Raw genomic sequence first — 288358 nt, forward strand, 5'->3', positions numbered from 1 at the left:
CTAGCCAGTCCTAGTCTCCTCTTTTCAGGCTTCTCAACCCAGTTGTTGTCTCCTTGCCTGGCCAGGCCTAGTCTCACCTCTCCGGATACCCCATCCCAGTCTCCTTGTCCAGTCAGTCCCTGTTCTCCCCCTACCTGCTTCTTGTCTCATCTGTCTCTCTTCCCCAGTCATGTTTCCCATGCTCTACTGGCTCCGAGTCCCAGTCTTCCTCCCCAGGCTCCTCATCTGAACAGTGTCCTCGCTTAGCTACTTATCCCAATCTCTTTGCCCAGCTGGTCCCAGTTCTCCCTCTGCACCTCAACTTCTCATCAGATCTATCTTTCCTCTCTTACCTTCTCCTTGCCCCCATTGCATTGGTTGCCAGTCCCAGCCTCCTTGACCAGACAAGTTCCACTTTCTACTTTCCGCTTCTCATGTGATCTCAGCCCAAGCCCCAGAAAGCTTATCAGCCCTCTTGCTGTTTCCCTCACCAATTCCCAGACCAGTCCTAGTCTCCTTGCCCACCCAATTGCCAGTCCTAGTTTCCCTCCCCCACAGCCTTCAGTTCCAGTCTCCCCTCCCCGCTCAGCTTCTTATGTCAATCTACTCCCCTCTCACCCCCCAGGTTTGGCTCTTGTCCCATCTGCTTTCAAATCAGACAGTTCCCTCCTTTGTGGGCTCAGTGGTGTTGCTGGCACAGAGTGCCTGAGGCAAGCAACAGCTGGGTTCGTTGCCTGGTGTGCGTCACGCCAATGACCACAACGAGGTGGAGAAGCAGAGAGATTTATTTGGAGCTCCAAATAGGGTGCAGGGAGACTGAGCTGTCTCAAATCCTGCAGCCATGCAGCAGATTCCAGTATACATTTTATACCTTTTCCTACTTCACTACACAAGCTTATGCAACCAATTACCTGTTGCCCCGTACAATACCGTAGCCAATCAGTTAAAGCAGCCAATTGTGTTTTTCCTCAGTAGCATTGCCCGAGCCTTGCCTTATTTGGTCCTATTTGTTACCGGTTTTTGCGAAACATTTCTGCCTTATCTATCTGTTTCCCAGGCCAAAGCTGGCCTTGGCTGGCAAGCCGTGTGCAAACCTGTCTGTTTGAGTGCTAGCTTCCTCAGAGTTATGCAGGATCACAGAGGGTTCAAGGATCAAAGGGGCCTTGGTTTATCCGGGCTTAGAGCAGGAGGGCTTCCTCGACATTCGTGGTCTTCCACCCTCCCGAGTTACCTAGTGTAGTGCCCAGTGTCCCCAACAGTGGGGTCGGGATTGAAAGCACATGAGGGACATGTTCCCTGATTTTTTTGTTCCCAGACCTGACCTGCAGCAGCCCAGAATTACAGTTGCAGGGAAAGTCCTGATCAGCCCTGACCTGGATCATGCCCAGTGCAGATGGATTGGGGGATTTAGCTCCAAAGATCTAGCAAGTCTGTACTAACCATGTGCAAACTGATATTTTTAAGTGTGAAACTTAGCCAAATTTGGGCACAAGGCACATCCCTGACACAAAGGCCAATCCGCTGCCAAATTTCAAGTCTTTGGTCCAAAGCATGGGGGTGCTAGAGATTCTCAATGAAAATGTCATCAGAATTATTTAACATGGACAAAACAATGTATTTTTCCCTAGCTTCATTCTCTAACACAGCTTGACTGTGTTGGCTGAAAATTTCAAAGTAAATTCAGCCTGAAACAAACAAACTGACATGAAGAATGTCTGGCCAAATAGTTGACATTTGACAAAGGTATACATAAAGGAAAACAGTCTTATTATGGGAAATGTTCAGGCAACTTTAATTACAGGCGGTCCTACCAGTTCCACATACAGTATAAATGGCACTGATATCTTACTGATATGGACCCTGATCTTCTGTATACTACATAGCAGGATACTTACACTTAAATTCTGGTGCACACAGAGGCTAGCCGATGGCGCAGTGGCTACTCCACATACTGCATTGAGCATGGGCAATGGGTATAAGAGGCCAGAGGATGCTAAGCCTCAAGAACAGTGGGCCCACCACCTTTGGAGCGCGCCACCGCCACTGAAAGGGCGCCAGGCTGTGACCCCACTTGCACTTTGCCCTGGGGCCCCGCTCCTGCTCATCTTCTTCCCTCCAAGGCCCTGCCCTTGCTCTGCCTCTTCCCACATGGGGGCATCGGGGGAGGGGGTGAAGAGGCAAACACGAGTGGCCAGTCGACGGGCTGGGGGTGGGTGGCACTGGGGAGGGGGTGAAGACGCATGCACAGCAGGTAAGTGTGGAGGGTGCGAGAGGGGGGCGAAGAGCCACAAGTGGCGGGTGGGGGGGCCTCAGGGGAAGAGGCACGAGAGACGGGAAGGGTGGCTTTGGGGTAAGGGGCTGAGTGGGAGTGGGCCTTGGGGCAGGGTCATGGTCCAGGCACGCCCAGCTTCCCCAAATGGAGGAGTCATGCGCCACCCATGGCATTGAGTTACCCATGCTATCTGCAGTGACATTGATTACAATATTCTACAGCAAAATCACCCTGTGAAAAGTAACATACTGTACAGATTATGGTACATTATGTACTAAGTTTATTTTAAATCTTCTACATTTTCATAAGACAAAAAATATGATCAATATAATCTTACAACATTGGCAATATGAAATATACACACAGTATGCATTTTGAATTGAAGCATATGTACAGAATAGTCACAGTTTAAACAGGAGAAATTTAACTGAACATCTATTTAGCTATCTATCTTACAATGTTCACCAGCATGGTATATGAACACCTATATATAATATTACGTTTATATAAGTAACTAAAATATTTTGAGATCCTTCAGGTTGAAAAAGCACATATACATAGATATCTCTTCATCCATCATTGTATTGCAGCCACCTCTACCGGCTTTCGAGGGATCTGTTTTGAATTCAGTGGAGTACTTAAAACCCAATCCAACTGGAATTGTATTGTTAATCTTTAATAAATACTATAGTATGCACACTTGTCTCCTATTCATGATCATGATTGATTAGGAGCTCTATAATAGCCTCATGAAACCCTGCACCAAAAAAAAAGAGCTTGCAAGTCTTGAAAGAATTTGTTTTTAGAGTAAGGTCAACTCCTGCTGACCAAATCTGACAATGAAAGAAACAGGGTAATCTAAAATTATACTTACTGATGGGGAAAGCCATTTCTTCTGAAAAAGCGTCAAGTAATCAGACTTTACGAAGGAGAAGGGGGGAGGGGAAAGCTGGGGAGGTGAAAACCATCTTAAAACCCAGGACCAGAGCACAGGGTTTCATTTCAGCCTCCCCACTGCAGCTGCTTCAGTGTTATCGGACAACTCTGACCTGGAGGGCCCCACTTTAGGTGTCAGAGGATTATTAAGTCTTCCTGTCAATTCAGTTCTTGACCTCTCTGCCTACCCAGCTAGAATGCCAATGTGTACATTTGTGATGCTACGTGAGTAATTGTAATGGTGTGTTTTATGTGAAACTTCCGTCCAATGGGAATTGGACTAAGATGGCTCATTTTGACCACCAAACAGCAATTAGATAGTAATCATATAACCAGTGCCTTAGAGTTGAAAGAATCTGTGCTGTTAGGCATTTTGTAAAGTCTGATCCTGCAAAGTTCTGAGCACTCTTATCCAACGAGATTTGATGGTGCTTAGCACTGAGCAGGATCAGGCCCTTAGTATTGCAAAAATGTGACCTCACCCGTGTTTTATTCTGGCCAGTAGATATGCACAATGTTAATAGTGTTAATAATTACAAAACACTGTTGTATCACTCTTTATTCCCTCTCCCGTATCCAGTAATCTGTTCCATGTTTAGTATTTCAAATCGCTTATTATTTTAGCTTTTATAGACTATTAAAAATTGTATGCAGATTATGAATTTTCCCAGTAAGGAAGTTGTAAAATACTGGATTTTCGCAACAGAGGTCATTTGTGGAATGGAAAGTATTTAACAGTCTGTAATAATGTCTTGCAATGCAGTGCTTTTCAGTTTTAATTTGCTGCATTCACAATGGATTAGCTCAAAGACACAATGAGCTAATGATTCTTGGAAATCCCTTGGGATTTCCAAAATGGTGGGTGGTTTTTTTTTTTTTTTTTTAAAAAAAGTCCCTAGACAGGAAGTTTAAATTCTGATTCTCAAGATGCCAGGAAAATGTCAGTTTCTTTTTCAGTAAGAAAGGCCTGATCCTTGCACTAGAGTAATGCTATCTGTCCCTTGACTTCAGTGGGGCTACTCACCGTTATAGGCATTATGGGCCAGATTCTGAGCCCCTTATTTGCATTACCTTAGTACCTTAGTACCTTAGTACTTCCTTGAACAAATCCATGGAACTGAAGAGCAAGATACACAGTATTGCCAAGCCTCAACATTCTAAAATCATGAGTCAGGTCTCCAAGTAGCAGGAGACTGGCTTAAAAATCAAGAGTTAAAAAAAGAAATAAATACATTTTAGGTTCTTTCTATTTGCCTTCTGGACTTTAGTTATTTATGGTGCATTTGGGTCACATCTGCAAGCCTTTTCCTATAACCAGGAGGGCTAGAATCTTACTTTTTTTTTAAAAAAAATGAAAGCTGAGGTTCTCATATAATCCCTTGTTTCCATGAACTTGGGTATAAATAAGACATCAAATACTAAGAAACTCATGATAAAATCACAAGAGATGGCAACACTGAAAAAGACCTGAGTTTTTTACCTGAGGGTAACTAATGCAGGTGAGCTATCCTCAGGTAAAAAAACACAGTGAAGACCAGCCCCAAGTTGTGTATCCACTGTTTTACCATGAGGTAAACTCATTGAGGTCAGCCTTGTACCTCTGTATGGGACCTCAGTGAGTTTACCTCATGGTAAAATTAAAGTGCCTTATCTTCACTGTGTTTTTATTTGGGGATAGCTCACATATGTTCGTTACCCTGAGGTAATAAACGCAGGGAAGAAAAGCCCTTAGGGTGAGTAAGGGTATCTGGCTTTTGTTTGATAGCCTTTGCCCCATGAGGCCTTTAGACAGTCGAATGATCCTACTTTTTGTTTTACTTCCCACCACCTCCACGAGGGGATTAGCTTAGAGCGCTGGGGGCACTGTTTACACTGGCGCTTTACAGCACTGTAACTTGCTGTGCTCAGGGTTTTTTTTTTTCACACCCCTGAGCAAGAAAGTTGCAGTGCGGTAAAGTGCCAGTGTAGCCATAGCTTTAGTTTGGACCCGTCCGCATGACAGTGTGGTGAGATCAGGCACTCCCCAATAGTAGCACAAGGAAATATGACTGATTTTCAGAATAGGAACAGGTTTCAGAGTAACAGCCGTGTTAGTCTGTATTCGCAAAAAGAAAAGGAGGACTTGTGGCACCTTAGAGACTAACCAATTTATTTGAGCATGAGCTTTCAAAACTTCTGCAGTTTCCACAGTATGCACCCGATGAAGTGAGCTGTAGCTCACGAAAGCTCATGCTCAAATAAATTGGTTAGTCTCTAAGGTGCCACAAGTACTCCTTTTCTTTTTTCAGAATAGGAAGTAGACCTCCCAAAATTTTCCACTTCCTGAATTGGTCTCCTAAAACAGCCTTAAGATTGGCTCCCCTTCGAGAGGTTTCATGAAGAGAGCACTGTTTATCGCCCTGGTTCTGTCTGGTCAGTCTGGGAGCAGCACCTGTTAGACCTCTGGACCTTTCATCTCACCCCACCAAAAGGAGATGCAGCTTCTGATTACATTGTTACCAGAAACCCTGAAGCTCTGTAAATTCACACACCACTTGAGCTACACAGAATAAAGCACCTGGAGAAAGTGCCAAGATACTGTGATTCCTGGCAGCTCAGGCTTGGTCTAAACACAGTTTTTGTATCCAGTATTTCCATGAATGGTGTGGGGTTTACTTTTTGCCAGCATTACAATCCCCTACAGTCCCCTAGTGTGGAGGCAGTTCTGGTGGTATAAAGAATTGCTGTGAGGATAGCTACGTTAAAGATCGGGAGGTGCTCAGATACTATGACAGATATCTTCGTATCATAGATGCTGGAACTAAGGGTGCAGGGGGTGCTGCCGCACTCAGTGGCTTGAAGTAGTTTCCATTATATAGGGAGGTTTACAGTTTAGTTCACTGGCTCTCAGCACCTCCACCGTACACATTTTTCCTGCACTCCTGCCTGGTACAGCCTATTTTATGGGAATGAACTATAAACTTATGCTCTAATAAATTTGTTCATCTCTAAGGTTTCAGAGTAACAGCCGTGTTAGTCTGTATCCGCAAAAAGAAAAGGAGGACTTGTGGCACCTTAGAGACTAACACATTTATTTGAGCATAAGCTTTGGTGAGCTACAAAGTGAGCTGTAGCTCAGGAAAGCTTATCCTCAAATAAATTGGTTAGTCTCTAAGGTGCCACAAGTCCTCCTTTTCTTTTTAGTTTCTAAGGTGTCACAAGTATTCCTGCTCTTTATGCCACTTTAAGGACCTTTAAACCCATGTAAACTGGCCGGGATGATTTAGTTGGGGATTGGTCCTGCTTTGAGCAGGGGGTTGGACTAGATGACCTCCTGCGGTCCCTTCCAACCCTGATATTCTGTATGTTCACACTGGGGCAGGGGTTACACTACTTTCACTATACAGTGTAGTTAAAGGGGCACTACTTTTGTGGGTCATTCTTGGATAGGTGGATCGTTACTAGAAGGTACATTCCCTGCCTCATTGACTCATTCCCTGGGACTTTTTAGGGCAGCAACGTATTTTTCATCTATTTCCCCTTCCCCGATGAGAGGGGCCACTTCCCCCACCCCCGGGCCTGAGGAAAGCAAAGACCCTGCGCCAGGGGGCGGGCGCATGCCCTCCTACAGGCCTGGCTGGCTGCCCGCCCGCCTCTCCTCGGGGCGGCAGCTGGGACAATCTTGGAGGGAGCGGCTCGCACAGTGGGTAGCCAAAGTTCGGCGGCGAGACGCCGATGCCAAACCCAGCCCCTGGCCGGGGGAGGATCGGAACGGGAGCTGCGGGCAAGGCAGGGATTTGCAGCAACAGACACAAACTTTCCCCTCCGAGGCGAGGCAGCCTTGGCGGCGGCGGCGGCGGGAAACGCGCCCGCTCCCTTAGCATGGCCCCCTGGGAGCTGCTGCCGCTCTACACCTACGGCCTTGCCATCGCCACGGCTCTGCTCCTCTGGGCGGCGTGCGCCTGCAGCAGGAGGAGGAGGTAAGGGGCGGGGGAGGAGGAGGCAGGCGCTGTACAGTGTTCGGAAGAGCCCGGGCGGGTTGTTTTTCCTGGAGGCTTTGTGCGAACGGGGGAGAGGGGTAAATACCCACATTTGTCCCCTTCCCCCCGGGTCCTTCGGGTAAGTGCCGCTCCGAGAGGGGAGACGGAGTCGAAAGGCGACAGCTCTGGCGCCGCCTGAGGCTGCGTTCCTGAGACCAGGTTTATCCTCCGACCTCCGCCCGGCCCCGGCCAGGGGAGGCGCTAAAAGTGATACAGCGGCACTGAGCTCCAGCGCCCGAGATCCCACTTGCAGGTCCCGAGTTGTTGCTTTTGGAGCAGCCTTTGGAGAGCCCAGTGTTACAGCCCTGGGTCTAGCACGCAGTAGTTTTAGAGCCAGAGGTTTTCTGTGGGTCTTCAAAGTTATATGTGAAATCCAGTGTAAGTAACAAACACCAAACTCCAAATGAGTGACATGAACATATGTCCCCTATTACAGTTGCAGTGCTAAAACCAGGTACTATTGTATTAGCTGAGTACTGTTGTCTAAAGGTTCCATGTACTGGTGTGAGGCAGGATCCGAATCCAAGTTTGAAACTTGGCACAGTTTTGAGAATTGAATGTACCCAGTGATCTGTGCAGGGCTGGGAGAAGTCTTAGAGCTGTAATTTTTAAGTGAAGTATTTGTGCAACATGCAGACACATGCATTATATTCAGGAATGTGCTGGACTGAAAATAAATCAAGAGGGCTGATTTCTTGTGCACCCACATCAAAATCAGTGGGAATTTAAGGTGTAAAAGCCATGTAGGGTCAGGCCTGTGGCATGTTTGCATGTAAAGTTCAATTACTAGGGGTATCACTTAGGCTTCATCCATACCCTAGCAAGAAAAACTGTGTGTAATATACCACACATAGACCAAATAGGCAATCCAGACTTTAGCGACCTGTCACATTCAGCCTCAGGTGAAGTTGTATGTCATGTTGGAGTCAGATATACGCCTATGTTGCTTGGTTATACTGCTGGCCTTCACTGCTTCTTTGCCCTCTTTTATTTACAGAGAGTGCTGATATAATAAAAAGAAAAGGAGTACTTGTGGCACCTTAGAGACTAACACATTTTTTTGAGCATAAGCTTTCGTGAGCTACAGCTCACTTCATCGGATGCATTTAGTGGAAAATACAGTGGGGAGATTTATATACCTAGAGAACATGAAACAATGGGTGTTACCATACACACTGTAAGGAGAAAGAAAAGGAGTACTAGTGGCACCTTAGAGACTAACCAATTTATTTGAGCATGAGCTTTCGTGAGCTACAGCTCACTTCACCGATGAAGTGAGCTGTAGCTCACGAAAGCTCATGCTCAAATAAATTGGTTAGTCTCTAAGGTGCCACAAGTACTCCTTTTCTTTTTGTGAATACAGACTAACACGGCTGTTACTCTGAAAACTGTAAGGAGAGTGATCACTTAAGGGGAGCTATTACCAGCAGGAGAGCAGGGTGCGGTGGGGGGAGAGGAGAAACCTTTTTGAAGTGATAATCAAGGTGGGCCATTTCCAGCAGTTGACAAGAATGTCTCAGGAATGGTGGGGGGGAATAAACATGGGGAAATAGTTTTACTTTGTGTAATGACCCATCCACTCCCAGTCTCTATTCAAGCCTAAGTTAATTGTATCCAGTTTGCAAATTAATTCCAATTCAGCAGTCTCTCGTTGGAGTCTGTTTTTTGAAGTTTTTTTGTTGAAGAATTGCAACTTTTAGGTCTGTAATCGAGTGACCAAAGAGATTGAAGTGTTCTCCAACTGGTTTTTGAATGTTATAATTCTTGAAGTCTGTTTTGTATCCATTGATTCTTTTACGTAGAGACTGTCAAGTTTGACCAATGTACGTGGGAGAGGGGCATTGCTGGCACATGATGGCATATAGCACATTGGTAGATGTGCAGGTGAACGAGCCTTTGATAGTGTGGCTGATGTGATTAGGCTCTATGATGGTGTCCCCTGAATAGATATGTGGACACAGCTGGCAACAGGCTTTGTTGCAAGGATAGGTTCATTACACAAAGTAAAACTATTTCCCCATGTTTATTTATGATGTTGAAACAGAGAAGATAAGTTGTGTTTCTTTTAGTTTCTCCAATTATGTTAGTTTTTGTTTCTTCCAACTAGAGAACTGGTGATTTCAAAGAAGGTACGTGGTCATATTTCTTCAATTCACCCCTTCTTGTCAACTGTTGAGAATAGGTGACTTCCATCTTGATTGAATTGGCACTGACCCCCCACTTGGTAAGGCAACTCCCATCTTTTCATGTGCTGTAATATATATATATGGCTTACTGTATTTTTCACTCCATGCATATGATGAAGTGGGTTTTAGCCCACGAAAGCTTGTGCCCAAATAAATTTGTTAGTCTCTCTAAGGTGCCACAAGGACTCCTCATTGTTGTTTCTCTGTGAACTGAATTCTTCAGTATTTGGATCAGTGCCTAAAACACCAATATACCTGACATTGGAAAGAACAAATCAAAACATCATCCACCTAGAATACTACAGATCCCTACACAGACCTTTCATACTAGCAGACTGCCTTGCTCCAATAAAATATGCAAAACTAAGGCAAATGTAAAGATTTTTTTTTAATCAAAAAGTGATGAGAAACTGCCACACTGAGAGAGGAAGGAGAAACATGGCAGAGATGGCATCACACTATACAGCAACTTGCCACTGCATCAGGAATGGATGCTGGTGACAAATGGACACAGGATCAAACCTCAGACCCAGTGTGTAGCCCCAGCCCTTGGCAACTTTAGTAACTGGTGTATAGCTTGTCATGCCAGTGAAGCCTTATTGAATTGAATGACTGAAAAATGATTCATATTTTATGAAGTCTCTTAGTTGACCATTACTATTGCATTTCAGACCGCATAGGAGTTTAAATGTCCTAATGATTGAGATAATTTTCTTTAATTCCTGTAACTCTCATGACCTGTTGCAGGGGTCACTGTCTTTTGAAGCTGCAGTTTTGCTCAAAGGTAAGGGGAGCACTGGCCCTAGTTCAGTTTAAGCACATGTTTAATTAAAGTACTATAAAAGTCAATGGGACTTAAGTGCTTTGCTGGTTAGGCATGGTTTGCTGAATTGGGGTCCTTTATTTGGAGTGGCTTATTAAAAAACTACAGTGTGCAAGATTTTGGTCTTAAATGTTTCTGAATTTAGTAGTTTTAATAGTTTGCTGTTACTTGCATAGTGCTATAGGTGTGCATTAGCTGTAATCAGATTTCAGGATAAGGTAAGTGCAGTTTCTTTGTTAAATTACTTAAATACTTTATTTGGGGATTGCAAAGGAAGGAAGAGGAGTTTCCCTTTTAATAAATGTTTATTTTGTGAATGCTGGCAATAATAGTAATAATAAATAATACAAAGGAAAAGCTGACTTCTAGCAGTCTTTGCCAAGGCTTAACATCAGAGATAGTGAAGAAACAGAACCAAGAACAAAGGTTGATTCAGTCACAGCAAATATTATTTTGGGTTAAACTTCAGTATCCGATGATGCTCCCTGCCTCCTGCATGCAACAAAGAGATATATCTCTTGTTGTGGAAGGAAGAAAGGCTGCTCTGGAGGAACTGGGCAGTTTGCTGGGGAAGTAATGTTTTTGTCTCCAGGGAGTTTCGTTTCTTTCCCCATTTCTCCCCCTTCAGAAACATTTCTAATGTGGAAAAAGCCGGTAGCACTTGCCATTTTATTGTGAAGATTATTCCCATTTATCTTCATAAAATTATTGAATCAGTATTGGCTTTCTAATTCTTTCTCCTCAAGCTGTTCTTCTCTGTGTGCAGATAATCTATCCAAGTAAGAGGTTAAACAGCAGATATCTTGCTTGCCTGACTCATGGCATAGTGCCACTGAAGTCATTGGGATTACTGTCCAAAGTAAGGTAAACAGAATCTGGCCCTTAATGATGTAAATTTAAAATCCTTGAGACAAACATTTCTTACCTATGGGTCTGATGCTGCAAATATGACAAGACCATGCTTACTACTATGATATCTGGAAATGTTATGATGGCTAAAAATATTAGATGTATGTGTCTGCTAAAATGATCGGCTGTGAAGTAGTTAACAAGGCTGACATTTTAATAGACAACAGTAGACTTCAGAGTAGCAGCCGTGTTAGTCTGTATTCGCAAAAAGAAAAGGAGTACTTGTGGCACCTTAGAGAGTTAACTCTTTGAGATGAATGAAAAAATATACAGCACATGTAACTCACGTGAACATAACCATGTAGCAATTTAAAAATTGCAATACTGGAGTAGACCAATGGTCCTTCCAATTCAATATACTGTCTCTGGTGATGGTCAGAACCTGTGCTTCAAAGAACCCTATAGTGGGTAATTATGGAATATATTTACCCCCAGGGACATTTCTTACTAACCCCCTCAGTTACAGCTTGACTGTGCCCTGAATCACATTTGTGTTCAACTTTAATCTCTTCATTAGTTCAGACTCCCTCCCAAAAAACAGACTGAAATGTAATCTTTCTCGAAGAGATCACCTTCCTGAGCCCAGACAGATATTTCTGAAAAGAAGTTATTTCATCTTTGTCTCCAGAACATCCTGTCCTTCTTTGTGACAAGTTGTGAGCCTGTTAACAGCTTTCTTACCAAGTGAATTGTAGTTCACGAGATGTCATCAGCCTGTCTTTTTTACCACTCTGCTAATTTAGGCAATATGTTAAGGTAGTTTTCTGTTTGAGGAAACATCAGGAATGACAGATTTTCTGGTATCCTAACCTCTGCTCTCGGGATCTCTTTCTCCTAACAACTTGCTTTTTATTGTATTTATTGCAAGGGCATTGAATGCATAGACATTTTCATGACCTGTGTGTTAGTTTCATCCTCCACACTTCTTATTGTCTTAGCCATCTCCACCCTAAAATTAATAGAACTAATGACTAATTAACTCTGTTTTAAGCAGGGAAGAGAAACATTTAAATTACTTAAATAACTATGAAATAATTTAGTTTTAAACAGTGTATTTATTATGTTTTTCAACATCTTGAATTCATTATTATGTTGAAAAGATGTAAGTTGTGGTTAAAATTTATTTCTTTGCATTCTTTTTCTGTTAGAGCTCAACAATGGTTGAGCAAATCTCTGCTCTTTTCAAGCTGTACAGTCTCAGTTCACTGGGCTTTCAGTTCTCAAGCAACTAGAAAAGGACTGTGGAGCTATTCTCTTGAGGATATTGCATAATGGTCTGTCTCATAAACAGTTTTTCAGTGCTTCTTCTCAGTCTGCTCAAAAAAGATCTGCGCCTAATGTATATCTAGGTTTATGTTTTTCATCTAGGTGTGGAGGATGGTATTATGGGAACAAGTAACATGCATCTTAGTAAGTGATGAATTTCACAAGAATCTATGATTTACAATATTCTTTGCTTAAGGTACACTGCCACCTAGCAACAGTTACTTTTTTCCCTCCCACTTTGTTTGACCTACTTCGTTCTGCTTTAATCTGTACTTTGTCTTGTCTTTGTTAATCTCTAGAAGTCATCCATATGTGCTTTACCGATTTTTGTACAGGAAATGCCATGGAAATAAAAAAAAAAAAGTGGTCATTTTTAGTTGCAAATAAGACCCAAAAATTATTAGCTTCTCATTGTAAACATTTTTTTTCACTTAAAAATCAATTCTGGTTTTGTCTTTCCAAAATTTGGATAGGAATCTCTGGCCATCTTTCTCCTTTAGGAAATGCTAACGGAACTTTGTTTTGCTTTATTCTTTTATCAGTTACTTATTGGAGAAAATTAATAAAATAAAGGGATAATTATTTTAATTTGTTATTTCGGTGCAAAATCAGTTCAGCCTTAACTATGGCATTGTGACTGGTGCCTCCATCCTATATATAGCACACCGTATTATACAGTGCACAGAATGTGTGGAGCAAACAAATGTTCCTGCCCCAAAAGATTGGCATTCTTAAAGCATGAGCCAGAACAAACAAACAGGGTAAAAAAGGGTAGAATGCCTCATAGAATAGATTGGTCTTTATTAAGCAATCTATAAAGGTACTTGACAAACTGTAATTGGGTGGTTATTTGAAGTGTAAGGGATGGTATGAAAGAAGGCACAGGGGGCAAATCTTAAGCCTGGTGGGCCTGGGCAGATACAAGGGGACAAATCTGTTTGCCCTGCTGGAGGCATAATAGTGGAAATGGCCACTTCAGCTGCTTAAGCACTGGTAATGTGATTTGGCTGTTCCTTGTCTGAGGCCCCAGGAAATGACATCTCCTGTTGTACTCCTCCCTGGGATGGTCTAGGAAGGATGGTTTTGCAGTTGGTAAAGGCATTGGACTGGGGCTCAGAAGATCTGGGCTGGCTGCTGGTTCTGTCACAAATATAATGTATCATCTTGGGAAAGTCATTTAGTCTCTCTCTGCCTCAGTTTCCCATCTGTAACATGGGGATAATAATGCTTTCCTACCTAATGATGTATTGGTTCTTGTGTCTGAATGACTCACAAAATACTCTAGAATACTCAAAATTGCTGGAATAACCACTTATGTCCCACCGCTCATGGGAATGGGAGGACAAGATATGCATAGCAGCAGATCCCTGACCAGTTAGTGACCTGTGTACTGTATTGCAGGGAATTCATAATAATTTATTTCTGGGGGAAAACCCCCACATCGTACCAATTCTACGAACAAACAGAATCAAGCTGTATGATGTTAAGGGTAAATACTTTGGCTTATGATGTTGCTCAATTCCTTTTGCCCCCATAGGTTTCTGTTGTTATGGGAAGTACTATCTGCAGGGCCGGTGCAAGGATATTTTGCACCCTAGGCGAAACTTCTACCTTGCGCCCCCCCCATCACCGCGCCCCCCGGAGCATCGCTTATTATAAACTTTCAAAAATGAATACTGCATAACGTGGCATTGTTCATTAATAAATTTTCAAGCCAAAGGTGTATTAATTCTAATTTCATTATTTAGTCTACATATTTAATGAAAATAAATGAATAACCTGACAATTGTTATTGTTTTCACTTTGCACAACATAGCATGGATCTTAAAATAAATCATTATACATCATACATTATACACAATACAGTGTCACAGAGTAACACGTTATAATTTAGAATTTATTTTTCCACGCTTTCAGTTTAGCAAATTTAGAAACAAGTTCTTCCAAGTCAATGCTGCGAGCAGTGTCATGTTCTATTGACAAGGTAGGTAGCCCAACAAGTCTTTGTTGAAACATTGATGAAATTTTATTCCTATCAGTTTTTTTCTTGTTCACAATTAAAAGTAAAGGATAGAGAATGCATGTCACTTACTAACTATGAGTCGCTATTGAATTTCATCAACTGTTTGATGTAAACATTGATTAAGAGATCATGATGACTTTTCCTTAAAATTAAGCAATGTTGATTGTAATTGGAAATACATCCTTTTTAGTCACATATACTTCCTTCTTTCATTCTTTCATATCAAAATCTACTACATTTTATTCTACCTTTAGAATATCCAGTTATTGTTGTTAATAACATTTATAAAATTAGAATGGCGGATACTCTGATATTGTCAGTTGTTGTATGACAAATTTGAACAACCTACAAACGCATATTCGTATATGATAAACATATACACTCAAATACTTAACGTACACACACAATTGACGCAAAGTATTAGCAAAATGAAGCAGCAGCAATTGTGAGAGTCTTAGATCTGAAACAACTCAACAAAAATAGTTAGCCTCGGTCAACAACCTCCGAAAACTAGTAAACTTAGCATGGTAAACAGCTGTCAGAATGGGTAATGGCTGCGTGCGACGAGAAAAATGACGTCATTGCCACTTTGTACTGTAGTGAAGCAGTACGCTTGTGCCCGCAATGCAGAACTGGCGTAGGCTATAGCTGTAATGTACGAGAGAATGACAAGTTAAAATGCAAGTTCAAGGACGCTTCTCTTTTTGTTATTCATTCGTTTTCCAGCAATAGTGTAAAAAAAAAAAAAAAATTTGGGCACTGCTTTTTGGTGTCCCCAAATCTTGGCGCCCTAGGTGGCTGCCTAGTTCGCCTAATGGTTACACCGGCCTTGACTGTCTGACGTAATTGCTTTATTAGTTAAAGCTGTTTGCCTTAATCATACAAATATTTGCTTATATATCATCACCAGCACCCTGGGTAAGTCATCAACAGCAGAGACTGAACCTTGGATCTCTGGATCTCAGTGCATGAGCGACTAGTGCCTGAGTGAAAAGACCCATCTCTCTTAGCCCAGGCTGTAGCTCATTGATTTCTAGGTGACCCTGCCACCACCAGAGAGGGACAGAGCACCACACCAAGTGGGGATGTCTTGAACCCTGTTCATCTTATTTATATGTTTCTATAAAATAAAACGGAAGACTTTTCCCAGTTCTGTATGTTGTCACTGGTTTAGCCTAGTGCATAGTAATGTGGGAAATGTAGAAGCTACAAGTGGTGACTACCATAAATGCAGTAGCTCTGTAACTCAAAGGATAAAATCTCATTGTATGAATTTAAGCAGTATCCCAAATGTGAATTGCCAGTTTTCTTTTAGAAGTGTCACACAGCAAGTGTATGGCAGAGCCAGGAATGGAACTCAGTTCTTGTGACTTCTAATCCCATGCTTTAACACTTGTCCATGTTTCCTGTCTAACACACTTAACATATGTGACATTACACTCTAATAGAGCAGTACATTTTTCAAATATTAAACACATTTTGAGTTCTGATTTAAAGTTGTGGTGTTCAGAGATTCCAAGGAACCACTGTGATCATCTAGTGACCTGATCTCCTGTATAACACAGGTTATAGGACTTCCCCAAAATAATTCCTGAAGTATATCTTTTTTAGAAAAAACATCCACAGTGGTGGAGAATTCACCATGACCCTTGGTAAACTGTTCCACTGGTGTTGTTTTATTTATCATCTTCTGATGTTTCTTGATAAATATACTTTTTCGACTAATATCCTTGTGCACTTCTGGGAAAATTTTAGCTGACCAGGAGTCCTGCAGTACAAGAGTTTTCTGTTTTCTGAACCACATGGAGCTTGGCTTTATTCCTTTCTCCACAAACTGGCTTTTTGAATGTTGCCAAGTTCTTCTGTTTCTTCGGCTTTGTTTGGCACATGTCGGGGAAAAAAAATATCTTGGCTTCCTTATAGAACATATCTTGTTCCTTCTTAACGGCTTGTACTTTCTCTCTTTTTGTAATTCAAATCAGAAAAAAATTGCTATGGTTGTGCTTCCATGATTTCAATTTTGTTGCAGTTTTCTGAGCAATATTCTGATGTTCTGAAACACTCTCTCTTTGTGGGCCTGATCGAGTGCCCACTGAATTTAATGGGAATATCTTCATTGACTTCAGTGAATATTAGATCAGGCTCTGATCAAAGGGTCAGTTCCACCACTCTGCTTGCAGATGTGAAGGGAACAAAGAAGAGCAAAATGGGGCTAAAAAGGGAGAATTGAGAGTGGCCCCCTTTGTAATATGCTCCTCCCTCCTTGGGAACATACTGCAACTTTGCAGGATCAGGTCTCTTGGGAGAAATTGGATCAGGGAGCAGATGTTCTACATATGCTATTCTGGGGACCTGTCAGACATTCAAGTGAATATTTGTCAGAAGCTGAGGGTACTCCCTGAGGTACTACCTTGTACTCCATGCCTACAGTCTCGCTCAAAGACATATGTCTATACTGAGGCTAGGAGTGTGCTTCCCAGTATGGATGGACAAACGTGCTAGCTCCACTCAACCTGGCACGCAAAAAATAGCAGTTTATCTGGGGATAGCATAGGCAACAGCTTAGGCTAGCTGTCTGAGTACAAACTTGCCCAGACCTCCTTGGTACATACTTGGGTGGCTAGCCTGAGCTGCCGCTCTGCTACACTGCTATTTTTAGTATACTAACTTGAGCAGAGCTAGTGTGTGTCTTTCTGCATGAGCTGGTAACCGTGCTCTCAGCTGTAGTGTAGACATACCCATAGATAATCAGTGGCATCATGGCTTCTGAGAATGGGCCAGGCAGCACCACGGAGGGTCAGCCCTTCTTTGTGCAGCTGGAACTCTCATTCCCTGAGGATCCCCAGGATACAGAGAATTTGAAGTCCACATCTCCTCCTCCTACTGCAGCTCACCAAATCCTGCCTCCCTTACAGGAGCTGTCATCAAACCTTTGCTAAGTGACTGTTGCAGAATTTTCTCGGGTCTCCTGTCCTCACTTTTAAGCTTTTAGTACAGGAGGATGCAATGCAGCAAAAGTCTTATTAAAAAAACTTTGGACCAAGCTTTACAACTTTGACTGGTATTAAAAATACAGTAAACGGGGAGTGGAGCCCTTTAAAATACCATGGACAAAAAAAATTATGAAACTGAGTTCAGCTTGATAGTGAGCTTTATCATTAATTTAAGAGCCAAAACCTTACAACAGCTTTGTAGTTAAAGCTGATTGAAACTTTGGGCACTAAATTGTTTTAATTGAAAACAAAATTCTCACCGTCATTTGTTAACATTGTTCAATTTTTTTATTATTTGCAAAAACTGTGTTGCCTTTTTAAATCTTCATTTAAAAATATCAAAAACATTATCAAAATGATTATTGACAATTTTTCATTTACCAAAAACTCCAGGTTTGAGTAAATGAATATTGTCAGTGTTTCTGATGATTATTTGTAAATAGTGGAAAAATTTAGAAAATATGATAAACGACTTCTTTTCAACACTTTGAATGAGATCATGTTCAAAATTTTGAATTTTGTTATACGCCTTTTGGATTATTAATAATAATTTATTATTGTTTTATATTATATTTTTTACCAACTCTAATTGTAGTTTTTAAAAAAAAATTAGAAACTCCTGAAGTTCAATTAAACCCAAACATAGATCGTATGGAAAATTCTTAGTTACAATGGCCAAACTCCCCTACTTCTGCCTCTCAAGCAATGCTCTGAGGAAAAGCACAATCTCTGAGGCAGCCTTATCTATCTGGCCTCGCCTACAGAGCTGCTAGGGAGAGCAGTTGTATTTTCCACTAGGGGTCTCACCAGTAGATGCTGCAGTAGGAATGCACTGAACCAGTACCTCCCCAGCTGTGCAGCTCTCTGCCCTTCCTGGTCAGTGCTGCCTATTTTCTGGGTTTCATTAACTCTCTGAAGACCCCCTCTGGTGGAGGGGTAGATTGTAGCCATGATGAATCGCTGTTCCTTCTCTCACTTGCTATAGTGTAACCCTAGATTGAAGCTAACTCTGTAACTTCCCCAAGTAGTTATGTAGTTTGAATGCAAAAGTACAACACTTACATGGATTTTGAAGTCATGGGGTGAAATCCTGACCCCACTGAAGTCAATGACAAAAATCCTATTGACTTCATTGGGGTCAGGATTTCACCCCTGATTTTCAGTCAGGTCCCAACCCCATGTTCTTTTTTGATGACACAATTTTGCCTTCACAAATGGTTGTACTTGTTTTTTTATGGTGAAAATATTACTAGATAGACATCTAATTCATTCCAGATGCAAAAATACACTCAGTTATTTGTGAATGCAGTTACACTAACAAAAATGAAGTCCATGAATTAAGTTGGCCTCTAAAATAGAAATGTATTGGTTCAGTTTGTAAGACAGATATAGAACATCATCACAAGCAGGTTTGATCTGGTTTCTGTGAGCTGGAATATCTATGCTGAATTTTCAGTGGACTTTGTACTGCTTCCGTGTTCCTTGGGATAGTTCTGTTTGTATTCGATATGATGGGAGTTTTTTATTGTTCCACTTGGTTGGATTGTTTTTTCCTTTTTTAAAAATTTTCAGATTTCAGAGTTAGTTTTTAGTGGTGATATGTGAAAGCTGCTTTCCCAATAAGCAGGTTTAATAGCCTTTCCTGTCTGCGTTTAATGGCCTGTTACCACATACTGAATGCCTATTCTTGCACATAAACTTCCTTTTAGAGGAGTGGATATAACGATGTGGGAGAAATTGAAGGGTATTTTTTGTAATTCAGGCATCATAGATGAGTCACGAATGGGGTTTTGGTAACCTAAGATATTTTAATTATCATGAACAAGATAATCTGCACCATAGTAAAATGGAGCATAGGAATGAAATTGCTGGGATGAGAGACTTATATTTGGGGTCAGTATTAGTTTCCACATACAAGTTTGAAACATGTACTGCTAATCTGATTGCATTGGGAATTACATGTCCATATCTGAGAGAGGAGCTTAGCCTACAGTACATGACAGTACAAAAAAGATATATGTACTTCTAAACAGCTAATGTCTTCAGAGTATGTGTGAATTGCACAAATTAATCCCTGGGCACTGAAGTGCAACAAACTGAGTTCAGAATTAGAACTCATTTGAAGGTCCAAGTGAAGATAATTAAGTTCATGTCATAGTTGGTTGCATATAATATTCTTGAAGGTTGGGTTAAGGTAGCTGTCAATGCTCAGGAGTGTCAGAATTGTTAACAGTTGTGTTGGATAATCTCCTCACATCAATAGTTGCTTGCACAATACCTGGCTTATGGTGAGTAGAGAACTGCACTTTTGATATCGCCACTTTATTGTAAAAAATATGATTCACTTCCAAGGGAAGAGAATGAGTAAATGAGTCAGCATTTTTGATTTCTACAATCTGTAAAGATATAGTTTGTCATACTATGTGTAGTGGAAACTGTATTGATGTGCAGTAAATACTATGATATTAGGCCAAACTTGTACACTATATATAGTATAATATGAAAAAAAAAGTGTTATTCTTTTGAACTTCCTTTGATATTGTACAGAATCACATCAGATACAATATATTCTAGGCCTTAACACTGAGTTTGGTACTATCAAAATCCTAAACCAAAGAGGTGCATCCCTCCTGTTTGGGCTGAGAGGATAATAGCTCAAAAGAGAGCACTGAGAATCCACTGAACCTTCCCCCGCTGCCCTCCTGTCTGGCTTCTTGGTACAGTTTAAATAAACAGGACATAGCTTCCCAGTTTCCTCCAGAAATAGACTCAGATTTTAAGGCAAAAAAGAGACCATTGTGACTATCTAGTCTTACTTTGTGCATAGCAAAGGTCATTGCTGGTAGTTCCTTCATCAAGCTCAGTAATTTGTGGTAGAGTGTTAGCATATTTTTAGAAAGATAGTCAATCTTGTTTTCAAGATTTCAAGTAATGAAGAATGTAGCTCCATGCCTCCGTAATGTTCCAATGGTTAATTACCCTTATTGAGTGGGAGGTAAAGTCCTCCCCAAGGAGTGAATGTCTTTTAATTGCTAAAGGGACTTAATTTAAAAAAAAAAAGATGAAGAAAGATACTTTTGGATGCCACTGTATGCTAACAGGGCCATATTCTGTGTAACATTTTGCATGTTGATGTTGTAAATAAATATTTTTCATTTTACACTGACTCCTGCTGGATGTAGGCTGGATAATTCAGACATTTAACAGCGCTTGCCAAGTCAAATCACCAAGAGTTGACACCATTTGCTCTTTGTTCCCTTTTCCTCACCAAGAACATAAGCTTGGATCAATGTTTGTGTTTATTGCCTTATTCATTGTGTAAAGCAGAGCTCTTTGTTGTTGTTTTTTTGGGATTTGCCAGTTTTTTAACTGAGGCCATGCAGACAGAGATACTTAAGGTTGTGTGAATATGAACCAGATGAACCACGGCTTCATTTTCATTTAGTGAAAACATTTAGAAATACTGTTCAGTTTATTTTGTACAGTGTCTGGGTTATTGTAAATACTACTGAGACTCCTGTTTAGGAGCCAGGAACACTTGTGCTATCTTGCCTTTGAGTTGTGCCTTAACAGTTACAGAGACTCAAATGGACAATTTACAGTTGGAATATGACTTGCAAAATGACTAATATTACAGTTAAAAGATGTCAGATGTTTTTAATCAAAATGAAAACAGGAAGATTTTTTTTTTTTTGCAATTGCAAATGTTAACAGATAAAAGATAATGAGTTGATTTGATGTGTCAGTTTGTTTCTATCACCACACCGTGTAAAATGAATCTGATATAACTCTTTTAGTGCTAGATTATTAGTGATAGTAGTGCTCTCCAAGAATAAGATCTTGGTCATTGGCACTAAGAGGTTGGTGAATAAAAATTCCACACATGGCTGTGGTTTAAGTGAATAGCTGCAGCATTGTATATTGTGTGAAACTGGAAATCCCAATACTTGTTACTTGGTAATAACATTACTCTAGAGTGGTTACCCCTGTCAAACAGTAACTATAGTAGGACCCAAACCAGACTAGTACCCCAATGTTTCCTGCCCAATGAGATATACGTCTCAGCTGAAATCCTTCAACCAGCCCCTTCCTCATGGGAAGGATTGGCCAGGGACAAAGGGTCTTTAATGTGTGTTTGATGGCAAAATACCTCCTTCACCTGTGGCCCCCTATTCCAGCCCCGTATTCAGGTATAGGATGAGCTTCAGCCTCAATAAGCACTAATACAACAGAGGGCTTCTTTTTCCATAAACTTGTGACAAATACCAAATTAATGCTAAGAAAACACCAACGTACTGAAATTCCTTCCCCACTCCTGTTGGTGGCCAGTGTTTCCTCCAAGGAGAAGGACTGAAGCATTTATATCCCACTAGAGGATTAAATTTCCTTGCTCATGGCAAAGTCAGTGCAGAGTATGGTAGTTAGAATTTTCCCTTCTCGGGCCTGCTGCCCTGCTTACTCCCACCCCGCCCAGTAAACACTATTTAGCATTCTGAATTTCTCTAATTTCTCCGAGTCTGTGTTTGTACAGCACTTAGCATAATAGGGCTCCCTATACTTACTTAGGCCTTTGAGTGCTACTGTAATTCAAATGATAATTATATTATCATGTGACTACAGAGTTCATATGTCATGTACTGTTAACTTTTTTCAATAAAAGTTAAAAATCTGTGTTTATCAGTGATTGGTTTTCAGCAGGCTCCATACATCAACTTGTTTGCCAGTAGATATTGAGAAATGCTTTCTTTCTGTTCTCTGAATAGTGACTCATTCCTTTTTGGGATATTTACTGTTCACCAAATTCACTATAATATATAATACCTGTCCTTATCATTTCCCATTGTTCTGCTTAGCAGAGAGGCTAAACTAATGAGACCCCGCCCCCTGTGCTCCATTTGAGTGGGTTCTGATGATTGCTTCTATCACTGTAACCTGTAAGGGGACTTTCTAAAGACACAATGACAATAAAAAATTAAGTTCCTTTGTTGGTGAGCCACCTGGTAATTCCACCTGGATCTTAACATAGCTGTCAAAAGGCATGAGTGACTCATTGATGGCCATCTCCTCTAATCTTCCTCTATTCCCATTTATTTTCTACTACAGCACTTTCAGTTGCACCCCATCAACTGAGAAAACAAAACAAAAAATTAGCAAATGTCTAGATCCAGGAGGAGCCACTGCAGGAGAAGAGTGAGTGGATGGGTTCAGTTTGCATCCTGCTCCTCCCTTCCGCTGCAGCCTCTGGCTGTTCTCCATTCCCTTCCATATGCTCATGTCTTCACTTTTGTTGTTCCCTCTGTGCCTGATCAGCAGGTGGTTTAGAGGAGGGGAAGAGATGCTCCAAGAAGTCAAACTACAACTTTTTCTTAAAACAATGCTACCCCAAATCAGAGTGCAGGGTTGGGGGAAGGAGAGGAGTGAGGAGAAACCCATAACAACATTCTGTCAGCCCTCACTCTGGTGAAGCCTCCCACAACCCAACCTGATGTACAACTCTAATCTGTACAACCTCTACCAATTAGCCTGCTCACCCAGCACATCAGTTATCCACCCAGGGGTTCTTGTTTGACCCTGACCTCACAAATTTTGTCATCTGCAAGGGATTATGGGGTTTGAGTAGTGTTAGCAAGAAACCACAGGCGAATGTTAAGCCACAAGAGAGGGATGTTGGGAACCACCAGTGTATCTAGCAATGTACATACGGGAAAGTGCACCCACCACCACTCTCAAACAAACTGAGCTCTGTGTTTAGCTGCACATGCTCTTTTTGGGCCTGACTATAATGGATCTTCTTTCAACACATTTTTTTAATATCTGCAAATATTTATGTAACCCCCCTTTCCTCCCTGGGTTACTCGGGAGCAGGCAACACTCACCTGTGTGCCTATTGTTGTTCACATTAAAGAAGATCCTGAGTATTCCCATGGTGTTGTTGGAGAGGTAGAAATCCTCTATTCGCCCCTCTGCTGCAGTTCCTTTATTCCTAAAGGAATTTAAAATTGGCGGTGCCGCCACCGGGCTGGCCCCCATACGCACTCAACGGTGTGCCTTGGGAACCTCCAGGAATAAAGTTATTCTAATAAATAATAATAATAATATAATCTGTGACAAGGGTGTAACTCAAAAATACCAATTATAAATAATATACATCCAATATACTTAAATTAGAGTTAGCACACCTTTATTTAACAATTTAACAAATCAGGGTATAAAAGTCTAAGATTATATGTCACTACTAATTTAAATCCACAAGAGGCAGTTGAGTAAAATCAATTAACAAATATAGTATACAATAATAAATGAAACTTATGTATCTGGCATTTACACTGTCACCATTTACCCCACCCCAGAGTGTACACGCCTCTGGATTTCAGAGTTCTAGATGCTTGCTTGCATGGGTGCGCTTGAAGATCTGCAGCTGGAAACAGTGCTCTGTTGGGTCTGTGTATCAGTCCAGCCAAGGCAGCAAGCTGCATAACCCCTCTGATGACTGGAGCTGGCCCCACCAAATGTCAGCAGCTCTGGGTCCTGGTTCGGTGGGAAGATCACTCTGCTTCTCCTCAGACTCAGTCTCTCTGCTGTGTCCCTTCCCTTGCAAGTACTTTGCCAAACCAGAGTGGGGATTACTCACAGTTCCTTCACTGCAGGCCCACCTTAGTCAGCTCTAGGCACAGCAACAGTCTCTGCTCTGACTGCAGTGAAGCCACTAACAGCCTCTGAGGCTTCCTGCTCGATCAGAGCCCCTGCAGGCTCTCAGTAGCAGCTTCTGGCTTCCTAGCAGCAGCTCCTGGTACAGGCAGAGCTCCACAGCAGCAATCTCCCTCCTTTTCCAAAAATGGAGTCCACCGCCTGTTCTCCCTGCACAAGGAAATCTCTACCTCTTTCTCCAAGGCATCATGGGAGTTGTAGTCTAAGGCTAGATTTCAGCATACCGGCTTTTCTCCTGGAACACTCCCTATAAAGTTCAGAGGCCCCTCTAGCAAAGGGTGCCTACATTTATAAATTGCTGTATACTGGTACTCAAAAATAATTATGTAATTTTGCATTAATGTAATCATTTTTTGTGGGGTTTGTTTATTTTTGTGTGTGGCAAGAAATTGTGACTTGAGCTACTCCATGATGATTTTTTATTTTTCTGAGTTTATTAAGACTAGCTTCAAGATCCCCCACTTTTTTTCTAGAACACCAAACTACTATATGGCTTCCACTCTTCCATCCATGGTACCATTGATTTCTACGTTTCTGATAATTTTTATGGCAGGCCCTTCTTGACATCAGCTAAATCTTATTGACTGGTTGATCATACAGGTGTTCAACAGTTTTAGACAGAGACAAAGATCAGTACATTTAAGATTTCCTTGATCTTTTTTGGAGCTTCCTGTCATTCACTCTTGTAATTTATGTGTTTATCACCAGTTTATATGGGAGCATGCTTCTCTTGATTGCTACAAACTTTGTGGTTCTGGTACAAATGACATTTCCTTCAATTACAAACTTCAGGTCAGAATAAACACAGTCTTATGAGGCCTCAGTAGACCAAATCCTTCCAAACCACTCTAAGGATTGGGGCCTTCTATGGACCAGGGGATCAGTCCATTTTCTGGATCAGGAAGAAAGCTCTGAATCAGCTTAAAACGCAGGCTTTTATTCAAAAGGCTTTTCTTTGTTTGTTGGTCTCTGGAGAATCCAGATTGAACTACATCCTACAATAGTTTAGGAACTAGCTGAAGCAATCTTGGAAGCATTAGTGATCATCTTCAGTAACTCATGATGGATGGGTGAGGGCCCTGAGGACTGGAGAAGAGCAAAATAGTACCTATCTTTAAAAGTGGGAACAAAGAGGACCTGGGGAATTATAAACCAGTCAGTCTAACTTCAATACCTAGAAAAGTACTGGAACAAATTATTAAACAATTTGTAAGCAGCTGTAAACAATTTGTAATCGTAATTAATTTCATTAATGATTACGAAAATGGAGTGAAGAGTATGCTTATAAAATTTGCAGATGACACAAAGTTGGGAAGGATGGGTTGCAAGCATTTTAGAGGACACTATTAGAAATTAAAATGATCTTGACAAATTGGAGAATTAGTCTGAATTCAACAGGATGAAATTCAATAAAGACAAGTGCAAAGTACTTCATTTAGGAAGGAAAAATCAAATGCACAAATACAAAATGGGGAATAACTGGCTAAAAACTAGTATTGTAGAAAAGGATCTGGAGGTGATAGCAGATCACAAATGAAATATGAGCCAACCAGGTGATACAGTTGCAAAAAAGGCTAAAGGAGTATTGTGTGTAAGACATGGGAGGTAACTGTCCAGCTCTGCTTGGCACTGGGGAATCCATAGCTGGAGAATTGTGTCCAGTTCTGGGTGAAACACTTTAGGAAAGATGAAGACGATTTGTAGAGAGTCCAGAAGAGAGCAACAAAAACAATTAAGAAGTTTAGAAACCTGACATGAAGAAAAGTTAAAAAAACTGGGCATGTTTAGTCTTGAGAAAAGAAGACTGGTGGTGGAGCTGCTAGCAGTTTTCAAATATGCTAAGGACTCTTTATAAAGAGCACTGTGATCAATTGTTTTCCATGTCCACTGAAGGTAGGACAAGATGTAATGGGCTTAATCTGCAGCAAGGGAGATGTAGATTAGGTATTAGGAAAATCTTTCCAACTATAAGGATAATTAAGTACTGAAATAGGCTTCCAAGGGAGGTTGTAGAATCCCCATCATTGAAGGTTTTTAGAACAGGTTAGACAAACGTTTTTCAGCGATGGTCTAGATATACCTGGTCCTGCCTCAGTGCAGTGGGCTGGACTGGATAACCTCTTGGGGTCCCTTCCACTGCTACATTTCTATGATTCTGTGATCGTTGTTGGAAAATAGCTCAATTTTAAATTGAATTTTCAAAAGCAACTTACTTTTTTTGTTATTTTGTACAAAATATCCTTCTTTTGGGAACTATGTTTTCATACTGGAAGGATAAGATAAAATTGTAGCAAAGAAACTGGCAGAACCATTACTCTTTTACTTGGAATGTACATATTGTTAAATAATGTATTTAAACTCCTTTTGTAAGGCTCTGTGGATTTATCAGGCCCCTTTTCCTTCCTCCCAAGGGAGACAGTTTTTTTTTTTTCTTGTCAAAAGAAAAGGCTACCAACTACAACTGATAGGTAGTCAGGGTGATGGAGAAATCCTCTTCCTCTACTTTTTTTCTATACTTCTGTCTTTCACCTGTCCTAATTTTGTAATGTGAGAAACTGAAATATAAGCGTTAAATCAGCTTCTAGTTTTACTTTCTAATCTAAACTTTACTTCAGAAAAACTGCCCAGCTAAAACATGAGAGCTGCAGCCAAGCTAGAAGATGATGGCTGTACAGTTCTAGAAGATTAAGTTTAGACTAGAAAGTTAAACTAGGATTTAGTTTAAGGATCAAAATTTAGTTTCTTATACTGCAAAATTGAAGATCTGGAGACAGAAGAGAGGCTAGCTGGGGAGACGAGATGAGATTAAAATGACTTGGGTTACTCCCAGAGATGATTTATGTGTGATGGGAGCATATTGAGCCATAAAGGATCCATCAGGGAACCTCATAAACCGGGTCCTACCAATTTCACGGCCATGAAAAACGTGTCACAGACCATGAAATTAAAATAAGCCCTTCCCCATGAAATCTCCCCCTTGCTTCTGGGACCGCCTCAGCCAGGGTGCTCCTAGTTGCAAGTCCTGGCTGGGCTGGGGAGGGACAGGACTTGTCCTTCCCTTGCATGCTCCTCCTCGGGGGAGGAGAGGAGATCAGATTCACCTCTGATTTCCTCCCCCTGCTGCAGGAAGCTCCGGTGCAGCACCCAGAGGTTCCTGCAGCTGGAGGAGGCTTGGGGTGCTTGTAGGTTGGTGGCTAAAATTCCTAATGTGTAGACCAGTGGTTCCCAAACTTGTTCCGCTGCTCCCATTGGCCTGGAGCAGCAAACTGCAGCCACTGGGAGTCGTGATTGGCCGAACCTGCGGACGTGGCAGGTAAACAAACCGGCCTGGCCCGCCAGGGGCTTTCCCTGCACGAGCGGTGGAACAAGTTTGGGAACCACTGGTGTAGACAAAGCCTCAATGAAAACTTTAGTTTTTAGTTGTGAACATTTAAAGTGCTTGGAAAGTTCAGGAGTGATGTATACTATATACACTGTATATGTCCCTTTGAAGTTATTAAACTCTGTTTAAAGTGTAGGATGATTCATAAGGACTTGAGAGATGTCTGTTATTTTCTGATACCTAACAACCCATGTAAATTGCTGTTATTCAGATGGAGGTACCTGGCACATAGCTCTCTCTAAAAAGCTTATCTAAATCATTCTAACTCTCTGCCTCTTTGTCACTGTTAGGAGTGCTGTAGAGACAAAAAGCCTGGTTCTGATTTCACTTACAACAGTTTTAACATTGCTGTACCCCCATTGACCTCAACTGCTCCATTGACTTCAGCAGAGTTATACCTGATTTACATCAGTAATTAGAATCAAGCCCAGCATGTACATCTCCTGTGGTATAGTGAACAGCTCACTTTGCTTAACAGTGATTCCTCCTCTGGCTGGTTAAGAAAGCTCTTCCTTGGTGAGGAGGATGTTACTAGTGATGCTTACCTCAAAGTTGAGCAGAGCGTTGGTTTCTGAAGTGTGATGGAATCTTTAGGTCTTTGTCAGGAGTGAAAAATAAAGAACTTCCAAGGAGCAGGGGGAATAGAAGATTATTGACATAGTTAGTCTTCTAGTGGTTCAAAATAAAAGGTTATAGTACATAAATATTAGAGTAATTTCATTTCCAAGGTATTTAAAATGATTTGCAATAATTACTGCCAAAATTATTTGAAATTAGTAGAAATTTGAAACAAAGAAGTTCAATAGAGCTTGGTTTGTCATACCTTCTTTTTCTCATAATTCTTTTTGCTGGACAAAATTACTACAAGATTTAGATAAAGCTAGTGTGAGTGCCCCATAACATCAAAATAAGTTAGATTCATTTTTTGGAAGCTAACCCTTATTCCTTAGCTTACCAGTTTCTCTGTGCCCATTCATGGCTATCATGATCCACCAATAAATACAGACGATACATGATGTTGGGAACATATGATGCAAAAGGTGTCTGTAACCTCAAGCTTTCATGAAAAGACATCAGTTATAAACTATTTTTTTCCTTCTCTACCAACACCCTCAAGGGAGTGGCATCGTTTGATGGGGTGGCTGGTCGTTTTATGTTTTTTGTTTTTTTTTTTCCCTGGGACAGGAACACTTCTCCCTCTGTTCATCGTTAAAGTGTCAGCATTGTTGTGTAAGTATTATTATGTATCCTACACAAATTTTCAAACCTGTATAATCTGTGATTTATGTGACTTTATGGCAGGGAAAACAAATGGCTTTGTCAGTTTGATTTTAGTACCTCAAGAAACTGTAACTATAAAAATTAGTTAGCATTCAAATCAACTACTAGAGTGGGTTTGTTGAGCTAACGTTCTTTATTGCTGTGTTTTTAACTTTGTTAGAAATCAGAGGGGTATGTTTTTGTGGCACTAATATATAACTCTAAATTTTCAAAGCATTGCATGGTGTTTTAACCACATATCCCTCATTGACTTTTATGCATGGCTAGAATCCCACAATACTGAATGAAGTCAATGGAAGTTTTAACAGTTGCAAGATCAAGGAAAGAGGAGATGAAGGTCTGAATGAGGATTTGAGTAGTGGAGGAGTCGACATATTGACATACATGCACAAGAGTGTTGTGGAGATAGTGGTACATTTTCAGACGTGGAATATGTGGAAGAAGAAGAGTTTGTTCAGAGTTGGCGAGAATACAAACATTAGACATTTTTTGAGGGAAATAAGAGGTCTGAGGCTAGAGAGAGGTGATAGATGTGAACGTGTTGAAAAATACTCTTTTTAGTGGAGGAATTGTGTTTACTTGATCAAGTTGGAGGGGATGGATAGGAAGGAATCATTAAAGCTTTCAAAAGATATGTACAGCATAATATTATCTGTCTAAAATGGGTAGTTATTAAGAGTAAAGGAGCAATTGCAGTAGTAGCTGACCAATGAAGAGAAGGACCTAATGGTGGTGGTGATATAATTATTAATTTTATTATACCTTATACTTGCTGGCTCTCTAAATATATTTCTGGAATGCCTCACTCTTGCACATCACAGATAATGCAACTCGGGCACTCTGTGTACAGTGAGACTTCCTGGCATTTATGATGTCACATACTAGGAAGTGCCAAGAAGATTTCCCAACAAGAAAAGAAAATTCTGAAAATATTAATTAAGTCAACTACTTGTGCTGAATGTCCCCTATAGCCTTGTGAGTAGGGGCATTCTGAAGAAAAATCTGTGCTTAACTCGGTTTTCAGTTTTGCTTTGTAGTTCACCTTAAAATGTTCGCTTGTCAAAAGAGAACAGCCCTCCTCTCTACCTTGAGAGTGAACATGTCCTATCTCTTTAATTAAATATCCAGTACACTGCTTCACTCTGTTGATAATGTCATTTAATCCAAAATAATGAAAAATAGAAGAGAAAAATGTTTTGCATGTGCATTAAGGCCAAATGTCTACATGGTTCTGGCACATTTTCTTAAAGAAAGGAACAGGTTGCATCTCCTCTAATGCTGAAAGAACTAGAGATATTGATTGAGCTGCCATTTACAAAGAACAATTAAATGTGACTATGTGAATTAATTCCAGACATTTTGGTACATCTGCAATTTTAACAACCCTCTCTAAGAATGTCAGAGGGTCAGCCGTGTTAGTCTGTATCCACAAAAACAACAAGGAGTCTGGTGGCACCTTAAAGACTAACAGATTTATTTGGGCATAAGCTTTCGTGGGTAAAACACCCACTTCTTCAGATGCATGGAGTGAAAATTACAGATGCAGGCATTATATACTGACACATGAAGGGAAGGGAGTTGCCTCACAGACAGGGCCAATTCGATCAGAGTGGATGTAGTCCACTCCCAATAATAGATGAGGAGGTGTCAATTCCAGGAGAGGCAAAGCTGGTTTTGTAATGAGCCAGCCACTCCCAGTCCCCATTCAAGCCCAAATTAATGGTGAATTTGCAAATGAATTTTAGTTCTGCTGTTTCTCTTTGAAGTCTGTTTCTGAAGTATTTTTGTTCAAGTATAGCTACTTTCAAATCTGTTATAGACTGTCCAGGAAGATTGAAGTGTTCTCCTACTGGCTTTTGTATGGTTACCATTCCTGATGTCCAATTTGTGTCCATTTATTCTTTTACATTGGGACTATCCGGTTTGGCCAATGTACATGGCAGAGGGGCTTTGCTGGCATATATAACATTAGTAGATGTGCAGGTGAATGAGCCTCTGATGGTGTGGCTGATGTGGTTGGGTCCTCTGATGCTGTTGCTAGAGTAGATATGGGGACAGAGTAGGTAATGAGGTTTTCTACAGGGATTGGCGGTGTGGTGTGTAGTTGCTGGTGGGTATTTGCTTCAGGTTAGGGGGCTGTCTGTAAGCGAGGACTGGCCTGCCTCCCAAGGTCCGTGAGATTGAGGGATTGTTTTCCAGGATAGGTTGTAAGAATCTCTCTAAGAATGAGATTCACCCAGGGCTGAGGGCCAGCACAAGAGTTCTGTGGTGCTTATCCACAGGGGTGGCACAGGCAGAATTGCTGCTTAAGGGAACTTCTGCGTCTCTGTGCACTGGGAGGGGACATGAGGGACTTTGTGCTCATCCTGTTTAGGCTGCCATGGAGAAATAGGGCTAGATTAATGCAATCCAGGCACCTTGTCTCACCACTCTAAGGACCTCTTGTGGTCCTGTTCCCATGCCATAGCCCCAACCTTGCCTGAAGTGACAGTGGCAGGGGTCACCCACAAAATAACCATCTGATGGGGGCCCACCATCACTCCATTCTGGGCATGATGGAGTCCTCCGGCTCCCCCAGCGACAGCTCTCTGATGTTAAGTGGGCTTGGTTGTGTTCCAGAAGAGTGAAGACTCAGCCCCCACCTATTCTCAGTGTTCTAGAAGTACCACAGTGGGGTGGTGGCAGATAAGGTCACACGCAATTCTTTGCTGCAATGGTATTTGTGGAGACTGCCAGAGTGATAGGTTTCGGAGTTGATGTGAAGGGGGTGATCCGCACCTCTCAGAGCTATTATTTTGGGCATTCTGCAAACACCCCTGTGATGGTTATGCATAGTCATGGTTTTGAACATTTCTTCACCAACATGAGTGCTAGAAACTCAATTTTTTAAAAATTTAAAGTTGAGATTCTGATGTTATCACCAGACTCCAGGAGCCAAAGCCCTGAACACAGGCCTGTAGTGCCTATGTCTTAATCTGGGTCCTTGAAGAAGGGGCTTTTTGATTTGTGCTTATGTGGCTGCATTGGGAATGGGCGACTGTGACGGCTGGGTCACGGAAACCCCCTTGGGAACTGCTACCTGATGTGCTGAGACTACCTCTAAGCCCATTTTCCCTGGCAGCTTGGGACTTCAGTGCCCTGCCTGGTTGTGCCAGACACACTAGCCTGCTACAAACACAGACCCAGCTCTGAGCCACGTCCCCCAAAAGCTGCAGGCTTAACTGAAAGCAGCTTAAGAAGTGCTCCTGTCTCCCAACATCGAGATACCCAGCTCCCAATGGGATCCAAACCCCAAATAAATCCATTGTACTCTGTATAAAGCTTATACAGGGTAAACTCATAAATGGTTCGCTCTCTATAACACTGATAGAGAGATATGTACAGCTGTTTGCTCCCCCAGGTATTAATACTTGCTCTGGATTAATTAATAAGTAAAAAGTGATTTTATTAAATATAAAAAGTAGGATTTAAGTGGTTCCAAGTAATAACAGACAGAACAGAGTAAATTACCAAGCAAAATAAAACAAAACATGCATGTCTAAGCCTAATACAGTAGGAAACTAAATGCAGGTAATTCTCACCCTCAGAGATGTTCCAATAAGCTTCTTTGACAAAGTAGACTCCTTCCTAATCCGGGTCCAGCAATCACTCACAATCCTGTAGTTACTGTCCTTTGTTCCAGTTTCTTACAGATATCTCTTTGGGGTGGAGAGGCTATCTTCTGAGCCAGTTGAAGACAAAATCAAGGGGTTTCCCAGGGTCTTATATAGTCTTTCTTTTGTGGGTGGAAACCTCTTCCGTTTTCCTGTGCAGAATCACAGCTACAAGATGGAGTTTTGGAGTCACATGGGCAAATCACATGTCCATGCATGACTCAGTTCTTTACAGGCCGATGCTCTTGTTTACAAGTTAGTTCCCAGGAAAGCTCAGATGTGGATTGGCGTCTCTCAAGGTCCGTGGGTAGCTAAGTACTCCCAATTACTTGAATAACCCCTTCACATTATGTTGACCAAATCTGCCTTATGTGCTTCCTACAGCAAATGCTTTAGATACAAGTTTAGAGCCAACGTTCATAACTTTAGATATAAAAATGATACATGCATATGAATAGGATGAATACATTTAGTAGAACATAACCTTTGCAAAGATATGTTACATGGCATATCTAGCATAAAACATATTCCAGTTAAATCATATTTACACTCATAAGCATATTTCTATAAGCCATTATGGGGTGCAATGTCACAGCGACAAGGCATGGATCATTTGATGATTACCTGTTCTGTTAATTCTCTGTGAAGCACCTGGCATTGGCCACTGTCGGTAGACAGGATACTGGGCTAAATGGACCTTTGTTCTGACCCAGTATGGCCGTTCTTATGTTCACTGAAATTTCCTAAATAGGGGCAGCAGCAGTGACTACTGTTCCAACCCAAAAGCAGGAATAGTAAATTCAAATAGCTGTTTCCAAACTGGGGGTGGATTTCATCATTGTCCGTTCCCTATGGAGTTTCCTACACAAAGCCCAATTACTCTTCTTTTGTCCAGGGAAGGGTTAATATGTCAGTACTACAGTAACTGCAGGGCTTAGTAAAAGGAGTGTTAAATAGTGAGTGAGAAGGTAATTGTTACGTTCAGTTCAGATTCCTCCTAAAATGTTATATCCCTTGTTTAAGCTACCTTTATGGTTTAATTTTGTAATTTAATTTTTGATTTTGAATGGGCTCAAAATTCTTACCTTTCCTAATGGTCTCCTTGTACTGTAATAGAGTTACAGAATTTGTGCCTATATCTTCATACTTCTATAGAAGCATAACTTTTTAAAAAATATATATATTTAAAACTAGTCCTTTTTCACTTGTCAGTGTGCTGTGCCATATGGTGCTTAGCAGCATGCCAAATGATAAAAATATTTCTAGAACATATGATATCATCAGTCAATTCAAGAAGGGTGAAACTTCTTGACCAAAGCATTTGTGGCTTTGATACATTTTCACATGTATAAAGTGTATATTTTGAAATGATGAAATATGTCCAAGAGGTCCCTCGTCTGCTATTATTTCTAAAATATTTATTCTGAGCATTTGTTTTTCAAAAATGTAAAAATTTGAAATATGCTAAAGGAATTCATAATAAATGAGCAATTCTTTTCATTACAAAAATGATCAATTTTCCCCTCTGATATATGTAACTAGTAGAGTTTTTGAAATAGGGGTTGTGCCATGGAAGTGGCATTCTTCCATCTCTCTTCTGGAGTGGACAGGTCTGTCTGATCAGGACATGCTCTGGCTCACTGTGATTAGTAATCTACACAGATTTTGTCGGCATTTCTTTCCTCGTGGCATTAGTAGAACAAGTATCCCATGATCCTCGTTATACTTTATTTTAAAAATATCTTGGTCAGTGGTCCCATGATGTATTGATAGGACTCAAGGTATATATATTTTTAGGACAAGTTATAGTGAAAACAAATGGAAGTATAAGAGACAGTGAACCCTACATGTGTGATCATTTACCAAGAATGGCCTTCATTTTTCCATTATTATAGCAGGAATGATGCATTTGCTGTGCTATTACAGTTCTGAATGTTAGAGATGTCTGAATAGCCAGTCTCTCCGTACACATCTTAGCTCTCCAGTTATTTGTATTGTCATTTGTCTTGTGGGGAAGGGCAGGATAGAAACTTCAACCTTCTATTAGGAGTTGTTTGCACGGCTCTGTTTACTGGTATCATAGAATATCAGGATTGGAAGAGACCTTAGGAGGCCATCTTGTCCAACCCCCTGCTCAAAGCAGGACCAACCCCAACTAAAGCATCCGAGCCAGGACTTTGTCAAGCCGGGCCTTAACAACCTCTGTCAAAGTCAGATTCAGGACTCACATAATTTGTCAGACCACTCTGTTTATTAGCAAAGCGCTTTGCTAATGCACCCAGATGTGAGCCCCTCTCTGAGGCTCAAGATAACTTATTTATACAGCTAAGCCAAAGCCAATTTAACATAAGAGACAAAAGAAAGCAGAAACTGACAAATATACATACATATCTTACTTGCACACTAACATTTACCAATCTCCTAGCTCAGTAGGAGCTCTAAGTTAATTAGTTTGAGGACCCATTGTCTCACACTTCTTAATGTTTCTCTTCCTGACAACTATATTTCAACAAACCCTTCAAGTAGCATTTCTTTAATGAATTATAATTTCAATATAATTCATTCTCCTTTCACAATCCCCCCTTTTGGTCAAGCTACGCAGTGACCAACAATGACTGGGTTCCACATATCAATTGTTCTTTATCTCTTTGTTCATCAGTGATATTTAAAATCATCAAATTAGCACTCTGGTTTGGGGCAGCTATCTGTGTAGCATGCCTGACACAATTTTGCATACAACAGGAAAGTAACTGAAAACATACCAAAATTATTAGGATTCCAAACAGGAGAGTTAGGGCTCCCTGAAACAACCAGTTTCCTATGCCAGAGAAATTGAAAAGGTTACTTAGCCACTTCCATAAAGAACTTGGCTCTCCGTGGGGAAGATATGCGATTTGTTCTAAGTGGCTAGCACGATCTATTACCTCATTGGTGTTGTCTGGTATATACACACAGCAGTCTTTTCCAATGAGAGCACAAGTCCCTCCTTTTGCCGCCAGCACTATGTCCAATGCCTGACGGTTTTGGAGGGCCATCTGTCGGATTGCCCCTGTTTCTTTGGCCAGGGCTCTTAAACTTTCTCCGGTTTCATTTGCCATTATTTCAACTACTGCTTGTAACCTTAGGAGCCTTTTTGCATGATGTATTACTCCCCCTAATGGTATTAAGGAACCGCCAATGGCCTCTTCCCAGGTTAAGGGGCTTATGTTATTTACATATCATTGGGCATCTGTTAAGTCCTTTCTTTTTTGCCTGAAATTGCGGAGGCATTCTCGAGGGAAGGTTCCTAGCACTCGGAATTGTGGGAAGAGTCGGGCGGGATAACAGATTCCTGACCAATTAGCTGGTAGTGCGGTATAAGCTCTGGTCCCACACACCGAGTGATGGCCTATTAAGGCCGGGAAGGGTCGGTTGCACCCATTTGTCATATAGGTGTTTGCAAAGGAGGAGTAGCATCCCTCAAAGGGTACAGGGTAATTCTCCTTACGAGGAGTGGTGTTATTTGCATGACATTGAAAGATTGTATTGTTTTCACTAAGGTTACTGTTAGGGGAACATGAGTGATTTCTCTGTTTGATCCCAGGTTGAGAAAAAAATTCATATCTCCATACCCGGCCCGCCACTTTAGTGTTGTTTGAATAATCCCATACACCATTGGCCACAATATGCTGAAGGCAACGGCTTTTCCCCAGATCCAGCCCTCTCCCATTATACACCCAACACCAATGACCCTTTCCCTCCACCACACTTATCCATTGAGATGCATTTATTCCCACCGCTTCCCAAGTGTCATTGCTGTTCCATATTTTGTTAAACAGATGAGGCCCTCCAGTGAGGTCTGGGGACATGAGTGGGATAGCCAGGACAGGAACACCAGTTTGAGAGTGGGCTGGGATGTGGCTGCAGACCCAGCAATTAGAAATATTAAGGGTCTGAGCTATCCACACCTGCTGCTGGATAAAAGAATTGTCATCGTGGTCTCCCCAGACCGTAAGATATCAGCAGCCAAGAAACAGGCAGAGGCGCATGTTGGAGGCAAGGCTCTTCTGGTTCTGACAACCTCAACTGAGGGAACTGCAGTCACGGTTTTACGCCCACCAGGCAGTAGGCGCTAGGCTCGCTACTGCTTTTTTTTCGTTTTTGTTCGTCGTCTGCTTCTGGCAACCCTTACGAGAGTGTAGATTGTAAGGCATTGCAGACTGTTCCTCTACGTCTTCTTCTGGAATCAAAATTGACTCTGCGTTGTCCTGAGGTGATGATTGGTTCTCTGGGGATGGTGTCTTCTTACACTGTGAAGCACGTATCCACGCTGCGATGCCAGATCGTTTAACAGCCCTCTGTGTAGTAAGCAGTACCTGATGAGGACCCTTCCACCAGGGCTCCAAGGCGTGCTTTCGATGATGGCGCCATACGTAGACCCAATCGCCTGGCTCCAGGTTGTGGCAAGCATCGGAGGTGGGTTCCGTGGGCCAGGCGGCTCGAACCTGTGAATGGAAGTGACTTACAGCTTGCATTAGTCCCTTGCAATACTGAAGGAGTGCACTGTGAGTCAAGTTCAAATCTGGAACGGGAGTAATAGTAGTCATAGCTCACATAGGGCGTCCCATAACAATTTCAAAGGGACTTAATTTATGCCTTTGGGATGGAGTGGATCTCATGTCCATAAGGGCTACTGGCCAGCTTAATCCTGTAGAGTCAAAATTTTAGCAAGCTTATTCTTAAGTACACCATTTTGTTTTTCAACTGCACCTGCACTCTGGGTGGTAGGGACAGTGCAACAGATGTTTGATATGCAATATACCGTCCAGGTGTTGAACAAGTTGTCCAGTAAAATGTGTACCCCGATCACTGGACAGAGTAGCAGGAATTCCCTTGGCAGGCATAATATGATTTAACAAACATTTGGCAACAGACAGTGAGTCAACCTTGTGACAAGGAAAGGCTTCAATCCAACCGGAGAATAAACATCCCATAACCAATATAAATTCATATAGGTGACAGGCATTTGTGCAAGAACGGTGCTTAAGGCAGGCCCCGGAACCCCTGGGCCACTTTTACAGGTTTACCTGTAAATATTATGGCTTTGACAAATGGTACAGGCTGCACAGTGGCGGGCTGCAAAAGAGCTAAAATAGGGGGGCCCACCATCCTGTCTTTGTTACAGCAGAGACCATTCCCTCCTTTCCGACATGCGAAACACCGTGTAGCAGGGCGGCCGGAGATGGGTAGAGTGAAAAGGGGGCTACAAAGGTGCCAGTAGGCGAGCGCCAAAAGGAATCGGGATGTAGAGAGCAACCCTGAGCATCCCAGGATTCTCTCTTGGTTTCTGGGGCAGAGTCTTGGAGCAGGGTGAGGTCAGTGAGGGACCAGCAGGGTAAGAGGAGAACAGAGAACAAGGGAATCGGACGTTTCGACTAGGCGCGCTGCAGCAGCCACAGCACGCAGGCAGGGGGGTAAGCCTTGGGCAACAGGGTCTAAAGTGGCAGAGAAATAAGCCACTGGGTGGTTCTTTTCTCTGTGCATCTGAGTGAGAACTCCAAGTGCACACCCAGACTGTTCGTGGCAGAAAAGGGTAAAAGGCTTAGAATAGTCAGGCAGCCCTAAGGCAGGGGCAGAAGCCAAACCCTGTTTGAGGGAAACAAAGGCAGAATTGGCCTCAGGGGGCCACGGCATGGGGTCAGGCACAGAGAATCGTGTGAGTTCCTGGAGAGGTTTTGCAAGGGAGGCATATTGGGGAATCCATTGACTGCAAAATCCCGCCATGCCTAAAAACTTCCGGACCTGGCGTGGGGAGTGGGGTCGGGGAAAGTTAAGGATAGCTTGGACGCGGGTGGGAGAAAGTGCACGGGAACCCTGGGAGAGGAGAAAGCCAAGGTATGTGACAGAAGCTTGACAGAGTTGTAGTTTAGAGCGAGAAGCTTTGTGACCCTTATTTGCTAGGGCAGTAAGGAGCACTAAAGAGTCAGTTTCAGAGGGAGACAATGAAGGGGAACAGAGGAGTAGATCATCTACATATTGGACTAGTGTGGACCTGGACGGGAAAACAAGGTTAGCAAGGTCTCGGGCTAATGCTTGGGAAAAATATGACGGGCTTTCAGTATACCCCTGGGGCAGTGTGGTCCGTGGGTACTGTTGCTCCTTGTAAGAAAAGGCAAACAGGAACTGGGAGTCAGGGTGAACCGGGACAGAAAAGAAAGCAGAGCACGAATCAACAACAGTAAAATGAGTTGCATCTGGTGGGATAGAAGCCAGAATCTTTGAGAGAGGCAAGTTTTGATTCTGTCCACCTATGAGTTGCCTCTTCCCACCACTGCATGAAACAATCAACCTCTCCTTTTGCCAATTTAGTTTTAGGTTGGCCGAGTTTGTCTTTTAAGACGTCTACTCGGTCTTTGTCCCAAGATCCTAACAGTGGCCACTGAATTTTGGGATTTTCCTGAGTTAGCCTTTTGCATTCCTATACACATAATCTCCCCCCCCACTCCCCCGGTCAGCCTTTTGAAGCCATCCCCCACCCATGTCATAAGGTTTTCTGTTCATTAAAACAAAACAATGCTAGCAACAAGACAAACACCACAGACAAACAACGCAAAACATAGATCCATGGTATTCTGAGTTATTCTTCCGCTGGCGCCAGCTTGCTTGTAGAGTCTAAAAACAAAAGAAACAATTTCCACCCCCCTGGTGGGGACAGATTATTGCTTCATAATAATACCACTTTCTTTTACAAATTTCCTTGCTAATTGCGGGAAAAACAGAAGAATTGCTTCCAGGCTGTCCTTATTTTGTTCTATAGTCAGGCTAGTGAATTACCCCACTCACTGGTCATTTATGAAATTCATGAGGTATCATGAATACATTCATGGTGTATCTCAGTTTCCCCTCTTGTGCAACAGACCATGTTTGCAATAGTTTCTCTGCTGTACCAAGCTATAAGTTTATTCTCAGGTAATAGCTGAGACACAGCTTCAGATTTTAGCACTATACACACACACACACACACAATTCTCTTTTGCCTAACATCCCTTGCGCTGTGATTACTCTTTTACACAACTGTACCCCGATTACACTTCCATCTTGTACAACTAGACACAACCAGGAGCAGCCAAGTTAAGTTCCAATAGAAACCTCTTACATCCTTTAGTGATTTTGATTACATTACCCAGTAGTCAAACAATTTTGATCAGATTCTCTCTCTGCCTGCAGCAGTCCCTTATAGACCATTTCTGTGGGAAAAGGGCCCATTTTCCTTCAGAATAGCTGTAAAGGCTTCTGGGGACAGAAGCGTAGTGGTGGTAGTAGCCACTCTACCTGACCCCCTTAGTCTAGACCATTTTTCCAGAAATTCACAGGAGTCTGGACTCTTCCTAAAATACATAAACCGAGCCGGCGTTCCTTTAGGGAACTGTCCCAACTTAGACGTCTGGTTACCCATACAGGAGGACTTTACACACCAATCACACAAGAAGGAAAGTCAGGTTCGTCAGAGCGATGCCCGGTGCAACACACAAAAGCAGCCCACAGGCTACTGCCTCAGTCGCCCTTGCTTTCACACCAAAGGTTTTACCCAAGGCTGCGATTGTGCAGATTTCACTCACTCAGACCGTGGGGACAGGAACCCTTTGGTCAGCCGATCCCCGGATGGAGACGGTGCCCAGACTCAAACACACCACAGGGAGGACGGATAGACACAGAGACAAGACAGTCCTCAGTCCAGACAAAACACAGAAATAATTACCTGACCAGATTCCTGATGTCAGATCCCGGGATCCCTACCAGAACAGAGTGGGAACCAACAGGTTCGATGGCGTAGACTTCACTGTGGTCATGCACCCTTCCGTTCTGGCGGAGGACCGCTCGGGCCAAATGCCCAGGTGCCGGCTTGCCACAGCCGTCCTAAGAACAGTCAGGAGTCACACAGTCCCAGAGAAGATGGTTGCCATCTCGGTGGAACCTCCAAATTGCCAAAGTCAGATTCAGGACTCACATAATTTGTCAGACCACTCTGTTTATTAGCAAAGTGCTTTGCTAATGCACCCAGATGTGAGCCCCTCTCTGAGGCTCAAGATAACTTATATATACAGCTAAGCCAAAGCCAATTTAACATAAGAGACAAAAGAAAGCAGAAATTGACAAATATACATACATATCTTACTTGCATACTAACGTCTACCAATCTCCTAGCTCAGTAGGAGCTGTAAGTTAATTAGTTTGAGGACCCATTGTCTCACACTCCTTAATGTTTCTCTTCCTGACAACTATATTTCAACAAACCCTTCAAGTAACATTTCTTTAATGAATTATAATTTCAATATAATTCATTCTCCTTTCACACCTCTAAGGATGGAGATTCCACCACCTCCCTAGGTAACGCATTCCAGGGCTTCACCACGCTCCTAATGAAATAGTTTTTCCTAATATCCAACCTAGACCTCCCCCACTGCAACTTGAGACCATTGCTCCTTGTTCTGTCATCTGCCACCACTGAGAACAGCTGAGCTCCATCCTCTTTGGAACCCCCCTTCAGGTAGTTGAAGACTATCAAATCCCCCCTCACTCTTCTCTTCTGCAGACTAAATAAGCCCAGTTCCCTCAGCCTCTCCTTATAAGTGTTGTACCAATAAAATAAAAACCAGCAGGATCTTATTAAAGGGAAAAAGGCAAAATACCACATTTACTGTGAATACAGAAAGAATCATAGTAAGCAGTTTGAATCGAATGTTATAACTATAACTATCTCAAATTTATTCTCACATTCATTCATACAAACATATACACACACACACACACACAGGTTCTGCAAGGTTGTTATCATAGTTACCAGCCTTAGAGTTGCTCATGCCAAGCCACTGGCCAGGACATGAGGAGGGAGCAGGGCCTTGTCAGATGCTCATCTGATGCTCCTGGAAGTTGGTTTGCAGAATCAGACCCCAAAGTTCTCACTTTTTAGAGTCTATTTTTATAGGAATTTCTTCCTATGCCAGTCTATGGGAATTGCTTCATCATGCTGTTGCTGAATCGATCAGCAGATAGCACATTCCTGACGGCTCCAAGATGTTATCTTGTTCTTTGGTTCTCCCATTCTTGAGGCTGTTGGGTGGATTCCAGTCTGCCCTCCGGGGGATCCTCTGGTTATTTCCACTTGATGCCTTCTTCAGCCAATGGACACTGGATTCTTAGGCTGGCACCTCCCTGATCATTCAGTTATTATCCACACCAAGCATCCATCCACATACATCCTCTATCTCTATTTTAATCACAATTGTTAATACAACAAAAGGGCGGGGAGTCTCTGGGTGCTGTTTCTGTTGTTAGAGTATTGCTTTGAGTCTCTCTCTCTCTGTGAATTGCTTTGAGAACAGACTCTGTCTTAGAATGTACTAACACAATTAGCAGCTTGCAAGTTTCACACATAGAGGGAGAGAAACAGTACCAAAAACCAAGAGACCTCTTAATTAGTAATACCCTGGAATTTAAACTCTGGGGAATCAAACTCATTTGTGATTTTAATACAGAACTTCTTTAATATGATCCAACATAAGTCATATGCCCCAGTCTCCTGATCATTTTCGTTGCCCTCCGCTGGACTCTCTCCAATTTGTCCACATCCTTTCTGTAGTGGGGGGCCCAAAACTGGACGCAGTACTCCTGACGTGGCCTCACCAGTGCTGAATAGAGGGCAATAATCATTTCCCTCAATCTGCTGGCAATGCTCCTACTAATGCAGCCCAAAATGCTGTTAGCTTTCTTGGCAACAAGGGAACACTGCTGCCTCATATCCAGCTTCTCATCCACTGTAATCCCCAGGTCCTTTTCTGCAGAACTGCTGCTTAGCCAGTTGGTATCATGGTAGTCTTATCGCTGATCTGCTCCTCTTTGCTAGCCTCCCTGTTTACATTTCCCTGTGATATTTAAAAAGTTCTGAAACTTTAAAAAAAAGTTTTTATTGCCTGATGTATCTTAAAAGTATGAGGAAGGTCCAGAGGTTAGGGATGCTGAGTCTCTCTGTTAAAAACAAAACTCTTTTGTCCCAAGTGTGTCTCAGGGTTTTGATTTATTATATATTTTTAATATTTACCTTACAGTGGCAGATATCCCCATCAGGATTAGGCGCTCAGTTTATGGCAGGTGCTGTATAAATTTACAGTCAGAGAGAGTCTCTGGACTGAAACTTATTGCTTGAATTTACAGAGTTAATGAGTTAAATGGATGTTAACAAAAATGAACAAAAACCTTGTTCAGAAGAGCCTGACTAAAAATCTCTCTCTCCCTACCCTCCCTTAACTGCTTATGTTTCAATTTCTTGTGGTACTATAATCTCACTAGTTTTCCAGTCATTCATAATCATGCTATTTCTCCCATTCCCAGCTTCTGGCAAACAGAGGCTAGGGACACTTCAGAGCATGGTTTTGCATCCCTGCCCATCCTGGCTAATAGCCATTCATGGACCTATCCTCCATGAACTTCTCTAGTTCTTTTTTGACCCCTCTTATAGTTTTGGCTTTCAACATCATCTGGCAACGAGTTCCACAGGTTGACTACATTGTGTGAACAAATACTTCCTTTTGTTTGTTTTAAACCTGCTGTCTATTAATTTCATTTGGTGATCCCTGCTTCTTGTGTTATGAGAAGGAGTAAATAACACTTCCTTATTTATTTTCTCCACACCAGTCATGATTTTTATAGACCTCTGTCATATCCCCCCCTTAGTTGTCTCTTTTCCAAGCTGAAAAGTCTCAGTCTTATTAGTCTTTCCTCATACAGCAGCTGTTCCATACCTCTAATAATTTTTGTTGCCATTTTCTGAACCTTTTCCAATTCCAATATATCTTTTTTGAGATGGGGCGACCACATCTGCATGCAGTATTCAAGATGTGGGCGTACTGTGGATTTACATAGAGGAAATATGATATTTTCTATCGTATTAGTTATCTATCTCTTTCTTAATTATTCCCAAATTCTGTTAGCTACAGACAATCATCTGTAGAGTTCCAGGGTGGATAAGACATGAATTTGTAATTTGAAAATTGGTGGATGGGAATTAAACACACACACCCAAAGGAAAAAAGTTTAAGTTTCTTTTTGTACAGCATAAAGAGAAGAAAAAAGTGGCACTGGGTGATAAACCTTTATAAAACAGTGAACATGATGAAAATGCTCTCATAACTGAACATCTATGTTGCAGTGTGAATGGTGCAAGTATAATGAAAAAGATCTACTTCTAGTTTACGCTTTCAGCCTTTAACTGGTTATAGCTATTCTCTTTTGCATTTAATGGCCCTTTATAACAGTCTCATTCAACCCATGAACCCATCAGCAATTTGTTTTTACAGGTTAATATTCTTACAAATGATTTTATAATAGAATATCCTCATCAGAGGACAGATTTATTAACCCTCCTCCTCCTCCTTTGATTTGTCTTTTTGAATCCTAACTACATATATAATTTACTTCCTCTATAGTGAACTCTTAGTATGAAGAAGGCTGCTTTGCCTTGTGATTAAATTCTTTAACCATTTGAGGGTTGACCCCATGTATATTTTAAGAACTAAGTATTATTTATTTGTTCTGATGGGTTTAATGCAGAACTGAAGGGGTTAAAACAAAGATTTCATTGGATTAAGTAGCCTTCAGGGAACTTTTTCGTCCGGTATGAATACATTTATTAATGAGGAATTTTTGGCTGATAATATTTACCCTGGCATTTAACGATCCATAGATGACTGAAATGGGATATTTAAAGTCCTCAGCAATCACTTCTGATCTGTTCTGGAAATTGGAAGATGGTCTTCAGATCACGTTCATCATTTCCAAAATGGAACACAGTTTTTATGTTTAGAGATTTGATAATATGGAAGGGGTATGTAATTAATGCAGATTTTTCAAATGCAAATACAGACGTCCATCCAGTGCTCTGGGCACCTGTCCCATAAATTAAAAATCATAACATGAATATAACTAAAGGATGGACTATCAGTAAGGAATATAATCTCTGTTCCCTTGTTGTCTGTGTGTGTTTTAGATTCAATGGATGGTGTCCAGTGATGGATTAAGACTAAATGGAGTGCAGATCCGACCTGACCAGAACCTTAACACATGAAAATCCAACCCTTCTCCTTGCTAAACTGCATGAAGCCCTCTGACTCCATGCTCTGCCAATATTGCTTCCTCCTTTCCTCATGAGTTTGGGGGCAGGCCTCCTATGTTGATCCTGAGATTCAAACTTTGAGGGTCCATGGGCCTCCTTTAGGCCCAGGGCTCAAGACCATGAATCCTGCCATAGAACACAATTCAGCAAGGTACATCCCTCCCTTTAAACTTGTGAGTAGTCCCTCTGAAGTCTTTACTGCAACCAGACCATTCACGTTCTTAAAGTTAGGCATGTGTTTAAGTACATGGGTGAATCAGGGCTATAATCCAGTCCTGGGTGCATCTCCCAGAAGACAGCAATAAGATACTTATGCTCCTTTTATTGACTGATAATTTACTTAAACGAGGGGTGCATTCTAGTAGTCTTACACAATGTTAACTTTAGAATTGAATCATAGCCATGGTTATATGAGAAAGTGAAGGAAACAAATGGTTATGGACTGGGATCACTGTAGCATTTAAAGTAAAAACATCTGCATACAAGGGAAGAGTGTAGAAGGGGGGTTATAAAACAAATACTTAATAATACTTTGAATTTATATTGCACCTTCTCTGAGGACTGCATCACTCTTTTCAAATATTAATTTGGGACCAGTGAGTATTATTGTCCCTAGCTTACAGATAAGGAAACTGAGGCACAGATATATACATATATATTTTAATACTACATACAATAGGGAGAGCCCTATTGTAACCAGGTCCCCTGACATTTGTATTGATTGTGTATATGGAGGCCTCAGTTTCCTGTCCAAAGTTAGACTAAAGGCTGTGGCAGAGTCAGGACTTTAGAATCCAAGTCTCCTGACTGAGTCTTGTGTTTTTAACCACACGGCTATCCTAAATATGTACAATAATATGACAGGTTGAACATAGATTCATTGCTGAGTTAATTACATTGCAGAGCATCCTGACCCATTTGTAATCAAACAAAAACAATATGAGTAGAAACACTTTACATTTTATAAAATATAAAGTAAATGGGGGGGATTTTGACCCATTTGCACAAATATATGTGCAAGCCTGTTTGTATGTATAGCACAAGAAATCAGAACACAAACAAAGTAAAAAGCAAATCATATGTAATTTGCTAGATCATTATTAAATAACTATAGTTACAATGCCTCATAAGTATTTTATGTAACCCCTATATCAGCCTCCTTACCACACTAGAAATATTTTCACAGGTGTTCTGTGTTTTCATTTTAACTGAGGAATGGTAAGGACAAGGCATAGAACTTCCAGGAAACAGCTGAAGAGAATGTATGTGTTATAATAACCCTCAACATATAATATCCATCAAGCACGAGAGACCACCTTTCCAAAAGGTAGAGAGACTTGTGCGCACAAAAAATGTGCATGCACATGTGTTACTACATTTACCACAAGTGTTAGTGCAGTTTGAGTAATTGTGCAAACAGATGAGTAATTAGACACCTAATTACCCATTCTGAAGTGTAATTACCCTGATTGCATACATAGTTACTGTAAACCTGCATGAAGGTATCATTGCAGGTGAGCATTCATGATCGTACACAGCTCTCTGCCTCTCTTTAGAAAATTAATCTCATAATGTCATCATATGAGGGTCTTCCTTATAAGTTTTTAAGAAGTTAGTCTTAACAGAAACCAGATGGTTTCAGAAAGCTGAAGGAAAACAAAAGAGATTTTAACACGAAAATACAATGTAATAATGTTAAATTAAAACCAGAGTGATAGATTAAATTTTGATGAGAGATTACAGCAGGTAGCCTTTCTGTGTATGGGAATCTGCTCAAAAAGAGGGGTAAGAGATTAATTTTGCTTTAAAAGTTCCAGATTAAGACTTCTAATACACTGTAATGTTTTTAGGAGACTACATCTCCTTTATAGATTGTACCAGGACAACACTTTTTACGTATTGTTGTAGATCCCAAAAGTCTAGAAATGGCAAGCCACATAACTCGTTTTCTGGGTGCCATGCGTCTCCACTGTAGCGTTATCAGCAAGCAAGTTTGGGCAAAAATGGAAAGTGAAGATTCATTTTGACCCTGGATTTTATTCTCCCGCATTGCTGAATTCAAGATTCCCAAAAGAGCTTCCTTCAGTGTGAGCTGCAGTGTTAAGTTTCTTACATTTTCTTCACTGATACTTTTAAGAAAGGTCCAGGGAAAGAAAAGATATCTGATTTTCCCATATTCTGGGGGACCTTTGCCTTTATTACTGTGAGAATTAATTACTTGTCTGCTGTGGAGTACCTTAAAATACATGGATAAATTTGTCCTTTCTTAGGGTGCATGTGAGAAGAGGTCACATGGACTCCATCTACTGCCAGTAGACTGGCCAGAATACATTTATTTCCAGCCATTTGTGAATGAGTGGACTCAACCTTGGGAATTAGAAACTGAATCCAAATGTTCCTCATTGAGTCCTATTTTATAAATCAACTAGGTCAGTTTAAAGACATTTTCATGATAGTCTGATATATGCGGTGGACCCAACCACTGATACAACGTTCACCCTTAAATACACACACCTTATAGCACTCAGTAACTTCTGTCATCTTAGTTGTTTCTTCTTCCATGTCTGAGGTTTCACTGCTGGAGACCTGAATGACCTGGATAGTCTGAACCTCCTGCATCTTGGAGTGTTGTGGTGGTATGCGAGTCTCCCAATCGTGGTATTTTCCAGGAGGGATCCTAGATACTACAGTGATGGGTGCATTTAAAATGCCTGGAGGTTTGCTGTCCTCCCTCCCCTCACCCCCTTTTATTAAGCTATAATAAGATGCTTTAATTTGGTAGCCATCATTGGGTCTCAGTAGAGTGTAGACATTGGGCACTCATCTAGCATCAGCAATGCATGCCTCCATAATTGTTGCTATTTAAAATTATTATCAGAAAAAATATCAATATCCCAGCAGGAAGGAAAGGACAATCTATTCCACATGGCTTATTAAAATGTTGTTGTTTTTCTACCAAATTATTTACAGCACTGTAGCATCACACAGTTTATCAAAATTTCAGATATACTGCACTGTAATAATTTAGCAAACCAAGCTATTTCATTATCGTTATACCCATCTTCCCTTCAGAACTAAATCTGTCTTAATAGTGTTAATTGCTATTTTAGTACCCCATATTTAAATTCACTCCACCGTTTTGGAAGGCTCTAATCTTTGTCTATATTTCAATGTCAAATCCCGATGAAACCGAGAGGTATCACAAAACAAGTTACAAAAGGAGCCCATACCATGACTGTCTATTCAGGACCTGACTTGATTGAAAATTTGCAATGTTTGATGATAATAGCAAGGGCTAGATTGTGTGTTTAGAGTGGGATTTTCAAAAAGCATTCAGAGTTGGTCTAGTTCATTAAAGTCAGTTGTAAAAATAGCCTTAAGAGGAACAGAGTTAGGCCAACATTGAATGCTTTTGAAAATCCCACCTTTGGGCTCTGCCTAGTACTGGAGGCTGTACAGAGTTTCTTTTGGCACAGAAGAAACAATGGGAAGGATTGTGACTGGAAAGCCCATCCTCTCCTAAATTTGTAGGTGAAATCTTGGCTCCTTTGAAGTCAATGGTAACACTCCTGTTGACTTTAATAGGGCTGGAATTTCACCCCTAATGTGCATGTTTTACTATCCTGTTGGGTAATCCAGCCAGCTCACTGTAGTGTGCCTGGTCATCACTGCAGGCTGCTAAGTGGGTAGCAGGGCCATGGCTGCATCTCCTGCCCACTCCTCCTCCTCCTTGCATTTGGGACATTTTGGTGTTGCTAGGAAGGAACAGTCCCCAGGCCCTCCCGCTCCACCATAAAGTGCATGAACTACTTTTTGTACATATCCTTTGCGTGTGGTGGGTCAGGGGAAAGGCTACTTGTGTCTTTCCCCCAGAACTACCCGCATATACTTAAGACAAACACAATTTCATTATAAACACTGGAATGTCATTCATTTTGTGGTTTTCCTCAGAACTAATCACGCTAACATCACATGTATATTTTGAATTGGATGAAAAAATATTCTAGGAATCTTGGTTTCCAGTACATTTTGGAACAACATAGTTCTATTTTTGTAAACTCTTGTTAGGATAAAAATCACACTGTGTGACTCTCTGAAATATAATTACTTTTTGATTTGTAACAGCTGCTACAAACAAAAGAATTTTTCACATTAACAATCCTGGGCCAACAGTCAGCTTTTGAACTCTGGAACACTTCAGTCTCTTTCCCAATGGACCAGCATAGCAAGGAATGATTTGGAAACATACAAGAAATACAAAAATGGTCCTGTGCAATTTTTTTGGGGTTCCAACAAGTAAATGGTGACTAGAAATCTCATTTGAAGAAATGAATTCATGTGACAGAAGAAAGAGGAAAACACGTGAAATCTGCAATCTGATACACTTTTTTTTTTTTTTAATATTCGTACAGAACAATTATCATGAAGATAGTTTCTTAATTGGTCAGCAGAGAGCAGACCTATTTTATTCGTAAAGAACTCTGTCCACTAGTGTGTGCTAGGGATACTTGTTATAGATCCAGACTTGAAAACTTTGTCTATTTTGTCATACGACAGTGATATAAATCAGCAGTTATAATTTAAAAAGACATTGTCAACCCCTTTGAGGAGCTAAATGTCCATTTTAAAGCAATTGGAGGATGAGTTATGATTGCAGGGATTTAATTTCTGTTTAGACTGTCAAAGCCACAGCATAAAAGCCCTGAAATACTGCTGCTACTGAGTACTAGAGAAGAATCATCTCTCTGCTGAATTCTGTAAAGTGCAATAGTTCTTCCTGATGTGAACTCTTATATCACTAACAGGGTACGATTACATTCTTAAAAGTCATGATTGTTTTTGAAGATTTGGGTCTCCAGACGATATACAGTATATAGTAATTATTAAAAAGTCCACTGTAAATGTAAAGGAGATTCAGCAATGCTTCTTTTAATCTCTACCTGCTTGTCTCAGTAACTGAAACAAGTGTTTGTATTTCAGTTGGATAGAATACCTAACAGGTCCTGAATACAGAATAAAATCAACGTCATGTCTGATTAACTCAGTAGGAGAAATTGAAGTGGATCTAAAGGAGCATTATTCTGAACTTCCTCGTTTCCTCTCTTCCCCAGCTGTATTTTAGCATTGAAACAAAATGCCGACATAACCCCTTCAGGAAACTCATACTTACACTTCATGTAAACACATCACCAACAGTTCTTGGGCTAAAGTAAATGATTTGTAAGGGGCTTGAAGTGAGATTTGTTCTTTTTTTGCCACTTGAAGAATAATAACAGTAGAAATGGAAGTCTACTTTATGTAACTCTTACTCATGTTTAGCACCCTACCAAATTCACAGTCCATTTTGATCAATTTCACGGTCATAGGACTTTAAAAATCGTAAATGTCATGATTTCAGCTATTTCAATCTGAAATTTCACAGTGTTGTAATTTTAGGGGTTCTGACCCAAAAAAGAGTTGGTCACAAGGTTATTGTAAGGGGGTTGTGGAACGTCTACCCTTACTTCTGTGCTGCTGCTGGCAGAGGCGCTGCCTTCTTAGCTGGGCGGCTGGAGAGCAGCGGCTGCAGGCTGGGAGTGCAAAAGAAAGGATGGCATGATATGGTATTGCCACCCTTATTTCTGCACTGCTTTTGGTGGGTGCCACCCCTTCAGAGCTGGGTGCCCTGCCAACAGCCATCATCCTCTGGCCACCCAGCTCTGAAGTCAGCACAGAAGTAAGGGTGGCAATACCAGGACCCCACTAAAATAACCTTGTGACCCCCTGCAACTCCCTTTTGGGTCAGGACTCCTAATTTGAGAAACGCTGCTTTTCCATGTGACATCTGTATAGTATAAGGTAAAAGCACAGAAAAGACCAGGTTTCATGGGGGAGACCAGATTTCACAGTTCGTGATGCATTTTTCATGGCCGTGAATTTGGTAGGACCCTACTCCTGTTGGTAAGCCCTTACTCCTATGATTAGCTTTCATGAGTTTGACTTCAGTGAGATTGCTCATGTGAGTAAGTGCTCACAACTATGGGTAGGAGGTACATACTATAATCCTTGTAGTTCACAGCTTGATAGGTTTATATACATGATTTTTTTTTTTACTGTGTTTGATTTACCTGCATGTCTCGAGGTTTATGTCCAAAATTTAATAAAAAACCCACTGTATTTTGCATCTCTGGAAGAAGCCAATAGAAAAAAGTCATTTTCCAACATACAATTTTCCCGCATCCCATCCCATCTTTTGAAGCAAGCTCTTGAGAAAAGAGATAAGCTTTTTACTGTAAAATTCAACAAACTCTAGCAGTGTTGGACTATTAGAGGAAGCAAATTCCTAAGACGAGGCCCTGGAGAATGCTTGGCCACCCATTTCAGACTTTTAGATCTAGGGATTCTTAGTCAAAGTGCCCAGCTGTCCTCACTTGTAACCATGGCTGTTTGTGAGACAGACTGTGGCTCTGATAACTAGGACTAAGTTATATAGGTCTTTATAGATTGAAATAAACTCGTTAAATTGCATTTGGAAGTTAATATGGTGACCATTGCAGTTCCTTGAGATCTGCAATATTATGTTCCCTGTAATGATATGGCTTAACTTGCCAGTAGCCGAATTCTACACCACCTGTACCTTCTTAGGGGTTTTCAAGTGTAGTTACACGTTACATTGCAGTAATCCACTCTAGAAATCACCAAGCCATGAATTGCTGTGGTGAGGTCCCTATTTTAATTATACATAGGCACTTTTATAAGAATTTAAAGTTCAGTGAAGAGATGCAAATGGTAACAATTATAAACATTTTCAGTCAAATCTGGACTTGAAGTTACTGGTATCATGTGGGTGCGTGTTACTAAATTAGCTGTAATTTTATCTGCTTATATCTTTCTGCTAGTTACTCTAGCCAGATGGAACTGCTATCCATATGCAGTGTATATTATGTACAAAATCCACAGGCTATATACTTCAATCTAATCCTACACTTAACCCCTGAATAGCTTAGTTCTAAACTTCCTATGATGTTGATTTTGCTAAACAGAACTCTGTGCTGAATTTAGATGCTGTTGGGTTGCTGAACTTCATAGCACTTCACTGGAGATGAATAAAACCTAGAGCTATACAATATACAGTTCTCTGTTAAACTAATAATTTATGGCACCTACAGAAAATGTTTGTAACCATATTGGTTCTCAGGAAAAAATTGATGTTTTTGTAGAAAATGTGATACTTTTCATGTGGCCAGCAAATAACTTACAAGTATTAATGCGTGAACTTCCAGAAATGGACTTTTTGATCCCAAATCTCTGCCTTACTAACTTAGGGTATGTCTACACTACGGAATAAGGTTGAATTAATAGAAGTCGTTTTTTTAGAAATCGGTTTTATATATTCGAGTGTGTGTGTCCCCACAGAAAATGCTCTAAGTGCATTAAGTGCATTAACTCGGCGGAGCGCTTCCACAGTACCGAGGCTAGAGTCGACTTCCGGAGCGTTGCACTTTGGGTAGCTATCCCACAGTTCCCGCAGTCTCCACTGCCCATTGGAATTCTGGGTTGAGATCCCAATGCCTGATGGGGCTAAAACATTGTCGCGGGTGGTTCTGGGTACATATTGTCAGGCCCCCGTTCCCTCCCTCCCTCCATGAAAGCAAGGGCAGACAATCGTTTCGCGCCTTTTTTCCTGAGTTACCTGTGCAGACGCCATACCACGGCAAGCATGGAGCCCGCTCAGGTAACCGTCACCCTATGTCTCCTGGGTGCTGGCAGACACGGTACGGCATTGCCTTGTGGCAGCAGACGGTACAGTACGACTGGTAGCCGTCATCGTCATGTCCGAGGTGCTCCTGGCCACGTCGACTGGGAGCGCCTGGGCAGACATGGGCGCAGGGACTAAATTTGGAGTGACTTGACCAGGTCATTCTCTTTAGTCCTGCAGTCAGTCCTATTGAACCGTCTTATGGTGAGCGGGCAGGCGATACGGACTGCTAGCAGTCGTACTGTACCATCTTCTGCCAGGCAGGCAATAGATGAGGATTGCTAGTAGTCGTATTGTACCATCTTCTGCCAGGCAGGCAAGAGATGAGGATGGCTAGCAGTCGTACTGTACCATCTTCTGCCGAGCAGCCATGAGATGTGGATGGCATGCAGTCCTTCTGCACCGTCTGCTGCCAGCCAAAGATGTAAAAGATAGATGGAGTGGGTCAAAACAAGAAATAGACCAGATTTGTTTTGTACTCATTTGCCTCCTCCCCTGTCTAGGGGACTCATTCCTCTAGGTCACACTGCAGTCACTCACAGAGAAGGTGCAGCGAGGTAAATCTAGCCATGTATCAATCAGAGGCCAGGCTAACCTCCTTGTTCCAATAAGAACGATAACTTAGGTGCACCATTTCTTATTGGAACCCTCCGTGAAGTCCTGCCTGAAATACTCCTTGATGTAAAGACACCCCTTTTGTTGATTTTAGCTCCCTGAAGCCAACCCTGTAAGCCGTGTCGTCAGTCGCCCCTCCCTCCGTCAGAGCAACGGCAGACAATCGTTCCGCGCCTTTTTTCTGTGCGGACGCCATACCAAGGCAAGCATGGAGGCCGCTCAGCTCACTTTGGCAATTAGGAGCACATTAAACACCACACGCATTATCCAGCAGTATATGCAGCACCAGAACCTGGCAAAGCGATACCGGGCGAGGAGGCGACGTCAGCGCGGTCACGTGAGTGATCAGGACATGGACACAGATTTCTCTGAAAGCATGGGCCCTGCCAATGCATGCATCATGGTGCTAATGGGGCAGGTTCATGCTGTGGAATGCCGATTCTGGACTTGGGAAACAAGCACAGACTGGTGGGACCGCATAGTGTTGCAGGTCTGGGACGATTCCCAGTGGCTGCGAAACTTTCGCATGCGTAAGGGCACTTTCATGGAACTTTGTGACTTGCTTTCCGTTGCCCTGAGGCGCATGAATACCAAGATGAGAGCTGCCATCACAGTTGAGAAGCGAGTGGCGATAGCCCTGTGGAAGCTTGCAACACCAGACAGCTACCGGTCAGTTGGGAATCAATTTGGAGTGGGCAAATCTACTGTGGGGGCTGCTGTGATGCAAGTAGCCCACGCAATCAAAGGTCTGCTGATATCAAGGGTAGTGACCCTGGGAAATGTGCAGGTCATAGTGGATGGCTTTGCTGCAATGGGATTCCCTAACTGTGGTGGGGCTATAGACGGAACCCATATCCCTATCTTGGCACCGGAGCACCAAGCCGCCGAGTACATAAACCGCAAGGGGTACTTTTCGATAGTGCTGCAAGCTCTGGTGGATCACAAGGGACGTTTCACCAACATCAACGTGGTGATGTTGATGGCTGGGAAAGGTGCATGATGCTCGCATCTTCAGGAACTCTGGTCTGTTTCAAAAGCTGCAGGAAGGGACTTTATTCCCAGACCAGAAAATAACTGTTGGGGATGTTGAAATGCCTATATGTATCCTTGGGGACCCAGCCTACCCCTTAATGCCATGGCTCATTAAGCCGTACACAGGCAGCCTGGACAGTAGTCAGGAGCTGTTCAGCTACAGGCTGAGCAAGTGCAGAATGGTGGTAGAATGTGCATTTGGACGTTTAAAGGCGCGCTGGCGCAGTTTACTGACTCGCTTAGACCTCAGCGAAACCAATATTCCCACTGTTATTACTGCTTGCTGTGTGCTCCACAATATCTGTGAGAGTAAGGGGGAGACGTTTATGGCGGGGTGGGAGGTTGAGGCAAATCGCCTGGCTGCTGGTTACGTGCAGCCAGACACCAGGGCGGTTAGAAGAGCACAGGAGGGCGCGGTACGCATCAGAGAAGCTTTGAAAACCAGTTTCATGACTGGCCAGGCTACGGTGTGAAAGTTCTGTTTGTTTCTCCTTGATGAAACCCCCCGCCCCTTGGTTCACTCTACTTCCCTGTAAGCTAACCACCCGCCCCTCCTCCCTTCAATCACCGCTTGCAGAGGCAATATAGTCATTGTTGCTTCACATTCATGCATTCTTTATTCATTCATCACACAAATAGGGGGATGACTACCAAGGTAGCCCAGGAGGGGTGGTGGAGGAGGGAAGGAAAATGCCACACAGCACTTTAAGCACAGCACTTTAAAAGTTTACAACTTTAAAATTTATTGAATGACAGCCTTCTTTTTTTGGGGCAATCCTCTGTGGTGGAGTGGCTGGTTGGCCGGAGGCCCCCCCACCGCGTTCTTGGGCATCTGGGTGTGGAGGCTATGGAACTTGGGGAGGAGGGCGGTTGGTTACAGAGGGGCTGCAGTGGCAGTCTGTGCTCCAGCTGCCTTTGCTGCAGCTCAACCATACACTGGAGCATACTGGTTTGGTCCTGCAGCAGCCTCAGCATTGAATCCTGCCTCCTCTCATCACGCTGCCGCCACATTTGAGCTTCAGCCCTGTCTTCAGCCCGCCACTTACTCTCTTCAGCCCGCCACCTCTCCTCCCGGTCATTTTGTGCTTTCCTGCACTCTGACATTATTTGCCTCCACGCATTCGTCTGTGCTCTGTCAGTGTGGGAGGACAGCATGAGCTCGGAGAACATTTCATCGCGAGTGCGTTTTTTTTTCTTTCTAAGCTTCACTAGCCTTTGGGAAGGAGAAGATCCTGTGATCATTGAAACACATGCAGCTGGTGGAGAAAAAAAAAGGGACAGCGGTATTTAAAAAGACACATTTTATAAAACAGTGGCTACACTCTTTCAGGGTAAACCTTGCTGTTAACATTACATACATAGCACATGTGCTTTCGTTACAAGGTCGCATTTTGCCTCCTCCCACCGCGTGACTACCCCCTCAACCTTCCCCCCTCCCTGTGGCTAACAGCGGGGAACATTTCTGTTTAGCCACAGGCAAACAGCCCAGCAGGAATGGGCTCCTCTGAGTGTCCCCTGAAGAAAAGCACTCTATTTCAACCAGGTGACCATGAATTATATCTCACTCTCCTGAGGATAACACAGAGAGATAAAGAACGGATGTTGTTTGAATGCCAGCAAACATACACTGCAATGCTTTGTTCTACCATGATTCCCGAGTACGTGTTACTGGCCTGGAGTGGTAAAGTGTCCTACCATGAAGGATGCAATAAGGCTGCCCTCCCCAGAAACCTTTTGCAAAGGCTTTAGGACTACTCCGCTTGCTTGCTGTGAGCTATCTACAACCTCCTCCTCCTCATCATCATCTTCGTCCCCCAAACCTGCTTCCGTATTGCCTCCATCTCCATTGAAGGAGTCAAACAACACGGCTGGGGTAGTGGTGGCTGAACCCCCTAAAATGGCATGCAGCTCATCATAGAAGCGGCATGTTTGCGTCTCTGACCCAGAGCAGCTGTTCGCCTCTCTGGTTTTCTGGTAGGCTTGCCTCAGCTCCTTCATTTTCACGCGGCACTGCTTCGGGTCCCTGTTATGGCCTCTGTCCTTCATGCCCAGGGAGATTTTGACAAAGGTTTTGGCATTTCGAAAACTGGAACGGAGTTCTGATAGCACGGATTCCTCTCCCCAAACAGCGATCAGATCCCGTACCTCCCGTTCAGTCCATGCTGGAGCTCTTTTGCGATTCTGGGACTCCATCATGGTCACCTGTGCTGATGAGCTCTGCATGGTCACCTGCAGCTTGCCACGGTGGCCAAACAGGAAATGAGATTCAAAAGTTCGCGGTTCTTTTCCTGTCTACCTGGCCAGTGCATCTGAGTTGAGAGTGCTGTCCAGAGCGGTCATAATGGAGCACTCTGGGGTAGCTCCCGGAGGCCAATACCATCGAATTGTGTCCACAGTACCCCAAATTCGAGCCGGCAACGTTGATTTAAACGCTAATCCACTTGTCAGGGGTGGAGTGAGGAAATCGATTTTAAGAGCCCTTTAAGTCGAAATAAAGGGCTTCATTGTGTGGACAGGTGCAGGTTTACATCGATTTAACGCTGCTAAATTCGACCTAAAGTCCTAGTGTAGACCAGGGCTTACTGTAGTTATAACTTGTGTAGTGTAAACTTAGGGTAACTTATATGGACACCATCAGTTTGAAATCTAGTGACTTTTAAAAAAAAATGAATTGGAAGTGGTTTAGAAACTATCCCTGCCTCTGTGCCCCCCTGCCAATTTTTGTAATTTTACAATTATTTTCCCCTTTTTTTTAAAAGTGTTTTTCTCTTCCCTCTTGTGTTGCAAGAGCTCTACAAAGAACAGGAGAAAATCTGCTTACCAGACAGAACAGTGAAACTGAGTTTATGCTTGTGCTGGCAAATGCACTCAAGAAACAAAATGAAAAATGAGACACATTTATAATTCTTTAAACTTTTTTCAAACACAGAATGATAGAACTGGATGGGACCTCGATCGATCATGTAGTCCAGTCCCCTGCACTCAAGACAGCACAAAGTATCATCTGTACCATCTCTGACAGGTGTTTGTCCAACCTGCTCTTAAAAATCCCCAATGATGCCTAAATCCCTAGGCAATTTATTCCACTGCTTAACCACCCTGACAGTTAGGAAGTTTTTCCTAATGTCCAACCTAAACTGCCCTTGCTGCAATTTAAGCCCATTGCTTTTTGTCCTATCGTGAGAGGTTAAGAACAACAATTTTTCTCCCTCCTCCTTGTAACAACGTTTTGTGTACTTGAAAACTGTTATGTCTCTTCTCAGTCTTCTCTTTTCCAGACTAAACAAACCCAATTTTTTCAATCTTCCCTCATAGGCCATGTTTTCTAGACCTTTAATCATGTTCGTTGCTCTTCTCTGGACTTTCTCCAATTTGTCCACATCTTTCCTGAAATGTGGCACCCAGAACCGGACACAATACTTCAGTTGAGGCCAGGGCCAGCTCTAGGACTTTTGCCGCCCCAAGCAAAAAAAATTTTGGCCTCCCCTGCTTTTTTTCATGCCTCCCCGCCCCCAGCTCCACCCCAACTCTACCCCTTCCCCAAATCCCCTGCCCTGCCTCCTCCCCCGGACGTGCCGCATTTCCCCCCCCACATTGCTTCCTGCGGCTCCCTCCCTCAACCCACTGCCCTAGCTCACCTCCACTCCGCCTGCTCCCCTGAACATGCTGCCACTCGGCTTCTCCCCACTCCCTCTCAGGCAAGGGAGAGGCAGCGTGTTCAGGGGAGCAGGCGGAGCAGAGGTGAGCGCTGGGGGGGAGCGCAGGAAGTAACGGGGGGTAGAGGAACCGCTCCCCATCCCAGCGCACCTCTGCTCCACCACCGCCGTCTCCCCCAGGCACTCTGCCCCTTGGCTTCTCCTCCCTCTCTGCCAGGCTTGCTGTGCCAAACAGCTGTTTCGCGTGTGGCAAGCCTGGGAGGGAGGGGGAGAAACGGAGCAGCGGTGACACGCTAAGGGGAGCAGGCGGAGCAGAGGCGAGCTGGGGCGGCGGGGGCACATTTCTAGGGGCGGCATGGCTGACGCTGGAATACCGCCCCCTAGAAATGTGCCACCTCAAGAACCTGGATATTTTGCTGGTGCCTAGAGCCAGCCCTGGTTGAGGCCTGAGTAGAGTGGACGAATTACTTCTTTGTGTCTTGCTTATAATACTCCTGCTAATACATCCCAGAATGATGTTTGCTTTTTTTGCAACAGTGTTACACTGTGGATTCTCATTTAGCTTGTGATCCTCTATGACCCTCCAGATCCCTTTCCGCAGTATTCCTTCCTAGGCAGTCATTTCCCATTTTGTATGTGTGCAATTGATTGTTCCTTCCTAAGTGGCATACTTTGCATTTGTCCTTATTGAATTTCATCATATTTACTTCAGACCATTTCTCCAGTTTGTCCAGATGATTTTGAATTTTAATCCTATCCTCCAAAGCACTTGCAACCCCTCCCAGCGTGGTATTGTCCACAAACTTTATAAATGTACTGTGTATGCCATTATCTAAATTATTGATGAAGATATTGAACAGAATTCGACCCAGAACCTATCCCTAAGGAACCCCACTCATTATGCCCTTCCAGCATGACACTGAACCACTGATGACTACTCCCTGGGAAGGATTTTCCAACCAGTTATCACCCACCTTATAGTAGCTCCATCTAGGTTATATTCCCTAGTTTGTTTATGAGAAAGTCATGCGAGAAAGTATCAAAAGCCTTACTAAAGTCAAGATATACCACATCTACGGCTTCCCCCGCCATCCACAAGGCTTGTTACCCTGTCAAAGAAAGCTATCAGGTTGGCTTGACATGATTTGCTCTTGACAAATCCATGCTGACTGTTACTTATCACCTCATTATCTTCTAGGTGTTTGCAAATTGATTTCTTAATTATTTCCTTCATTATCTTTCTGGGTACAGAAGTTAAGCAGACTGGTCTGCAATTCCCTGGGTTGTCCTTATTTCTCTTTTTATAGATGGGCACTATATTTGACCTTTTCCAGTCTTCTGGAATCTCTCCCCTCTTCCATGACTTTTCAAAGATAATTGCTAATGGCTCAGATATCTCCTCAATCAGCTCCTTGAGTATTCTAGGATGCATTTAATCAGGCCCTCGTGATTTGAAGACATCTAACTTGTCCAAGTAATTTTTAACGTTCTTTCCCTATTTTAGCCTCTTCTGATCCTACCTCATTTTCACTGGCATTCATTATGTTAAATATCCAATCGCCACCAACCTTCTTGGTGAAAACTGAAACAAAGAAGTCATTAAGCACCTCTGCCATTTCCACATTTTCTGTTATTCTCTTTCCCCCCTCACTGAGTAACGGGTCTATTCTGTCCTTGTTCTTCCTCTTGCTTCTAATTTATTTGTAGAATGTTTTCTTGTTACCCTTTATGTCCCTAGCTAGTTTGATCTCGTTTTCATAGAATCATAGAATATCAGGGTTGAAAGGGACCTCAGGAGGTCATCTAGTCCAACCCCCTGCTCAAAGCAGGACCAATCCCCAATTAAATCATCCCAGCCAGGGCTTTGTCAAGCCTGACCTTAAAAACTTCTAAGGAAGGAGATTCTACCACCTCCCTAGGTAACGCATTCCAGTGTTTCACCACCCTCCTAGTGAAAAAGTTTTTTTCCTAATATCCAACCTAAACCTCCCCCACTGCAACTTGAGACCATTACTCCTTGTCCTGTCCTCTTCTACCACTGAGAATAGTCTAGAACCATCCTCTCTGGAACCACCTCTCAGGTAGTTGAAAGCAGCTATCAAATCCCCCCTCGTTCTTCTCTTCTGCAGACTAAACAATCCCAGTTCCCTCAGCCTCTCCTCATAAGTCATGTGTTCCAGACCCCTAATCATTTTTGTTGCCCTTCGCTGGACTCTCTCCAATTTATCCACATCCTTCTTGTAGTGTTGGGCCCAAAACTGGACACAGTACTCCATATGAAGCCTCACCAATGTCGAATAGAGGGAGACTATCACGTCCCTCGATCTGCTGGCTATGCCCCTACTTATACATCCCAAAATGCCATTGGCCTTCTTGGCAACAGGGGCACACTGCTGACTCATATCCATCTTCTCGTCCACTGTTACCCCTAGGTCCTTTTCTGCAGAACTGCTGCCTAGCCATTCGGTCCCTAGTCTGTAGCTGTGCATTGGGTTCTTCCGTCCTAAGTGCAGGACCCTGCACTTATCCTTATTGAACCTCATCAGATTTCTTTTGGCCCAATCCTCCAATTTTTCTAGGTCCCTCTGTATCCTATCCCTGCCCTCCTGTTTTGTGCCTTGGCCTTTCTAATTTTGTCCCTACATACTTGTGTTATTTATTTATATTCATCTTTTGTAATTTGACCGAGTTTCCACTTTTTGGAGGACTCTTTTCTGAGTTTTAGATCATTGAAGATCTCCCGGTTAAGCCAGGGTGGTCTCTTGACACACTTCCTATCTTTCCTATGCAGTGGGATAGTTTGCTCTTGTGTCCTTAATAATGTCTCTTTGAAAAACTGCCAACTGTCTTCAATTGTTTTTCCCCTTAGGCTTGCTTCCCATGGGATTTTACCTACCAACTCCCTGAGTTTGCTAAAGTCTCCCTTCTTGAAATCCATTGTCTTCGTTGTGCTGTTCTCTCTCCGACCATTCCTTAGAATCATGAACTCTACCATTTCATGATCACTTTCACCCAAGTTGCCTTCTACTTTCAAATTCTCAACTAGTTCCTCCCTATTTGTCCAAATCAAATCTAGAACAGCCTTCCCCCTGGTAGTTTTCTCCACCTTCTGAAATTAAAAATTCCAATACATTCCAAGAACTTGTTGGATAATCTGTGTCCTGCTGTGTTATTTTCCCAACAGATGTATGGGTAGTTGAAGTCCTCCATCACCACCAAGTCCTGTGCTTTGGATGATTTTGTTAGTTTTTAAAAAAAAAAAGCCTCTTTCACCTCTTCTTTCTGGTTTGGCGGTCTGTAGTAGACCCCTACCATGACATCACCCTTGTTTTTTACGCCTTTTACCCTTACCCAGAGACTTTCTACAAATCTGTCTCCTATTTCTATCTCAACCTCAGTCCAAGTGTATACGTTTTTAATATATAAGGCAACACCTCCTCCTTTTTTTCCCTGCCAGTCCTTCCTGAGCAAGCTGTACCTTTCTATACCAATATTCTAGTCATGTGTATTATCCCACCAAGTCCCCGTGATGCCAACTATGTCATAGTTGTGTTTATTTACTAGCATTTTGAGTTCTTCCTGCTTATCCTCCATACTTCTCGCATTAGTATACAGACATCTAAGATACTGATTTGATTCTTCCCCCCCCCCCCCGTTTTGTCTTCTCTCCCTTATTTCTGCTATAACAGCCCATGCTCCCCACAGATTCTGAGCCTTCTCCCAGGTCTCCATGTTTTTGACTTACCTGTGGGTTTTGGTCACCTGCCCCCTTAACCTAGTTTAAACCCCTCCTCACTAGGTTAGCCAGTCTGTAGCCAAATATGCTCTTCCCCTTCCTTAATAGGTGGACCCCATCTCTGTTTAGCAGTCCTTCTTCCTGGAACAGCATCCCATAGTCAAGTAACCCGAAGCCCTTGTCATCTTAACTGTTGTTTGTAAGTTCTTAAATTTATATATTAGCATTATGGTCATGCCTAGAGGCTTCAGTGAAGATCAGGGCCTCATTATGCTATGCATATTACAAACACATAGTAAGAAACAGTTCCATCCCCAAACAACTTACTGTTTAAATAGACCTGACAGGTAAATGGTTGGAGGAGAAACAGAGGCAGGGAGAACTTACTTGAGTAGCCCAATAGTAGGTAAAATATTTTCAAACAAAAATGTAATTTTTACATACAGTGTCCCTGTATATTACTGTACTTTTGCATTCCACTTCTTAATTCAAGAATTGATATCCTACAACAAACCATGACCACAGAAGTTCAGTAGTGGTATTTAAGAACTTTTCTCTTGCATAAAGCAGTGCTCTGTGCTCTGGCTTCCTGCTCTTGATCTGACCCATTTACCCTCTTGTGACATTAGCGCATTGAAGTGGCCATTTCTATGCCATCAGAGCCTCTCTGGCAGCACTTCTAATTGGTGTTCTGCAACCTCTCTGATACGTGGGGTGGTCGAATGGTGGTGAGATGTGTGGAGGGAGAGGGTAATGGAAGGAACAGTGAAAGGGAGTGTGAATGGAGGTGGCCTGAACCCCGGTTTAGGACAGCATTTAAACACATTCGTAAAGTTAAGCACATGCATAAGTGCTATCCTAAATAAGAATGTTTTCCTGAACTGGGGCCCTAGGGAAGAGGAGAGAACAGAGAAGAGGAACTAGGAGGTACAGTGAACAGAGAGAGAAGGAAGTGAATAAGAATGAGAGAATAATCATCTAGGGAGAGAGGAAAAAAAGTAAGAGGTTTAAAGGAGAGAGAATTTGAGAGAGAGAGATGAAAAGGGATAAAGGATAACAGGAAAATCTGAGAAGAGGGGATATAAAATAGGAAGAAAACAGACTCTCTTGTCAATCACATGCAAGAACTTCTGCCCTGAGAAGGGCTAATCCAGGCACTGGGAAATATAGAAACAATAGAGGAGGGTGAATATCCTTATATAACATAGGGAAAATTAAAACTGAAAATAAAAGACCAAGGGCAAACACATCTTTTGGCAACAAAATGCCTCCAGATTGCACTTACTTTTCACTATTCTCCTGGACGAGACCCTCTGATTTCCCAACACATCCCACACATCCCTTCATCATCCTGTTCATTTGTTTTGCAGTAGTACCCCAAACCTCCATCAGGATTGGGGCCTTGTGGGGTTTGGGCACTATACAAACAATAGAAAGATATAGTCCCTGTCTCAGGGCCTGATTCAAAGCATGTTGAAGTCAATGAAAAGGCTTACATTGACTTCAGTGAACTTTGATTCAGACCTTCAAAGAGCTGACTAATTAAAAAAAGGCACAAATTGATACAACAAATTACTGGAGGGAAGGAAGATGGAGGATGAGTGCACTACATTCGTAAAATTACACAGTTATATAGGTTATGTAGGTGCATGGTTTAATAGTTCCAAATCATTTGAAAGATTTTTGGTTTTTATTTATTTAATCAGTATCCATGCCTTCCCTCAATTAAGCCATGATTAGTTGGTTGACTTCTTGTAGGTGTCACAGCAGAGATAGGCATTGATGAGGGAGGGATTTGAGGAAAGAGACGGTAGTGACCTTCAGGATGACTTAAAGGTGATCTTTTCATTCAAGAAGGGCAGTATGAAAAAAAAAAAAAGATGCAAAATCCTGGACAAGTGAGCATTCAAGGCTGGCACCATTGGCAGCGTGGAGAAACACTGATTGCATATGTAGTGAATATTGTATTGCGTGTCAGTATGGATTTAAAATTCTATGTTTTTTGTGGTACTATTATTCAGGGTTGTATGAAAGTTTCCATTGTAAATCCCTTTTTATCATGGGTTCCTGATCTGACTTTAAACATTTTTTTTCCAGATTGAAATTTAGCAGAGCGCCTGGGATTGAAACATATTCAGTTTTTTAAGTCACTGTTTAAATTTAGAGTTTATGGTTTTGAGTTAGGTTTTTTTGTTTCTTTGTCCGTCTTGAAATATTTGTCATATTTTCTCGAAAATGCTTGCAAATTAGGCTTTTTGGGTTTAGAACAAAAAACTTTTAAACAGCCTAATTCTTAACGTTTGTGATCCAGTTAATGTAAATATTACATACATTATTTTTTCATTATATTTTCAGTGGGCTAAATCCTGAAGCCCTTACACACTTGAATAGATTTTTGGGAGTTTTGCATCAGATACCTCACTATTTTGCATAGTATAGGGCTTGATCCTGCACAATGCTGAGCACTCTTGCCTCAATCCAGTAGAGTACTTAATCAGGTGCTAATGTTTAAGCATGTGAGTTTTCCCAAAGAAATAAAGGTTGAGTGCGTGCTTAAGTATTCTGTTGGTCTGAGCCATTGTGCTCAATACCTTGCAGAATCGAATCCTAAATATCTACCTAGATAGCTAGGACTGCAAAATTTGGCCCAATAAGCATATTCAGCCTAACTATGTAATAGCCTTGTGATTGGAGCAGTAGTAGTTCAGGTCTTTGGGGTGGAAAGCTCTCGCTCTCTCTGACACACACACACACACACACACACACACACACACACACACACACACACACACACACACACACACACACACACACACACACACACACACACACACACACACACACACACACACACACACACTTTGAACCTTTACAACCCACCAAGTAGAAAAGGAGTACTTGTGGCACCTTATAGACTAACCAATTTATTTGAGCATGAGCTTTCGTGAGCTACAGCTCACTTCATCGGATGCATACCGTGGAAACTGCAGCAGACTTTATATACACCCAGAGAATATGAAACACTACCTCCTCCCACCCCATTGTCCTGCTGGTAATAGCTTATCTAAAGTGATCATCAAGTTGGGCCATTTCCAGCACAAATCCAGGTTTTCTCGCCCTCCACCCCCCCACACAAATTCACTCAAGTGAAGAATATGAATTTTAAATATTTTCTAATAGCAAAATCCTCCCATCCTTGTCCCAAGCCAGAGTATACTGACTTTTCATAGATGAATTCCATTTTGGATCGCAGTGATGGGATCCTCCCCAAAGTCATAGAGCATATGCATAGCAACTATGCAATTACTGATATAGCCCATTGATTAAATCACACCTGCTGTGCCTCAAGCCTCTTATTTCCACATTGAGGTTTGTGGCCAGTGGCTCTTCATAGTCACACCTCTAGCCCACACTTATCCCTACTTTCCTTCATGGTGATGCAGACTAAGAGCATGTCCACACTACAGGTTATGTTGGTATAACTCGGGGTGTGAATAAGCCACCCCTTTGAGCAATATAAGTTACACCGACATAAGTGCTGGTATGGACAGTGCTGTGTCGGCAGGAGTGCTTCTTCCACCGACATAGCTACCGCCTCTCGTGGAGGTGGTTTTATTATGCCAACAGGAGAGTTCTCTCCCATTGGCATAGAGTGTCTTCACCAGTCACATTACAGCGGCTCAGCAGCATCGGTATATCTTTCACCCCCACTCCACTTGCACAGCAGAACCACAGTAGTTCTTATGCTTTCAGGCCCTTAGGCACTTGGGTGTGGGTGGGAGCAGGATTTCATTGCAAATAGGTATTCACAGATTCTCTACCACCACAGCTTTTATGCCTGTTCTAATATGCTTTCCTGAAAACATTTTATCTGTAGCATTAAAAAACAAAACAAAAAAAACCCAAATACACATACAAGTGCGTGCATGATAATAGTATATAGGAAGAGGCTTAATCCATAGCAAAAGCCAGGAAATTCAAAGTTCAGGCTAGCTCTCAGTTATTAACTTTCCCCTTTTGTGTCTAGGTATTCCAGTACATGTGGTATGTGAGAACACCCATTGCTTGGCATTTCCCACAATACCATGGATATTCCAGAGTGTGAGTTAAGGATGAATTTTCATCCTTACTTCTGAATTTCCAATCTGTAGTTTGTTTAAACCAGGTCCCTAATGTTATGAAAAGTAAGAAAGTTGGTTTGTGTGTGTGTGTTCGAATTAATAGGATTTTTAAGTGTATTTTTAATTTTTATCATCACAGAATGCTCCATTATCTAATAGATGATAAAATGTCCTGAATAGTTGACTCTGGGGCTTTCACTAAACTACCCATGAATGCTGAAACCATCTGTTTTTCTGGACGTTTGTCAGGGTGAGTGTGGCAGAGGCAGCTGTTTGAAAAGGGACGCTTTGGATGATGAACCAGCCCATTGTTTCTAAGCAATTCAGTTGCATTCAGAGGCTCTACCCAAGCGTACTATAGAGCAATCAAAATCAAACTATTGTTTGTACCAATCATATTGATCTGAAAAGAAGGTGGTGGGATGACCCCATTGTAGATGCAAATAGTTGTTTAGAGCAGCTGTATGCTGGCCAATATGTACCACAGTAGGAAACGCACTTGGAAGCTAGAGGGCTCTCTGCATCCTACTGGGGAAATAGAAAAGATTATGTCCGATTTAACTTCAGTTTAGAGCAAAAATGAAGATGCAGGTCTGTTGATATTGCTAGTAATTTGCTTTTACATAAATTGTTGACATTAACACGATGATGCCAAAGTTATTAATCAGTTACAGCTGATTGGTTTTGCTATGCCCAAACTGTAAACTAAGAGAGTTCGTAAACAAGATAAATACTAAAACTACTGCAGTTAAAAAAAATTGCTTGGGCTTCTAATGTCAATTTTCTATTCTACAAAAGTTAACCAATCTCTGATTTCTTTGGTTTATTCAGAATAATTCATGTGCAATTTAAAATTTTCATAATTTATGATGCAAATATAGCAACTGAATCAAAACATATTGTGGTGCTCATTTCTGTGTTAAAAATAAATGTATTATCAATGCAGAAAGTAGAGAAAAAGATAATCTTTAGTGCATGTAATGAAGATTATAGCTTTTAGTTTAGAGTAACCGAGAAAACTACACTTCATCCATTAACATTTTAAGCTTTTTAGTTGTCCTTGTCACTTCATTGCATGCATGCTAATATCTCCTTGTATAAAATTTAATCTGTTGAACTAAATGAAGGAATTAGTATCTGAAAGACATCTTTCATTAAGCAATTAACGAATCTTTCTAACAAATCTACAAAAGCATATGTGTTTATATTTAATAAGTGTTTGTATGATCAGCCAATTACTGCACATAGCTACATCTTCTTTTATTTATTTTAATAGAACAAAGTATAAACTTAAGCATTATTGTGGCTTGAATTTTAGTGAATATACTATAATTAGTGGGTTTATGTTTCCAGGCTTATTGTCTTTCATAATCCTTGTACAGTCTTAAAGAACAATAATAGTAATTCCTTGTAACAGGATTCCTTGTATCTCCATAAGATTCACAGACCAAGATTAGGTGCTGAAGAATCTGAGCAAGAAATAAATGCAGAAAATGTTAAAAAATATATTAACAAGCCTGTGCATGAGCACGAATGAGAGGAAGGGTGAGGAGTACTGAAAGGTGACCATCTGAAGCAACCAGCAACACGTTACACAACACAGCATTAAAATACCTTTTCAAATGTATTCTCCTCTTTCTATAGGTAAACAATCATGCGTTGTAGCTCTATTTTTGTTTGGGTTTCTCTTTCTTTTCTTACACATCAGCTTTAAATAATTTTCTACCAATTTGCAATTCTATTTCTAGCTTTCGGTATAAGTGGATAAATTTGATGTAAAAATTAGTAACTTCTGTCGCTATCAAAGCCTGTGCCACTACAGACTGGTATGCTCCCAGTTTTGCAGGAGTTAGTTTTCAGAATTGTTCTATTAACAGCTGATAGGAATACTTTTTTATTTTGCCTCACTCCCACCTGTCATGGTTCAGTCTACATCAGACTGTTTCATCTGAAGTGTAGATGCTAGCTAGTTGGATGATGATAAACTCATGGATTTGCTTTAATAATTCTGAGGTAGTTCAATTATATGAAGAAAATGAAGCCTATAGGACTCTGTCAGATAATTTTCCTCTTTTAAGTATTAAAGAATATGATTCTTTAGAAACTTTTTTATAAGCTTACAAGTACACATCCACAGAGAAAAGTCTATAGCAAAAGAAATAAAAGAATGAAAAGTCTGAAAAGAAATGGACAGAGAAAAGTCAGAGAGGAAAAAATGAAAAACAAAATCCTCCCAAAACAGAATATTACGCTGCACACGCAGTTCTCTCCCTGGGGATGAGAACTGAACGAACCACAGATGACAGATGTTAGTCATATCATTTAATAGACTCTAGGAAGGTGTTCGGATACTGCAGTGATGAGGTAGTATAAAACCTAAATAGAGAAGACTGGCCAGTAGGAGAACTCAGCCTTCTTTCCACTCACAAGCAGCAACATTAAGATAGGCAATAACACACAAGATTTGACTTTTTTTTTTTTTTTACCATTTTTTCATGACTAAAAGTCTAGTTGTTGACTGTTTTTTATAGCACAGCCCTTTTAATATTAAAAGTGCTTAACAGTTTGACAGCTAAGATGTACGTCTAGCAGTGTTAACACATCATGACCCAAGTAATGAAGGCTTGAAAGATTTATCGATCACCTACTAGCAGGAGGGCTAACCCCATTAGCAAGAGGTAGATACACAAGTCAAGGGCAGATGCTCCCACCAGCACTGCCACCAATCTCAGCAGGTGGGAAGAGGGAGGATACTGGGATTTCTACCAGCTTGCTGTCCCTGAATCCTGCTTAGGGCTCCTTCATTTGTACCAGCCTCTGTCTAGCACTTGCCTTAGTATTGTCTACAGGCATTGGTCAGGATCAGGTTCCCATTGTGTTGTGAGCTGTACAAACATGGAGTAAGTCTCAGTTCCTTCCCAAAAGAACACCACCTCACCTCCATATACTAGAAGTTTTACTTTGTTTACCCCTGTATAGCTTCCTGGTTAGAAATCTTTGTTGTTATGCTCCTCCTTCAGCCTCCTTTTTGTTTTTTAAGTTGACTTACCCATGATTAATTCCAGTGCCTTGCTCTGCTGCTATTCAGTTTTGCCAAATATCAGCTGCATGTCATCACTGTGATTCTTGACAGTTTCACTTCTGTCCATAGCGTTCTGAATAGCAGTAATGAAAAACAATGCAAAGACACTGGAGCTGTCTGCAGAGTCAGACGCAAAATGAGAGTACATCACTTAACTTTTCAAATATGAAGTAAATGTAATCTTCACATCCATAAAGGCTAGACACTTTTTTCCTCTAAATTTGCTATGAAAGCTTAAATTCTGCATAAATTAGCTTAAGGGTCCCTACAATTGCCACGGAAAGTTCAGTAGTTCCACTGGTAAATGTCTGAATGGACTTTTCAAGCCCTTAACTTAAGATTGTTGTAAGTAATACATTTCATTCAGGATCGTGAGCTATTCAGTAATTTTATGCTTGCTTGCTTGCTACTCTATGTAAAACAACCTCTGACATATAAGCAAGTAAACTCTCTGTGGGGCATGGTTGTCTCTTTGTTGAGTATTTGTGCAGCCATAATACAAAAAATAAAATAATACGTGCTGCTTTTTGCCTAGACTCTGTTCATATTTAGCTAAAATTTGAAAACTTGGGCCTCTAACATTAAACACCTAAATCCATATGTGGGCACCAAAATAAATTGCATGATTTTTCAGAGGTGCTGAGCACCTGCAACTATCATTGACTTTATTGGGATCAGTTGGAGCAGAGTGGCTCTGAAAAGCCGGCCGTTATGGTATTTGAATGCTTTCATATGGCTTTAGATGCCAATATATAGGCACCCAGGTTTGAAAAATTTGGCCAGGATTAATATATCAACAAGTAACTTTAAGAATATACTTAAGGCTAAGCTAACACCATTATTTACCTAGTGCATTTCATGGATCCACTTTTTCCTATATGCCATTTTAATTTAAATTACTTCAGCAGAAATCACATAAAGGCATTTCAACACCACAGAGAGCGGCAGTATAAACTCCTAAATTAGTGGTTTTCAAACTCTTTTTCTGTAGACCCAGTTGAAGAAAATTGTTGATGCCTGTGACCCAACGGAGCTGGGGATGAGGGGTTTAGAGTTTGGGAGGGGCTCAGGGCTGAGGCAGAGGGTTGGGGTGAGGGCTGTGGGCTGGGGCCGGGAATGAGGGGTTCAGCATGTGAGAGGGGGCTCTGGGTAGGGGGTTGGGGTGTAGGAGGGGGCTCTGGGCTGGGGGTGCAGGCTCTGGGGATGAGGAGTTTGGGGTGCAGGAAGGGGCTCCGGGTTTGGGGGGGCTCAGGGCTAGGGCAGGTGATTGGGGTATGGGGTTGGGGCTTACCTGAGGTGGCTCCCGGGGTATAGTGCAGTGGGGGTTCAGAGGCAGGCTTCCTGCCTGTCCCGGCACCGCGGACTGCACTGCGCCCTGGAAGGCGCCAGAAGCAGGTCTGGCTCCTAGGCAAAGGCACGCAAGTGGCTCCATGCAGTTCTCGCCCGTAGGCACTGCCCGCGGCCAGTTCCCCTTGGCCGTTTCCCGGCGAATGGGAGTATGGAGCTGGTGCTCGGGGTGGGGGCCACACGCGGAGCCCTGTGGCCTCCCCGCCTAGGAGCTGGACCTGTTGCTGGCTGCTTCTGGGGCGCAGCATGGTATCGGAACAGTAGGGACTAGCCTGCCTTAGCTGTGTAGCACTGCCGATGGGACTTTTAATGGCCATGTCGGTAGTGCTGACCAGAGACGCCTCAACCCAGTGCCTGACGTGCCAGGACCCAATTCTGGGTTGCGACCCCTGGTTTGAAAACCATTGGCCTAAATAGACAAAATACTTCCATGGCTCATTAGTTTCTCTCCTTTCTTACATGATCACCTTTCTTTAAAGGATTCCCTGAAAATTAGGTTATCTTAACGGTGTGGAACACTTCTTATCAGGCAAGTCTTGCTGCTTAGATGCAGGTTGAAAGTTGAGTTGCAACTAATTAACATCTCTGTCCGCTATAACTTTATTCTGTAAAATTTTGTCCTGTAGTACCATACAGAGGAACATTGGTGTATGGATTCAGAGCTGGCTAAGTGTTGTGGATCCCTTTTAATTCAGCTCTGCATTGTGCTCCAGTTCATCTATATGCTACTATATTTGAACTGGTAACTTGATCTCTCCAAATCCAGCACTCAGTTCATAATCTATGCAGGAGGCTGTATGAAAGGCAGTTGCCAGCCAGAATACGGGACATACTTTAATAGTGTATTTGTATACTAGTTTGTGTGTGTCTTCACCAGGAAATAATCATAATAACTCTTATATAGCACTTCACCAGTAGATATCAGAATGTTTCACTGTCTTTAATGTATTTATCCTGGTAACACCTCTGAGAGATATTTTCATTCCCATTTTACAGATGAGGAACTGAGCCACAGAGAGGCAAAGTGACTTACACACAGTCACAAACAGGAAGTCTGTAGTGGAGCAGAGTATTAAACCTAGGTCTCTAAAATCCTAGGCTGGTGCCTTAACCATAGACCATTCTTCCTCTCGAGCTATCTTGAGATAGCTATTTCATTGTAAAATCCTAGTCAAGACAAGAGACCAGGATAATTTTAGCTCAGTATAGCTAGTGTTTACCTTGGACAACTATACTGAGGTAAAATTACCCATTGCTTTATCTCTATTAGGGTTTTGCAACAAGATAGCTATCTCAAGTTAGCTATCTTATTGTAAAAAGCAAACAAATAAACAAAAAAACGCTCTCTTTCGTTCTCCTAATGAACACAAGCCCTTTAAAGGGTTTGAGCCATTTCCCCCTTTCTAGCTGGAATTTGGCCCCCCTCCTGCCAAAAAAGGTAACATTTTGAAAATGGGGCCGAACCGTGCCCTTTAACAGGATAGACAATATGCTAGGCATATTATAGAAAATGTAAACAAAACAGTACCAAGGGCAAAATTGTCAAACTTGGGTCCCTAAAGTTGCATACTTAAACCTGTAGGTAGGCCCTTTTAAAAAAAAACAAACAAAAAACAAAATACTGCCTGGATTTCAGAGTTTGTGAATTCTCAGACCTCCCATTGACTTCAGTGAGAGTCACAGGTATTCAGCACCTCTGCAGTGAGGCCTCTCATTACTTCAACTTTAGTACCTAAGGGCTTGTCTAGAAGAATGCTTAGTTTGCAGCAAGCTGAGGTAAATCTAGCCTGCCACACACTATGGCTCCTGTGTGGATCCTGCTGCCATGCACTAAAAGTTCCATAGTGCACTTTATCTACTCCAATTTTTGAAACAGGAGTAGATTAATTTAATAATATTGAGATGGATCAAGTGTATCCGAACAAGGGATAGGAATAGGTTAAAGCACACTAGGGAACTTTTAGTGAGCGGCAGGAGGGTCCACACAGACTTTTAGTGTTTGGCCGGCTAGTGCAGGGTAGATTTATACCCCAGCTTGCAGTGAACCAAGTGTTTGTATAGACCGGGGTGGCCAACCTGCTCACTGCTCAACCCCAGGCTCTGCCAAAGGCCCTGCCCCCTTCCACCACTTCCCGCCTCCACCCTGAGCCTGCAGTGCTCTTGCTGCTCCTCCTCCTTCCCCCGCCACCCCAGCCTTCGGCACGCCACGAAACAGGTGACCGGGCGGTGCGGGGAGGGAGGGGGACGTGCTGATTGGCGGGGCTGCCGGTGGGTGGGAGGTGCTGGAAGCGGGAGTGGGGGAGCTGATGGAGGACTGCTGACATATTACTGTGGCTCTTTGGCAATGTACATTGGTAAATTCTGGCTCCTTCTCAGGCTCAGGTTGGCCACCCCTGGTTAGACCATCCCTTAGTTTTAAAACTTTATGTAGGCACCCAACTTCTAGGCACAAAAATTTGGCTTAACAATTTGCTTTGGTGCTGGGAAGGCCTTTTTCTCAGGAGATCATTTTTTTAAAATAATTGATTGCATATATTTGTATTTTCAGTGTTGCCAACTCTCGTCATTGCATTGTGGGTATCATGATATTGGGTGTTGGGGAAAGCCCTAAGTTCCAAAGTCAAGGGATTGCATAGGAATAACATCTTTCATTTAAAATACCCCAAAATGATTCTGTCACTTATGGTTGCAGAGAAAAACGAGTGACATCACCCCTCCCAAAAAAGGGTGAGAAACTAGAAGGTAATAAAAATAACTCAGTTTTTGATTATTTTAAAAATTTTAAAAATTTAAGGATTTTAAAAATTTAATTTAAAAATCTCATGATATTTAAGCCAATATGATGATTTGCAGGGGATGGGGGGATGGGAGTTGCTGATTCATTATTTTTGAACACTTGGGATTGGCAATCACGGGTGTAGTTTAGGGTGCAGGGGGACATTGTCCCCTCAAATTGCAAGCCTAGGGGAGGCGCAGAATTCCCCGCCACCCTCAATGGAGCTAGAGCTGCCACCAGATATAGAAGTCAAACTACACTTATGTTGGCAATGCTGTATTTTAAATGTTTGTAAAGCATTTAGAGCACAGGATGGCCACAGTGGAAGAGACTTTAAATAACTGAACATAAATAGACTAGCACAGCAATAGACCGATAATAGATGTTATTTCATTATAGAAATGGCCATTCTTACAGTGTGTTAAGCTCTGTTCACTGAGAGAATGGTGTTTTGGTTACCACTAGTATTTTGTTGACCCTCTAGTGGGTGATATGTGAATCTTTGTAAGAAGACAATCATGTGAATGACTCTGAAATGCTGGAATAAATAGGTTGTTCAGAATTTCTGAAAAAATAAATGTGATCATAGAAGTTAGAGATGGATCAAGTGCATCTGTGACAGTGGTAGGATGTAGTTCCCTAACTCAGTTCATCTACAATATTAATTTCATACTATACCTACTTTACTAGTACTTACAAGAAATTAAAATTATATTTACGTTAGTGTTTTCGATATATTTAGGCTTTTAATGGAAGTTGACATCTATGTGAAGTAGCTGATTGGAGCCAAAAACACAAAAGAAATTTAAAAGTATATAGTAATGTTCAAGGCTGTGTTGTTTACGATAGCGTGACATATGGCCTTGCTGCATTGTTTACTGGAGCAGAGGTTGGGAGAATTAAAGCCAGAAATACAGTACACAGGGAATTTTTGCTCCAAGTCTTGTGCAGATATGTTGAAATTTCTGTGGAGATTTCTTTTGTTTCCTTGTCATTTGTTTTTATTAATGTCAGATTCAAGGAGAATCAAGTGTTCATTAGCTTATTACACTGAAACTCTTTGCTGCTGCTGCTGCTTGAAAGTAAATTTTCTGTCTGCCATTTCCCATGAACAATGGGATATTTTGAAGCGGGGGGTGGGGGGGAAGAGAATTTATCCCTGTGCATCAGGCTTGTAACAAGGCCTATATGCTACTTAAGTCCTCTTTCATTTTTTCTGTGTTAATGACTTCCTAAGTTTGGGGTTTTTTTACTGTTTCCCTTCACCACAGTATCTTAGCAGTGTAGTATCTTTCTCTGGCTTGACTATATACAATCATTTATTAAATTTATTAAAGAAAATTATGTTCACAGTTTCTAATTAGATAATAATTTTAAAAATCCAATATTGTTGCCTCAAGAAAATAAAATTGAAAAATTGATGTTTTCAAAACTATCTCCTCCACCTCTTTGAAATTTATCTTAATCTTGGTGGTGTTATTTTAAATCTAAGAAGCAGAGCTTTCAGTTTGGTCTAGGCTTCAACTAAAATGCCATGTCAGTTTGGTAATAACAGCAGTTAATCCTCTTTTATTTAAAAATATATATTCTGATTGCTTAAACTTCAGATTTTGCGAGTTGGAAAGATAAGTGATTGTACTTCCATAAAACTCAGTATAGGTGGCAGGAGTGAGATATCTTCAGAAAATATTGAAACATAGTCAGGTTAAAAATCATGCTTTTTTTCAACAAAATAGTGCTTGTTTTAGTTCAGACATTCCTCCTTGAGTTGTGATCTTATCCATTGGTGGAAGCTAAGCCAAGTCAGACCTTGTGCTTGTGGATGTTATAACAGGAGACCTTTAAGGGAAGCTATGTTTCAGGAAGTGGCTTTGTGAAGTAGTTTAGTGTGTAACACTCTTATTCTGAGACCGTTCTGATTCTGAACCAATTTATGAGCATTGCAGTAGGTGGCATTGTGCTGCATTTTGCACAATTAGCATTGTGCTACTAAATTCTCCACGGTTGTAAGCCAGTGGAGCTGGCCCCATTTATGTTACTATGGAATTTGTCCCACTTGCTTTTGGGTGAAGATTTAAAACGAAGATTGCTTATGACCATTAAAGATCCCACATAGGTTTCTGCAAGAGGCAGGCTGTTCACCCCAGTGTACTCATCAAATGCCAGTTTGGCTGTTTATGTACATGGATCACGAGTTTCAGAAAATACCCTCCCACCACTGTTTAAGGTTCCCCCATGTGGATTTAATTTGATGTACTATTTTTCATTTTCTGTCCTAAACTGTTGTGTGGTATAAATGTTAGGGGTGGAAACAGCTTCTGCTTTTCTCATAGCTGTTGGTTCCTGTGCTCTGTTGAAACAACTCTAAGGTGACCGAGGTGATCAGTCGCTGGCCAGTACTTTAAACAAAACTGGACAGTTGCAGAAATGAAAATGATTCTGTTTGCCCAAAATATGGAAGGTTTTCCAATACTCTTTCCATGTTTTATGTGAGGGAGTCAGCACTAGGATAGAAAATTTCTACTTTCACTTGGAGACTCTGTGAGTTTTTTGGCATACAGTACAATTCTGATCATAGCCCTTTTCTTTTTAAAAATAATTTCTTTTAGCTATCCATATTATTATGACTAATCAGTATAGCTTTCCTTTAATTTTTGAAGTTCTGAAGTATACCATTGGATTATAATACTGTTATTACCTACAGATAAATTCAGATAATTAAAATGTCTCTGATAAACTTTTGGTTTCTGTCTGAATTTTGGTATGAGGACAGAAATTTAAGTTTTCAAAATGTGGATAATTTGTGTTCAGATTATCTAACAGATTTGCTAATTGCCCTGCATACATTTTATATATACAGTACTATGTTGGTTGGAAAATTTTTCTTTTATCCACGAGATACATCTTGATTTTCCAAGAAATGTGATAATACACCTGAATCCACATACACCCTTACAGTGATTTATACCTCTTTTCATAAGCAGTCCCATGGATTTCAGTGGGTTTGCATGTGGAGTAAGATATTGCTCAATAGAAGTAGAGATTGCACAGTTTGGCCCAGGAGAAGCTGCGTCCGTATGTGCTTCATAGAAGCATCATCTCTTCTTGATATGGATGCATCAGTGGCCATCAGTATTAGGTGAAGATTTTATACTGCACCCCCAACGTAAGGCTAAAGGCTGCCTCGTTTGATTTGACATGTGTAAACGCCCCAATTCTAGCAATGAATGAGGGAATCAAAGTTTAATGACAGCAATAAGAGAAGACTAAATTAACTGAGTTTATGCATGAAATAAATATGAAATGTTATAAATTACAAGTCAGTGTCCAGAATCTTAAAATCTTAGAGGTCAAATGACATTCCATTATCATTCTCTTGTTTTTGAGAGGTGATTTTTCCCCACTTCTTCCTGCTGTCTCAAGCCAATTTCTTTCCAATGATGAACTAGCGGGAATTTTCTCACTTATACATATATTCAGTTGCTTGTGCCTCTCATTTGAAGGTGTTCGCAGGTTGTTTTTATTTGCCCTCTTGGGTTGGCTCTTCAGTCTTCTGAAAGCAGCTACAGCTATTGTAGCACAATACTTCTCAGTGGGTACTGCAGATCACTAGACTCTCTTGTGCTGATCAGCAAACAGGATCTATGACAACAGAAGGGTGTTCTAAGCATCATCACTGTGAAATCTTTATTATGGTGAATCTGCTTCTAAACTTAGATAATACAGATAATTTATTCCCATAAATGTGAATGTAATTTCATGTATTTGAATGAGCATCTGTGGTATGTGGGGAAAACGGTGTCTCAAATTAAAACAAGTCAGTGTAAGTTCACTGGGGTTGGAGGGAGAACAAAATTTCTCCCCCAGGCTCTGTGTTCAGAAGGCCACTTCAAGTTGAGATTTCCTTCTTCTGGTACATTAACATGCACCTTTCCGCATTGTAGAAACTTCTCTTAAGGTTCATAGGCTCAATAGAGGACCAGTTTTGGGGCACAGTGCCTTCATGCAGATGGCTCGGAGCTGCTAGCAGAGTCCCCAGTCTATCCAGGTTGTTATACTGTGCTTACTACAAAGGTATTGGAGTACCCAAAGATCCATGGGGAACCCATTCTGTGAGGTGACCATACCCCTCCTCCCACAATTGAAATGATTTAGGAAAAATTGCCTAGTGAGTGAATGCTGCAGAGATTTTCTCCCCTCAGGGCTCTACCTGAGCAATTTGCCTTCTCCTTTCCTTCTCGCAACTGCCCCTCCAGCCCCCACACACAATGAGCTAGACTTCAAAGGAAAATTACTTAAAAACAGATAGTTAATTCAGTTTAGCCTAACAACTTTTCTATACTTTACAATCTGAGCCAAGAATAATGACAAGCGAAACACTGTGATAGGTGAAATAGCATATTAATTATTCAGATACAAATATAACTGAAAGACAGTGTTTGAAAAGAATAATTAAGAAATAAAGTAAGATTTCTTTCAAGAGTCCTAGTTTTGCTCAGCCTTGCTTAGTGTCACCTCTTTGTGAATCGTATGAGAAAATTAAATGAGGGTTAATCCAGTGGATTTATTTCAAAGCTTCTTATTGGCCCCAGTAGGAAAATTCTAAAGCTAATAGTTATATGTCAAACTCACTTCAAAGCTGAATAGGTCCATATTCTTCTAGATGAGAGTATATTATTTAGCTGTGAAGAAATCACAAGTGTATCTCTTGGCTGAACAAAAAAAATTGACAAATCGCTCTTGAGATATTGTAGAATTTTATCTAAATATTTTCAGATAAGCATCCAAAGTTGATACTTCTTTTAGGTAGTAAATGCATCCCTATTACATGGGGGCGGGTGTTCCCACCCTGCTCCAAACAGCCTGCATGTGCTTTCTGCATTTTGGCTTTATTGGAAACTTAATAATAGCTGAACCATAAGCCTCAACCTAAACTTTCTCCCGAAGTCTTGCTGTGGCTAGAGTCTCCTGCACTACTTCCTTGTCTCTTCTATAGTTTCCTCTCTCATATCCTTGTGTAGTTAACAAGCGGGATCTGCGGCAGTGAGTCAGTAGAACTTACTTAGGGCTTGTATTTACTGCAGAGTTAACTTGAATTATAACTTGAGTGCTGCCCCAACCCTAAATGCAAAGTAATCATAGAATCATAATACTGGAAGGGTCCTTGAGAGGTCTTCTGGTCTCCTGCACTCCAGGCAGGACTAAATATTATCTGGACCATCCCTGAGAGGTGTTAGTCTAACATGCTCTGAAAAATATCTAGTGATGGAGATTCCTTAACCTCCCTATTTCCACAACCTCCCTAGACAATTTATTCCAGTGTTTAACTACCATGACAGTTAGAAAGTTTTTCCTAATGTCCAACCTAAACAGTCCTTGCTGCAATTTAGCCCATTGCTTCTTGTTCTATCCTCAAAGGTTAAAGAGAACAATTTACCTCCCTCTTTGTAACAATCTTTTATGTACTTGAAAACTGATATCATGTCCCCCCTCAGTCTTCTCTTCTCCAGACTAAACAAGCCCAATTTTTTCAATCTTCTCTCATAGGTCATGTTTTCTAGACCTTTAATAATTTTTGTTGCTCTTCTCTGGACTTTCTCTAATTTGTCCACATCTTTCCTGACATGTGGTGCCCAGAACTGGACACAATAGTCCAGTTGATGCCTAATCGGAGCGCAATTGAGCAGAAGAGTTACTTCTCATGTCTTGCTTACAACACTCCTGCTAATACATCCCAGAATGATGTATACTGGAAAACATGATCCCAACTATACATACAAAATGACAGTATCTAAATTAGCTGTTATCGCTCAAGAAAGCAATATTAGAGTCATTGTGGATAGTTCTCTGAAAACATCCACTCAATGTGCAGAAACAGTTTAAAAAACTAACAAAATGTGAGGAAACATTAGGACAGGGATAGATAATAAGACAGTAAATATCATAATGCCACTATATAAATCCATGGAATGCCCACATCTTGAATACTGTGTGCAGTTCTGGTCGCATCATCTCAAAATAATATATATATTAGAAATGGAAAAGATACAGAGAAGGGCAACAAAAACGATTAAGGGTATGGAACAGCTTCTCTGTGAGGAGAGATTAAAAAGACTGGGATTGTTCATCTTGGAAAAGAGAGAACCAAGGATAATAGAGGTCTATAAAATCATGAATGGTGTGGAGAAAATGAATAAGGTGGTGGTATTTACCCCCTCACATAACTTAAGAACCAGGGCTACCCAATGAAAATATTAGGTAGCAGGTTTAAAACAAACAAAAGAAAGTACTTCCTCACACAGTGCACATTCAACCCTTGGAACTCGTTGCCAGGGTATGTTGTGAAGGCCAAAACTATAATTGGATTAAAAGAAGAATGAGATAAATTCATGGAGAATAGGTTCAACAATGGCTATTAGCCAAGATGTTTAACAAGGGGATGCAACCCCCTGTTCTAGGTGTCCCTATGCCTCTGACTGCTAGATGCTGAGAGTGAACAACACAGGATGGATCACCTGATGATTGCCCTGTTCTGTTCATTCCCTTTGAAGCATCTGGCTTTGGCCATTGTCGGGAGACAGGATACTGGGCTTGATGGACCATTGGTCTGACCCTCTATGGCCATTCTTATGTTCTATGTCCTATCCACACACAAACCCCCTAAACTTGAGTGTAATGATGCTTTTAACTCCAGTTGGGTGGCCCATCAGGGGAATAGGCTACAGTCTGAGTTAACATAGCTTTCCAGATGCTAACACGATCACTCTGTGCTGCTAATGGAACTCCTTGGTGTAGCTCAAATGTTATTTCACAGTGTGGCTGCTCTCACTTGAGCTAGGCTAACTCAAGAGGAGTTAACACAAGTGTAGCTAACTCGAGTTAACTCTGCAGGTAAGATGTACCCTCAGAAGCTTTATGTAGCTATTACCTCCTGCTAATAGGAAAAGCCCTCCATCACTGTGTGGGACAGGGCTTGGCAATAGTTTGTAGAAGTCCATGCCTCATACTGGAAACTTTTACAAGCTAACATCTTGTTCTCCAGAATCTCAGCTTGTAAAACAGTAAGTTTGTAGCTGTTACAGTTTGAAACTCAACTTTAGTAATATGAAGTGAGTGTAACTGATGCAGTGATAGCTATGTGAGTCTGCATCTCGTCTGGAACAATATCTCTGAAGGGTGTGAACTGTCCCATTTATCTCCGTGTGGTATGAACTCCATGCCCAGTGCTGATCATCTAAATGTCAGCATAAACTGTTTCCGTCCTCATTTAAAAAAGGATATGGAAGGATCACAGAGCTTCACAATTTACTGTGGGTGACTCTCCTCTTGGTGACTCTCATACATGTGTGAATGGCATTTGGGTGAACTCAGCCACATTTTTCCCCCAGTCAAGAAAGAGCCCAAGGATCCTAGCAGAGCCCATGTGTGACCATCTGTATCCCTATGTTCACCCTTTTTACAAAACTATAATGGATTCTGTACAAAGTGTGCCTTATGAGATGATATTTGAAAATCCATAATGTGCTGATCATTATTATCTTGGTAAAATATGTGTGCCAACATTGTATGTAAAATTGTAAGATTCTACTGTATAGTATTACTGAGACATATTCCGAGTTTAGAAAAGCAGGCACAACCTAGTTTCTCAAAGACAAAAGGCAAACTGATCCCTCAGTCAGATATCAACAAAATCAAATGGACTATCACCTGGTTAAGTGGACATTCATTGGCAGGAAAAAGGGTGTGAGCAAGAAATTTACATCTTGGCAAAGAAGCAGCTGGAAGTTCCTGTCTCCCGAGAATTTCTGTCTTCTGAACCCCTTCTGGAGATGATCCTCAAAGAAGAGGAAAAGGATAAAAATGGGGAACAGAGGCCGCAGATCACCTCTCCCTTCATCTCTATTCACGGCAGCCACAACACCTGAAGAACAAAGGAAACAGCTCGGGACTGGGGAAGATACCATTTCTAAAAGAGTTCAGCCAGTAAGACTCTTAGAAGAAGTGATGAGAGAGAGTTTCACTTTGAATTCATTTAGCTTGTGAAGTTAGGTATTGGTTTGCATTTTACCTTTTGTTTCTTTGTAACCAATTCTGATTTTTATGCCTCATTACTTAAAATCACTTAAAATCTGTCTTTCTGGGGAGTTCCCTGTAATGTAATTCAATAATGGCAGGCTATAGCATGATATAGTATAGGTGGGAGTGCTATTGGCTGTGTGTGCTCGAGGTTGTGTGGGAGCAGGCTGGGGGTAGTTGCTTTCACAGTGAAGCAGTGTAAGAGGCACCCCAGACTGGAGAATTGAAGGGATACAGTTGTTCAACAGTCCAGATTGTACCCTGGGGAAAGTCACACTATGGGCATAACTGAAGTCCCACTGAGATGAAGCCAAGCCCAGGGAGTGAACTGAGAGCCCTGAGAATACATGGTCATATTTTGAAAATCTGCACAAGCCACTGTGAGTACCATCTCAATTTGGTAAGTCACGTGAGGCAGAGCTTATTTTGTTGATGGAACTTGGAAGAGTGTCACATCTTTTTTCCCCAGTCTAACTCCTGCTGGAGAGAGGAAGGTTCTGGATCCTGGTACCCTGTTAAGTAAGACCCCATCAGCAAGAGCAATAGTGTGCTCCCTTTCTTCTCCTTTTCTTTACAATGCATTTCAAATTCAAGGTCCAGTGATCATTAATGATCTGGAGGATGGTGTGGACTGCACCTCAGCAAGTTTACAGATGACACTAAACTGGGAGGAGTGGTAGATACACTGGAGAGTAGGGATAGAATACAGAAGGACCTAGAAAAAAGAACAGGAGTATTTGTGGCACCTTAGAGACTAACAAATTTATTAGAGCATAAGCTTTATAAATAAAGGATAAAGCTTATGCTCTAATAAATTTGTTAGTCTCTAAGGTGCCACAAGTAGTCCTGTTCTTTTTGCGGATACAGACTAACATGGCTGCTACTCTGAAACCTGTCACTATGAGAGGGACCTAGACAAATTGGAGGATTGGGCCAAAAGAAATCTGATGAGGTTCAACAAGGACAAGTGCAGAGTCCTGCACTTAGGACAGAAGAATCCCATGCACTGCTACAGACTAGGAACTGAATGCCTAGGCAGCAGTTCTGCAGAAAAGGACCTAGGGGTGACAGTGGATGAGAAGCTAGTTATGAGTCAGCAGTGTGCCCTTGTTGCCAAAGAGGCTCATGGCATTTTGGGCTGTATAAGTAGGGCCATTGCCAGCAGATCAAGAGATATGATCATTCCCCTCTATTTGACATTGGTGAGGCCTCATCTGGAGTACTGTGTCCAGTTTTGGACCCCACACTACAAGAAGGATGTGGAAAAATTGGAAAGAGTCCAGCAGAAGGCAACAAAAATGATTAGGGGTCTGGAGCACATGACTTATGAGGAGAGGCTGAGGGAACTGGGATTGTTTATTCTGCAAAAGAGACGAATGAGGGGGGATTTGATAGCTGCTTTTGACTACCTGAAAGGGGGTTCCAAAGAGGATGGATCTAGACTGTTCTCCGTGGTACCAGATGACAGAACCAAGAGTAACGGTCTCAAGTTGCAGTGCGGGAGGTTGGATGTTAGGAAAAACTTTTTCACTAGGAGGGTGGTGAAGCCCTGGAATGGATTACCTAGGGAGGTGGCGGAATCTCCTTCCTTAGAGGCTTTCAAGGTCAGGCTTGACAAAGCCCTGGCTGGGATGGTTTATTTGGGGATTGGTCCTGCTTTGAGCAGGGGGTTGGACTAAATGACCTCCTTAGGTCCTTCCAACCCTGATATTCCATGATTCTATGATCCCTGTTGTTGTCATAATATCTGGTTTCCTGCCTGCCTTTTCCATGATGACAAGGTGGTCTCATTGCTCCTAGATCACGAGAGTGTTTCTTGGAGCCCAGGGTGGGATCAAAAGTGTTCCCAGTTTCTCCTTTTGACTACTAGCCAGTTTCGAGCTCTTTACTTGCTTTTTTACATGTATAATGATAAAAGCAGAGAGCGATGTCGAGGAGTTTCCATGTGCATAGGTGGTCCAAATAGATTCTGCCATCCATAGTAGTTCATGTGGGACTAGGTAGTGGATCATTTAGGGCAAAAGCTTGATCCCTTGCTCCTGAGCTGGCAGTTGGCTGCGTTTTCTCTTGAGGCAACAGAACTAGCTCTTGGCGGAAGGCAGAACTTTGTATCTCTGTGGAGCAGCATTTGTGGCTGAGGCTTTTGGGTCATTGATAGGCTGGATATGACCCCCTTCAGAGACCATCTCAAAGGAAGATGGGAATAAAGAAGGAAAAGGTATACGTGTGGCAGGAGTGGAGGGGTGCTCTCATCTGATCTGGGAGTGGGGCTCAGAGAACGCTGGGGACAGTTTTCAGTTTAAAAATAGCAAGTCAACATTACCTTAATTGACTGCCAATGTACCTGTTTACAATTATTTCTTTAATGTGTACTTGGAAATATTTTAAAGCAAATTAACAATACACTTTGCTATAAAAACTTTTAAATAGGTTTCTCACAAACATGTGGTTTGCTAAGTTTCTGTATCAGAATATTGAATTGATCATGGGTTTTCACAGATCGTGTCCCACAAGCTGCATAGCCTGTAGGAAAGAGCCCCTCTTCTTTCTTTCTTTCTTTTTTTTTTTTTTAAGCTCTGCTTTATAAATGTTTTTCAAAACAGTTTCAAGACTAAAGAAGCTGGGACGCTGAAATTTACTTTAAAGACCACTGGTTCAGGGCTAATGCATGTATGGTTTATTAATCAAATGTATGTAGCTGAAAGAAGCCAACTACAATTCACTTACAATTGAGATTTTACCCTATTTTAACGTTATTTTAATGAGCTACAGATTTGAATGTGGGCTTTGTTCATCTGTTGCTTCCACTCAATTGCAGTTTCACCCTAAGAAGACACAAGACAGATTGATCAGGCTTCCAGTCATTGTGAGACTTAAATGAAGTGAACGGGGCCTTATGTTTCAAAACCAAATGAGAGGATTAAAGGGGGAAAAAAAGGCAGCTCCTAAGTTATATGTCTGTTTTTCTTAAATTTGATTAAGCTACTTGCCACTAACATGTTTGGTTTTACTGTAAATACAGCCTCGAAATAAATTTTTATGACTACAGGCATCAATCAGCAAGTGACACTGTGAATAATTAGCCCTTAGAAACACTTGTTTGCATTGGAAAAATTATTTGATTGCCATTTCTAAAAACACATTCAGATAATAAAACTGTACAAATTTTCTTCAAGGTCTAATTGGGATGTATCTCCATGCCAGTGACTACAGTCATAGTGTGAGCAAACTTTGCAAATTCACTGATTATTTTTAAGCGCCGATTTGTGTTTTATATTTTTTGTGAAAGTAGGAAAATATTCGGAATGAGATTTGTTTAGTAAACTGTATTCATTTTGATTTGTGTGTATGTGTTTATTTTAAACCATGGAGCCCAACTTTATGGAAACTTGCTAAAAGCACTATAACCACACCTGACTTGGCCCAAAATGGAGAAGATTGCAACCACCCTCATCCTTAATGTAGCGGTGAGGCCTGTGAAGACTTTATAACCAAGTATTTGGTACTCCACCTTAATCGGAACAGCCTCCATTTGGATTAAGATTGTATGATGTGGAGTGCTAATCTCAGTGGGTGATAATTCAAATAAAACTGAGGGAAGTCCTTAGCTGCATTGCTGAACTCTCTAGGCCAATGTTTCTCAACAGCCGGTCCGTGGACAGGAACCGGTCCCTGAGGTCTCCATGATGCAGTTTAGGCAGGCAGTCCCTGATATCACAAAGGTTGAGAAACACTGCTCTGGGCCATACTTCTCTTTGTGGACTTTACTTTAGCCATAAATAGCCATAGAATGGCTCGGGCCTTACATAACATATGTAGATAGAGAAATGTTGTGAGGTTGCAAAGCAAAATGATGTCTTTTCTTTGATATTTTGACTTTCTGTTTTTCAACTTAATTTTTAAGGCCTATTAAACCTTAATATTCCGTAATATAATTGTTCTTTTTAAACCTGGAAGGTAGAATTTGATACAAGAACTGTGAAATAGCAAAATGATCTGACATGTCTTAGCTTGAGCCCCCATTCCTTGCACACTCAGAACTCCCCTTCATTTCAGTGGTGACTTTATGTAGGAAGGTAGTGTATGACACTACATTTATAGATTTTATTGGACTGAGTAGTTCATAGTCTGTCATCTCACATGGCTTCTTAAACTGAGAGTTTAAATAATTAATAAAAATAAGCAGCAGAGATCTATAATATTGATCCTTGTAGCAGAAAACATACGTTTTAGAATGGAAGTCAAAATGTTAAATGAATAATAATGGTCTTTGAATACAGAACATTTATACATTTAAAACACTATGCACACATTAATTCTCACTACATCCCTATGAAGTAGATAAGTTTTATTATAAAGATTTGACAAATGGGGAAACGGAGGCAGATATGTTAAGGGGATTTTCAGACATGCTGAGCTCCCATGGCTTCCATTATCTTCACTTGGAGTTGTATGTATTTGACACCTCTGAAAAATCAAGTCCTAAATCACTTGCCTAAATCCATATGGTCAGTAAGCAGTAGAGCCATGTCAGATGCCTAACACTTTACGTATTCCTTTAGAGCACACTCTATCTCATTGTCTTATTTAAGTACTAGATTAATGCATAATAATGTCAGGAAGCAGATTTATAAATGTGCCCATTCTTATTGAAGTTGGATAAGAAAAACTGAGGTGCAACCAAATAATGAGTTGTCACACAAAAATTTAGAGTAATCCAGTTATAAAGTGTGTCCTATTATTTCATAGTGTTTGTTTTAAACAATAATGTGACACACACAAGGAAACGTTGCTTGTTGGTTTGGGTGGTGGGCACTGGAAGACCTGACTCATTCTCATCCTTTTTTGTGGTTTTATGTAAACTTTAAAAGCCAGATTCTACTTTTTTGCATGTGTGCGCACGTGCATACGCTCCCATGTCTCCCACTGAAGTCAATGGCAGTAATATGATTTTATCCAAAGACAGAATTTGGCCCTAAAAATTCATTGGGACACTTCTATATAATGTTACACAGATTTCAACGTATGATATATATTTTCCTCAGGTACATACAAATATATGTGTGCCAATATAATTTAGAAAGAAGGCTTTAATAACAAATGTCTAAATTGATTTTTAGCAACATAAGCAGTGTTTCATTTGCTGTGTGATATATGGAAGGATGTGTGAAGACAAAAGCATATGGTATAATGAAATTTTGTAAAGCATTTGTGGGGTGTTTTTGTTTTTACCGTGGCAGGGTATTCAGCAGCAAAGGCTGTGGATATTTCTGTATAGCATTACAGTGTTAAACAAATTTCTCTTGACATTCAGTATATGTAAATAAGTGAGAATATAGTTCATTTCATTTAGTGTTCAGTCATCTAAAATCAAAGCATTTGGAATATTATTACTTAGCTTTGATAATATATGGTAGATTACTCATTTATAGGCATGCTCTGTTTAAACTGAAGTTTCCATATAGCACAGGTTACCAACTGTGTTTGTTATATTATTATTGCCCTCATAATAAGTTCAAGGTGAGGTTTTCAGGCAGTAAGCTGCAAGTCAGTTTTCATATAAACACTTTAGAAAAGCACTCCTGACATCAGCAGCTCATGCAGTCTTCCATCTATAATGTAAATGACTACACCTGCTTTATGTTATCTCTATTCATTATTTAATGGATGTTAAATTAACTTCTCTGCAAATACATGTGAAAAGAGGACAATTGTTCGTACAATAAAGCCCCAAAAATAATCCAAAAAACAAACAAAATGTATAACAACAAAAATACAAAAGAGACCACATTAAAATGATAAACATAAAGGTCTAAAAAGTATCATTATGAGGTTCACAGATACTGTGTTCCAATCAAACTCAATAAGGGCTGAATTCCTATTATGTTTCTCAAGCCTCCAAAAAGACATGGGAAGGAACCAAAAGTTTAAGTCAAATAAAAAGCACTGAAGCCAAGAGCGCATGAATGTATAGCTGGGTAATGGACCTTTCATCTCCTAAATAAAAACAGTTCAATTCAATTGGAACCGAAGTTTCCCCCTTTGAAAAAGTTTAATTTAATGAGTTTCCATTTTATGCGTGGGCTGCTCTTTAATCGATGCTGCTCCATTGAAGTTTTACCCAGTGAAGACACAAGACAGATTGTCCAAGCTTGCGGCTATTGTTAGGAGTTGATGAAGTGTATGGGCCCTTATGGTTGATAACAGAAGTAGATGGTCAAAGCCAATAAATAAAACTTTAACTCTGATTGTTGGGTGCTTTATGCTGAAAAGCATTCTATTAGCATGAATCTTTGGTTTTGAAGGACTTGTGAACCCAAAGGCAGCTCATAGCTCTGTCACACAAACTAAGTCAGTCAGACAAGCAGCAATCTGTCCTATCTGATAAACCCAGTTTTGTCTTTAAAATTCTAGACTTCTCTTCAGGAATCAGCATTGTTAATATCTTGACAGACCATTAACTTCATAATACATGTATCTGCTGCACTGTTGATTTATCATAAAAATGTGATATTTGAAGAATTGTACTGTCCTTGATAGTATCTTAATGATGTAACTACTAGAATGTACAATTTAGTAATTGTAATCCTGTTAGTACTTGGAGAAAATTAGTAAAATATTTTTAGTGACAGCACATACATGAGTCACAAGTGCGAAAGACCCATTAAAAAACTGGATGCATTCTCATTATAGCAAGAAATCATAATATTAACCTAATTTTTCAATGACCGATGAGGTTTAATCTGTGGATACAGCAATGCTAGAGTTAGTCTGACTCACTTGTCACTTAAATTGAATAGATTACTAAGAAGAGCCGAGCAAGTATAAATGCAGTTAAGGTATTCTGTATGTTTAATGAAGTACTGTTACCTCATTGATTTTCATTATGTAGTAAATCAATTCCTTAAATATCTGCTTTATTCCCAATTCTTTTGTGCAACAATAGTTACAGCTTGATTGCAGCAGTTAGTTGCTGCCCTGCATTGGGGGGTGGCATGTTGCTGTGCTGGAAGACATTCAGCCTCAGGGAGGCATTATGCATTCTGGAGTTCCCTGGCCCATGTGGGACAGGGGTGTATGTCTGTAGCAGAGCTGTCCCTAAGGATTGTGCAATATGTGGTGTTTTCAGTTTCTGCCTCCTCAGGAGAGTGCAGAGGATGCAAATATGTCTGGATAAAAAAGGAGAATGACGGGGAAACTTCTTTGTGCACCTCTCAGCTGTGTATCCTCACAAGGGCCAAGCAAACTCTGGCCCTTCTGTTCTTTTTATGTTCTTCTACTACCCTCATCTCTGTAGTATCTGAGCACCTTCCAGAAATGAATTAAGTGAAGTGACTAACATCTGTCACTTGTGGTTCATTCTCTTCCATCCTCTCCCCAGGAGAAGAATTGAGCGTGTAGTGTGATATTTTCTTTTGTTAGGTGTTTTGTTGTTTGTTTTTTAAATGCACACACTGCTCTATGTTGGTTAGAGAAAACAGGTGGGAGAAGTGCACCTTGCACTTGAAGTGTAAAGTGGTGAGGTTTATGATGGTCCATAGATCCTGGGGGTGGGAGTTCATTCCAAGGTCTCAGACCAGCCCCAGAGAAAGCTCTGTCTCCTGCATAAATGAGATTTATCCTTACATTGCAGTGATAATTTAAGTAAAGTAAGACTCTAAAAACAAATGTGGTGGTGGTGGGTGAAATGTGTACCTCATTCATTATATGGGGGAAAAAATCACTGTATAGTGGCAATGTTTGAGATAATTACTCCAAGGTCAGAACAGTGCCGTAGGTTGTTAACCAGAGTTTCACTGGACAACATGCTGATGTTGGTGAAAACAAATATTGTTTTCAGTTAAAAAGGGTTAAACTATGTCTGCTTTCAGCCTGGGTGGGCTAGTGAGGAGACGGAAGATGAGGATCAGGGCTCTACTGATCGATCTAGCAATTTCTATGTTCCTAACATCCCTCTCCCCCAATCCCAACCCTCCCACAGGAGGTAGCTGTAATGTGGAGAAGTACAGACTCATCTCATCTCTCTCCCTCCTCCCTACACGTATGCACAAAAGCTAGAAAGCATTTGGAGAGGAATTTTTTGATAGACACAAATCCCACATTTAGTATGAATGGGAATCATTGATTGATTATTTCACTCCTTGTTTGTTGAACATTAACATTGTGCGTGGCCCTGTGCAGATCAGAGCACATTACTTCCCCTGAGGAATTTAGTGTTTGAGCTTATGGACCTGATTCACTACATGACTGCCACTGATGCAGACCCTAGCGTAGAATGCCCAGCATTTAAGAGTCCCCAAAGAGAGGTTTCAGGGGCACAAAATAACTGCAACCTTCGCTCTGCTAGGTAGGCTGCTGCAGACCAGTGCACCCCCAAAATGGATGATACTAGCAAGTGAGAGGAATGTGGCCAGGACAACCAGGGAATGCACTAACTCAGAGCGTCCCTCCTGCACTCTCCGTTAGTGGGGCCCCAGTGGAGATCTCAAAGATTAAAGAAGCCTTCCCCAAGTGGAAGCTTCAAAGGAGAGTGCTGGAAACTACCTAGCCTCCCTCAGGGATGAATTTACTCCTGAGTATGGTGGCACTCGCTGGCACAGGGAGGTGCAATTTGCACCTTCCTAGGAGATTAATCTGTTCGTAAATTGAAAGAATAGGCTCTTCCCACCCATCTCTTCTCAGCCTCCTCCATATGTGAGGATTTTTTCGTTCTTATGGATGCTGCTCCATCCTGTGTGACCTCTTCCTGTAGTTGGTACTCATTTCCAGGCTGTATGGCCCCTGTGACTCTAAGAACCACCCAATGCCAGCTGGTAAAGGTTTCACTGCTCTTTAGAAGGCAATCGTGACAGGCCTGACCAAGGGAGGTTCCATATTCTGCCTCAATGTCATTTTAGGGTCTTTAGCCTCTTTAGGCAGCTCTGCATAGTGGCATGCCATGGAGACTGGATTTGGCCTTAAAATCAGACACAGCCCTAACTTGCTATAATCTGTTTTTTCAGTAATTTTCTTTTAAATTGAGTAGGAATCATAGAGTTTAGGTGCTGTTCTAAGAGATGGAGTACAGTGACTGTACTATGCAGTTGTTTATCAATCCTTTTAATGAGCTGGTTTAGTCAAATACAGTAAGTTATTAGAATAGATTTAGATAATGAGAAAAATATGCAGTAAGTGAAGGGAAACTCTTTTATTGGCTGCATTTAAACAAGTCTATAGCTGTAGGTCCTATTCCATGAATCATTCACCTATCTCTAGCAGACACTTGAGGACCCTGGGGAAGACATCGTCTGTGACTGCAAAGCTTGGTGGCTACAGGCATTCTTCTTTTAGCAAACAATCTGACTTCAACCCACTGTAGCTTTTAAAAATGCAATTTAATTTTGAGCTACACTGTTACCCAAACAATCAAAAAACAAATACCAGTTCAAGAATCCCAGGTTTGCATATTTTCTTTTCTAGACATTTTACCACCTACATTTTCATTACTACTTGTGATCTATATATCTTTGATATTTGTAGAGCACTCAGTTACCTCAATATTTAGATTTTCAACCCTGCAAAATGCCGCTTGTATTTAGAAGTGCAATTATTATAGGTTCAATCCTGCAGACACTATTCAGTCATAACCTCACTTTCTTCAAGATTGGGCTCTATGTGCTTGCAAAACTATCCTTTTTTTTCACAGTTCTTGTTTTGGATTATATCCAAAACAATACTTCTAGTTTTAATAGGGTGTAAGTATTTATATTGTGATGAACTGGCTGGTGGGTGTACATACCATTGCCATCTATTGGAGAGAGTCAGAAAGTTTCAGTTATGTCCTAGGCATTATATTGCAAACATAAAATGTAGGCTCAATGTTAGCTCATGTGTTAGGACGCTGTGGTTTTGGACTAGGTAGATCTGTTTTGCTTCTCGGTTGTTGACTAACTAGAAGTTCTGATGTGGTGTGCAGCATAGTGACAACACTGAAGTTCCAGGTGCCCGCAAGCTTGTTACAATATCTAAAAGATTTTTAGTTTGAAAGCAACAGTTACAATGCTGGGAGGGGGAAGTTAACCCCTCCTTGTGCCTGGGGAATTGGGCTTTGTGTATGGAGCTGTCTGAGAATGAAATCTGACTCCCCAGGCTCTGTATGGCCACTCTTCCGGACAGGAAGATGCTGCTACCTTTCACATCCAGGTGTGCTGGAACTAGGAGCCCTGGGGGTGTGACAGCATCCCCAGTCTTGAAGTGGTTTCTATCATGTACATGGTTTACAGTTTTGTTCAATGCTCCTCAGCACCCCTACTATAAAAATTGTTCCAGCACCTCTATTCATATCCTTTTTGGAGGGGCACTGGTGTGTGTGGTCACTGATTCTGTGATCCTTTTCCTAGCTTAATCCTCCTTCCACAGTAGCCTTTTTGGAGCTGTTGTGGGGCACACCTCTGCAGTATGCAGGAACATTGGCAATTTCCACTTACAGAGCCTTACTGCGCCTTGTGTGGGCCCCCCTTACCAGTGTAAATTTCACTTATAATTATCATTCCTGGATCAGAACTTTAAAATTTGTGTCTGAAACAATTGATTTTGTTAAATCATCAGAATATAAAGGCAGCCTGCTAGGAAAACTGTATATGACAAGGAAATCTGGTGTTATGTTGCCCCTTTGCTAGAAGGTGAGTAACATTCCAATTTTATTTGCATGATTAACTGACTTGTTTGAAAATATATTGTTTACTTTCCTTTATTACAATCACACTATTCCCAGATATGGGTCAGAAAGGTAAGATGTACTCTTTTGTACCAAAGCAGTAGAGTAATGAGGACATCTGTTTTCATATGGTACTTGACACACACTACCAGAAATTTGATGTCATGCTGTCCAAACTTGTACATCATTGCAGAATAGCATTAGATTTTCTGATTGATTCTGACAAGTCACTGACAGTTTTTGAGGTGAAGCACATACATGACAAAGGGCAAGCAGAGGCTGCATATGTCAGCTGGAACACTCCCTTGTTGACTTGAAGGGGTGAAATTACTGTCAGTCTGTCTTCATATGCCCTGATCGCTGTTTAGCCCCTCACGTCTACCGAAAGGGTACACCTTTTCATCATGTTTAGTTACTTCGGTAGGGGCCTTTGATTATTATCTGGAAAGAAGTTTAGTGCTATAGAACTAATTCTTTTGGTGGATTAATTATTGTGCCCACGAGGTAAAAGATATATTTGAGTCATGTATTATCATGATTCATTCAACTCTTATTTCATTTATAATATTATGTTTATGGTATGAAAATAGTTTTTCTTTTGCCTCCACCTCATTTATCCTCAGAGAATCAGCAAGTTCCTAATTTCATACCAGAAAGTGTCTACACATTTATATTAACACTTAAATCTCTATTCTTGGTGGTAAAAGTTTAAATGGATTTTATTATTATTTTGTTTTAGTAAAACAAGGACAAATTGCACTTCTGTGATGATTTAAACAGGTTTACCATTCCTGATACAGCAAAAGATTCCCTCAGGTGTTCCTGTCAGTAAGGTCAAATACGTCATCTGCTCTAATTTTTTTTCCATGAGTGCTAGCAGAAGATCAAGTGCTGTGCTATAACACAATAACTTGTCGTTGCAATTTGTTTTGGCACCATACATCAAAACGGAGGTCTGCTAGTTATGCTTTCTAATCCATTCCATTCATTAAAACAACTTGTATTTTGCTATTTATGAACTTTTCTGTTCTTTCTTTCTTTTCTTTTTGTTTCTCCATGTTCATATTCCACAATGATGAGCATGATATAAGAATCTACAGTAAATAGAACCGATCTTGTGTGTGTGTAATGCACACATACATAGAGTAAATTAAATTTATGTAGCAAGAGTGCAAAAGAAAAGATATAGGGCCAGATTTTCCCAGGAGTTTATAGCTTCCATTTAGGCACCTAAATACCTAGTTAGACTTTCACAAGAGCTCTTCACACTGAGTACTGATCTCTTTAGAAAATCTGACCATAAGTGTCTCTGTGGGAGCTACTGGCTGCTGAGTACTTACAAAAATCTGGCCTTTATGTAGTTGCCTTAATGGGAGCTGAGATCTTCGTAAAATCTGGCCCAGTTGTGGGTTCTGGGCACTTAAAAATGTGTCCTGTGGTGACATGATGCTTCTCTTAATTTTATTTGATTTTCTGCTAGAGCGTTAGAGTAAATGGCCAAGTTAGATGAGGACCGGGACTATAAAATTTAAGTCCATCCCTTTTGAAAGGGCTACAACAGTGGTTTTCACACCGTGGGTCACAACCCAGGACTGGGTCACAGAATGGAAGGCACTGGGTCGCAGTGGCTCTGGTCAGCACTGCCTACCAGACCATTAAAAGTCTCATTGGTGGTGCTACCTGGCTTAGACAAGCTAATCCCTACTGGTTCCAACACTGTGCTGTGCCCCAGAAGTGCCCAGCAACAGATCCGGCTCCTAGGCAGGGGGGCCATGGGGCTCTGTGCACCAGCTCTGCACTCCCAGCCAATGAGAGCTTGTGGCGGGGGGTGCGGTGCTTGTGGGCGAGAGCCGCATGGAGCCACTTGCGCGCCTCCTACTAGGAGTGGAACCTGCTGCTGGCTGCTTCTGGGGTGCAGCACGGTCCAAGGTGCCAGGACAGGCAGGAAGCCTGCTTTAGCACCCCCGCTGTGCCGCTGACCATGAGCCGCCTGAGGCAAGCCTGTGCCCCAAGCCCACACCCCATTCCCTTGCCCCACTCCTGAGACCTGCCCCCCAATCCCAGAGCCCCTTCCTGCACCCAAAATACCTCATGCGTGGCCCCACCCCAGAGCCTGCACCTCCAGCCCAGAGCCCTGGCCCCCTTCCGCACCCCAACCCCCTGCCCCAGCCCAGACCCGGAACCCCTCATTCCGGCCCCCCCTGCAGCCCTCACCCCTGCACCCCAAACCTCTGCCCCAGCCCTGAGCCCCTCCCACATCCCAAACCACTTATCCCCAGCTCCGTTGGGTCGCAGGCATCAACAATTTTTTTCAACTGGATTGCCAGAAAAAAAGTTTGAAAACCACTGGGCTAAAACGTTAAACAAGTTCTGCCACTCCTCCCCTTTGCACTCCAATGAGTGACGTCATATCAGGAGATCTAGTTTTGGCAGTTTCTGGACAAGAATATTTATTATTGCAAGCATATCGGCAGATGTAAGAGAAGAATAGCAGTCTTGTAAGTGTAGTTCTACTGAATATTGTGTAATGCATCGACACTATGAAGTGATGCAAGGATTCAAGTGGGATAGAAAAATACAGTTCAGGTACAATTTATGCAGCCAGCCTTGCACAGGAATCAGTGTAACATAAAGGGCCAAATCCTGCCTGCTGTATTCAAACTATGCAGTGGACTCTAAGCTGAGCTCTATTTTTTAAATTAAAAAGGCAGGAATAAAGGGATGCATTTTCAGCTGTTTTTTTTTTTTTTTTTTTTTTGTGAATTATCTAAAATGGTATTTACAGTTTTAACGGGCGAGAGAGCCCAAAACCATGGACCATTGTTCGCTTAATTCTCTAGTGCTGAAAGATTTCTGAAAAAGAGAACCAGACAACAGCTTCTGATTACAAAATTGTAACACCTTTGAGGATGTATATGGAAAAAGGAAATTGGAATATATAGACCATGATGATTAATTTTAAAGTCCTGAAGTAAATTTTAAAATCAATATGATGAACAGCTGATAGTCACTGCAAAGACTCTAAGATAAGAATAATATGTTGTTCAAACGTGCCTTGTACATGAGCCTAGAAATTTCACTTTGAATAGGTTGTGATCTTTGAATGAATTTAGTTGGGAGGCCTAGGGAAAGGGATGAGTCCAAGACAGCATTATCAAACCAGCCTTCCTGGAAAGAAATCATGTGAGGTAGAAAGAGACAGGCAAATTTCCCCAGCTTTCACTAGATAGAATAAGTTTAAAGAAATTAATACAGTTTATCATCTCCACCCCAACAGAAAATGTGAAATGTAGAAGGCATTTGGAGGCCAAAGGCATCTTATTTAACTGACAATCTGAGCTACCAAAAATTGTGCACAGATAATGGTGGTTAATGTAGTAGTCTTGTTGCTGTTTTAATGGCAATAATTAGGAGCGTCATACACATACATATGTTGCTTTTTGCTGTTTGCTCTTCAGGGTTTTACTGGCTGACTTCAGATTTGCAATGTGGGCAGCCTGAGTGAGTTTGTAGACGCACCCTTTTCTCCATTTGTTGACTTGAAGTAGAAACACACTTGTATTTTGAACATTCTCATCATTAACTTTTCTCACTGTCCAGGCTATTTTGGATTCTGGGTACCTTTGGGCACAATTTGCTTTTACCAGCTGTATTTGTTTGTTTTGTTCTTGTGATGTTCAGGCATTACAGAGAAATGTGCAAGAATCTGGTTTCCATTTCAGAGAACATAACTCTCATAAATTTCATATAGATAACTGCAGACAAGACCAGAACAAACAGGCACAACAAAGGAATATTTGCATACATACCATTTGTTGTGGAATTATACATATTTAGCAGGTTCTTAGAATAATTCTATCACGTTTAAATTTTATAGCACATATTATATATATGATCACCTACTGTTATGAAACTTCTGCAATAGCTATGATTAATATGAGTTAAAGATGATATTTCAGCTTTATTTCTACATTATCCATACTTTTGCTTTGAAAGTTTTCAGTTAAAACTTAATGGACTTTAATTTCCCATTATGTTTTTTGTGGCTGTATTAAAGCAATCATTCTACAAAAACATATTCACTTAGAGTCTGTCTGGGTTTGCAGTGTGAAGTCCGAATTACCATGGATTTCAATCAGAATTGCAGTTGCATGTATGTAGATGAGGGCAGAATTTGACTCTTGATTGTTCAAATAATCTGTGGTGCTCTTTATGTCAACCTGTGTTCAGTGCTTCCAGTTTGAGTTGCATCAAAATATTGTCTTGGCAGTAGTCATGGAAAAACATGGGATAATTCTAAGCCCATTCCTGTAAGTGTGTAACTTTCCCGCAAAGAGGGCTGGGTAACCTAGAATTAGGGTGAACTTTATTAAAGGAGAAGTTGAACATTAAAGAATGAATTTTGCTAATGTTATTCTGATTGGTTCACGATATAGTCTAATTGGCTAAAATCTTTATGCATGTAAAACAAGCATCTGGTAGCAATAAACATTTATATTTTATTTAAATCTATACAACATAGAGTTGGCCTTTTTTTCAACATAATAATATTTATTTTATCTCTGGGGTATGTACTTATCATTAAAGACAATGCAAATACTGAAAATGCACTGCCAGCAGCCTCAAAATCCGGGGGTTATTAATACAAAAGCATCATTTGAGCTGAGCTGTCACAATAGTAGATGTGGAGAGTGTCGGTTTCTTAGGTAGCTAGGACTCAAACCATGTGATAATACTTTAAAGCTCACTCTGTGGTTCAGACTTTATATGAATGCACCCAGGAAACATGTTGTAGCCATGGTATGTTCCCCTGAAAGTAGCTACTATAATGGAAATGCTGGCAGACTTTCAGTTATATCATCATTAGTAGGCATCAGTATAATTATTTACAATGACAGGTTGTAATACCTACAGCAGTCTTTCCCATGGCAGCATACTTCTGCAGTCTTTGTCTTAATCTGTAATATAAACATTCTTGACGGACCTTGTTTATTTCCCACCAAATTGTATTGGTATCATTCCTGTCTCTCAACTTAAAATTCATGAGGTAAATTTAGGCCACTTCTTCTGCATATGCATACAAGGGGAAATGGAGAGCCAAGTGGGGTACTGCTGTTGGAGCTGTTCCAGGCTTCCCCAGAGCCCACTGAATGCACATCCCATAGGTCATCCAGAACTGCAGAGGGGCATTGCAGGGTATATTTAGAAGGTGTGCTTCATGCATATGTAACTCAGACCTGCTTGGTGTGGTACTCTGTCCCCCTCTAGTGGCACCTAACCCAGCTAGAGATTTATGAGTCTACTACAGCCTTGGATAAGAGCCAAGAGCGGCAGAAGCACCCGAAAGGTGGGGGGGCCACAGGTGCCTGAAGTGTGCCCCCGAGTCCCCACCGTTGCGCTGACCCTTCCCCTCAAGCCCCCACCCACCTGCCACCCCTTCATCGCCACCTCCTCCCCCATTTCTCGCCCTTTACAGCTGGTAAAAGTGGGGGGGGCCATGCCCCCCCCACCATTCCAACACCCCTGGTAAGAGCCGTGTGGCTGTTAGTTCAGGCAATAGAGGTTCATATGCTATGCTTCAGAGATGCCAGGTTTGATCCCGCCTACCGATGACCGGGGTCTGTCGGTATTACACAGAGAGTCCCTAACTAGACTCACACCCACACATCTTTCAGAGATTACTGCAGATCTTGGCAGGAATTATTTTCATGGCTGTTCTGCAGGTGAGGATCTGGACACATTTGCAACACCAAATGTATGCCAATCTGTGTCAATGAAATCAAATAGTCTGAATTTGGTCCAGTATCTTGGATCATCTTATCTTTTAATCCATATTAATTGACTTTGTACCCATGTTATGTATCTGTATTATGTAACTGAAGTCTATGGTTTCTGTTACATTGCATTTTATAATATCCATTACTAATTCAGATTATGCTAAAATTTGTACAGTGCCTGCTTACGACACCAACAATTGTGTGCTGAACTTCACAGGTATATGTCCTGTTCAGACTATTGATGTTGTCTTGACTGATAGCCTGTTAAGGTATATCTTAATTACAGTGCCTGGATGTTACTGGGCTTAATATATTGGTAACAAGAAAGTAGCACATTTTCCTCACTACTGTAATGTGCAAAAAAGAAATCTTTTTCTATCAGGGTCTGGATAGTATTACAAGCTATTGCAGAAACAAATCCTAACACATTGTAACATTATAAAACGATTATACCATATTCATCTTACTGTTTTTAGTATGGCAGGGCCGTTACAATTAAGTTAATTGTAAGAAAACTGTTCCCGGGCTTGCCAGCTTGTTTTCTGTACTGAGATCCAGATTGCAAAAACTTGCTGATTTATACCCTGTTGGAGCCAAATGTTTTTACAGTAATAGAAGATTTGTAGGTTCACCTCTTATTTTGAATGTTTTATTTTAAGATGTTCTCATTTACAAAGTCAGTTTCATTAGTGTGCCAGGGAAAATATAACAATATTTCCCTTGAAATAATATCCCAATTACTTTTTTGCTTCTCAGAGCAATTTTTGGGCTGCCTGACAGGTTTACGGGTGGAGAAGATAGACTATGATGTGCTATAAGGAGACTCAAGACAGGAAAAGGTATGAGATTATGATGGACAGAAGTACTCAGGGATATAAAATGGAGTTATTCCTGAAAGTTCAGAATGTACGTCATCTTTCTAGAGTTCTCTCTTCAGAAGGAATCCATCACTCAGGGTATGTCTACACTGGCAGAGTTGCAGCGTCGTTGAGAGAGTGCTGAAAGGAAATCGCTGTTGTGTGTTCACACTTGCAGCAGTATTTGGAGCAGTGCACTGTGGGCAGCCTCCCACAGAGCATCTCTTCCTCTTCTGTTGCTAAGAGTTGTGGGAAGGCGGAGGGGGTCGCGAGGCATCCTGGGTCCTGTCCCAGTACCCCACGATGCATTGCTTCACATCTCAGCAATCCCTGCACTTGGCGCCATCTTTCAACAGTTCGTGTACTGCAGGCTCTGCCTCTTCGGTCTGCAGGAATGGATCCAGAACTGTTGCCCGGTATGCTGCTCGCTCTGACTAACGTGTCCCAAGTGGCAGTGGAGTTATTCCTTAAACTACAAAAGCAAGAGGAGTGCAACATTGATCTTGCCATGCGTAGTAGCTACGACACGAGATTGCTTGTGGCATTCACGGAGGTGGTGACTACAGTGGAACACTGCTTCTGGGCTCGGGAAACAAGCACTGAGTGGTGGGATCACATTGTGATGCATGTCTAGGATGACGAGCAGTAGCTGCAGAACTTTTGGTTTAGGAAAGCCACATTTATGGGCCTGTGTGATGAGCTCGCCCCAGCCCTGCAGTGTAAGGACACAAGAATGAGAGCTGCCCTGCCATTGGAGAAGCATGTGGCAATTGTACTGTGGTAGCTGGCTACTCCAGACTGCTACCGATTGGTCACTAACCAGTTCGGAGTGGGAAAGTCGACCGTTGGAGTCATGTTGACGGAAATGTGCAGGGCCATTAATCACATCTGCTCTGAAAGACTGTGACTCTGGGCAACGTGCTTGACTCTGTGGATGGCTTTGCACAAAAGCTTCCCTAACTGCGGAGGGGCGATAGATGACATGCATATTCCAATTCTGCCACCAGACCACCTAGCCACCGAGTACGTTAATTGGAAGGGGTATTCCTCTATGGCTCTCCAGGCGCTTGTGGGTCACCGTGGGCGTTTCACGGACATTAACGCAGGCTGGTCCGGAAAGGTGCATGACGCACGGATCTTTCGGATCACTGGCCTGTTCAGGAAGCTGCAAGCAGAGAATTTGTTCCCAGACCAGAAGATCACTGTAGAGGAAATCAGAATGCCCACTGTGATCCTGGGAGACCCCGCCTACCCCTTAAGGCTCTGGCTTATGAAGCCATACACGAGGAACCTTGACAGCAGCAAGGAGCGGTTCAACAACAGGCCAAGCAAGTGCTGAATGACTGTTGAGTGTGCTTTTGGCCATTTAAACACCCGCTGGTGCTCCTATATGGGAAGCTGGACCTGGCCGATGACCATATTCCTGTGCTTATAGCCGTGTGCTGTAAACTCCATAGTATTTGTGAAGGGAAGTGGCTGGGCCACTGCGGCTCAGCATCTGGAGGCTGAATTTGAACAGCCAGAGACCAAGGCTATTAAAGGGTTGCAGTACGGGGCCACAAGGATTAGGGATGCCTTGAGGCAGCAATTTGAAGCTGATATTTGTTGTTATGCACAGGAGTGCAGTGCTTGTAATGCTAGGAGGTGACTGATTGATGCAGATGATGCAATATGAAGATTTAAGAGAATTGTCTGTTGCTTTGCAGGGCTCTGTTTGCTTTCAATTAATAGAATAAAGATTGCTTTCAAACCAACACAATGTTTTTATTAAAAAACAACAACTGGAGGAGAAAGACAAACAAAAAAACATATCAGCACTGAGGGGGATGTGGAAAGGGAAGTTCCCAGGAGGAGGTGAGGTCCCAGGACCATTAAAGATGTGTGTATATCCAGGGATCATATCCAACCTTCTCCTTTGGAGTACAGTGCAGCGGGTACAGTACTTCAGCAGGGCTAAACTGCAGAGGGACGGGTGTTGATGCAGTGGTGTCACGGTTCCTCCCCCACTCTGAACTCTAGGGTACAGATGTGGGGACCTGCATGAAAAACCTCCTAAGCTTATCTTTACCAGCTTAGGTCAAAACTTCCCCAAGGTACAAAATATTACACCTTGGACTGGCCGCTACCACCACCAAACTAATACTGGTTACTGGGGAAGAGCTGTTTGGACGCGTCCTTCCCCCCAAAATACTTCCCAAAACCTTGCACCCCACTTCCTGGACAAGGTTTGGTAAAAAGCCTCACCAATTTGCCTAGGTGACTACAGACCCAGACCCTTGGATCTTAAGAATAATGAACAATCCTCCCAACACTTGCACCCCCCCTTTCCTGGGAAATGTTGGATAAAAAGCCTCACCAATTTGCATAGGTGACCACAGACCCAGACCCTTGGATCTTAAGAACAATGAAAAAGCATTCAGTGTTTTACAAGAAGACTTTTAATAAAAAATAAAAGTAAATAGAAATAAAGAAATCCCCCCTGTAAAATCAGGATGGTAGATATCTTACAGGGTAATTAGATTCAAAAACATAGAGAACCCCTCTAGGCAAAACCTTAAGTTACAAAAAAGATACACAGACAGAAATAGTTATTCTATTCAGCACAATTCTTTTCTCAGCCATTTAAAGAAATCATAATCTAACACATACCTAGCTAGATTACTTACTACAAGTTCTAAGACTCCATTCCTGTTCTGTCCCCGGCCAAGACGACTACAGACAGACCCAGACCCTTTGTTTCTCTCCCTCCTCCCAGCTTTTGAAAGTATCTTGTCTCCTCATTGGTCATTTTGGTCAGGTGCCAGCGAGGTTACCTTTAGCTTCTTAACCCTTTACAGGTGAGAGGAGCTTTCCCCTGGCCAGGAGGGATTTCAAAGGGGTTTACCCTTCCCTTTATATTTATGACAAGTGGGTACTGGGAGTCCGCAGTGTTGGACTGTGATGGGGGAGAGTGGAATGCCGCGGGTACAGGCTGGAGCCAGGAGGTTGATAAGAGTGTGTTGGCGGTGTGTGGGGGGCGCATGGGAAAGAGTTTTGTGACAGTGGCTGCAGGGGAGGGAGGGTGTGGAGCTGCTCGGTTTGCAGTGCTAGTAGCTCCTGGAGCGTGTCCGCTTGGCGCTCCATAACATTTAAGAGCCGCTCCGTGGCTTCGTTCTGGCGCCCCGCATTCTCCTTTCTCGGTCCCTCTTCTCGCTGTCCCGCCACTCCTTCAATTCCCGTATTTTGGCTGCAGAGTGCATCATAACCTCACACAGAAAGTCCTCTTTAGTTCTTCGTGGCCGCTTTCTAATTCTGTGTAGCCGTTCAACTGGTGATAACAAAGAGGGAGGCTGGGCTCCCAAGGTCCTCTCTGTGAAGCCAAAATGCAACATTTTACAGAAGCAGTATTGTTTGCAACACACAGAACACTGATTCAGTGATTTAAAACACAGCCACTATTCACATACCGGTCACTAACTGGCTGACCCCAGGCAAGCACACATGAGCCACATGACCCCGAAAATGGTGAGTAGCCACAGGACAGGGTAAATCAGTGTTCCCAGACCCTACTGTAAACTGGGCACGTGGCTCCAAGGGGGATCCAGCACTGTAAAGGGGGTCTGATCATCATTCCTGTCCCCACATTTTCCACAGGCTGTGTTTGTTATGGAAGATATCTCGCTGCTGAAGGTGAGCAGGGAATCAAGGGAGGGTCTTCTTCAAGACTGCGGATTGCCCAGTATCTCTACGAGAGTTTCCTGGAGATCTCTGAGGCAGATTCCCATGAAGTGAGGGAGTCAATCAACAGCCTGTTCCGCCGCTCAGACTCGGCATGTGGTGGTACACGCATCATACAGACACAAGCCTGTTTTCTGCAACCCTCCTGCCCGCAACAGCTCGCTTCAGCGATTCCCAAAATCAAATCCACTTACCAGGGGCCTCCTCTCCTGTTTGTGCTTCACCAAGATCCAATAGCTGTGACTGGCTCCCCTCCTCTGGGGTAGAAAACAGCTCCTGGCTGCATGCATCTCTGACCTCCAAGTCGTCCTCTGCTTTTGGGTCCCCTTCCCCCTCCACATACTTGTCCAAGATTTCCTCCCCCTGGCTTGGTCCACTCTCGACTTGCACGTGAGCCACCGAAGTATCCACAGTGGCCTTCACAGTGGGGGTGGAGTTACCACCGAATACCACATCCAGATCTTTGTAGAACCGGCAGCTCATGGGCACAGCACTGGAGCAGCTGTTTGCCTCCCGTGCCTTGTGGTAGGCGTTCCACAGCACCTTCACTTTGACCCTGCACTGCAATGTGTCCCGGTCATGGCCCCTTTCTGTCATGCATCGTGAAATCTGTCCGTAGGTATCATAATTCCTATGGCTGGAACACAGCTGGGACTGGACAGCCTCCTCTCCCCAAATGCTGATGAGGTCCAGCAGTTCGGCATTGCTCCAAGCAGGGGATCACCTGGTGCATGGAGCAGGAGTGGTCACCTGGAAAGATGCACTGAGGCCACTGCACGTGTCACCGAACAAACAGGAAGGGGACTTTAAAAATTCCCAAGGATTTAAGGGGTGGGACTCACGGTTGGTCACCTGAGGACCGGGCAGTAGAGTTCAAACCGATGACCAGAGAGGCAAGAACAGGCATTGTGGGACACCTCCTGGAGGCCAGTTGTAGTGCTGTAATTGACCAGGGTGTTTATACTGGCACCGTGGCATTGTAACCCCGGCTCAGAAAGCTGGACGCCTCTTGTCAGGTGGCTTTTTCTACAGCGCTGCAACTGTGCAGTTTGTGCACTATGTGGCTTGGCAGTGTGTACGCCTCGGGAGTTACAGAGCAGAAAGGTGCTTCACTGCACCGAAACTTGCCAGTGTAGACAAGGCCTTAAGGAGAAGTTTAGTTGTTGGCTTGGATATCATGAGTGATGAGCATCATATCCTATGATAAACTTATTCGTCTGGTTATAAAGAGAAATAGAGTAGCACCAAAAGGAGTTATGCTATATTTGTCTTCCAGAAAACAAGCAAGAGCATTAACATGTAAACCTTAATTTCCTCTAAGCAGTAGTTCGTTTCAGAGAGTGACAGGTAAAGTGATTGGCATCAAGCAGGAAGCTTTTTCTTGGCACCTGACACAGTTCTCAGTTCCACGATTCATCCCTTAACACAGGGCATTGCACTTAGTTGGTCTACAAATGATTTATTACAGCAGTACTGCGGGCATGTACTGTACAGGCATCTGGACAGTGGATTTAGAGTGTAGAGTAAAACCATTTCTAATGAGTGATCAAGTGAGGCAGAATGGTCACACAGTTGATATGCAGTGATTTCCAAAAATGCTAAGAAGTTTATAGCATAGCAATTCCTCTAAGCAGTGGTGATGTTAAGTGTTTAAAATATTATAGTGTCCCTATATTTGATGTTTGTAAGCAGTGCTGTTGGAACTTCTACATTCAGCGGATTATAACTTTGGAAACTAAACCCCTTCGAATTAAAATATACTGTATCCCTCTTGGCTGAAATCATTAAGGTGTCTTGCTTTTTAAAGGCAGCAAAGAAAGACTGAAAAAAAATACGTAGTCAGTATTTATTCTGTGCTGGGCAGCTGCTTGATGAGATTTTAAAATAAATCTATTTTAATATAGGTGAGAATACTTAAAATGTAGCTCCGTGTATAGATTGAACTCTTGTGGAGCCCTTGCGCCTTTGCATCTCACAAGGTGGCAGGTATTCTCCCTCAACCTCTTACAAAGATCCCTGGGGGACCTCTTTCCCCAGGCTTTGGTATCCCTGCCATTTCACAGCAATAAACTTCATGATGTTTATCAGTATGCAGCTGATTTAGCCACATATGCATGTGCAGCAAATTTCTTTTTAACTACTCATTTTGGGCCTGATCCAAAGCCCAGTGAAGTCAATGGAAAGACTCCCTTTGACTCCAGCAGACTTTGAATTGTGCCTTTTAAGAATGTAGTGAAAAGAATGTACTGTGCATGTTCAATATTCAGTATATTATTTCCCAAGGCTCATCATTCTGTCAAATCAAAGCCAGTTTTCTCTGGAACAAGCAAAGGCGTTTCTTCTCAGTATGAGGTATTTTCTTGCCAAATACAAGCTCTGAAACCCAATCCGTTTTGGCTGTAGAGCTGTCCAGAAAAAGGATGCATAATTGTTTTCATTATATCATCTTTTTCAGGTCACTTTCCTCCTACTCAACTATGGCTGATATTTGATTTTCAAACTTTCTTTACAAGTTCATATTCAGACACAAACCAAACATGGGAGATTTCAGCAGGAAGGTGAAATTTGTGAGCAATTGAAAGCAGGGTTAGAGTGAAAAGACTGACGACAGCTTAACAATAGAGGTTGATGCTGCTATAAGAATAATTATTAATAATAAATTTCTGGCATATTCTATTCAGAGCCTAACTCAAAACATAGCCCTAATAGCCTATCTGTGCATCCAGTTTAGTTTAAATTGATTAATTATACCTTGCCTGACTTAATTTGTAATCTTTAAAGTTTTACTTTCAACAAAGGGAAAGAGGAGTCATGTTTAGACAACTTTTATTGCCTTAGTTGGGAAAGTATCTCTTTTTGATCCCTTGGTCAGAAAAAATTATGTTGTTTCATGTAAAGCATATGAGGTGTGTTGCAAAAATTTGAGAGCAGTCATTATTATATTTTATCTGACCAAACCTCTTTGTTTGACTAATAGAGTTAAAAAACAGTTTAAAGTCAATAAGCAAGGATCTAAGAGAGAAGGAATGTAGGCAGCTATTTTAGCTTGTGAGTTCCAAACCAGTGCAAGTTTTTACTTCATCAAATTGGTAGACAGGGGAATAGCCAGCAATATAATGGCCTATAAAGCATTTAGGATGAGTCTAGGGGCTAAATTCTAATCTTGGACATACACACATGTCTCTTGTTGTTGGTAATGAAGCCAACTGCCACAGAAGTCAACATATGCATGTATTGTATCTAGTGATAGATTTTTGGCCCAATGTTAGAGATGTCCCCTCTGTTGCACCTTTCGCATCCCACCCCCCCCCCCTTACAAGTTGGAGACCTCCTTTGGAGCGACAATTGATCAAATAATTGTAGAATCTACCTATGATCAATCATGACTTGTCCCATTCAAAGAAGAAAGGTAGAAATTTTATATTAACTGTTTTGTATCCTGCCTCAAAAATGTTTCACTAGCAAAATTTGAGCAAACCACTGCTGATTTGTGAATGCGAGTCAAAATCAAATGCCAGTTGATCCTGGGTGTTTTCAGGATGAATATTTCACATAGGTCTGTTGGTGAGTTTAAGAAGCACCTTTATTATTTCTGGGATAAAACTAACTGCTACAGACCATTGTGCAGTCCCTGCATAATTATTAATTTTGATTAAAGAATTTCCAGTGTTTGATTATCTGTGTTTACAACAAATTTGAAGATTTCTAAACTTTGACATAGAATACACACTTATACATCAACTTTTATTATAGATCTCAAGACTGATATCCAGTGTATTTTAGTAATATAGAGATCATTCTTCCAAAAACTTGAAGGTATTAATTATCTCAAAAGACTAAGACTTTGCTATTGAATTTTAAATGTATCAGCTGCTCGGAGACATTAGAACACTTGTAACTGTTTAAATCTTTTTTTCCTTGTTTGGAAGGAGTAACTTTTAAATCCTTCACACATTCCAGTCCAAAACAATTTCTCTTAAAACTTTAAAGTAAGATCAGTACTAGCTAACAAGTGCCTTCTGTCTTCTGGACAACAAACAAAATGCATAAATGATACCAACTTAAGTCACACTTCTGTCTGAATATATTATCTCTACTGTTTTTCCATGTTAGTTTACTATAAAAAAGAGAAAAGAAAATCCTATATTTTTTCAGTTTGTTTATTGTGTGCACCTTTTACAGTAGTTAGCTTCTAGTCCATTGCACGGTTTCCCTGATATAAACCATAAACCTGGTCTGAAGCCTATTGAAGTCAGTATGGGTCTTAGTAAGTTTCCCCTTTTGTTTGGGTATTTGGCACAGCAACAGGAAAGAAAAAATAGTTTTTAATAAAAATGGGAAAATATTTTTGTAAAATCACAAAAATTGGCAGATTGGCTCAAAGATACTTGAAAGTGCTTTGAAATCATTTTTTCTTAAATTGATTGGATTTAAAGTTGGTAGCTTCCCTTTAACAAGCCCCATAGAAATACCAAAGTCAAAATCTGTACTTCACTAATTGTCAGTGCATTTTTTATTTTACTTCCTGGTGCTACTTTGGAATTTATTTGAGAAGATAGACATCAGTGAGCAAGACTTCTCCAAAAACAATTGTTAGTGTGTGAAACACAGTATAGTTCTGACCATTTTTGGTTTTTATGCACGGAATAGTGGCCTCCTAGCCACAGGAAAATTGTAATCTGGCATATACACAAGGCCCTAAAGATTTCGGAGTAGCTGAACAGAAAGGGCCATATATCTAATTTTAAAGCTTTATGCAGTAGTTTCAAATCCTTGCTCCTCTGAGGATTTGTATGTTGAAAAGATCTACCTCTTGACACAGCAACAGAGAGAGAAGGATTAGGTGGACACTTTATCCCTTATGCTAGATATCTCATTTCTTTCATTAGTGTTTCAAAGTTCTCGCTAAAAGTGATTGCTTCATACAGTTTTTCACCTGTCTCACATGTTGAAACTGAGCTTAATGGATGCATTCAGACTTCCAGCTTACTGCAGAAGAAGCAGTGTTCTTCTCAAAACCCATGCTGTTGGACCTAGTATAAGCCGAGTCTTGTCCACACCCTGCACTTTTCCTGGCATCTTCACCTTTTTCCTGATGCTCAGTGTACTTCCTCTCCAACCTTGCCAAATTCAGTTTATAGGTGCACTTATTATAGCATGTAAGGCCACCGAGCATGGTGTTTCACCAGCCCCTTTGCAATGGTATTCTCCAAAAGATTCAACTACTGGTTGGTTCTCTCTGTCTCCCCGTTGATGCTTGGGGCCACTCCTGAATAGGAAAGAGACCCCCCCCCCCCACTTGATCGCAAAGTTTGTTTCCAGGGCCAATGCTATGTGTGGAGGTGAGGCTGACTATATATAGTCAGTATCTTTCCACCTCTTCCATCAATTCTGGCTCCTTCCTCGCCAGTGAAGTGATGTTCCACGTCTCTAGAGCCAGTTTCCATTGTGGAGGGCCAGTCTGTTGTGGTCCATCCCTCCTGCTGCCATTCTGGCATCACACTCAATCCTCACCCCTTGCCTCACAGGGGGTGAGACCACAAGACGGGTCCACATCATCTTTTCAGGCTGGGCCTGGCTGGGTTACGTGGGTGGCCCGACCATCAGACACTCGCCTGACACCACCCCTAGGCCTAGCTCCAAGGGTAGGTCCTGGTATCCCTAGTCCAGGCGAGGGTCACATAGGCATGGGATTTGTTGGAACACACAAACTCCTCCACCACAACAAGGTAACGATCCTTGGAGGAGTAGTGATGCCATTTATTGTCTATCCTTATGTAAATGCCAACAGACTAAGCGTTGTTTTTCTGAGAAAGCAAGCTACCACGAAAACCCTGTGTCTGAGCACACAAGCCTCATCCTTGAGCGTTCATTGTTCCTGATGAGCATTGCTGTCACGAGTGGTTGACATCTAAGGGAAGGAATGCAGCTTGTTATATATTTTGGATAAGCTCACTGCGGATTTTGAAAATAAGGAATAAGGCTAAGGCCCAGACCCTCCAAGGTATTTAGGCACCCAACTCATTTAAATTCATGGGAGTTAGGCACCTAAATATGTTTGAGGATCTGGGCCCAAGATCTCAGACTGGGCTGTGTGTTCAATAGGGAGCCAGAAGAGTGAGCAGTATTCAGGGGTGATGTGCTCTGTGTAACCTGAGTTGCTGAGGAGGTGAACTGCTACTTTCTGCATCAGGTACAGATATAGAGAATTAAATAAACTTGTTGTTATCCAAGGGACAGTGTTAATGCTGTTATTCATAGGAAACAAGTTTATTTTGTTTTCAGAGAGGAGAACTAGGAACAGAAGTCTTAACAATTTATAAAATTTGTTGGACGCTACATCAGGCATTAGAAAGGCAGATTTAAACTAATTTGGAGTAAAATAGGGGATAAGTGGTTCAGTGAGTAAGTGCATCACCTCTAGCCACTAGGTTCAATCAAACCCACCTTTAGGTTACACATTAATATGAGCTAGGTGGTCTAATCCTGGTCCACTGTTGTACACAGATGAAACCACTGCACAGTTTTCATTACTTTAACTTTGAGTTTTTGTTGTTTGGAAGTGAGACGAATCTGCACACAAAGTCTTTCAAATGGAAATTACCTCATTCCAGAATGTGAGAGATTTCTGAGGTTGGCTATGAAGCTAATTAATTGTCACCATTAATTAGGGCTTTTTCTACTACATTCAGTTTTTGTACCAATTCAACTATATTGGTTTAGTAGGATATGGTGAAATGGGTGCAGTTTCTAGTGTGAATGAAGTTATACCACTATAAAAGCTCGTATCTTGGGATAGCTTATTTCAGTTTGTTACTAGTGGCTGGATACTTCTCACAAATAGCAAAGATGGTTGCATTTACAAATCTAGCTTTAGAATGTCATTTTCTTAGTACTTGCTGAATGTGCTGATTTTAGACTAATTTAAAACTATCATTATGTAAATGATTAATGTAAACAGACATTTACATTAGTCATGGTAAGAAGGCACAAATAAGTGAAGACTTAAGCATGTGCTTAACTTTAAGCATGCAAATAATCCTATTCCTTTTTGAGCAAAGCATTTAAACACATGCTTAAAGGTGAGCACACATTTCAGTGGGACTACTCCACTGCTTAAAGTTAAGCATATGCTTAAGTGATTTGCTGAGTCAGGGCCTGTTTGGTGTGATTTTTTGTTTTTGTTTTTATGAAACCAAGTTAAATGTTAAAGTATTATTTCAATAATAAATAATTATTAAAGGTCATGTTTTCATAAGTTATTTTGAAATTCAGAACTCGGGTTACATTTTTACATGTCAATGAGGACATCAGGTACTCCTTTGAACTGGCAACTCAAGATCACTCAAAATGACTAGACTTATGACCCCAACTCACATTTAGAATATACAAGTGAGGTGTTTTTTGTTTTGTTTTTCTTTAAAGCTGTAACACAATTAAGCTGTAAAGCTAACTCTCAAATGTGCTGATCAGATCAAATAGAAAGAAAGATGGGACCTTAACAGCCTCTTAATACTTACTGCACAGGTATGTCTGTCCCACACCTGGTCGCTGAGGAACATGCCTCTGGAGGTGACATCATCTACCTGAATGAATAGAGTCAGTTTAGTGGCTGAGTAAAAGGATCAGGTAAACTTAGGGAACCACTAATACAAAATGACAATGATCTCCACATAGGTTGAACTAAATTTTAATTTTTTAAAACCTTCAGTGGGCTTGTCCAGAGTTCATAAAAGATCGTATGAGATACCAGGTAAGATATACAGTGTATGATATACAAATTGTATATAATTATGTTTAGTGTTTATTATATAGCAATTCACATTAGCATCATTTACAGGGTAGAGTCATTGTAGTGAGCTGTGGCTCACGAAGGCTTATGCTCAAATAAATTGGTTAGTCTCTAAGGTGCCACAAGTACTCCTTTTCTTTTTGTTTGAATTTAAAACACTGATTTTTTTAGATGTTGGCCCAGACAAAATTCCTTAAGCAATATGTGTTCTAAAATGGAAGAAACATTATTTGAACCATATTTATAAGATTTTTAGTAAGATAGAAATTAATTTACTTACAAGTATTTCCGGTTAGTGTAGTTATTTTATCATGTAGACCAGTGGTGTCCAAACTTTTTTACGCCCAAGATCACTTTTTGAATCTAAGGGCAACCCAGAATCTTCCCTATCCCTTCCCTGAGGCCCACCCCTTCCCGAAAGCACCGCCCCGCTCACCCCATTCCCCCCCACCTCTTGCTCGCTCACCCCCACCCTCACTCACTTTCAACAGACTGGGGTAGGGCATCGGGGTTCGGGAGGGGGTGCAGGCTCTGGGCTGGGGCTAAGGAGTTTGCAGTGTGGGAGGGGGTTCTAGGTTGAGCCTGGGGCAGGGGTTGGGGTTTGGGGGGGGTGTGGGGTGCAACCTCTAGGAGGGAGTTTGGGTGCAGGAGGGGGGTCCGGGCTGGGGCACAGTGTTGGGGTGCAGGAGCGAGTACAGGGTGCTGGGTCTGGGAGGGAGCTCAGACAGAGCTGGGGGTTGGAGTGCAGGAGGGGATTTGTGGTGTAGGAGGGGGTTTGAGGTGCTGGCTCCAGGAGGGGGCTCAGGGATGAGGTGTGGCCTCCCGCCGGGCAGCACTTGCCTCTGGCGGCTCCTGGACAGCGGAGTCCTCCCTGCCTACCCCAACCCCACACTGCTCCTGGAAGGGGCCAATGCACCCCTGCGGCCCCAGGGTGGAGGTGGGGGGCACATGGCTCCACACACGCAAATCTCTTGGCCAATGGGAGCTGCAGGGGCGGAGCTTACAGGCAGGAGCAGTGCACAGAGGGAGACCTCTGCCCCCGGGGCCATTCTGGACACTTCTGGGAGCAGCATGGGGCCAGGGTAGGCAGGAAGTCTGCCTTAGCGGCAGCCACACTGCACCACCGGAGATCGCGATAGACTGGGAGATCCTCTAGGATTGACCAGACGATTGCGATTGACCGGTTAGTGACCCCGATGTAGACTTTTTTGTATTTTGAGATGGTTGTGATAATTTTGTGTGAAAAATACAGTATCACTTTCTTCTAAGCATGTGGAATTATTTTTCAGAAGGTTATTTTAAATAATGCTAACCATCAATTTATTTAAATGAGAACTACCAATTTGTACTTATATTAATGGCTTGTATTGGTTCTCAGCATTTCCCAGGGTTGGGCCCAAAGTAACTTTTGTTCAAGGATATTAGAATTTTACAAACATAAATTAACTTTGACAAAGCTCTCACAGTAGTTTTAGTTCAAAGACCTGGGAAATACTCTGTGTGGGTTTGTTCCATGAAAGTCCACATGCTTCCATGAAATCTTATCGGGTTCCAAGTGTGTAAAGGTCCAGTTGCAAAAGTAAAACAAAATGTTTTCAATGCAAACTGTGTTTACAGTTATTTAAGAAAAACTTATTTAAAAATAGAGAGAGAGCATGTGGTTTTTAAAACTTGACCTCCCTTTTCTGAATCAAAAAAGTATGTGTGGGCATAACTGATGTGATTTGGATATTTGATGTATTCTGTGAAGTTGGTATTTTGCAATGTTGCAACTATGATCTTTTGCATGGTACAAGTGACAACATCTATATCCTAGACCAGATGAGATGCAATTTCAATAGGTATCTTTAACAGTAAGAAATGTATTATATGTTATGTATTTATTTTATTTTAGAAAATGTATAATTAGCACTCATTGCTGAGCCAGTATTTTATTAGTCATTCTCCACTTAAAGAAAAACAACCTCTTCACCAGTCAGTCAGGAACTTCTGCTTCTTCTGGGAGCTGTATCAGACACCATTCTAGGTAAATAAAAGGGGCTTTTAGATCCTTGAGGAACCCTGGGTGTCAGTTGGTTGGGGCCCAACCCTTACTCATATAGGTAATCCCATTTGCTTCAATAGTAACGAATACTCAGCTCTAAAGAAGGGCTGAGGGAGAGGGTAGTTGGTGAAGAGATGCCGATTTGTAATTTCTCAAATGATTGGTCTGTGAGGATGGATAATACACATTTTGAACGTAGCAGCATTGTAATCTATTTTAAAGAATCACCCAGGGTATGTAACACCGCTTAAGGATATTGTGTGAAGACTTATGTCTCAGATTTAAGATTATTTACATGTTTGGTTTTTTGTGTTTACTTCATATACATATTTTACAAAATATCATAGCCTGGCATCCCTACATTAGCTTAGAGCTGCTCTTTAAAACGTCCTTGACTTTGAATAAGTATATAGCCAGAACAGGCATATTCTTGGCTTCAGTTTAATGTGCCTTAGTCCATTCTCAGACAAGGATGTTAGAAAGGAGGATTCCAGTGATTTCCAGTGGGTAGATTTGTACAACAGGAAATTTCTTTGTGTACAGGGTCTCAGAAAGCAAGCAATGTGTTGCCATTACTTTAACAAGAGGCTCCCACAACACATTTTCCACTTAGGCTCTGATAAACTCTGTGAACCAGGGTAGCATATGCTCATAAAGTGGAGCAACAAGGGATTGTGGAATCTGCTCTTCTAATTTCCCATTTAAACTGAACATTTTTTTCATAACCAGAGACAGATATGATTCTGAATATTGGATCTGAGCTATGAAGAACAGAAATAGCCTCAAGCCTGTCCCCTGTTTTGCTCATGAACTTTACAGAATATGTGTTTTTTGAGCTTGAGGAGAATGGCTGGAACTGTGCCACTTTTTTTATCTTATGGAAGAAGAAGAGCAGGGCTGGGAACATCTAATAGATTGGCTCCACCAGTAGGTCCATTCCCTTTCTTTTCTAAAGTCTTAGATCCAAAGCCTAGGTCTGAGGACTTTTTAGAACACTTTGTCACAATCTAGGGCAACTGCACTTGTATTCCCTCTCTTTGCTACCTCTAGGGCACCCACTCCTGGCTCCTCAGCCGTCACCTTTCTTGGATAGAGACCTGCATCTCTCTCCCAGCTGGCCTGGGTTTTTCTAGGTGGCACAGTTTCCTACCTATGCTGTGATATCCTCAGCAAACCAGACTGCCTAAACAGGCTGGCATCTGCACGTTGCTTTCTCTCCACAGGCCATAAACAATGTAATTGCCTGCAGTTACTAGTTACCATGCAACTCTTTATAAGCGATCACATTTATTCTATGGTGAAAGCATTACAGAGAAAACATTAAAAATAGTAAAATAATCTACACACGCATGCTAAAGAGCTTACCAAAGGTCACCTCAACTCCAGCCTCAGGCTCTGATAGGTGTCAGTCCTTCAAAACCCACAGTTGGGTTTTCCCTATGGTTACAACTTCATAACTGTCTCAGATTCAGAACCAGAACCACAATGAACAGTTCAGTCTTTCCTTCATATAGCTTGGGCCTTTGATCTTTGCCTTATGTAACAGGTGATCAGCAGACAATGGCTCACGCCTCAGAGTGTAGCTTCAAAAAGCTAGGTTTTTGCATAATTGCTGGTGGGAAATTTGCGTTTACCTCCCCTTAGGTATTCCCCAGAAAAAATACTGAACACTTTTTGTTCCAGTAGTCTGTTCTTGTTTAGCACGTTGTTCAGTACAGTCTTTTTTGAACCCCCAAATCTCACATCTATCACATCTTCCTCTTGAGAGGTTACATACAGACCCAGCCCACAATAATACATAAACCATTCATTTAATACAATGGATCCCAAGTATACTTAAACTTAATTTGGTAAGGTTTCCCAAGGATATTGCAGAAAATTGCCATATCTGTCACACAATTTGGTTCAAAAAAGAATCAGAGTTATTTCCTTTGCTGCACTGGCACAGGAACTGAGAGCAGGAAGAGGGTCTCTCTGTATATTACCTACAAAAAAGCTATATGAGGGAAAGTTATTTAGCTTACAAAGTCAAGTACATGAAAGTTAGGAAATGCCTGAATGTGTTTTGTTCATTCAGCCTTAATAGTGCTCCCTGGTACATACGGATTATGACACAATTTTTAATTATATGATCACCTTACTATTTTTTTGCACCAGGATCCCTCCTTCACGGGCAGGATGGCTAGTGTTCAGGGAATGAGGCCGCGGTTCAGTATTCCGTTTTATCTTCTTCGTTCAGTATGTGCCCTGTGCCTTATTTACCGCACCATTTCCAAACCCGTGCTGAATACAGAGTTATTCATTTCCTCATGGTCGTGGTTTTGGTGCTCCTCAGTATAATATCTGAGAGTCTAGACAACATTAATTAATTAATTTTCAGAATTCCCCTGCGAAATAAGAGCATCATTATCCCCATTTTAAAAGTGAGGAAACTGAGATAAAAACAGTGACATGCCTGAAGCTACACAGTAAACCAGTGGCAGAGCCAAGATTAGAAAATAGGACCTCCTGAGTCCCAATCCTGTGCTCTTTCTTCCAGACTAAACTGCTTTACTACCAGAGTTGCCAGATATCCAAGTATCCCTTGCTTCAGTGGCAATTGAGTGCTCAGCTTTTTCCTAAAGAGTTGTGCCCCAGCTGTCTCAAACTGGGCATCCGGAAAATGAGGAACACACAATTAGAGGCTACCTGTCAACATTTTAGTTTAAGTGACTTGCCCAGCATCACATAGGAAATCTGTGGTAAAGGCAAGGATAGACCAGTTTTTCTGTTTGACATTCACCTTAACTAGCCTTTCTCTTGTGGTTTCATGGCTCATTCTCTACAAACTTTCCAACTTCTAGAGCAATTTAGGCTGGAGTCCTACAGACTACAGCCCATGCACTACACAATCTTGCTTAATGCCCTGAGAACTGACCCTCCTAACCACTGAATGAGGCAGGTGCCCTGTGGAAAAAAATAGTATGTAATCATGAAACTAATGGCTGTATCAGAATATGTACATGAGGGAGGTGAATTAAGGTTACATGGACCATCTTAATTTTGGCCTTTCCTAACTTTTGAGTGCTTAATAAACATAAATAACTTCCTTTTAACTTGGATTTTTATTTAGGTAATTTCCCAGTTAAAACAAACAAAAAACACAAATCCTATTATGTACAATTGCAACTGTCTCCCCCACAGACATCATCATCATCAGTATTTGAACCCTGGACCTTCATCATGACAGTACAGACATCTGTTATCTGAGTTACGGGACTAACAACATAGTTGGCAGCAGAAGGAGGCTTTTGTCCTCTATATAGCAGCTACTAGAGGCATATGCATAACATGTAGAACAGTGCTTTACCTATTATAAAAAAAATATTGATGATGGCTGTGGCCACAATCCTTTATATAACCTCAGACTGAGGTTTGCATTTAGCTTCAGAGGTCCCAGGTTCAATCCCGCCTGCAGACGACCAGGGTCTGTCAGTGTAACAAGTGGCACTTGTAACACCGATAGACCCCGATTGCTGGCAGGCGCGATTGAACCTGGGGGCTTCTGGAGCATAGCTCATGCAGTAGAGGCTCATGCACTAAAAGCCACATAGCTCTTAGCTAAGGCTGTAGAGCAGACTCATTAATCTCTCTCTAAGTGGTCTTGGTGTCACTAGATGGGTCAGAACACCACACCCAGGAGGTGTGTGGGTTACAGTAACACGTAATTTAGACCCCAGCATTTTATATATATATAGTTGGGATTATATTTTCCAATGTGCATTACTTTGCATTTATCAACATTGAATTTCATCTGCCATTAGTTGCCCAGTCACCCAGTTTTGTGAGATTCCTTTGTAACTCCTTGCAGTCTGTTTTGGATTAACTATCTTAAGTAGTTTTGTATCATCTGCAAATTTTGCCACCTCACTGTTTACCCCTTTTTCCAGATCATTTACGAATATGTTGAACAGTACTGGTCCCAGTATAGATACCACTATTGACCTCTCTCCATTCTGAAAAATGACCATTTATTCCTACCCTTTGTTTCCCATCTTTTAACCAGTTAATGATCCATATTGCACCTACATATGTTACTCTTGAGTTAGACGCTAAATTCTGTATACCATCTGGATGTCAGGAAGCACTCAAGGAAGTTTTTTATGTTCTATTTAAAATTTCAGTGTGGATTGGCAACTTGATGCAAGTCCCAAGATATTGCTTCAGGTTTGCTGCATGGTTGAGCTTACCTCACGTGCTCAGGATAGACTGAGGCCTTGTCTACACTGCCACTTTACAGTGCTACAACTTTCTCACTCGGATGTGAAAGAACACCCCCCTGAGCACTGCAAGTTTCAACACTCTAAAGTGGCAGAGTAGATAGCGCTGGTAGCTACTACCCTCATGGAAGTGGGTTTTTTTATAGCACTGGGAGAGCTCTCTCCCAGCACTGGTGCTGGGACTACATAGACACGTTTACATTGCTAGTGAAGACATGCCCTAAGAAACCATTTTCAGTGTTTCTCAACTAGTAATCTCTTTCTCAGCTCTCTTTTAAAAAAAAAAAAAAAAAAAACCTCATCCATTCCAATTCTTTGTGGTTGTAAATCAGGTAGGCTTAATTCATTTGGGCCAGACTTTTAAACCAGCAGGCATTTAAAGAACATAATCATAGTCATACTGCATCAGACCAGTGGTCCATCTAGCCCAGTTTCCATTTTCTGATAGTGGCCAGTGCCAGATGTTTCAGAAGGAATTAACAGAACAGGGCAGTTATCAAATGATCCATGTGGTTGTGTCCCTAACCATCTTGGCTAATAGCCATTGATGGACCTATCCTCCAAGAACTTATCTAATTCTTTTTTGAATCCAGTTATATTTTTGGCCTTTTCAACATCCCCTGGTCATGAGTTCCTGGCATTGTGTGAAGTATTTCCTTATGTTTGTTTTTTAAACCTGCTACCTATTAATTTCATTGGGTGACCACTGGGTTTTGTGAAGGAGTAAATAACGCTTCCTTATTTACTTTCTCCACATCAGTCATGACTTTATAGACCTCTCTGATATCTCTCCCCCTCTTATTTGTCTCTTTTCTAAAATGAACAGTCCCAGTAGTCTTAATCTCACCTCATATGGAAGTTGTTCCATACACCTAATCATTTTTGTTGCCCTGCTCTGTACTTTTTCCAATTTTAATACATCTTTTTGAGATGTGGCAGTATTGAAGGTGTGGGCATATCATAGACTGATATAATGGAATTATGATATTTACTCTCTTATTATCTATCCCTTTCCTAATGGTTCCTCACATTGTTACCTTTTTTTGACTGCTTCTGCATATTCATCAGATGTTCTCTGAAAACATCTGAACTATCAACCATGACTCCAAGGTCTCTTTCCTGAGTAGTAACAGCTAATTTAGACCCCATCATTTTTATGTATAGTTGGGATTATGTTTTCCAAGGTACATTACTTTGCACTTATGAACCTTGAATTTCATCTGCCATTTTGTTGCCCAATCACCCAGTTTAGTGAGATCCCTTTGTAACTCTTCGCAGTCAGCTTTGGACTTAACTATTTTGAGTCTGTGTATTGGCTGCAAACTTTGCCACCTCACTGTTTACCTCTTTTTCCAGATCATTTATGAATATGTTGGACAGAACAGGTCCCAGTACAGATCCTTGTACCTATTCTTTGATTCCTATCTTTTAACCTGTTGCTGATCCATGAGAGCTTAGTTACCTTAAGAGCCTGTGGTGAGGGCCCTTGTCAAAGGCTTTGTGAAAGTCCAAGTACACTATATTGGCTGGATCACCCTTGTCCGTATGTTTGTTTCCCCCGGTAGTGAGGCGACCACTCACTGGTGTGGTGCCTCCTGCTGGTTGTCCTGCGAATTAGTTCTTCCAGCCCGGAGCACCCTCTGCAGGCTGGTGTCTTGCTTGCCGCTGGACCCCGGTGTCCCTCTACCTCAGCGTTCTGCCCCTGGCATTAACCCACAATCTGGGTCTCCCCACCCAGGGGAACCCCCAACCCTATAACCCCACCTTGCCTCAGTGACTACTGCCAGTCACCATCTAGCCCCCCGCTCACTGGGGCAGACTGCAGTCGCTAAACCACTCATCATCAGCAAGTGGGGTTGGACCAGCTGCCTCTGCCTATTCCGAGGCTACCCCTCTGTAGCCCCAGTACCGTTCCTGGCCTTTAGCAAGGGCTGCAGCCTGGGGTTTTACCAGCCTGGAGCTCCCCAGCTCCCTTTTTTCTTCCCCAGCACTGCTCCACTTAAGGTATCTTGCTCTCAGGCAGCTAGCCCTTCCTACTCCAGCGCTAGAGTGGGACTCCTTTCCTTCTGGCCCACAGCCCTCTTATAAGGGCCATCTGGGCCTTGATTGAGCTGGCCACACAATCAGCTTCCCCCAGCTTTTCTTAATCCCTTTCCCTGCTGCAGCCCTCTTGAGGGCTGCTTTTAACCCTTCAGAGCTGGAGCGGGTTAACCACCCCGCTACACCCCTCCACCCCCCCCTCCAAAGAATTCCAGTACATTGGTGAGGCATGATTTCCTTTTACAAAAGCCCTGTTGACTCTTCTCTCAACATATTGTGTTCATCTACATGTCTGATCATTCTGTTCTGTACTATAGTTTCAACCAGTTTGCCTAGTACTGAAGTTAGGCTTATCAACCTGTAATTGCCAGGATCGCTTCCAGAGCCGCCTTTAAAAATTGGTGTTACATTAACTATTCTCCAGTCGTCTGGTACAGAGCCTGATTTAAGTGATAGGTTACATAGCTCAGTTAATAGTTCTGCAGTTTCATATTTGAGTTCCTTCAGAACTCTTGGGTGAACAATATCTGGTCCTGGTGACTTATTACTGTTTAATTTATGCATTTGTTCCAACATCTTCTCTATTGACACCTCAATCTGGGACAGTTCCTCAGATTTGTCAACTAAAAACAATGTCTGTGGTGTGGGAATTTCTCTCACATCTTCTTCAGTGAAGGCCAGTACAAAGAATTAATTTAGCTTCTCCACAATGGCCACGTCTTGCTGCAGTGCTTCTTTAGCACCTTGATGGTCCAGTGGGCTCACTGATTGTTTGGCAGGCTGATGTTCTTGAACATTTTTAATGTTAGTTTTTGTGTCTGTTGCTTGTTGCTCTGCAATTTCTTTTTTGGCCTTCCTAATTATACATTTTACATTTGACTTGTCAGAATTTATGCTCTTTTCAGTTTTCCTCAGTAGAATTTGACTTCCAATTTTTAAAGGATGTCTTTTTGTCTCTTAACCAGCTCTCTTACTCTATTGTTTAGCCATGGTTTTGGTCCTCTTACTGTTTTTTTTTTATTTGAAGTATACATTTAGCTTGCACCTCTATTATGGTGTTTTTTAAACATTTCCATACAGCTTGAAGGCATTTCACTCTTGTGACTGTTTCTTTTAATTTCCATTTAACTAGCTCCTAATTTTTTGGTTAGCTCCTCTTTTTGAAGTTAAATGCTACTGTGGTGGGTTTCTTTGGTATTTTCCCCACAAGGATGTTACATTTAATTACATTATGGTTGCTATTACTGGGGGGTTCAACTATATTTACCTCTTGGATCAAATCCTGTGTGCCACTTAGTACTAAATCAAGAGTTGCCTCTCCCCTTGTGGATTTCAGAACTAACTGCTCCAAGAAGCACTCATTAATGGTGTCTAGAACTTTTACCCAGTCAATATGGGGATAATTGAAATCCTCCCTTATTATTGAGTTTTCTGTTTTTGTAGCCTCTCTATTCTCCCTGAGCATTTCGCAGTCAGCATCACCATTCTGCTTAGGTGGTCGATAATATATTCCTACCGCTATACTCTTATTATTCAGGCATGGAATTTCTATCCATAGAGATTCCATGGTACAGTTCGATTCATTTATGATTTTTATTATATTTGACTCTGTGCTTTCTTTGACATATCATGAAAGGCCTACTCTGTCATTCCTATATATTTTGTACCCTGGTATTACCGTGTCCCATTGATTATCATCACCAAGCTTCTGTGATGCCTATTATATCAATATCCTCATTTAATACCAGGTACTTAAGTTTACCCATCTTAGTATTTAGACTTCTAGCATTTGTATACAAGCACTTCTAAAATTTGTCAATATTTAGTTGTCTGCCTTCATGTGATGCAATTGAATGGGACTCTTTTTCATTTGACTGTTTCTCTTCAGTTCCTACTGTACTTTATTGACTTCTATCCTCTCCTCTAGAATAGAGAATCCCCTTTAATAAATCCTCCCCTAAAGGATGTCTCTGTCCAAACCCTGTGCTCCTCCTTACCTATTGGCTTTCCCCCAGCCCTTAGTTTAAAAATTGAACTTTTTAATTTTATACGCCAGCAATCTGGTTCCATTTTGGTTTAGATGGAGCCCATCCTTTTTGTATAGGCTCTTCCCAGTTCTTAATAAACCTAAATCCTGTCTCCAAACACCATCATTTGATCCACACATTGAGACCCTGCAGTTCTGGCTGTCTAACTGGTTATGTTTCCCCATCACCGGCACCGAGGAGTTGGAGGTATCCCCATCTCCAAGTGCTGGGAATAGGACTGCATCCACATCCCTCTGTCACTGCATCCCTCCACGTCCCGTCCCGTCCCACGCCCCCCGTCCCCCTCACTGCATCCCAACAAAAGTTTCCTATCCCATCCTGCCCCACGCACATTACCCATCCCAGCCCTGTACCCCTTACAGCACTATCCCACCCATCCTCTCCACCTCCCAGAGTTGCCACCCCCATGTCCCTCATCCCCCACACTCCTGCACCCCATTCACCTCCATACACTGCTGCACTCCCATTATGTCCTTGTACACCCTGGTGCCTCCCACATCCTCATGCGTCTGTATTATTTCTTAAAAAGTGAATGTTGTTGACTAGTAATTGCAGAAGAGTCCATGTGTCCTACATTTCTCCCCACCTTTGTCTAGATACATTATAAACTCTTTGTTGCAGAGTCTCTCTGTTTATGTGTATGTCCAGCACCTACCACCCTGGAACCCTGATCTTAGTTGGGGTCTCCAGGCACTAAACAACAATTGTAATAATAAATAATGTTGAAGTATATGTGTTTTTGCATGCTAGATGTTTACACATGAGTACACGTGTGTATGAATACAGGTGTGGGAGTCAGTTTCTACAGATTTATTTATATAGGTATCTGGACAGATGTGCATTTCTGTGATTGTGCTCTATGGATTTCTATTTGGGCTTCGGGAGTGGGCCTTTAATGGACCCATTGTAGCTGTGATAATGTGTGGTCCAAACAGAGGGAGGGGAGATTGAGTGAGCGGGGGGTCGGAGCCTCGAGAAGGGGCGGGGGTGTTTGGTTTTCTGGAATTAGAAAGTTGACAACCCTATTCTGAAGGCATGCCAGGATCACAATAGAGAATATGAAATAATATTATCTGAGGAATTATGTTAGAAAACAAATAGCAAAACTGTCACATACTGCAATAAGGCCACCTAGCAGTTGAGTTCCAAAAAGAAAGCAGTGAGGGATATACAGTACTTTGTGGCGTGATGTGAATGTTAGTGAAATGAAAAGGAAAGCCACATGCCAGGAAATACTGCAACCCCTATTGCATTTTGTATAAGCAATTTTCCAGTCTGTTGTCTTCTGTCAAATGCGATGTTCTGAAACATTTAAATATAATAAATATTACTGTTGAGTTATATTTGGAGTTGTGTGAAATTTCCATAATGAAACTCCCAGTCAGACAAAACTTGCTTGTTTTCAGGTTTGTATACAATCTCATACTTAGTCCTGGTTTGCCAAACAGGTCATTTTGGTTCATGAACTTGTCAGTGAAACTGAGCTGAGTTCCAAACAAAGCTGATGATGACTTCAGGTGGAAAAAACACCCAACTCCTATGATTTTGCAGGTATGCCATCCAAAATCAGGCAAAATTGAGTGGTTTGGGTGAGTTTCAATTTGAATTTGTGGATTTCTTGGAACCTGAAAATTAAACTGAAAATTATGTGAATATATGCAGGTGGAAACAGGAATAAAGGTCCCACAAACTCCCGTGCATGGAAGTCACTAAGTTTTGCACAGATCTGCCTATACAGTATATTATAGGTGGATTACTTATTAAATGAGGAATGTTATCAATAAAATGAATCATAACAGCCAGTGCAGACTGGTGACACTGAGAGTAAGCAGGTGAAATAAATGTGTAAATGTGCATCAGAGTCAACTTATAGCAGCAGGTAGAGAATGCACTGTAGCATTCACACAGAATAATCAGTGCCAACCCTGACTACCGCGAGGAGCCTCCAGTGAAACAGCTACATTCAGTCTTCATCCATCCAATGACCTCTGAAGTCAGCGAACAGACTCCCAGTGGATTGGGTCCTATATGAGTACAGTGAATAAACCATTTAGTGGATTTATGCATCCCCCAGTTTCCCTCAGGGTGTATCAGTGGTATCCTGAGTGCTAGATTTTTGCATCTGGATCTCCTAGTTAGTTGATAGGTATGTAACATCTCATAGAACCAGGCAGCTGTCTATTGGCTACACATCCTGAGAAGGGTCATGAGTGGAATAACTTACACTCAAATATTGTGTTTCTGATACTTCCAGTTGACTTTGTGGGATATGAATAACTGGTGCATAGGAACCTCTGACGTGTGGTCAAACTAGGCCCCATTTTGAGGATCCTTGGGCACAGATGAGTTACACATGCACATCTATCCCCACCGTTTGTAGGCTGGCTGGGTGCCAGCAGGGAAACTGTTTACCATGTAGGTTGCAGGGATTCCCACCAGTGCACATTATTCTACTTTTCCATGATATTATAGTACAGGTGTAGGGTGGGATCAAACCATAAGTAAATTGCAGATGTGTTGGTAACAGTGATTACTGCTTTATGACTTTATTTCCATGTTTTATTTTTAGAATGCTTTTAAAATACTGTCATTTCTTGTAAAGATATATTAAGTTTTGGATTTTAAAAAAAGGAAACCAAAAAAGAAAATATATTAGTGAAAAAATGCACAGATTTGGTAATAACAGTAGTTGTCTAGTTGTGAAGGTTATGTTATAAAAATAAGAGCATACACAGTTTATAAGCCATTGTATTATTTTTCCCAGTAGGAACCTTCTTTTGTTCTGGTAAAAGTTAACCTTGTTTGATAATATATTGGGAAGGGGAGCAGAAACCTCTGTTCTCCAGAGGGTTGAATTCTGTTGTGAGAGATGATAGACAAAGCTGGCATCCTCTTTTACAAGATATGTAAAGCCTGTCTCCAGACATTGTGACATTGCTACAGACAGAGTTTGTCATCCATAAATTTACAGCTTATTCCCGTCTATTCATAAATTGACTAAAATTTTTTTGAAAGAAAAAAATATATATAGGTGTATAAAATACCCACTTACAGGTTGTGTTCTATTTAGCCCTTGATTGAAACGTATTGCTCCTCGGTATCTTTTAGTAATGAAAATTATAATATGGAACAGAGAGTAGAATGAAATTATCATGGCTAGAAGGCATTTACTCAGTGGTGGCAGCCACATAAACCTGGGCCCCGAGAATGATGATGATACATTAGGTTCTGCATGCCCGATATTATTGCTGTACATTATGTATGTTTCATTTATACTATTTCGCACACACCAGCAACGCTGACAGATAGGGAATTACTCTCTGCGCCAATGAACACTTATCAGCACTGCCGCTGTTTATTGCTGGAATGAAGTGCGCTCGTCAGTCAAGGTCACTTGTTTGTGTGTCCTTTTTAATAGTTCTTTCACAGTTGTTGAACTTTGCCTCCAGTTCTTATGGCAGGGTTTCTGGAGGTTATTTTACTACATAATGTGTTGCTTGTGTTATCAAAGTCACTTGTATTTATCACTTTAATTGATAAACAATCACGTTGCAGGAAGCAGAACTGAAGATGTGAAAAAGCATATTTTGCTAGTCAGCTGATCCCAGCAGGTATTCAGTAATGAATGACCTCAAGAAGAAGCATTCAATGGTAACCTTTTTAGATTGTGATATGCCGCAGTATAACCTAGTGAAATTTCTCGTTATAAAGATAAACCTTAATTTAATGGTGGTGGATACCAACACAATTTTCAAACTGTCATAGGGTTAACATTTGTGCTCTAGAGCAGAGTATTTGCCATTTCTGAATGGGGCTTTTTTTGGTTTCCATCCTTAATATGTTTATATGATAGACAAACCCACTTTATTTGACTTCAAATCAATAATGTTTGCTTTCTGGCTGCTAACTGTAAGAAACCCTCACAAAAACCTCATTATTCTGGGAAAGGGTATCATTTTTGTGCTACTTCAGCGATCCTTTTCTAAAATGAACATTTTGTTCTTTTGAATAAAAGTAGTATCAAAGCCGTTGTGGCAAACCTCTAATTTAATCAGTTACAAAGGAAAAGAAAATTCTCAAGCTTTTTTTTTCCAATGGAGCTTTACTAGAAAAAACAGAATAACCTTTAGGATATAATAATTTATCCAGTCAAGATAACTGCAGCTATTTCCTTAAGCCTGTAATCAGCCTGAGTTTGTGTGTTGTGAGATTTATACTGCAGTTGCTTATTACCAAAGAAACAGTTAAAAAGGATTTATGTAGTGCATGTTATGTGTGTGTCTAGAATTTTTGTATATTTGTTTAACTTCTCTGCTCTGGTATCTCTTTAGTCCTTTTTAGCAGAGGGCATTATTTTGAAGTGGAGACCGAACATGCACCTACAATTAAATGCAAATTTTATTCAGGCATTAAAGCAGAATCACATTCATTCATTAAACCAAACAATGCTTTTATTTAGAAAAATATATCAGCACATGGTAGCACCACATGCTGCTTATAAATAACTATGGTGATCTGGTTGTGCAAAAGTATATAATTTCATTATTAAAGGATTTAAACTACTGACAAGGTGCATGGTGTCCATGAATGTTTCAGCTAATTTGATTACATCCATAGAAAAAGAATTTCACTTACATTGGAGGCAGTGGGTCTCATATCTTATGGTGCAGTTCTAATGCATTGTGATCCTGAACTCACTCTTGAAGGTGCTGACTTTGCTGGATGGGTTTAATATTTCTGATGAATGGATGCAGATTTGAGCAAATCGGTTAATTTCTGAATCTAGCTTACTGAGCTTCCCCATTTTCAAACCACTTCCTTTTCTTAGTTCTTAGTTACCAGTGTTACAAAGAAAGGGTTTTGATCTCATGTAGACAGCATAGCATTAATTACCCTGACACTAATTAAACTGCATCAAACAAATACCACCGTGTTCCTCAGGGGGACAACAGAAGGCAGTTTAAAATAATTACTGGAGCTTCATGCATGTGTGAAGTTTTCATTACTCTTAGGACCAAGCAAAAGAGATTTGATATCATTAAAATACCCCCCTCCCCCCGTTAGTGTTTGCAAAAAATTACTAAAATTTCCTTAGAGCGTATTGATGTCTGAATAGTAGTGATTTCAATTCTTGCAAATAGTAACTTTTCTTTAAAAATTGTAAGTCTGTGAAACAGGAACAGGTGTTCCAGTCCACATTCTGGTATGATTATGTATTAGCTTATGTTTGTCAGACCATTTCATTAACCACCCACTGCTATCACATATACATATACTTTGTTCTTTCTGAACCATGAAATGAAATGCATATATCTTCACTAATGCTTGCTATCAATGTAAATGAGAAAAGGAGGCTTATTACCAATCACTGCTGCTGTGAAGCACACACCTCTGTACAGTTACAGGTAATAAACATATTTTTGTAAGTAGGAAGCAAGATATATTGAGTTCTGCCTACAATAAGAAACAAAGATCCTTTCTACCATACTTCAGTGTTAATGGATTGTAATTCCCATGCATATTTACACATTCAACAGGACATCCTAAAGCATGTTTCTAATCTCTGAACCAGAAGGTGTTTAGTCCTTTTCATGCTCATTTATATCTTGCAAATGTTTTGACACTAACGCAACTTTTCTGGCCAACAGTTAATGGACCAGTTTCTCAGATGAAAATTAGAGCATATTTGCGCCATTGAGCAAGTGCTGATTTCTGGACCAGTGGCCACTATTGCCAGGGTCTACAGCCTGCAGCATCAGCTTTATGGTCTCTTTTAAGTAGTGGGTGTCAGAGTGGACTAGTGCAAAGAAGCCAAACATTGGCAAAAAAAAAGATGGCTTCAGGGAAAATAAACAGGAAAACCTGGATCTACCAGAATTTATAAAATATATCAATACCATGTTTTGTTATTGTATATTTTGTTATGAGTGAAACATTGTTTTTACACCCCAAGATATTTTAAGTTTCCTAAAACTGTGTAAGCTACATAATTTATTTTACGAGGTTACTTATCATGTTTATTTCTGTGATATCTTCATAGTCTCAACAAACTGGCTTAGAGTTTAGCACCAATTTCAATCACCTACAATGAAAGGTATTCACGATAGAAAGCAGGGGGGTCATTTCTAGATGTATACAGGTCATATTTTTCTATGTAGGTGAATTTTAGTAAATAATACGTAACATGTATGCAAAGCCATATATCATAAGCCATTTATTTTACATCTTATTTGGAGTAACAATTTCGAAGAATTGTCCATACTGTTTCCAGTGTTGTCGTTGTTTGTTTTATTTTGTTTTTCAGTTACAATAATGCCTGATATTACTAAACTAGTCCAGAAATATAGCTTTGAATTAGTATTGTGCAATTGACACACTAAGCAGAGATGGATCAAAACTGATTGTAAAGGAAATACAAAATTAATCCAGTTGTAGGGATTCTGCAAGTTCAACTAATATGCAGAGAAGAGTACTTTTATTCCTTTTGGAGCCAGATGGTTGGTCCTATTTTAAGCTGATAGAAACTTCATACATTTATTTTGGATGTCATTGGTTTTAACTGCCAGACAGTATCTACTGATAGAACTTTCCTTATTCCTAGATTATTTAAAGTGTATTTTTGGCACATTTGGAAGATCATACTGTACACCAACTTAATTTTTCCTTACACTTAGCTCATACTTGAAAAAATGTTTATATAATAATAAAAAATTCCAAACTCTCTAAAATGAACAGTTCTTTTTTTCCTTCTTGTGACATGATGTTGACAGAAGTCGCTTTGATGTAGTTTAGAGTCATGAATTTTCTATCTGTTCTGTTTTTCCTGGGGCTCCATCTATTCAGACATCCTGAACTGTCATTTTGCAACACTTTGTGAAGTGCTTGACAGATAGTGGTTTTGACAAGTGTTGGACATCAGCAGCAATTCAGAATAAGCAGTGTATATTTCTCCAGGTAAAGTGACAAAACGTCTAAAAGCGTAAGAAGAACTGTACAGTCTTCAATCACATTTAATGTTACAAAACAAGACTTTTTCTGCTTTCTGTATTTGTTCTAGCGTTATGTAGTAGTTCATACTTGAATATCCATCAGAATTTTAGTTTCTGAATGCTTTTCCGTCTATATATCTTAATAAAGGATTTTTTTTACTGCAGCAAAAACTGAAAAGACTTGATGACACAGAGCTATCATCCAGAAATGTACAGTACAACTATTTTCATGTAATCATAATTTCTAGTGCCTTTCAGGAAAAGTGTTTGTTTGATTTAAGCAATGTGTATGTGATCAATTATCCTTGATTTTTAAAACGATATTTAATGTCACCAACTGATCATGCTAAAAGTATAATTTAGGGAAACCTCCATTGCTGGTAGATACCTACTGACTCGTCATTCTGTTTGCTACTGCATTTATCAATTTCTTTTCTAATCATAATCTGTTATGTCACATATATGCGCTATTAGAATCTATATTTACATTGTGTAGTATATTGAAAATGTAAAATATTTTGTATAATTATTTTGCATCTGTATTCACTCAAGAAACAGCTGTTGAAAGTTGAGGGGGATGCAAAATGGCACAGCCTGAAGATGTTCTTGTTCATTCAGCTAACTCCCTTTTGATGTGATACCTACTGGCAGGGTTGTGTGGTGAATTCAACTTCTTTGACAGCCATCAGCCCCACTGACCAGTAGTTTCAGGTTTTGTAGTTAGGGGAGAGATGAGAAAAAATATTTCCATAATTTAGATTTTTTTCAGCTGCTGGATCGAAAGCTCCTGCCAACAACTATCTAAATCAACACCATACCAACATGTTCTGTAGTCCGAAGGTCACTCAAACATCTGGCCCCACAGTCTTGTTCTTTAAGGTTTGTCACTGGGCAGCATCTGTTTATAGATTCTTTCTCAACCTCCCTTTGATCACTTTGACAGCAAAAAGAAGTTTCTATCACCCTTGATGTGTTAAGATAAAAATATCAGAAACATGGACCATTGTAAAACTGGTGTGATTTCATAGAATGTTATATCTGAACTTTTAGTTTCCCAACTTGTACATTTTTCTTGTCTGAGTAAGATAGTACTCTCTGCTGGTGAGATTAAAAAATATATATATATATATTGTCAAAGCTGATAAGTGCAGTGGGGATGTGAAAATGACTAAGCTAAGCAGGTCTTGCCCAGTTGAGCTTTATCAGCATTTAAAAAAGAAGTTTGGAAAGTGAGCAGATCATGCATGTTCAGCCTTTGTTTATTTTCAGTACCATGTTATCTAACTCTCTCTGTGTCTCTCTCATAACTGCATAAAGAGATACCAGGACTTCCTGATGGTTTGTTTCTGCTGTGACATATTTAGCCATTTCTCTTATTATGTATAAAGTGGAAATTGCACCACTGAAAGTTTATATATATCCTTTAGTAACTTCTGTAGACTTACCATGGGATCTACTGCCTGAAATGAATAAGGAATATTACCACTCCTTGTTTTAAAGCTCTTTTTAGTGTGAATAGGCCAGAATCAAAACCCTGCATGTGTACATCCCTGACCAGTGCCTTAATGGTACAATGTGTCACTGAATCTCACAATTTATCAGATTTCTCAAAGTTCTTGTGGGCTAGACTACCATGAAAGCACACAACCAAAGTGGAGTGGTGAGAAGCTGCACTATCCCAGGTGAATTTCAGAGGCACAGTTGTATGGTCTTAGATCTCAGTGAGGACCACTGCCTTTTACTTGTTGAAAAAATGTGGTTTAGAACTAATCAAGTTACAGTATCAATGTGAAAAATCGCATAATGAATTTAGCACTACTTTTTTGTTATGCGTGTTTGGGGTTTATGAAAGGAGCTGAATTAACAGCTCCAGAGAAACCTTTTACTTATCCACAATGTAGGTACTGCATGGGCATCAGCCACTCACATTTCTTCATCTGCAAGCTAAGACTTGATTCCTTAGCCCCTCTTCTGGGACTGTTCACAAGGTTGCCAATTCTGGTGGTGGTTTTATGATATGAACACTCCTGTCCAGTAGGAGCTGGACTGATACCACCAACTCACTGCACATAGGCAGTTGAACAGCCAGTTGATGGCAAACACCTTTGACCATTATTATTGTCCTTAACTGGGTTTGACCCACTGAATAGATATTGAAGAGTATATTCAGCCACTGAGCTATCCAATTCCATCCATTAATGCTTTAACAATGTACTGTGATGGGTAGCTCCAATATACCCAGAGGTGGTAGGTGTATTCTACACATGGAATCAGAATGCAAACAGGTTAAGATAGACCAGTCAGGTTTGGCTTAATTAGTTCCTCTTGAGCTGCTTGCACTACACTTTGCATGTCAAAAGCATTTTGACTGTGTTTATTTTTCGTTAATATCGGTGTTATAGTACAGGGCTTTTAATTTTAATAGTTAAGTCTTAGACTGGGAATTATTGTTGTTATAGCAGCACCTACTGACCTCAACCAGGGATTGAGGCCGTATAGCAAGGATCGGCAACCTTCGGCACGCGGCCCATCAGGGTAATCCACTGGAGGGTCACGAGACATTTTGTTTATGTGGACCGTCCACAAGCATGGCCCCCTGCAGCTCCCAGTGGCTGAGAACGGAGAACCGTGGCTACCGAGAGCTGTGGGGGGCCATGCCTGCAGACAGTCCACATGAACAAAATGTCTCACGGCTCGCCAGTGGATTACCCTGATGGGCCGCGTGCCAAAGGTTGCTGACCCCCGCCCTATTGTGTTACGTATTTTACACACACATAACAAAAAAAAGTTTCCTGCCCCAGAGACATCACATTTTAAGTATACAATGACAGAACAGGTGAATACTAAAAACAAATAGGCAGAGCACAAATTAACAATCAGATTATTGTGACTAGCATAATTAGCAGTTGTCACAGTGCACCAGCAGTGTAGACTTCACCTAGTGTGGAGGTGAGTTTTTAAGCAGGGATTTAAAAGAAGATAATGTAGTGGCTTTGCAGAGCTCCTCCCCTACAAAAGGTAGGGTGACATGGAAGAGAGTACAAATGGACTAAAAGGGTAATAAAGGTTGGTACTGTTGGCAGCATGGTGTCAGGAGTTGAAAGCTCAGTAGTCTGTAAGGGACGAAAGGGGCAGCGGGGCTAAGCCATAAAGAACGTTAGAAGTGAAAACAAGTAGGTTGTGCTTGATGCAGTGGAAAAGGGGAAGCCAGTGGAGGGATACAGAAAAGGGCTGAAGGGTCAGAGTGAAGAACCCAGAAGATGATCTTTGCTGTAGCATTTTCAGTGGACTTAAGGGGGCCAAGATGACATTTGCCAGTGCCATACAGGAGAAGGATTCAGTAGTCAAGAAGTGAGGTACTGAGGTGAGTTTTGGCTGTGTGGACAGAGAGGAAAGGCCAGATTTCAGAGACATTGTGCAGGAAGATGTGGTAACATTTAGACACCACCTAGATGTATGGGTCTACAAAGAAGGCCATGTCCAAAGTGACACCTAAATTACAAGCCATATAGAGCAGCATTTCTCAAACTGTGGGTCAGGACCCCAAAATGGGTCGCGACTCCATTTTAATGGGGTCGCCAGGGCTGCCATTAGACTTGCTAGGGCCGAAGCTGAAGCTCAAGCCCCCACCATCCAAGGCCAAATCCCAAGCCCCATCGCCTGTAGCCGAAGCCCAAGGGCTTTATCCCTGGGTGGTGAGGTTCAAGTTACAGCCCCCTCCCCACACACCTGGGGCTGAAGCCTTTGGACTTTGATTTCCCCCACCCTACCCCCCAAGCCTGGGGTGGCGGGGCTCGAGTGGGCTCAGGCTTCGGTCCACCCTCCTCGGGTCGTATAGTAATTTTTGTTGCCAGAAGGGGGTCACGGTGCAATAAAGCTTGAGAACCCCTGATATAGACGATGGTGGTGGTGGTGTCCTCCAGTGACTCAGAAAGAAAAAAGGGACTGAGGGGAATTAATCTGCACTTGTTCTAGATGTCCAGTGTGTCCATTAAATGTATTTTAAAATATTCTAATTAGAATTTATGCCCAATATTTTAATAAAAATATATTTTTATTCTTATAAAATTGAATGGTTTATGATATGCATGATCACTGTTGCACTGCACCTCCACTCCTCTATCCCATCTTGTTTTCTTTCTTCTATTCTTCCTCCATAATTTCTCACCTGCTATTTAAATTGCATTTGACACTATCTGTACTCATTGTGCTGCTGCTCTAACCCTCCCTGTTCACTCCTCTTTCTTTTTTCCTCTCTCATTCAGTGCTGGTTTTCGGGCGTCTCTCTTTTCCCCTCTTGTACCATCTCATTGCTGAATAGTGGCATAGAGACAGCCAATCGTGTTTCCCCTCAGTTAATTTGTATGTTGCAGAGCTATTGGTTGAATCAGCAAATGAATCAGTATGGGGAGTAGGCAACATAGAAAGGCAAAGAAGCAGCTAGATAAGACATTTTAAAGACACTATTTTTAAAAAACTTATTTTTTGAAAATAGATCTTGTAGCACATCTATTATTGAAACACAGGATGGAAACTTTAGGCAGAAAACCTTTTACTGCTGTAAGCCGGAATTTCAGTTCTTCTTTGAGTGCTTGTTCATGTCCATTCCAATCAGGTGTGTGAGCGTGCATGTGCACAGTAGCCAGAAGATATTTCCCCTGGCAGCATCTGTGGGGTCAGCCTGGGTGCCCCTTGGAGTCAAGCCTTCATGGCGGCCAATAAAGGTCCCTGCCAACCCGCAACTCCCTCAGTTCCTTCTTACCGGCAGTGACGGTAGCTAGAACTTCCCCTTGCTCTTGCTTCAGCAAGCAGCTTAGCAGTACTTTCAGTTTTCGCTGTAGTTAGTTAGTTATAGTTGGTTAGTATAGCATAGTTAGCTCACTTATGAGTTTCAGTTACGGGAGGTTCCCCTCTTATTTGTCACCGGGGCATACCGCGATATCCAGGCTTCAAGACCTGCCAGGACTGCACAAAGCACATGCCTAAAAGTCCCCACACCTCCTGTTTATGGTGTTTGGGCGAGGGTCACCAAAAGGACTGCTGCAAGATCTGTCAGGAATTCCAACTGAGAACTCTTTAAGAGAGGGGGCAGTGGGTTAAAATCCTCCTCATGAGACTCTGAGGCTCAGGGCGGGGCTACGTCGAGTCCTGCCCAAGTGAGGCAGTCGAGTCCGGGCCCGTTGCGCTCTCTGAACCCCTTGGAGCACCTCCTGCTCCCATCCACCCAGGCGGCACAAGAACTGCCGAGACTCACGGTGCCATTCTTGCCCCCCAGGTAGGAGGATATGCCAGCACCGCAGGCTCCATCCCAGCACCCTGTTCAATCAAAGGGAAAGCTGGCGATGAGGTCAGGCCAATCCCCGTCACCTCAGCACCCGCTGATGCCAGTTCCTCCATCCAGGGAGCACAGTCAGTCCCCAGGCTCCCAACACTCTATGTTATGAGATGCACCACCGGCCTGGTCCCACTATTCTGAAACATCAGAGTCAGAGTCTGACTCATACCACTCTGACTATAGCAGGAGCAGAAGGTCCAAGGCACCATAGGAGGTCCTGCCTGCTGCAGTGGCCCTCACAATGGCAGAACTCGGCCCAGTGGCCCTTTTGGACTCTGTGGGCTGTCCATTAAGGCCAGGGTTGGAGCCAAGGATCCTACTCTGGGAGCTGCATCAGTGGCGTCTGCAATGTTTGTTCTGCCATGACCAGTGACTGAGCCATTACCTTCGGGATCAACAGCACAGCCGGCAGCCACAGCACTGACATCAGCACTGACCGTGGCACCACCCTTAACAACGCCTTTGGCACCGGAGGTGTCAGGGGCTCAGACTGCTGCTACAGTGCCGGCTGCGTCCAGGCACTGCTCCAGACTAGGGACCGAGCGGCTAGGCAGCAGTTCTGCAGAAAAGGACCTGGGGGTTACAGTGGACGAGAAGGTGGATGAGAGTCAGCAGTGTGCCCTTGTTGCCAAGAAGGCCAATGGCATTTTGGGCTGTATAAGTAGGAGCATCACCAGCAGATCGAGGGATGTGATCATTCCCCTCTATTCAACATTAGTGAGGCCTCATCTGGAATACTGGGTCAAGTTTTGGGCCCCACTCTACAAGAAGGATGTGGAAAAATTGGAAAGAGTCCAGCGAAGGGCAACACAAATAATTAGGGAGCTGGAGCACATGATTTATGAGGAGAGGCTGAGGGAACTGGGATTATTTAGTCTGCAGAAGAGACGAATGAGAGGGGATTTGATAGCTGCTTTCGACTACCTGAAAGGGGGTTCCAAAGAGGATGGATCTAGACTGTTCTCAGTGGTAGAAGAGGACAGGACAAGGAGTAATGGTCTCAAGTTGCAGTGGGGGAGGTTTAGGTTGGATATTAGGAAAAACTTTTTCACTAGGAGGGTGGTGAAGCACTGGAATGTGTTACCGAGGGAGGTGGTGGAATCTCCTTCCTTAGAGATTTTCAAGGTCAGGTTTGACAAAGCCCTGGTGGGATGTTTTAGTTGGGGTTTAGGTCCTGCTGTGAGCAGGGGGCGGGACTAGATGACCTCCTGAGGCCCCTTCCCACCCTGATATTCTGTGATTCTGTGACGGCATCGGCACCAGCACTGGCACCGACTTTGTCATCGACACTGGCTGCGACGGTGTCGATAAAGACCCCGGCGCAGATGCTACACTAGGTGTCTACGGCGGCACCGGCAAGGGACCTGACGTTGGCATCAATACCCACGCCCTTCGTGGCACCAGGACCAGGCCCACGACCACAGTTCCCCCAGGGTTATGAGATCCCTCAGGTGGGGATGGTAGAGAGCAACCACCTCCTATGGTGGCCGCCTCCTCCTCCTCCTTTTCACCAGATGAGGTGCTGGCAGGCACTTTCGTAGCCCCAGCTCTGGCAGAATCTAGGGTGTTGCAGGAGTTGCTGCGCCGGGTCACCCAGGATCTGGGCATTAAGGCGGAGGAAGTGGTACATGATGCACCTATGGTCGACATTCTGGCCCCCTCAGGCCCTTCCTGTATTGCCTTACCATTTATAAAGACAATTACGGATATGACTAAGACCCTGTGGCAGACCCTGACCTCGCTGCCACCCACCGCCAAGTGAAATGAGCGCCAGTACTTTGTGCCCTCCAGAGGTTATTCTCATCCCCACCCTGACTCTCTGGACACTGCTAACCAGTGGGAGAGGCAAGGCTTTCAGGGCCCTTCCCCGAAGAATAGGGACACTAAAAAACTAGAGTTATTCGGGCAAAACGTGTACTCAACAGGGGGACTACAACTCCGAATATCTAACAAGCAGGCCATCATCAACAGGTACTCTTACAATACCTACTTGGCGATGGCTAAATTCACGGAGTTGCTCTCCTCAGACTCCTGTTCTGAATTTTCGGCTTTGGTTGAGGAGGGGAGACTGATCTCCTGGGTGTCCCTGCAGGCGGCACTTGACGGGGCAGATGCTGCCACCACGGTTATGGTTACAGGAGTAGCCATGAGAAGAGGCTCATGGGTCCAGGTTTCTGGTCTCCCCTATGAGGTCCAGCAGACCATACAAGACCTGCCTTTTGAGGGTCTCTGGTCTCGGGTAGATCTGGCTCTCCACATCAACATCAGAGAGCTGAGAGCAGTGCGCCTTGCGTGTCAGATCTTCCGAGCATACTTAAAGGAACAATGTGCATCAGTTTTGATGAACAACACCACGGCAATGTTCTATATCAACAAACAGGGAGTGCAAGCTTCCCAGTGCCAGGAAGCCCCCAGGCTGTGGAACATTCAATACACCTACAAGCGTCGTACTTCTCCGGGGTACAGAACGAGCTGGTGGATGACCTCAGATGTCTGCATGTCCACTTACCAGTTTTTAACTGCACATTTTTTCCTCTGCTGTCTCACGTAATTCAGCAAGCTTTTAAGCTCTATGTGGTATATTAAACAACTCAGTTCCAGACAACTTCCTTCATTGTGTCCTGCTGCAGTCAGGCTTTTTGGGCCACCTTGGCACTCTTCTCTTAATTTCTGCCTAGCTTACTGCTTCTTTAATGTCTCTTTTCAAGACTCCATCTGCTGATATCTTCTATGGTTTTGTTCTCAATCTCTTCCCTTTTCTTGCTCTTTTTTTCTTTCAGTGAACATTTCTTATAGCTTCAGCTGCCACAACTATGCCAATGATTGCCAGATTTACTTCTTTATTTCCGTTTAGTCTTGCCTTTTTAGCTGCCTCTCTGGTACCTTTTCTTGGGTGTCTTTGTACTATCTCAATCTTAATCCCTTCAAAATTGAATTTCTCACCTTTTCTCCTAATCCCTCCTCCCTTTTCCTTTCTCTTTCTTTATTAATAGCTCTATCCTTCTTGCCTCCTTGGTCCATAATCTTAGAGATCAATGTGTGGGAGGAAGGATCAAAGATTACACTAAATCCTGTTCTATAGTCTGCCCTCATCAAACTCTGTCACCAGTTCTTCTTTGATATCTCCAAAATTTGCCTTTTTCCTCATTGTCTCCTGTGCTGAAATTCTTGCCTGCACTTCGGTCATCTCTTTTGGGTATGGTAACCTTCACCTATCTGGTTTCATCTCCTCTCAACTCTCTCTCAGAGCCCCACCAGGCCTCTCCAAAATGCCACTGATAAATTTGTCTCCCTCCACTTCAGAGAGAGAGAGAAGCACACACACAGGCACGTCCCATCTCCCTCCACATAAAATTAAAGCTTCTTGTCCTCTCATCTATAAGACTAAATAATTGTCTCTTCACGTAAATCTCTTCTGTAATTTCTCCCTACAAATCCTTCTCATCCCTATGTTCTTCCCAAACCTCATTGCTTCCTTCCTTTTCCTTCTTCCATTCTCCGTTTCATGCCATCTGCTCCCCTCTACATATGTAATGGTCTCCGTCTCCTCACTTATATTGCGTGGTGATTGGCTAGGCATCACTGCAGAGGGAACTCCTACAGAAATTGTAGTTGAATCAAAATCTTAGCTACAATTAGATTCAGCCAGAAATGCTGCTGGGGCTTTGGTGAAGTGCATGCTTGATAAGCACCCCCCACAACTCTTTAAAAGAATAGAGCCAAGTATTGCTAGCTCTGAGGAGGAATTGGTGGGATTATGGCTACCCACTTTGTGAGGGCTAGTGGCAATGGTAATGCTCACCAACTATATCGAGATGGCCTCTCTGAATGGGAACAAGAAGGTTGGAGGCCTGCATCCTCTTCATGTCCACTTGGCTACCTCTGCAGGACTAACCATAAACTGGCAGTTTTTTATATATAAAATCAGGAGTGGTAAATAAGAAAGTGTTATTTACCCTTTCTCATAATACAAGAACAAGGGGCCACCACATGAAATTAATAGGTAGCAGGTTTAAAACAAACACAAGAAAGTATTTTTTCATGCAACGCACTGTCAACCTCTGGAACTCCTTGTCAGAGGGTGTTGTGAAGGCCAATACTATAACGGGGTTCAAAAGGGAGCTAGATAGATTCATGGAAGATAGGTCCATCAATGGCTATTAGCCAGGATGGGCAGGAATGGTGTCCCTAGCCTCTGTTTGCCAGAAGCTGGAATTGGATGACAGGGCATGGATCACTTGATGATAACGGTCTGTTCATTCCCTTTGGGGCATTTGCCACTGGCCACTGTCAGAGGACAGGATACTGGGCTTTTTGGACCTTTAGTCTGACCCCAGTATGGCCGTTCTTATGTACATTCACAATATTAACTGTTCACATTTGTGGTCTTTGAGGTAAAGCAATAACATCTGGCCTACTAGAACATCAGCTGGCTCTTTATAACAAGGTACTGCTATTGCTGGGACTCTGAGTTGAGAAACCCCTTACAACAAATCTTTGACAGACTGTAGGACAGAGTTGAATTGACGATCATTGCTCTTTTTCAATGATGAAACATCTCACAGATGATCTTTTAGGATGAAGAGCCTGTTCAGAAGCAGGTTGGGATATTTTATACGAATAAAATGACTGGACTGAATGTTGTATAAAATGGCATGTCTCTGGTTATTGAGGCTGCAAGTATTCTGTCACGTTCCTCATATAAAAAACCAACCCTGTAAACATTTGTGCCACATGTAGTTAAAAATGAGGTAATCTCAGCAATTTCTATTTGCTTTCTTAATTGTATTGCCAAATTTCTTAGTTTTTAAACATTTGCTTTTGATTCACAGAAGAGTGTTGTATTGTTTCTGAAAGCATCTTTTAAACTAATTATGTGAATATTACAACCAGTTAAACTAATTGGCGGAAAGTTGGTACCTTCAGACATTATTTCCCACACGTTAGACTGAAATTAATGAAAGTATTCTTTTCATCATTACAATCAAGGAAGTGACACGTCTTACAAAGTTTCTGAGGTTGAGATTTCCAAAGCAGTCTTGGAGATAATGAACACAAATTCTTCCATAGAAATTAATGGAAAATATATGTTTAAAATCTCCTAGACTGCATTTAAAGTTTCAGCTTTAGATTTTAGGTTTTCATTTTAAATTTTATTTTATATAGATTTTGTGACATGAATGATCCCAAATGAATTTTTAGCTAAAATAAATACATGTGCCTGTTGGTGAGTCCTTGCTGAAGATGTTCTTAAATAAGCCTACAGAAATTGGAATGAGAGATTAACATCACTCTGCTCATGTCTTTCATACTCACTCCTATAGATTTAGTACAGTACCAATATGTTGTGCAACTTCAAATTGAACAATGTATCGAATAGGATTTTTATTAGTAGTAGACATATTTTTTGGATTTAGAATTATTTCAAAAAACAATTTTAACTGAGGAAATAATTAACATAATACACAAATAATTAATGTTAAAATGCAGCTTTACAAGCAAATAAATACAGAATATTGTTGCTAGTAATTGTAGAAATTGTACTCTGAATTACCTTAAGATGTAATCCTGTATATTCATGTGAAGAACTGTAAATTCTAACCAATTAAATATATGGCTATAATTTAGCTAAGGCATGTTACTAATGTTACAGATGGCAGTAGAAACTCAGAATTAAATTACTCATTTACTGTTCAGTTAGACTTCTCTGTGTTTATAATACAAAGAGAAAATAAACGTTTAAAATTGCATCATTTTAATGTAAAAATGATAATATGCAAGGAGAAAGTTCATTGTACACATGATGTAGAGAGAGGGGTTCACTCTAGAGAAAATTGTGGGAGCTGAATTAACTCTGTGTGTGATAATGTGTATGCATCTCTGTCTAGTGTGCATATGCACATGATAGTATGCACATTCAAAAATAAAAGCTTATAAAATAATCAGAAGCAAATTGAAGTATAATTAGAAGAGGAAAAGAAAAATGAGCTACATTTCACGTAAAAATGAAGATATTTTCAAAAATATTTGTGATAGACGTTAAAGGGGAAAAAGCTCTGCCTAAAATATAGATGTGGAAAGGTACTAATCTAGCCCATATGGGTTTAAGTTTTGTTCATCAACGTAGTATCTGAGCACCGTCTAGTAGTGCATTAAGGGTCCTTGGGCTGGCCCCATTGTAATAAGATGGCCTTGGTTCCCGTACCAGTCACCAGCAAAGTGGCATGAGCCTGGAGTTGGGGCCAAAGATTCTTGTGAGTATATTGGACTGTTTTATGTTGGACTTTTTGTTAACCCAGTGTCCTCCCAATCGAGCCCTGGCTGAGGGGCCAAGTTACGGGAAGAGCAACCACCACAGTGACAGAGTGACCACCAGCAAGGGTCACCAGACTGAAAGATAGCTGTTATGCCATGCCTGGCCCCGAGAAGGTACTCCTGCAGTGAGTGAACCCACGCCCACACAGATTAGCTTCACTTTATTATAGAATTCCAGTGTGCCAGAGGAATCATAGAATCATAGAACCATAGAATATCAAGGTTGGAAGGGACCTCAGGAGGTCATCTAGTCCAACCCCCTGCTCAAAAGCAGGGCCCATCCCCAATTAAATCATCCCAGCCAGGGCTTTGTCAAGCCTGACCTTAAAAACTTCTAAGGAAGGAGATTCCACCACCTCCCTAGGCAACGCATTCCAGTGTTTCACCACCCTCCTAGTGAAAAAGTTTTTCCTAATATCCAACCTAAACCTCCCCCACTGCAACTTGAGACCATTACTCCTTGTCCTGTCCTCTTCCACCACTGAGAATAGTCTAGAACAATCCTCTCTGGAACCACCTCTCAGGTAGTTGAAAGCAGCTATCAAATCCCCCCTCATTCTTCTCTTCCGCAGACTAAACAATCCCAGTTCCCTCAGCCTCTCCTCATAAGTCATGTGTTCCAGACCCCTAATCATTTTTGTTGCCCTTCGCTGGACTCTTTCCAATTTATCCACATCCTTCTTGCAGTGTGGGGCCCAAAACTGGACACAGTACTCCAGATGAGGCCTCACCAATGTCGAATAGAGGGGGATGATCACGTCCCTCGATCTGCTCACTATGCCCCTACTTATACATCCCAAAATGCCATTGGCCTTCTTGGCAACAGGGGCACACTGCTGACTCATATCCAGCTTCTCGTCCACTGTCACCCCTAGGTTCTTTTCCGCAGAACTGCTGCCTAGCCATTCAGTCCCTAGTCTGTAGCTGTGCATTGGGTTCTTCCGTCCTAAGTGCAGGACCCTGCACTTACCCTTATTGAACCTCATCAGATTTCTTTTGGCCCAATCCTCCAATTTGTCTAGGTCCCTCTGTATCCTATCCCTCCCCTCCAGCGTATCTACCACTCTTCCCAGTTTAGTATCATCCGCAAATTTGCTGAGAGTGCAAACCACACCATCCTCCAGATCATTTATGAAGATATTGAACAAAACCGGCCCCAGGACCGACCCCTGGGGCACTCCACTTGACACCAGCTGCCAACTAGGAGTGGAGTTGTTGACCATAGTCTTCATCTCAGAGCGTTAGGCCATCTTTTAGATATCTCAGGTCCAGGCCATTGAGTGTCTTGAAGATAATGACTTGATATTTCATGGGAAGCCAGTGAAGGGAGCATAGGACAGGTTTCATTTGTTAGCAGTATCCCATATTTGCGAGATGTGCTGCTGTTGCAGCAGCATGGTACATAAGTACAAGGCAGTATAAAGAAATGGCAGATTTATTACTCAGCTGCTTTTCTATTTGAGGCTTGAATTTCATTTTTAATAGGCTTTTCTGTGATGCTCATCACCATGGTATTGGAGCATCTTGCCTACATTAATTAATTTGCTGTCACCACAGCTCTGTGAGGTAGGAAAGTATGTTGTTGGTAGTTTTGTTTTATTGTAGTGGCATTAGTAGTAGTTGTTGTAAATACTGGGCAGTTTGAAATAGCTATCTAACTTAAAGTTCTTTTGGAGGAAAAACTGGGGCCTTGCCTCTTTCGGGCTCATTTGTTTTTCTAGAGACCACTGGCAATGCTGAAACTAAGCAAGAGTCTCTCTATATTTTAATCACATGTAATTGCACTTCAGAATGATGCCTTAAGCCCTGATCCTGCATAAGATTCCACTTACTCTTACATCTCTTCCAATGGGACTCCACACAGCTGTTTTCCTTTTGAAGGGTTGAGGTCTTTAGTCTTCCAAATCTACCAATGGATTTGATTTAGAAAAATATTTAAAACAGCAATGGATCAACAAATGGAACTAATTGACAAGAGAGTGAATGAATACTACTGCTTTCTTATAAACTATAAACATAGGATCATAGAATCATAGAATATCAGGGTTGAAAGGGACCTCAGAAGGTCATCTAGTCCAACCCCCTGCTCAAAGCAGGACCAATCCCCAACTAAAACATCCCAGCCAGGGCTTTGTCAAGCCTGACCTTGAAAACCTCGAAGTAAGGAGATTCCTCCATCTCCCTAGGTAACCCATTCCAGTGCTTCACCACCCTCCTAATGAAAAAGTTTTTCCTAATATCCAACCTAAACCTCCCCCACTGCAACTTGAGACCATTACTCGTTGTTCTGTCATCTGGTACCACTGAGAACAGTCTAGATCCATCCTCTTTGGAACTCCCCTTCAGGCAGTTGAAAGCAGCTATCAAATTCCCTCTCATTCTTGATGGTAGAGTCTGTTTCACAACAACTTAATAGACTTCAAGTGTGGGAAACTGACCTTGAATATAATCCCTTGGAATGATTAATTCTGTTTTTTTATAGGAATGAAAGATAATAAGGCACCAAGGAGTAAAGTTGTCAGAGTATAGCACTACAGTCTGGAACTTAAGCCTGCAGAACACTGGAAATGACAATCTGGCTGTCGCCTGGGTTTTGTTTTGATTTTTTAAATCCAACTGGCTATCTGAATTTTTGGCTTCCGCTATTTCTTCTAATTTGTTACCGATGGCCTCAGCATAGCACTTTTCCTGCCAAAATAATTTGTGCCATCAGCAATTGTTTTAATGGTTCTTGTATTTTGCAGTACAATGGAAGTCAACAAAATACTAGATAAAGGAAAATGAGTAAATATAATATATTTAGACTTTCTAAAATCTTTAATATAATCCTTCCCAAAAGGCTGTTAAGGGGACTCAATAGTCACTGGGTGAAAGGTGATGTTCTTTTGTCATGCAGAAAAAACTATTTATGAGATGGAAACCAATGAGGATTCAAAAGGATTTTTTTAAAGAAATTATTAGACATTTACACAAATAATAAGAACATTGTCCATAGCTACACTAGCTAGGGTACAAGTTAGCAACAGCTATCAAAGAGCAAATTGAAAATGGAGTACTAATGCAGTCCAGAAAGGCACTCTTTCTTTCATCATTTATACTGTCTCTTGAGGCATTGTCTTTTCTAATCAGGTACTTATGTGACACCTCCCCCCATCATTCATCAGAGATTGTGAGTGTAACCTATGCTAATGAAGTGTGGCTCTTTGTTCTTTTCTAATGGCAGTAGACCACATATGAAGGTGTATGAATCTCTTACTGCCTTGGAGCAATTGGATCTGCAGCCAGATCCTAACTGTTCAACACACAATTGCTGGACTTCAATGAAGCTATGACAGTTTACACCAGCTAGCATCTGGCCCAAGTCCATTAGCTCCAAGGCAGTAGCAGACTCATGCTTTTTCAGTCCAGAGGTCCAGATTCACTTCTTGCGCATGACTTATCCAGGGGCATTGCTAAAAGTGGTGGCCTGAATGAGGATTTAACTCAGCCTCTCTGAATCAAAAAGCATGAGTTTCTACTGTTTGAACTAGTGGACCTGCAAGAGCAAACTCACAGTCCTCAGTTGGTGGCCTAACAGCTAGGCAAAAACAAAGCCACACTTTATTCACATGGGTTATTATGAACACTTAGTAAAAATCTCTATTAAACTTTTTTATCTCAATTAAAAAATACAATTGAAAGAGTTACATGTGATTACCTTCTCCCTACAAACATATTTATTTACAGCCTAGTTAGTATGATAAGAGATTCCTAAACCTACCCAAAGTACAAAACAAAACCTGAAACATAAAAATACATCTTTTTAAATGTAGGCCCTGATCCTGACAATACTTACTTGTATGCTTAATTGTTTGCAGGAGTCCGGGCCTTAAATTGCACAGTACGTACATGTGTTTCTAGAATGTTAAAGACCATGTAAGTGCGCTGCATTATTTAATACCACTGAACACCCTTTCTAATTTTCTTAATACTGTGAGTCATTCAGCTTCTGGGCATTAGTCAGCTTGTTACATAGATGATTTCCTTCATAATTATGGACAGTTTTGTTGCCTTGCTTTTCTCTTTTCCTTGGCAAACACTAGTACTTCACCAGTATTAATGAAGATGCCTGTTGCTATTACAAGTTTAGCAAGCTTAGGCTGCAGTTTCATTTCTTACTGCCATGCATTCAGTTATGATATGCAGTCCATTAATTACTTCACTAAAATAAGCTACTTATCCATGTAGTTACTGGGCCGGATCCATAGCAGTGCTGCACTCTTGCTGTTTGAAGTTGCATTGACTTTACTGGGAGTGGAGGGGATGTGTGTGCATATGTAGATAATTTTTCCCCTTTCTATCACAGCAGGAGGAGGCATATTCTTTCTAGATATTTCACTCCATATTTCTGAAAATGTTTGCTGAATTTGAGACTAAATTTAGGAATTGTCGTGACTTTTGGTCTCATTTATTTCTCATTTGAAGTTGTAGATGAGCATTCTGTGGGTCTTCTGGCTGGCATGTAAGGGATGGAAGTTATATATACAATTCTTCTGAATCATCAAGCAGCCATACACAATAATAGTTCATTTGTAAGTAGAAAAATATAAAGCTAATCTTTTTTGGGTATTTGAGCTTTAACCTCTCTAGATGAACAGGCCAATGTATTTCACATAATAGTTCCATCTTGACTTTTCCTTCAGATCTAATTTGTATTGCATCAGGATCATAGTGATGTTATGTATATTGTGGCAATTTTTATTTTCAAAATGAAACTGCTCCCAGATTCAAGAGGTCTGGTTTTACAATTTAAAAACAAAACAAAATAAAATCATTACAGACATACACTTCTTGTTTCCAAATCCGCTAGCTACCCCTGAAAGCTGTCACTGTCACTCAGAGGGGTAGGAGGGAGAACACTGTCAGCACTGAGTAACAGAGATAGTCAAAAGGAAAGTAACATGGAAATAAAATATTCTTGAAAAGATATACGTTGGTTAAGCTGAACAAAAACAAATTACAAAAGGGAAAATAAAATGAAAGGTTAAGGCAAGAAACGATCTAATCAAACAGCAGTCAGAGAAGGTGGCACGTGAGCTACTGACAAGACAAATAATGTGAGGCCAGAAGAAAGATAGGGGAAACTTCTTCATTACAGTAGTCAGGAGACTGAATTATGTAGTTGGTAACTGACCCACGATCTCAGTTTCTCAACTGCGGTGAGAAAAAAAAATAGCACACCTACATAGAGAGACGTGAAAAGGTGGCTTTAAGCCAACTTTATGTTCCCCCCAGTCCTGGATCAGCTGTGTGCCAGCCCAGACCCTCAGTATAACTTAGAACAGCCTGAAGGTTGCTCTAAGTCCTGCTGGCTGTCAATGTCCCTAAGTGCCTGTTACAGCAGCCAGGACTTGCTGGGGCATATCGAAGGGTTGGCCATATCTCTTTTCCCTTGGCCATGTCCTTTAAACCAGCCAGAGGAAATGGGAGGTTGGGAATGGCATAGGAGTTACTATGGTGACTGTGTCACTGCGGGAGGCCCCGATCTTTTAAGTAAAATCCCCATAGTTGGCTTGCCAGCTTTTGGTGCTAGACAATCTAGCCCCAAATTCAGAGACAATATTTTACAAAGGTCTAGGATTCTGTGACTGTGCAATGGCTGCCATTTTGGCCCACGATTTTGCTATGATTTTGAAGGTTTCATACACAGTTCAGCTTCTCTAAGGCTTCCTTGAGAGTTCTTAGGCTTATATATGTAATTAGCATTTCTCTGATAATCTGAGTGCTGTAATGATAAGAGTGAAACCATCCCATCTAGTCTTATATCCCTTGAAGCTCTGTGAATGCTTGTACCTTGTGGTCCATTTAGTTTATCCTGTTAGTGTAACAATTTGAGGTCGATGTTATAACTGGCCCAGATCCTCAGCTAGTGTAAATTGTCTTGGCTCCATTTACATTAATGCAGTAATAGAGATTAATACCAGTTGAGGATATGTTGTTGTAGTAGTAGTACATTCTAGAACTGGTTAAAATAGGAATTTCCATCCTGAAACAAATTCTGATACCTTGAAATTTTGTTTTTGTCCCAAATGGGAACCAAAAGTTGAAAAGTTGTTTGTTTTTGCAGGACAGAAAGCTCTTCAAGGAGTGTCCCCCTGGGTGCTCCACTTTAGGTGTCTTGGCACCCTGCGCCTGTAATCGGAGGTTTGTAATAGCAGTGCCCTGGTTGGCTGCGCATGTCTGGCAACCATCTCGCGCCACTCCAAATGGCTACCTAGCATGCGCAGCCAACTGCCTCCGGTTCCTTCTCTACCGCCCTCTGCTTAAGTCGGAGAATTAGCAGCGTCCCTTGAAATCCATAGATAGTTCATATTCCTTCTTTTTTCCTTTATCCTCTCAATCTTAGTTAACTTCAGTTAACAGTCTTAATTTCTTCCATGTTTTTAAAAAAAATTGTGTACATTTCCCCCACCCTTTGCCACCACCCTGCGGGCCTCTGTCAATGACAACTGATTAAAAACGGGCTACCCCGTTTTTCTCCAGAGCTGGCCCTTCCTCAGGCATGCCTGGTTCCCCTGGATTTAGACGCTGCCTGACCTGCAGGCTCTCAATACCATTTCAGACGGCCACGCTCAATGCGTCCACTATCTGGGAAAGACCCATATTCCCCAAAAGTGTCCTCATAAAAAAGCAACTACCAGGACACTGGAGGCCAGGGACCTCCAACTTAAGATACTAATGATGGAGAAATCCCTCAGGCCAGCCTCCGGAACCCAGAGTCCAGGATGCCTCCTAGCCAACGGTCGCCAGCAGCAGTCTCAGACAAGGGCTCCACTACCAAGACCGCTTCTAAGGACCATGTCCCTAAAAAGATGACCAAACACTGGTCTCAGTCATTGCCACAGCGAGATCCACCTAAAAGAGAGCGAAAAATCTGCCCCAGTACCAACGGCACTGAGAGCCTCGGACTGGCAGGCACCGGGAACGTCCAGTACCGAGACTTCCCGAGGAGCCAAGGACCCGTCACGGGCAGGCTCTCAGTCAGCTGTGCGATCTAAAGCCAAGCTCCCTAACTTTGCACCAACCATGCCAAAAAACGTTCTGGCACTGACCAGTGTAATGGCACCACCTGCTGCACATACACAACTCAGCAAGACCTCGGCACCGACCATTCTGACTCTTTCTTCTCAAACTGTGCTGCCATGCCCAGCACTGAGCTTCCCGGTACAGCAACTTTTCACCAGACAGGCAGACCTACCAGTCTCTTCTATGCCAGGGACCCCCTTATTCGGTACTGACAGATACCCCAGCGAGGTCCGGACCAAGCCGGATCATCACCCCAGGGGCTTCAGCGCCACCTCTCTGCAGTGATGATGAGGAGGACAACCCAGGACTGTATACCCCTCGCCACTTCTCTCCTAAAGCTGGACCCTCATATCACCAGCCACTGGAAGACATGTGAGCCTGGCAGCCACAATCCTGGCTGCCACCTCCTATGGCCCTCCCACCCAACTGGCAATACTGGGACCCGTAGGCCATCTATAGGGCACAGAACATTAGACCACTGAGCCCACCAGTCTCCAGAGCACCCCACTGTCCCTTGCCAATGAACCCAGCACCTCCAGAGGCCCAGGATGAGAAGATTGAAGAGCAGGAGGAGGCTCCTGAAGGAGACATCTTGCCGCCTACACACATTTCATTTTTGTCTCCAGATGAAACAGTCATGCCACCACCACACACATCGGGGGATGACTTCAAGTCCTGTCAGGACCTTTTAAGAGGGTAGAGGACTCCCTCGACATCTCCTTCTCTGAGCTCCCTGAGACCCAACATAAGCTCACTGACATTCTCCAGGCATCCCCATCGGCAAAAATAGCACTGACTATTAATGCTGCCATGATGGACTCTGCGAAAGCCATCTGGCAGACACCAACCCTTGGCCCCTCCTTCCTGCAAAAGGTTGGACAAAAAATATTACGTGCCAGCAAAAGGGGCTGAATTTCTCTTTACCCACCCCACTCCTAGTTCACTGGTCGTGGAGGCAGTAAATCAGAGGGGCAAACAGCAACAGTCTAGATCCATACCTTACAACAAGAACTGGAAGAGGCGAGACCTCTTTGGGTGCAAAGCCTATTCTTTCGCCACCTTGCAATTCCACATCACAAATTACTCTGTACTACTCGCAAAATATACACACAACCTCTTTTCTACAATGTCATCTTTTATTGAACATCTCCCAGAGGACAGGAGAGAAGCATGTAAGTCCAACATTTCCGAAGGCGCTCTCATCACAAGGACATCCCTGCAAGCCTTTCTCGATTCCACGGACACAGCAGCATGCTCCAACGTGACCTACGTGGTCATGCATCAGGCATCTTGTTTCCGCCTATCGGGATTCCCCAGGTAGGTACAGTCTGCAGTTAATGACCTACCCTTTGAGTGTCAGAAACTGTTTGCCGAATCCACCAATGTGTCCTTGCATACTTTAAAGGACTCCCAGGCCACCTTAAAGATTCTCAGTATCTATGTCCCTGGAAACAAAACCTGCCCTGCTTTTTCTTACAACCCAAAATTCCGGGCTGCACCATACTCCCAGCCCCAAAGACACTATACCCAATGCCGCAAAGAGAGGCAGATGGGACGAAGGCAGAATCAAGACCAGCCTTCCACCTCCAGACAATCATTTTGAAGATCTGGTCAAGGGCCCAAGACCTCTACTCTCTCTAATTCTGGATCTCTAATTAGAATCACCCTATTACCCAGTCTGGAACAACATCATCGCAGACAGATGGGTCCTGGAAATTATCCAGCAGGGTTAAGCCGTCCCATTTATTTCTATCCCACCTACCCACTGCCCTTCCCTGTCCCTCTTCAGGGACCCCTCTCACGAGCCCCTGTTACAACAGGAAATATACCACCTCCTGCAATTAGGGGCTGTGGAATCAGTACCAGTTCAACAAAGTGGAAGAGGATTTTATTCCCATTATTTCCTCGCTCAGAAAAAAAACGTTGGATGGAGACCCATCCTGGATTTATACAAACTCAACAAGTTTGTGAGAACTCAGCGATTCAAAATGGTGACCTATTAATGATAATTCCAGCATTAGAGAATGGAGATAGGCCCTTGTTCCTCGACCTATAAGATGATTACTTTCATGTCACCATTCACCTAGCGCTCAGAAGATTCTTGCGCTTCACCCTAAGACATCAACATTACAAATACAAAGTGCTACCCTTTTGCTACCCTTTGGACTGTAAACCCAAGGGTCTTTTCCATGGTCTTCACCATTGCTGCAGCTCAGCTTTGCAGACTATGGGTCATGATTTTTCCATACATGGATGACTGCCTATTTAAGCGCACCGACACAGCAGGCAGCACTAGAAGCCACACCAACCACAATGGCCCTCTTTACAAACCTTGGACTTAAAATAAATCTTCAGAAGTCCACTTTGGTCCCTGTCCAACAGTTGGAATTTATAGGGGCCTATCTTGACTGCCTCAAAGCAACAGCAAGGTTACCCCAACAGCGCTTCCTCAGCTTAACCACTCTGATTACTACAGTCACGGACAGCCCACAAACATCTGCCAGGACGTGCCTATGACTGTTGGGACACATGGTTGCTACAACTTTCATCATCAAACTTTCCAGACTACATATGAGATGCCTACAAGCTTGGCTTCACACCTGCTATATACACACAAGCACTCCTTCACCAGGTGGCTCACCATGTCCCGCAAGGTAAAGGATTCTCTCGAGTGGTGGATGCACCCACAAAATGTCTGCTCAGGTGTCCCTTTCCAACACAAAGCTCCTTCAGTTACAATCACCACAGATGTTTTCCCTTGGTGACACCCTCCTCGTGAAATGGGAGGCGCCGCTAATGTATGCATTCCCTCCAATTCCACTTCTGAGTTGGGTTATACACAGGATCAGGCAAGACAAGTCCAGGGTCATTCTCATTGCACTTACATGGCCCAGATAAACATGGTTCCCATACCTGAGACTGGTGGCAGTGAAACCACCTTGAACCTTCCCTTTAATACCTCACCTCCTGACACAGGACTCAGTCACACCAATCTAGCCCTTCTCCATCTCAAGGCTTGGTTTCTCCATGGCTAACAGGTATTGACAAAGACTATTCCGATGAAGTTAAAGACATACTCTGGAACAGCCGCAGACTAAGCACATGAAAAACATATACACAGAAGTGGACACGATTTCACACCTGGTGCGAGGCTAACCATATTTCTCCACAATCAGCCCCACTGCCCAGGGTCCTCGAATATATACTGGGTCTTAAAAAATTGGGGCTATCCAACAGCTCCATCAGAGTACACCTTGCTGCAATCACCTGGTTACATGATAATGTGGATGGAGCCACTATCTTCGCTCATCCAATGACTAAGCATTTTCTAAAAAGCATGATGAATACCTACCCAACCCTAAAAGAACCTACGCCCATGTGGGACCTTAACCTCGTCCACCGTAGCCTCATGGGGAAACCATTTGAACCCTTAGTGACTTGTTCTTTGCTACATCTATCGATGAAAGTGGCCTTCCTCATCACCATCACATCAGCAAGAAGTGTAGGAGAGCTAGGTGCCTTAATGACACCCCCCCTTATAACACATTCTATAAAGACAAAGTGATCCTACGGCCACACCCCAAAGTCATACCCATGGTAGCCTCGCCCTTGCATCTAAATCAACTGATATACTTACCTGTGTTTTTCCTGAAGCCACATGCCAACAACAGGGAGACTTCTCTTCACACACTTGACATCCACAGAGCACTAGCCTTTTACCTAGAAAGAACAAAAACATTTAGAGAATTGTCTAGTGTCTTTCTCCATTAACAGAACAATTGAAGGGTCAGACCATCTCTAAAAAGAGAGTATCTAAATGGATATTGTGCTGTATTCGTTTGTGTTACCAGCAGAACAACCTTCCTGCTCCACCAGGAGTTCGCAGACACTCCATCAGAGCATTATCAACATCGATAGCATTTCTCAATAACATACTGTCATAAATATAAAGGGAAGAGTAACCACCTTTAAATCTCTCCTGGTCAGAGGCAAAACCCTTTCACTTGTAGAGGGCTAAGAAGCTAAAGTAACCTCGCTGGCACCTGACCAAAATGACCAATGAGGAAACAAGATACTTTCAAAGCTGGCGGCGGGGAACAAAGGGTCTGTCTGTCTGTGTGATGCTTTTGCCGGGAACAGATCAGGAATGCAGCTCAGAACTCCTGTAAAAAGTGAGTAAGTAATCTAGCTAGAAATGTGTTAGATTTCCTTTTGTTCAATGGCTGGTAAAATAGGCTGTGCTGAATGGAATGTATATTCCTTGTTTTTGTGTCTTTTTGTAACTTAAGGTTTTGCCTAGAGGGATTCTCTATGTTTTGAATCTGATTACCCTGTAATCAGTAAGGTATGATATTTACCATCCTGATTTTACAGAGGTGATTCTTTTACTTTTTCTTTAAGTAAAAGTCTTCTTTTAAGAACCTGATGGCTTTTTCATTTTCTTAAGATCCAAGGGTTTGGGTCTGTGTTCACCTGTATAAATTGGTGAGGATTTTTATCAAGCCTTCCCCAGGAAAGGAGGTGTAGGGCTTGGGGGGATATTTTGGGGGGGAAGACGTCTCCAAGTGGGCTCTTTCCCTGTTCTTTGTTTAACACACTTGGTGGTGGCAGCATAGGGTCCAAGGACAAGGCAAAGTTTGTACCTTGGGGAAGTTTTTAACCTAAGCTGGTAAGAAAAAGCTTAGGGGGTCTTTCATGCAGGTCCCCACATCTGTACCCTAAAGTTCAGAGTGGGGAAGGAACCTTGACACATACCTATCACAGACATTTGCAAAGCAGCTACCTGGGCCTCTGCCCACACTTTTACTAAACACTACACTCTCAAGCAACAATCAGCTACAGACGCACAGTTTGGATTCTCAGTGCTAGCCACTGTCAATAAACCAACTCCGAAGTCCCCCCTTCACTGCGGGGTACTGCTCCATAGTCACCTAAAGTGGAGCACCCACAGGGACGCTCCTTAAAGAAGAAGAGAAGGTTACTCACCCTGTGCAGTAACTGAGGTTCTTCGAGGTGGTTGTCCCTGTGGATGCTCCACTACCCCCCCCCCCCACCACCCCTTTCCCCTCTACTTCAGAATTTCACGCTTATCCTCTGGGGTAGAGAAGGAACTGAGGGTTCGTTGACTTCGCATGCTAGGTAGCCACTCAGAGCGGTCAACCAGGTCACTGCTACTACAAATCTCTGATTACAGGCCGCAGGGCACCAAGACACCCAAAGTGGAGCACCCACACGGGCAACCATCTCGAAGAACCTCAGTTATTGCACAGGGTGAGTAACCTTCTCTTCTGAAAAAATCAGATTTGGAATTTTCAAAGGAAAATATTTCAACATACCTGAAAGGAAATGTTTAGTTGTGGCTTGTTTTGACATAAATCTGTGTCTCCCGGAGCTGCCCTGGTGCTCCATGGACATTGTCTTTTGGGTGCTTTGTGCCACCAATGTCCTCTGTCAGCCAGGCTCTCCAGCCACACTACTATATTATTTAGGCACAGTGCTGAATTAAAGAATTTTGTGGGCCTGTGCACTATGGCAGTTGGGGTCTCCCCACCTTCATTGCCCCGGTGGGTTCCTGCCCCTGTGGAGGGTGAACCAAACCCACACTCACTCCACAGTGGCTCCTGTCCCACAGGGCTGACCATGATCTCTGCTCTGCCCTGTTGGCTCTCACCACAGCATGCAGGCAGGCCTCCCCCCCCGCCCCAACAAGGCCCTGTTTCTCTCCTGACCCTAGATGTGTATGTGTTTCTCCCCGCCAAGTGCACATTGGTTAATCCAGGCTTGCATATGCATAATTTATATGGTTTAGAGTAAGATCTAACACATTCTCCAAAACAAGGAACATGTATTCTGCCACATCATTCCCTTCCTCCCATCCATCACCAAACTAGCTAACCTTAAGAAAAAATGTCATAGAATGCTATAAAGGACTAAATTCCAGTTGATTCTAAAACGTGCAGTTAGAGAAGAGCCTGGACAAAAATTTGCATCTTAAATCGTATCCATAGAATGTCTTGGGTTCAAATGTCTGTCCAGCCAGAGTGAATTCCAGAGGCCCTGCTACTTCCCCTGGCTCTCATGAGCTTCACTTTTGGGGAAGTCAACTAAAGTATTCTATGATGTAGCATAGAAGTAGTGGTGGTGTCTTGGATAACAGGGATATAGACCATTTAGGGGTTTGTATGTAGCAAACAGCGTCTGGAATTCCACCTTGGAAATGAAATGGCACCCAATGCAAAGGATGGAGCACAGGTATAATACACTTTTCCAGACCTACATAAAAGGTGAACAGCTACATTCTCCACCAACTGATTCTTTGTGCAATCTAGGATAGCGTGCAAGTCTAGGTGGCTCTAACAGACCTCCAGGCAATCATAAGAAGGCCCACATCAGAGAGGAAAAGACACAATCTCTTAGTCAAAGATGAAAGAAAATATTTCTTGCCACTGTTGCTATATGGGAATGAGAGGGCATGGATAAATTTTCAGAGAGCCACAATGAAAAACTAAATATTCCTGCAGCTCCCATTGACTGGGAACAGCGAACCACGGCCACCGGGAGCTGCGGGGGGGCTGTGCCTGTGGATGGTCAATGTCAGCAAAATGTCTCGCGGCTCACAATCAGATTACCCTGATGGGCCGCAGGTTGCCCACCACTGCTTTTAACCATTGAGACTGACACTGTTTTTTGTGGTAGTGAAGTTTAAAGCCTGACGACTGAGTGTCTAAAAATTGGACGTCATCTAATGCTGTTGAAGTTGGCTTGCCACCATCTTGTCCATGACGTTTTTAGTTAGAACAGGGTCTAGAGCATCGATGTGAACAAGTAAGAGTCTCCTAGGATGAACCGTTATTGCAAGTCCTCACTGTTGGGATTGCTGAGGAACCCTTACTTCAGGAGGAGATGGTGATCAGATCACAGGAGAGGCACGTTCATTAAATCCTCCTCAATATCTCAGCCAGTGCTGAAATCATATCCAGGGTGTGTTCATCTGCATACCAGAGTCTATTAAGCGGATATCTTTGATTAAATAGTGTAGAGAGGGACTCATGTCCTAACATGCAAGTATTTTGAGGTATTCAGCAGCTTAGTTTTTTCCCTGAGGATTTATTGTTCAGTGGATGCCATCTACTTGTTTGAGATTGTTTATGATCTGACACTCTCCTCATATATTTCAGTCAGACATATTATTCTTGCATTGTTTGTTTTCGATACTAGGAACTAATATTTCATGTATTATCTTCCTTTAACTCATTATATATGTACATGTGCCTTTTTTTATGAACAGTGTAAGCCTGTTTCAATTTATCCATGATATATTTTATCTTGGGTTTTTCAGTTAAAATTCCCATGTTTTTGTTTTAGCATAACAATAGTGGTGTTTATTGCCTTTTACGTTAGAACAAAAGCACTTGGATGTCAGTTGATAGATTGACATAACTAGCTTTCTCTCTTAATTAGAAGAGAATAAAACTGTAGGGATGTCAATAAAATGACAGATGTATCATTAACAGGAGGTTACATTGCATCAGTACTGTGCAAATGCTTGGAATAGAAATGTTAGCAATTGCTACTAATATCTTTACATTCTGATTTCCATTTTGTAGTGTACTTTTTTAAATTAAAAAATGATAAAACTAAAGGTACACAGTATAACATATGAAAAGAATAGTTGTTAGTACCGGAGAACTCCAACATTATGAAGACAAGCTTATATGTGAAGTATTTTTAATGAGTTAGAAGGTATAAAAACTATGGCTATCAAGCGATTAAAAAGATTAATTGTGATTAATTGGGCTGTTTAAATAAATGGTATTGTATTATTGTTTAATATTTTTTGATGTTTTCTACATTTTCAAATATATTGATTTCAATTACAACACAGAATGCAAGTGTATAGTGCTCACTTTACATTTATTTTTAATACAAATATTTGCACTGTAAAAAACAAAAGAAATACTATTTTTCAGTTTACCTAATACAAATATTGTAGTGCAGTCTCTGTATCATGAAAGTTGAACTTATAAATGTAGAATTATATACAAAAAATAACTTCATTGTTTTATTTTTAATGTAAAACTTTAAGGCCTACAAGTCCACTCAGTCCTACTTCTTGTTCAGCCAATCGCTCAGACAAACAAGTTTTTTCACATTTGCAGGAGGTAATGCTGCCCGCTTCTTGTTTACAGTGTCACCTGAAAGTGAGAACAGGCATTTGCATGGAATCGTTGTAGCAAGATATTTGCGTGCCAGATGCACTAAAGATTCATATGTCCCTTCATGCTTCAACCATCATTCCAGAGGACATGTGTCAATGTTGATGACGGATTCTGCTCTTCTTAAACCTTGGGTCGAGTGCTGCAGCTATCTTTAGAAATCTGATATAGGAACCTGCTTTGTGTTTTGTCAGATCTGTAGTGAAAGTGTTCTTAAATCAAACAACATATGCTGGGTTGTCATACAAGAATACCATAACACAAAATTTATGGCAGAATGTGGGTAAAACCATGGAGCAGGAGACATACAATTCTCCTCCAAGGAGTTCAGTCACAAATTTAATTAACACATTTTTTTTAACAAGCATCATCAGCATGGAAGCATGTCCTCTGGAATGGTGGTCAAAGCATGAAGAGGCATATGAATGTTTAGCATATCTGGCACATAAATACCTTGCAATGCCGGCTACAAAAGTGCCATGCGAATGCCTGTTCTCCCTTTCAGGTGACACTGTAAACAAGAAGTTGGCAGCATTATCTCCCATAAATGTAAACAAACTTGTTTCTCTTAGCGATTGGCTGAACAAGAAGTAGGACTGAATGGACTTGTAGGCTCTAAAGTTTTACATTGTTTTGTTATGGAGTGCAGTTATGTAACAAAAAAAAATCTACATTTGTAAGTTGCACTTTCACAATAAAAATATTGCACGACAGTACTTGTATGAGGTGAATTGAAAAATACTATTTCTTTTGTTTGTCATTTTTACAGTGCAAATATTTGTAATAAAAAGTAATATAAAGTGAGCACTGTACACTTTGTATTCTGTGTTGTAATAGAAATCAATATATTTGAAACCATAGAAAAACATCCAAAAACATTTTATAAATTTCAATTGGTATTTTATTGTTTAACAGTGTGATTAAAACTGCGATTAATTGTAATTAATTTTTTTAATCACGATTAATTTTTTTGAGTTAATCGTGCAAGTTAACTGTGATTAATTGACAGCCCTCGTAAAAGCCCATTATTCAAGATGTTTTTTCTCAATAAATCCTCAACATATAGATTGCACCAGCAAGCTGAGAACTTGGGTGCATCCACACCTTTGTACAAATGCAATATCAGTAATTGTGTAAATATCAAGATTTGTGTGCACAAAAATATGATTTGTAAATTAAGAGCAATGACCACACGGCACCTTTAAGCAGGGGTGAGGGGATTTGGCTGGCTGGTCGAATGAAGGGAACAGTGTTTTATGGCTGGGGAGGGGAAAGAAAGAGGTCAAACTGCTGTAAAAGGGGCAAGGGGTGACACTGCCTCATCCCCTGGATTTAAAAGGGGCAGCCCGTGTGGTGAAGCCCCCTTTCACGTGGAGCAGGCTGAGGCAGCACCTACCCTCCCTCCCCTTTAGGTGGTGAAATACCAGGTTTGGTCAAGACCTGCTGTGGGCCTTGCGCTAGCCACCCGTTTTTAGAGGGTTTGGGAAGGAATTTTTCCCTTACCACCAGATCAACCTAGGTGGATTTGGGATTTTTTTCACTTTCCTCACATCAGGGTCGGGGAGGGCTTTGATGTGTGGCATGAAGGGTGGTAGGCTGTATATCACAACTCATTATGTAAGTGTGGGGCGGATGTCCAGTGCAGGTACTTCATAGGGAAGGTTTACAGTGACCAGATGGCTTGGTAAAGGACTTTAACAGGAGGTGTTGGTTAAAGGAACAGAACAGGTGGGGGCAGGGGTTGGGGACTCCTATGATTGGTACAGCTGGGAGCCATCCTCCCCTTTCTTATAGCCCACCTTAACCCTCCTACAGGAGGGAAGCATGAATGTTAAGGGCCCAACAATGAGTTGGCTGGGGGGACCTGAATTTAAAAGAGGGGGGGCTAGTGGAAGTCCCCCAGGAAGTTATTGAATGAACATGGGGTTACCTGTACTGTATACTTTTATCTGCCAGGTAGTCCCAGGCATCTAATAATAAAGTTGTGGCCTGATTAAAACCATATGAAATGTCTCCTGTCCTTTCAGTATAGCCGAACAATATAACCCACATGTTTATCTTGTCAGTACAACTTGGACACCCTGGGAGAAATCTTGGCCCCATTAAAGTGATTTGTAAACTGCCATTGATTCCAATGGGGCCAGGATTTCATCCTAAATTTTGAAAAATTCTCCATCAATATGTAGTATTGTTGGTATCTGTCCTTTTGTCATGAATAAAATAAGTGGCATCTGCAATACATAGCACTTTTCGTCTGAGACATCAAGGTACTTTCGAACCTGACAAAATTACCAGGTAGGTAAATATCATTATTTGCATTATATAAATGATGAAATGGAGATGAAGAGAATTTAAATGCGCAAGAAGTCAGTGGTAGGACTTGAAAGAGAACCCAGAAGTCCTGGATCCCAGTCTCTTGCTCCTGCTTTATCCACTAGGGAACACTTCCTTTTCATTAAAGCCAATACTACTGTTATCTCAACAGTGGAAATGCTTAGGGGTTAACATTTTTATCATTATTATTATTTGATTTATAATGAAACTTTCACAAACTTAACACTTTTTAGTGGATTTCAAATTCTACATATAGACATCACTTCATCTACCTCTGGCATTCAGCCACTTATCATATGGAACATGGCAGCCACCTTAATGGTGCCCAGAGAAGCTGATTGAAAAATGTTGACTTTTTTTCATTAAAATTTCAAATGTTCAGCCATACCAGTGCCCAGCAGCCTTAAACAATATGTTAGGGACAGGAAATAGAGGCTACTTTGCCCACTTAAAATGACAGAGGTAGACAAAATGTAATTACGAGATTTGGATCCGAGACAGAAAGTTTGCATTAGGAAATAGATCTGGTGTTTGAACGTGGTGTTCCATGTGATCCCAATATGGAGAGGCCCAACCTGCCTGCCCCGTTTCACCAATGTCTAGCACTGTACTGCACTGTAGTCATTTACACTTGTGCAAAGTGAGCATGCAAATGCTACCTGATCAAAATAGTAACGTTTTACACTCTGCATATGTGTAAACCACCTCACAAAGGAGTGAAGAATTAGGCCCATGAAACTGACATCTAAATCTGAACTTCCCTAAAGTTTGGGTGGTTTGGATCTGCAGTTCAGTTTTAAACCAACTCTGGGATTTACCCAAGTTGGAATTATCAACTTGTTGAAAAATACCATAAAATATTTTAATTAACCTAAGACAATTATTTGACCATTCAGGAACACATATTTTACTCTAAGTTGCTAATTTGTTCATTAAACAGTGTTCAAATTGGTCCTTTAAGGTTTGTGGATTTTTAAAAAGAATTTCTAGTTGTAGTCCCAAAACTAATGCACAATTAAATTTGTAAAATATTTCACCTTTCTATTAATGGAGGGTGAATGTATTTTTTTAACTTGATTAACAGTATCCTTTAGCTCCAGTTTTAGGATATGTTCCAGAGCATAAACATAATTAGCTCAGACAAATCTAAGACATAGAGGAGTTTCATTTGAATTTAACCCGTTTGCCTTTGTTTAGACATAGAGGAGTTTCATTTGAATTTAACCCGTTTGCCTTTGTTTAGAATAGGGCCTATACTTAAGTACCTGACAAAGGCAGACATAGACCAGCTAAAGGAATATATTTTCCAATTATCAAACCTGTTTTTTTTGGAAATACATTGAAGTTCTTTTAAATTAATACCTGTTAAGGGCCAAAGCATGACATTTAGGCACTGGCCTGAGTAGAGGACAAAGCATATCACACCACCCCAAGGGGAACAGTGTACTTCACTGCTCAGAGATGTGCCCTTCTGAGACATCATCTTTCCCAAAGTGTCTGCGCAGGCTGTACTGTCCTTTAGGACTGGTGCAGCGTGTTCCACAAATCAACTCAAGGAGAGAGGATGGACAAGTTCTCCTCAGCCAGTTTGGGACTCTATGTGCCTGTGTGGATGAGGGAAGGAAGCAGTGTCTGTGATCACCAAGTGTAGAGATTGCAAATATCACAGGCTGTAGTATGGCATGGGAATTTTCCATTGGAACGACTTTCCTGTGGAAAATTCACTTTCCATGGGAAAATTTCAACTTTGCCAGAAATTTAGATTTTGTGTTAGAAAATCATTCCCAGCTCCATGGTTTCCCCCTCTCCCTGGCAGATTGATGGAGAACCTGCATGTCCTGTCTCCCGGGCACTCTACCAGTTGCCTCCCAGGTTTCTTGAGTTGCCCATCTCCCCAAAATGTTGTTTTGACTTTTTCTAACTGAAATTTCAGAAATCCCGTTGTGCAGGAAATTTTGCAATTTCCATTTGTGTTTTGGAATGGCCTTTTTTTAATTTTGGAATTTCATGCAGAAAGGAAATTCCAGTTTCTAGCCAGCGATACTGAGAAGTATTGGTAAGAGACTGGTTTTCAGCCTTGCACACCAGACCAGGGTTAGGGTTTGGGTTACAAAGGTGGTTGTTAAGCACCTCGCTTCCACCTGCCTTTAACATGAGGAAGCCTTGTGCATACCTGAACATAGATCAGCCCTCAACTCCACCAGCCATGGGCAACACGTGGGCTCCCTTCTAGGCCTACACAGGACGCTCTCTCTTTCTACAGTCACACTCCAATCCCCGAGCCCTCTGAGCACTTCCCTGGAGTATCCAGCCCATTTCACCCTCAGTATTGACAGACTTGCTGCTCCCAAAGAAGCAATACACCCCAACTCACCAGTTACACCTCAGATCACCGCTCCGCTTAACACACAGCCCTTAAAAATATTTATAGTGAAAACAAATAAGAGTTTATTTAACAGAATACAGTAACTCCTCCCTTCAAGTTGTGCCAGTTAACGTTGTTTCATTGTTACGTTGCTGAACAATTAGGGAGGGGAACTTGCTTGTTTAAAGTTGTGCAGTGCTCCCTTATAATGTTGTTTGGCAGCCTCCTGCTTTGTCCACTGCTTGAGGAAGAGCAGCCTGTTGTAGCTAGCTGGTGGGAGCTTGGAACCAGAGTGGACCGGCAGCCCCCCAGCAGCTCCCTGCTCCCCTAAGTTCCCTGTGCAGCAGCCACTCAGCAAGCTACCAGTTGCCGGCAGTTCAGCTGTCCCTCCCCTGCACTGCCATGTGCTGCTCCTGCCCTCTGCCTTGGAGCTGCTCTTGGGAGCCTCCTGCTTGCTGCGAAGGGGAGGGGGGAAGAGAGGGGCTAATGTCAGGGTGTCCCCCTCCCCCCTACTCCTGCCCCCTGTTTACCCCTTCTCCATATAGAGCAGGGTGGGGACAGGACAGAGCTCAGGACAGAGAGAGCTTGCTGGCCACAGCTGCTGTCTCAACTTCCTGATTTTTTTAAAGGCAATGTGCTTAGAATGGGGTCAGCGTACTTAAAGGGGCAATGCACATCTCTCTCTCCCACACACAGGGTGTGTGTCTCTGTCTCTGTCTGCCATGCTGTCTCCCCTCCCTCCATTCGTGCTGCCTTGTAGAGTGTGAGGCTACATTAACAACAATGTGTTAACCCTTGAGGGCTCAGCCAAATGCTAGTTCATCATTTAGCAGTAAGGCATTCCCCCGGAAATATCCCACCCTCTTCCACCCTCTGACTTCACCACCTCAACCAAGCTTCACAATCATCATTGCTGTGTACAGTATTATATGTTTTTTGTCTGGTGAAAAAAATGTCCCTGGAACCTAACCTCCCCTATTTACATTAATTCTTATGGGGAAATTGGATTCACTTAACATCGTTTTGCTTAAAGTTGCATTTTTCAGGACCATAACCACAACATTATGCGAGGAGTTACTGTATAGAGATTTGAGTGATAGCAAGTAGAAGTATTGGAAACAAATGGTTACATATAACATGAAGTCATAACACATTTTAGAGACTAGACAATGAACAGGATACTCATGTCTCAGTAAGTGTTGCTCACAAGTGCTTTCCAAACAGGCAGGCTGTGATACCTTTTTCATGGGACAAGACATACTGTCAGCTTGTCTCCTTGGTGAAGAATAAAGTCTTGTCCCCTCTCCTCTTTTTGTATGTAGTTACAGAATATTGTCTCTTGCCCCAAGAGATCCCCTCTTCAGAGACATATCTTGGGCATCCCTTTTGTTTGTAAGTTTTCAGGCCCACACCTGGCGCAGACAGCCAGTATCCATGGATGTTCATTGTTCAGGGGCTTGCTTTGACTCGGGTGACAAGCTTCACTTGTCTCTTGCACCAACAGAAGTTGGTCCAATAAAAGATATTACCTCACCCACCTTGTCTCTAAGCTTTACTTCAACAGTTTTGGAACCTAATATTTTACATATCTCTTAAACTATTTCCCATACAGACATCTTGTAACAATTAGGATCATCTGTGAACTACTTTTTCTTGGTAGGGACCTCACATGCTTCCCTTTGGACTATTATGGATATATCTGACCCAGGGAATACCTGTAAAACTCTGTGCATCCGCTGTGCCTTCTGCCATTTGGCACCAACATGTTCCTGGGTCACACATAGATCTTTGTATGGATGCTCTAAGGGAGAGGTGCCACCATTAACACATCCTACATGAGAACCAGTCACAAACGGGCCCTACATAGATAAATACATTTTCTAAGTGTCCTTAATTGATTGGTCTGCAATCTACTTCAGTATTTTGTTAAGATAGAGATTGGATTTGGGAAATCAAAATTTGAACTGTCAGGCAGAAAGGCTGGCCTGGACTTTTTTAAACCTTATTATTATATATGTGTGTATTGTGTTGCTGGTGGAGGATGTTATTTTTGGTGCTTTCCAGGGTTCACTGAGTGTATTTGGTTGGTTGATTTTATCCTGTGCAATAGGGAATAAAAAACCTGAGTAGGTGTGTGTTTGTGCTGGACAGCATTTGCTTCCTTATTCTTTCAAATTGTGTTTCTGTCTCTTTCCCGTAACAGAGCAGAAAGGGCTGTTTTAACCCAGGGAAATACCTCTACTGCTTAACTCCCACCAATTAGAGCCTCAGTGTTTAAATTGCTCTGCTAAGTCTCTGGCCTGACAGAAGTAGTGGCGAGTTTAGCCTTTTGACCATTGCAAACTTTGAGATCTATTTGTTTGTCTCCTTAAAAGACATAAATAGCTTGCTTATATTTGGTTGAAAAAAGAACAGGAGGACTTGTGGCACCTTAGAGACTAACAAATTTATTTGAGCATAAGCTTTCGTGAGCTACAGCTCACTTTATCAGATGCATTCAGTGGAAAATACAGTGGGGAGATTTATATACATAGAGAACATGAAACAATGGGTGTCACCATACACACTGTAGGGAGAGTGATCACTTAAGGTGAGCTATTACCAGCAGGAGAGCGGGGGGGGAGGGGAGGAGAGGAGAAACCTTTTGTAGTGATAATCAAGGTGGGCCATTTCCAGCAGTTGACAAGAACGTCTGAGGAACAGTGTGGGGGGCGGGGCGGAGGGGGATAAACATGGGGAAATAGTTTTACTTTGTGTAATGACCCATCCACTCCCAGTCTCTATTCAAGCCTAAGTTAATTGTATCCAGTTTGCAAGTTAATTCCAATTCAGCTGATTGACAGAGCTAGAAGAGTTCCCAGAAGTCACCTACTACAGGACAGGCCCAACAAAGAAAATAACAGAACACCATTAGCCATCACCTTTAGCCCCCAACTAAAACCTCTCCAGCACATCATCAAGGATCTACAACCTATCCTGAAGGACGACCCAGTATGTTGGCATACTGTGGGGCCATGCGGGTACCCAGAGCAGTGCCGCTGATTTGAAGGTATACATTGTCCCCAAATGTGAAATAGTTATGGGTGAGGACAAAGTCACAAAGTTCAGCCACCAGGTTTGCTGTGACATTATCGGGGATACTGTTCCTGACGGCTTGTAGTCCATCTTTGTGTGGAATGTTGGTGTAGAGGGCTTCTACATCCATAGTGGCCAGGATGGTGTTTTCAGGAAGATCACCAATGGATTGTAGTTTTCTCAGGAAGTCAGTGGTGTCTCGAAGATAGCTGGGAGTGCTGGTAGCATAGGGCCTGAGGAGGGAGTCTACATAGCCAGACAATCCTGCTATCAGGTTGCCAATGCCTGAGATAATGGGGCGTCCAGGATTTCCAGGTTTATGGATCTTGGGTAGCAGATAGAATGCCCCAGGTCGGGGTTCCAGGGGTGCGTCTGTGCGGAATTGTTCTTGTGCTTTTTTAGGGAGTTTCTTGAGCAAATGGCGTAGTTTCTTTTGGTAACCCTCAGTGGGATCAGAGGATAATGGCTTGTAGAAAGCCTAGCAGCCTCTTGTTCATATTCCGACCTATTCATGATGACGACAGCACCTCCTTTGTCAGCCTTTTTGATTATGATGTCAGAGTTGTTTCTGAGACTGTGGATGGCAGTGTGTTCTGCACGGCTGAGGTTATGGGGCAAGTGATGCTGCTTTTCCACAATTTCGCCCGTGCACGTCGGCGGAAGCACTCTATGTAGAAGTCCAGTCTGTTGTCTCGACCTTCAGGAGGAGTCCACCCAGAATGTTGGCCCCAAAGCATGCCAACATTTTTATGGCTGACTTAGAACAACGTTTCCTCAGCTCTCATCCCCTAATGCCCCTACTCTACTTGCACTACACTGATGACATCTTCATCATCTGGACCCATGGAAAAGAAGCCCTTGAGGAAGTCCACCATGATTTCAACAATTTCCATCCCACCATCTACCTCAGCCTGGACCAGTCCACACAAGAGATCCACTTCCTGGACACTATGGCGCTAATAAGCGATGGTCACACAAACACCACCCTATACAGGAAACCTGCTGACCACTATTCCTACCTACATGCCTCCAGCTTTCATCCAGACCACACCACACGATCCATTGTCTACACCCAAGCTCTACGATACAACCACATTTGCTCCAACTACTCAGACAGAGACAAACACCTACAAGATCTCTATCAAGCATTCTTACAACTACAGTACCCACCTGCTGAGGTGAAGAAACAGATTGACAGAGCCCGAAGAGTATCCAGAAGTCACCTACTACAGGACAGGCCCAACAAAGAAAATAACAGAACACCACTAGCCATCTCCTTCAGCCCCCAACTAAAACCTCTCCAACGTTTCATCAAGGATCTACAGCCTATTCTGAAGGACGACCCATCACTCTCACAGATCTTGGGAGACAGGCCAGTCCTTGCTTACAGACAGCCCCCCAACCTGAAGCAAATACTCACCAGCAACCACATACCACGCAACAGAACCACTAACCCAGGAACCTATCCTTGCAACAAAGCCCGTTGCCAACTGTGTCCACATATCTAATCAGGGGACACCATCATAGGGCCTAATCACATCAGCCACACTATCAGAGGCTCGTTCACCTGCACATCTACCAATGTGATATATGCCATCCTGTGCTAGCAATGCCCCTCTGCCATGTACATTGGTCAGACTGGACAGTCTCTACATAAAAGAATAAATGGACCCAAATCAGACATCAAGAATTATAACATCCAAAAACCAGTTGGAGAACACTTCAATCTCTTTGGTCACTTGATTACAGACCTAAAAGTTGCATTTCTTCAGCTAAAAAACTTCAAAAACAGACTCTAATGAGAGACTGCTGAACGGGAATTAATTTGCAAAGTGGATACAATTAACTTAGGCTTGAATAGAGACTGGGAGTGGATGTGTCATTACACAAAGTAAAATTATTTCCCCATGTTTATTTCCCCCCCCCCCCCGCACTGTTCCTCAGACTTTCTTGTCAACTGCTGGAAATGGCCCCCCTTGATTATCACTACAAAAGGTTTCTCTCCCCCCCTCCCCCCCTCCCCCCCGCCACTCTCCTGCTGGTAATAGCTCACCTTAAGTGATCACTCTCCTTACAGTGTGTATGGTAACACCCATTGTTTCATGTTCTCTGTGTATATAAATCTCCCCACTGTATTTTCCACTGAATGCATCCGATGAAGTGAGCTGTAGCTCACGAAAGCTTATGCTCAAATAAATTTGTTAGTCTCTAAGGTGCCACAAGCACTCCTTTTTTTTTGCGAATACAGACTAACATGGCTGCTACTCTGAAACCTGTCATTATGTTTAGTTGAAGACCATTGAAAAAGTGACTCAAAATTAATAAATATAAATGTTGTTCATTTGCAGTGCTATTGGGCTAGAGATGTAAGGGCAGATCATCAGATGGTGTAGATTGTCATGCTTCCACTGATTTCAACTAAAGATTCATCCCATAGAAATCAAAGTTGCCTGTGGTACTTCACTTTGGCACTGGTATGCAAACAACATAGTGTTAAGGCAGGGTGCTGAGAATAAATCAGAGGAAATTGTATTACAGGCCTAACTGGCACCAGTTTCCTCCATGGTGTCTGGGTCAACAAAGCAATTAACAGTCATCTCTATATTTGTTTTATATGTATTCTGTTCCTCATCATTTTTACTTAGATTTCCTATAGTGAACTGAGTTTCTGAGTCTGAAAAGCTGCTAATTTTGCATGCTTGTACAGCCAAACCACATTACCAGTGCAAAATCAATCTCCTAATAGACTCAAAGCCTCATAAGCAAATTTTCCCCTTAATCAGAAAGAGCCTGAGGGTCCAGCAAGGGTCAGGAGGCGGAGGCAAGGTTGTAACAGGTCAGCAACAGGGCTAGAGCAAGCTCAGAGTAGGGCAAGAACAAGACTGGAACAGGGCTCAAGCAATGCTGGGGCAGGAACTGTGTAGGCCGGGTGTTTCAAGAGCCTGATACACCGCGAGGCTTCAGGACGATTCCTGACCTGATCGTCCTGTTGCACAGACTGATCTGCAGCTGTGGCAGCGTTGGAGAAATAGGTCATCTGACCTATTGTCTGCTCCAGGATAGGCTGCTGCCACAAGGCTGAAGGGTAAGTCACTGCAGGCTCTGTGGCAAGGATAAGTTAGTGCAGCTGGGCTCTTGCTGCATGCTTGAGTGGTGGCTCACCACAGCTTTGTTGGAAGGGCACCTTTTGAGGGTTTGGGGATGGGCAGGTGTTGGCCGTCCCACTATTAAAAGCCCTCTCCTATAGCATAAGAGGGGGGCCACTGGACCCAGGCGTCAACTAATCACAGGGGACAACAGATGAAAAATAGGGATGTCATAAATATAAAGGGAAGGGTAAACCCCTTTGAAATCCCTCCTGGCCAGGGGAAAGCTCCTCTCACCTGTAAAGGGTTAAGAAGCTAAAGGTAACCTTGCTGGCACCTGACCAAAATGACCAATGAGGAGACAAGATACTTTCAAAAGCTGGGAGGAGGGAGAGAAACAAAGGGTCTGTGTGTCTGTCTATATGCTGGTCTTTGCCAGGGATAGACCAGGAATGGAGTCTTAGAACTTTTAGTAAGTAATCTAGCTAGGTATGTGTTAGATTATGATTTCTTTAAATGGCTGAGAAAAGAATTGTGCTGAATAGAATAACTATTCCTGTCTGTGTATCTTTTTTGTAACTTAAGGTTTTGCCTAGAGGGGTTCTCTATGTTTTGGAATCTAATTACCCTGTAAGATATCTACCATCCTGATTTTACAGGGGGGATTTCTTTATTTCTATTTACTTCTATTTTTTATTAAAAGTCGTCTTGTAAAAAACTGAATGCTTTTTCATTGTTCTCAGATCCAAGGGTTTGGGTCTGTGGTCACCTATGCAAATTGGTGAGGCTTTTTATCCAACATTTCCCAGGAAAGGGGGGGTGCAAGTGTTGGGAGGATTGTTCATTGTTCTTAAGATCCAAGGGTCTGGGTCTGTAGTCACCTAGGCAAATTGGTGAGGCTTTTTACCAAACCTTGTCCAGGAAGTGGGGTGCAAGGTTTTGGGAAGTATTTTGGGGGGAAGGACGCGTCCAAACAGCTCTTCCCCAGTAACCAGTATTAGTTTGGTGGTGGTAGCGGCCAGTCCAAGGACAACGGGTGGAATATTTTGTACCTTGGGGAAGTTTTGACCTAAGCTGGTAAAGATAAGCTTAGGAGGTTTTTCATGCAGGTCCCCACATCTGTACCCTAGAGTTCAGAGTGGGGGAGGAACCTTGACAAGGGATGAGAGTGAAGGTGACGGGGATAAAATCAGGGATCCAGAGGGGGAAGACGGGGACACTGAGAAGCCCGGACAGCGCGCACTGCTCCTCGAAGGTGTCCAGGAAGGCAGTGGACACAGCCCAGAAGATCTCTTCCCAGAGACGTGACTTGAGGAAGGATCAGAAATAAGCCCCACAGTCACAGACCACCCTCCTTCCTCCAGTCTAGGTTCCTCCTGCTGTTATGGTAGATGGCCTCTGTTGGAGAGTCAGCTGGGCAAGCAGCCATGGTTTGGCTGTGGGTTTACCTCACAGATATTAGCTTTTTTGCAATTGCATCAGATAGTTGACTTATATGTAATTTGTGATCTACTATAAACTCCAGGTCTTCTTCATCAGGGCTCCCACCTAGCCAGTTATTCCCTCTTCTGTAGTTGTACATTTGATTTTTCCTTCCTAAATTAAGTACTTTGCTCTTGTCCTTGTTGAAATTTCATCTTGTTGATATCAGATCAATTCTCTGATTTGTCAAGGTCCTTTTGAATTCTAATTCTGTCATCCAAAGTGCTTACAACCCCTCCCAGCTTGCTGTCATCTGCAAATTTTATAAGCATACTCTCCACTCCAATGGGACTTTGTCAAAAACCTTACTAAAATGTACACTCACCTGGAGTTGCATTAATGTCAGTTGGATTCACTTTGCAAAATCAGGACTATAATGACCAGAAATACATTCACAGAAAACAATAACTTGAGATGTATTTAATGAGTTACTTAAAATTTTAATATTGCCAAGAATTACTGTTTTGAGGCTCATTTAGGCTGCAGCATTTTAAGGACTGTGAATCTGATTCCAAGACCATTGACTTCAATAGGTTTTAGATCAAATCCAGTGTTTGCTTGAGTCTGAACTGTTTTTTTTTTCCCCTGTGCTTTTATGAAATAACTTTACATTTTGAACACAAATGGAGATTTTGGGCTGACTTCTTTGATTTTGGTTGGTTGGTTCGGTTTTTGGTTTGTTTGTTTGTCTGCAGCTACGTAACAGCATACTAACAAACAATCTTCTGAAGTCTTCCAGAGATTGATTCTTGGACCTTTGCTTCTGCTTTATATGATATCATTGGTTTATGCTACCCAGCGACATAATGTATATTTTCAAGTATATGCTGGGAACATTTATCTTTACATTTCCATTACCAAAACTTTTCTAATTAAGTTACTGTATTATCTCATTTATCATCCATAAAATCTTACACTAAATTAGTCTTGATTTTTATGAACAAATATTCCTACTCCACGGAGTGTGTGCAACATTTTACAGGGTTGGGCCCATCAACAGCACTAAAGCTAAATTCTTATGTAGTATTTAATATCACTCAAATTTGATTTTTGCTACAGTCTAATCTACCCTTGCCAGCTGTTATGGAACTTTTTGTAAACTCTGCAGAATCATTATGGGTATCTTCAGCTATCAATGAGGCTAAGCCAAGAGGTTTTTGGCAGTGCTATGTTGTTGTTTTTTTTAAAGCTGCCAAAATGACTTTCCCATGGTGCTGTTTGCCTGGAAGGTCAGGTACCACCAAACAGGTGGATAATGTCCTACCTGGGCATTCCAAATACAGAATTTGAAAGAGTCAACTCATGGACAGTTTCCACAGCTCACTCATGGACAATGTGAAAGAGAAAGAAGGGTGAAGTGTGGGATTATATGGATAATGTTATTTCTCTCTACCCAGCTGGTTATATAATACCTGAGGAGTTCTTAAAGGAGAGAGAGATGGTGTTTTGGGAGCTTACGGTTGGATTGCTGGGTCCTGAAGTTTCCTTCATATTTTGGAATTACCTGTTGGGTTATTAGGAAAGAAAAGTAATCTGTGGAGAAAATGAGTAAGGAAGCTATTATGATGAATTCCTCCACCAATTAATACTTCTGCAACTTACAAAGTACTGGGGGAAAGATTCTCAACTGGTGTAACTCCATTTCAGTCAATAGAGCTATATCAATTTACTCCCACAGAGGATCTGGCCCTGTATGTACAATGTCAAATTCTTTCTTAGCTAGCAGTGACTGAATCAGGAGTACCAATGACTATAATTTCTAAGTGCTATTAGGTAGATACATCTACTAGGGCTGTTAGAGAAATTTCCATTAAAACTGTTTGTTTTTCAACAGAAAATTGAGGCAAAACCATTTTTTCCAGAACGATTCGGCTTTCCATGGGAAATTTTGTCTTGGTGTCAAAAAAAAACCCCAAAATGCTTTAGCTGAAAATTTTCAGTTTTTGACGAAATGTCCAATATTTTCCATGGAAAATTTCAATGAAATGGATTTTTTTTTCATTTTGTCAACATTTTCCACTGAAGAAAGAAACATTTTTCCAACCAACTCTGTAATCTACTGCTATAAAATTTTCTTTGAGCCTATATAAACCATCCTCCATTTCGTGAACCATAAGGGTCTGTTCACTTCTCATTCCTGTGTCTGCTTATTGACTCTTGGATTGAAATGGGTATTGTACTTGTTGTATAGCTAAGGCTAAGATTTTGTCATGGATATTTTTAGTAAAAGTCCTGGACAGGTCATGGGCAATAAACAAAAATTCACAGAAGCCTGTGACCTTATGTAGCCTTATGTATACCTAGAATTTTAGAATTCCCTGGAGTAGCATTCCTTTGTCTAGTATCAAGAGGGAGTGCAGTGCAGAGACAGACACATCACTCAAGTGTTCCGGTAAACGAGATGAAGACTGTAAGTGCTAGAAACACCACATGCTAGATGCAGGACCTCTGCCAGTACTGGGGACAGCTGAGGATTTCATTTTTCTTTTCACGTGTGTGGGGTTTTTTTAAAGTGCAATTAGTGCTAATGGAAGCAGGAAAGTTGACGACGGTGAAAAATGAAATCCCCACATCTAGACACCCAAGTACAGAATAGGCAGAAACAGTGCAACCTTCCACAAACTGCCTTACCATTATGCCTCAACCTGTTCTGGAGGGAAGACGTCTATGGATGAGAAAGTTGAGTGGTTGCCATATCTGACCACTAAGAAATGAACTGTTGCAATCATTTCACTTCACATAAGCCATATAATCATTAGACAGAAACAACATGTGGTTATCACCACCCTAGGATGTATGTGAGCTGATGATTCAAAGTAAAGGTTGCTGTGACAGGGCAACTTCCTGAAATATCTTGGGAAGACTATATTGTATTAAGTGTCTGATATGCTAATGTAACATTGTGGGCCAGGGATGTACTTCATATGAGGAAAGTTACCACAGCTCCTCCAGCAATTTGTAAGAGAATGATTAAAGCAAATCACTCGGGTTATAACATCTCCAGAGAGGTACTACCTCCAGAGAAGGCTTGCATATTCTGTTTCAAACTGGATTCTCTGGAGATCAACATACAAAGAAAGGACTTTTGGATAAATAGCCTGCATTTAAACTGACTCGGGACCTTCATACTGGTTCCTGATCTAAAGACTGATGTGAACTTGTAACCACAGGGAAAACCCAGTTGAGGGATTTGAAGGACAGACACCTAGCAGAACCCTAGGATGGAGTTAGGGGTGACCTCTGCTAAGCTTTTTAGCATGTGTGCAGGTTCTTTTATTGTTTTATATGCTTTCTCAGTGATGCTTTTACCTTCAAAATAAAGGTGCTTGCTTAGAAAGAGCTCTGTGGTAACTTGTAACTGCTGGCAATACACTGGTTATAGCCCTCTGAGAGAAAACAAAGCACAGACGCTGGCCTTTTAGGCAGACTGGCTTGCTGGGAACAATACGGTATGGATTACGAAGCTTTACAGCCTTAAAGCCCCCAGTCAGAAGTGAGTGAGATGTTGGTCTCCTACCAGGAGAGGTGATGGCTGGGAGCTGGAAGCTTTTAAGTGAGTGCCCTCAAGGGACCACAGAGGAGGAAATACAGGTGCAGTTACCCTGAAACTGTGATAGTTGCATATTCCCATACTAGTTTCTCAGGGAATCATTTTTAATACAGTATCGGTTTAGCATGGGAAATTCATGGCTACAGGAAATTGTCAAGGTAAATAATTTAATAGGATATTTTAAAGGAATGGATAATTTTATGAGCATTAAGAACATTTGTGTTTTTGCATGCTATATCAGTGTTATAAAAAGAATCAAAACTCATGCTTCAGAGCAAAGTCTTATCTTTATGCATCTTGTATTTATACCAGTCACTTCAGGTAGCAAGTATCCTGAGTGCCTATGGGAGTCAAATGTTTGTCATGGTGCAGTTGGACACGTGCATTACAGGTTGGCTTGGGGTTTAGCTGCTGTTGTTGTTAGTTTTGCCTTTTTCTAAAACCTCAAGTATCATCCCTAGTTAGAATAAGGTTACCAAACTAGATGTACCAGATATCTGTTACAGCACGGCAATTCTTTCTGTAATTTCTTATGTGAAATAAAGCCATCACTGGAAGTCAGAAAAATAACTGCTGGTGTTATAGACACTTTTGAGAAGTTTGAACAAATAATTAGAAGAAAATAATATTCTCTCTATCCATTTACATATAGAGTACCTAACACTATGGTATCCAGACATGAATATGGTAGGATTCTATAACTACTAAATCAAAAGAGGAGTCAGTTAAAATACATCGACTTGCTAGCCTCACACTGTCCTAAATGTCCTGTGTTCTCTTTTTCCTAATGCAATAAGACACTACAGGCACCACATTTCTGGGGATTACCTTTCTAGGGGATGAAGCCTGTGGCCTCATTCTTCACATCTCAGTCAAAGTGTTCATAGGCCCCCAGAAACACACTGCCTGTCATGTCTTGTTGTTTAAATATTATGATAGAACCTATGAACAACCAAAAACTGTGTTGACGTGTTCATAATAGCTTTTGTTCTACATCTGTACCGATACATTGCCTTTTTCTAAAAATTCAGCATAGCTTGCTTTTTACTTTGTGGTTACATTTAATACTTTGATGAGAAGTACTAGAGCAGGGAATTAACTTCTCCACCAAGAAAGCAAATCAAGCTTGAAATCAGTAGCTTTAAATTTTTGGCAGTGATGTTTTGTAAAGTGAAAAGGTCCTTCTTCATGACAAGCAATATTTATTAGACCTTTATCAGCAACTTCAATGAAAGTTGGTTGGAAGTATTCAGCTGAATCACTGGTATCCGGCAGAGTGACACTTTCATGTGGGGCTTTTTCAGTTTTCTTTGTGCAACAAAGTTTGTGCTAACACCAGATGCCAATCGCACACCACCAGTGGATTTGCAAGATTATAGGACAGGAAAAAAGATGAAGGTTAAATACAGGGCACAATAGAGATTACTTATGGTAATGAATTGTATAATTTTTCTAGACAGATCTGGATTAATGTTTATCCCAGGCAAGAGATTACTATATGTCTGATTCTGGTTGTAAACACATATTATTAAACAGAAGGTTTATGTTCATGAAATACAACTATGAGTGTTAACGCACTTATGATTTATTATGTGCAAAGAGAAGAATTAACCTGTTCATCTGCTATACCAATAGATACACTATTGGCTTTTGCATAAATTGGAGATGAATTATAGGCATTTGCTGTCTTTTAGAAAACAAATAACTCCTGAAATGGCAAAATTCTTCTCTCAGTTATAGCCAGACTACCCTGTAGACTTTGATGAAGTTACACCAGTGTAACTAAAAAAAGAATAGCCTTAAATATTTTTATATGGGGAAAAAATAGCTTTTGTACTGCAGATATCTACTGGCAATATATAATAATGATACTTGCGAACTTTGGGATCTTTTTTCTTTTTCAGTGAAAAAACAGTATGTTTACATCCACAAAATATAATGAACGGTGTCCCAAATTTGATTTCCCAAATTATTCAGTTATATTAACCGCCAAAAAAAAAAGTATTTTGAGGACTTGGCACTTTCAATTTTTAAAAAATTAATTTGTATTTTTATTGATATTTAGCTGTACTTCACATCATTTGCTTTTCAAGTCCACTGTCGTCCTCTGTTTTAGAGACTCTCTGCTGGTGACCATGACTGTGACATAGGTGTGATCTTCATATTTTTAAAATAATATGTTGTCTTAGTAGTTAAATAATCACAGCTCATTCAGTGATTTGATTTTTGGGTGACCAAAGGGAAAAAAACTCTTAAAAGACAATCAACAAATTCCAAAACTTTGCTCCTTGCATTGAATAGATGCAATAAAAATCTTGTAACCTGGTAATGGGGAACAGTGTTGGCTTTCAGATGATAAAAAATGCAGTTTTTATAATCTGTGTTTGCTATTTACAAACAGTATATGATAGCTAAATGCCTTTGCATAATGCTGTTTTAAATTTCCTCTCCATTTAATAATTGTTGATAGTACTAATATCATGGTTTTCACTGCCCATCTTAACTAGTCTGTCGAATTATAGACACAAGCAGAATGAGCCCTTAAAGCTGTAATAGGACTGTTGAAAAGGCCTGAGAATACTATAAATTACAAATTATGTTGACTGAATTAAACCATTATAACAGTTAGGCTAGATCTGACTTGCCTTGTGCACTGTAACACAGAAATCACATCAATGCTAGTAAGTAGCTCTGATATCTTGAATACAGACTTGGTTTTACTGATAAACTGCAAACTAAACAGTTCAGATTTGAATTTTTTGTTTTGTTTTTTTAAAAAGTCAGAGCAATATTTTTATTCTCTCAATGCTAAGAAGAAAATGCTTAAAAAACATTTTTATTTCTTATATACGTATATTAACAGCCCATTTGGGACAACCTAACTTTGGCTTTTGTAATATTTTGTAAAGGCTGCAAAAAGTGAATTATGAATTAGGAGCTGAAAGAAATAATTAAACAAATATTAAATGTTTCTAGAGGCTTGTATTATGGCTCTTTCAAATAGTTTAAAACCAACCTATCATTTCTAGTCAATATGTACTGTCAGATATATACCTGAAATCTTTATTACAGATGAGAATGGCTTAGCAGGCCCAAATCAGGTGTATTATACTGCTTAAAAGTTTGTGCAGCGAAGCATTATATTTTGGGAGCTTATAAAATATATATATATAGTGTTCTCTATTCCCTTTGCTATATGTCAGCAGACATCTATAAGTCATTAAGGTGACCTCCATCTTCCTAAGAGAAGTAAAGGTAAAAATGAAGACACATTTCTGTTATCAGTCTACTATGGGTCATAAGTTGAACTAACGTTATATTTTCCTTTGAAATACGCATAGCCTTGACATGGTGTTTAACAGTGTTAAGCTTATTGCTGCTGAGCTAAACATGTCTGAAGCAAACGATGACCCTCACGTCTTTGTGATAGCAAAATGTCTCCCTGATGTGATCCCACAGACTTGGAGCATTAAGTTAATTTTCCCCTGGATTTCTGAGCAGCATCTTTTTTACCCCGCGGAAACCTTGTGAGGAATACAGCTTTTGACCGAATGACAGAGCATGGAGGGTGAAATTAGATGCATTAAATTAAAATATGACAAAAAGCCTATCTAAATATTTGTCACAATGTTACTTGTGCGGTGTAGTGTCCACCCCAGGAAGTGAAAGCAGGCTATTGCTGGGACTTAATAGCCTGGAAAAAAAAATTGGTAAACCATCCAGATTCCTTACAAGCTTTGAGAGGATAATTGAGGGTATGGTGTAAGATGTCATAGTTCCAGGTTTGGTGAGCCCTCTGTCTAATCTCAGATTAGTTCTTTTCCTGTTTTCATTTTAAATAGAATTAACCATTACAAAGTTTTCTTTGGTCCATGACCATTTTTGTGCCACTTGAACAAATAATGCTGGTACTGGCCACTAGAGGTTGTATGATACGTTTGTTGGTTAAGTAAAGTATAAAAGAGAAATACCCCGTGCGCGCACACACGCGCACACCAAAAAAGTCATAATATCTGATGCATATTTTTAGGCTACAAAAAATATTTCCAATTGTAGTACAGCACTTGTGAAAGGAAAAAAATATTATCCCAAGCTTGTGTTCCGTTAGTATAAAATGTAGGAAGAGATCAAGTCATATGGCTTATTTCATTCATATGCATTCATCAAAATGAGGTTTTAATTTTTTTAAAGAGCTAAATATTGATATGGCACAAGTATGTGGGTTTTTTTAATTTCTGTTATAACAGTTTATGGAAAAATAGGAGACTATGATTGGGTTAACCCCGCTACACAAAAATCCATGCTGTGTATGACAGTAGTAAAGCTTGTGATCCCTTGATCTTTGATGAGATTCAAGCTAGTAAATATCTTGTGATTAATCAGAATGAGTTGTTCTGCATGTAGTATAAGTCACCTTCACAGATGGGTTGTAGAATCAGTTGTTCGTGAATATTTGTTTTAATCCTTTCTAAAACAGACTTGCTTTTTGTGCTCAAGTCATATTCAGGCAACTAAATATCAGTACTAAGGGAGGAAACATGCTGTTATGAATAGGATGGTAGGTCAGCATTAAAAAAGGAAAAAAATAATAACTTAAAATGTCACTCTACTATTGTTAAAATATAAGCGATACGCAGTGTATGCTTCTCATAAGTTGGCATATATAATTATATGGAAAAGCAGTTATAAACCATTCACATAAATGTCTGTCTTACAGGTAGAAGAAGAACTGTAGAGAGACACATACTAAAAACTGTGTTAAGAATTTGGTCATTATTATTCTGATTTTTTAAAATGCTTAGTTAGAATTATAGCATTTTGGGGTATAGGTAGAGTATAAAAAATCTATACGGCTACCTTTTTCTATGGTCTGTCAGCCTCCTAATTACTTAAATCCATCATAATTGCCTTCTGATATAGTTTACATTGACATGCAAAATACTGTGTGAGAGCGCTTTTGCTATGACACTTTCATTACCACATATCTAAGGATTTTCTATAGAATGTAGATTTCCATAGAATCATATATAACATTATGAGATTGATAGGAAGACATTGTGCTGTGTAGTAAAAGCACCTCAATTTCTGTCTTATTTCTCATAATCGCTACAGTAAGCCTTTTGTGCACAGAGGTGTGATTAGATTTAACCTGCCAACATATATGAAGAACTTTCTCTACAGTACATTTTATATTGAGAGTGTGTGTGTATATATATATATATATATATATATATATATATATATATATATATATATATATATATATAGTGCATGTAATCAAGTGTATATGAGTTGCTATCATGCCAAAGTTAATACCCTTTTCTCTAATGTTTTTAACAGGAGGACCGGAGAACCCCCATTAATAAATGGTTGGATTCCTTTCATTGGGAAGGCCTTAACTTTTAGGAAAGATGTTTTCAAATTCTTGGTATCTCAGCAACGAAAATTCGGAGACGTTTTCACTGTATACGTTGTTGGTGAGAAGCATTTTACTATTTCTCTTTACTTTTGTGTCAATTAAATTAATTATTAACATTTTTATATTTTATTTGTTGAAAAGCCTTTATCTGTACTTATTACAGTTCTAAGTTTTAGAGCCATATGACCAATGAAAATTACTTTGGAAATGAAATACTTTAATGTGTATTATATATAATCACAACTATAATTGTGTGTGTGTATACATATACACACACACAGTGAGTTAGTATATGCACACATGTTATGCCAGCACATATAATATAGGTAGATAGAATATTTACTATAGATTGTGTTTTCTATAGAAGTGAGAACTAATGTAATCTTAACACTGCATAGGAAAACATTAGATCAAATTTAGAAAACACTCATAAAAAATTGTACAGAATATATTTTTTACCCACTTCTACATCTGGGTTGACATGAGCACTAGGAAGTGAGTGATACATTGACTCATTGATACAATCAGGATTAGAACATGGAAATTTCCTGCCTAACCATACGTCCTGACAATAGCATAATAATAGAGTCTGAGATAATGATCTGAAATACAGTAACTTCAGCACTTTATATTTTCTTAATTTTATGCCTAATCTTGCACTGGTTTACATTCAAAAAAATCACCTTGATTTCATTTGTAAACTTTGGGGTATAGGAATGTAGGATGGCCCCTAATGCTTTCTTTATATCTTTTAAAATGTGTAGGTAGATAGACTCAGTTATTTAATGGGTCTTTTTCTTCTCTAACTTTTGTGATCCTAGTTCAAATTAACAGTTTTACAGTAGCATGAATTAACACTGGTATAGTGGAGGCACTCTCATTTTTTCTACCATTCCCATATTTTTAGGGAGTTTCAGAACAAAATGTGAACTTAATGAAGTCTGCTCTATAATGTCCCAGCAGCAGGGAAAGGTTTTATTTTTAGATATTTAAATTTTTAAATAAAAAAACAAACCATTTTTCAACCAGTTTCAAGTTATCAGTTTACAAACAGGATGCGCATCTTTGAAACTCTTTCTCCGTGTAACCAAAAATTGCTTAATTTTTAGATGTGCAATTTTACAAGCTGCAAGTTTTGTTATCTTAATTCATTCCTTTGCTGTTTTGAAACTTAAAAGAAGTTCTTTCATTTATAAAGTGACTACAGCACATGCACAGAAACTACTTTTGGTAAAATACAGTCTTTACTATTGTTCATATACTTTCATAGTCTATAAAATATTGGCTCCTTCTGAATGCAAATTAATAATAATAATAACTCAAAGCAAGACAGCCCTAATGAATATACTAATAAAATTGGGTAGAGTTACACTTCAGAACTTGTGTGTCAATGGAACATTTCTTTCTCTCTCCCTTTTTCATATTTCAATATAAGAAAAGGGTTAGTGATTTAATTTGTTAAAGTAATTTGTGATTGAGATTTAAATTAACAAATCCCATCTCAGTGTGATGGTAAAAATTCTGCCTTTAATCCATTTTCTCATCCCTAGATATTGTACAGAGGGATTCATTGATTAATGCAATATGTGCTTAAAATAGTGAAGCAAATAGAGTGAGTTACACAACTAAATTTGTCCTTACTTTGGAATATCCCAAGTTTTGTGAATTTATGTTACATCCGTGATATTACTTTAACGTCACTTTCTATAATTCTGTATTGAAAACATTGAATTCTGAGAGTTCACTAAAGAAAAATAGTAGCAAACCCTCTTGTTTGTTTTTGCTTTGTTTCGTCTGGTTTGGTTCTTTTATTTAAAGCTTAGTTAGTACTTCATATCATAACCTTAGATACCAAGACACACTGGATTTCATGATGTTTTAGTGATTTGACAAAGATGATGTTTGTGTGTGCAGCAAACAGAACTTCCCCTGTTTTATATGTACTATCATTACTTTACCCCCTTGGTGGGTGAATAAAGGTCTTGTCAAAAAATTCTATCAATATATATTGTTCTAATTATCAATTCTCAAAGTAGTTCATTTGGAAAATGTGGAACGATGCTTGGAGTTTCTGGCATTGCCCCGTACCGGTAATGCGATTTCACTGATTGTACTTTCCCATGTGATGAGCAAATGATTGTCATTCCGAAAAGTCGCAAGGGACATGGATGTCATCTTAATAAAGAAATTAAAAAGCACATCTTTCTCTGAGAAACAATGTAAATTCCTGACCTGTCGCAGAAAATAGTTCTCTAATTGGTTTTGTGTGGTGGTGCAGCAGAATCGTTTTCCCCAAACGTCATACCGGCGAAGCACTACTGTACATCATTGTCAACAGTTCAGCAAAATCTTCCTAATAAGAGGACGATTACGTAAATGTGATAGTCTTTTTTTTTTTAAAAGAAGAGTTGTTTCTATATGATAGTACTTCTAAACCCAACCGTTTTACTTGATAAGGATCAAGAACAAATAGACAGCCAGCTAGGTAAAAACTTGAAGACCCTTGAAAAGTCTTTCAGTTGTTTTTCATGATAAGACTTTTTGTTTACTTTTACTGATATGTGATTAGGAACCATACTGGATGTTGTAGTAGTATATTTTTGACTAACCAATCTCAATTTTAAAGAAGATAATCTACATCTTATAGATATTATACTGAGTACGTTTAGCTTCTTCAAAAGCGCTCCTAGTACATTTTAAAAAATTTATATACATATATACCATTAAAAACTTTTCAATCCAAAAATAGAAGAAAAGTAATTTATCTTACCTATTTAAGCACTGAAGTCCGTTGCAAACATTATTTTAATAACTTACATCATTATTTATCATATGAAGTGCTTGTCATTCATAATTAGCATTAAAAAGGGCCCAGAGTGCATTATTATAATAATTTCTTAACTATCATACAAATACTGATTTATGTGCTAGGATTCACCAACAGTTGACAATTTTCATATCTTCTACATCAGTCTTTTGTTCTGAGGAGACTGTGTAAGCTGAACGGAGATATCTTAGACATTCTCAGTAGTGGCTGTAATAAAAGCTGAAGGATTGGGAAGAGAATAACAGACATGTCCACAGATGGATAAGGAATCTGAAGGCTTTTACAGGAACAAGTTAAATATTCAGCTATTTTTACTTGTTTTTATGCTATTAAATAGAAGAGTTTACTCAGTTTACTAAGCTAGGAGGAATTTGCGCATAACTTTCCTGTACAGACACGTCTTCTCAAATGGTTGTGAAAAAGGATTTTAGTGTCCACAGACATTGCTGAACAGCTACAAAGGACTTTTAAATTGTTACAGTGGATTCTGTATAAATGGATTTAATATTTAAAGCCACTACTTTGGAGAGCTTGTGGTCTGTTATCCTGCACTTTTTAGCAGATTTGGGAATTGGCTCCTACAGCTAGTCAGATGGAAGCTGTGGTGAGCACCAAAATTTTGGTTTCTTTGTTGATGGCATGGGTTCACTTGTGAGAGGTAGCTCCTGAGGGTAACTGAAGTGGGAGGGCATTTGGGGGCCTATTAAAGTGCTGAATAATGACTCAAAAATGTAGGAAGACCTGCATTTGTTAGTGCCTGTTACAACCAGTATGTGGACACTACTCTGTAGAAGGGAAAACAGAGCCCAATGTGGGAAATAAAATGATTTAATTTTTTTATAAAAAAAGAGAGCGAGAGATGCTTAATTAGCCCATGCAAAAAAAAAAGTTTATAATCCTAATAGTATTTACAACTTAGTTGAAATCAGTGAAGTTTGTTGATTGGTTTTAGATCCCAAAATGCTGCTGAGGGGTTCTATGTAGATAGAGGAGATATTTTTACATTATTATACCAGATAATTGACAATATGTTACAGACACAAAGTGGGTGAGGTAATATCTTTTTACAGAAGTTGGTCCAGTTTAAGATATTACTTCACCCACTTTGTGTCTCGAATATCCTGGGACCAACACAGCCACAACACTGTACACAAATATGAATACACTGTTAAACAGGTATAGCTATGTAGTTCTTCTATTTGCAAGTAGGACAGAAATCACTAAAGGTTCCAGTTGCTAGTAACACTTCAACCGTTTTATAACCGCAACTAGTGACCTATAGGTTTTGGTCTTTATTGGAGGTACCTTAACAATTTGCACATTTTTTTAAAAAAACCAGCAATTTTTGCCTTCTCTATGTATGGGTTAAACATCCCTCATTAGAATTTTGTAAATACGGTAACAGAGTTCTTGTGTCATATATTTCTATACTTTGTTGACTTTTTGGCAGTGACGTGGCCTGGAAGCTGAATTTGACTTCTCAAAAACTGAATTATATTTTGGCACTTTTTTATCAGCTGGAAAATAAGACTAATAGAAATGTTCATCTGTGGCACACCCTTAATCATAGAAAATTCTGAGTGAAGTCTTTTCTTTCTAAAAGTTTGTAATTACACTAACATTGAATAAACATTGTTTTAAGATTATTTATTAAAATGATGTTGTTTACTTGAAGAATCATTTGCTTAGAATCATGTTGCTTATTTTAAAAAAAATATCAGAATTGATGTGCATTTGTTAAATGTCTGATTAAAGATCACAAAGAAACTTGTATTTTGCATGTGATATAAGCAGATGGTGCACAGATGGTTTAAATTAATATTAATTAAAAAATCTTAACTTAAAATTGTTTACCCTGTAAACTCAAAGTTGGAAAGCTAGGTACCTTCTTTAGGGTTAATAGCGCTCCAGTATACTTATTAAAAATCACACCAAAGGTTTTTATTTCCAGCCCTTGATCAGAAAGATGGTGGCCTCAGTAAAGGGCCTTGAAGAGAAAAGGTATAAGAGCTGGACTGGGGAGAGTGCTGAAGGTTGGCAACACTCAGATCTCCAACAAAGATCTTGGGTATCCTGGAGTTACAAGGTTAAAGAAGCGCTTATTCTGAGTTTGAAAATACATTCACGTCCTGCAGTCTAGTAAGGGAGACCTCTTATCTAGTGACTTGAGCACGGTCAGGAAACCTCATTTCTGCTCCTGACACTGCCACTAGCCTGCCATGATTATTTTTAGAAAAAGAAAGGTAGTAACTCTAAGACCCCAATGCCGCATTGTTTAATTAGTGAATTACATTATAGTAAAACAAACAAAGAGTAACTTAAAAACACTCAAAAGTGTTTCTTTGACAAAGACCTTGGATGGAATTCTGCGTTGATATGTGTTTTGTGCAACCCCATTGATTTCAACAGGAATGTAGAAATCCAATATGTACTCATAATTACCACACCATGGTATATGTATCCACAGTCAGAACAGGAAATAACTATGGAATCTCACATACCACTATATGTTACCGAGGGGTAATTGCTGACTTTTCAATAGTGGCTACTTTACGTACGCAGAGCCAAATTCTGTCCTCAGTTACACATGTGCAGCTCCCATTAAAGTCAAAAGGAGTTTTACCCATTCAGCAGGGCAGAATTAGGCCTCAAATCTTGGAAGGATTGTTCCTTTTCTTCTTTTATAGTGTGGATATTTCACTGAATATATGTACATTATAATGAGTACCTTTTTTTTCTAATGTATGCACAAGTTAAGACTCACAAACCTTTACTGTAAATTTAAACTTAGCATGGGCCCAGCTATAGTAAATTCAGAATTAATTTATTTTGGGGGCATTATTTCTTTTGATACCTGACAAATGATCAGCAGTTTGAATTACTCTTCACTAGTAATTGACCTTGGGGGAAAGAAGCTACAAAATTAACCCTAAAACCATCTCACACAGAAAAATAAATGGAATATTTTTAAAGGAAGTAAAAATGATGTGAATTCTCTCTCTAATGTTGCTATCAATTCAGCACTATCTCTTTTGATTATGAATGTAAGAAAGTGTGATACAGTATGTTGTTAGTGCATTCTGATACGATAATAATGGGTTCTCTTTCTTTGGGATTAGTTTAAAATCAAGATAGGATAGCATACTCTCCAAAATACTTTTCCATTGTTTTAAAACGATGGTATATTGCACAGCAAACTATTTTTTAAAATAAACCACAAGGTTATAATTTGTTGATACTATAATAAAGCTGCATCATCCTGTTAAATTTTAAAAAGTCAGGAAAACATGAAGAAGAAAACAAGACTGAAAAAGTATTTTACTTGTCATGTTTTCTTTGGGCAATGGGAAACCTCACGGGCCCTGATCCTACAATGGACCTTCATGTAGATGGTCCCCTGTGCTCATTCATGGTAACCCCCATTGATTTCAGTGGGCTTTATAGAATCATAGAAATGTAGGTTATCTAGTTCAGAAGCCATCTAGTTCAGCCCGCTACACTGAGGCAGGACCAAGTGTATGCTGGAAGGTGTGCAGCGCTCATTGTAAAATTGTAGCCTTGGTTGTTAGGACTAACCTGATCCACCTAATTTAATCTCTTCTGCTTGAAGAAAAGCAGAATGCTGATATGTTAGCATATTTTCCACTTCACCCCCCTCAAGCTATTGATATATTGCCCTTTCAGATGGAACTATTTGTTCACTTTTTGCCATTAAAAGATATCTAAAGATGTATAGTTTTCAAAGTGCTTTTGAAAAGCATAATAAAGCTATATTGTATTTTTCATGAGTTATGCCAAATTAGTAAATGATTCAGATGACTGCAAAGTACCATGATTATGTCGCCCTCTACTGTTCAAACAATAGTTCGTTCTACGCTTGACCTCCCTCATTTTAGTCTACTACAAAAATAAAGTCTCTGACTTTTTAAAAAAACAATTGTAATCTCTCTCTCTCTCTCTCTCTCTTTTTTACAAGTAACCTTTGAGGCTTTCTATGTGCTTATCACTTGAAACACTGGGGGGAATGGCTTAAATTAACATTGAATATTAGTAGTAGGATCACAAAAGTACTTATCTGTATATGTGGTTCTTTTTCTTCTGTTCAGGTAGATATATTACCTTTATCATGGACCCATTCCAGTATGTTTATGTGATCAGAAATAGCAAGCAACTTGAATTTTATGAATTTGCTGATAAAATGGCATCAAGAACTTTTGGCTATCCCTCTTTGTCAAATTTCCCAAAACTAAACGAAAATCTGCATCGAATATACCAATACCTGCAAGGCAAGCCTTTGGACATAATTTCTGACCACATGATGAAAAATCTCCAGCATATATTTGAATGGAAATGTTCACAAGCAACAGATTGGAAAACAGAAAAAATGTACAAGTTCTGCAGCTTTCTAATGTTTGAAGCCAGTTTTATAACACTATATGGAAGAGATCCTGCTGCAGATGGCCACAATGTTATTAGTGAAATCAGAGACAAATTTACCAAGTTTGATGCCAACTTTCCCTATTTAGTTGCAAACATACCAATTGAGTTGCTAGGAGTTACCAAGAAGGTTCGGCAGGAGCTTATACATCATTTTTTACTTCGGAACATGGCAAAATGGATGGGAGGGTCAGAAGTGATCCAAGCCAGAAAAGATATATTCGAGAAATATGAGCTGCTCCAAGATTATGACAAAGCAGGTAGGAAACTTATGAATGATTGCTTGTCTAAAATAAAATAATTTACTATAGACCTTTCAAATAAAAAGGCAAAATGGCGACCTTGAAATTTTTTATGTTCTTTCTAATTGGCTAATGATAAAATATTTTACTCTGAAACAACCATCTATGATAATTGATTTTTTTTTTTTTTGGCTGAGGTGGTAAAACAAGATACTTAATGGTGATAATGAGAGAGATTATAACTGAGCTGCATTTACTTCCCTTCTCTTCTCCCCCCACCCCCATTACATTTTAAACTATTCTCATTAAGCAGAAAATTAGACTTCAGAAGCCTATTGGTCCTCATTAGCATTCACTGATCCTTGGCTGGGTCTGTGTCCTAACATCTTTTAATTAGCACACTGCAAATCTAATCAGTGTAATAAACGCTATTAATCTTCCTTTTCACTTATTTTCTCCCAGCACATCATCTTGCCTTCCTGTGGGCCTCTGTGGGAAACACGATTCCAGCTACATTCTGGGCCATGTATTATCTTCTGTGGCACCCAGAAGCTCTTGCAGTGGTGCGTGACGAAATTGACCATTTGCTGCAGTCAACGGGTCAAAAGAAAGGGCCTGGATATTGCATCCACCTCACCAGAGAACAACTGGACAGCCTGGTCTACCTAGGTAATTTATTTTTATCTGTTGTGAAGAAAAGAGGGTATCTTTCTGCAAACTCACTTTATCACTCATTTCTGTTTACTGAGAAGGTGGAGGACACAGCTGCTTAATTGACATAATAACACCCATTTACATCAATTATAAATTATGTAGTTTATAGCTGTAGATACTCTCATTGCATGTAAACATTAAAGCCTAGGTAATTAACTATGCAAAGTATGCAAAAGGCTAAATCGAAGCTTTGCAATTATTTGAAAAAAGTTTATTTGCCTATTAAGTTGTTTGATTCTGAGCATCTGCCGAAGTGCTAATGCATTTCGGATACTTCTGTAGTGTTTTGCCAAGAAAGGCCCTTTCCTGAACTGAATAAAAGTAGTTAGGAAAATCAATTTGTGCTCAAAACGTAGTTTACTATTTCCAAAACCAGATTTATCTTTAGATATTAAAAAAAGCTTGTTTTGTTTTGTGGCTGCCTCAGATGTGTGTGACTCCTAACCAAACACAAGCAGACACATCTTTGCAAATGAGAACCAATATTTTTAGTAATAAAAATGAATAAAACCTTGAAACAATATGGAGAGTCTTAAGGGATAGGTAAGAAATTAGTGTCTTCTAGGTCACTGATTCAAATGTGAACCATGTTAGTAGACATAGAAGGTTGTTTCCACCCAGTGACTGGACTGGCCTTTGTAATGAGTTGATGGTCTCTGTTCATTTCCTAATGCACAAACACCTACATCACAAAAGCTAATGGGTTTGACTTTCAGAGGGACAAATGGCAGTCAGGCACCTAACTCTTAGGCCACTGAAAATGTCTACCATATCCTTTGACACAATGCTCCATTGTCACCAATTGGTTATAGCATGGACAACCACTGAAGGAGAACATAGAGACTGAAGTTTCATTGAAGTTAATGGAACCACTTCTGTGCTTGAAATTGAGCATGTGCTTAACTGCCCTACTGGATCAGGGCCTGAATTGCTTTTCCACCCCTTGAAGAGATCCCTTCAGGTTAGTGTTGAGACACAATAGGCAGAACAAGATGGGAAGAGTTTTCATTCTTTGCCCACACTGTACTTGTTTTGCAAATAATAGAAGCCTCTATTCTCCAGGACTGTCTTATCTAGCAAGTGTCACAAACCTTACATTCACTACTTAAAACTGAGTTGATTATCATAGAACAAATGTAAAATTGAGTTTGTTTTTTCCCCCACCTTTTTGGTACAGACTGATACTCTCATCATACTGTATATCAACTTAGAAAGTTGGCTTCATTATAGAGTTGCTGAAGTCTCGTGGTGAAGATTTACTTTTATAAATTGATAAAGAACATTTGAATGTCCATGGAGCACATGACTTTTCCAAGCATGTAATGTATGTTGTTTGGGAACATGAGTAGAGCTACTTCATACCAAGGTTAATAGGTGCATGGAAAAAGTTACCAGGGAAAGAAGGAGAAATTTTAAATGAGGTCAAAAGACAACTTATTGTGTGTTTGGAAGAGGAAACTGGGTGATATGGTGAAAAAACAGGAAGACTGGATGAAGGAAAAGGAAAAGCATGTTGGGCCAGACAGGCTTATCCTGAACTTAAAATGTATGTCCTAATTGTATGGTTAGCTTTTTAGAAATTAAACAGTTTCATAAAATAACTGTTTCATCATTTGCACCCAGTGCCATTACGTATCAAACCAATTTAAGTACCTCACTAAAACCATTTGATGCAAAATGTCTGAAGAACAGTTCAAAAACATTAAATATATCATCCAAACTGATGTTCCTTGAAACCTTATGGTACCTTAGTACCAGTCAATTTATATGTTTGGGTGGAAGTGAGGGCATCAGATTCCAACTCGGTCATTTTTGTAACAAGTTTGATAAATTTTCTGATCAGATGAAGCTGAATGTCCTATGAACAGAAGCCAGCTTTCAGTTCTTCTTTCACTTTAGTCATAAAAGAACAGATACAGTCCCACAAAACAACAATAAAAAAAGAGAAAAATCCACATACAGCTAGGTGCATTAAATAAATGCTTTAATGAAAAGTGACTCTAGGCTAATAATACATATGGGAGGAATGGGGGGCTGATCCAGTATTGCTTGCACACCCAAAATTCCCAGCTGCTACACTGACAGTTTTGAGTACATAAATAAAGCAGGATCAAGCCCCATCTGTACATTTAGAGCATTCTAACCATAGCATCTGAGAACAAGCTTTTCCCTTTTCATCTCACCCTTTAACCCAGTGCATACAGAATTGGGAATTCATCCCTCTGTTCCAACATGAGTAAGAGAGACCAGGTGGGATTCTTGTATGTGTATCACCTTGTCATCTTGCGCTTGTTATTCTTTTCCTGTTCTAAATGTTCTCATTCCTGCACCCGTTTTGTCTTACTGTAGCTATAAGGATCTTTGATTCCTCATAGTCTGGAGAAGAATTGTCAAGGTCTGTCAAAAGAAACATCTTTGTTGTGGTCAAATTTTCTTGTCTAGGGAACAGTATGGCTTGACTGACTGCTGAATCCATCATTAGATGTCTATAAAAACTAAGACCTGTCTCCAAATCAAAAGCCTTCCCCCCCCCCCCCGGTATTTCTGGAACAGCACAATTTCCTTTTTGTCCTGACTTCTCCAGGAACCAGAATGTGCTTATTTGTATGTGCAGAGTAATTATGTCATTATGACTCACAATGGAGCTCTAATATAGTAAACAATACACAGTAATGGTATTTAGTACACATTTTGTTCCAGCTATGTTTTCCTTATTTAGTTTATTTTATAATTTTTACATTAATTCACATTGTGAAGTATTCTTGCCCCAGGACATTGCTGAATTCCAGATATTTGTTTCGAAAAGACAACTGCTTGAAAAATAATTGTATGTATATGAAAAGGTAGAAAAATTTAAAGTAGCTTAATACAGAGCCATGGCTGCAATGCAAGTGTTAAGCATGAAAAAAAGAGATTTGAAAAAATAAATATATTCCCTAGCATGTGCTGGTCAGTACTGCTCAGTTCTTAGTAAGCCACAGATATACTTGTTTCAGACATTATCATTTATGTTGGCACACTGTATTGCATGATGTAAATTATCACCAAAAATATTTGCATACTCAATAGCTATTTTTCTATAATACACTCTAATAATTATAGTGCCCTATTACTTGCTAACTGTTAGTATAAAATTAACAATCCATTATGCACAATAAGTTTTATAAAACATTTACAGATAGAGATCATGTTTAATTAAAATTAACTTGCATATGAAAGCCAAATGCACTAATGATTCGCAATGACCTTTTATTACCTGCAGTCCCTTGTTTTGGCTGGATGATTGACAGCTTGCTGTTTGGCTACCATGTTGTATTTCAGCTGACAAGACTTTTCATTTTAACTCAATTTGCCTGCCTATCACAAGCTGGTGGCAGGCCAGGCTCAAGTCACCCAGCTTTGCCTCAGCAGCTTGCTCTATTTCTCATTAGTACGCATTTATTCAGTGGAAATTGGAAGACAAATGCTTGAAGGCATGTGAACTAAGTATAGCAAATTAGGTTTAAAGACTGAATATTTATAAGTATATTGAAACAGTTTTTTTAAAAAAAAATCTAGAATGAATTGAGAGCTGAGTGCTAGCTTTGGTATAAGAGAAATGAAGACAGAAGTGGGAGGGTTCTAAGAATAACAATACTATGAGATGTCTCTCTCTTTATAGAAAATATGTAAAATCACTCTGACAACACCTTATCAACTAACAGCCTGGCTTCCCCTTTATGTAGCACTTGTACAATGAAGTTTAGCATCTCATGTGTATAAGAAGGGGAAAAAATGAGGGTCATGTTCATTTGCTGCTTGGTTATCCCTTGGTATGCTTTAAATTGCCTTGTTTGTTCAGCACCAGCACAGAAACAGATGTTGCTCTACCGTGCTGGATAATTTACTGTACCTCATGGTGCAAAATGGAAGGCCTCCCAAGCTACCCAGCTGGTCTGTCAGTAGCACTGGCTGGTGTCTGCTGAACTATGACAACTGCAAGTAAAGGCTGCAGTTTTATTGTGCAGTTGTCATTCTTCTCAATGTATAGCTCCGGCATTCATACGGGATTGTGGAAGGCTGAGTGTCTATTTTTTCATGTTAGACTGCAAACCCATCTAAGCTCCATTCTCCTTTGATGATCATAATGTGACTCATTACTTTTGTCATCTAATGATTATCGGCATGATCGCTCAGAGCTAGAGCCAAGCTCGCCTTCCACACATAACTGGTACTGGAAGGTAAAACAGATTTGTCATTTACGATCTGACCGCTAAGCCACACTTTGTGCTCCATTATTGTGATTAACTTCTGCATAAGATATGCTTGCCCAATTGTCATTTGTGATACTGTGCAATGGGCACAGACTGCCATGCTTCCTGGGAGAATGTCAGCCAATAGGATGTGACCGTGTAGCTCATGATGTTAAATGTAAACCTGCTATTTCACAGCAGCAGGTCCATAATTATTTTGCTTTTCTTCTCCTCCTCCGTATTTGATTTCTTGGGTGAACAGTGTTGCTGCATATGTCAGCTACCATTTTCAAATTGTAGACTAAAATGGTGTTATCAGTTTCATTTTTCCAAGGATGGAGACAGCACAAGAGTGGAGGCTGGACCTTTTCTTTGTACCATGTAAAGTTTTGTTGCCAGAGCACTGCCAGTTGAAATCTATCGTGTCAGGTGCCTTGTGGCTATCCGCAGTAGAGGCCATATTCTGGAACCAGAGTTCTTTTCTGGCTTCGTCACCAACAAGCCGATTTGACTCTGCCTGATTATAGTAACGAAGGCAGTCCAAAAGAATATGCACAGACTCACTGTGCGTCACATTGAATCACAGCGCTGGCCACACAAAGCTGACCGCAGCCTCATTTCTTTAGACAAATGCACGCTTAAGGAAAAACCTCCTGCGAGAAAGCATCCAAGGCCACTTTATTTGCTATGCACGCTACACCAGATTTAATTTTTAGTGAAAGAACGTTTGTTATTATCTTTTTCAGATGTATCTATGCTGTGTAGCTACTGTCTGTAATAAACTAACCTTTGGGTGCTGGGATTATGGTGCCATGCTAAACACTTAGAGGAGGTTTATTTTATAATACAGAACATTAATACAGTCATAAATGTATTATCATATGAAACTGAAACGCTATTTTAGGCTATTTTTCACACTGATGATTAGAAGGAATCAAGTCGCATATTACAGCACCCATACATGCTGGTGTATAAATAGTCAGTTTTGATTACAAAGTGAGAGATGCAGCCCTAGACAGGAGCTACATGCTGATATGCATGCTATCAGAATGATTTATGCAAATTATGCATATTATTCCCAAAGGAATTCCTCCTCAAACTGCCAGGATAAATTGCCGGAAATTAGCCATAAAATCTGTCGTGCTAGGAGCCAAAGGTGAAGGCCACTGGGAAAGCAAGGACATTCAGCTTCTGGAGCCTTCGAGGATATGATGATGTTAGAAATCTTGTTTGCCGTAATACTGAGAAGAATGTTTTTTCTCATGATTCAATAAAAGTATTTTCTCTTTTAAAATTGCCAGGCAAATTGTTTACATTCACTCTGAAAATAATCGAAATCATAATTTGGCAGCATATCTTGTTGGATATTAAAAAAACCCTCAAAATACCTCAAAATTACTACATTATTAACAAGTTAAATGATTTTTTTTACAGTTCTTCTATTACAACCAACAGCTTTTGAAAGGCAGGCTAAATAGTCTTTTCAGTGCTTTGACTGGTATTTGCTCCAAAGTATATGGAAATGCATAACTCATTCATCTCTTTCGATTGTGTTGTTTTCAGCATGATGCCTGAATAATGGCTTTCCACCCAAAATTCACTACTGCCTAAAGCCAACAAGATTCCTCAGAACCATCAGTGAGAATTACATCTAAAGGTTCAGAATTGCAGCTTTTCCCCCAACCCCTCCGGGATAGTTTATTACCTCCTCGTAGCGTTAAGCTTGGTCGGGGTTTTTTTTAGCCTGCCCTACTGAACTTGTACCGATCCAGCAGCTGTAGCCATGTATAACTTCCAATCATCTTCCATATTTTAATGCTTTTCCCCCCTCTTTGTTTAAATGCAGAGAGCGCTTTAAACGAGAGTTTACGAATGTGCTCATCTTCCATGAACATTCGGATCAGCCAAGAGGATTATATTCTCAAGCTTGGAGGAAATCAGGAAGTCGGTTTGAGGAAAGGAGACTGGATAGCTCTTTATCCTCAAATTTTGCACATGGACCCTGAGATCTATGAAGATCCTGAGGTAAAACATTCAGCTGGTGCTACTCATCATACTTCGGGCACATTGCAGCAGCCGTGCTTTTTGTGATAGTTTTTTACTGCTGTTCCTTCTTGTGGAACAAATCTTCCTACTTTCAGATGTATTTTCTAGCGCCCTGTAGGTCAAAGGATTCATGGCCTGAAGAGAGAAATATGGTGATGAGACTGACTGCTACTGCTTTCAAAGAAATTGACAATTGCACATTGACTACCATAAACTTTAGGTTAAATGTGGGTTTTGTTTGGCAGTGGATCATTTGATACCCAAGAAGGGCTGAATAATAGAAGGTGCTTTAGATAGCAAATAATGTGGACCATTTAGCTAAGTGCCCCCAAAGCATCATTGACTCTCCAAAGCCCTGTAATAGCAGTGTCTTACTTGAGCCATATGCTTTTTCACCTCTCTTCATAGGGATTCACCCCTTTTTGGTCAATTATTATGATGTTGTGAACTTGAGATTGTAAAGCTGTTGCTCTGCGGTGAAGCTCTGAGGGTAATTGTGACATCTCCTTATATTTTTTTCTGAAGCTAGAGTTAATGAATATCAAAGACTGGAAATTAATCCACCCTGGCTCAGCCTTAATATGACTTCAGAAGTTCACCACCTGCATGCAAATTGAATAGTCATACTCTTGCATAGATTTTACTGAGGGAAGGATTGTTGTTGCTAGTCCGGTGTGCTGTATAGGAAGTGAGATTTTACAAAGCGAGACCAGTCAATGCCAACTGCATCTTACAGAGGTGGCAGTTTATAACTAAATTATTTCTCCTCACCTACCCCTCATTTTCTAAGGCAAGTGGTTGTTTATCGATCCTTCTCCTTTAAACACTTGTTAAGACAGTTGCAGATATATTCCAAATCATAGTTCAGCTTCAGAAGGGAAATTAGATTTGTTTACATATTTTTAGAAGATGATCGCTTGGATAAAACACACAACCAGTTTTAGAAGCGCTGCTTTCAGAAGTTTTGCTTCTCGCAGAATTTAAGAATAAAAACGTGTTTATTAAGTTGCAGGAAAAGAGCCAGATTCTGATGTCCTTATTCACATTGAATAGTATTGTACTCTACAAGTAGTCCTATTGAAGTAAATGGGACTAGTTTTGAAGTGTAAGGTGCGACTCAACATAATTGAGGATGTTGGAAGGCTGGCCAGAAGAAGAAATTAGAAATGGAAGTACTGCTATAGATATGAACACGATATCTCATGTCTTAGTAAAAACCAACTATCTGTCCATATACAAAAAAGGAAAACTCTATGTATAAAATTAGTAGTTGAGCACTTTTTGAAGTCTCCCTTACTAAATAATTGTCAGAATGTGATACCATGTTTCCATAGATGGAGTATATTTTCTCAATATCAAATCTGCTCAGCTTTCACAGTATCACTTTAGTTTATGTACTTTATCATTTTGATGGCAAATGAGTTATCAGTACGTTGCAGAGTACATTGATTTCAAAACAGAGACCCTCTCAAAAAGGGGGAAAATAACTTCTGTTGTGTTCTTGAATTTGTTTTGTGCACATCTGTTGAATGAGATGCAGACTGGATTTTATGAAAGAGCAGTCTTGGGATTGTCATATATTTGGGGAATATAATGGGTGAGGAAAGTTTTCTGGGAAAACAGGTAGCTTAGTGGATTAGTTCAGTATTAACAATTCACCTCTGCAGACTTTTATCTTAAATTCAGGCCATTGATGAAATTAACATCTTATGGTTAGGTATCATATTACATAACTTTAACCATGTGTTGGTGACCTCTTTCTCCACTCCTCAAAGCCTAAGTAAATGAGCAGCAATATTAAGTCAGGTTTCTGTAATGTAGTCAAGTGACCCTATAATTCCTACATAAATGAGCCTAAGCTTCAGTAAATGATCGTGTGTAAATCCTGAACAATGGAAAATCAATATAGGATCCCATATAGTAACTTCCCAAACTGAGCCATATATCTTCTGTGATAAAAATGGATTTAAATTCAGACACATGAATTTGGTCAGTTTCCATAATGATTTAAATAAATGCTATAAAGTTTCATAGACTGTCAGCTGGAATTTTACCTCTTGTTTCCACTTCTCAATTTTTAGTTTTTTGTTTTTTTGTGGGGGGTTTTCTTCCTCCTCATGAAGAAAAAAATCGTACCCTATAAAAATGTCTTTCTTAAAAACGCAGCTCCTTGCTGGAAAACCCAACAAAAGCCAATCCAAATTTCTGGGGACTGTGGATATCAGTACACATGTCACACCATTGTTTGCTCTCCTTGTTGGCTCCATTCTTGTTGTGTTAATAAGTTTCCTGTTTTCCTCAGTCCCTCAGACAACAAGTTTCTTGTCCAAGTTTCAGTCTTCAGCCTACTCACTAAGAAGGCATAGGGCTGGCACAGCACAGGACACCTCAATCTGTGATCCCAGCAAATCCAGAATCCTGTTTGTTGTGTTATCCAGTTGAGTTAAATGCTAAGGATATTACAGCTCATGTTTCAGAGGGCTAATAGTTACTCCTGATCATTGGAACTTGCATTTAAAATGTGATACTTTTAGAGAAGAATCATATTTTGGGCTTTCAGTATTCACAATATTACTTGAAATTGAAGTAACTTATAAGAAAAGTAGCACAGTTCTTTCTGAGTGGGATTTTCAAAGGGACTTCAGGGAGTTGATTTTTCATTGGAAGTTGAGCACCTAACTCCCTGAAGCCCCTTTGAAAATTCAAGCCACCTCCTGCCTTTTTTAAAAAATTATCTCCCAGTCTTCAGCATGTGAAGTCACATATCCTCCAGTATTGTATGTACTTGTTACCACTATGAAATGCTAGTCAGATCTTCTCATGGACCAGCCCAATACACCTCCACTGCTTGCTTCTCAAGATAGTGTACAGTCAGCCAGGAGGCCCTGCTGATCACAGTTTAAGAACCTCTAATCTGATAGGAAGAACAGGGTTCTGGTAGTCAGAAGTCTAGGTTTCTCTACCATTGTTTCTTACTGATGTTCAAGAGCATTATGGAAACTGAGTCATTTTATTTTTCCATAGGACATGTATAGAACAGGCAATCAGAAAATGTACAGTATTATTATGTTAGTATTTTTATTAAAATTAATATATTGCAGTGTCTTTGGTCTCTCTGGCAAAGAGCTAATCAATCCACTTTTTTCCTCCATGGTATGGCTTGACCAGGAACCTGCCTGGTAAACTTTCTATGACTTTTTTTTACTATCAGCTGAGATGGTTTCTGTCTGAATTGCTTGTTCAAGTCTAACTTTCAAAAGCTTGCACTGTAGCAGATGTATGCTAACTGGCCAAGTGCTAATGAGTGACCATAAGCAGAAAGTGTTTTGTTATTTTCATTCAAAGCATACGTGACTATTTTTAAGACGTTTAATTCACCATGGACTGAGCTAAGATTGCCACATCTCCTTCATTCACAAACTCAAGTTAGCCCTTAACAATGACCCTGATACTAAAGGTCTTCAGAAAGGTGTTAAATTTATGGGACCTAAGATACTAGCTAAACTTATTGGAGTAAATTCTAGAGTACTTACTCTAGAAAAACACTTCCTGCTATGTTCACTTATTAACATGTGGCCTGCTTTGCACGCATCTTCCATAGCAAGCTATTGAAAGTCAGGTGTGAACAAGTGAGACAGATGGAAACTATCTTCAACTGACAAGAACACTGATCGTAAGTTATCAGGGCTAGTTCCTGAACAATCCACACCATGAGAGGGAAGGTGGGAGTTGCAGTAGATCAATTTTCTCCTTGCCAGAAAGAGCAAAACCGTTGTACCAATGGGATTTTGCCAAATTTTTCAAATTAGTAGTAGTAGTAATGTATGTAGCCTCCTGGATGTATAGGATGCTTCACAAACAGAAACTGTGCTCTTCCTGAGTGTCATTGTCCCTGCCTCAAAATGCCCATAATTAGAACAGAAGAAGGCTTTTCCTGCACTGGTTTGGACATAAATAGTCCCCTCTCTCTTCCGGTCACCTGGTGAGAATGGGTCCCCATGCTTACCAGCTATGAAGCTGCCATAGCAACTAACACACTCTCTAGCCCTTAAAGGGGCAGCACACCTTTCCCAACAACCCAGACAGTAGCCCCTGCCACTTAATGTGCAGTGAGGTCATTTGAAGATAGATAAAACTCAATTTAAGTGAACAGACTAAAAGGAGGAAGCTGTCAGTTCCTTGTCTTAGCTCTTAACTTACATCAGGGTTTTAGAAGCACCCTCTGCACCCTCTTGCAAATGAAACCACTCATGTAACTGCTCTGTTAATTTTCACCGTCTCTCTTTTATTTTCAGGTGTATAAGTTTGATCGTTATATAGAGAATGGCAAGAAGAAAACCACCTTCTACAAGGGGGGAAGAAAGCTGAAATACTTTCTGATGCCTTTTGGCTCTGGAATCAGCATGTGTCCTGGCAGGTTCTTTGCAATGAATGAAATGAAGCTGTTTCTGATTTTATTCCTGGCTTACTTTGACGTAGAACTAGTGGAAAAGAAGCCCATAGGGCTTGACAACAGTCGTATAGGCCTTGGTATCCTCTTGCCAGACTCTGATATTGCCTTTCGTTACAAGATAAAGTCTTTTTAGAAAAGTAAACTGCCTATTGCAGACTTCCCACTATTCTCACCTTTTTTGCTGTTTCCTGGCTGTGTATTTTCTTTTTAGAGAGGTTTGCTTTTTCCTGTTCTGCTTTCATCTCTCTCCTACTTGTGTATGTTTAAGTGAAGAGAGAGTAATGCTAAATGTCTTAGGGCTGGAGGATCACCTCCACAGACACGAGAGCAGGAGTGCCTGGAAATTGATAAGGGGGCATGGAAGAAAGCAACAACTCTGAGACATTCACCCTGCACAATACCCTGAGCCAATAGAAGTCATTAGTTGCCATTCCACACTACACTTTCTCTGCTGAGGGGGAAATATCGTAATCGGTGTGGCCGGTGGCTGCATGCCTTTGTAACCCACATTAACTCAATGTGCGCCTCTGTCCTCCTCTAGTGGCTGGACCACATGAGAGATTTTTGTCCCCTCTGCTGCCCTGGTGCTCAAATATTTGGTCCTTTAACTCAGTTCATAGAGACTCAGCCTTTTAGATCTAAAGGTCTCGGGTTCAATCCACAGACAGTTGACCCATCTGGACGTGTCATTACACTTGCTCAAGGAAACCTGCTGCCCAAGGATAAAAGGGACCTGGAGAGCAGTGTGGTGCAGAAAGGGGACTTTTTTTATTCCCACCATTCCCAAGCACCTTTCCCTTCAGCAAAGCATTCACTAGAAACCACACAAAATCTGTCTTGCTGGTTTTCTGGGCCCACTTTCCTCTCTGATGGATTTTACTCTGGGAGGGTCCAGTGTGACCTTTGATGACCCCCAAAATTTATGATTTACAGTGAGTGTTCCATTGGCCCCTCTTCCATCTAGGCATCCTTGCACTACAGAAAAGCCTTGGAGAAAAATACTAGTGTTTTTGTTTAGAAGACCGACTTCAGTGAAGTGCTGGATTGGGCTCCTGGGAGCCCTTGCTTAAATTATACTGCCAAATGGAAAGGAGAGTGAATTGCTATCAATAGAGCTAACTTTTTTTTTTTTTAATTCCCATGGAGAGTATCTCCTCAGATCCTTCTCGTCTCTCCCCATCTCCCCCCAAAAAAGGTAAAGTAACCTGCACCCCATTTCAAATCACACTGTTCTACACTATCAGTGTATTCGGTATATTTTTCAGGAACAAAAATATAAACAATTCCATCAAATGCATTTACTGGTAAATTGTTCACCTAGTGGTGCTGCCCCTGTCTTGGTTATAGCTATTTTCATGTAAACAGAAAAACAAATGAAGTGGTCCTACTGCCATCCCCTCCCTGAGAAATCCAACCTCTGGTAAATGGGGTTTATCACAAGCTAATGGGGATATGATTTGTAGGAGTATTTTGTTGTTGTCCTGGCAGCATTTCACTGGCTTAGGAGTACTTTTTGAAATTCAACAGTTTGTTACTTATGCAACACGAATCAGTAATCTGAATCTACTGCTGTTATAGGGCCTGATTCAAACTCTATTAAAGTCAGTGGGAAGCTTTTGTTGACTTTAATAGGGTTTGAATCAGGCCCATACTGTCTACTGATTTATCTGAGCCACAACACTACATTATTTCACATTTAATGTGAGCCTGTTTAAAATGACACCATCATCTTAAAAATGAGACTTCAGCCTACTAGCATTACCAGTAATATTTTGGATTGTTACAATTGAAATAGATTAGAGAAGAAAACAGAATTGTTTGGCTTGTTTACTTTGTGCGTTTGACAGCACTTTGTATTTGCCAGTTTCTCCTGTTGTCTTTCACACACACAAAAAAGAAGACATTTTTCAAACTCTAGAAAAATATGATTGCAAAACCACAAAAATTGGTATGGGAATTCCAGGACAAAAGTAACACCTAAAACTACTTTTAACTGGTTTTTAAAAAGATGACTAATTTTCAAGTTGATGGTGTCATGTAATCTGTGTTTAGAACTAGAATACTATACCTACAAACTGTGAAGTGGTCTGTATCACTGGCTCCTGTTTGAGATAACTTCCCCTACCTCCACATTCCTGATGGTTCAAAAGACAGTTAAAGTGCTAGGAATTTGAGTAAAACTCTGTGTGACTAAGACAATTTTAGAAATCTAAAAGCGGGATTTATTTACAGAGAGGTGACTTCTAATGAATGCCATTTTTCCCTAGTCTTTTACATATTTCAAAGCTGTGGCCTAAATAATGTTGTGCTACTTAAAGAATATTGCTAATTGTACAAGAAGCTAACAACTTCAGCCTCACGCATATCCTACAGCCTCTGGAAATTGTTCCCACATCAATTACACACAGTTTCTTACTGATTCTACATTCCTCCTTAATATACCTCCTCTGGGCCCAAATCTGAGCCTGCTTTTTGCCCTTAGCCTTTATGTGGTAACCCCATACAACCGTAGAAATGAGCTGTGGACTGATCTTAGGGAGAGCTGAACTAGTTGTAAGTGGGACCCCAGGGTTCTGCTTCATAAATAAGCTCCTCAGTACTCATGCACATTGTAGGCCCCTCATTTCCCTTTTTTCTCTCCCAAGCTGGAGACAGGGCCAGAAAGCCAGAGGTCACTTCATGTGAGCAGTGCCTGCCCTGAAGATGTGTTCCACCATACAATTATCATTTATAGAAGTTAGACTGGAAAGAGGTTGGAGAGCCATGCCAGCACATAAATACTAGTTTAGGGAACCAACCTCTGCTCAGTCCCATGCCGGATTTGCATTGGTCTCTGTAGTTGCAAAGCTAATTTACTGCTGGGCTGTTTTAGCTACATGGATGTGAGCAGAGACACAACTTGTCCCATAAACATTCATAGACACTCTCCTGAGTTGTAATTAGTGACTCATGTGGAGTCAAAGAACACAAAAGGAATTGTGGGAAGTTATCTCAGTGTTTTTGGAACAAGTCATTTAGAACTAAATTCCCAAGTGTTCATTCATTTTTAGTGCCTCCTTTTTAAGTGCCCTAAATTGACAGCACCCAAGGCTTAGTGTTCAGAGGTGCTGAGCACCCACAACTTCACTTGACCTCCATGGAAGCTGTAGATGCTCTGAAAAATAGGCCGAAGGTGTCTCCCTCCAACTGAGCACCAAAGCTAGTGGACATTTTTTTTAAAAGTAAGTCTTAATTTCCTGTGCCTCGGTCTTCCTCATCTTTAAAATGGGGGAAATCTTTCTTTGCTTTGCAAAGCACTTAAAGACCTGTGGATGAAAAGCATTATGTAAATACTAAGGACTAGTATTATTTGTTGTTTATGCCTGAGGCCATTTAATTATTCATGTAAACTATATCCCCAAAATCAGCATCACTAGAAAGACTTTCAAAGATTGGCACATCTAAGCTCCCAGGCCTCTGGGAAGAAAATTGTTTTTGTGAGATGTATTGAATGAACATTTTCTCTTCATATATAATATCAATACTACCTATGGTATTGGAGTATACTTATATTAAATGGGCTTTGCAGTTGATTAAATGCCTTAAGTTTGCTTCAACATTTAATCAACTGCAAAAGCTGTTTATTGCTTGTATACTCCAGCTCAATAGAATAAAATTTATTTTTATATACAGCCTTTCATATTCAGGTTAGTTACTAGTGTAGTGACTCTGTAGGCAAACATCGCAGCTATTCTATATTCAGCCGTTGCTCACAATCCTCTTGGATGTAAGAACCTGTTTTATTGAGAGAGAGAAAATGCTGACATCATTAGAATCATAGAATCATAGAATATCAGGGTTGGAAGGGACCCCAGAAGGTCATCTAGTCCAACCCCCTGCTCAAAGCAGGACCAATTCCCAGTTAAATCATCCCAGCCAGGGCTTTGTCAAGCCTGACCTTAAAAACCTCTAAGGAAGGAGATTCTACCACCTCCCTAGGTAACGCATTCCAGTGTTTCACCACCCTCTTAGTGAAAAAGTTTTTCCTAATATCCAATCTAAACCTCCCCCACTGCAACTTGAGACCATTACTCCTCGTTCTGTCATCTGCTACCATTGAGAACAGTCTAGAGCCATCCTCTTTGGAACCCCCTTTCAGGTAGTTGAAAGCAGCTATCAAATCCCCCCTCATTCTTCTCTTCTGCAGGCTAAACAATCCCAGCTCCCTCAGCCTCTCCTCATAACTCATGTGTTCCAGTCCCCTAATCATTTTTGTTGCCCTTCGCTGGACTCTCTCCAATTTATCCACATCCTTCTTGAAGTGTGGGGCCCAAAACTGGACACAGTACTCCAGATGAGGCCTCACCAATGTCGAATAGAGGGGAACGATCACGTCCCTCGATCTGCTCGCTATGCCCCTACTTATACATCCCAAAATGCCATTGGCCTTCTTGGCAACAAGGGCACACTGCTGACTCATATCCAGCTTCTCGTCCACTGTCACCCCTAGGTCCTTTTCTGCAGAACTGCTGCCTAGCCATTCGGTCCCTAGTCTGTAGCTGTGCATTGGGTTCTTCCGTCCTAAGTGCAGGACCCTGCACTTATCCTTATTGAACCTCATCAGATTCCTTTTGGCCCAATCATCCAATTTGTCTAGGTCCTTCTGTATCCTATCCCTCCCCTCCAGCGTATCTACCACTCCTCCCAGTTTAGTATCATCCGCAAATTTGCTGAGAGTGCAATCCACACCATCCTCCAGATCATTTATGAAGATATTGAATAAAACCGGCCCCAGGACCGACCCCTGGGGCACTCCACTTGATACCGGCTGCCAACTAGACATGGAGCCATTGATCACTACCCGTTGAGCCCGACAATTTAGCCAGCTTTCTACCCACCTTATAGTGCATTCATCCAGCCCATACTTCCTTAACTTGCTGACAAGAATACTATGGGAGACCGTGTCAAAAGCTTTGCTAAAGTCAAGAAACAATACATCCACTGCTTTCCCTTCATCCACAGAACCAGTAATCTCATCATAAAAGGCGATTAGATTAGTCAGGCATGACCTTCCCTTGGTGAATCCATGCTGGCTGTTCCTGATCACTTTCCTCTCATGCAAGTGCTTCAGGATTGATTCTTTGAGGACCTGCTCCATGATTTTTCCAGGGACTGAGGTGAGGCTGACTGGCCTGTAGTTCCCAGGATCTTCCTTCTTCCCTTTTTTAAAGATTGGCACTACATTAGCCTTTTTCCAGTCATCCGGGACTTCCCCGGTTCGCCACGAGTTTTCAAAGATAATGGCCAGTGGCTCTGCAATCACAGCCGCCAATTCCTTCAGCACTCTCGGATGCAACTCGTCCGGCCCCATGGACTTGTGCACGTCCAGCTTTTCTAAATAGTCCCTAACCGCCTCTATCTCCACAGAGGGCTGGCCATCTCTTCCGCATTTTGTGATGCCCAGCGCAGCAGTCTGGGAGCTGACCTTGTTAGTGAAAACAGAGGCAAAAAAAGCATTGAGTACATTAGCTTTTTCCACATCCTCTGTCACTAGGTTGCCTCCCTCATTCAGTAAGGGGCACACACATTCCTTGGCTTTCTTCTTGTTGCCAACATACCTGAAGAAACCCTTCTTGTTACTCTTGACATCTCTGGCTAGCTGCAGCTCCAGGTGCGATTTGGCCCTCCTGATAACATTCCTACATGCCCGAGCAATATTTTTATACTCTTCCCTGGTCATATGTCCAACCTTCCACTTCTTGTAAGCTTCTTTTTTATGTTTAAGATCCGCTAGGATTTCACCATTAAGCCAAGTTGGTCGCCTGCCATATTTACTATTCTTTCGACTCATCGGGATGGTTTGTCCCTGTAACCTCAACAGGGATTCCTTGAAATACAGCCAGCTCTCCTGGACTCCTTTCCCCTTCAAGTTAGTCCCCCAGGGGATCCTGGCCATCCGTTCCCTGAGGGAGTCGAAGTCTGCTTTCCTGAAGTCCAGGGTCCATATCCTGCTGCTTACCTTTGTTCCCTGCGTCAGGATCCTGAACTCAACCAACTCATGGTCACTGCCTCCCAGATTCCCATCCACTTTTGCTTCCCCCACTAATTCTACCCGGTTTGTGAGCAGCAGGTCAAGAAAAGCACCCCCCCTAGTTGGCTCCTCTAGCACTTGCGCCAGGAAATTGTCCCCTACGCTTTCCAAAAACTTCCTGGATTGTCTATGCACCGCTGTATTGCTCTCCCAGCAGATATCAGGAAAATTAAAGTCACCCATGAGAATCAGGGCATGCGATCTAGTAGCTTCCGTGAGCTGCCGGAAGAAAGCCTCATCCACCTCATCCCCCTGGTCCGGTGGTCTATAGCAGACTCCCACCACTACATCACTCTTGTTGCACACACTTCTAAACTTAATCCAGAGACACTCAGGTTTTTCTGCAGTTTCGTACCGGAGCTCTGAGCAGTCATACTGCTCCCTTACATACAGTGCTACTCCCCCACCTTTTCTGCCCTGCCTGTCCTTCCTGAACAGTTTATAACCATCCATGACAGTACTCCAGTCATATGAGTTATCCCACCAAGTCTCTGTTATTCCGATCACGTCATAGTTCCTTGACATCACCAGGACCTCCAGTTCTCCCTGCTTGTTTCCAAGGCTTTGTGCATTTGTATATAAGCACTTGAGATAACCTGTTGATCGCCCCTCATTGCCAGTATGAGGCAGGAGCCCTCCCCTCACAGACATTCCTGCCTGTGCTTCCTCCCGGTATCCCGCTTTCCCACTTACCTCAGGGCTTTGGTCTCCTTCCCCCGGTGAACCTAGTTTAAAGCCCTCCTCACTAGGTTAGCCAGCCTGCTGGCAAAGATGCTCTTCCCTCTCTTCGTAAGATGGAGCCCGTCTCTACCCAGCACTCCTCCTTCATGGAACACCATCCCATGGTCAAAGAAACCAAAGCCTTCTCTCCGACACCATCTGCGTAGCCATTCGTTGACTTCCACGATTCGACGCTCCCTACCTAGGCCTTTTCCTTCCACGGGGAGGATGGACGAGAACACCACTTGCGCCTCCAACTCCTTTATTCTTCTTCCTAGAGCCACATAGTCCGCAGTGATCCGCTCAAGGTCATTCTTGGCAGTATCATTGGTGCCCACGTGGAGAAGCAGGAAGGGGTAGCGATCCGAGGGCTTGATGAGTCTCAGCAGTCTTTCCGTCACATCACGAATCTTAGCCCCTGGCAAGCAGCAGACTTCTCGGTTTTCCCGGTCAGGGCGGCAGATAGATGACTCAGTCCCCTGGAGGAGAGAGTCCCCGACCACCACCACCCGCCTTCTCCTCTTGGAGAATTGGAATTACCATGTTGACTATAGACATTATTGCTTAAATGTAAGCTGTGAAATGTCTCATGCCACAATTATGATAAATCTTTCGTTGGCATTCCATTTTGAAACAAATGTGAAGCAACTGTGAAAATAAAAGTAGGTATTTGTTTTAAACCTAAGACCTTCTTTGACTCATACTGTGCTTTTAGGATTTTGAATTAGAGTATAACTCGCTGTAGCATAATTTAGTAGGACATACTTGGACAGTGCCAAAAGTGAATGAAAAACATTACTAGTTTCAGATTAATCACTGATCAGTAGGTATAAATATCTATTCAGAAATAAAACAAGTATATACAAACAAGCAAATAAAAATCTAGCTGTATCTTAAAGCATCAGGTCACAAGTAAGAAGTTGAGGCACAGCCCTGCAAGGTGCTGAGCACCCTCTCCATATTTACCCACTTTAATAGGAGTATAGGGTGTTCTGCATCTCACAGGATTGAACACTTGATTTGAGGTAAAATTGGCCTTAGCTTTTGCTAAATAACCAAACCTAAACCAGGCAGCGAGAGTCCCTGCTGAACAGACTCAGATCTACCCAGGCTGTATCGAGAATCTAGTCGCCTAACACTGGCTATCCAGAGCTGGCATCCCCTAGTAAGATCCCATCCTCTGACTTTCTACCCATGCCTAGCAATGGCGCAACCTAGTATTGTGGCCTTCTCATAAGAGTGCCTCACATACTCCAATCCACTGCAAAGAGCAAACCTCATCTTGCACATGTTAGTAGGGTCAAGCCCTGCTGAGAAGTATGTGTGAGAGTTGAGATGGGGCATTTCATCTGGCTGCTCCTCTGGATCCTGCTTTATTAGACTGACTGGACATAACCCCCAGGAAACTGGGTCATATTGACCATGGCCAGTCCAATTAGATGTCTGCGTAAGTGACAGCCACTGGATCAGACAGAATCTGAGGGCAGTAAGCCTGCCCAGAACAGACCATTTGGGTTCAGAGTGGGTGAGTGAAAGCTTAGGACCCACATTCCCCCCGTGAACCATGTCAGTCCACAGTCTTTGGGCTTGAAGTGGACACACCCACATGATTAACTCCGACATGTTCTAGTTGGCTTTAGCCAGTCCTGAAGCCACCCAGGAATGCTAGAGTTCCATGATTGCTGCATGGGACAGGGAGCAGCGCAAGCCTGTAATCCCATCAAATGTTTCTGGTGAGAACCTAAACCATAAAACCAGACCTTGAGTAGCGTTCAGTGTCACCAGAGCCCTAAGATGGATATCTGGTCATATACGTACAGACTGTTTCATTGCGTACAATGTGGAATTGCCATGAATCCTTCTTTTAAAAAGTCATGTTTTTTTGCTCTTTTTTTACCCTGTTCATTACCTCCCTGAAAGGCCTTGCAATGTCATGACCATCCCTCCCACAGACCTAGTAGGGGTGGATAGGACTCCTTACGTATGTCAGGCCGGGAGGTATTCAGGTGCCACTCCAGCCACTGGAATCGCAATGTTGCTCCCCTTTGTGGTAGAAAGGTGCACTGCCCAATCCTTTTAAAAAGTGAAGCTGCTGATCAAGAACACCCTGCCCATGGTTGTGCCAGCTGCCAAAACTCACTCTCCCATGCCCCAGCAGTTCATCTTTTTAAATATAAAATTAAAGTTCAGTTCCAGTGCAGCGACTTGTGGGAGCTGCTGGAAGACTCCGTCTGACTTTTAAAGTTAACATTTTTTTAACAAGTGAACTCCTCATGAACCAATGTGAACACTAAAAGGTGAGCCTTATTGTTATGTATGGGTAGTATGTGCTCTTTCCTGTTCGGTACTTAGCAACCTTGTAAGCAATTGTACAGTCCTGTTTGAAAGGATTACAATGCTTCCCTGTATGATTATATGAGTAGTTATGTGTAATTGTTTGCAAATTAGATTTGGCTACATTGCCATGTCTCTAGCAATGTGCTTTAATGTACTAAAAACCACGTAAGAAATGTGCATTAGTTTACTTTTTTAAGTCATATTGTATTACACTACTCTCAGAATTGTTATTTTTTTATGAGTAATCACTGATCTTTGTACTTCATTTGTAGGGGTAGAAATGATATTTTATTTCATTATTACTGAATATTTGGATGTTTAAAAGATTGTCAATTGGTCTTAATTCCGTAAACTGACATGTTGTAAATAGATGCACAAAGTTCAGATTCTCCTTTAATAGTTAATGTCCATCATTAAGGCTTTTAGACTGAATAAGGTACATCTGTGAATTTCTGAGCAAGAAAAGTGAAACTTCATGTACTTTACTAATCTGACCTTTTATGTGAATTTTGTATTTCAAAAGATACAATAAAATTGAATGTATCTATTCACATATTGAATGACTTTCCTTGTCCGTCCCTCCCCCCTCACACCTGAACATACATACATTTATGCAATACCACAGATATTGCTTTCATTTAAAAAAAACCTGACTTATGTAGAGTATGGCATTCTGTTACTTGACCATGAAAGATATTTTTAAAGAGAAAAAAGGTGAGTCTGTGTTAAATTATGATAATCACTGTGCATTTGTTAAAATACTCAGTCCATTTAATCTTGCCCGTCTTAAACCGGTCCTGAAGAGAGAGTAAAGGAAGGAGATATTTCTGTAATGCTTATGGCAAACTTGAAAGGTAGTGTGAGTGGGTGCAACTCCGCCATTAGAGTCATTTCCAAATGTGGCCCTCAGTCTTTGATTCCTATCTACCTCTGAGTACAGCAAAATGCATAACAAACCATATAAAATGTTCCAACCTCAAAAGGTCATTAATACAAATTTTTAAAAAATGAAATGTGGCTGTTGATGTACACCTGGCAAAATATGCCCTTGTACTCGGAAACTTAGCTTTTCTAAGAATCACTTGCAGTTGCTGGAATTCTTCAGTTAGCTCTCTGATATGCAAGTCAAACATTGATGAGGACATTGTCTTTTGCTTCTTAATCCATAGATATTTTTAACAGGCGTAAAAGTGTGGGTTTTTGGAGACTTATTTAGCAGAAAGCAGACTTGCATAGCTTTGCTGTATTTCAGAAATAAGTCTGCATAACATAATGTTTTCAAAACAATTACCTAGCTTTGTGAAGAAAAAAGGCAATAGTGGTTGGGATTTTAATAAATGAACATTTTTGAGTGAAGTGTCCTTGCTGTTCTAGAAGCTAGCTGTGTGAGTGGAAAAACTAGTTGCAGATTGTACTGTATTTTATCTAATATTGGTCTTGACACTAAATGCTCTCTTAAAGTTATTTAAATTGTGTGCAATACTTTAAAATTACTCAGCACATCACTTTTACTCATAATATATGCTCAATTCAGATTAATGAAGTTATTTTTAACTGTGACAACAGAGAAACTTAAGGTTAAGAAGAAATTGAATGTAACAAATATTTTTCTGCTAGTTATTTTATTTGGCTAAATTTATATTTATAAGGACTATAGAGTGACAACTCAAGAAAATAGTAGAATTACAACATTTTTAGGTAAAAGTATCACTTCTAGAAAAGTTGGATTCTTTAAAGAAATGTATATATTCACATATAAAGTGCAATGAACGAGTAGCAAGAAACTTTCATTGCATCTATAGAAGCATTCACCATACAACTGCATATTTTTCATTTGCAAGGGCTGAATTAAAATTAAATGTTGGATGCAATATGATCTTTATCAGTTAATCATAAACAGTTCTATGTATTAAATTGCTTTTGCTATGCAGCATGTTTCACTGTATTCTCGACTATGTACGTGATTATTTATAATAGTAGAAATACACTTGCCTTCAAACATTACTGTACAACAAAATAAAAAGTTCAAACAAATTTAAGTTTCACCTATACTGCCAAACTATTCCTGTGAAAGTTTAATAGATGTTTTAATAATGATTTGCTGGAATTTTTATTAAAGTTGACCTAAATTGTTCACAGTACGTTATTTTCTTACCAAAACAGTAATGATTGAGAATACAGCAGAGCTGAGAAAGTACAAGTTAAGAGATACAGTAAGTAAATATACACTGTAAGACATAGCAATGATTTATTTTTGATCAGTTCATCCCACTTACTGCATCTCTCCTCAGATAGTTTAGTTGTTAACCTCATACTGTCAGGATGTCTTTCCACTTCTGTTTTCCTGTTTTGTGGGCCATTTAATTCACTATTCAGTATGTAAATATTTTTCAGTAGCCATCTAAAATTGAAATATTTACAGCAATGAAACTAGAGTCTCAAAAAAGAGGGAAATTTGTAACTATAACTCACAGGTCAGGATATTAAAGACTTGTACATGAAAAGTGGATGGACATTGATTGAACAATAGATTAGAAGATTATCCTATGAAGAGGAATTCTGTTTGTGAAATGCAGAAACACTAATTGCCTCCTGATGTGGCTCAGTTTTGCAAGAGAAAACCTTTTTATTTTTAATGTAGCAACACACTTTAAAAAATCACTCTAAGAACATGGCTATATGTCCAAGAACACCACTAAATTTAATTGAGGTTTTTAAATGATACAATTTAGTATTAAACTTCGTGTTATCTGATTAGATTTTAAGGCAGCAAGAGGGATAGTACTTTGCACTTATTTCCTTTGTGGGTTATGACTTAATACTTCCTCAAATTAAAATATTACACACCTCCAATGACTTTTTAGTCATCTGACCTCAGAATGAGAGAGAGACCAGACAGTCCTAAAAACACCACCTTCTTCAGTAACTGTTTGAGTGGAATAAAAGAAATGGGGTTTCCTAATTAGCTAGTCTGTTAGCATATGTCCCGTCTGAATTCCTGGACCTAAATATGTATATTGATATAAAAGAGAAGAGCAGTTAGCCATAAAAAGAGATATTTGAATATTGGAAAACGTTGGCAAATGATAAAGATTTGTAAAAATCCATGGTGAACTTTCTTCTGAAACTTCTTAGAAGAAATAATACCTGCTTTGGATAACCACTGATACCTTTCTAAGGTGTGATGAAGAAGTTAATTTAGGGTTGGCTAGCAGTTTGAGTGTCATTAACGTTTCAGTTGTGCCCCTAGCAGAAATGTATTTTTCTTTTCTATTTTAATCTGTGACAATTATAGAAGGAAATTTATGGTTTAAGGAAATGGTGGTTTATCTACAATGCATCATTTTGCTATAGCTTTCAAATCAGTCACAGATCATAGTTCTTACAGGTGCAGATATGAATTTACAAATACAGCAGTCAAATGCTTGAAATATACATTTATTTCATGATGTATTACACGTCTCTGAATCGGGTTGAGAGGACAAGGGCGAATACGGGCTCTGGGAAACGATTAACGCATGCAAAGTCTGCCTGAAGATAGCCCGTGCAAATTAAAGCAAACCCCTTAGAAAGCATTTCTATTAGCATGTTGAAATGGAGCTGATCTAGCCATTATTCTGTAAAGCCAAGGGGCTGGGCTGTAGCTCACAAGCTTTTGCTCACCGAACGTATTGCAGTGTTTCTTCAGCAACAGCACTGACTAACTAACCTTAGTTTCCGAGTTACCCCTCAGTGTAAAGGAAAAGCCAAATCAAGCAACTGCGTACTTCAACTTGACTGCAGCGTGAAGCGATAGTACCTGATCTGCTTAACCCTTGCTACTCCTGACTGAACGATTATCAGTATTTTCTATGGGAAGGGACAACCCATTATTAAACTCTGGTGAACTTTGCTAGACTCGAGCCCACTCGGGTCTCTCGGAAGGAGCGCAGAAGGGTCAGGACAGGTGAAGATTCAGGGGAGGGAAATAAACATTCTTCCTCGAGCTTCTGCCCCTGTCTTGCCTGGCACGGCTGGAGCGTTAAGGGAAGAAAGAAGTACCACGAAATAACCTTCACTTCTGTCCACACCAACAAGCCAAACTCCAGGAAGTGCCGGAGCTGGAAATCCACCTGCCCCAGGAGAGCGAGAGCACTAAGGGGAAAATCCCAGTGGGGCATTTCCAGCTGCCTGATTGGAGAGAAGGAGGAGCAAGGACGAGCCTCCGGAAGCGCAAAACCCAGGACAATTAGAGGCACTGCACAAGGAAAGCGGACTGCAATGGGTGGCAGTCTCCGTGTAGACAGTGCATCTAAAGAAGCCGTACTCCAGCTTGAAAGGCGAAGCAGCAGCTTCGCTTCTCCATGGCAATCTGTTAAACTAATGTTTATGTAAAACGGGCGATCTTGTTTTAAAAAGGGGAACAAAAGTCAGACAACCCAGGCCCTGTCAATTAACCCGGCACTGCAACGGAGCCCGGAGCCGACTTCCTTTAAAGTTGTGTACCTGTCAGGCAATGACTCGCTCCGCCATCTGATTAAAAGCCCAGTTTAAATCGCCCCTGAGGGTATTGGCAATGGGCGAAATCACAGTTCTAAAGGATCCTGCGATGGCATACGCACGAGTGGCTCATTTATTTTACCAACAACCCACTTAAAAAAAAAGTGTTAATTGCTGCAAACTTTCCTAGCACGTGGGTAATTTACTTTGACTGCTGCGTTTTAATTAAAAGCAAACTTATTTATGTTTCTGATGTTTATAGTGCGCAATTTAATTACGTTTAGAGGCAGCACCGCATCCTCCCCCCCCCCCCCATCCTAAATCACATTTTCATTAAAGGTTTGAATAAGAAAACTCACTTGACCACTATTCATTATCTCTTCCCCTCCGTGCGCACAAGTTCACTTACCCATTCATTTAGTCACTTACTCATTCCAGCAGATCCGCTGCGACCGCTGCCAGCAGGGCTGTGCACACTCATCATTATTTGTCAAAGTCTCCAAAGTGTATTATCCCTTTTTCCAGCGGTAATTAGTTACCATAGCATCTAATACGTAAATGTGCCCAGTGCACACCATTAACAGTTAAACGAAGGATTCAATTTAACACATGATTATATCTTTCATAAGTCATTACATTAGGAAAGTCAATGTCACTCACGCTGGGACAGGGGCAGGATTAGAACTGGGGAAAGGGGGTCGGGGGGAGTCTGTCTTGGCACCCGGAGCGGAGGGGTGGTTTGGGAGAAGGCTGGTTGAACGGGCTCGGTGTGGCGGGGTGTTGGAAGTGGAACAAAAGCTCTTCCAGGGGCTGGTCAGTTCTGCTGAAGGGGGGAAATCCCCCCGCCCCAGGAGCCCGCACACTGCTCGTCTGACAGAGACCATGGGTAAGCCCGGGCGGGCGACAGTGTAGGCGCCGGGTCCGTGTCAGTTCCCAGCGACGCTGCTGCTTACAGGGGAATAGGCAAGAGGTGTTAAAAGCGGCACCGGCTCGGAAACTGTCACAGGCTCGACAAAAATAAAGTCAGATCAGTCACCCGCCCTGACAGGAGCCGATGGCCGGGATTGAGACTTGTTTTCTGAGCCATCTCCGCGGATCCTCTCTGCTAACTCTTTCTGGCGCAAACCAAGCTTATAAAAGCAGCTGGGGGCGAAGGGTGGGGGTGGGTCTTGGAGGATTGCTTTGCAAAAAATACAACGTTAACTGAAACCACTAGGAAGGCACCTACGTGCACACAGTTAGGGAACGGTAGCGACATTGGTGGCTCAGAACTAGCTTTGCTCTCGACTGCCAGCTCGGGCGTTTAAATGTCAAATTTCAGACAACTTAAGCTTCCCGAGTGAATGCCTGGGAAGAACCGCTCCTAGGGGAGTGGGGCTGTCGTAGCAAGTCGCTGTTCTCTAGCAAACTTTTGGTCACTCGTCAGCAGGTTAAGGCACTTCCAAAGAATGTCACAGATCACAGGAAATAGCGCCCAGTCAGGTACAGCTCTGGAGAGAGCTCTGATCAGGGCAGGCTGTTTAACAGTGCTGAGCAGCTGGTTTCCAGCCTAGGAGGGGATGCGTTTGAACTAAAGTAGAGGAACGAGCCAGGCTTATTTTAAAAATTGGCCCCACCCTTTGATTCATAAAGACTCCCCCTTCCCCCGCCTTCACCTTGCCTTCCATAGCAAAGATCATCATAGCATTGCCACACGGAATTATTGAAAGCCCTGGGATCTTCCTTTCCCACTCCACAATTTGTTACGCGGTACTAATTCTAGCAAGAATTGAGAAGGCAGCCGCACCTAGGAGAGGGATATTTCAAGGAGGGCGCCTTTGTCATGAGAAATATGAAGCAGCAACTCTTGCAGCAAACGTGTCCTGAGATGTTAATATGCGCGCGCACACACACACAAGTCAGCCGGGTGGCTGTGGTTAATTCCTAATCAGAATGATGGACAGCAGAGACAGAACAATACAAACTGATGGCTGTGTTGCTGATCACTTTACCCCTTGATTAAAGACACCCAATTATGGCGCAGAACAGTGTCGTAATTATGTTCCTTAATCACATCCAGGAGGTTTAATTGCCTTAACGATGTGTTTCATTAAATGAATTTAGGTATTATAGTCGACAGTTTTCATACACAGTTGTTTTCAAATTAACATAATATTAGACATCGTCATGGAAATTGTTTTAATAATCATAATTAGACGCACCCAGGCTTTGTCTAGTAAATGCTGAGAGACGGCTCTGCTTGCGCCTGGGGGCCGAGCTGCCCACCCTGGCTGGGCTGCCTTCCCACAGCTTCGTGGCACTTTACAGTTATGGTTCCTGAAAAGTTACAGGTTCTGATTAATCTCTTTGATGGCAAGTGGAGCGGAAATATGTATCCCTTTCTACCACGCTGGCTGCCATTTAGGGCTCTCAGAAGCTGAGACTACCCAGAGCCAGCAAATAGGGCATACTGCATGCAACGGGCACATACACACAACCCCGACCGACCCCACCAAGGAAACCTGGCGGTGGATCTGGGCTTCACGGAGGGAAGAACTGTAGTGCCTCCCTCTCGGGACCCCACCGCCCCTGAGCCGGCACACGTGTAAATGCTCACACTCCAGATCAACGCGGGTAAAAGTCACTTCAGCACTCGGGTTTGTTTATATTTATAATCGAGCCTGACTGCTCTTCGGGTGCGAAAAGCGAGGGGCTTTTGGACTGTGGCCTCGAGCTCCCAGGGCGTTCAAGGAACAGCAAAGAGGACCTAAAAACGTTTTATGTGTGTGTGTGTCCCCTCCCCTCCCCAGGAATTGCAGACCGTTACTCATGTTAACACTGCCATATGTGGGAACATACCAAAACCCTAACAGCTTGCATCTTTTCAGCATTAACTCTCCCCCCACCCCCCAGACTGAGGTTTCATCTCCAGGCTGGAAGTGTGAAGAAAGCCTTCAATCGTCCTACAAGCAAACTTGGGGGCTCTTCTCTCTCTTCCTCTGTCTCTCACTACTGCTTTCATTTCTCTTTCTTGCAACGAGTCAAACCCCTGTCAATTAAACAGGTGAATGATAACAATGGATCCGTGTCAAGAACTTGAATGCCACAGTCCCTGAGCGATGCTATTTTTATATGCTTGGCACCCAGGCAAAGCCAGAGAGAAAGGGGATATTTCAAACCCCCTCTTCCCCCCCCCCCTGTTACTGGTACAAAGCACAGCATAATAATAAAAAGTTTGTTGAAAATATTTTAATAAAGATTCTTTCCGACATAGATACACATACAAACGATCGTACATTGCTGTCATAATCTGATTGACCTATTTAATATATATCATTCTTTACACATCCATGACCTGCCAACAGATCCATGACGGCTCCTCTTTCGCCATCCAACCTGACAGTCCGAATTTGTATTATCTGCAAGTAGTGGAAAGGAGCAGGACTCGTTTTTGAAGGTGTGGGGGGGGGGGAATTGATTTACAAATGGCAGAGAGACAGCCACCCAGCCATGCAAACTCAGACTGAAAGCTCACTTTGGGTAAATAGCCACTTTTTGCTCTTCTCCTTATTTTATTTTGCTTTAGATTTAAAAAAAAAAATCACACGTTCTGTAAATCAGCCCGAAGTATTTCAATTTAAATAATCATCCACAGTCAGGTTAATTTACATACATATTGAGAGCAATTAAACTATACCTTTGGGGAACACACACACACACACACACACACAAACAAAAAACAAAAAACAAAACCAGCGTCTGGGAACACATGAGCTTAGCAAGTGTTTTTTTCCCCCTCATAGGAGCTATTGCTTTGATGCCTTGTAAAAGTAAATCGCTATTACCCTTTATAATGCAAAGAATCCCCCTTTTAAAAAGTCAGTTAATTGAGAATTAAGAATACACCTTTCCTGTGATTTTTGGACTGAAGCAATTTATTAAAGCTCAATTGAAATACAGGGATGATGCAACTTAAAATCCAGACGACCTTTCATCAACCTAAGCAGCTCCGATACAGCAATAGTTCTGCGTATACCTTGTTGGCAAATAAACGTTTTAAACACTTGGCACACAGTTTAAGTTAATCCATAAAACAGAATTTTAGAAGCATTTTTTTAAAAAAAACTGCACATAAGACCCGTGACCTAAACACATGATAAATATTGTTGGCGTGGAAGGGTTCTTGAAAGAAGAACAAATAAATATCATGTCTTGTTTATACATCATTGCAACGTGGAAAGAAACAAGGTGCACATAAATATTTGTTTTAAAAATGCAAGACTTTCAGCCACACGGAGTAGGGTGTTTCTCGCTCGCTCGCTCTTTAAATCACTCTCGCCAAAACTTCGCGCATTTTCACAGGATCAAAGTTCAGAGACAATAAAAAATACAAGTCAGTCTTTCATAGCAACGGTTCAGGCTCTTGGTTTCGTTTAAACAAGAAGTCGGCGTTTCAAGTTTGTTTGGCGCCTGGCTCAGCATCAAAAAAATTGGTTGCAAGTGCCCCTTCTGATTTGTCTGAATGGCCATGCAGCTGGAGCCCCCGCCACCGCACCCCAGCCAGCCAGCCAGCCAGCCACCCACCCCCTGGCCTCAGCTCGCTGGGGCAGAGTTCTCGAGCCCCAGTCAGCGGGATTGAAATACATCAGCTGGGGAGGGGGGCTTCCTTTTTCCTCCCCCAGCTGCTATTTCTCAGCCTCTCTTTGTGTCCACACACACACACACACACACACACAATTGCGATTTTTTACTTCGCTGAGGTCTTGGTTGCGATCAAGTCACCACTTCCACGAGGAAAGCCCCCAAGCCCACCCCCGGCCCTTTCCAAAAAAGAAAAGAAAAACCTTAAGCCTAATAACCACGAGAAACGGAGGATTTAGCCCAAGTCCTTGCCCAGAGTCGCCCCCCCTCCCCCGCCCCCACCCCTGCCAGCTCCTTGCCCTGCCCGGGTGGAAGCGCCTGGCGGGGGCTTTAAGGCTTCTCCGTGCACTGTTTGCAGAGGCTGGAGGAGACGCTGTTGAAAATGGCACATTTCTCCGGGCAGGAGCTGGCAGGGGGCAGGCCGGCGCTGAAGGGGTAGCCGGCCGCCTGCTCGTAGGCACCGAGGGCTGGGTGCAAGGCGGCGGCCGCGGCCGCCGCCGCCGCCGCCGAGCTGGGCAGGGAGGCGGCCGAGATGGCCTGGCCCTGGTTGAGATAAGCCACCAGGCGCCGCATCTCCTCCAGAGCCTGCGCCTGCATGAGGATGTAGTTCTTGGCCAGCAGCAGCGTGGCGATCTTGGAGAGCTTCCGCACCGAGGGGCTGTGCGCGTAGGGGATCACCGCCCGCAGCTCGTCCAGCGCGTCGTTCAGGTCGTGCATCCGCCGCCGCTCGCGGGCGTTGATGTTGAGCCGCAGCGCCTTCTGCTCCTTCGACTTCTTGCTCCCGCCCAGGCCGTGGCTGTTGGAGCAGCCGCCCTCGGCCGCCTTCAGGCCCCCCCCGGCGCCCCCCGCCCCGGGCGAGGCGGCCCGCGGGTCTCCCCCGCGCAGCACCAGCTCGCAGCGCCCGTCGCTGTCGTCGTCGGGGCTCTGCTCGCCGCCGCTGCTCTCCGCCACCGAGCTGCGGCTGGTGCTCTCGCCGTACTTGCCGCACACCGAGCCGGCCGGCAGCGAGAGGGGGTCGCCGGCCCCCAGCGCCGCCCCGGGCTGCAGCAGCCCCTCCGCCTCGCCGGGCTCGAAGCAGCTGAGGGGCGAGGGCTGGCGCTCGCGCGGGTGGCTCAGGTCGAGCCCCGGGGGCGCGCGGAAGGCGGCCTCCATCCTGGTGGCCGAGGCGCCGAGCGTCTTGTGGAACAAGTCCTCCTCCGCGGCCAGGCTCAGCGCCCGCTCCATGCTGCCCGCCCCGCGCCGGCTCCTCCGCGCCGCCTTCTCCGCTGGCCGCGAGCTCTCACCAGGGGATGCGCTCGGGCATTGTGAGCTGCGAGCAGCCCCCTCGTCCGCCGTTTATCTTGCTTGGCTTCACCTTCAAGAGATTTCCGGCCCCAGCAGCCGGGGGAGTCTTTTACATCATTAGCTCGGCGAGTAGGTTATTATGAGGAAGACTCGCCTGTTGGGACAGAGCTCTCTACCCAATCAGGTTAACGCTGTAATTAATAGGATTAAAGCGGTGACAAACAAGCCCAGGCGCTAGCTGGCCCTGAGTCTGAAGAGTTTCATGTCCCAGGTCTGAAGACAGGCAGCAGCTAGAGCTTTATAAAAGGCGCCCGCTCCATTATTCTCCCTGCCATCTGTAGACACAGCTTCGCGCATATGTTTGCAAGACGTTGTGTCCTGTTAGGGACCCAACGACTGCCTTTAGCTTGGCATGCGTGGCGCCTTTCACTCGTCAGCGAGCACACTAACCGCCCTGCTTAGAGCCCGGGCTGTTCCTCGCCTCCTTCAGCACATGACAGAGCTGCACTGCCGAGGGGCCCGCTGGAGCGCCTTCCTCCGAGCGCGGCCAGCCGACTTCACCAAGAGAGAGCCCCGCCACCCCTCTTTACACGAACTCAGCTCTCCCTGTGGAAAGGGATGGCCTGGAATAGCAAACGCCAGGCTGCTCCCTGCTGACTCGCCAGAAAGGTTCACCTGGGCTTCGGACACGACGATCCTTTTTCTCCCTTTCAAAACAAATTGAGGACAAACTGCAAGGCGCTGCTTTTGTCCCCTCCCCCAGCCAAACTTTACAGGTTTCCACTCGCAGGTTTGCTACGTAGTGGTAATTACCCCCCCCCCGCGTCAATAAAAATGAAAGCATCAGCTTTACAATACAACTAAGCTGAGGGCAAATAATAGGAATTAAGGACCAACTTTTCTAGCGATCAGTTCTTCAAAGGTTCCTTCCTTGCAATAAGGATACTTTACAAGGACGGCCCTGCCTAACTCAGAAATGGGTGGGAGTTTGCGCCTCTGAATGTATCAGATCAACTTGAGATCATGTAATTCATTAATGTCAAGCCTCACGTATTTATATTTCCTGGGCTTCAGCTACAACTCCTCACCTTAAGGCCCACTTTCCTTTCAGTCAGGTTCTCACACTAAAGTGTGAACACAAGTATTTGTCTAAAATGTGTCCTGCGGATCCTCTAATAATAGAGACAAGCAGCCTTTTCTCCTTTTATTGTAATCGCACTGAGAGCACATGGTATTTGGTGGCGGGCTTTCATTCTTATGACATCAGTAAAAACAATATTTCCCAACACCTCCAGTGCATCATTCGTATGTGGCAGAATTACTGAAGGCTATGAAATTTCTGGTTTCTCTGGTTTCATTAAAAACCTTTTAATTGTGTCTTTCCGAGATGGCCCCAGGTGTTGGACTCTTTTCATTACATTTTGCTCTAATGTGATGAAATTCTAATTCTCTCCTTACCATATGGTTAAATTTGCCCACTGAGAATTAGTTGAAAAAGGAGAAATAATCTATTAATCTCTGTAATAGATTCACAAATGAGGTTCGCCACAGAACCTGGTTTTGAATGGTAATATCAGAACAGTTGGGTGCCTTGTTTCAGGAAAGAAAGGACCAGGCTACAACAACAGAGACGTAAAGAATTCACCTGTAAAGACTAAAAAGAAGCCAAGCTGCAGATTTTCAAAGTAATTGACTGAGATTTCATCTAGCAAGGACATGGCTACAATACAGCCTTCAGTCACCTTGTGTCTTTATATTTAAAATGAACAAACAAACCCAGTCCCCCACCCCATTCAGCCTCCTCCTCCCCCCAGCCCCCAGTCGAGCATCTAGCTTGTGCAAACGTCCCTGGTTGAAACCAAAAGTGCACATTCAAATCTACAGTTTCTTTCTTATAGATAATTTCTGTTAACCTCTATCATTATTAATCCAAAATGACCCATTATTTCCCAGATCTGAGGAAGAGCTCAGTGTAAACTCGAAAGCTTCTCTCCCTCACCAACAGAAGTTGTTCCATTAAAAGATATTACATCATCCACCTTGTCTCTCTGTTAATTCAGAGGCATTTTAGGTTTATTGTTTTCAAGTTAGCAACTTCATTTTCACTGGGATCATAAACAAAGAGCTTGATAATTACAATAGGTTTTTATCTGTTTAATATCAACTTGAAAAACTCATTTGATCACTTAAGGATGACGAATACTATTATTATAATTTGATGGTTTAAGGAGAACATTTTACTGCTCCCAGTTTGTTTCGTCGGAGAGAGGCTTTCTGCGAAATCTCTCTGGTTGATATATGGCTTCATTAATCCTGCCTTTCTCTTTTGCTTGAAACTTTTCGGGTGGTGTATTCATCTGCTCTGCAAGCAGTTTGGGAGCTGAAAGACTGCATGGCTCTGATGTTGCTACAGTGCTAAAAACATTTCATCATCATTAGAGTCCTGAGCACAAAACTAGGGCATGGTTATCGGAGTGATTAATGCTTTGTCACGCTTTGGACAGGTGCAACTAGCATAAGGTCACGTTATAAACAATGATATTTCATAAACCTAGTTTTGTAATTTCCGAGTGGGCCATAGCTGTCGTCCATTTTCTGCCATCATCCGGGGTGTCAGTGTTTACCTGACTAAACACAATATCTATCTATCTATCTATCTATCTATCTATCTATCTATCTATCTATCTATCTATCTATCTATCTATCTTCCTTTGTTTTCTTTTCTTTCTCTGTCTGCCTGCTTGCATCTCTCTCTCTGATATGTATCAACCACCTTTCTGTTCATTCACTCCTGATCTGCCAAACTTAAGTGTTCAAACGGTCTATCAAGCTTCAACTTATATTTACTACCCTCCCCCCAACCCTCCCCAAAAGCCCCCCACCTTCTTCCAGTCTCATTTGGTGTGAACCATCCTGGATCAAACTCCTCTGGGTTCCCTGAAGAAGGTGGTTGTTTAATAGTCACCAATAACTTTGGTTTGGAAGCAGGCAGAAGAATTTATAGAAGCTTTAAATGCGGGGCTTATAAAAAATATCCGAGGAATGGTCTTTGCGGTTTATGCACTCGTAAACTTTTGCTGATTGCTTCTGGAAAGTTGTCAGGCATTTAACACTGCATTTATCTTACGGTGCAACGAAAACACATCTGCTCAGTGTCTCGTTACCTGGTTTAATTGTGACACAGCCCTATGTCACTGACTAGACTTTCAGCTCTTTCATTATGTCGGTAGCAAGCAGCCGGGAGCTGAGGTGAAGAAGGGAAGGCGACGAAACGCCCTAACAAATCAAACAACTTCGCCGTTATGCCCAAGAAGCATAAACTGCGGGTGAACTTTCCTAGGCTGCGGGGCGGTGCTTCAATTTGCAAGCTTGGTGAGCAGAGAAGTTTGAGAGAATTATGCCCATTTCAGGAAAGCAGGATCGTGCTTTCGACGAGTTGATTTCTCTGAAGTTTGGCTGTGAGCACAGCGTCCCTGCAAGGCAGCTTGCCCCAAATATTAAGCTGTACCCTTTAATGAACCATCTACCAGCGCGAAAATAAAAAATACTTCAAATGATAATGGCCTCCGAGATTACACATTAGAGTCAACACAATTTATTACTGAAAACGTGAACACAGATTTTTTTGTTTTTTAGGTGCACTGGAGTATGAAACTAGCTAGATCTACACCTAATGATCAATTTCTAAAGCCCTGGGTCCTAAATTTCAAGCGTGGGTGGGGGGATTAGAAAACCCTTCCAGTAAACAGGTCGCCGAGTAGCGCATAAAGTTGTGTATTCCGTTTGCTATAAAACTCTCAAGAAAGGCAGAATCTCCCATTTATGTCTAGATACACCCAGAAGTTTAATGATAGCGAGGCATAGTTTCTAAAAATTAAGACAGTTTCATTTTAGCCGGGGGGAATACTGTAACTCCCTAGAGCTTTGAAATGCTTTGGAAATAGTCAGCATTTCACTGATACCAGAAGAATAACTCTCTGATCAACTAATATTAACATGAGATTCGAGTTTACTCCTCTCTGACCGTACTAAAGACTTCATCAGTGTGTCCCCACATGTGGCTACATGCATTTGACACCGAACCTAAATGACAGCAAAGCCAAATATCAAGTTTAAATATTTTGCTATAACCCCCCTATGTACAGTATTTCTTTATTTCCCCTCCCCCCACACACACTGTTTCTTCCATTCTCGAGATGCTTGTAGATTCGTCGGAGCAATATCCTGCTAAACATTTTATTGACTCCTAGACAACCATCAGTCCAGTTCGGAATAAAAGAACTATTTTCACAACGTTACCAGGTTGCATCAGCTTCTCCTACAAATTCGCCTAGAAGTGAGTGTGTGTGTGTGTGTCTCAGAATTACACTGCTGTACCTGAACGTGTGGCCCTTGACAAATCCTGGTGTGTCTCAACAACTGGGGAAAGATCGTTTTTTTAAAAAGAGCGCAGAGAGTAAACAATCCTTACAAAATCACACCCTGGGAAATGTCCCCACGTGCTTGGTAGCTTACACTGAAATACATTGGACAATAATTGGGCCCTGCAATCCCCCAAAAGAATTTCATGTGCTTTATGGGACATGCTTATGGCTTTAATTGCTTACAAACGCCCCAAAACCCAGAGAGTAATTATTTTAAGTTAAGAAAAAGAATAGACTTGGAGTTTTGTTGCTCGGGAAAAAGTTCTATTCTGTGATTCAAATCTACCGCTAATGCTTACCTCGATTTCCCCCACCCAGAACTAAGCAAATAACTCCTTTCGATGAAGTGAGCTGTAGCTCAGGAAAGCTCATGCTCAAATAAATTGGTTAGTCTCTAAGGTGCCACAAGTACTCCTTTTCTTTTTGTAATTAAAACGATACAACTAGCTGTTCATTTAGCAGTTTCAAAGAGCAACAGGAGGGTTAAAAAAAGCCCGATAGGATTCCCAGTCAGAACGAGAATCCCTTTTGAAAGTCAGGAATCATGCCGCACCAGCTAAGACTTTGAGAAGTGTTTTTAAAGCACCTTAGGTATTCGAAGCTTACGCGCCTGTTGTTGAGAAAGAGGGCAAAAGGATCAAAAGGGACTTCTTAAAGAGCTGATAACGCGTATGTATTTCTGTGGAGCATCCCCTACAGTAAATCCCTACAGGATAACAACAAGGAGTCCGGTGGCACCTTAAAGACTAACAGATTTATTTGGGCATAACCTTTGGTGGGTAAAAAACCCACTTCTTCAGATGCATTCCCTACAGGATGGGATTTGTGGTCGGGTACAGCTACCCATTCATTACTACTGTAACTTTTGGAGCAGGTTTGCTGTTAGTTATACTGCAAATGCGAATCCAAAGGGACATTTCTCCCTACAATTAGTTTTTCAGGCGAAGACGGTCAGAAAACCGCGCTGAGTAAGAAACTGTGGATGTAATTTAGCGATCAATTCCATTGTGATCAATAAAAGCAAAGAACATTTTTTTAGTGTGCTTGACACTTAACCTTTACAATAGAAATACCTAACCTCCTTTACTTGTGCACTAACAGTTATCCAGACGGGAGGGCTGGGAATCAACTTCCCTACATTTTGGACAGAAAGAAAACCTCTGGGATCAAGTGAAAACACTAGTGTAATGTGATGGCATTGTTTTTAAAATGCACTGTACTTAATACTTCATTATCGCAGATTAGATGTAGGGAGGAAATATTCTGTGTCCTTTGTTCGCTGAATAGCAATTTCATGTATAGCAGTTGGTCTGGTTTGACTCACACCGCAGTCCATTCCCCTCATAAAGTTATGGGATGCTACAGTTTTTCTTTCATTGCTGTTTAAATTTTAAAAGAAACTCTGACGAAGAACGACACAGTCTACTAAGGTGTTTGACTCGGCGATTTAAAATCCACAGCACCATCTCCTGGCAAATGGGAGAATAGTTTAATAGTAATTCCTTTGGGAGTATTCCATAAGAAATTCACGAAGTTGAAATAAAGATAACCAGTCCTGACCTCCAGCTACGGAAAATTTAGTTCTGGAACTTCTTTCTACAGCAGCATTCTAAGAAGATTTTTCGTTGGTATGGCTAATGGCAACATTATTCCCTCTGTTTCACATATAAAACTGAAGTCTGTTGGATAAATGGATATTACTGGAAGATAGACACAAGCCTTTCCAGAGGTTTTGCATAAATATATGTATATATAGGCACTCCACTCAATATATGTATCTGAAATATACACTGGATGGAGAAAAATGATGATCTTGCTTTTGTGACAACATTCAAACCCCTTATATGTGGTGCAACAAACCTGTCCAGCCTTTAGGCTGAGATTTTCAAGTGAGCCTAAAAGAATTAGTTGCCAGATCCCACTGAAATTCAATAAACTTCATTGTCCTCTTGAGTCATTAAAGATATGGCCACCTTCAGTCATGTGATGCATATTCAGTAGTTTATTAGTGAGAACTTGGTACCACTTTTTCCAAAACACAATTAAAAAAAAAAAAGATAGCAAAGACCCTGTTTAATCCATCTAATCGGCTCTCCTGTACTGTTTGTTCCCTGTACTATGTACCCCCCTGCTTTGTTCAGTCCATCTTTCAATGACTGCTGATTGAACTTTCATTAGCAGACTGTTCCACTGTGTAATTGAACTCACCATTAGGATATTTTTCCTGATATTCAGCCTAAATTGTGCTTTGCCTCATTCCATCCACTTGCCCCTGCCTTACTTATAGCCCCTTCAAGACTCAGGACAATTAACTCCTCAGTCTCCTTCTTGTCTGCTCTGTTTATATACCTGTAGGGCAGATCCTCAGTTGGTGTAAATTGGCATAGCTCCATTGACATCAATAGACAATGACAATTTATACCATTTGATAATTTGCCCCACAGTCTATTTGCAGACTTAATCCCACTCTCTGTATTCTGACTGGACTCTTACTGAGGTGAAATGGCAAACTGCCAGCATAAGAAATGAGGGATTGGGCCTTTATAGTCTTTGTGTGGCCAAGCTACACATATTTAGTTCTTTTAATATTTCATTGCAAGTCAACTCATTTAGCCCTTTAATATTTTTTCTTCTGCTCTTGAGCTCTCTCCAGTTTGTCAACGTATTCCTGGTATTGAGGAATACCTCTATAAGCACTATCCTAAGTGCCTTCTCATCTGTGTTGTACAGAGAGAGGGGCATCTATCCCTTCTCCGTCTCTATGTTAGAAGCCGAAAAACCATACTGGATTTTTTTTTGGTCTCTGTAAAGCACTGCAATCTCCTATCTAATTTTCCTGCAACTCATACATCCCTATGTGTACGTAGACATCCATGTACAATACATCTACTGTACTCTCTTCAGCCACCATTTTGCAATTATATAAAAAAATGTGCTCATGTGCAGCATGTTGGCCTCTTTATAAATCTATGCTGGTAACTGCCTGTGATTCCACTCTCCCTTAGGTGCTTAGAGATTTTTTTTCCCTTTCAATACTATTTCCACTATATTACTACAGACTGAAGTTAGACTTACCAGATGGTATGTGACAAGATCATTCTTTCTCTTACTTCCCCACCCTCCCTTTTTTAAAAGACCAGTAATGCTGCCTTCTTTCTAAATCTTTCAGACCTCCCCAGGTCTCTGTGAATATTTAAAAATAATTGTGTGTGGTTAAGTAAGTTCATTAAATAATTCCCTTTACACCTCAGAATGCTCATCATCCAGACTGGCTCAGTTTCCTGTATTACTTTGTTCCCAATATCTTCTTACCTACTTTCTGTCAATAATTGTAATAACCATCATGTTTCTATTCCTAATTGTTTTTACCTCCTTTCTTTATTTTTCTAGAAAATGCAATACAGTAGTTCTGCTATTTTGGAATCATAATTAATTTCATTACCCTCCTCATAGACTAATGGGTCTATTTTTGCTCTAGTAATTCTCCCCTCCTCCTTATATTACATATAATTAAAAGTTGATTTAAAATATATCTTAAATAGCAAAGCCAGTCACTGTATTGAAAAATATACAAATGAATCCTAGGGACTCAGTTATATGCTATAAATAAGGCAATTTTATATGTTTAATAACTTCCCGTGAGCATAAAATGTAAAAAAGTGTGTTGAAGAAATATAGTTCTCTAAGAGACACACTCCATATATTTAATAGAGAAGATATAGTTCTGTGTTTTAAGGTGAATTAAAATTCTAGATCATTTCCCCCTTATATCACCACAACCACAATGCTAAGTAACAAAAAGAACAATGAATTTTCCTTGGATTACTTTACTAAATTCATACTTTAATCTTTTGGTAGATGTTGTTTTTCAACCATACTCAGATGTCTGATTGTCAGCTTTATATCTCAGGAAGTATTCCCAGCAATTCCGGTACAGTAAAGTATCTATCTCTAGGAAGTCTCTGTGCACTATATAACTTTTATAGTTATTATAAAAAATAATTTATTGAAAAAACTTAAACCTTTTCCAACTCAACTGACTTTTGATTTAAATGTGTGCGCTCCTGGTTATGGTAATCAGTTGTGCTGAATGCTTTTTTCAGAATTACGTTTGCTGTTTATATCACACAAAGTTTAGATGATGTTAAAGTAAAATCCTTTGAAAGGTAGCATGTCCACGGAAACAGAGAAACCTTAACCTGTGTTTCACTGTTACATTGACTGCAGTTGCACTTAATACAAGGTATAGGAACTTTTCCCTGCTTTATGTCATATTTTTTCTTTTGTGTGTTATTTCAATTTGCCTTCACTGTAGTATAAAGACTGGAACCCAGCAAACCTGGCTACATATAGACTGGACCTGATTAAATATCCCATGATTTGTAATGGGGAGATAACATAATTTATGTGACATTATATAGTCTTTTTTTCTTCTCTGTTATAACTTTTTATTTTATTATTTTTACATGCACCATATGCCATATGGACCTGTTTCAACGAGGGGTGAAATGATGGTGTTAATCCTTATTGTCTTCAAACATATCATAAGACCTTTACATTATAGCAGAGTTCACAGCCAAGAGGAAAGCACCTTGTAACAGTGCCCAGCCCTTATTAATACTGCACTGCTATGTTATGTTCTTTTTGAGCCAAACTATTGGGCTGTGGTTTGAACTTGTGCCATACTCCAGAGTGTTGCCAGCTAAGGCCTACAGCTGGTTCCGGATGGCCAGAGCCCTGGTGATGGAAATTAAAAGATGCCACACTCTCCCCCTCCCCCTGTAGGAAGCATAGTGAGGCACAAAGAGATGGAGAAGAAATATTGCCATGCTGAGGTGATCTCTGGATGCTGGAATATTATATCTAGGTCTAATTTAGAGCAGCCTTTGGATTGCTCTAAGTTGTAATGGAGGCTGAACTGAGCCCCAGGATCAAAGGGACCACAAAGTCAGTGTACTGCCCACAGCCTTATCCCTCTCTTGGGTCTTGCAGCAAGTGCAGCATGGATGGACCTGATGATTGGGACTAAATAATGTATGTGAAAAAATGCAACACCTGATATTCCGTAGAAACATTCATATTTTTCGATTTGTTGTCAAGTGTTTGTCTAACAAAGACACAGTTCCTTCCCTCCCCTCAGCAAACTGAATTTCAGTTACCAAATACCTTTTGCACAACTTCCTTTCTGAGAATGAGAAACAGTGAGTAGAAAATGCCTGAGGGCTGACAAAAGCATTTAACATTCCATAGTTCTTAACCAGGCTGTCACAGAGACTTACCGATGCCCTCCTTGAAATATTTATTTGACTGTTCCTGTAGAAGAATGCCAGAGGGGTGGGGCTGGGTGGAATCACAGACAGAATCCACCACAGTGACAGGAATCATTTAAAGTTCAAGGTAGCACTAACATCTACATTTATTTATTTCTAACTCATGGGGTTTTATTTTTTGGCTTCCTTCCCCTCAGACTGTCAAATTTGGACAATAGATTTCTTGGCTGGGTTTGAGGTATGTAAACTAGGTTTAAAACAAACAGTGCTGCTTGAGGCAAGGTTGGATATTGTACTCTTCTGGCTTATGTGTAGGAGGTAGTATTTAAATTATGACTTGTATGGCACTGATGCCTGGGTAGAGAGCCTCTTTCCATCCCTACTCCCCTAAATACAAACATCTGCATAGCAGCAGGACAGGATTTAGGAGAAGAAGGGGCTGGCTAATATATTTATGAGTATGCAATAGCCTATTGTGCCCCACAGGTCTCAAACCTGGGTCTGTAGGGTTCCTGGGGGTTATCACACGCCAACCCTCCACCCAACAGCTTACTGGTATTAGTTAGAACTAGCAGACCTTGAAGCCCAGCTCGGATAGACGGTTCCACTCCTCAGCCCCAATTGGTGGAACACTGGTGCTCCTGATTGGCCCTCTCCCCTATTTAAGCCAGAAGGACGAACAGGACGTCATCTGTACAGCTGGGCTCCATCATGCTTTGTGCTGCTCACCCAGTGCTACCTGCTCCTGTCTCTTGACCTCATGGCTTACTGACTCAGCCTGGTATCTCACTCTTGGTTCTAGATCTCCTGATTTTGAACATTGGCTGGTGTGGGGGCCTGGCCTCCTGCCCTGTGCTACCTACTAGGCCTAGCTGCCTATGTCCTGGTCTTGACACAGCCTTAAAGGAGTGTATTTAGGATCCAGCCCTTGCAGTCCTAATTTTTTAAGTGCAGAGACTCTGCCCGTGTTGGTGTGGCCTTGCATGTATGGTGTGGGTCAGGTCACACTGTGAGAAGGAGGCTATTTTACTCTATAAAATGGCATCCTCCATGTGGCATGCCCTCACACATACAGTGCCAGAACGCCATTCTGGCGTGTTCTGGCCCCACTACACTAGCTAGAGCCTATGCATTAGATGAGATGTATGCTACTTCTTTCCAAGGGCCAGAACTCCCTGCTGTCTCCCCGTTTCTAAGGGTCCCATCATCACAGAATCTGAGCAGCTGGGTCTGGATCCACAAAGGGATGTAGGCATTGCAATGCTTAACTTTTAGGTACCTTGAAAATCTCTGGAATCCACAAACTCTGGGTTAGGCACCAGGGCTCCTATACAGGCACCTGAAAATGGGATCCACAAAAGCCAGCATGGTAGGCAGGGGTAGGGTGGTAATCTAGCCAATAGCAGATGCCAGTGAGAGGGGTGTGTCCTAAGCTCCACCCCCACCCCAACCCAGCCCTGCCGCCCAAGTTCATCATCTAACTCTGGCCTGGAAGAAGGCACCAATCTCTGCTTTGGTTCCACAGCAAGGAACCCTCTCTTGGAGTCATGGAGTCATGCATCTAAGCTGCTTCTTGCAAGAACAGCAGTGGTGCATATCTGAGTCCACACAAAACAGCTGAGGGTGGTCTCCCTTATATCCTTGAGCCCAGTGGTTGGAGCACTCACCTAGGATGGGGAAGACCCCCTTTCAATTCTCCCCTCCACCTGTTGTGGAGAAGGGATTTGAAGAGGCATTTCCCACCTCTCAGGTGAGTGCCCTAACTCACTGGACAATATAGTCACGCACTCTGTCACTGGCCTAATGCATATTTAATTATTTATGCAAAGTGGAATGGCTTCAACAGTAGACATTCCCACATCAGAATAGCCCACAGGTTAGGGCCCTCAGCTGAGAAGTGGGAAACCCCTCTCCAAATCTCATCTCCTCATGCAAAGATGAGAATTGAACCAGCATCCCCACAGTCTGAGGGAACTCCCTAACTGCTGGGCTAACATTTAGCAGGGAGGCCTGCTCCTCTTTGGTGAGGAGTTTGGTATGTTCAGAGCAGGCCTACCTGTTTAGGCCCCACAGGCGAGACAGGCATTTATTTCCCTGTCTATCTTCACCTGCCTTGAGGCTTAAGTGTGAGACAAGCATCTTGACATGTGCCCTAAGGCAGAAATGTAGATACCTAAGGGAATTTTACAGCAAACTTTTAGGTGCCTAGTGAGTTTAGGTATGTAAAGGGTTAGGTGGCAGCTGAGCGTGGCTATTGTAGATTGCAGTGGTGCTAAATCCCTTTGTACATCTGGGCCTTATAGGCTTTCCGTTGACTTCAATCGTAGTTGGATTGGGTCTAAATGAACAGCAGTATGTTACACTCCAACTGCTAGCAGAATAGCTCTGGTAAGCATTGTTTAGCTGACTGTTAATCTTCTGTCATTTAGCCCAACCCTAGTGAGTAAGGGCAGGTTTCCCCTCTGTCACTGCATATCATTTGCAGTACTGTGGATATTGGCATTGTTAATCACCATGTGTCAAATTTACTATAGGGGACAGTCACTGCACTCAACTAAGTTGCACCCACTTATGCCAATGGGAAATACTGGACCCACGTTTAAAGAGAAACCCAACATTATTCTGGTAGTATAAAACTAGGAGCAGTGAGAATTATGAACCCCTAACACGTTATTATATTAATGCTGTTGATGCTGATTCTCTGATAAAGATAACTGACAGAATCAGGGCAAATTTGCTCCACAGCTGCTGTGGACAGAGCAAATTCACCTAAGTTTAACCAACCACTCCTATCAGAAAACTTGGCACACATGATGGTGCTTATACCCTTTGTGCCAGATTCGGATCCCAATTACACTGGTGCAATTCAAGTGTATCTCGAGGGTCATGTTGCTGTAAATGAGATCAGAATCCATTTCTGAAACTTTATTTCCTGCATTTGGTTGATCTGTCCTGTCCCACTTTGTGGCTTGCTGAGGGAGGATTCCTCTCTCTTTAACTCCCACAGAGCTGAGTTACTGCGGCTGGGTACCCGGGGCAAGATTTGGGTCATAGTATGGAGAACTACAATGAACAGGGAAATTACATTGAACAATACACCAAATCCCTGTGTAGCAGCAAATAGATAGCTCATCATCCTTCAGCAAGCAGCTATTACAGAACAAGCCCCACACAGATTTAGGGTTGTGTGGCAGTCACAGAAAGAAGATGAGCTTGAAGACCACTCCAGAGTAAACAGGTCAAGCAGAGCCTGACCCACACCCAAACATGCCTGGACTGTCTCAATTACAATTGAGAGAGGGGACTTGGTTACAACGTGGTTGCTTCCTGAAATCGTTACAAGGTAGGATTTTCCAAAATGCTCAGCTTTGGATTACCAGTGCTCCCGTTGGAGTTGGTGGGAGCAGAGTTAGGCCTGTGGGGGAACTTTTGAAAGTCCCACCCATAATACTCTTCCACTTTGTATTGTAGATGTGACTTGAAGCGTGTTCTGTACCTAGGCTAATATCTTGGCCGCTCACATTGCCAGAGCAGATTCTTGATAAAGGACCCATGGCTCACCATACTGTACACTGAATGACACTGGACACCTCTTGTCCCAGAAAACCACTACCCCTAGGTAATGGTCTCTGAGATTTTACTGTGGTGTTTGGGTTGAGCTAAATGTGTTTACACATATGAGGCACTAGTGTTTCACCAGCCATTGCAGGAAGAACTTTGCTCCTGACTTCTTTGAGACATGCCTTTGCCCAAGCTCCTTATTGCTCTTTCTTCTACAACCTCCTCCGTATGTGTGGGTACACACATTATGCCATGCAGCCTGTGTATGATTCAACCCCTATAATTTTGCATGTGTGTACACACACATGTGCTGCATTTACACACCTCTGCCAGTTTTGGGGGGCTTTCTGTGTCTACATGTGTAACTGCTGGCATATGGCCAAAGTTTCAAAAGGAGGGTGCTATGGGAACACTCGCTTGCATGTGTGTGTTGTGCCTGAGAAAACCTGCATTTGCACATTATACCTATGAAAATCTGGACTGACACATGAAATCTGCATTGCTAATTAAATAACTGCCATTCATAGGTTCACAGATTTTTAAGGTCAGAAGAGGACCATTATGATAATCTGGTCTGACCTCCTGCATAACACAAACCTTAGAATTTCATCCAGTGATTCCGGAAGCAAGCCCAGAGCTTCTGGTTGAGCTAGAGCACATCTTATAGAAACACACACACACACACTTGATTTAAAGGGTCCAACTGATGGAGAATCCACCACAGTCCTCAGTAACTTGTTCCAATGGTTAATTGCCATCACTTAAAGTCATGCCTTACTTCTAATCTGAATTTGTCTAGCTTCAGCCACTGGAACTTGTTATACCTTTGTCTGCTAGATTAAATAGCTCTCTACTGTCAGAAAACTTTTCACCATGTAGGTATTTATAGATGATAATAACCGTAACCTTTTCTTGGATAAGCTAGAGTGAGCCCACAGTAAGGCAGGTATTTCAGATCTTGAATTATTATTGTAACTATTTTCGGAACCCTTTCCAATTTGTTAACATCCATTTTAGGGTACAGATGCCAGAACTGGACACCATATTCCAGTAATGCTCCCATTAATACCATATACAGTGGTAATTTCCCCCTCCCTACTTCTACTCTATATTACCCTGCAATACATTCAAGAATCATGCTAGTTCCGTTAAGATATATCTACACTTAGGCAGTGTGGAGAGGACGGACACTGCCTGCCCAGCTAGCCCCGGTATAAACTGCAGTGTAGATGGTGAGGCACAGCTTAGGTGAGTAGAGTAGTTAAGAGTGCCCTACAAGCCTGAACATGGCTCTCTACATGCCCTAGCAGTGCCTCCCCATGTCTACACTGCTATTGTTAGCAGTATAGTGTCCCACTGCCAGACCTTTCCCCACCAGAATGAAAGACTCTGGCAAGGGGGAGACAGAAGGGAAAGGCCCCAGCAGCAGGGAAAGATTCTGGCAGGTCACCTTGCCTTTCACTGCTGTATATGCAAAAAGAACAGGAGGACTTGTGGCACCTTAGAGACTAACAAATTTATTTGAGCATAAGCTTTCATGAGCTACAGCTCACTCCATCGGATGCATTCAGTGGAAAATACAGTGGGGAGATTTATATACACAGAGAACATGAAACAATGTGCCACAAGCCCTCCTTTTCTTTTTGTGAATACAGACTAACACGGCTGCTACTCTGAAAACTGCTGTATATGGTTACACACTGACAAGTGTGGACAGGAGCTACTTTCAGTGTGGCATGTAGCTACATGTGTAATGGCTGTACTCCACATCACACAGTAAGTGTAGACATAGGCTATAACCTTAGTCACTGCATCCACTGGGAGCCCAAGTTCACTTTCTTATTCACCATAACCCCTCAGTATAGGCAGCTGGTAAAAATATTCTTTGGTGGGGCTGAGTAAAGCCCACTCCGTGTGTGTGTCAGGCCCCATTCTCTGGTGTGCATATTGGGGAGGGAGATGTGTGTGGGGGGGTCATTTTCCCTATCCCAGCCCAGTGCAGAGGGGAGGTCATACGGGTGGTGTTGGAGAGTGAGCCCTTCCAGCACTCGAGATGCAACGTGGGCTGGGCCCCTGAGTCTGAGGAGCTGTCCCAGCTGCAGAGGGAGGAGGGGGTCTGTGCTGGGAGGGCTCCCCTCACTGGGATGGTGGCTTTCTGTCAGATAGGGGTAGCTACCAGGCTCCCAGTTCTGTGGGGAAGGGCTCTCTAGTTGCATGGACTGGACAGGTGGTCCCCTCTGTGTGTGTGTGGGAGGAGCCTGTTCTTTGGGGGGTTGGGAGGGAGCAGGCCTCACTCTCCAGTCTGTGTGGGGGTTGGGGTTGCTGTCTCTGTCCTGGCCTGGTGCAGAGGGACAGCAGTGGGGTAGGGCCCAGCCCATTGGCACTCACCCCTCACAGACTTGGAGTAGCCTGCCACAGTGCTGAGCGCAGGCAAGGTCCCGCCCCTGCAATGGACACCCCACCCCCTTCATGGTTGTGGCACTGCCAGATGCGGGGCTTTGCCTGCTAAGCTGGGCAAGCACATGGGCAGTGGAGTGGCTCAGAAAATGACAAAGCAGAGATAGATTTGGGGGGACTGAGCCCTACCTTCCCGCTGCCTACTGTTCTGTACTTTTCTGAGTCATTGCTTTCCAAAATACAGTCCCTCCCCTATAAGGGAGACCTACCTTGTAGTCCCAGTGAAAGCAAGCTCTGGAGTTGCAGGGCGAGTGCGATTGCTTGATTTTTCACTGCTTTGGTCGGTATGTAGGGGTTTGCGCACACATATATTGGGGGCGGGGGTGCACTCACCATGCCATTCTTTGAAAATCTGGCCTCTAGGGTCTGAACTCTTCTTTTGAACCAGCTTTGGAAAACATAGATTTGACTGGCTTTCAAATGTTGGGAGTGGGGATTAAAGTCAATAGAGGACGGTGCAGGGTGGGCACTGAAGAAGGAAGGAGTGCCAGCTTTATGTCCCTTTACTTTGATGCTCTAGAAGCTTGTCTATAGGTACTCCATGGGGATGAAGCTTGGTGAGTGAGGAGGGAACATCCTAAGAGCAGGAAGGGTGTAATTCTGCTATGGAACAATAGGGCCAGCTGTCTCCACAGCATTTCACCCCCAAACACACTGGGATTCCCAGCATTAACTTTCACCAGTTCCTTATGGCCCTATGAACATCCCTTCCTCAAGGGGGAATCTAAAGTAGCATTGGTTGGGGACACCATGCTGCCATTGGGTTGCAAATCAGAAAGGACTTGGTGGGGGCTGAAGCCTATGAAGCACTTAAATTCTCAAAACTGGGGCTAAGGTCCTGATCAAATGCCCATTCAAATCAATAAGTGTCTTTCCACAGACGGCAGTGGGCGCTGCGTCAGGCTTTGAATGGGATTAAGTGGTGATAGCCTTTGTGCTAACTCTCTGCAAATGGGTGAATTTCACCTACAATTCCAGTGGGAGAAATGGGAAAGAGAGAAAATGTTTCTGCTTTTGAATACCAAAATGAAAGACCATTTTTTAAAACTTGAAATTAAATAAAATCAACACTTCACTTAATTAAAAAATCTGGAAAGTTCTGTGAAAAAAATGGAATGAAACAGCATTTTGGTTTTGTTTGAAATGTTGCATGGAAAATACTTACCAGCCCCACTGTACGGTATTTGCTTTTGCAAATCCAGAAATTGCACATGTACCTACCTGTATATGCAAACGCCTATTTGCATAGACCACTCCCAGCATGTGAATGCAGGTGCATGTGCACTAACTCTCCGTGATATGAAATTGGCCACTGTTTAAAAAAAAATTTTGACTTAAATTAGCACTTTTTTAGCAGTCTCAGCAGAGAGTCAAAGGAATGTACAGTTACGGGGACTGCATTGCTCAAGAGGTGGGGCTTCCTGGGCAATTCTAAGCTACCTTGTATGAGGGTGCCCACCAATGGGGTCAGTTTTTTGTAATGCAAATCAGGTGACCATAGCAAGGAAATAGAGCTTATCTCTTACCAGCCCTCCTCTGCATCATATTATTACACAGAGGGTAAGAAAACTTACATTGTCAGTGCCCGTGCTGTAGATGTATGTGAATAAACAGACTTTCCCTCTTCAAAACAGACAACCTCTTATTTTTTAAAAGCACTAAATTCACTTGCGATATAAATTATTTATTTTAAAATATTAGAAACTAAAATAAAAACTGGAATGTATATTCACCAGAGAAGGGTCATTCTGGTGTCTCTGAGAGATAAGAATTTTATAACCACACATAAATGATTACAAACCCTGCTATGTTTAAAAAAACAATCAATGAGGTGTTATCTTAAACTGCCATGAAACTCAAAGTGAGGTCAGACCTTTCATCCTCATTTCTGACCATTGTTTTTTTGTCGGCAACTTAAGAGTCCTGGATTTGATAGGTTTGATTTCTGTACCTTGTAGTTCCTTTTTTGGAAATGAACAGTTGACAATCTAGTTTATATGCAGCATGCATAGCACATAAGTAGTGTTCAAATTAAATTCTGCACCAGCTGTACATAGCCAATATATGTGGTTTGCAAATGTCGCTGACTGCAAATGGTGCATATTTTGATTTTCAGTTGATATTTAAAACTGTGAATTAGCTTTTTAATATATATTGTTTTGCTTTCAATTGCTTCATTATATTTATATTAAACAAAATAAATACAACTGTCTGATAATTACAACCTGGGTTTCTACAGCTTAGGTAAAGGTTAGCTTCAGAGTAGATGTTCTGAAAGCTCAGCTTCTCAGAAGCATTCCTCTCCATATTATATTTGAACATAAAGGTTTAAAATTACAATTAGAAGCACAGCTAAAGCCATTTCATTACTGCATACTATTCCCAGGTAACTAGAAACTGCCCAATCTTGCTCTTATTAAAGTCTAATGGAAAACTCACAGTGAGTTCAATGTGCCTTTAACACAATAAGGTTTGGTAGTCAAGTGTTAGCTTTTTCAGTAACATTCACACTGCATGGCATTTATTTAAGATCAACTAAAACTCCCAGAAATCTCATTCACTATCTGATGAGCCGAGTGTAAAACCTGGGAGGACGTTTCATACGTGGGCTGTATTTAGTTTTTCCAGTGTTCTGGTCAGGGATATAGAAGGGAGCCATCTAGAAAAAGCACATATGATCAGATAGCACCAGTATAGCGTAGCATTGTGTACTGTTGCTTTGGCATTTTTCTCTACTCAGCTTCTTGATACTACAAGCAAAGAGGGTTGGTTTGATTTTGCTTATTTTTTTGAGGTAGCCTGTGGACCCAGTTAGCTCCTGCGTTAAGTGCATAGAAGGTTGGTGGGGACTTATTCATCTGTTTGATTTTCCTGGTTTTCTTTCACCTATACATTTCTAGTATTAATTGTTGGGGAAATTTACTTTGGTTATATTAAAACATTGTCCTTTCTGATGCAAAACTCCCATTGGCTTCAGAGGGAGTCATATGCTTGAACTTACAGGACTGGTGTATTTTTTCATCAATGTGCCAATGTTGCTGCTCCCATTACCATTAAGGGGAGTTGCATCGGGGCCTCAAAGTTAAGATTAGACCCATCAATATTTACTATTTACACAGTGAATGTTTGTTTTTTAAATTTTCTCACTGAGGTTGGGAAATGGGCCTCCCTTACTAGCAGTCACACAAACGGTGTCACTTGCCCAGTAAAACAGTGGCAGTCAGGTGAAGACTTACACATTTCAGGAGTGATTGAAAGGATATCCAATTTCAATATAATTTACCAGTTATAAATTGTATGTTATAAAATCCCTCCTTAAAACACACTGCTGTCACCAAAGCTTTTCAACCACAACCAACACTAGAGATTAAAAAATAAGAAGATAAGTGCATTACCAAGAGGTGGGTCTCACTCTCACCCTGGTGTCTGAACTTTTTGGTCTCTTTTTTGAAGACGGATCCTGATTGGTGGTAGTTCTCCTAAAGCTCCCACTGATGGGAGCTCCTTCACTATTCTCTTTAATAGAAATCTCTCCGATACACTATATATAATACTGACACTATTTCAAAGAAGAGGATTGTAAAGAAAAGTGACAATAATACAATACCCTCCAAAAACTGTGAAAATGTATGCAGGGCTCAGGGACTTTCATAGTTTACTCTTGACAATCTTAAAGGCACAGAAAGAGAGGAGCTCCCAAGGAATGCTATGCTTCAGTGTTTTATCTTCTAGGGATTTCGTTTTAAGACAAAAATTATTTCTTTGGTTTCTGTTTCTTTTAGTCAGTGTTTTGATTGAACATTTCTAATCATAGACATGTGACTTATTAAAAAACACATCAACAGCCCTCCTTAAAAATACTATGAAGAAATAAGGACCCCCCACCCTCACCCAAAAAACCAAACCACCCAAACCCAAAACCCCCACTATCAAGCTAGAGATGGATTCAAGATCAAGAACATGTTCAATTACATTGAAAGGTGACAAATTCAAAATAGTTAAAAGGAAATATATTTGCACACATTGTGGAATTAGATAGCACTCATTGCCACAGGATGCCACAGAAATATAGCAAGATATAAAGAGGGGGTGGATGTTTAGATGACTAACAAGAATGTTAATGCTAACAAAAATAGACAAGACTTCATATTGCTGGTTTTAAATCAATCTCTAAATAGTAGGATTAGGATGAGGCCTTCATTGGGATCAGATTAGCCCACATTTTCCTACTGTGAGGTTCTTGCAGCTTTCTTTGACGCTTCTGGTGCTGGCCACTGTCAGATTGTGTACCAGACTAAATGGATCAGGGGTCGGCTCCAGGATGGCAATTCCTGTGTTCCTAAATCACAAGTGTAACCCAGTGCTAAGTGTGTGTTACACGTGTCCCCCCCACCCCCCCATGCCAAACCACAGAGCATATGGGCTGTTACAGCTCCCATCTACTGAGCCTTAGCTCCATAACTGGAGCTGTAGCAACTCATGCTTGAACTCTGGAGGTCCCCAGCTCAGTCACTGGTGTGTGGGCGAAGAGGGCAGCGGTCACACAAAGACTGAATCCAACCTTTCCCAAAGTTCAGGGTTGTTTGCTTATAGGATTTTGGTTCAAGATCATCACGGCTCTAAACATCTTGGCCAAATTCATGACTATTGAAGTCAGTGGATTTACACCAAGAATTAGTTTAGCCCCAGGAGACCAAATTTCTATCTTAAAATGAATCTGAATCCTCACAGTAGAAAGAAGTTTTTGAAGCTTAGACAAACAGCAGTGGCTGGTACTGTTCTTATTCTGGTCTTTCCCACAATAAACAAACACATAGTTTTAGTATTATAGTAGCAATATTCAGCACTCCTATAAAATCTTCCCTGCATGCATTTCAAAGTGCTTCACAAACATTAATTGATTAAATCTCACAATACCCCTCTGAGGTAGATCGGAAAGATTTATTACCCCATGTTAAAGATGAAGAAGTTTACTATGTCCAGCAGCTGTTATTCACCACTTGGCTGGTTTGTTAAGCACCTTTCTAGGGTTCATTCCCCAGACAGACAAAACTCCCACTGACATTTTGGCTGATTTAAGCTCAATCTACTTTAAATTTTTAAATTTATTGGAAACAAAATTTAAGCCACCCTTACGTGTGTAGCAGTCCTACAAGATCTCTGGCCAGCACAACAGACATGAAGGAATATTAAATTGGGGCTGGTAAGAAAATGGCTTCATGCTGCATTATTCTAATTTTTTCGTTTTAAATGGAGATAGAAACTCTGAAATACAAAAGGTGCAATGAACAGAAGGGTTATTTGGTATGGATTCTTGGTACATTATTATTTTTATTATTATTTATTTGTATTATTGTAGCACCCAGGAGTCTCAGTCATGGACCAGGACCCCATCGTGGTAGGCACTGCACAAACATAGAACCAAAAGTACATGCCTGCCCCCCAAGGCTTACAGTTTAAGTGTAAGACAAGAGACAACAGATGGATCGAGACAGACAGAGGCGTCCAGGGAAACAATGGGACATACTGATCCGAATGATGGACAGTGGTCTCTGAATAACAGCAGTCTAACCATTGTCAAGTTTTTTTGTCGGCCTAACAACAAAGGAGAGTTTTGAAGAGGGGTTTGAAGGTAGGTAATGAGGTAGCTTTGTGGATGTTTACAGGGAGCACCTCTCAAGTGTGTGGGGCAGCATGGGAGAAAGCACAAAGGTGTTTGGTTGAAAATGTAACAAGTGGGCAGTGGAGGTATATGTGTTTCCTGATCTAAGGCTATTTCTACACTAGCTCTTGTGTCAGTAACACTTTTGACGGCGGGATGTGAAAAAACCACCCCCCCGACCCACATAAGTTTCACTGACAAAGGAGCCGGTGTGGACAGCACTGTGTCACCGGCAGACGCTCTCCTGCCGACATAGCTACTGCTGCTTGTTAGGGATGGTTTAATTATGCTGGCAGGAGAGCTCTCTGCTGTCGGCATAGAACAGCTACCTGGGAGACCTTACAGTGGCACAGCTATAGCGGTATAGTTGTGCCACTCTAAGGTCTGTAGTGTAGACATAGCCCATCTCGGGTGCTGTAATTTATGATGTATGCGAAAAACCTGACTTCTACACATTTGATTTTTTTCCATACTGGAGCATAAATTGCTGTGATAAGCGCAGCGAAGCTTAGAGACTGTGGAAGGGGAAAGCCCCATATTCTTTGTTTGCTAACATACTAGGAAGTTTCTAAGGCAGCAAATGGTTGATTAACAGGAAAAGGGAAAAAAACAATAACTGTCTGCCTCCAAAAGATGAAACTGATGCAGCTGAAACACAAAGCCAAATTCTCACCTCTATACAGGTTAAAGTAGTAAGAATGTGGCAGAACTGTCTGCCAAATCCACGGGTATTCCACAGATATGGAAACAATGATAGGCAGCGGTCCAGTCTTCTCAATCTGTGTACTGTCACTGTGCAGTGAGAGTTTATGCCAATCCGCCATGTGGAGCCACTGAAGGGCATCCTTCCCGGCACTTGCCCACACCTGAAACCAACTGGAGCTGCTGAGAGAATGCTTCTGGCCCTGCCAGTGACGTCCCGCCGTGTCCCGTGAGCCATCTCTCTTCAGCCACTGACACAGTCTCCACAGAGTCGGCCTCTCACATCTCCTTTATGGATCGTCTCAGATTTTATCTCCACTCTGAACTGTAATATATGGTGCCTGGGGCTTGGGACCATTTCTGTGCTTATGCAAAGTCTGCATGTGCAGGCGTCCGGCAGCGGACAGAAAACATTTAGAGGAGTGAAAAAAATGTAGATCTGGTGCTCTTGTGCTTCTTCTAGTCTCCAAGGCTTCCCCTTGGGAATCTCTGAAGTCGCAAGTCAAACTGATTGCTGATTTGAATCAGCTGAGTGCTGATTCCACTGAAATTTATGAGAAAACTTCCTTCCCTTGAAGATGATTGGTGCAGGAGGGGAGCCAAGTGCACCGTCTACATGAACTGCAAATGATGAGACATAAACAAAAGCATAGGCAGTTCCCTGCACGTGGTTCCAGATATGTTCTGGGGTAGGATTTTGGCTTCTTCTGGTCAAGGGTAGTAGTGAATTTCACAGATGAGGGCCCTTCATTTAGAAGGCCCTGCCCTAGTCCCTCTGAATTTCACTCCAGACACCTCCAGCATCAGTGTCCCTTCTGATTGCAGCTGCATAAAAGAGAGTTGCTTTGTGAGATTGGTAGACGCTTCCCTGCTAAGAGCGCTAAACGAAAGGATCAGGACCTTGAAACTGATTTGGAAATGGATGGGGAGCTAGAATAGGATATAAAGCAACTGCATAATTTGCTCCCATCACTCTGCCATATCTAGATAGCAGGATACTGCATGTTAAATGTGTCTGATTCTATTTTCACTTTGGTGAAATCAAATTGAAATCAATAGACTAATTAATGCTTGTGTAAAACTGGAGCAAGGGAGAAGAGAATCAGGTCCAATACCATTTACATTGTATTGTGGTTTTCCTCTGAGTGACACTGGTGATAGTAAATTGTGGTCCCTAAATATAATCAGAAAGTTTAAAAAAGAAATAGGGTTTTTTTTCCATTAAGTATGTGATAAAGTAAGTGGTTTTATAACTGATTTTATTACTTAAAGTTCAAACATTATTTTTACTAGTCTTTGTCTGGTATAAATTAAGATGAAAGAAGTTGGGCAAGGGGAAACTAGAGTACTGCAGGATGCTTCAGGGATCACGTCTTTAAGGGTTATTAAGCACAATTTGTTTTTGTCAGAGTCCAATTTATCTATGTTTTAGCAAATCCCAGGAATTTGAGTTCTGACATCTTGTATATCCTTATTAATTATTCATTCTCGAGAGTCTGTACTTGTTTGACCTTAAAGATGATGGGCTATTTACCTCACAGAAGATCCCGCTATATTCTTCACATTTCAAAGGAGTAGACTTTCCTTCTCTCAAAAAGAAAAGAAGAGGTTGAGGTCCACTCACGGCGTAAGAGAGAGCTGAACATAAGCTGGGACGGGCTGATGGTTTTAGTATAGGCTGGAACCTTTTAGCATTCTTGAAAGTCGTCATTTCAGGATTCTGCAGATATTCTGCAGGATGCTGCAGTTCTAGGGAGAATTTAGGGATAAGGGCCACATTCTGTCCCATTTACATTAGCTGAAATTCACGCTATGCAGAGGGCCAGCACAGGGTCTGTGCATCGCTTATGTCCTACTTTAGTCCTCCGAAATGGGGCCTAAGGGGGACATAAAGTGGTGCATGGGGATGATGAGAATTGTTTGCACAGGGTATGAATTTCAGCCAGTGAGGATAGAGGGGTAGAATCTAGCCCTCAGATTATGCTGAGTCCTTACTGAAGCAAACTCCCATTAAACTCAATGTGATGTGAGTTTGCCTCCCTAAAAACTACAGACTTGAGAATGTGGCCCTCAGACTGAAATATTCCATTTCCCATTTAAAATAACAATTTGAAACTGGCCAGAGCGTTATTTATAAAAGAAAAGCTACCTGCAGTTTATGTGGTGGTGGTGAGGAAAAGTAAAGCAGCTTCCTAATCTCCCTCCTCTATTCTGGCCTCAGATATGCACACACAGCCCTCACTGACTTCTACAGTCCATGGATCAGAATTCCAGCTGGTATAAATCAGCACAAGTCCACTGAAGTCAATGGAGCCATGTCAAATTACAGCAGGTCAGGCTCTTACTCCATCAGCTGGAGGTCATGTAAGTGGTCTGCCTCAGATACAGAACTGTGACTTCTGTTGTCTTCATTCAGAAGTACAGTGACTTTTACAATGAACACTCCAAGCCCATTCTAATGGGAGTCAGAACTGCTTTCAATATAACAGGACTCCTGAAGGTAACTGAGAAACTGCATAGAACAAGAAGGGAGTCCGGTGAATGACCTGGAAGAATGTGCATGAGTTGTTCTCTCTCTTTCCCAGGCAAATCATTTGACTTTAAATCTGAAAGTTTTTAAACAGTGAGTAATTCAAGGTTTCAGATGGAAAAGGTTGTGTTTGCAGCCTGCAGTACTAGTCTGTTTGAGAGAAGAAGGAAAAGGGTCTACCAAGCATGGCAGCTTACATACAATGGTGTGGCACTTGGCTAAGGAATGGTGAACAATGGAGTGGTGAAGGCACCCATGAGATCCAATTTGGTGCCTGCTACCAAGAACTAGTTGAGACTGCCATTGGACTCTAGACCAGGGAGTCAGGAGAGGACCCAGCCTTACCCAGGGGTGAAGCCTCACTTAGGGGAGGGACCCATTTTGTTTAAGCTGGCCAATGTTCACAGTGCTGCAGCACACATCTCTGGATTGATCTTCAGCGTGCCCTTTGCCTGCGAAAGTGCTAGGGATGGAGCTGGGGGTTGGGAAGAGTTGTAAGTGTTGGGAGGTGGGGAACTTGTTGATTTGTTAATGTTAAGTACTTTTTAGTTAACCCTAACCCTCTCCTTTCCCAGATCCTATTTCCCTGCTCCCAGTAAAGTCCCCCTTGGTTATATTGTAATTTTTGGGTGTGTCATTTCTGTGCTGGGGTTTGAGTTGATGTACTTTATTGTCAGTGCTTCTATTTCAAGCACTGCTGGGAATTTTTCACCCCATTTGGGAAATTTTTAGCGCTAGGTTGGGAAAAGTTGGCACCATGATATAGAAGCACTGCTTATTGTTTTTTGTGGATTGGGTTTTATACTCCTTGCCAACAGTTGCAGCACTCTTCATTTTCCCAAGGGACAGCACCCCTTGTGTCCCAGGCACAGTGAGGAGTCACCTTGGGTGGAGGCACCAGTTGTCACAAAAAAGAACCTGGGACCTAATCCATCCAAGGAGTGGGGGAGAAGCTACTTCAAGTAACAAGCACCAGGAAGGAGACTTGAGTCACACCTGGGGGAGGGGCTCTGTAGCCTGTAAAGACAAAGAGAGATGAAAAGAGGGGCAATGGGATACAAGCAATATGGTCAGGATGTTTGGATTGTGTCTTGTTGGTTCCATTAAAAAAAGTTGCATAGGAGCTATACCTTACTGCCCCTTTAGTTAGCCATGGCTGGTTTCTGTTTTGTTCTATTAACTTTTATTCTGCCGTTTTTATTTTTAGCTGTCTCTTTGTCTTCATCTATTATTCTTTTAACAAATGAACAGTTGCCTGCTTTCTATGTTAATTATTAAACCTTTGTAAAATCTGTCTTCCTGGCTATCCATGAACCCCAGCCATCCTGCCTGCCATGGTAGATGTGCCCTCCTTCCATCCTACTTCTCCAAGCCGAGATTCAGGCTTAGTGTGGGGGACCAACAAACAGAATAAACCAAGAACATCCAATCAGATGGGCCCCGTGTTAGGGAAAGACGTTGTATTTTAGTGGCATCTGTTCACCCTTACAAGTCCACAGACCCTGTCCCAAAGAGCTTACAGCCTAAGCTACTGGTCCTGCAGAGACTTATCCATGTGTTTAACTTTACACATTATAAATAGTCCCATGAGAGGCAACTCTTTTTGCCCCGCACTGAGCCCCACTGTAGTCAGTGGGGCCTTCCGCAGGCAAAGGCCCACCTACATGAATCAGGATTGGTGCCTAAGAAAATATGACTCATTATTACTATCCCTTTTTGTGAAATTAAAAAAACCCACATCAAATCTTAATGGTCTCCCATGAAAAACATTAAGTTTTTAAACCACAGCTGGTGATTGGAGACTACTGCTTGATTGGCAACAAGTGTTATAGAAATGGAATATTAAATAAATATATGAACAGTAACCTGTCACGTTGGCCTGGTCAAATACTGAGCTGTTGTAAGGCTCCTCAACTGCCCTTGGGTCTCCTAGGAGCCAGAATGCTGCTGCTGAGCTAGGCTGTAGCCAACCCAGCTTTCACTGACTGACAAGTTCCTTACCCTACTGGGGAGCAATTTCCCTGCTTTGGCTGAGGCTGCATAGACAGGGTGTGGTTTGTAGGCAAGGTAGAGGCAGCTCACCTGGAGCAGCTGCTAGCTTTGTTGAGAGGAACAGAGTGTCCTTGCAGTGCTTCTGTATGTCATCAGGAAGCAGGTGTTTGCTGTGGGGGGAGAGAAACTGAAAGGTGAGTTAGTTTGTATTGCTCCACCTTAGCTGCTCTTCATTGTTCTCTGGTTCCTGTCTGTGCCCTGGGAGGTCCCATGTGAGTATGTGCATTGCTCATAGTTAATGTGATGATTCTCTGATTTATTCATTCCTGAGTTCTGTGTTTTCTTGTATTATTTTAGTAGCTACATCTCTCCATATCTCTAAGCACCTGAGTTATGCTCTGTCAGTTCCATGAATTCTTCAAAATACAATCTCTTTGCAGGGACAGCTGACTTCTACAAGTCCAAGCTTCTCTGATTTGTTTAGTCTGTTTCTATGCACTTAACAAAGACCCATTCCTTGTACACCTCAAACTCCCATTTATGCCAAGCTGACTCGGGCTTAACGGGAGACAGCAGGTGAAACTAGGGCATCCAGCCCTACTGTGCTGGGTAGTGTGGAAGGGTTGCTCTAATGTTAATTCTTCCTTCCAGTGGGGTCCCATGGAAGCACCTCTTTCAAATTTGACTCAGCTACAGGTTCTAAAGGTCTGCTCCTGGAGGCTACTGATACCTTTACATATACAGGTAAGTGAGAATTTGACTTGGTATTGAGTGCATTTGGGTTTAATGACAGGTTTCAGAGTAGCAGCCATGTTAGTCTGTATCCGCAAAAAGAAAAGGAGGACTTGTGGCACCTTAGAGACTAACAAATTTAGTTGAGCATAAGCTTTCGTGAGCTATAGCACACTTCATCGGATGCATATTGAGAATCACTGGCTTATAGTCCCTTGGCACTGTAGGTGGCGGGTGCAGCTTGGCCTTAAGTCGTAATGCTGCTCTGCATTGTGGTTTCTGACCAACCTGGAACGTGGTTTGGAGGAATTGCAGAAGTGGGTGGATTTAAATCAAGATGCAACAAGACTCACACCTCAACTGTTCTTAGACTTGTGCTTTCCCCCACTCGGCACTGTTGCTGTGAAATGTTATTTTTAGGTGTGTGTGTGTGTGTGTAGGGGGCAACTATTGAAGGGTTTATTTATTTATTTTTAAAGTGTAGCAGGATGAATCAATGGATGGAGAACAGGACTGAGAGTTGGGTTGCCTGGATTTCTGTTGCTTGCTTGCTTGTTCTTGCTTGCACAGTGGGGATAATGATTCCTAACTACTTTTGGTAAAGTGATCTGAGATCTTCTTATATATCACTTTTGATCAAACTAAGTCTATATTGCTATTTTTGTACCTCCCCACAAAGCCTGGCTTAGTATTGGCAATCTTTAGTATTAAGCCATGAGACAAGTCCTAAAATATCATGAGATTGGCTTGAAATTTTTTTATAATAAGCTCTGGGTTCTGTTTTTGAACCATTAGGCCCATGATTTCAGTCTCCACAACTACAAGGGCTAAAAAATTATTTAACACTCCCCCCTCCCACCCCGAAGTTCTCATGTGATAACATGATTCCAAGAGCTGGGGCTTTAAGAAAAACACCAAATCTTACAGGAGTCAGGGTAAAGCTGTGAGAGTTGACAACAATGCTGGCTAATATGTTTCTTTAATTCTTAGAAATTCCAGAAATAAAAGTATAGTTGCATATTAGTGTTTTATAAATGACATTAATCTGAAAGAAAGCTTTGTCACAAACTTGAATATCATTGACATAAAAGGACTCAATAATGTTCTTAAGAATGCTTCATGCTGGGTGGTGAAAGATGTGTGAGGTCTGACAAAGATTAAATACTCCCACTTTAAACTCTTAATTATTTATCAGTAATAAATTATGAAATAGAATGGTGACATCATGATTCTAAATGGGAAACATTTCCATGTGGCCTTTTTTAAGCCGGTATTTTTCAAACTGCAGTTTGTGGAGAACTTTATGTTGGGCTGTGGAGAGTTTTCTGGTCACTAGAACTGGTCAAAAAATAAGTAAGGTTTTTGTGAAAATTCTGAAACTTTGCAGGTTTTGTTGTGAAGTGTTAGAAATGGGCCCAGTTTTCTTTTAATGACTGTTTGATTCATGCTTTTTTCAAAAATTGTGATTTTTCTTTTTCATGAAAAATTTTGAGGGTTGACAATTTCAAAAAGAACCCAGCAAGAACAAAACAAAAACAATTTTTGAAAGACCATTTTTTGACCAAAAATCTCCAAACTTCTTCTTGGAAATTTTTGACCAGCTCTACCTGTCACATATTATCTTTTCTTGTTTCCAGCTGCAACATTGCCTTAAAGAGAGTTAAGAACACATGACTCCTTTCCTAGCGTTACTCTGCAATGTACATAAATTGCTGTAGTTTCTACACATGTATAGTTATGTATCACATGTGAGTCAGTATTCCATGCAATTGCAAATGGAAAAAGAAATATTCCATGGAAAAAAATTCCCTTTAAGGTGTCGATCACACTGTGGAAATGTTTGACTCTCTACACAAGTTTTTTACAACTTTCATTTAATTCTTCACAACTGTAGTTAATTATTCTTCCCAGTTTGGCTATAGTCTAATACACAGAATAAATGACTCATCCAAGACCACAGACAGAATTGGTGACAGTCAGCATTATTACTCTGTAATACCTGGCTCCCAGTCTTGTACTTCAACCTCTGAACTGTATCAGTCTTACCAGTTTTGCTTGTACTAGTGTTTATTGTGGGGAAAGTTTTTGTAACAAAGCACCAGGAGATAAGAGGGATCTCTACAGAAGAGCTACGTGATCTGACTAAACCATTAAATAGTACTGTTCTGTCATCTCCTGTGAGATGTGAGACAAGGCAGGTGAGATAATATCTTTTACTGGACCAACTTCTGCTGGTGAGAGGAATAAGCTTCTGAGCTACAGAGAGCTCGTCTTCAGGTCTGTGTAGCTCAGAAGCTTGTTCCTCTCACCAACAGAAGTTGGTCCAGTAAAAGATATTACCCCACCCGCCTCTCTAATACCCTGGGACCAACATGGCTACAACAACACTGCATATATCTTAAGTGTTGTTTCCTTCTAAGTTCTAGTCTTTGTTTCTAATTTTTCTTTTTGTTGAAGTGAATCAATAAGCTTTTTTGTTTTAACTGTAGGGGATATGGTGCAACATGGCTTCCACTAGGAACAAAAGTTCATTTTGACAAAAATGCTCAAGTCATTAGGATTTGGATAGAGAAATAAACAAGCATAGTGGAAACGGATGAAATTTTCTCGCAAAGAGCACTTGTCTGCAGCTTTCTGCTGCTGCCATCCCAGCTTGGGACTGGACTAATGGTGCCTGCTTTTCTTCCACCCTCTGTCTCTGCACCCTCTTGCACAAGAGGCCACTGATCTCTTTAGAAATGGATCCTATTGCTTTTTCCTTGGTCAGCCACTGGTCCAATATGTTAACGATTGGCAAACTTGCAAATAGTATCAAAGCGTCGTCTTCCCCACCACATACACACACAAGTGATACAGTAATTTTTATGTCACATCCCCACTGCCCTCCTAACCAAATGACTTGGCTTTAACCCAGATACTACGTTCATTTGCAGTGATGTGTCTGTGTGCACAGTCATAGGCAACTATTTGTTTAGGGATGGTGTTAAAAAATAAAATAGCTGTTGAATATCGCTTCAGTGAGTAGTTTTGTCTGATAACGAAATTTGTCCATTTTTAATAAAGTGAGAAGAACTTCTGTTTCAAACTGTTCCTTTTATTAATGCAATTCCTAATTATTTGGGGACAGGGGCTACTTCTCTTCTCTCTCTCTTCCACCCTCTCACCCGAAGACCCCAGTTGGCTAGGCTTATAGTGTGGAATAAGAATTTTAAGAGAGATTGCTGTAATGAAAGTGAGAGTTACACTTATTAAATTGTAATGGTTGTAGGAACTGGGTGACTCAGGGGTTAAGTAATGGAGCATTTCATTTCTCTGTTGCCAATGAAAGCCAGTTCATGTGAGATGTCGAGAGTGCACTACCATCAGAATGGTGATTTGGCCTTTGTGCGGTGAGTTTTGGTGTTAGTTTAATTCCCAGTGGACTAGTGTCCACATCACTGTTAGCTCCCTTCTTGCCTGTCTTGGAAGCAAGGACTGAATGGAAGTATCAGTTGAGCAGCCTCTTGAGAGACACTTGAAGGGCAGTATGAGGAAGGCTTGACTGTATCTGTTCACTGGATAAATACATGGCTTCACAGTCTCGATAGCTGTCAACTGGGAACCTTTCCCAGCACTAAAATTAACATTTTTAATTTAATTAAAAATGTTAATAAAACTCTGGTTCAGGAGGCAGAACTGATTCATGTTAAACATATTCTTAAGCCACTACTGAGGTTTTAAAGCCTATTAAAATCAGTGAATTATTTTCTTCGTTCTTTTTTTGTTTTAAGGATGATGGTGTGTATATATATTGGAGGCAGAGCTGTTGGGCCCTTAGCTGGGATTCCAGTCCTGCAGCCCTTTCTTGGGCAAGTAGTCCCATTGAAATTGGTGACACATTTTGCTTGAGTTAGTATTATTCAGTTGAGTAAGAGTTGCAGGGCTGTGAGAATTTTGAAGGAAACTTCTTTACTTTTATATCTATCTCCCATATTTGAAATGAAAATGGCATTTCTGGCTAAATTATGGAAAATCAACCCCTTTTTCTGTTTCACCATTTAAAACACTAGTCCATGCTCTGCTCATCTACTCTCTGGCATTCCCAAGAGACACATGACCCCTCTCCAGACCATCCAAAATGCACTTTCTAAAATGTTCTTCCCTGATCATCACTGTAACCCTGTTATTCTTCCTCTCCTTCCATCCCCACTGAGTCCCTCCCCTGGCTACATATCACCTACGCTTCATTAATGTGTTTTGGGCACAACCTGTGTGTTGCTCAACGCTTTCTCCCCCTCAACTGTGGTCAATTCAATGGGAGCTGAGTACTGCCCATACTTCACCACATTATGAAGAGACTTTTCTGTGCAGGTGTTGAGCAAATATTGTGTGCTCTGGCTCTCTGAACTTTCAACATTCTCCAGGACTGAGCCCGATGTTCCTATTGAAACTTACCTAAAATCAATATTTAAGTGAAAAGCTTTTCCCACTGAAATGATTAGGTATCAGTTTTTGCCTGTTACAATTCACTTCATGAAAATGGGAGCCTCTCTAATAAGTTTCAGCTTTTTAATATTAATATTCAAAAAAGAGCAAATCCTGTTTGTGTTTGAGGCAAATCAAACATAATGATTTGGATACAAACTAAACAAAAAAAAAAATCCCCTAAAGCAATTTCTTTTGCTTTAAAATTTTAGTCCTTAAATTTATAATTGGCCCACTAATGCTCTGAGGTGATATTGGGGAAAAAAATGTTCAATGACAGAAAATTTGTGTTCTTTACTCTTGAAACAGCTCCCCATCCAATAAATGGCAAATAGAAGATGTGGTGTTTAACAGAGACGGGTGCCTTGGCTCAACACTGCTGCTAGAAACAGCATGGTCAAGTGATGACCACCTCGCTGATGGTGGCCCAGAGAATGTAGTCTTGCCAACCTGATGCTGAAGCTGCAAGTCTTTGGACATGATTCTGATCTCAGTTACACTGGTGCAAAATGGAAGCTACTTGTAAAGATATGTTGGTAAGCTACATAGTAGAGGACAATAAGCCCAAATCCCACCAACAATAGCACAGCTGTGTAGTGTACCGAAAAAATGGAAGTGTGCAGTATTACCTGCTGCCACCAGAAGGCCCCTTGTAGATTTGGATCTGCTCCAAGCCTTGGCGGCTGGCGCTCACCTTGTCACTGGAAGTTCCTGTTGGGGCTGCATGTTGCAGAGGGAAGAGGTGCTGGGAATATAGAGTTATGCAGGGTTAATTGAGAACTACCTAACAGAGGCAGAGTAAAAGGCTATCTGTACATGCTCTCTGCAACTTCGAACCCTTGAAGTCCATGGGCTACAGCCAGTAGAAGGAATATAACCTTCTATGAGGTTAATTCTGAGTATAGGTCTCTCTGCTGCTGCTTCTAGAGGGGGTTTCTAAGATGGAAGGAGAAGGATAGGGCTTCCATTACTGCTAGTGGTGACTGAAGGTGAGACAGGTAGGTTTTGAGCCTGGGGATGAGTTTTCTGAGACCAGAGGTGCATGAGTGATTTGGAAGGGATGTTCTGAGCATTGATGTGTCAGGGTGTAGAGCCAGGGGGAGGCGGCAGTTTTGAGCTGTTAAGAGGTTAGGCAGCAAGTGGAGCTTCTTGGCATGAAGGATAGGAGAGTATGCACGGCTGTCCGTGTGTATGCACAGTGGCGTATTAAGTAGATTGATTAGACTGTGGAACTGAGAGCTAGTGGACCTGAGTCTGACTTTGCCATTGACTTATTATATGATCCTTGGATAATTCACTTAACCTCCCTGTGCCTCTGTTTTCCCATCTGTAAAATGTGGTTGATAATACTTTTAAAAGTCCTTAGATAAAAGGTGCATAGTATTATTATACCCACACCAATATGGATTTTATTGAGATATTCCAGAAAAAAATAATTAAATAGCTAATTTGAAAGTCTTTTCATAAACCTGAATACCACTGACATATTAAGAATGAAGTGATTTTTCTGAGGATTCATCACATTAGCTGAAGAAAGATGTCTACAGTCTGATATGGGAATTAGTTTAGAGGCACAGTAATAATAAGTAATTCTGGTGTAGTTATTGAACAGAAATGTAAAGCATTTATATTTTGTATTCTCCTAATGTATTTTCTCTAGAATGTGAAAAGTACATTCGTGTTGTGGCTTTGGAGATATAGGTGACTCAAACACGATTTTTGTTGGTCAAAGTTGATGAGCTATGAGAATGGGATTTGTCATCGAGGAAAGTAAAAAGATTTGCCACTGTAAGAGTTATTGTCGTGAATGTAAAATGGAATAATATCAGGGACATGAATGAGATGTCCTTGGTCGGTTTCCTCTTCTTTCTCAGATTAAACAGAGTGAAGAGAAAAACACTTCCCTTTCAAAATATCTTGCATTAATTTTAGTATAACCTGTATTAAATCTACACAGTAGTTGTTAATTTTCACCTACACTTCTCCACTTGATTCTGCTATTACCAGTGTATCACAGAGCAACTCTTTTGGATTTAAGGGGAAAAGTGCAAAGCATGCCTTTCGTGAATATGCTATTTAGGAATCACATAGAAAAACAACTCTAGGATTGATTCTAAAGGAAAGATGAATTGTGATTCCAATTTCAGTGTTTAGGTATAAACCTATACATTTTAATGTGTACGTTGTGTTTCAGTCAATATGATAATGTAGAGCCATAACAATTATATAAGTAGAATAAACACATTTTGAATGGTATTTGGATGTATGGCTGTTGACCTGTATGCTGATACTTTCATTGCTGCCATATACATGCAATCTACTTATGGTTAAGGTTGCAAGGCAAGTAATTGCCAGAATGGAGTGCTAAGCAAGCAGTCCCTGTATCAAAGAATCTGACCTTGTGAAGATAATGAGACAAGGAGAATTCAGAACAGATGAAAGCCAAGAGCACCTACTTTATCTACTGACAGCCAGGGAACACCTTCATGCTCAATCAGTTCCTGCTAATGAGACAAGATGGGGCAAGATGGTAAAACAGCAGTAACGGGCAAACTTTTTTTCAGCTTAATGATCTATAACTTAGTTAGATAAAAATTGTCTTTTAAACCAGGCAGTAACATAAGTATGAACAGAGAAACACAAAGAGTGTACCTAAGATATTTTGGTTTTGTTTTGTTTTAAGAGAATTAATGGTGTAGATTCTTATGAGCAGATTATGAAGATCCATCATATTTTCTAGATTACATCTTCTGACCATGATTCTTGCTTAGGCAGTTTTTAATGTGTTTACAATGTAGCCAGTAAATTATTCAAGTCACTTTGTTTAAGAAATTTTGTCACCTACCATTTTAAAACTATCCAGGAATTATAACACGTACAGGTCAGTTTCAGGCAGTCATATCCTTATTCTTTCTATTCTATATTAAAAGTTACGGCATTCATAAAATTATATAAAAATGTTGCATTTATTCTGCAGATGGCACAGGTACATGGATTAGTGCTATTAAACCTCTGTCTACAGTGTTAAATCTGTGCCCAAAACCTCAGACTAACTGCATGTTTTGTCCAAAATGACAGCTAGTGAAGGTGACTGTAGGTGGTGGGTTGTGTTACCAGGTAGGGAAACTCCATGTCCAAGTCTTTCTTACGGCCCGTGCCTCAGAGCACAGTTTATTGTTATAACAAAGAACACATCAACCAACTCACCTGAGAAATGCTGGTTACAATCCCCAGAGGCTTTTTCCTGCTTCAGTCAGCAAGGAGGAAAGAGGACACCAGCTTCCCAGAGAAGCTCCTGGACCCAGCTTCCTTTTCCCTATGTAACCCACCCAATAATGTGATAGGCAGGGACCCCCTAAACCGTTTCCAGGTTGCTGCTTTATCATATCACAGTGACCCTTGTATAGCTATCATTGGTCTTCAGAGCCAACACCCAAATAACACTTCAGAGCCAACAGGCAGCTAATCCCTCTGGGCAAAATTCTGTTCTCTCTTTCAGTTTCTTCACCAGTGTAAGTAACCCCATAGATAAATAGATTTGAAGGGCAGAAGGAGCCACTGTAATCAAATAGCCTATCCTACGACTGAGCTAGAGCATATCTTTTTAGATATCTTTTTTTTATTTAATGACTGATTGCTAGAGCCTACATGGGCTTGGTTCTTTCTTAACTGGAGGGGGAAATGGTGGTTTCTCCCAAAAGCAACCTATTTCTGGTGCCAAAATAAAGTCACTTGCAGTAGATTTGTGCAGATCTGTGATCCACGCTCTCCTTTCTTGCATGGCTTAATGAGCAATGAAATTGGCAATGTTGATACTTATAATTGGTCATAGAGATTAACTTAACACCTTACTGAGATATATGGGCCGATCATACCTCTTGAAGCTATCATTCTAGAAAAAAAGAATTGAATTTTTTCAATTCAGCCAGTTGAAAAACTTTTGAATTTTGAAAGTTTTGGGTGGAGTTGGGGGGGAAAGTAGACAGATTTTATGAATATTTTTGGGAAAAATTAAATCCTGGTTTTTTTTTTAATCAGCTTTATTCCAGATTCACTAAACATTGCTGCATTGGTTAAAATATTCAAAGTTTTCTTTGTGTCTCTAACAGCAAGAGACTTATTTAAAATTAAAGGTGAGTGTGATGCGTTGCCCCCTTTAAGATGCCACCTGATGTGTTGAGATACCACTGAGCCCGCCTGTTCTGCCAGCATGGGCCCCCTTTTTGCATGTCTTGCTGAACCAGGCTCTTAAGTTTCCTCCAGCATGCACACAGGCAGGGCCACACCTAACCTTTCTTCTAGGGCACATTTTCCTATGCATTCTAGAGTGAGTTCTGTTTTTTGCTTAACTGCGACTTCCTGGCATCCAGCAACCTGGACAGACTCCCTACCATCAGGCAAAACACTTCCATCCCCTGAGAGGATAGCCACCGCACAGGAGCTGGTTTTAGCCACCCGCCCCCTTTGGTAGCAAACTGCTTTGCAGGGCTGTAGAGGAATTAAAAAGACTCTCTCTCCCATTTCCTCAGCAGTTTCTGTAGCTTTGCTCCTTCCCCCTGGGGCTTCAGCACAAGATTCCTTTTTGTAGCTGAGAGACCCCATGGACAACCCTAGCCACATTAAAAAAGTCATTCCCCAGAAGAATTTGTGTTCTGAGGGACAGCTGCCACAGTCAACTCAGCTTGCAAATCCCCAGCTTCCATGTGCACTTTAGCCAAAGGCACAAAGATTTTGTGACCCCCTACTAACAAAAGCTCTGCCATCTGTCCTGGCAGTATGTCTTTCTCCTGAACTAGGTCTCTCCTGACCACAGAAACTTCTCCACCAGTATCTCTCCAGGCAGGGAGCTCCTTGCCATTTATTCTGACAGCCTTCATGTGCTTACTGCCTGGTTGTGCGGTGGCAACTTTACAAATCCTATGTGATATGTGGCAACTGCCTGAGGTGCCTCTGTTCTTTGGGTAGAAGCATTTCCATGAGTTGTCTGCTGCCTGTTCCCACTCGGCACAGGGCATTTATTCCTCAGGTGCTCAGTGGAATTACAATAATAGCACCTTCTGGGCTCTTCTGCTTTTACAGGAGATTTGAGATGAGAACTGGAGGAGTGAACTTGGGGAGGTGAGTGTCCTGGCTCCCATCCACCCTCCTTCTTCTCCGGGGTAAAACAGGGACCTTGCTTCCCGCCAAAATTTAACTCCTCTGCCAGTGATTTATTCCTAGTAGGTTCTTGGGATTGGTCAAATTTATCTGCAAAAGCTGCAAGTTTATCAACTGTTTCCACCTCTTTATCCCATAAACACTGTTGTACATCATCATTAGACATATTCAGGAACTGTTCCTGAGCAGCCAAATCACACATTCCTTCAAAGGTTGTAATACCTTTCCTCCTCACCCACTTATCCACCAAATCTCTCATTTGCTTCACATAAGCCACAATACTTAACCCAGCCCCATGCTTAAGGCTTCTAAAATTTACGCTGTAAGTTTCAGGTGTAATATGAAACTGTTTAAAAAACAAGTCCTTAAATTTACCATAATTGGAAGCATCATCCATTGGCATCTTACTGAATATGTCCAGAGCTTTCCCAGTCAATTTTGCAACCAATGTGGCCATTTTTTGATCGTCAGGAATCGCATGAAGCATGTACAGCCTCCCAAAGGTGATGAAGTATTCAGCAATGTCCCCAGATTCGCTATATGGTGGACAAAGCTGCTCCCACTTGTGGATTTTTGGACAGGTGGGGCCCCCTGGTGTGGGGTTTTGGTTCCACTTCCCTATTAAGGCTAGTTCATGTTGTCTCACTTTTTCTCTCTTCTCCATTTCTTTGGCTTGTAGCTTCAGAGAAGCTTTTTGCCTGGCTGCTTCTTCTTTGGTCTGTAGCTCCATAGTTTACTTCTGGGCTTCCGTGGCTCTCTCATGGGCTGCTTTTTGTCTGGCTTCTTCTGCTTTCTGTTCTTTTGTCTGCAGTTGTCTTAACTCCACCTGTCTCTGGTGCATTTTTTCATTTTCCTCTATCTGCAACCTGTAGAGCTCCAACTTCTTGGTAGCTTCACTTTCACTCATTTTCCTACTTTTCTTGTCCCTATTTTCCTTGCCCAGAATAAGCAAACAGAAAATAACAAATGAGTAACCATTCTGTTTTCTAGCCAACCCACTTAAAACACACTCAAAATCACCACCAGTGTCTAAGGGCAGTAAGCTGTGCACATTATCCTGCTCGACTATGCCACTGTGACTGATGTCTCTTTTAAGATGCAACCTGATGTGCTGAGATACCACTGAGCCTGCTTGTTCTGCCAGCATGGGCCCCCTTTTTACGTGTCTTGCTGAGCCAGGCCATTAAGCCTCCTCCAGCAAGCACACAGATAGGGCCACACTCAACTGCAGAATGACACAGACACTGAGATCAGCTCTGGGAAGACTCAGCTTAAGGGACTTGTCCCAGCACTCAGGTGTCCACCTCCCTTGGAGTGCAGACCCAAAGATATATTATGAAATCTGCCTCCTTCCTCAAGGTGGAGGAAGGTATGGACAGCCCCTAAACACCCCCCCCATTATGATTTGCGCAAACTGGGTTATATCATAAACAAGAAATACATTTATTAAGTATAAAAGGTAGATTTTAAGTAGTTAAAGGGGTACCAAACAGAACAAAGCAGATTACTGAGCAAATAAAACAAAACACACAAACTAAGTTTGATTCACTAAAGAAACAGGTTACAAAATGTAATTTATCACCCTAAATGTTGAATTAGGCAGGGTGCAGAGTTTCTGTAGCTCAGAGTTCCTGCTATTTCTTCTTACAAACTGGGCCCCTGTCTCAGTCTGGACTCTCCCCTGCCTTTCCCTTCAGGTTAGTTCCTTTGTCCCTTCAGGTTCTTTCAGCAGTCCTTCTTGGGTAGGTCATGGAAGAGAGAGTCCTGTTTTGCCTTCCTCCCCACCCTTAAATAAGATTTACATAAGGTGGGAATCCCTTGTTTCCCAAACTTGACCCCCCCTTTCCTTTTAGTGGAAAGTTACATGAAGTCCAAGATAACGTTTAGTGTCAGGTGACAAGACCACCTGACCTAGTAGTGTCACAAAAAGAAAAGGAGTACTTGTGGCACCTTAGAGACTAACAAATTTATTTGAGCATAAGCTTTTGTGAGCTACAGCTCACTTCATTGGGATGCATTCAGCGGAAAATACAGTGAGGAGATTTATATACACAGAGAACATGAAACAATGGGTGTTACCATAGACACTGTAAGGAGAGTGATCACTTAAGATGAGCTAATACCAGCAGGAGAGCAGGGGGGTGGGAGAAGAAAACCTTTTGTAGTGATAATCAAGGTGGGCCATTTCCAGCAGTTGACCAGAACGTCTGAGGAACAGTGGGGGGAGGGGGGAATAAACATGGGGAAATAGTTTTACCTTGTGTAATGACCCATCCACTCCCAGTCTCTATTCACGCCTAAGTTAATTGTATCCAGTTTGCAAATTAAATCCAATTCAGCAGTCTCTTATATTTGCTTCAGGTTGGGGGGCTGTTTGTAAGCAAGGACTGGCCTGTCCCCCAAGATCTGTGATAGTGACGGGTCATCCTTCAGGATAGGTTGTAGATCCTTGATGATGCATTGGAGAGGTTTTAGTTGGGGGCTGAAGGTGATGGCTAGTGGCGTTCTGTTATTTTCTTTGTTGGGCCTGTCCTGTAGTAGGCGACTTCTGGGTACTCTTTTGGCTCTGTCAATCTGTTTCTTCACTTCAGCAGGTGAGTATTGTAGTTGTAAGAATGCTTGATAGAGATCTTGTAGGTGTTTGTCTGTGTCTGAGGGGTTGGAGCAAATGTGGTTGGATCATAGAGCTTGGCTGTAGACAATGGATCGTGTGGTCTGGATGAAAGCTGGAGGCATTTAGGTAGGAATACCGGTCAGTAGGTTTCCGGTATAGGGTGGTGTTTATGTGACCATAGCTTATTAGCACCACTGTGTCCAGGAAGTGGATCTCTTGTGTGGACTGGACCAGGCTGAGGTTGATGGTGGGATGGAAATTGTTGAAATCATGGTGGAATTCCTCAAGGGCTTCTTTTCCATGGGTCCAGATGATGAAGATGTCATTAAAGTAGCATGAGTAGGGGCATTAGGGGACGAGAGTTGAGGAAGCGTTGTTCTAAGTCAAAAATGTTGGCATACTGTGGGGCCATGCGGGTACCCATAGCAGTGCCACTGATTTGAAGGTATACAAATAGTTATGGGTGAGGACAAAGTCACAAAGTTCAGCCACCAGGTTTGCTGTGACGTTATCAGGGATACTCAAATACTCACCAGCAACCACACAACAGAACCACTAACCCAAGAACCTATCCTTGCAACAAAGCCCGTTGCCAACTGTGTCCACATATCTATTCAGGGGACACCATCATAGGGCCTAATCACATCAGCCACACTATCAGAGGCTCATTCACCTGCACATCCACCAATGTGATATATGCCATCATGTGCCAGCAATGCCCCTCTGCCATGTACATTTGTCAAACTGGACAGTCTCTACGTAAAAGAATAAATGGACACAAATCAGACGTCAAGAATTATAACATTCAAAAACCAGTCGGAGAACACTTCAATCTCTCTGGTCACTTGATTACAGACCTAAAAGTTGCAATTCTTCAACAAAAAAACTTCAAAAACAGACTCCAACGAGAGACTGCTGAATTGGAATTAATTTGCAAACTGGATACAATTAATTTAGGCTTCAATAGAGACTGGGAGTGGATGGGTCATTACACAAAGTAAAACTATTCCCCCCCCCCCCCGCTCCACCCCCCACTGTTCCTCAGGCGTTCTTGTCAACTGCTGGAAATGGCCCACCTTGATTATCACTACAAAAGGTTCCCCTGCTCTCCTGCTGGTATTAGCTCATCTTAAGTGATCACTCTCCTTACAGTGTGTATGGTAACACCCATTGTTTCATGTTCTCTGTGTATATAAATCTCCCCACTGTATTTTCCACTGAATGCATCCCATGAAGTGAGCTATAGCTCATGAAAGCTTATGCTCAAATAAATTTATTAGTCTCTAAGGTGCCACAAGTACTCCTTTTCTTTTTACGAATACAGACTAACACGGCTGCTACTCTGAAAATAGTGTCACAGTTACCTCCCAGGATGCCTCTCAGGAGGGAGAGAGATGGGTATCTTCACATCAGATTTGATGGCCTGTAGTCTGGTGAGTGTCTTCCCAAAACACACCCAATTATAATTGTTACATAATCCATATTTCTAACTTTAGATACAGAAATGATACATGCATACCGACTGGATAATCACATTCAGTAAATCATCTCAGTTATGTCCTATCCATATCATAAGCATATTTTCATAAAGAATATAGAGTGTAATGTCATAGTGAGATTCTGGAGAACAATATGACTGTTAGAGAAAGGTGCTGGTACACCATACTGCATAATAATGGCCCAGTGTGATTCCTGTTTACAGATTATAAGCAAGTCTCCTCTTAAAGTTTGGTTTGACAAACGAAACAGATTGCACTCTCTAAGTCTCATTATAAGGCATGCTTTTCAGACCGTGAATTGTTCTTGTAGTTTTTTTCCAAATCTTCTGCAGTTTTTGGCATATTTTCTGAAGTGCAGACCCCAGAACTGGTTACAGTATTCCTGTAATGGTCTCCTCAATGCCATATACCTAGGTGTTATCACCTCCTTACTCCTATATGTTATTTTGCATTTACTCATCCAAGCATTATGTTAGGTGTGTGTATGGGGTTTTTTTTGCCACAGCATTGAACTGGGAGCTCCTCTTCAGTTGGTTACATACAATGACCTTAAGTTCTTTAGGGACTTTCCTTTATGGGATACAGTCCCTCGTCCTGTAAATTCAGCCTATATTCTTTGTTCCTAGATGTATTAAAAGGGTATTGTTTAATTGTACTCCCTCTACCAGAAAATCCAGACCAGTCTGTATTAGTGACTTGCCCTCACAATATTTGCAGATGACACAAAGGTAAGTGGGGCAGTACATTGTATAAGGAATTATTTTTATATTTTCTTCCAGATTACTGATAAAAATATTGAGGAGTGTTGGTCTGAGAACTGATCCCTATTCAATCCCCTCTTGTTGATGATTTCCCATTAACAGTTGCATTTTGAGCTCTGTCAGTTAGCCAGTGTAATATGTGTCATAATGATTTTATATCATGCTTATTTTTTAATTGGAGTTTTGTGTGGTATGAAGTAAAATACCTTACAGAAGTCTAAGAATATTATGCAAGAACAGTCATTTTTATCACCCAGATTTATAATCTTGTCAAAGAATGATATTAATTTTTGTGACAAGATCTATTTTTCATGAAACCATGTTGATTTGTATTAATTATATGCCCATTCTTTAATTCTTTGTTATGCTGTTCCATGTTAGCTGTTCCATTATTTTGCCCAGAATTGATATCAGAATAGCCAACCCCTAATTAGCTGGGTTATTGCATTAATCCTTTAAAACATTTAAGTAGTTTAAAATATTCCATTGATTTCAATAGTTACTTAGGATTTACATCAGTGTACTCGAGACCAGAATTTGATTCATTGCTTAGTCTTCCCCCAGACTCAGTAGACCTTTATGCAATAGGAAAGTAACATTTTTGGCAATGGGTAATGAAATGCGGCCTTCCTATCTTCAAATTGGGATTGAATTCTATTTAATTTGGTGAGGTAGTTTGGCTGGTGGATGGGCACTGGACTGGAAGCCAGAAGACATGGGTTCTACTCCCAGCTCTGCCATTGGCTTGCTGGGTGACCTTGAGCCAGTCACTTTAGTTCTATGGCTCAGTTTCCCCATCTGTAACATGGGGATAATGATATTTACCTAATTTGTAACACACATTGAGATACAGTGATGAAAAGAGCTATGTAAAAGGGTGGTAGTGGTATCTACACAAGCCATTAAGCCATTTCCAAACCAGGGGTGGAGTGGGGCAGGATGTGGGAGATGTACTCTTGACATGCATTGACAGCCGTGGGTTGTTTGCCTAAAACAGCATTGGTTCACATTCGGAATATTTACTTTGCAGTCATAAGGGTTGGAGAGCTGGTTGCAATTTTCTTTACTTCTGTGAAAAATTTTGGGGGAAAAACCAAAACACTGTTTTTTTTAACACTATTTGGAAGTTCTGAGAAGTTTACAAATCCTCACCATGTAAATATCAGGAACAAAACAATCATTACAACAGTTATCTTTTGTTTAAAAAAGACATTTATACAGGAACATAGTCATGAGATCTTTCCAGTTAACAGGGTATTGTCTTCTTAGAGTGAGAATCATTAGGACACCTATCTTGTTTCTAGTGGTTTTATTAAATTGAGTGAAATCTCCTTATGTATATATTTAACAGACCAGCTACGTCTATCAAGTGTCAATATTTAAAAAACGAACAAACAAAAACAAAAACCCCACCACCCTGAACAAGTACGCTGGTTTTTTGCAGGTGAATGTACTTTCTGAGTATTGAATAAAAGGTGACCAAATATCTAACTATCACTCTGTCCTCTGTCTATTTTTCTAAGTATGTAATTGGTGTGTTAAGTTTTCCATAACCACAACCTCCCATATTTTTTTGAACCATTCCTCAATGGTTGGGCCATTTTTCTTTTCCCAGTGAGAGGCTGCCAACAGCTGAGCAGCTAGTAGCAGATGAGAGATGAGTTCTTCATTTCCTTTTGGGTGACCATTTCCACTAGAAAGCCCCAGGAAGATTACCAAAGGATCATTTGGTAATAAATATCCAATAATTTGTGATACGTGGTTACAGATAGCATTCCAATACTCTCTAATGACTGGACATGTCCACCATATATGCATAATATCTCCCTTTTCACGACAATTTCTCCAGCATTTACCCCCATTCATTCCATATATATTTTTGACTATGCGGTGTGGTATCATTGAAACAGTATCTAAAATAAATTTTCTTTTATTGTGCTACAAACAGAGTTGCTGGTCTTCTTTTCCAGACCAAACCCCTCTGGGGTAACAGAGTTGCTGGTCTTCTTTTCCAGACCAAACCCCTCTGGGGTAATTTGTCTATCCACATCCTTTTCCCAGCATGTCCAATGTGAACACTGTTTTGTTAGGAAAGCTGTCTGAAAAGATTGAGATAAATTAGTTATGTTTTAGTTTTCTAGTTCAGGAGTTCCCAAAGGTGTGCTGTGACACAATCCTGGGTGATACGCTGGCACAGCTGCATTCTCCAGTCAAACTCTTAGTAAAACTTTAATTCCTCATGACTTGTGCAATCTAAGTAAAAGCTATATAAATATAATGTTCTGAGCTGTATATGTTGGACAGAGTATAGAAAAACACTTTATTTTATTGATTTAAAAAAAAAGCTGCAATATGTCAAGTTTAATTCTTGCAAGTACAATGATGCATTTGACTGCAAGGTAACCTAGCAACGTATGTCATTTACAACTGTAAAAAACGGCAAGCAGTATTTCAATCTGATATGAATCGATTTATTTTTTGAAAGTGAGAAGGGTGCACTGCTGGAGACGATAATGAAAGTCCAGGATCATCTACTGCTACACAAAATGAGCCAGCCACAAAAATAAAGAAACTGGTAAGAAAATACGATGACATATACTTGAAGTTTGGAGTCTCCTTTACCAGATCGGATGAGTACCTGTTGCCTCAGTGTATCATGATATAATGTATTATTATTATTTTTTTTTTACAATATTTGATTCTTTTCTAATTAGTAGAGTGGGGTTGAAACTTTGCTTACACCGCACAGAAATTCAGATTTCACACTTAAAAAAACCTGAGAATGAAATATAATGTTCAAAGTTTTAAAATCAACAAATAACACAATTTTTTAAAACAATTTTATTCACATTTTTTGTGTTGTTGTTTGTTCTATTTTATACAGTGTACTTTGTGTTTTCCCTGTTTAGATGCCACATTTTATTTAAAGGGTAGTTTTACTAAAACGGTTTGGTTTCAAAGATCTTGAAGCATTTCTTTGAGTGCATATTGCTAGGGATTTCTATCATTCCAGTTGTTTACATGAAAATGAAAAGGAAACATGTACATTATTTATTTACAGTGTTATAGTTTATATGGATATTGTCAAGGTTCCTCCCCCACTCTGAACTCTAGGGTACAGATGTGGGGACCTGCATGAAAAACCTCCTAAGCTTATCTTTACCAGCTTAGGTCAAAACTTCCCCAAGGTACAAAATATTACACCTTGGACAGGCCGCTACCACCACCAAACTAATACTGGTTACTGGGGAAGAGCTGTTTGGACGCGTCCTTCCCCCCAAAATACTTCCCAAAACCTTGCACCCCACTTCCTGGACAAGGTTTGGTAAAAAGCCTCACCAATTTGCATAGGTGACCACAAACCCAAACCCTTGGATCTGAGAACAATGAAAAAGCATTCAGTGTTTTACAAGAAGACTTTTAATAAAAAATAGAAGTAAATAGAAATAAAGAAATCCCCCCTGTAAAATCAGGATGGTATATATCTTACAGGGTAATTAGATTCAAAAACATAGAGAACCCCTCTAGGCAAAACCTTAAGTTACAAAAAAGATACACAGACAGAAATAGTTATTCTATTCAGCACAATTCTTTTCTCAGCCATTTAAAGAAATCATAATCTAACACATACCTAGCTAGATTACTTACTAAAAGTTCTAAGACTCCATTCCTGTTCTGTCCCCGGCCAAGACGACTACAGACAGACCCTTTGTTCCTCTCCCTCCTCCCAGCTTTTGAAAGTATCTTGTCTCCTCATTGGTCATTTTGGTCAGGTGCCAGCGAGGTTACCTTTAGCTTCTTAACCCTTTACAGGTGAGAGGAGCTTTCCCCTGGCCAGGAGGGATTTCAAAGGGGTTTACCCTTCCCTTTATATTTATGACACGCCCCCCAAATCTCAGCTAGGGTGAAACACTGCCTGGGATTTCTTCCTGGAGCTCTAGGAAAAACAGAGTTAATAAGACACATGCATCTCTAAATATACTACCAAGTACATAAAGACTAACAATATTTTCCACATCTCAAGGACGATTTTAACCAGTTGATTCTGGGAAACTTTCACGGGAGAGTGCATCAGCCACTTTGTTAGAAGCTCCTGAGATGTGTTGGATGTCGAAATCAAAATCTTGGAGAGCTAAACTCCACCGAAGAAGTTTTTTGTTAGTTTCTTTGACGGTGTGAAGCCACTTTAGTGCAGCATGGTCGGTTTGCAGGTGGAAACGCCGTCCCCAAACATATGGGCGTAGCTTTTCCAGAGCGTAGACAATGGCATAACATTCTTTTTCAGTGACTGACCAGTTGCTTTCCCTCTCAGACAGTTTTTTGCTGAGAAACACTACAGGGTGGAATTCTTGATCAGGTCCTTTCTGCATTAAAACTGCTCCCACACCACGCTCGGATGCATCTGTGGTTACTAGGAACGGTTTGTTAAAGTCTGGGGCCCTTAGTACAGGGTTAGACATGAGTGTCGCTTTAAGCTTGTTAAAGGCCTTCTGACACTTTCTGGTCCACTGAACAGCATTTGGCTGTTTCTTTTTGGTTAGGTCTGTCAGTGGGGCAGCGATTTGGCTGTAGTGCGGTACAAATCGTCTGTAATAACCGGCCAAGCCTAAGAAGGATTGAACCTGTTTCTTTGACTTTGGGACAGGCCACTTTTGGATAGCATCCACTTTGGCCTGTAGGGGGCTGATAGTTCCTTGACCCACCTGGTGTCCAAGGTAAGTCACTCTGTTTAGGCCTATTTGACACTTCTTAGCCTTAACAGTTAGTCCTGCCTCCCTTATGCGCTCAAGGACTTTTTGTAGATGTTCCAGGTGGTCTGCCCAGGAATCCGAAAATATGGCCACATCGTCAAGGTAGGCGACTGCATATTCTCCTAATCCCGCTAGGAGACCATCTACAAGTTTTTGGAAAGTGGCGGGTGCATTTCGCAGCCCGAAAGGGAGTACATTAAATTCATACAGCCGAGATGTGTGATGAAGGCTGACCTTTCCTTGGCAGATTCATCTAGCGGTACCTGCCAGTACCCCTTGGTTAAGTCCAAGGTAGAGATGAACTGGGCCCGTCCCAGTTTCTCTAATAGTTCATCAGTGCGTGGCATTGGATAGTTGTCTGGGCGAGTTACAGCATTTAGCTTACGGTAGTCCACGCAAAAACGTATTTCCCCATCTGGTTTGGGAACTAGAACCACTGGAGATGCCCATGCACTTTTAGAGGGGCGGATTACACCCATCTGTAACATATCCTGGATCTCCCGTTCTATAGCAGTTTTAGCTTGAGGAGACACCCGGTAAGGTTGGACCCTAATTGGGTGAGCATTACCTGTGTCAATGGAGTGGTATGCCCGTTCAGTCAGTCCTGGGGTGGCTGAGAACGTTGGCGCGTAGCTAGTGCACAGCTCCTGGATCTGCTGTCGCTGCATACGCCCAAGGGTCATGGAGAGGTTCACCTCTTCCACACCACCAGCACCTTTCCCTTCGTAGTAGACACCTTCAGGCCACTCAGCGTCGTCTCCTCCCTGGGCTGTAAACTGACAAACCTTTAATTCTCTGGAATAAAAGGGCTTTAGAGAATTAATATGATACACCTTAGGCTTTTGGTTGGAGGTGGGGAATGCTATGAGATAATTAACAGCTCCCAGGCGCTCCTGGACCACGAATGGCCCTTCCCACGATGCTTCCATTTTATGGGCCTGGAGCGCCTTTAAGACCATGACCTGGTCTCCTACTTTGAAGGAACGCTCTTTGGCATGTTTATCATACCAGGCTTTTTGCTCTTTTTGAGCATCCTGTAAGTTTTCTCTAGCAAGGGCTAAAGAGGTTCGGAGGGTGTTTTGTAGGTTGGTTACAAAGTCCAGAATGTTAGTTCCTGGAGAAGGTGTAAATCCCTCCCATTGCTGCTTCACCAACTGCAATGGCCCCTTAACCTCACGGCCATATACAAGTTCAAATGGAGAAAACCCTAAACTGGGATGTGGTACAGCTCTGTAGGCAAAGAGCAACTGCTGCAATACTAGGTCCCAATCATTGGAGTGCTCATTTACGAATTTACGTATCATGGCCCCCAAAGTTCCATTAAACTTCTCCACCATGCCATTTGTTTGATGATGGTAAGGAGTGGCAACCAAGTGATTTACCCCATGAGCTTCCCAAAGGTTTTTCATAGTTCCTGCCAGGAAATTAGTCCCTGCATCTGTGAGGATGTCGGAGGGCCAACCTACCCTGGCAAAAATGTCTGCTAGTGCCTGGCACACACTTTTAGCCCTGGTGTTGCTTAGAGCTACTGCTTCCGGCCATCGGGTGGCAAAATCCATGAAAGTCAGTATGTACTGCTTTCCTCTGGGTGTCTTTTTCAGAAAAGGACCCAGAATATCCACAGCTACTCGCTGAAATGGAACTTCAATGATGGGGAGTGGCTGGAGAGGAGCTTTGACCTGGTCTTGGGGTTTTCCCACTCTTTGGCACACCTCACAAGACTGGACATAGGTAGAAACATCCTTGCCCATTCCCTCCCAGTGGAATGACCCCCCCAAACGGTCTTTGGTCCTGTTCACCCCAGCATGGCCACTAGGGTGATCATGGGCTAAGCTCAAGAGCTTGGCCCGGTATTTAGTTGGAACTACCAACTGTCTCTGAGGATGCCAGTCTTCCTGGTGTCCCCCAGAAAGAGTTTCCTTGTATAAAAGTCCTCTTTCTACAACAAACCTGGATCGATTAGAAGAGCTGAGAGGCGGTGGGTTGCTCCGTGCCGCCGTCCAAGCTCTCTGGAGGCTTTCATCTGCTTCTTGTTCGGTCTGGAACTGTTCCCTTGATGCTGGAGACATCAGTTCCTCATGGGATTGTGGACCTAGGCTTGGTCCCTCTGGAAGCGATATAGGGGATGGAGCTGTTTCTGTTGACTGTGAACCGCTCTCCGCTGGTGTACTATGTTGGGATTCAGGCTCCGGCTGAGCCTCTTGTGTAGGGTTATCGGCTGCTGCCAGTTCAGGTTCGGTGGGGCCCTCTGGTGTTGAGGTTGCAAGTACTGGATTCAGTGCTGACACGGGGTCTGGTGTTGGTTGTTCGGCTGGTTCCGGTTCTGGGACTGGTTCCGTCTGGGTCTCTGGGACTGGATCCACTACTGCTGTTGCAGACATTGGCCTGGGGTCCAGGTCCATCACCTCTGACTGGGTCCTGATAGAAGTTTCCGGAACAGAGCTAGGCCTCACGGCTTGTTTAGCCTGGTTGCGGGTGACCATTCCCACCCTCTTGGCCTGCTTCACATGATTGGCCAAGTCTTCCCCCAACAGCATGGGGATGGGATAATCATCATAGACTGCAAAAGTCCACATTCCTGACCAGCCCTTGTACTGAACAGGCAACTTGGCTGTAGGCAAATTGAAAGAGTTGGACTTGAAGGGTTGAATCGTCACTTGGATCTCTGGGTTGATTAAATTGGGGTCCACTAAGGAAGCATGGATAGCTGACACTTGTGCTCCGGTGTCCCTCCACGCGGTGACCTTCTTCCCACCCACACTCACAGTTTCCCTCCGCTCCAAGGGTATCTGGGAGGTATCTGGGCCTGTGGACCTCTGGTGTGATTCCGGTGCAATGAACTGTAATCTGTTGGGGTTCTTGGGGCAGTTGGCCTTTACATGCCCCAGCTCGTTACACTTAAAACATCGTCCAGCTGACGGGTCACTGGGGCGAGGAGGGTTGCTGGAGAACGGGGTGGTGGGACGATAAGGGGTCTGGAGGGTTCTTTGGGAGGTAGGTGGGGCTTTGGGCGGCCCCCGGTAATAGGGTGTGGTCTGGGGTGGTCCCTTCTGGTCTCCGCTCCAACTGCGACCAGTTTTCTTCTTCTCTGCCACCTCCACCCATCTGGCTCCAATCTCTCCTGCCTCAATTACAGTTTTGGGTTTCCCATCTAGGATGTATCTTTCTATTTCCTCAGGAACACCCTCTAAGAATTGTTCCATTTGCATTAGGAAGGGCAATTTTACTGGAGATTCAACACTTGCTCCTGATATCCAGGCATCCCAATGTTTTACAATGTGGTAGGCATGTCGGGTAAATGACATGTCTGGTTTCCACCTTAGGGCTCTGAACCTCCGACGAGACTGCTCGGGTGTTATCCCCATTCTGACTCTCGCCTTGGATTTAAACAGTTCATACTTGTTCATGTGTTCTTTAGGCATTTCAGCTGCCACCTCAGCTAAGGGTCCACTGAGCTGCGGCCTCAGCTCTACCATGTATTGGTCAGTAGAGATGTTGTACCCAAGGCAGGCCCTTTCGAAGTTTTCTAAGAAGGCCTCAGTATCATCACCTGCCTTGTAGGTGGGGAACTTTCTGGGATGGGAAGTGGTACCTGGAGAAGGATTGCTAGGGTTTGTTGGTATATTCTGCTGGGCCTTTATCCTCTCCATCTCCTCCACATGCTTCCTCTCTTTTTCCTTCTCCTCCTCCACATGCTTCCTCTCTTTTTCCCTCTCCTCCTCCACATGCTTCCTTGCCTCCATTTCCCTCTTGTGGGCAGCCTCTTGGTGTTGTTCTGCCTCCCTTTCTTGTTCCTTCTTCAGCTGCATGAGTTCTATCTGTCTTTCATGTTCCCTTTGTTTTTCCTCAGCCTGAAATTTGGCTAATTCCAGCTGTAGTCGAGCAGAGGATTTGGCCATTCTAACCTCTCTGTTTTTAACTAACTTTACACCCGAGGTTTAGAAATAAACAAACAAAACTTGGCTGTAAAATTTTGCTGTGCTGGAATAGAATACCTATTCTCTGATAGTGATTGTCAGCCTACAGAAAAAGACAATTCCCTTGTCTCTGCTCTGGGCCCAAATTAAAGCAAAAACCCTCCAACTACTTGGAAACCTGCTTACCCAGCCCAAAGAAGAAAAAAATTTCTTTTCAAACCTGTGCTCCTTGTAAAACAAAAAAAAAAAATCAAAATCCTAAAAAAACCCTGCCACTTTTGTCTCCAGGCAAATGGGTAGAGCACACACCCCCTATTTACTTTTAGGAAGAAAAGAAAAAAAAACAAAAACCCTCTGGGTTGGAAGACTGTGAATTTCCCTGCAGGAGTTAAGTACCCTGCCTCCAGGCAAAGAAAACCTGCAATTCACAAGATAATCCCCTTTTGTCTCTGCTTGGCCACAAAGCAGAGAGAAACCAAGCTGCTTTCAGTTTCAAAGCTGCCTTCTGGACTTCCTAAAAATTCCTTTTTAAAATCTGTATTTCTAGTTCAAAAAATCTCAACTGGATCTCAAAATGATTTCAGGTTAATCCCACCACTGTGCCACCATGTCAAGGTTCCTCCCCCACTCTGAACTCTAGGGTACAGATGTGGGGACCTGCATGAAAAACCTCCTAAGCTTATCTTTACCAGCTTAGGTCAAAACTTCCCCAAGGTACAAAATATTACACCTTGGACAGGCCGCTACCACCACCAAACTAATACTGGTTACTGGGGAAGAGCTGTTTGGACGCGTCCTTCCCCCCAAAATACTTCCCAAAACCTTGCACCCCACTTCCTGGACAAGGTTTGGTAAAAAGCCTCACCAATTTGCATAGGTGACCACAAACCCAAACCCTTGGATCTGAGAACAATGAAAAAGCATTCAGTGTTTTACAAGAAGACTTTTAATAAAAAATAGAAGTAAATAGAAATAAAGAAATCCCCCCTGTAAAATCAGGATGGTATATATCTTACAGGGTAATTAGATTCAAAAACATAGAGAACCCCTCTAGGCAAAACCTTAAGTTACAAAAAGGATACACAGACAGAAATAGTTATTCTATTCAGCACAATTCTTTTCTCAGCCATTTAAAGAAATCATAATCTAACACATACCTAGCTAGATTACTTACTAAAAGTTCTAAGACTCCATTCCTGTTCTGTCCCCGGCCAAGACGACTACAGACAGACCCTTTGTTCCTCTCCCTCCTCCCAGCTTTTGAAAGTATCTTGTCTCCTCATTGGTCATTTTGGTCAGGTGCCAGCGAGGTTACCTTTAGCTTCTTAACCCTTTACAGGTGAGAGGAGCTTTCCCCTGGCCAGGAGGGATTTCAAAGGGGTTTACCCTTCCCTTTATATTTATGACAGATATCATTAACATTTTTCCTCAAGAAGTGTTAATGGTGAGTTGCAGTCCTTATTGCAGCGGCACAGGTGGGCCCCAGAGAAAAAGGTTTGGGAACCCCTGTCCTAATGGACCAGATGCCATTGCTTCTATTAAAGTTACCTTTCTGTATACAACAGGTTTTCTAGGAAGTGGAGAAACATAGTGTCTGACTTGAAAGTACTGGTACCAGGGGAGAGTGGACCAGTTAAAGTTAGTTTTGATCTCTAAATAAATTAGAAATCTTTCTTCACTAAGAACACAAGAAAGGCCATTCTGGGTCAAACCAAAGGTCCATCCAGCCCAGTATCCTGTCTGCTGACAGTGGTTAATGCCAGGTGCCCCAGAGGGAGTGAACCTAACAGGTGATGATCTAGTGATCTCTCTCCTGCCATCCATCTCCACCGTCTGACAAACAGGGGCTTGGGACACCATTCCTTACCCAACCTGGCTAATAGTCATTAATGTACTTAACCTCCATGAATTTATCTAGTTTTCTTTTTTAAACCCTGTTATAGTCCTAACCTTCACAACCTCCCCAGGCAAGGAGCTCCAGAGGTTGGCTGTGCGCTGAGTGAAGAAGAACTTCCTTTTATTTGTTTTAAACCTGCTGCCCATTAATTTCATTTGGTGGCCCCTAGTTCTTATATTATAGGAACAAGTAAATAACTTTTCCTTATTCACTTTCTCCACACCACTCATGATTTTATATACCTCTATCATATCCCCCCTTAGTCTCCTTTTTTCCAAGCTGAAAAGTCCTAGCCTCTTTAATCTCTCCTCGTATGGGACCTGTTCCAACCCCCTAATCATTTTAATTGCCCTTCTCTGAACCTTTTCTAATGCCAGTACTGTATATCTTTTTTGAGATGAGGAGACCACATCTGTATGCAGTATTCAAGATGTGGGTGTATCATGGATTTATATAAGGGCAATAAGATATTCTCTGTCTTATTCTCTATCCCTTTTTAAATGATTCCTAACATCCTGTTTGCTTTTTTGACTGCCACTGCGCACTGCGTGGGCGTCTTCAGAGAACTATCCACGATGACTCCAAGATAGCTGTCCAATTGTGTGTATTCCTTAGCTCTCCCAATCTTTGAAGCTCTCTGATTTGTGATGTGGATTAAGATCTGGATTATTTGCAGTGGGCATCATTGGTGATGGAAAAGAACTGATCTTATCTCTTCTCTGTACGTTTGGGATAGAACTAGTCTTTGATAAAGGATGTTTGATAACGTATATTTCTAGTGAATGTGTTGTTTTTTTTTATAAATCCATGGTAGCCTAATGATGTTTACACTGTCACAATTTTCTTCTTCAATAAAGACCCAGTGTTTGGCTGGATGAGAGTGTTCCCAATCGCTACTGCTTTGAGCTGGCTGGCTGGATAGTACCATAGAATATTTGGAACAGCTACTCCACCCTTCTTAATGGGTCTGTACAAAGTAACTGGTCTCTCTCTCGATCTTTTCTTGTTCCATATAAACTCTAACGACATCCTCTGTATTCCTGCTAGGGTTTTATTTCAAAATCCTTCTGTGATTATCCCAGATAAGGAAGGTATCCTTGGCAGAATATTCATTTTGACTGCGGCTATTCTTCCCCACCAAGAGATTGCATATTTCTCCAGGTCCTTTTTCATTTGCTGAAGTAGTGGTTTGAGAATTAAATCACAGAACTCTTCTAGGGTTGTTTGAGATTTGAATTCCTGTGTATCTTATGGGTTTCAGAGTAGCAGCCATGTTAGTCTGTATTTGCAAAAAGAAAAGGAGTACTTGTGGCACCTTAGAGACTAAATTTATTTGAGCATAAGTTTTCGTGAGCTACAGCTCACTTCACCGGATAGAATTTGTTGTCCATTTGTACCTGAATGTTTTCTGGATCAGTGACTTTTGCGAGTCTGGCAAATATATAGCTAACATTTCAGAATTGGCATCATTTACTTAAAATCCAGATGCTTTCCCAAAGTTCTGGATGTCTTTAGAAACTGCTTTTAGGTAAATGTTTGGTTTAGATAAAAATATTACATCCTCTGCATATAGTGCTGTTTTTCATGTGTTCCTACAAGTTTTATTTCTGTGATGGATCCATTGGTCCTTATCCTCTGTGTAGGAGACCATGGACATCCCTGGTTAGTCCCTCTATGTAATTCAAAAAGGGGAGATTTAACTCCATTAATCACACAGCTTTTTTTTTGGATCATGTAAAGGACAGTTATCCATTTAAGGAACTGGGAGCCAAAGTCCTATATGGTACAGGACTTGAAACAGAAGGTTCTACTAAAGTTCTGTTAAAGGTTTCCTCTGCATCTAGTGATAACAAGAGAATTGGATCTTTTTTTGAACTTGCATTATGGATGATTCCAAGTACTCTCCAAATATTATCTGACATTTGTCTATCCTTAATGAATCCAGTTTGATCTGGATTCATATAAGCCGAGAGCATAGACTGCAATCGGCTACCTAGTATTTTTGCTAAAATCTTAGTCATCATTCAACAAAAATGGGCCTTTGGGAATGGCAAAATATAAGGCCACTTCCATCTTTTGGGAGAACAACCATAGTAGCTTCCTTCATAGGTTGTGGAAGTTCCTTCCCTAACAGCATGGCATTAGGGTGATCACCCATCTTTAATTGAGTGGGACAGTCCCAAAATATACATTTCAAGTCCCGGTCCCAGGCTGAATGACTCCGGGATAGCATTTGTCCTGGAATCTCTGCAGTCCAAGGCACAGGGGTGGTACCAGCCTCTTCCCAGTGGTGGTGGTGGTGGTGGGGCCTAGCCCCCACTTGCCACAAGGGCCTGCCCCCTGCTCCTCCTCTTCCCCCTGAAGCCCTGCCCCTGGCTACGCCAGAAGCTGGAGATGGGCAGTATTAAGAGCCACCCAGAGAGCCCAGGCTGCTGTGGGGATACCCAGAGTCCTGGACCCTCCACTTGCCCTGGGCAGTGTGCCCCAGGGTGGGGACATGGGTTGGGGGCTACTTTTGGGCAGTGCAGGTGGAGGGTCTGGAGTTCTTTGAAAGGCTCAGGCTCCCTGAGAGGCAGGGCCTCAGGGAGAAGAGGAGGAGCAGGGGTGTGGGACCATACATGTTGGGCGGGACTCCTGTATGTTGTCCCTTTTTGCATTTCGAAAAGGTGGTCACCCTAAATGGCATTGAAGGTACCTCTCAAAGGACCCACTAATATATTCTTAAATAGTTCATAAAATTCAGCTGGAGTTTTAACCACTTTTCATACTTGCCTCTTGGATTTATTCTTGTGTTTTTGTTTCTTTATCAATTTTGCTTATCTTTGGCAAGCCTGCTACTTCCAGATATTTGTGAATAATTTCAGTGTTTGGAGTATCTGAGGTATAGAGATTTTTATAAGTAGCAGCACATATTTAATATTTTCCTGATTGTTCTTAATTGGTGGAATAATACATTGATCTTGAATCCCTTTTGGCTTTTGAGCCCTAGCCTATCACTTTTATTTCCTTTTTTCACAAAACACCTGCTTTGTATAACGAAGGGCTTTTTTAGTGATATCACTTATCAACATACTTAACTTCTCCTCTAATATTAGTTAGTTGTTGTAATGGTATTTCTGAACCTGTGTTTTTTGTTAATGTCTTGTAACCTTTTTAGCTCCTGTTCTAATTTCTATTTTTTTCTTGAGCTCTTTCTTATTTCAGTTGAGAGGCTCTGCTAATCATCTGACCCCTAAATACTGCTTTATCTGCCGCCCAGAGATGGCCTCTTTTTATATTGTCTGTATCATTTAATTGGAAATATTGAACAACATTCCCTTTAATTGCTGCCACCCGATCTTTGTCTTGGAGAAGGAAGCAGTTAATTTTCCAATAAAGTGATCTTCGGGACCCAGCCCAGCTATCAGATATTACTTCCACTGGTACATGATCTGACCATGTTATGTTCTAGTTTCTGCCGAACTTGTGCAGAAATGTGTAATCTCTTTCCCCTGGGTGCAATTCACTCCAGCAATGTGAAGGATTGAATAATTGGCACTGAGAAGTCAATGCTGTACCTGCTTTTTTATTAGATCTGTCCCAGTGAGGAGTCGGTGTGCAATTGAAGTCCTTCAAGTATAATTTTCCCCTTCCTCAAAGTGTTGCAGTGTTTTTAAAGAAGTCTATAGTGAGGGGGCATGGCCTCCGTCCCAGCCGGATGGAGGGACAGCTGCGACCGCCCCTTGGTGGGCAGAGCCAGGAGACCCACACCCACCCCGCTGGAAGCAGAGGGGTGGGACAGGAACCAGAAGTGTAAGAGGAAGGCCCTCCAGCTCAGCTGGAGAGGAGCTTCTGGAGGAGGAGGAAGTATCTCACCTGCTGCTGGAGCTCGAACCCGAGAGCAACTGCTGCAGTGCCTGAGATGTGGAAGAACTGCCAGAGCTACCAGTCACCAGACACCAAGGAGTTGCTGGGGCTGCCGTTAGCTGTTTATCCCAATGAGATGGATGATGAACCAGGGACCCAGGTAACCCCCCTTGAACGGGAGTGTAGGAAGTAGCCCAGGGGAGCTGAATATAGATTGGCTGTGTTGCTGACTGACAGCCGGCCAGCGTGTTGCAGCCAGATTTCCCCACTGACCCATGCAGTGGAGTTGGGTGAGCCCTCATCCCCCTACCCCTGTCACTTCACCCCTGGGGTGGCAGTGGCAGCCACCCCACCATAGGCCAAGAGGACTGCGTTTGTTGGTGGTCCACCAGAGCCAGAACCCCCAACTGTTTGCTGTGTTGCCCTGTCTAAGGGCCTAGGTTTATAGACTTTGCTGTCCTGCCCTGTCTGAGGAATCCGGGTGTATGGACTCTTTATTGCTCTGTCCTGACTCCAGGCCAGAGCCTCCTGACTTTGCTGCCTGGCCTGCTTGAGGGCCTGGGCTTGAAGACTTTACTGCTGTCCTGGCTACAGGCCAGAGCCTCTTAATTGCATACTGCCTCGCTCTGCCTGAGGGCTGGGACTTACAGACATTACTTCTCTACCCCGCTGAGTGGCAGAGACCCCTGTGCTAAATCTCCCTGAACTATGCCCTCCCTGAGGCCTTGTAGTGAGGGGAAGTGGACTCCCTCCCAGAAGGATGGAGGGACAGCTGTGACCACCTTACGAAGTCCTTACATAAAGTTTTTTGGTTTGGAGATACACTGAGCCCACCGTTGTTAATAACCCAGTGGTTGTGGCCTTTAACAATATAAATCATCCCTCCTTGTCCTTAGATTATCTTTAATCTGAAGAAGGACATATTTAGCAAATATTTTGCCCACTCCTCTTTTCTTTAACTGAAGCAGAATACGTCTGTTAACGAGTTATCTTTCATGCCCATAATTTGTCCGATGTGAAAAATAGTTTCTTGAAGTAGAATAACTGAGAGTGGTTTTTTTTTAAATTCTACCAGGGCTTTTTTCCTTTTGATGACCTCATTTAGCCCTTTGACGGTCAAAGATGTTATTTGAAAAGAAGAGACACTGAGAGTAACTATTTATTTAGCTTATTGGAAAAACCTGAAATGATTGTGATTCTTTAGCTGTTTGACATATACCCTTGTGTTGCCAATTTCTCTCATTTCTAATTACATTGCATTCACTGTTTGGTGCCTGAATATACCTTGGTTTCTGTTTTTGTAAACTTCCATATCCACTTCTTGATTAATCCCCCCCCCACCTCTCCAGTTCCTTCCCCTTTTCTGCATTCCCCTTACTCTAAATCCACAAATGAAATACCAACATAATTTGTAAAACAGTCCCCAAACGACTTTGCTTTGCTGAATCTTAAACCCTTGTTTTCTCCCCATAAGCACTTGGACTGTTTCTCTTGCACTTCAAAGAAGGTACATTCTCCACCTATGGGACTGTGACCCTCGCCCCTTAGGGATAGATTGCCATCTGATCATTTGAGTTACTGGGGAGGGGTGGAAATTACCCACAACTCCTAAAGGTTCCTTCCCTTCCCCGCTCTATTTTCTCCAATCTCCTCCAGCCTTGAAATCCCCCCTCTTATTATTCTTTATTTACTGTATGTTTTAAAATACAGGGCACATTGATCACCCCAGTTGATCATCCCAATTAAAGTAAACTTCATACTATTTTCTGTATAACATTACAGTTACTGTTCAGCTGTTCATTCCTGGTGACTCCAAGAAGTCCCCTCTTATTAGTTTTTGGATTACTGGTCAGGTTTCTGAGTTCTCTAGTTCAGCTTCAGCGTCTACCATTGCCAGTATGGTGTTTAGAGTCTGTTGTCTTTTTTTCCCCCTGCATATCACCATTTGCCAAGAGTTTTTCAACAGCTTTTCTATAGTTGCTATCTCTGGAGAGTTGTAATATATAGTCCTGAATTGAGTGCAGGGGATTGGACTAGAAGACTTCTTGAGGTCCCTTCCAGTCCTACGATTTCTATGATTCTTATGTTCTATTTTGAATTCTGTCCTCCACAGTACTTGCAACTCTTCCCATGTGCTTGTCACCTGCAAACTTTACAAACATATTCTCCACTCCATTATCCAAGTCATTAATGAAAATATTAAATAGTACTCCTGCAGGTAGTAATCTCATCTAGACCACATTTCCCTAGTTTGTTTATGAGGATATCATGTGGGACTGTGTCAAAAACCTTACTGAAATCAAGGTGAATCATATCTATTGCTTCTTCTCCTATGCCCCAAGCTAGTAACCCGGTCAAAGCAGGAAATTAAATTGGCTTGGCATGATTTGTTCCTGACAGTTACTTATAACTTTAGTGTCCTCTATGTGCTTGCAAATTGTTTGATAATTTGTTCCAGTTTCTTTTCAGGAACTGAAGTTTGGCTGACTGGTGTATAATTTCTAGGCACCCCTTTCCCCCACTTTTTTAAAGAGAGAAAAACATAGTACCTTTCTCCAGTCCTCGGGCACCTCACCTGTTCCCATGAGTTCTTGAAGGTAATTGCTAATGGTTCCAAGATTGCTTCAGCTAGTTTCTTAAGTACCCTGGAGTGAATTTCATGAGGCCTTGCTAACTTGAATACATGTAAATTATTGAAATATTATTGATCCTGGTCTTTCCCTATTCTGGCTTGTTTTCCTTATCCCTTATTTTTAATATTTTGTTAAACATCTAGTCACAATTAGTCTTCACTAAAAAAAGTTGAAGCAAAATAGGCATTAAATACCCTAGCCTTCTTGATGTCATCTGTTGTTATCTCTCCTTCCCTGCTAAGTAGTAGACCTACACTTTCCTTCATCTTTCTCTTGCTCCTACTGTATTTATAGACCCTCTTCTTATTCCTTTTTATGTTTGCGGCATTTTCCCCCTGCTTTATTTATTAGTATCTATCATCCCATGCATTTATAGGGAACTAATCACATGATACCTTAGCACAATTAATATTGGACCAACTAAAATTTTCAAACAAAAGAAGAAGATACACCATATAAAGCATGAAGAAAGATTTGACAAGTCAGCTCAGAGCCTGGAATTTATATTTCACATTCCTTTGAAATACTGGGCAAAGAAATGCATGTTGCATCTCTCATTCTAAATTTGGATAGCTTCAATCTTATATGTGTTCCATCTGGGAGAAAATGCCAGCAGTGTGGTCCTGTTAACACTGACACTCACTTCATTGTTTAGGGCCCAATGCTTGAAAAAGGGAGGGTGATAACTCTCCTCTGGTCCTGGAGCTCTTGCTGTTACACCCCAGATAGGGGAGCAGAGTTTGAAGATTGGTATTGGTATTTTTGCATTGTTGTTTTGTTAAATCCAACCCATAGTTTACATTTAAAAATAATTCAGAGTGGTAGGCTACAGGATTTTAACCTTTCATTAGTGTAGAAAGATTTTCCTTTCCTTTTTTTTTCTAATGTCCTTTTAAGTGTCACACAAAACAGTCTCCCAGCCCATTAGCTGCTGTTTAATACACAGTATTTCTAGTGTGCTTTGATTTCACTCCTCCACCATGAGAGGAATATTAAATGTGTCTCAGAAAAAACATTAGGATTATTACCTTCAGCTCACTTTGGGTAGATTCAAAGGTCAGAATGGACCACTGCAATCATCTGACCTGCTGTATAACAAAGCTAAATTTCTGCCATCTTGTGGTACCAAAGTTTACTGCAGCTAGGCAGCACAGTCCCTAGTGGTCGTGATGATTAGCCTGCATTTACATCAGGCAGTAAAATGTACACATAGTAGGATGACCAGTCCAAATAATTCCTCTTTGAGCTAGAGCATCCTTTTTTTTTTTTATAAACCATTTTTGATTTAAAAATTGCTAGAGATGGAGAATCATTTTGGGGAAGTTCAGTGGCCTGCATTGTACAGGAGGCCAGACTAGATGATCACAATGGTCCCTTCTGGCCTTAGAATCTATGAATACAGGGATATCTGGATAATATTTAATGGCCTGCAATACATGGGAGGTCAGACTAGATGATCTAATGGTCCCTTCTGGCTTTAGGTTCTCTGAAACTGAGTCCTCCACAATTATTGGTAGTTTTTTTTCCCCCAGTGGTTAATTACACTCACATTTAAAAATGTATGCTTTATTTCCAGTCTGAATTTGTCTAGCTTCAACTTCCAACCACTGTGTCTGCTAGATAGAAGAGCCCATTGTCAAATACAGAAGAACCTCACAATCACAAACACCTCTGGAACGAAGGTTGATTGTAACTCTGAACAAAACTCTATGGTTGTTCTTTCAAAAGTTTACAACTGAATATTGACTTAATACAGTTTTGAAATGTCACTATGCAGAAGAAAAATGCTGCTTTTAACCATCTTAATTTAAATGAAACAAACACAGAAACAAAAAGAAAAGGAGTACTTGTGGCACCTTAGAGACTAACCAATTTATTTGAGCATGAGCTTTCGTGAGCTACAGCTCATTTCATGGCTGTTACTCTGAAACACAGAAACAGTTTCCTCACTTCGTCAAATCTTTTTTAAAAACGTTCCCTTTATTTTTTTAGTAGTTTATATTTAACACAGTACTGTACAGTATTTGCTTTTTTTTGGGGGGGGGGTGTCTCTGCTGCTGCCTGATTTAGCACTTCCATTTCCAGGGAGGTGTGTGATTGACAAGTCAGTTTGTAACTCTGGTGTTTGTAACTCTGAGGTTCTACTGTATGTGTTTAAGGGTAACCAATATACAGCATGGCATTTGTGACTGTTTGAGTGGCAGAAGTTTTCATTGTGTACACTGCTCCTGGATACCTAGAATAAGCACCAAACACAACTGGTATGTTTGGTTTGCTCTTTTCTGCCAATACACAAATGCTCTGAGGCCTAGAGATAGCGAGCAGCTAGATGCTAGTATACCAAGGCAGCGATATTTGGAGGTATCAAAGCAAATACGTCTGAAATTACAGAAGAACCAGTGTTCAAAGGTGCCAAAGCTCAGAGGTGGCAAAGTGCTGGCTGAACAGTCGCTCCTGTGCGTAAGCATCAGCATCTCTGAGCTTCAAGCCCCCTCCCTGTTCTGAGGAAGTGTCATGTCATTTCCTCTGACTTGTATTGAACAGAAGAAATGTCCATGTCTCTCTACCTTGTTTTTTTGTGGTTGCAGAGTTGCTATCTATTGCCCAGGTACTGTGGGTTAAGATATTTGTAAGGCAGCATCTGAATATAGCCTGCAGTTTGGCCAGCAAAGAAGCCCTGTAAGGAGGAGACAGGGACCACGTACTAGAGATCTGAGACTAGGCCCTGGTCTACACTAGGACTTTAGGTCGAATTTAGCAACGTTAAATCGATTTAAACCTGCACCCGTCCACACAGTGAAGCCCTTTATTTCGACTTAAAGGGCTCTTAAAATCGATTTCCTTACTCCACTCCTGACAAGTGGATTAGCGCTTAAATCGACGTTCCCAGCTCGAATTTGGGGTACTGTGGACACAATTTAATGGTATTGGCCTCCGGGAGCTATCCCAGAGTGCTCCATTCTGACCGCTCTGGACAGCACTCTCAACTCAGATGCACTGGCCAGGTAGACAGGAAAAGAACCGCGAACTTTTGAATCTCATTTCCTGTTTGGCCAGCGTGGCAAGCTGCAGGTGACCATGCAGAGCTCATCAGCACAGGTGACCATGATGGAGTCCCAGAATCGCAAAAGAGCTCCAGCATGGACCGAACGGGAGGTACGGGATCTGATTGCTGTTTGGGGAGAGGAATCCGTGCTATCAGAACTCCGTTCCAGTTTTCGAAATGCCAAAACCTTTGTGAAAATCTCCCAGGGCATGAAGGACAGAGGCCATAACAGGGACCCGAAGCAGTGCCGCGTGAAACTGAAGGAGCTGAGGCAAGCCTACCAGAAAACCAGAGAGGCGAACAGCCGCTCTGGGTCAGAGCCCCAAACATGCTGCTTCTATGATGAGCTGCACGCCATTTTAGGGGGTTCAGCCACCACTACCCCAGCTGTGTTGTTTGACTCCTTCAATGGAGATGGAGGCAATACGGAAGCAGGTTTTGGGGACGAAGAAGAGGAGGAGGAGGAGGAGGAGGAGGTTGTAGATAGCTCACAGCAAGCAAGCGGAGAAACCGGTTTTCCCGACAGCCAGGAACTGTTTCTCACCCTAGACCTGGAGCCAGTACCCCCCGAACCCACCCAAGGCTGCCTCCTGGACCCAGCAGGCGGAGAAGGGACCTCTGGTGAGTGTACCTTTTAAAATGCTATACATGGTTTAAAAGCAAGCATGTGAAAGGATTACTTTGCCCTGGCATTTGCGGTTCTCCTAGATGTAGTCCTAAAGCCTTTGCAAAAGGTTTCTGGGGAGGGCAGCCCTATTTCGTCCTTCATGGTAGGACACTTTATCACTCCAGGCCAGTAACACATACTCGGGAATCACTGTAGAACAAAGCATTGCAGTGTATGTTTGCTGGCATTCAACCAAAATCCGTTCTTTCTCTCTCTGTGTTATCCTCAGGAGAGTGAGATATAATTCATGGTCACCTGGTTGAAATAGGGTGCTTTTCTTCAGGGACACTCAGTATAGCCCATTCCTGCTGGGCTGTTTGCCTGTGGCTGAACAGAAATGTTCCCCGCTGTTAGCCACAGGGAGGGGGGAAGGTTGAGGGGGTAGTCACGCGGTGGGAGGAGGCAAAATGCGACCTTGTAACGAAAGCACATGTGCTATGTATGTAATGTTAACAGCAAGGTTTACCCTGAAAGAGTGTAGCCACTGTTTTATAAAATGTGTCTTTTTAAATACCGCTGTCCCTTTTTTTTTCTCCACCAGCTGCATGTGTTTCAATGATCACAGGATCTTCTCCTTCCCAGAGGCTAGTGAAGCTTAGAAAGAAAAAAAAACGCACTCGCGATGAAATGTTCTCCGAGCTCATGCTGTCCTCCCACACTGAAAGAGCACAGACGAATGCGTGGAGGCAAATAATGTCAGAGTGCAGGAAAGCACAAAATGACCGGGAGGAGAGGTGGAGGGCTGAAGAGAGTAAGTGGCGGGCTGAAGACAGGGCTGAAGCTCAAATGTGGCGGCAGCGTGATGAGAGGAGGCAGGATTCAATGCTGAGGCTGCTGCAGGACCAAACCAGAATGCTCCAGTGTATGGTTGAGCTGCAGCAAAGGCAGCTGGAGCACAGACTGCCACTGCTGCCCCTCTGTAACCAACCGCCCTCCTCCCCAAGTTCCATAGCCTCCACACCCAGACGCCCAAGAACGCGGTGGGGGGGCCTCCGGCCAACCAGCCACTCCACAACAGAGGATTGCCCAAAAAAAAGAAGGCTGTCATTCAATAAATTTTAAAGCTGTAAACTTTTAAAGAGCTGTGCTTAAAGTGCTGTGTGGCATTTTCCTTCCCTCCTCCACCACCCCTCCTGGGATACCTTGGTAGTCATCTCCCTATTTGTGTGATGAATGAATAACGAATGCATGACTGTGAAGCAGCAATGACTTTATTGCCTCTGCAAGCGGTGATTGAAGGGAGGAGGGGAGGATGGTTAGCTTACAGGGAAGTAGAGTGAACCAAGGGGCGGGGGGTTTCATCAAGGAGAAACAAACAGAACTTTCACACTGTAGCCTGGCCAGTCATGAAACTGGTTTTCAAAGCTTCTCTGATGCGTACCGCGCCCTCCTGTGCTCTTCTAACCGCCCTGGTGTCTGGCTGCGCGTAACCAGCAGCTAGGCGATTTGCCTCAACCTCCCACCCCGCCATAAACGTCTCCCCCTTACTTTCACAGATATTGTGGAGCACACAGCAAGCAGTAATAACAGTGGGAATATTGGTTTCGCTGAGGTCTAAGCGAGTCAGTAAACTGCGCCAGCGCGCCTTTAAACGTCCAAATGCACATTCTACCACCATTCTGCACTTGCTCAGCCTGTAGTTGAACAGCTCCTGACCACTGTCCAGGCTGCCTGTGTACGGCTTCATGAGCCATGGCATTAAGGGGTAGGCTGGGTCCCCAAGGATACATATAGGCATTTCAACATCCCCAACAGTTATTTTCTGGTCTGGGAAGAAAGTCCCTTCCTGCAGCTTTTGAAACAGACCAGAGTTCCTGAAGATGCGAGCGTCATGCACCTTTCCCGGCCATCCCACGTTGATGTTGGTGAAACGTCCCTTGTGATCCACCAGAGCTTGCAGCACTATCGAAAAGTACCCCTTGCGGTTTATGTACTCGCCGGCTTGGTGCTCTGGTGCCAAGATAGGGATATGGGTTCCGTCTATAGCCCCACCACAGTTAGGGAATCCCATTGCAGCAAAGCCATCCACTATGACCTGCACATTTCCCAGGGTCACTACCCTTGATATCAGCAGATCTTTGATTGCGTGAGCTACTTGCATCACAGCAGCCCCCACAGTAGATTTGCCCACTCCAAATTGATTCCCAACTGACCGGTAGCTGTCTGGCGTTGCAAGCTTCCACAGGGCTATCGCCACTCGCTTCTCTACTGTGAGGGCTGCTCTCATCCTGGTATTCATGCGCTTCAGGGCAGGGGAAAGCAAGTCACAAAGTTCCATGAAAGTGCCCTTACGCATGCGAAAGTTTCGCAGCCACTGGGAATTGTCCCAGACCTGCAACACTATGCGGTCCCACCAGTCTGTGCTTGTTTCCCGAGCCCAGAATCGGCGTTCCACAGCATGAACCTGCCCCATTAGCACCATGATGCATGCATTGGCAGGGCCCATGCTTTCAGAGAAATCTGTGTCCATGTCCTGATCACTCACGGGACCGCGCTGACGTCGCCTCCTCACCCGGTATCGCGTTGCCATGTTCTGGTGCTGCATATACTGCTGGATAATGCGTGTGGTGGTTGATGTGCTCCTAATTGCCAAAATGAGCTCAGCGGCCTCCATGCTTGCCTTGGTATGGTGTCCGCACAGAAAAAAGGCGCGGAACGATTGTCTGCCGTTGCTCTGACGGAGGGAGGGGCGACTGACGACACGGCTTACAGGGTTGGCTTCAGGGAGCTAAAATCAACAAAGGGTGTGCCTGTACATCAAGGAGTATTTCAGGCAGGACTGCACGGAGGGTTCCAATAAGAAATGGTGCACCAAAGTTATCGTTGTTATTGGAACAAGGAGGTTAGTCTGGCCTCTGATTGATACATGGCTAGATTAACCTCGCTGCGCCTTCTCTGTGACTGACTGCAGTGTGATCTAGACAGGGGAGGAGGAAAATGAGTACAAAACAAATCTGGTCTATTTCTTGTTCTGACCCACTCCATCTATCCTTTACATCTTTGGCTGGCAGCAGACAAAAAAGGCGCGAAATGATTGTCTGCCCTTGCTTTCACGGGGGGAGGGAGGGTGGGAACGGGGTCCTGACGATATGTACCCAGAACCACCCGCGACAATGTTTTAGCCCCATCAGGCATTGGGATATCAACCCAGAATTCCAATGGGCAGCGGAGACTGCGGGAACTGTGGGATAGCTACCCACAGTGCAACGCTCCAGAAGTCGACGCTTGCCTCGGTACTGTGGAAGCACTCCGCCGAGTTAATGCACTTAATGCACTTAGAGCATTTTCTGTGGGGACACACACACTCGAATATATAAAACCGATTTCAAAAAAACCGACTTCTATAAATTCGACCTAATTTCGTAGTGTAGACATACCCTAGGTAAAGGACCATTGTTGCTGGTGCCCACTCCTGTGATGATGATCTGCATTGCTGCTCTCCTCTTCCGTTGGCAAAAAGCTGGAAGCTTTGGGACCCAATATTTCCCATCGCCTTGGGATGTGAGGGGAAATGTGCCTTAAAACGCCTCGGGGTGAAATCACTCAGTGATTTGGAGGCAGAAAATTCCTGGCAGGGTTCTGTGCCAGTCACATACGCGCACCACAGGAAGCCTGTCAATTGTAGGGCTTTGCAGGCAGGCACCGGGGGAACAGAGTTCAGACTCATGACAGTCTGATGCTGAACTGACAGCTCTGAAAGAGACACACGGAGTAATTGTTGGGTTCAAATATCAATAGAAGTAAGTAGGAAAAAATGACCTAAGGCTGAGTGTGACACCAACTGCCATATAGAGCACAGCATGAACTTTCCTAAAAACTTTTTTAAATTGACAGAATTTGAGGCAGATAAATATGATTCCTGAGGGTAAACCCCAGGGAAATCTGAGTTCATCAGCTCTAGGCTGATCTGAAATGACAGCCGAAGGAGCAGCAGTTACTGGGTGCTCTGCTACAGGGAGGGTGGGAAAGAAATTGACAGCCAGCGGGCTGCTGCCACCCATTCAACAGGGGCACAGCTACCTGCTTGGGTGTGTACATGGGAGGAGGGACAGAAGTCCACTCTTAGAACTTGTTAGATGTGGGAGTTCTGTTCATGTGCTGGAAGCGGGAGTCCAAGCGTGGGCATCTATTACACTGGATTTTTTATATCGATAAATAGGCATGTGTGAGCGTGAAATAATTAACGCTTTATATAGGTAATTGTGTTTTAAAATACCTTTTACATATGTCTAATAACAAGCAATCTTATCTTAATTGTAATCCTGATTCTTCCTTTTCTCTGCCCTCCCTCTGAGCCACCTGTTTGCAACGTTGGCCCAGATCCTCCGCTGGGTAAATCAGCATAGCTCAATTGACTTGAACAGAACGACACCACTGAACACCTTAACTTAGATGCTGGCTCTGCAATGAGCCAATCCCAGAGCTATCAAGGAGCCCCACTTGCCATCAGTGGAACTCAGTTCAGGGGCCTGCCCTCATGGAGCTCATTGCAGGATCTGGGTTTTACATTGAAAGCCCTTTAGGACCAAGGCCATTTCTCTCTTACATTTCTATAAATTCCCTATCACACTTCAGGCACTACCCAAGTAATAACAGCAACCCACGAGTCCAAACTGTGGATTTTGATCCCAACTTTTCCAAGCTTTGTGTTCAGGTTTGGGATTCCAGTTTTAGGTTCGTTTTAGTACGAGAGTGAAGACTCATCCGGATCTGGATCTTAACTTTACTTTTCAGATTTAGAGTTGTGGTTCAGACAGCCATGCTACTATGTATGTTAGAATTCTCTTTCCTTGACTTGTTATATAGAATAAAAAGCACAGCAATACTGTTTGTTAGGAATGAGCTAAACCTCATGGGCAGCTGATCATTTGAATTTTACTGACATCTAAAAATAGAAATAGGCATAATGATGATGTGGTGATACACATACGCAGAGGTGCAGTTTTCAAAACTTTAAGTGAGAAGTAGATGTAGAAATCCCCTCCAGAAATGACATGGCTTGTATGCAGATCTCCCATGTCCTCCTCTGACAACTTACTCTCGCCACTACTCCACAATTGCAACTGTATTTATCTTGCTGTTAAGAATGTGATGTGATCCAGAACTTTGGAAGTGGTAGCATTTTGTATTCAAGAAATCTGCATGCCTCTTACCAGACAAAAAGCATTTAACCCCTACATCTGGTTGTCACCGGGTACGTCGTCCCAGGGACTAAAGACCCACAGCATGGCTGGCCTGGGTCAGCTGATTTGGGCTCTGGCTGTGGGGCTAAAAATCACTGAGTAGATGTTCGGGCTCAGGTTAGAGCCCAAATGTCTACACAGTGATTTTTTTTTCAGCCCCAAAGCTCAAACCCCATGAGCCCAACTCAGCTGACCTGGGCCAGCTATGTGTTTTTTATCCCTGTGTAGACATACCCACAGACTTTTCAATACTTGGGTCTCCAGCACTTGCCTGCATGAGGCAGTCAGCAGCTCTGTAGTGCACTCAAAAGGGAGACTCAATTGTAAGGTTCTGGAATGAGACCACATTAAGTTCTGAGGTATGTCTTTTTAAAAAAAAAATTAATCAGAATAGCTCTGTCTACAAGGGACTGTTTCTCTCTCTCAGAGGTGTTCTGAGAAGATACAGCCTGACAGAGTGGTTTAGCTCTGAAAAATGGCAATAGAAGCTTCAATTTTCATTGTGTCTCAGTGACTTTCATATATAATTTGCTCATCTTACAAGAAAAAAGGGAGACTTTTCTCACTGCCATTCCTGAAAATTCAACCTGGCATCTGTGGCCCATCATTGGCCTGCTTTTTGCGACAAGATCCGAGTGCCTCATAACATTTTAATATATTTATCCTCACAACACCCCTGTGAGATAGGGGAATATTGTTATCCCCATTTTGCAAGTGGGGACCTTAGGCCTAAAGGGATAAGTGACTTGCCTAAAGTGACGCAGGGAGCCTGTGGCAAGAGTAGGAATTGAACCCAGGTTTCCCAAGCTACTGCCCTAATCATCTTGCCTTTGGGCAAACCTATGTTCTGTTTCACATTAGTAACAAAGATTCTGCAAATGAAATGTAGTTAACTATTATGTTAACAATGCATGTGAAAGAACGGAATCCAGCTCACTCTTCCATCTCTGTATTAATTCTACTGATATCTCTAAGGCCATGTCTACACTCCAAAATTGTCGACCTAAATTACCTTGGCATACAGCCACCGCAGTTATTAGATCGCTTGCGTGTGTGCACACTTGGCTCCTTGTGTCAGCAGTGGGGGTCCTCACCAGGAGCACTTGTATCAATTGTATTGTCAATGATGGGCATTGTGAGATGGTCCTGATAGCTGGTAACAGTCAACATAAGCAACGCAGTGCTTACATTACATCAACCGCGACTCTACACCACTTGGGGAGGTGGTGTTACTAATCAGTGTAGAAAGGCACTTATGTCGGTGAGAGTAAAATTTAAATGAAGACACTTGAACAGCTAGATCAATGCAAGGCAACTGATGTCAACCTAATTCTGCTTACTAATATACTTTGTTACAGGGCTGGTATTAGGGCTATGGCTCAAAAGGTGATTTTTGAGATGAGGTAACTTCATGTCATCAAACAGATTCTCTCCCATACCCCTTTCCTATGTGACTCTTGTTAATCATTTACCATCGTTCCATATTTTTGTGTGTGTTTTAGAGCCATAAAGCATACAAAGGTACCCAGCAAGGTAGGCTTGGATGTTTAAAATCCATAGTTTCACACCTTATATCAATACATCATAGAACTGTTGCTAGAGTCTATTAAAACATTTGATCGTATGTCACCCATATGAGTCAAGCAGAAACCTTATTTTCTGGGGATCAATTAACAAAAAATGAATGCTTCTAGATGCTAAATTTGTTGTTTTCAGAATCCTGCTGATTTTACCAATGAGAAATCTAACCCCATAATTAGATCATTGTTTCCCTCTTTTTCAACTTGTGGAGAGATCTGTCTATAAAATTCTGGTGCCAGGCTCAAATCAACACTGCTGGTAGCTGTTGACTGATGTGGGAAGTATAGCACAAGCACATAAATACAAAGACCCCTGCTTTAAGCAGCAACTGGAGAACTTCTTAACCAGGAAGTTCCTACATTAGCTTTTCACTGCAACCCATACTGGTCCTCTCAGGTAACTGCGGTGGACCAGAACTCTATAACCATTCCAGAGCTCCCTTTCTTTATTATAAAAGACTAAAACTTAAATTTATAAACCAAAGAGTATGTATACAATAATTCAAAATAAACTTAAATGGCTTAAAACTATTTATACTATTATGTCTCCCTATCAATTGTGTAGTCCTTCCACACCATTCTGAAGATTAAGTCTTGGAGGGGGGCTGATCAGTTTTCCAAACTATGTTCTCGCTTCTCTTGAGTTTGTGTGTGGAGTTTCATATGGAGAGGGCACACTTCCTGACACAGTAACTGCAGCTTCCAGATCCTTTCTTCATTGTGTTGGGAAATATTGTAGATGAACTTGATTCCTCTGGAGAAGTCCATGTGGAGTCTCCACTAGGGGGGATCTGGGAGTTTCTGCCAAGTTCGGAACAGTTCCAAATGTCTGGGTGTTTTTGAGACAAATTTTGTTCCCTGGTCTCAGTTCAGATAGTGCTTTTGTTCTGTGCTGAACACTGAAGTTTAGTGGCTTATTTTTTTAAGCACCCAATTTTCAAAATTCCTCCAGGTTGGGCCACTTGGGCTTAAGTGTATCTGTGCCACAGATACAGGCATCCTTACTCATCTTCCCATCAGAAGTTCAGTTGAAGATGCTTCGTACACAAGAGATATTGACTGATATGCCAGGACTGCTTTAAATGGGTGCACTGATTTTCGCAGGTGTCTTTTTAAAATCTGCACTGCTCTCTTAATCTCCCCACTGCTCGAGGAGTAATGTGGACTACTACTGTGATGTTCAAAATCAAAGTCCTGTGCAAATACTAGGAGTGTTTTAGAGGTCCATTATCAGATCCGAGGACTTTAGGAACTCCATGTCTTCCAAATATTTATTTTAATTTCTGGCTGACTTTTATGGATGAAGTCTGTGTAAGTATAGCCAAGTCAATATATCTGGAAAAGCAATTGAATACATTATTGTATGTGTGTTCTTTCCAGAAAAACAAATCTGTGGTTACCTGCTGCCAAGTCTGTCAGGTAGCATTGTAGAGAGTAATTGTTTTGGTTCTTTCTTTCTCTCTTCTCCTTGTTCCATACCTTGCGGCCTTCCAGTAAGGTCTGAATTTGCCTACTAGGACCAGGCTCCCATACAGAGTGTTGTGCTCATGCCCTGCACTAGTTTATACCTTGGTGTCCCTCAAGGATTTTGGAGAGCATCTCTTTCTGAAGTACCGTAGTAAAGTATGGGTCATCCTTTCAGAAGCAGGCCACCAGCCATGTGAAGGTCATTTGGACCTGTCAATATGGTGGTAGGTCTGCTGGAAGCTGGTTCCTTTGACTTCACACTCTTTGTCAGAATTGAATCAATTTCTGGCAAGTGTCATCTTTTAATCCTTCATCTCTAATTTGCTCAGATTGGCTGGCAAATGCTGGAATTGCTGCCAGAACAAGGTCAATGTAGACTTTGACATGTTTTCATAAAGCTTCTTCCTCTTCTGTTGGTGGCTGCTTAATCAAGGCTCTAGATAGTGCTTACTGCTATGAATTCTTTCCCTGGTATGTAGTCAATGTTGAAAGAAAATTGCATCAGCTATAGTTGAAACCTTTAAATCCTAGGTGGACGGTCACCCAGTGTCTCTGAACCCAATAATGCCAATGTGGTCTGTTTTGTATGTTAAAATTCAATCTAAACAGACAGGCACTGAACCATTCACAGGCCCAAGTGACTGCTAGTGTGTTCTTTTCCATTTGAGCAATACTGCTGATTGGTTTCTGTGAAGCTTCTTGACATAAATGCAACAGGTCACTGGTCACGAACCTTCTGATTGCTTTTGTGTGAGCTCTGCTCCTGAACCAGTGAAGATGCATCTGTTGCTACAGTTTACAGAATATTGTGCCAAAAGATGGAGCTGTCTGTAGTTTTTATTTTATTAAATGAGTTTTTTTTTTTTTGTGGGCTATTCTGGGTCCACATTTTGTGACCATTAAGGAGCTCTCTTAAGGGTTTTGTTAGATGAGACAAACTTGGTAGGAATTTCCCAAACTTATTTGTCATACCTAGGAATCTTCTTACTACAGAAAGATCTTTGGGTTTGTGTAAAATGAGTAATGCCTTCAGTTTGCTTGAGTCCAGCTGAATTCCCAGTTTGCCAATTATGTGTCCTACAAATTTTATCTGCTCCTTTCCAAATTCACTTTTCTCATTCAGAATGAGCCTGGCTTGTTGGACACATCTCAGAACTGCATGTAGTTGCTCATTATGTTCATTTTTATCTCTGCCACATGCCAACAAATCATCTGCATGACAAAGGATGCCAGGCAAACCTGACACAATCTGAGAGATTCTCTTTTGGAAACATTCTGATGCTGAAGGCATGCCAAACGGAAGATAACTGAAACATTCAAATGGAGTGATGGATGTAGTTAATAGTATAGGTTCTTTAGCAAAGGGGATTTACCAGAAGACTGCTGTAGTGTGTAACTGAAAAGAGCTTGGCTTCTGAAAACTGAGGTAATATCTGACAAACTGTGGGGAGCATGTACTTTTTTTCTCTGCACACACTTTAATTAAGTTGTGTACGGTCCACACAAATATGGATTTTGCAATTGGCTTTGGTACAGCCATCCCCGCACACCAGTCAGTGGGTTCTTCTATCTGGAAAATAACCCCCATATTTTCTATTCTCTTTAATTTTTCTTTGACTTCTCCTAACAAGGGTATAGGGATGCAATGTGGGGCTGTGAGACCAAAGGGAGTTGCTGATGGCACCAGTTTTATTTTGTACTCTCCTGACTGCTTTCCTAGCCCTGAGAAGACATATGGATACATCTCCTGTATTGCTTGGTTTTTGTCATTAATACATCCCAGTTTCTCTACGAGGCATAGTCCTTGTGTTACTGGCAAACATAGTAGGGGAGTTGCAAGTCCTTGTGTTACATATTATTTGATGAAGAACTTTCTGTCATTTCTCCAGTTTCCCAAGGAACTGGCCACAGACATCCAGTATAATGGTTATAGTCCCTATGTAAAATTGTATTTTCATCCCAGGACTGAGTATAATCTTTATTTTATTTGGAATTATAATGATGTTGCCCCAGTATTCATTTTAAGTTTAAGGTTTCAACTGTTTAGATTCACGCTTGTGTACCAAGGTGTTATCAGGTGTATTGTGGATATAGTCCCTAGAAGTATGGACTCGTTGTCATATGCTGATTACAGTCCCTCTTGGATAGTTTTCACTTCTCTTGGGGGCCTACATGCTATTACAAAATGTCCCATTTTGTGGCATCTCCTACATTCTGCCTCTTTTGCTAGACACTATTGCCAGTTGTGGCTTGGTGTCTTGCTACATCTTCCACAACCTTTCCAACCTTCCCTCCTATTAGGGCTCTTTGGTCTCCCACTCTCTAGTTGGGCACTGTCCTTACATTGTAAATTTGGTCCAACTGCTCCTTTCACGTGTTTTTTCTCTTTACTGTGTCAATATTGTCTGATGCAGTCTCCCCTATGCTACTAGTATGTAAGTCATGTGGCTATTTCTTTATGGGTTCTTGCATTCTCATTTTTGCTATAGCTTTTGCTCGTATGAGATCTGGGTCTAACTGAAGCCATGCTGATAAATGGTGTCTCTGATGCCAACAGCTATCCTGTCTCTTATTAGTTCTTCTTTTAATAGTCCATATTTGCAGTGTTCAGCAGCACTATCAACTGCTGTAATAAGTCTCAGTTGTTTGCCTTTGTTCCTGACAGGTCCTACTGAATTTGGTCCTTTCAAAAATAATATTCTGGCTGCCTATGAAATGGATATCAAAAGACTTTCATTTGTGCTGAAATGATATTCTTTCTTTTTCTCAGCCTTAAGAGGTAGGGCACATAGGATGTCATCAGCAGAATCCCTGTGGCAAGTTCAGGGCATTTACCTGGTATTCTTGTGCTTTCTCTGTTAAACCGATAGCCATCTAGAATAACTCAGGAATGGTGTCTATAACAATTCAGTAACGTGTTATGTTGGTTCTGTATGACACTGAGTAATAAGAGTTTCCAATATGAGTAAAATTCCTATCATTTGAGCTTATTTGAGGAAGTTGGCTGACATGACATCCATGAACATTCATCTTGACAGAACATGACCTACTAATAGTTCTATCATGATTCAACATCTCTAGTACTGAAGTTACTTTCATTAAGTGGATAGAGATTAGTTGTGACCTCAATGCTCATCTTGTTTTTAGCTTGAGTCAAAAGGAGAAGAGGATAGAAATTACTTGTACTAACAGATGAAGCAATAGATTATATTAACTCTTTGGCTAGAACAGAGGTAGGCAAACTGCAGCCCGTGGGCCGCATCCAGCCTGCGGGACTGTCCTGCCCGGCCCTTGAGCTCCTGGCCAGGGAGGCTAGCCCCCAGCCCCTCCCCTGCTGTCCTCCCTCCCCTGCAGCCTCAGCTTGACATGCTACCAGCGCTCTGGGCTGCGAGAGCCACCGGCCTGCCCTGGTGCTCTAGACTGCACGGTGGCGTAGCTGGCTCCGGACGGGCCACGCACCTGCCAGTCCTAGTGCTCTGAGCGGCATGGTAAGAGCATGGGGGGAAGGAGGGATTTGAATAAGGGGCAGAGGGTCCTGGGGAACAGTCAGGGGACAGGGGGAGGGTTGGATAGGCATGGGAGTCCCAGGGAGGGGGGGCCGGATCCTCCTCCACCGAGGGTCGTCCTGCCCCGGGCTTAAGTCCCTTCCGGCCATCAGGTCAACCTGGAGGCCTCCCCTCACCCCCCAAGCGGAAAAGGGGTGGCCAGACCCTCCTGCGCTAAGGGTCGCCCTGCCTGCCGCCCTGCCCTGGGCTTAAGTCCCTTCCAGCCACCAGGTCAACCTGGAGGGCCCCCCCCCCGAGCGGGCAAACATGACCCAATGGCCAAAGACAATGTTACCCCCTATTAGCAGGGCAGTAAGGCCTA

At 41.8% G+C, this 288358-nt stretch overlaps 3 protein-coding genes across 5 annotated transcripts; 1 reads left to right on the forward strand and 2 right to left on the reverse strand.

Annotated features, from left to right (window-relative positions):
• The first annotated feature begins 6804 nt into the window (after positions 1–6804).
• On the forward strand, positions 6805–194335 carry CYP7B1 (cytochrome P450 family 7 subfamily B member 1). The gene is made up of 6 exons (XM_084618524.1): positions 6805–7146; positions 175140–175276; positions 182152–182742; positions 183187–183393; positions 189517–189695; positions 194012–194335. Exons 1-6 carry the CDS (start codon positions 6902–6904, stop codon positions 194300–194302), a joined length of 1650 nt encoding a protein of 549 aa, XP_084474650.1. The 5' UTR covers positions 6805–6901; the 3' UTR covers positions 194303–194335.
• On the reverse strand, positions 35981–208290 carry LOC311515455 (uncharacterized protein). 3 transcript variants are annotated; one of them, XM_084618527.1, is made up of 4 exons: positions 208205–208290; positions 149329–149411; positions 109325–109390; positions 107631–107715 (listed from the first exon to the last, which is right to left on the reverse strand). In XM_084618527.1, the coding sequence occupies exons 1-4, from the start codon at positions 208257–208259 to the stop codon at positions 107674–107676; spliced, it is 246 nt and encodes an 81-aa protein (XP_084474653.1). In that variant the 5' UTR covers positions 208260–208290; the 3' UTR covers positions 107631–107673. The 3 variants fall into 3 exon arrangements, with proteins under 3 accessions (XP_084474651.1, XP_084474652.1, XP_084474653.1); XM_084618525.1 differs by lacking the exons at positions 107631–107715; positions 109325–109390 and adding an exon at positions 35981–36914; XM_084618526.1 differs by lacking the exons at positions 107631–107715; positions 109325–109390 and adding an exon at positions 35981–36914 and having other exon boundaries at positions 208185–208271.
• A 2698-nt stretch (positions 208291–210988) lies between these two features.
• BHLHE22 (basic helix-loop-helix family member e22) lies at positions 210989–214399 on the reverse strand. The gene has a single exon (XM_084619328.1). It carries the CDS (start codon positions 213617–213619, stop codon positions 212726–212728), a length of 894 nt encoding a protein of 297 aa, XP_084475454.1. The 5' UTR covers positions 213620–214399; the 3' UTR covers positions 210989–212725.
• Positions 214400–288358: the final 73959 nt, after the last annotated feature.

The sequence above is a fragment of the Lepidochelys olivacea genome, assembly GCF_965140295.1.
Source record: "Lepidochelys olivacea isolate rLepOli2 genome assembly, chromosome: 2".
Classification (NCBI taxonomy): domain Eukaryota; kingdom Metazoa; phylum Chordata; order Testudines; family Cheloniidae; genus Lepidochelys; species Lepidochelys olivacea.

Coding starts and splice junctions, on each gene's coding strand:
- BHLHE22 (XM_084619328.1), bottom strand. CDS start 213,619: ATGGAGCGGGCGCTGAGCCTGGCCGCGGAGGAGGACTTGTTCCACAAG.
- LOC311515455 (XM_084618525.1), bottom strand. CDS start 208,259: ATGATGAGTGTGCACAGCCCTGCTGGCAGCGGTCGCAGCGGATCTGCT. Junction 149,412..208,204: donor CAGCGGATCTGCTGGAATGA/GTAAGTGACTAA, acceptor TGTTCTTTCTAG/GTAAAAGGCTAGTGCTCTGT. Junction 36,915..149,328: donor TGGCTTCAGGAAAAACACAG/GTAAGTATATCA, acceptor TTCCATTCACAG/GTTCGAGCCGCCTGGCCCAC.
- CYP7B1 (XM_084618524.1), top strand. CDS start 6,902: ATGCCAAACCCAGCCCCTGGCCGGGGGAGGATCGGAACGGGAGCTGCG. Junction 182,743..183,186: donor CCAAGATTATGACAAAGCAG/GTAGGAAACTTA, acceptor ATTTTCTCCCAG/CACATCATCTTGCCTTCCTG. Junction 183,394..189,516: donor GGACAGCCTGGTCTACCTAG/GTAATTTATTTT, acceptor GTTTAAATGCAG/AGAGCGCTTTAAACGAGAGT.